A 233633-nucleotide genomic window follows, 5' to 3' on the forward strand; every position below is an offset into this window, starting at 1 on the left:
TAGTAACCACACCTTGTTCGGCTGTATGCAACAATTCCACCTCTCGGCTCCACTGTATAGAATACACATGTGAGATTCCTGGTGCTGAAGTTTCTCCAGCAGAGAGCCTGGTCCCTCTGGCTCCAGATTTCCTGTATTTGTCTTTTCCATCATTCCCTCACCAGTCAGGTCTGTCCTTGGAGCCATGCAAAGGATGTGGCATCCAGGAACAGTCACAAGGAGGAGAGGATAGAAGTGACCTTATGGTTGAGAAACGCTTAGAAATTTAGAAGCGTACGAAGAAAGTCACTAGAGTTATTATATAAGTACACTGTAGCTGTCTTCAGATACACCAGAAGAGTCACTAGAGTTAAATATAAGAACATACCATACTTCTTGAAGACACAGGAAAAATCGTGATCGATTTGTAGTAGTCAGTCGAAGAGGGGAAAACGTGAATGTTAGTAGGTACCGTTTCACATCCTTTAGGGTGGCTATCCAAAAAGAAAAGTAGTTGTGGAGACACATACCTGCCTCAGTTCTGTTCTCAGGGTTCTGAGGCAGAAGGATTCCTCCACCAAGAAATTTGGGACAAACCTTGGTAACCTCACCAAACTACATCATGAAAAGGAAGAAAGAAAAAATAAAAATTTGGCAGTGGCGTAGAAAAATTGGGGTCTGTGGAGCCACTGCTGAAACTACTGTGGAGAACAGTGCTTTTGAAAAAGAGTTTAACGGGGCTGGAGAGATGGCTCGGCGGTTAAGAGCACTGACTGCTCTTCCATAGGTCCTGAGTTCAGTTCCCAGAACCCACATGGTGGTTCACAACCATCTGTAGTGGGATCTGATGCCCTCTTCTGGTGTGTCTGAAGACAGCTACGGTATACTCATAAACATAAAATAAAGAAATAGAAATAATTCTTTAAAAAAAAAAAGACAAGTATTTAACAGAATCACTATGCAGCCCAGCAGTTCTAGACAAATACTTGGAGCAGGACTCAGTACTTACACCCCAGTGTCCACAGCAGAAACTCCTGTCCATCAACAGCTGGATGGAGGTTGGGTACGTGTGATGTATGCCTACAAGGGACCTGAACCCACAAAAAGTGAAGTTCTGATGGATTATACAGCAAGAGAGGAACCTTGAAAACATATTGTAGTGTTTTCAGTAGTAGCCAGAAGGATCTGGTCCCCTTAGAGTAGACCTTTTACCAGGAGATGGGATAGCCCAAGAGATTATGTAGTAACTACAAATCTGCTATTTGGTATGTTGAGAAAGTTCCGGAAGTGGGTAATCCTGATTGGTGCAGCCATGAATGTGCCTGTTGGGGTAGGGTGTGGAATGCCCCACTCTCCATGCTTATGTGTTTGAACACTCAGTCCCCAGTTTTGATAGCTGTATGAAGTGAGGCCTTGCTGGAGGGACTTTGAGGATAATGGCTACCGTCCTATCTAGCCAGAGATCTCTGCTTCCTGACCCACCAAAATGTGAAGGAGTGACCAGCACATACATACTTCCGCTGCTGCAGTGGACTGACATTTAGTGGGGAGCCCATAAAGACTACTTCCCTTGAGTGGTAGCTTCTTTGAGGGTATTTTGGTCACAGAAATGTTTAAGTAATAAATACAGGAAGGCAGCACTAAGCAGTGAGGTTCTGAGATGACGATCCGGTGACTTCTAGGCCTTTGGGACTTGTTTACAGGAGGCAGTTGGAGCTGCAGGATGTAGTGTGGTAAGCAGAGCCTCATGGGCCATGATGGGAGCACATAGGGCCAGCATACAAATCAAAAGGTGGACAGGAAAGGGTAGGTAGGCTCAAGAGGCTTCCCAGGGGAGCAAGGACTTAGGCATGGAGCTAGAGGCCATTTGTGTGACAGGCTAGCAGGGCCACATTCTACTGTGCCCTGCACCAGTGAAGCTGAACTGGAGTTAATGGCTGAATTGTTGTATGGGGAAATTTCAAGGCACCGCGTTTAGGAAGTGGTGTGGCTTTTGCTCACTCCTTTTAGCCAGATCGAGGCAGGGAGGCAGGAGCAGACAAATGCAAAAAATACGGTTTTATCAGGAAAGGAACATGACCCCAGTAGCAGACAAGGCAACTGTGGGCAAAGAGACTTGGCACTGGGACAGTGGAAACCATGCCTTGGGGACAAGGCTTCACCAGTGGAACGTTTGAAGGTACAATAATATATAAACCCATTTTTTAAAAACTTCAATTTAGAGTGTCTGAGAAGACAGCCTCTAAAGAACTCTGCTCCAAAATGGCCACTGAGAGAAATCTGTTGCCTGCTTCTGTCACGCAGGTTCTTAAAAGCCACTGCAATTAAGGCCCAGGGTGGCCAGGCACTGTCTCAGACTTGAAGCAGAGCTTGGCGTCATACACATGGAGCTGGTTTTATAGGGATGCTGGTTGAAAGAGTGACGGGATAATGAAGATTGTGTCTTAGTTCCCCAGAAGAAGAGGGGTGGTATGTAGTGGGGTCGAAGATGAAGGATGAGTTTCAGTGAAGACAGCAGGAGGGTGGAGATGCCCAGGGAGGCTGTATACACCAAATGCAGCCAGCTCAAGAGTGAGGCCAATGTACTTCAGGCCATAGGACTGGGCAGAAGGTTCTTCCAAGCTCTAGAACCCACATGGTGCCACCACGAATCACAGATGCTAGACACAGGTTCAGAATTTGCTCTTTACTTTTTTTTTTTCTTTTTTCTTTTTTTTCGGAGCTGGGGACCGAACCCAGGGCCTTGCGCTTGCTAGGCAAGCGCTCTACCACTGAGCTAAATCCCCAACCCCCAGAATTTGCTCTTTAGAGTCCTGGCTCTTGCTTTGTTAAATCTTCCCTCTGTTTTGGAAAGGCAATGCTTATACCCACCCTTGTGTACTGGAAGTCTGTAATTTGTTAACAGTAGCTCACTAGAGACAGACTGTCCCAAGGGCTCAGAAGAGACTTTGGATTTTGAATCATGTTGGCATTGGTAAAGGCACTTTTTTACCAAGGAGTGGCACACACCTGTAATTTAAGTAGAGGCAAGAGGACAGCAGCAATTTCAAGGTCAGCCTGGTTTATGTGGTAAGTCTCGGGTCAGCCAAGGCTATGTAGGGAAGCCTTGACTTAGGGGGGGAAAGAAACAAACACACCCTGCAGAGATCTTTACAGTTGAATGTATTTTGCTTTAAGAGATTACCTTTGGAGGCCAGTGGCAGAACATTACAGTTGGATATGAAAATGTACCCATGGGGTCATGTGTTTGAATACTTTGTCCCCAGCCGGTGGTGGTGACTGTAGCCTCCTGCCTTCACTACCGTGGGCTTCTCACATATTGAGCCAAAATTCATCCACTCCTCCCCTTGAAGTTCACCTAACAACAACAAAAGTAACTAATGGGATACTTAACTCAAATTATTAGTTTAAAAAAACACTAGGTGTGCTTAGAATTTAAAGTCAGCTTATAAATGAAAGACATTTAGAAGGAAAAATAAAACCTGAGGTTATAAAATTTACACATTCATGAAATTTTAAAAGTTATTAGACAAGCCAGGCATAACAGCACATGAGTGATCACAGCACTCTGGACATGACGTCACACTCAGCTACATGGAGAGGTTTTTGCAGCCGCAGTGACAAGAGACCTTGCCTCAACAACAGTGACAGTTTGGCATAAAAATTTGGCACTAACCTGGTGCTTAGGTTTGTATTGGTTGAATCTGGACAAAATTTAGAAAAAAATGGCCTGTGCACATGTGTGTGCATGCATGTATGTGCAGTGTGTGTGTGTGTGTGTGTGTGTGTGCAGGTATGTCTGTATGTGTGTGCCTCTATGTGCATCTGTCCACATGTGCATTCATGTGTGTGCATGTGTGTGTACATACATGTGCACATGGAGGACATATGGTATTCTTTTCTTAGGACGCCATTTTTCAATGAATCTGGGGCTCACTATTTTCTTTAGCTGCCAGATCACAGAAGAAAAGTTGTGGCCCCTCCAGGGCCTTCCATTCTAACATGTCTCCTGCCAGATTCCATAAAGCTGGCTCCTACCTCCTTCAGGGCCCTGTGTTGGCATCACCTCCAGGAAGCCCTTTCTGGGCCTTTCCTCAGTTTTTCCATTTTTGTATTTATTGGAAGGACAGTGCCCACAACCCACAGTACCAGTGTGGAGGTCAGAGGGCAGCCTTCAGGAACTGGTCATCACCTTCTATTTTCTGGGTCCCAGGATTTGAACTCGGTCCTCAGGCTTAGCAGCAAGTGCATTATCCCACTGAACCACGTCATTGGCCCTCAGCTTTACTTTCTTTATAATGCTGTTTGACCTATGTGTTTTTACTCTGTTTATTTATTGATTCTAGAGACATTCGAATACAAATAATGTTCCAACCATTCCTAAGATTTACACATGAAGGAAGAAATACTTGAATAGTTAATCTTAGTTCCTAGGAAAATGAAATATTAGTTCTATTTAGTTATAGAGAATAATTCTTTCAGTGAAATAGAAAACCCGGAATTTTGAGTGTCACTGTAATGCATGGTGTTTTCTATAACCTTAGATTTTTCCACCTGACCACTTTGTTCCCAGAAACAACAACTCTAAGACTTTATTATTATTGAATAAATGCCCAGGCCAAAAGCCTTGGGTCATTTCCTGACTAGCTCATAACTTAGTCATCTTATTATTCTATTCTAAGGTCTGTCACATGGCCGGTTATCTGGTCCTCAGTTTCATGCGACCGTCTTCTTCTGTGTCTGGAGCAAACTCCCCCTGCCTGACTCAAACTTATCGTCTTTTCTCTGTTGGAACCCCCGCCTCCCTATTTCCTGCCTAAGCTGATAGGCCAACAGCATTTTATTGACAGGTGATGCTTCCACACAGTAAAAGAGATTCTCTTCATACCTCTGGGCTGTGTGATTACTGGATGGTGCCCAGGCCACTGCAGAGATTAAGTTCACAGGATGTCAGAGATTGCATCTGGGCTGGGTTGTAACTCAGTTGGTACAGTTCTCGCCTCGTGTGTTATGAAGTCCTGGGCCCCATCCTTCAGGGTTCCAAATGAGAATGACTTCCTTAGGCTCATCTATCTGAATGCATGCTTCCAAGTTGGAACCATTTGGTAAGGACTAGGAGGTGTGGCCTTCCTGGAGGAGATGTGTCACTGGGGGAGGGCTCTGAGGTTTCAAAAGCCCTCACCATTCACAAGTAGCTCTCTTCTTCTCTCTGCTTTGTACCTGTGGATCAGGTGTAAGCTCTAGGGTGCTGCAGCACAGTACCTGCCTGTCTGCTGCAATGCTCCCCACCATGGCGGTCAGGCACTCACCTCCTAAAACCATGAGCCCCCAAATGAAATGCCTGCTTTGACGAGTTGCCTTGGTCTTGGTGTTTTGTCATGGCAAAAGAAAAGTAACCAAGATACAATCCCACCATGTCATAAACCAAATGCAGTAGTACAGATCTGGACTCTCAGCACTTGGGAGGAGGAGGAGGAAGAGGAGGAGGAGGAGGAGGAGGAGGAGGAGGAGGAGGAGGAGGAGGAGGAGGAGGAGAAAGAGGAGGAGGAGGAGGAGGAGAATCACAAGTTCAAGGCCATCCTCTGCTACACAGCAAGTTCAAGACCAGCCTAGGCCACATGAGAGTGTCTCAAAAAGCAACAAAACACCCAGCACCTAGAGGTGGGGGGACCTCTTCTGGAATGTGTCCCAGGTGCAGCTAAGCATTGTCTTCGTTCCCTCGATGGTGAAACCACCTAGTGGAGTCTGTGTTGGAATTATATCTTAATCCATTGTATACCGAGGTAGGAGTTAGGTTTAGAAAGCCTTCCTCGTGTCCCTCAAAAAGGAAGCTGCTACTGTGCGGACAACGGCCCTCACCCCATGCTGCCAAGGATAGCTGCTGCTTCAGAGGCATCCTCATTAAGGGGAGAATGGAAAGGTGCTGGCTGACTTGAAAGATGTCTCTCTGATTTGTTTTACAGGAAGTGCGTTCTGTACACATGAGAGACTCTGGGTGGAGAGGCATTGTGGCGGTTGACATGCACCTGGGAGAGGCTAACTGCCCCGCTTCTACCACAGCTCTGCATGGCACGCTGGGGCAGGCAGCCGGCCAACCACTGTGCCTGGAGCCTCATCTCTCCGAGAAGAGGTTATCTGGGCTCTGCGTATCCTCTGCTCTCAGCTGTGGTGTTCCTTCCTGGGGCTTTCTGTAGTCAGTCTCCAGGTACACTTACAGCCTACCCTAGCCAGACTGGGAAGAAAGGATTTAATTCCCATTGACCTCTGTTTTATCTCCCTGGAAATCCAGCCCTTGTTCCAGTTAGTGGAGCATGGGGTTAGACCAACCACACTATTAAGAGTTTTGGCCTGTAGGCATAGCTGGTACAGTACTTGCCCAGAATGCACAAAACCCTGAGTTTGATCACCACCACCAATAAACTAGGCACGGTACACATCTGTAATTCCAGCACCTGGAAGGTAGAGGCAGAAGGATAAGACGTTCATCCTTGGCTACACAGTGAGCTTGAGGCCAGCCTGGACTACATGAGACCCTTTTTTCAAAAACAGCAAGTGAGCAGATGTGCTGAGGGCCCCCTAAGCTCTTCCATGCAGAGAGAGCGTGTCTCCAGACGCTCAGCTGCTTCCTGTCCGTCTCCAGAGCTCTGGCCCTGCCGGATGCTTCATGAAGAAGGGAGTGAGGCAGTGGTCAGCTTGTGTGTCTCAGCTGGCTTATGTGTATGTGTGCTCCCGCTGAAGCGTATGCACACCACAAGCATGCAGGTGTACACAGAAGCCAGAGACCACTGGCACCCTTGGACCTGGAGTTGCAAATGGCTGAGAACTGCCCAGCGTGAGCGCTGGGAATTAACCAGGTCCTCTGTGAGAGCAGCCCGAGTTCTCAACCACTGAGCTAGCTCACAAGGTCTTTGGGGCTCATCTATGTTGTAGCACACGTCCACTGCTTCTCCCCTGCCCCATTATTCCAGTGTGTGCATATTGAATCCAGTTTACCCGCTCGTAAATTCGCAGACGGTTTGTTATCGCGTCTTTGCTACCGTAGACGGTGTTAATGCAGTTACCATACACACTTTCTATCAGGGCGTAGATTTTCAGTTCAGTGTGTCCCTAGAGGTAGAATCAATGGGTCACACATAGCCCTGTGTTTAACAACGCCAAGACATCCCAAAGCTAATTCAAGGGACGGCAATGCTTCACGATCCTACAATCCCTAGGTCTCCATCAACATTGGCCACCTTGGATGTCCTGTGGGGGCTTCTGAGGGTGAATTTGTTTTGCCCTGCGGCTGATGTGCTGAACATACTTCCATGGGCTTACCAGCCCTTTGTGTATCTCTTTGGAAAATGTGTACTTAGAGTTTTGCCCACTTTGAACTATGTCGTTTTTGTTGGTTTACTTTTTGTTTATCTTGTTCTTGACTGTTTTTTAGCTCTGTTTTTAAACCTTCGCACATACCTTCATGCTGGTCTTCGTGTAGCTGACGATGACTTGGAATTCTTGATTCCCTGGCTTCCGCCTCCCAAGGGCTGGGATTACACATGTGTTTCACCCTGCCTGTCTTGGTTGTCACTTGTTGTTGAGTTGTAAGAGTAATTTATGTATTTTGTATACTAATTTCCTTGTCAGATATATGACATCCAAATGTAGCAAATATTTTTTCCTGTTAACAGTTTTTTTCCTCTTTCTTAATTTGTTCTTTGAACTGCCAAGTTTTCACTCTGATGAAATTCACGCTTGTTTATTTATTTGTTCGTTTGTTTTTAATTAGTGTTTTTAAACATAAGTGAGGACAGCTTGAAGGAGCTGTTCTCTCTTCTGATATGTGGGTCCCAGGGACCGGGCTCTAGCCCTCAGGCTTGTTGGCAAGCATCCTTACCCACTGAGCTGTCTTCATGTTGGAATTGTTTTAGATTGATAGGCACTTTGCAGCCTTGGTGCAGAGTCCTCGTGTCACCTGCACCAGCCCCCTGTTGTCTAACACAGCCACCATCTTTTAATCCCTGCAGTAACTTCTCTTTAGGTCTCATTCCACCTTACATTTCCCCTAAGATCCTTTTTTTACTTTTATTTTTTGCTATCCTAGGGTCTAACCTAGAATAACACATTATATCTAGACAGGTGCTTTTTCTTTCTTATTTTTTGTTTGCTTGGTTTTTTTCCCCCATACTCACTCTGCTGTCTCTCAGTGCAGTAGTCTACAGTCGGGCTGGAGACGCAGCAGACTTGCCTAACATGCAATGCGTTCAGTGCCCAGCACTGGATGGAGAGCTTGAGGCCAGCCTGGGATGCACAAGAAGACGTGCTTTCTCCAGATGTGCTCTGATAGCTAGAATGACTGCAGGGGAGGGTGCCTGGCTGCCAAGGACCACGTGTCTGGAAAGGTTTTTATTTTACTTGACTGATGTTTTGGAAGTGTACACCAGACTTCCTGCTCCTAACAAGCCCTACATTCTGAAACTTCAGTGCTGTTCCCACATAGACGACTCCTCCAGTTAAATCCTTTCAGTTATGATAATGATAACTATAAATGCTGTCCTAATTGCAGTTACTACTGCTGATGAAACGCCATGACCAAAGATGCTTGGGGAGGGAAGGGTTTATTCTGCTTATATATTTCCACATTGTAGTCCATCACTGAAGGAAGTTAGGACAGGAACTCACACAGGGCAGGAACCTGGAGGCAGGAGCTGATGCAGAGGCCATGGAGGGTGCTGCTTACTGCTTTGCTCCTCGTGGCTTGTTCATCTCGCTTTCTTATAGAACCCAGGACCACAGCCCAGGGGTGGCCCCACCCACAATGGGTCTTGTACCATCAATCACTAATGCCTTACAGTTTTGCCTACAGCCCAGTAATCCTATGGAGACATTCTTTTCCTAATTGCAGTTCCCTCCTCTCAGATGACCTGAGCTTGTGTCAAGCTGATCTAAGACAAGATAGCACAGATACCTTTCTCTTCCGTTTCTCTCCTCTTCCTTCCTCTAACTCCCATAATATTCTTAGTGGGATTTTAAGACTTCTGCATTACAGCTCTATTTTCCTAGGATATTTTATCCCAACAACAGAAAAGCAACTAATACATAACTAAAATAAATCCTTTCTTAGGCCAGGCATGATGCTGTATGCATTTAATTCTAGCACTGGAGAAGCAGAGGCAATCAGATCTCTGTGAGTTCAAAGCCATCATGGTCTACTCAGTGAGTTCCAGGACATCCAGGACTACACAGAGAAACCCTGTCTCAGAAACAAAACCAAACCAAAGCTCTTTCCTTCTCTGTCAGATGTTTTGGTTCAAGCAACTGATTAGTTGTTTAATGGATTATTTTTGTGATAACTAACACAGAACACTGGACAAGAGAACTGCAGGCACCACTGTGAATCTTTAGGGCTTCAAAACTCTTATGAGACAAACACGGGAGAACATGTGTGGCGGTGTGACACAGGGAAGACGTAGAGCCCAGGAAGCAGAGATCAGTGCATGAATCTGGTGCAAGCTCAGAAGACCAAAGTGCTGGTCTCCTGTGCCAGCCTTCAAACCATTTGTTATGTTCTGGACAATCCAACCACGCTCTGCTGTGGCCTTGAATTTTATGTTCCATTTACGAGACTAAAGAGATTCCGTGATAGCACTGCTCTTAGAATGTGCCGTGCCTGTTCCTTACTGCCTCTAGCCAGATTTATGGTGAAATTCAAGATCAATGAGCAGAGTAGAAGGATGTAGAAAACATACATTTTAATACAGAAACACTTTTATTTGCCAAGGGGGAACCCTGCACAAACAGATGCACAGGGCAGGAAGGGCCCACACAGGGAAGTGTTCAGTCACACAGAGGCTGCTCTAGCCATGGCCTTGTGGCATCACCCAAGCAGTGATGGTTTTACAGGCATGCATGAAATTCCAGGGTTGTGGGGACTGTACCAAGGCCCCAGGAAGAAGCCAGGAAGGCCGGGCAAGTGGGCACCAGCTTTAGTGTCTTGCTTTCTATCACTACAACAAAACACCATGACCCAGGCTATGCCTTTGCCACACAGTAACCTATGCTCTCTGAAACAGTGAGCCTAAATAATGCCTTCCTCCCAGCCTCTTGCAAAACGGGAAGGTTCAATAGGATTCTGTGAGGTCTAACATAGACTTTAGAGATGTGAGACTGTAATGATTTGCAAGCTTAAATGTGGGCTTTATGAAGAAACTTCAGTTTATACCCAAGAGAAGTCCACCACTGTTACCCTGTCTATAGATGAGGAAGCCACGACTCATGGAGGTCCATCCATAACTTCCAGCACTCACCAGTCTAGCTCAGGGCTTGTACCTTTACCATACTCGGCTGCCCCTCAGTTACTCTGAAGTTAATCATCTTTCCTGGAACAGGTGTAAGAGGTAGATGCCTTCAGGAGAATGACTCAGTGTAGGTGTTCATGGACCTTAGGAGGGGCTCAGTCTTGATTCAATAGTGAACTCACCTCTGGTGAGGAACCTTCTTTTAAAAAAGTGTTTTAAAATTTATTCTTTGAGAGTTTCTTATGTGTATACATGTATATTTTGATCATATCCACTCTTCATTCCTTCTTCCCCAACCAACTCATACACACACACACACACACACACACACACACACACACACGTGCACGCATGCACGCACACATGCATGCATGCACATACACATACACACAGATACACATACAAACACATGGACACAAACATGCACATGCACACAGACATATACACACATACACACATACAAACACACAATACACACATACAAACATGTACATACACACACATGCACACACAGAGACACATACACATGCACACACACAGACACACACACAGATATGCACTCACACATACACACATACATGCACATACACACATGCACACATAGACACACACATGGATTCATGCAGAAGACATGCACTCACAAATACATATGCACATACATACACATACATATGCACATATATACACACATACACATACATGCATGCACACATAGACACATACACACATGCACACAGACATGCACTCACACACACATACACACATATACATACACACATATACATGCACACACACACACACACACACACACACACACACACACACACGTGCTGTCCATAGTGTGTGGATGTAAGGTCATTCACTGGAACATGGGAAGCCTAGCAGGGCCAGAGCTCCTTTCTCAGCAGCCATCAACTGCCAACAGCTCCTCAGATAGAGGTAGAACCTTGACTCTGAGTCCCAGCCCCAGACATGCTGGAGTCATGACTGGCTTGATGCCTTCAGCTGGGTGTTCAAGTACAAAGGCTGCTCATAGACAGAAGACACTTTCCTGGTGGTCGGTCTTTAAGAAAAGCGTTTACAGGATTCTCTATGAACAATAGTAATGCTAGAGGTACCACAGGAGGTGATTCTGGACAGTGCTGCGGACTCCATGGTGGTTGAACTGGCACGGTACTGCCACTGACAGGATGGTTGATGAGCTAGAAGTGAGGATAGAATCTCAACAGAGATGCCAAAAGCATATGCAAGAAACATGGCCAGGGCTGGAGAGAAGGTCAGAGGTTAAAAAAACACTTGCTGTTCTTACAGAGGACCCAAGTTCAGTTCCCAGCTCACACATGATGTTCATGGCCATCTGTAGGCACTCAGGCAAAACACTCTATGTATTAAATAAGTGTACAAAAAAGGGAGGAAGGGAGGGAAGGAGGGATGGCCTCTTTTACACATTATACTGAGACTTTAGTATCCGACATACACATGACTGACATCAGACCCCTGTTTTACACTCTGGACAAAGGTCAGTTTTGAATGGGTTAAAGACCTTAACAAACTTTGAAACAATAAAATATAGGGAAAGGGTTTTAGATGCAGATATTGGCAACAAGCTGCTGAATAAGACTCTAATATATCAGGAAGTAATTGCAGGAGCTGACGGGTAGGGCCATATCAAATTAAAAGCCTCTGCACAGAAAGGAAACAGAGTGAGGAGAGTGCCTATAAACTGGGGGAAATCCTGCCAGCCTTCTATCCGACCAAAGTTAATACCCATCACATGTAAAGAACCAACCAATTAAATAGAAAAAAAGCACAATCAAATCAATAAATGACAAATGAATAAAGAGCTCGTGAAAGGAGTGTAAATTACCAATAATTGCATGGGAAAAGTTCAACCTCTTTAATGACAAGAGAAATACAAATCCAATCTACGTTGAAAATCTCTTTCACTCTGATCACAATGGCTGTCATCAAGAAAACAAAACCAGAGTACTGGCAAGCACACGAAAAGCCAGGAACACTTATGACTGTTGGTCCGAGTGTGGATTAGTTTGTCCACTATGCAATTCAGTATGGAGGTCCCTCAACAAACATAAAAATAGAACTACCATAGGATCCAACGATACAATTCCTGCAAATACATCAGAAGTAATAAAAGCCAATGTACAACAGAGACAACTGCAAACTTGTGCTTATTGATCCAATATCCACAGTAACTAAGATGTGGAATCAGGGTGAGTGTCCATCGATGAGTAAAAAAAGCGTTATAATTTTGCCATGGAATATTACCCAGTCATTAAAAAGCATAAAAAGGTGTCATGTGTAGAAAAGTGGAGGGAATTACATTAAACAAAGGGAGCTACAGTCAGAAGACATTCATGGTTTTTTTGTATGTAGAATTAGGACATAAGGGTAGAAGGAAGATTATTTGGGAAGAGGAAGGGGCCAATGGGCATTAAGAGAGAACAACAGGTTTAGGAATATGATCCAAGTATATTATATACAAGATTATATATATATATATATAATATAATATAATATATATATAATAGTGGAAAGAAGAGGCAGACAGACAGAGACTATAACCTCCTAGTAACGTAACAGTAAAATCACAGCACGTCGTCTAGATGGACAACTGTATAATACAGTCACAGCGTGGGAGATAAGCATCTAGATGTTTTTATGAAGACCACACTTCAAAATGTCCCTAGTGTTTTACTAACATGGCGAAGATGGATGCCTATGGGTATATGTTTTTAATTTCCTCTTTGAGAATGTTTTACTGGTGTTCAGGAAGTAGAGCAGTTGGTAGAGTGCCTGCCTAGCATCATAAAGTTCTGGGTTCAGTGCCCAATACCACATAAACCAAGCACAGTGGTCGAGGCAGGAGGATCGGGAGTTTCTGTCATACTCAGTCAGGTACACAGCTTATCCAAAGGCAGCCTGGCCTTCATAAGACCTTGTTGGAAAAATCTGGAAAAAAAATTGTTTTCCAAGAAAGTAACAAAGAGAATGTTTTACAGCCCAGCTGCTCGAGGACTTTTAATGCTATTCTTCTCTGCTCTCCTGTTGAGAGTAGACCAAAGAAGACTGCACTGCTGGGGTGATGGGTCTTTGAGAGAGGGGAGGAAAGACTTTATTTCTTCCTATTTTCTGTTCCCTTCACACCTCTCTCCAGCCCACGAAAAAGCTCAAAGCTCAAAGCTGTACCACTCAGGTGCAAAGAGATAAGATTTTTTGAATCAACAGAATTGTTGGACTTAAATGTCATCTCGATTTTTTAACTTATCTAGAAAAGAGCAAAGGTGCACGTGTTTCTGGGGCAGCATCTCTGGGCCAGCATGCAGACCTGAGCCTAATTAGACCACTACTTGGATAAAGATCCCTGAAACAGAAACCACTAGATTCTCCGAGTGGGGAACAGCGGGATACTCTATTCATGAGGCCTTGGGAGCAGGGAGCATGTTGCATCTGCCTGCGCTGGGACCCCAAAGTTCCTCTGATCCAGGAATTCCATCTGAAGGCAAGCCTGGGGTGGGCGAGATCACCAGGGCTGACCCAGAGCTGCACCCTAAAGTTCCCCAAACCCCTAGCTTCTACCTCCCCTCTAGATACTGGGTCAGACATTCCTTCCAGAGCTGGGTTTTGTGAGTAATTTTTTAAAGTTATGATACATAGACTCTTCCACTTAGAATAAAGTGTTTCATCAAACACCCTGGAGGAAGTGATGAAACTAAAAAGAAAAATAAACTCATTTTTTTTCTCTCTCTCTCTCGTTACTTTTTCCATTCACTAAATAAAATTGACTCTTTTTTCCGTGAGAGTTCACACTGGGTCTGTCTCTGTAAGAGTCACACTCTTCAGCCCACACATGCTGTGATATGTTATTTACTCAGTCTCTTCTCAGGAACCACTCTCACATGTGAATCCTGAACACCAGCTCCCTCCCTCTTCAGATTTGTGAAACCTGTCTTATAAAGATTAGCATTTTAGTGATACCATATTTTTATAAACTTATAGACTTAAACATGCCAGTCAGAAAAGGGTCATTAAAGGAAGATAACATTTGCTTTGTGTTTAAAAGATTCTAGCATGTATATACGATAGTGTCTCATCCTGTAATACCAGTCCTTGAGACTGAATGCTGGGGGAGCATTGCAGTGTTGAAGACAACTTGGTCTACAGATTAGCTTCCACCAAGACTAGGGCTACTTGGTAAAATCTCGTCTCAAAAAAGGGGGGGGGGTGCAGGCAGTGGTCTATTAGACAAACTAATTTTAAGGTTTATAATTGGAAAAAGCTAAGGTTTGTCAGCAAATAAAAGTTGATGCTAGGGGCTAAAGCGATGGCTCAGTGGTTAAGAGCACTGACTGCTCTTCTAGAGGTCCTGGTTTCAATTCCTAGCAACAGTATGGTGGTTATAAACATCTGTAGTGGGATCCGATTCCCTCTTTTGGTGTTCATGAAGACAGGGCACTCATGTATTTATAAAGTGAATAAATAAATCTTAAAAAAAAAAGTTGATTGGGTCACAGAGGACAAAAGGGGACGAGGGAGAGGAGTTCTGAGATGGCTTAGTGGGTGGAGATGTTTGATACTCTGCAGGTCTCTCATGAACACACACAGTGGGGGAGTATGTTTTCAGAGAGGCAGGCTTTACTCACAGTGGACATGCTATAGCACTTTTTTTTTTTTTATTGTTGAGTTTCTCCTTATCTTCTGGCTTTTACATTGCCTATTGACCATGAGTGACATCCATCAAATCAAACTCTAACCGGTGTCATTATTTGAATGTTGTTTTGATCCATTGCTACTCATAAAGGGAAGGCTTTATTTTAATTATATTAAAATATATTTTTATACTTATTTGGGGGGGGCATTCGGAAGTCAGAAGACCGTTATGGGAGTCAGTTCTCTCATTTTCTCGTGTAAGTCCTAGGGGATTAAACTCAGGTTGTGCCGTTTGGTGGCCAGCACACTTACCCATTTACCAAGGGGTAATTATGTATCTGATGGTAAGTTCAGATGTCACACAATTATCACTTTGTATTTGTTTGAATTTAAATATTTTAGAAAAAAAAAAAGCCCATGCACTCCTCTTCTTTCCTCTGTGCTCAATAAGATGGTTCCTCCAAAGACAAAAAAATCAAATAGACTTATATTTTTCAATACTAGAGACCAACTACAGCAATGTGACAGGGTGTGGCCACTGTTCTAACAAACACTTCTACTAAAATAAAGACCAGTTCTACAATGGCCCCTTGCAGTCTTCCAGCTGTTTATTGATTTGAATTTTTTGGCTTATGTATCACCCAAGATTCTACCTAAAACACTTCCAACAGGCACCAAGGACCACTCAAATATTCACTACTGGACTTAGAAACTCCACTCTTTAAAAACAGATTCCAAAGGAAGAGTCTGAAACAGGGGCATGAAATGGGTTCATCTCCTGCGCCATGCACACATGAACAAAGAAAAGGAGGAAATGGTGTTAAAAAAAACTTACATCATACTATTTAAAAAAAAAAAAAAGGAGGAGGAGGGAGGGAGAGAAAGAGAGAAAGCTCAATGCTTAGGCAAGAGTGCTTAAGAAAATTACAGTTAACAGATTATTTACAGCGTTTAGAATGGCAAAAGATTATTATAATTTTAAAATCTATTTTTGTTAACAAAACAACAGTGCACATATTAATAATAATGCTATATATAGTGTTTTAATGTGATTTTTCCCCCTGAAGTAAATTTTACTATAGAAAGTTTGTGTTCTATAAAGTAAATATGCTAGGAAAAAAAGAACACACACTTATAGCTATGATTTTTTTTTCTTTTTCTTTTTTTCGGAGCTGGGGACCGAACCCAGGGCCTTGTGCTTCTTAGGCAAGCGCTCTACCACTGAGCTAAATCCCCAACCCCATAGCTATGATTTTTTAAAAAGTTATAGCTACAGGATTGTTTTCTTTTTTCAAGAACAGACTAAAAAACATGGAAGGTTTTGTGGGGGGCATTTTTTCCTTATCAGATTGTAGGTAATACACTTTGTAATACTTTTAAACATCTCCATAACCCTCTTACCTACCGCCCTTCAGTCTCGCATCCCAGATGAACCTGTGAAAAGGAAAACTGAAGGACTTCACCGCCGCCATTCTGCAGTCATTGCTGGTTGATGGTCTGATTCCTGGTGAGAAACAGCTGGCAAAGTTGAGCTAGCTTGCCCATGGTCATGGGTTGGTTTTGGCAGAACACAGACTGAAAATCACATCTGCCTTCTAAAGTCACGAAGTCCATTTCCCTCCCGGTAACATCTGAGCAACGTAAAAGAGGCAAACACTACCAGAATGCATGCTGGGAGCAAGAGCAGCGCCCTCTCTGGGCTTTCCCAATCCCCAATCTTCCCTCCTGGAGAACATTAAAGCCTTAAACAGTGTGCGGGAGGGGGGTGGGGGGTGGGGGGTGGGGGGGAGTAGCCAGGATTAATACTATCTCATTATCTTTATTCATGTTTCAAGTCTTTTGTTCTTTGAAGCTAAGTCTAAGTGTTTACGTGTGGCCTTCCTGCCTCGGCCTCTTGAGCGCTGAGGCGATTACTGGCGAGGGACCTCTTCACTTGTCTTTTTCAATAGCTCTATGAGATGGCCCCTCAGATAAACAGGTGGCTGGCCAGATACTGTTCGGAAGATGGGATTATCTGGCATTGGGCATCTACAGGTGCATTAATAATGTTACTTATTAAAATTTTCAGGGGGCTGGGGATTTAGCTCAGTGGTAGAGCGCTTACCTAGGAAGCGCAAGGCCCTGGGTTCGGTCCCCAGCTCCGAAAAAAAAGAACCAAAAAAAAAAATTTTTTTTTTCAGTAAATTGCTTGAAAACCCAGTGAATGCAATTGTTTCTCATGAACCTTACTTCTCTCAATCAGATCCCCAAAGCAAGAGGGACCCTTCTGGCTGAGGGAGGGGCAAGGGGAGGAGGAGAGTTCTCAAGGCACCTGGTTCTCTCTTTACATTCAGTTTAGCAATAAAGTAAACAAGAGGCGATTAGAAGCCACTGAACCAGACAGGTCTTTGTAACCTCTTCTCCAAGCCAACCTTTTAAGCTTTCTGGGTGCCATTCTCACTGCCTCCCTCCTATGCTCCCCAAGTATAGGAATCACACCCCAGCATCTCCATGTACCTCAGAGTGTGCTATCCTCGCTTGCTAACTGCTTTGATGTGTATTTATTTAGTTTAAGCACGGGGATTCCACAGCCATCTACCTCTGACAGCCTCCAGAGGACCCTTGCGCCAGTTCTTACTAGCCAAATCCCAAGAGGCCACCAATAGCGAATAGAAAGTGATTAGTCAAAGGCGGGCTTAGTGTTCAGCAGCACTTAAATAAACTGTTCTCTAGTCACAGAGCCTGAGTGGGAAAATTTGACTCTGAGCTTCTATGAAAAAAAGAAAAAAGAACCAATCAGTTCTACCGTTTATTCTGTTTTGCTTAATAAGAAGTTTAATTGTATCGTTCTTGTAATTTTCTTTTGAAAATTTAATTTTCCTTGTCAAGAAGAGTAGAAGATAGCAAGGTAAAGAGTTGCTTTGAGACTATGAATTGACCCAATGAATTGACAAAGCACACAATAAATGAATTATTAATAGAATATGCCTGATTTACCTTTAGCTGATTCAGTATGTGTGATCCTTTTAAAATTGCATACCTCTGCGTTCATTTATTTTTTAAAAAGAGGGGTGTGTTGAGAATCCTGCAGCTGAGGACTGGATAGCAAGCAGACAGGATGTGTCTCCTACCACACAACAGTGATATAGGCTGTATTGATAAAATTTGTAACTTATCAAAAACCCCGAAGAAATGCTATGCTATCCAAAAACTTTGTACAAATTTACTTTTTTTTACAGTGAAAAATATCATTGACTTTTTTCCCACAGAAAGGGCTTTTTCTTATAACGGTTTTAGATTTATCTAAAATATAATTGCAGTTAGTTCACTGTCAGGTGTGTGGCAAAAGAGTGCAAATCGCGGGGTTCGTTCTTCAGAACCAGCAGGGCAATACGCTTGAGCACGTATTAGTTGTTTTTGTAATCTGCGGGGCATCACCTGACCCCCCAGGATCTCATTTCATAATGTTGGTGCACGAAATAACGTTCGAAATCCAGCCCAATTCGCTTGGAAGAGCACTGTGCTGACAACAGCTTCACCCCTGCGGGAAGGTGCACAGTTCACAGACCCAGCACAATGTTCTCAAGTGGTTATATTTTTTATTTGCAGAAGAGTGAGGTTTGAGCGCCAGCCCCCACCCTGTCATCAATAGTGTTAATTCCACGCCTCCATGGAGGGCAAGGCCACGGTGGACATTATTCTGAAGCCTTCATTTTGCAATGACGCCAAACGTGCCCCTGGCCCAGTAGTCTGCTGCGGCTTCAGGCGCCACCCCTCCCAACCCACCCCAGCCTGGACCAAGTGAGGCTCAGCTGAGCCGCAGCCCTGAAGTCGCCTTTAATTTCCCAGCTCCGACCACCGGAAGCGAGCGCGAGGCGGGGGCAGGGTGGGTAGGACGCACCCACCGATGCCGCCGGCGCCCGCTGGACGCGCCACCAGCCCGGCCCTTGTTCGCCGGGCTCGACGCTCGCCCACCTCTTCCAAATTTAACCGTTACCTAAATCCGAAGGGAAATGAGCAAACCTCTGGGATTGGGTGTCAAGGTATTTTCAGCTTCGTTGGGCGTATTTATCCTCAAGTGTTTCCACAACAAGTTATTTCGGGGGCCCGAGGCGCAGGTTTCGCTCTGCGGACGCGGTGGCCAGTGGCCGGGCTCCAGCCCGGCAGCACCGGGGTTCGGTGATTCACGGCTGCGATCGGGGAGCGATGCTTGCCCAAGCAGACGACCGGGTTGTGTTGCCCATGGCCAGAGGGTCCAGGAACTGTGCGAGCTGCCTGCTCGCAGCGCTCGCCAGCTCCCGTCAATCTGTGTCCTGAATCTGTGACTTCTCGCTGCGGAAGTCTCCAGGAGCCAAGAATACTTCGATTTTCTTTCTAGTCATTTCTAGTGCTGGGTTCTCAGACATCCCGGGGACTCCATAGATAGCCCCGCGGCCCCACAGATAAACAAATTGGGTGGGGGTAGCTGCTCAGGGGTGCCCGGGGAAGTTGGCCGCAAGGATACCCCCCTCCTGTCACCTCCTGACCCCTTGCGCAAAGGAGGCTCGTGGCCCGCTGTCCCACTGGGGGATGGGGATGGGGCTGAGAAGGCTAGTGAGCGCCTCTAACGCTCAGGAAGTGAAGTTTGCGGTTTTGGGGGCTGAGCTCGGAAGCAGATTAAGAAGAAAAAAAAAAAAAGTCAGAGAGACAGATCAGTCTCTCCCGAAAGCAAGATTCAGTTTGCTCACTCTCAGAGCTCGATGCCCGCGCCCTGACCCCGCAGGTAGGTTTGCTGAATTGCTGGGCCTCCTGCCCAGGCGGGGGTGGCCTCGAGAACTGGTAGGAGGAGGACAACGACACTGTGGGGACGTCCCGAGGGCGCAGGCGGGTCCCCACCTGCCCACCTGCTGCAGAGCTCGGGCTGCTGGGTTCCGAAGCCACCCAAGCGGTGGAGCGAAAGATCTGGAATAGAGGGGCACACGGTTTGGCTCTCAGAGAGCAGGGTGGGATCCACGCGGGAAGGAAACATCTGGTGGGCATGTGGCGGCAGCTGGGCCCTGGAGGCCGCCTCCTGAGCGCCCTGCCTCCAGCTCCCGAATTCCCAGCCTCAGAGGACAGGGAAGCCTGGCGGGCGGCTGTGTCAGGAGCGTGCCGCCCCGCCCCCGGGACGCCAGCTGCAGCACGAGGTTGGCTTCCCACGCGCTGGGCCTCCTCGCCGTCCCCCTACCCCTCCTACCCGGAACCCAGCAAAGCCCTCCGAGGCGTAGGCTTGTGGCCTGGGCGAGGACACCACCTCTGTGTCTGCCCTGTCCCGCGTGGTGCTGACACGCAGGGTCAGCGCGGGACCAGGCAGTCGTGCTTTCCCACGGGTCTCATTCCTGGCCATCGCTGGCCGGAGCCTCACCGAGGCCCCCCGTAACTCTCGCCCGGTTCCCCTGCTCTCCGTGCGTGCTTTAAGAACTGTGGTTTGGTTGGAGCGTCTGGCTGTGCGGGAAAATTGAAGCGGCGGAGCCCGCGTCCTGGGAGCCAAACCGACCGAGGCCCGTGGCTCCCTCGCCCCGAGGTCCCCAGGAGCCTAGGTCGAGCCCTTGGGGACCACAGGCTGTGTCCTGTTTGGTGCCCGCGGGCAAAGGGGCTCGGGTCCGGCAGTCTGAACCGCACGAAGCCCAAGGGTCAGGGGCGTGCGCAGCCCTACGCCGTGGTCCCGGAGCCCGCCGACGACGTTCAGCCTCCATTGCCTCGGACAGTGGAGGCAGGCGGATCCGTTTCAGCCTAGGCCTCCCTAGGGTCGCCCCCGGAGAGGGCCGGGAGCTGGGACGCAGTCGCGGCCCCGCCTCCCCGCAGGGCTCAGGTTTCGACCCGAGATTAGGTGAACTGATTGGGGGTTAGAGAAAGCGACGCCAGCTCTCGGTCGTGCTGGCTCCGGGACCCCGGCCTCCTGGCCACTGCTCAGTGGTGCGCGCTCCGGTTTCATCTTGCTGGCCCGGGAAACCGTTGGCGCTCCACAAACTTGGGCACCGCGTGCTTTGCCAGCAAGCGCGCAGTTCACACCAACTTCCCTAGGACAAGATTTTTGGTGAGCAGATCGGAAAATACTTCTTTCCGGGACTTAGGTTCCGAAGCGAGGCCCACGGGTCTGGAATGTTTCACAGTGGTCGCTGCCCTGGCCAGTGTCGCGCCACTATTCCAGTGGGCGTTTCTCCTGGGACAAGTGCCACCCCACCTCACTTTCCTGTCCCTCAGGCTTCCTGCCTTCTGCTCCAACCATTGCAGCACCCAGTCCCTCAGTTCTGTCTAGTATGCCCCTTTGTCGCTTCTGTGTGTCGCGGGGCTCTTGGAGGTTTTGGCTCCAAGCCCCTTCCGGGTCCCAACCACTGATGCCCCTGGTCGGCTAAACTAATCCACGCTTCCCGGGCGCGCCGCAGCTCCAGAAGGGAGCAGGCGAGCTTGCAGGGCTGACTTGGGATAACGGGCCGGCCGTGGACTACAGTTCTCTGGAGTGATGATCTAGCTTTGCTAGGGAAGGGGAGGGGCTGGGGCGTGGGCAGGGCAGAGCCAAGGGACGTGAGCCAGAGCCCGGGGACAGGTTTTACCACTGAGCCGTGGCAGTGGCGGCGGAGGCCCGGACTCGCGCCACCTGTCCGAGTGCCACCTGGTGAGCGTGGCGCCTGGGTCCAAGCCCCTCCTCCCGCGGCTTCCCTCTCTCCTCCCCGGCCCGCACTCTCCCTCAGCCTGGGAACGGACCACAACCGCCATCGGTGCTGACCCTCATTTCCACCCAATTTTCCCCTCCTCTCAGAACTCAGAGTAACCGAGGGTCCAAACATCCGACCAGCGGCTGGCCACCATGCCGCGCTCATTCCTGGTCAAGAGCAAGAAGGCGCACAGCTACCACCAGCCGCGTTCTCCGGGGCCGGACTACTCCCTGCGCCTGGAGACCGTGCCTGTGCCGGGCAGAGCAGGTGCGAGGCGCGCAGAGGCCGGGAGGGGCAGCTGCCAGGGACGCCGACTCTGCTTCAAGCCACCTCGCTCCCTAGGAATCAGGGGAGGCCACCCTAACGCCCCTCGGGTGCTTTTTTTGTTTCCGGGAGCTCAGATTTGTTGAGCTTGCCAGAGATGCCCCGGTGCTCGCAGTCGGGGCTCTTGAATCGGGGAGGGCTCCGGGCCGGATCTGAGTGGACAGAGGAGGACGTGGGTACCACGGTGGAACCACTTCAGTTCGGCCAGGTTTAGGTTTATTTCTCTCCTGAATCTTCTCCGCAGACGGCGGCGCTGTGAGTGCAGGAGAGTCGAAGATGGAGCCCCGAGAGCGTTTGTCCCCCGAGTCTCAGCTTACCGAGGCTCCAGACAGAGCCTCCGCGTCCCCCAACAGCTGCGAAGGCAGCGTTTGTGACCCGAGCTCCGAGTTCGAGGACTACTGGAGGCCCCCTTCTCCCTCTGTATCTCCAGGTAAGGACCCGTGGCGAGGGCTTGTGGCAGAGTGCGGGGGAGAGGGGAGGCACCGCACGGAGGGAAGCCCGCACAAGGCATGCACAGGGTCAGCCTAGGGAGCTGGCTCCTAAGGGAACAGGGTTCAGGGGGAGGCATCCAGATGTGCGGGACATCTTGCCCGGTGTTCTCTACCTCCTTCCAAGACCCTTAGCTCTAGGCTGGCCCTTATTTCGTTTCCCAGGAACTGACAGGTGAGGTCAAATGAGCTGGTCCTCTCTGGCTGACATTTCTTTTACGTCCAGAACTCATTGTTTAGAAAGTGTCAGATCCCAGAATCCAGGACCCAGACTCGAATACCTCAAGCAGGAGACCTGGGCAGTGGGACAGAGCCGGGCACCACACTGGGGAGTGAGGTTGCTGCTGAAAATCTCAGCTCGCTGGCTCTGCCTTCACAAGTTTCATTTTCTCTCCTGCTAAGAAGGCCCAGTCTGGGGAATCAGCATGCTCAGGTTCATTTCCAGGGAGCTATTGGCGAGGGTTGATGGGGGTATCTCAGGTCACAGAAGAAGTAGAAAGGAGATCAATCCAAGTCCTGCCAAGAGCAGGTTATTTCCCGGTCACACTAGCTCATTCACCCTCGCAAGCAGAGGGCTCTTCCTGGCTGCGTGTGACCAGGCTCTCATGGGACAGGTCCGCCCAGAGTCTGTGGCACATTTCCTTGCATCCATTCACTATCCAGTTGTAGCAAAATCCACGCGTGTGAAGGGAGAGGTGTTCTTCTGAAGGTGGTGGCTAGCCCTTAACTGTAACTTTTCATCAGGAATTTCTCAGGGATGGGCACACTTGGCGCCCCTGTCTGCTACCCCTTGCTGACCACACTGAAAAGCTTCATAGCTTTGAGAAATCTTGGTGCCATCCCAGTTTGTTTAGTCTGATACTCCTAGATAGCCTGGGCCCAAAATGTATTGACCTTCTCCGTTCTTCATAGTCTATTGCAAAGAGAAAGGAATTGAGTGGAGGAGTACTCAAAAGGAGTCAGGAGTCAGGACCCTAGGCCTAAGCTCTAGGTGTCTGTCCCAACAGGACTAGCAGGGGCTCGGGGCTGGGAGTGGGTGGGGTCCAGCCAGAGAACCATCATGAATTTACCCACCTCTTCAATCTGTACCATTTAAGTACCACTTTGCTGCCCTCCCACTGGCCCGGGAGCCTCGCGGGCCCACCTGAGTTTTATCCGGGGTGTCCCGGTGTACTTGGTTTTCTAACCAGCTAGGGCGCCTGACAGTAGCGATTATGCACTGCGGGCTCCGCCCAGCAGCCTCGAACCTGACCCAACGGCCTCCTGTGCCTCCTCAGCGTCGGAGAAGTCGCTGTGTCGCTCTCTGGACGAAGCCCAGCCCTACACGCTGCCTTTCAAGCCCTACGCGTGGAGCGGCCTCGCGGGGTCTGACCTGCGGCACCTGGTGCAGAGCTACCGGCAGTGCAGCGCGCTGGAGCGCAGCGCTGGCCTGAGCCTCTTCTGCGAGCGCGGCGCGGAGTCCGGCCGCCCGGCCGCGCGCTACGGCTCGGAGCAGGCTGCGGGCGGAGCGGGTGCGGGACAGCCTGGGAGCTGCGGAGCAGCCAGCGGCGCCACCAGCGCTGGGGGCCTGGGGCTCTACGGCGACTTCGCGCCTGCGGCGGCCGGGCTGTTCGAGCGGCCGAGCACAGCCGCAGGCCGGCTGTACCAAGATCGCGGCCACGAGCTGCACGCGGACAAGAGTGTGGGAGTCAAGGTGGAGTCCGAGCTGCTGTGCACCCGCCTGCTGCTGGGCGGCGGCTCCTACAAATGCATCAAGTGCAGCAAGGTGAGGCTCCCGCGCACCCGGCCTCATCAGCCCTGTGTCCCCAGCCCGTGACCCTCCTGCGTGCGCACCCCGCCACCCGCCTCAGCGACCTTCTCCCTGCCCTCCCCCCACTCGCCCTCAGGTGTTTTCCACACCGCATGGGCTGGAGGTGCACGTGCGCCGGTCCCACAGCGGCACGAGACCCTTTGCGTGCGAGATGTGCGGCAAGACTTTCGGGCACGCGGTGAGCCTGGAGCAACACAAGGCCGTACACTCGCAGGTAAGCTTGGCGCTTGCGTCCTGGCGCTGCACTGGGGATATTTCAGTTCGTCCTCCGCTTGGGCACCAGCCACTTTCCTACTGTCCCAGGACTTTCCACGGCCTTTCGGTGCCCCTTCTGCTTGCTCCTATTTAGGTGTACAGAGAATCCTGGGTGATAGAGGTCCAGAGTGTAGTGCAATCTGAGATTGCAGCGTCGCACCGCTGTGAGCCTCCAGCGGTGGAATTCTGGTGTTTTGTCGCAGTTTGCTGTAATGCACTGGCTTGACTGTTTATGTTCCCTTCATCTTTCCTGACTGGCAAGGGAGGATCTCAGTTCACGCACAGCGTCCAGTAGTGAATGCTAGCCATTTACTCATCCATTTAGAACTTGTTTAAGTCCGAGGCTTTGGGCACCTGAGAATCACAGCACACCAGGTCCTGTATGATGACTAAAGAGAGGGAGATAAGGAAAATACTACACAAGTGTCTGTGACAGCAGCCCATCTGGTCCCAACCCCACAGTGACGGGGAGGAGGGGCAATCTTAAGTGGCTGATGTCCTGCTGAAGAGGGTGTCAAAAATTCAGGGCGGAGCTACACTTTTGCCCTGGGGTGTGGAGGGTTGTGGCTGTGAAGTGTTTTGATAGGAAACATGTTAATCAGTGGGTGTTGAATGATGGGGTGGAGGGAGAAGAGGGTTTCTGACTTTGGGAGATCAGTAGGTGTTGGGGAGAGAGAGGGGGGGAGGGAAGAAGGGAGGGAGGGAGGGGGAGAGAGAGAGAGAGAGAGAGAGAGAGAGAGAGAGAGAGAGAGAGAACACCAGCCACACGAAGGCTGCTGGAAGAGGCACCCATTTCTCCCTCCCTTCCTTTCTGCAGGAACGCAGCTTTGACTGTAAGATCTGTGGCAAGAGCTTCAAGAGGTCATCCACACTGTCCACACATCTACTCATTCACTCGGATACCCGGCCCTACCCCTGTCAGTACTGTGGCAAGAGGTTCCACCAGAAGTCAGACATGAAGAAACACACTTTCATCCACACAGGTGAGCTAAGGCTGGGCTTGCAGGAGATACCTGGAGATGACTCCCCTCCAATGTTCTGTCTCCAATGAGTTCTCCCCGAGAGGGAGAGGAACATTGGTTTGTCCTTGGGTCTGAAGGAGTATCTTCCTCTATGGTAACAGCTTTGCTGCATCAAGTCCTCCCAGGGGGTCAACGTAAACGTTTTCTAGAGATGTCAGGATTCATATAGGTCACCCAGGCTTCATTTTCATAAGGCTCACTTTGAGTGGAGAAAGAAAGGCAAGTGTTCCCAAGCTTCCTGCTGTCTGTGTTGACAACTCCAGGAGACAGGAGCTGTTTCTTCAGCTACATTTTAGAGATGAGGAAGTCAAGGCTCGGAAGGATGAAATAATGCGTCCAGGATTACAGAGTTCAAGCTCAGGTTCGTTGGTCTGAGCTCTCAAATTCATGTAGTCTGGACTTGTTTCCTGTGTAGCAGACTTTCACAGCTGTGGGAGTTGGTTAAGGAGGATTCGTTCGTTGTTCTTTTTGAAACATCAACAATTTTGTTCCCCAACGGTGACAATTCCTTACCTAGTACTTTGGAACATCCAAGTTTCAAATGGTTCATTCCCCTTTGGTTTTTTTCCTGCTGCTCCACACAGTAAATTGGGATCCTCTTACTCAGACAGCGAGTGATCTGTCAGTCGGTTTCAGTTCTCCTGTTTCCAGTCTGGGACACCTTCCTTAACACTTCAGGAGCAGATGGGTGGGCTTACTCTCAGGAGCTTGTGAACTAAAGCGATCCTTTAAATCAGACCACAGTGGGATACAGTGGTACACAGGAGGCAGAGACCGGTAGAGACCTGTGAGATGGAGGCTAGCCTTGGCTACATAATGAGTCCTAGGCCAGCTGGGACTATACAGCAAGATCCTGTATTTAAAAAAAAAAATCACAGTGCCTTCAGGACCCCACAATTAATGTTAGTAAGTATTTGTGAACAGTGTAGACATTTGTATCAGAAAACTCAGGCAAAACAGCCTCGGTTTAATCATGTCCCCTTGACTGAAGTTTCCTTGTAATTCACTCTTTATAAGTTGCTTGCGAAACTTGTCAAAGTGCATATGGAACCTTGGCTGGATGGCCAGTTAAGTCTTTATGAAACGTTTATTTAATTAAATGATTATTTAAATGTTTTAATAAACCTTGGGTAGAATTCATTTCTCAGACATATTTGATTCTAGAGGGACAGGGTAAGTTTTGTGGGGTGAGTCTTTATCAAGAAATCTTGAGCACGGGCTGGGGATTTAGCTCAGTGGTAGAGCGCTTGCCTAGCAAGCTCAAGGCCCTGGGTTCGGTCCCCAGCTCCGAAAAAAAGAACCAAAAAAAAAAAAAAAAAAAAAAAAAAGAAATCTTGAGCACAAAGAGAGATGGACGTTCTTTAGAAACCAGCAAACAGGCACTTTTCGGTTTGATTCCCTCTAGGTCAAGTACCAACCATAGAACCATGAAGGGATTATTTGAGAACATGTGTCATTTCCTCAAATTTTAACCAGAGCACAAGACCAGGAAAGACAAAACCTGTTGGTTTTCTTCCTATCGCCTGCTTTTAAACAGTTTCCCTCTATTGTTATCTATTGATCTGTTGTGAAGCGTTGACATATTAAGAATACTGTGATTCAAACCTCGAAAGGAAGAAAGAAAGAAGTAAAAGGTAGAATAGACAACCTTAGGGGTTGGGGATATAGCTCAGTGGTAGAGCGCTTGCCTAGGAAGCTCAAGGCCCTGGGTTCGGTCCCCAGCTCCGGAAAAAAAAAAAGAACAACAACAACAAAAAAGAATAGACAACCTTAGGACATTATTTGTGGCTCGAATGTGGATTTTTAAAAATTTAAGACATTGGACAAACCTGTGTTCTTCAAGAGCAAGAAGGAAGACAGCTTCACTGGTCACACAAAACAACACCCACTTGGAAACTCAGATTTGAAAACTTCCTCTGATGAAAGCAGTCACAGGGTCTGTAGGACAGCCCCTCCCACCTCTTGCTGAACATCTGCTCTGGGGGCCCTGTGCTTCTAAAAGTTGGCAGACTGGTCCTGGGGTGGATTCAGCTGGGGAGGGCACGTGGCCTTTACTCAGTTTCCGTTTAGCAGGAAACCGTTTGAGACCTCTGTCTGGGAGCCTCCACTCAAAAAGTCTCCCTTCCACCTGGTACACCCGTGGCTTACTGGTACTAAGTTGCAGGCCAGGAGTTGGTTCATGTTGCAAACCATCACTCTCCAATGTCGTGAAAGTCTTAGGCAGCTGCTAGCAAGAGCACAAGGGTCGCAACGGGTCCCTCTCTAGCTTTATCATAGGCTCATACTTCCTGCCCTTGGTCTCCCATCCTTGCAGGTGAGAAGCCCCACAAATGCCAGGTGTGTGGCAAAGCCTTCAGTCAGAGCTCCAACCTCATCACTCATAGCAGAAAGCACACAGGTTTCAAGCCCTTTGGCTGTGACCTGTGTGGGAAGGGCTTCCAGAGGAAGGTGGATCTCAGGAGGCACCGAGAGACTCAGCATGGACTCAAATGAGTACCCTGGCAGTCTGCAACACCAACTGTCTAACACTACTGTGAGGGATGTCTTCCCTGCCTCCCTCCAGCCCCTTCTCAGGCCCTGAGTCCAGTGTGCAAAGCTCATCTTGGTTATTCCCCTTCGTCTTCCTTCCCGGAGCTCCTGGAGGAGATGAACTCCTGTTTCTAAGGTCAGCCCAGTGTGGGATCCACAGAAATCGTTTGTGCTTTGGGCTTCCCTACAGCTGAAGCCGGGAATCAAATGAGATCTTGCACCTCCCAGTTCTTCCCTTTTCTGCCCTTCTCACAGGCGGGGAAGAACTCTGGGCAGCTGCTAAAAGGGGAGGCATCACCGCTTGAACTTTGGACACCACCGATGCTTTTATTGAGAAAGACTGACCTTTCTGGGGAGACTGCTGACCTCTTTGTCCTCCACCAGACACCGGTTTAGGGAAGGAAAGTATCCCTTTGAAATCATCAGAAGCACCATCAGGCCTGCCAGGAGAAGGAGCAGGAAAAGGCGGACTTGGCGATGAGAGGGAGTCAGAGGTCCCGTGGAGCCAATCAGAGTGGGTGAAACGGCAGAGGAGCAGCTCCTCTCAGAGGAACGGGCTCCTCTTTTACTCAGCGCGTGGTTGTTGGCCACAGGTTATCAGAGTAAAAAACCGCATTAGGTATGGGAGAGCCAGAGGTTAAAATCGACGCTCCTAACCCCCAAAAGCTATCAGTAGGACCCCAACATAGCTAGAACCCGTGTTCTCCGCCTCCAAGGGAGTTCTGAAAAAGGCCACACAAACATTCGAACTTCTTTTTGACACTTCTGGAGTTTTTCAAGCGTAAACGAAACAGAACTGGAGAGTTATTTCAAAAATTCATGAGCAAATCCAGTTTTTATTGTTAGGTGGAATTTTATAAGATGCCCAAGCTGGCAGGTGTGGAGCAAAGGCTGTGGCCTCAACTGCCGCCCCTTATCATCTAGGAAGAACGCATTTCCTGTGCGGGTGTAAATGTTTCTAAATCTCCTGAGTGCATTGTGAACTAGCATAATCATATTTATTAGAATGTTGTTTTAACTTAATAAAGTATTAAGATTATTACAGCTTGTCTTTCATTAGGCCAGGAATTTGGGGGAAAGGGCATTGGTGTTTTTGCTTATTTTTTTTTCCTGTGGGGTACACCGGGACCAGAGGACTGCAGAGGAAAACCAAAATGTAAATCACAACTGCTCCAGTTTCCATATTCCACCTCCCCCCTTTCTTATTCCTGAGAACTTTTAAAAAGATTTATTTTTTGTTAGTTTTAATTATGTTTCCATGTATCCCTGAGAGAGAGAGAGAGAGAGAGAGAGAGAGAGAGAGAGAGAGAGAGAGTTTCTTTTTCATATCTAAGCAGTCTCGGACATACACTCTGTGTGTGTGTATGTGTGCATGAGTGCACATAACCACAGAGCCTAGAGAGAGCATTGGATCTCCTAAGGCTGGAGTAGTTTTGAGTGGTTGCAAGCCACTAGATATGTGTGCTAATAACCAACCCTGGTCCTCTGAAAGAGCAGGAGGCAACTCTAAGCTGCTGGACTAGCTCTCCAGCCCCCAAAACAATCTCTCTCTCTGTCTCTGTATCTCTCTGTCTCCCTGTCTCTGTCTCCCTGTCTCTGTATCTCTCTGTCTCTCTGTCTCTCTGTCTCTGTCTCTGTCTCTCTGTCTCTGTATCTCTCTGTCTCTCTGTCTCTGTCTCTCAGTCTCTCTCTCTGTCTCTCTCTGTCTCTCTGTCTCTGTATCTCTCTGTCTCTGTCTCTCTCTGTCTCTCTGTCTCTGTATCTCTCTGTCTCTGTCTCTCTCTGTATCTCTCTGTCTCTCAGTCTCTCTCTGTATCTCTCTGTCTCTCTGTCTCTGTCTCTCTGTCTCTCAGTCTCTCTCTGTCTCTCTGTCTCTGTCTCTCTGTCTCTCAGTCTCTCTCTCTGTATCTCTCTGTTTCTCTGTCTCTGTCTCTCTGTCTCTCTGTCTCTCAGTTTCTCTCTCTGTCTCTGTCTCTTTCTGTATCTCTCTGTCTCTCTGTCTCTCTGTCTCTGTTCCTCTCTCTCTCTCTGTATCTCTCTGTCTCTCTGTGTGTGTGTCTCTCTCTCTCTCTCTCTATATATATATATAATTTCTCCCTTTCCTTTTAAAACTGGGGTCTCACTATATCTATATAGTGAACTCATAGAGATTTGTCTACCTCCTAAGTGCTGGGATTAAAGGTGAGTGCCACTATACCTGGCTAATATGTCTTAAATGAAAACTTAGGAAGTATGAAATACTCAACTTCTATAGCCTTGTAGAGTCCTGGATGGACCCACATTCTCAATTTTTACCTTTGAGAATTTCACCTTAACAAAAACAAACAAAAATAAAACAAAACCTAAACAAAGCCTATGTCCTGGTTTTTTGAGGACATGGGCTTCTAGATGAAAAATTATAGACCTTTGATTCAGAGACCTGAATGCTTTTAAAATGTGTGTGTGTGTGTGTGTGTGTGTGTGTGTGTGTGTGACTGAGGTATTCTGTGTCTTGGCAAGTATTTTCACTTTCTAGTTTCCTTAACCATAAAGCATAGCTGTGGTCCTTCCACCCCAACCTAATTTTGACTACTCAGATTCCATGGAGACTGTAGAGAAGGGGAGAAAAAGGGAGGGGAGGAAAAGAGAGAAATTGACTGATTGGCTGGCTGATGTATGGAAGGGAAATTGCAATCCTAAAATGTGAGTGAAATGTGAAATGAGGCTCAGGGCTTACCTTGGGGTCACCCTGTGATTATCACCATTACATTCTATTATGACTTGGATACCCCAAGTTCCATATTTTGGTGCAGGAACTCAGCCCTGAGGCAGGAGCTGATACAGAGGCCATGAAGAGCACTGCTTTCTTGCTTGCTCTCCGTGGCTTGCTTAGCTTGCTTTCTTACAGCACCCAAGACTACAACCCAGGGATGGCCCCACCCACGATGGGCTGGGCCCTTCCTGTCAATCACTAGTTAAGAGAATGCACCACAGGCTTGCCTACACCCCGATCTTATGGAGACATTTTCTCAACTGATGTTCTCCCCTCTGAGATAATGCCAACTTGTGGCAAGTTGACATAAAACTAGTCGGCACAGGTTACTCTGTTCCGGTTCCATCAGTTGGTCCTTCAAAAGACTGAAACCAGGATAAGGTCCTAGCTTCTCTACTACCTGTGCTCTGAAGGCTTCTAGCCAGAGACTCAGACCACGTAGCCCAGGGAACTGACAACACTATTTCTACTGATCAATTTCTCACATGTCAACTGAGTACCCAGCATGTGTTTGGGAACACAGAAGTGAGGACAAGTCCCACGGAGGAGCTTCATTCTATGGAAAGCCATCTGCCTCTGTTTGCAGCCGGGAATCACACAAGGCTTTCTCAGTGGGGCTTGGGTGGTGGTGGGGTGAACCTCTCAGATTAAGTCCTTGGCCGTCCTTGTTGGTTTTCCACGACTAAATCTTTCCATGTCAGCTGATTCCCATTCAAAGTTTACCCCGGTAGAGGTTTGAAGGTAGCGTCTCAGAAACTGTGGGTGATAAAGAGCCCAGGCTTGGGGGAATCGTTTCACAGTATCTGGGGAGGCAAAGCCCTATCAAAAGAAGATCAGAAGGCGCCTTGTTCACAAGTCAGTGTGGGCACCCGTCTCTTAGGACCAACCTGATTCAAAAGTAAAATTATAATGAAGGAGGAGGCAAGCTGATTGAACCCGTGGGTTCTGTCTTCTCCCCATCTTGCCGGATGGCATCAGAATATTTGTTTCATAGGTTTTGTTTACGGTATTAGGTCTCTCTCTCTCTCTCTCTCTCTCTCTCTCTCTCTCTCTCTCTCTCTCTCTCTCTTTCTCCCCCATCCCCCAGGCTGGGCCTTGAACTCGCAATTCCTACGCTTTACAACTCAAGTAGTTGGGATAACAAGAAAGTATGTCTCACTAATGCTTAGGCTAGAAATTATAATTTTGGCATTCGCCCTTTTATTGGGGAAAAATATTTATCTCTGTATCCCTCAGTTTAGAATCAAAACAAATTACTGTGCCAGTCGCCCTGTGAAATTTGAAGATTGAGAATATCTCTCTTAATGTTATTACTTTGCTCCATTAAAAATGGATTGTGAATATTCCGCCTTGCATTATTCACGAGGTGGGCTCTATGCCTTTTGTCTGCCGGAGTAACAGTAGAAAGGGTAACGGGAGACACCCAGCGCACCTTTGTTTCTTCCACTAAATTTTTAATAACGCCTCCAGCTAGCCAGTTGGTGAAGCTCAGCTCTTGCACAAAAGTGGAAAAGCACAGCTAACCCTGTTAGCCGAGTCTTTCAGGAGCTAATTTGAGTTTGTGTTCATCTACACCAGACATGATTAAATTACCTATCAAGTGTGCCGAGCTATCAGGATTCAAGCCCAGTAAAAGGTGAATTCCATCTGATTGATTTGAGACACAAATGGAACAACTGAGGTCTCTAAGCACCGCCTTAATTAAAGGGGCAGCAGAGTGTCATTCCGGTGCCTGCCACCACCCCTGAAAAATGGGTGTGCATAGTGATTTGACATAAGCCATTCTGCTGGCAGCCTTTCTGTTTAACCTGGTCATCTGACAGGAGTAAGCTAAGAGCGAGGAAGCCAAAAGGTCTTCACTCTCTTCCTTTGCTTGTCTAGGGCTCTGTATGGTTCAATCTGCACTTCTGAATTATTACCCAAGTCAAAACTTTCTATGGAGCCCGTTATATATTTATTTAAACATTATTTATCATTAAGCCAGATCTAAAACCTAAAAACTTCAGAGACATTTCACTCAGTGCCTTTCTAACTTTAATCCATGGCTTAGTTTTTAATTTGTTTTAATAAACACTTATACTTACTTTTTTATATTTTATGGTCAGGGTACCTATGATTTATATCTAAGTGCTTCATTCATTTATTTACCATATAGGCATATATTTTAAACTGAAATATTTTTCATAATGAGAATTTAGACCTTGTTTTTTGTTTCTTTTGAGACAGGTTAGGCTCCAAGTTGGTCATCTTCCTGCCTCCAGAGGGTTAGATTTACAGGTGAGTTCTAACAATCCTTGCTTGGACAATTTTTGTGGTTAAGGTTGTTTTTGTTTTTGGTTTTTTTAATGTCTTAGTACTTAATTATAAATTTTATAATTTTTGAAGACTTATTAGGAAAAAGTGAAGTTTTTAAATTATAGTGCTTTTCACTCTAAGCAAAACATTTAAACCACTGGAAGTTACAGAGAAGAAATAATAACTTCAGGTATACACGCCATTTACTAAAGTATTTACTTTATATATTTTATTAATTTTAAAATTTCTGTGTTATACACACACACACACACACACACACACACACACAAACACACACACACACACACCCTTTAGACTCTGGATACCAGGCTTCGGTTGGCAAGCCCCTTGACTCACTTTATTTTGAAATAGAATCAGTTTCTATCCCCCAGATGACAGCATGGGAGAATTCCTGCCTGTGTCTTCCAAGCCTTAAACGATGTTTGGAGATTGGATGTGAATGCGGTTGTAATCTGTATTTCATGGTTATCTCTTCATAAGTTTATTGGCTTGGCTGGTCTCCCTCACCATGAAATGTTTGTTCACGAACTTTGGATTTTTTTTTTTTTAACCAGGCTGCCAGTTTCTTTATCAGCTTCTTTCTGTGTGTACGGAACACTCACTCGTTAGAACACAGGCTACAAGATGAAAGGACTCTGTCAGACAACATGGTGGGTGTGTATTCCCGTGACCTTCCTCTTTTCTTGTTCATTTTTTGTCATTTTCAAGAGAAAGAGTTTCTCTGTGTAGCCCTGGTTATCCTGAAACAACTGTAGACCAGGGTGGCCTTATTTCAGATCTCCCTGTCTCTGCCTCTGGAGTGCTGGGATTAAAGGTGTCTTTTGCCTTTTCACTTTGATGAGAAGGTCAGTTTGGTTTTTGTGTTAGCATAGTCAGATGTACTGGTATGTCCCCAGCTGGTTAGTTTTTTACCAACTTGACACATGCTTGGGTCATCTGGGAAGAGGGAACCTCAACTGACAAAAATGCTTGTACCAGATTGGCCTGCAGGAAAGTCTTTTCTTGACTGATGATAGATGGTGGTGCCACCCTGGGCAGGTAGTTCTGGACTGCAGGCTGCACAAATCATGGGTAGAAATCTTGGAAGCAGATTTTCTTCCTGGTCTTGAGTTCCTGGTTGCTTGAGGGGAGTCTTAGCTTCCTTTAGGGTGGGCTATGATCCTGACCTGTAAGCTAAACTAATCCTTTCCTTCCCAAGTTGCTTTTGGTCGAGATTTTTTTTTTTAATAGCAGTAGAAAGTGAATCAGGACAATTCCTCTACGGTTGTTTTTGTTGATTCTTTTCTTAACTTAAGAATCTCTGGGGCTAGAGAGATGGCTCAGTGCTTAAGAGTATCTGCTTCTCTTGCAGGGGGGACCTGGGTTCAGGTTCAGTTCCCTTCCCTTCTGATTGTGGTAGCTTCTATTTCCTTCCTTTCTTGTTTTTTTTTTTTTTTAACTTTTCCTTTTGTACTTCCAGGATCACATATATCTATGCGCCCAGCCCAAGTTTCTGTTCTCCGTGGGTCTTTCTCTGGGTTTGCCACTAGTCCTACTGTCTATCTCTGCTTGAGCCACAGTCCCATAAATAATTAAAGTAAAAGTTAGCTCCTAATGACTAGCAGAGGAGGCTTCCCTCTGACCTGATTCATTCTCTTCAAAATATCGTGGCTACTCCTGACCCTTGTTCTTGCACATGAAAACTTTCTTGGAATTTTGGTGTGTGTTACTGTCATGACTCTGAGCCATCTTTGGGGTTTCGGTTATGTCCCTTGGTAAAAGGATTATCCCACCTGAGCTTGCTGACTCCCCTTATAGAAATGTGGGTAGGGTCAGAACTGAGTATCCTGTTATCTGTGGTTTGCAACTCTGCCTCAATTGTTTGTGGCCCTTGGGAATAGGAGGAGCTAGAGTATATGGGTAAGGAAGACTAGGGGAGTTGAGTTCCATCTATTCAGTTAGGGAAAATCATCATTCCTACTGTGCAGGTTTGGGGGAGCAGCACCCTGCAGGAAACCCCCTCTTGCTGCTGTGCTCAGTAAATTCACTTGGTCCCTGGTGGAATCTTGCCTCAGTCTGTTGGTTTGTTGTTGGGACCACAGCAGGAAGAGTAAATGTTGCTTAGGACTCCCCTTGGGAAAGAGTTTATCAACAGATACATTGTTTACTTTGAGGAGAGTAGGAATCATTTTGATACTAAATATAACATAGTAATTATTTATTTGGTTTTTAAAAAGTTTCTTTGTCATATTCTCCCTATATGAATATATATGTACTTATAAACACATATGACGGTGTGCTGATCTTACAACTCTGTTACATTTGCTATATATATAATTTTAAACAGCCTATATAAGATAATAATAGTAAGATATGAAAATGATTATAGCTTTTTCTCCCCCTCCTTTTAAGTTATTCTTCCTGTCTTTGTGGTAGCAGTGGTCAGTACTGTGTTGAATGGGAGTAGTGAATGCTTTTAATTTTTTAAATTTAGTGTGATGGTTTTGGTAGGGTGGAGGCAAATAGCTTTTAAAGAATCAAGCTGAGGGGTGGAGAGATGGCTCAGTTGGTAAAGTGCTTGCTTTGCAAGCATAAGGATTTGAATTTGGATCCCCAGAATCCATGGGAAAAGCCAGGCAAGAACCTCTAATGAGGATACTGGGGAGTTGGAAACAGGAAAATGCCTGGGGCTTGCTGGCCTGCTGGTCTTTCCAGATCAGTGAGCTCCAGGCTCACTGTTAGAAAATCATCATCATCATCATCATCATCATAAATAATAATTAATAATAACGATGAAGATAGAGAGTAATGTAGGAAGACACATGCCATTGTCTTTGGCTTTCATACTCAGGCACACATGTGTGCACATACACATACATAACACACACACACACACACACACAAAATAAATACATTGTGGTGGCTGATCTTGATTTTCAGCTTGTTACAACTGGAAGAGGGCTCTCAGCTGAGGAACGCCTCCATTAGACTAGCCTGTGGCCACTTCTGGGGCATTTTCTTATTTGCTAGTGATGTAGAAGTTCTCAGCCCACTGTGGCACTACTGTCCTTGGGTAGGTAGGCCTGGGTTGTATGGGAAATGTAGGAGCCAGGGATCCAGCCAATGAGCAGTGCCCCTCATGGTCTCTGCTTCCGTTCCTGCCTGAGCTCCTGTCTTATTTCCCTCAGAGATGGGTTGTAATCAGTGAGATGAAATAAACTCTTCCCTTCCCAAATCGCTTGGGGTCATTGTGTTCATCCCGGCAACAAACACCAAAACAGAACAGAAACAAATGTTCGCAGAACTGTATTTGCCAGTCATGGAAGCGCCCGTATTCTCAGCACCAGGGCGGACGCCGGTGGGTCTCGGACAGTTCTAGTCTAGCCAGAGTGACCCCTCGGAAAAAGAATTCTTCTACTCGGATTAGGGTAAGATTTCTATTTCCCTCCCTTCTTTGTAAGTGATGGGACTGGAATCTGGGGCCTTTGATCTACAGCACCCCACTGCTGAGCTACACCTGGGCCCTGGTTATAGTGTTCTGAGATAAGATCTCTCCGTGTAGTTCATTTGCCTTTGTCTCCCAAGTACTGAGAGTTCAGGTGCGTAATTACCCAGATACACGAGTTCTTCTAGTAGTTAATAAGTATTTAATCTTACTGTGTGCTTTTCAAATTTCTTGAAAAGTTTTATGGCCCTTTCCTTTAATTTGTTTATGTGACAAGTATTTACAGTTTAAAAAAATGTTAAAATTATTATTCGTACTTCATTATGACCATCCAAGTGCTGGGATTTAGGGATGGGCTACCATGACCCACTAAATGTTAGTCTTTTACTCTGTTATATTGTCTATAAATGTTAGCTGTTCCCTAATTTCCAATAAGCATTTACTAATAAAATTTTACATGGGTGTGAAAGACAGAGACAGAGAGGGAGAAGGAGAAAGTGAGAAAGATTGAGACTGAATTATTCTGACTGGTCCCAAACATATTGCTTTAGTATGCCAGTTCATTTTCTGGTATTTGGGGAAGGATCCTAAACTTGCAAGGCTTATTAAAGCCTGATTTGTGACTGCAGGGAAGAGGCAAAAGCAGGAAGCCAGATTTTCTTCTTAAAGCTTTGCAAACTTCATTGAGAAATTTCTTATTTTTTTTTAAATTAAGAAGCCTAGTTTCAATTCTGTTTTTTGGTTTTTTTCCCCCCCACACGAATCAGACATTCCCTGGTTGTCCTTTCTGAGAAGTAACTGTCCAGTGTGTCTAAGGTCTGCAGAGACAAGTATTCTATAGTTAGAAAGATCAGTCATATCAGAGCAGAATGCCAGTGTGTGACTTGTGGGGCAGTTGGGAGCCATTCTTTCTTTAACATTTAGTAGACCCCTGTATATTTCACCTCTTGACTTTACCTTCCCTGAGATTTCACAGAAACCCGACTTCCTCTTTCCCGGCACTGAGACCACTATTCATGGGATGATAATAATCTCGACCTCGCTGAGGGAGAACCGCCACAGCACAGTGTTTTTGTACTGCATACTGTGACTTGCTCTCGCCTGGTGTTTGGTTATGCCAGATAATGTTCAAAACTCTTTTTATTTGAAAACCTTCCTCTTTTTTTTCTTTATCTAAACTACCATTTTAAAAAAAATCTAAACACGACAACTATCAAAGCATGCTTCAGATGTAGCTAGGAAAGCCCTTTCACTCCAGAAGAAAACAGATTTATGTTATCCCTCTACTCTGTCCGTTCATCTGCCTCTCCCCATGGTTCAAAGAGGAATGAGCGGCTGTAGTCCGTAGATGCTTATACATTTCTGTGAAATGACTTTGTTCCGTGTGTGCATTGCACATCCCTTGTTGAATTTTCAAAAGGAAGGTGTTAGCAAAGCCAGACAGCACTGAACATGTACTCAGCATCCGATGGTTCACAATGCAGCCTGCTGCTGTGTAACTTCTCCTGGGGATCCTAACAAGCATCTGTCCACTCAGACGCAGCACCAGTGACTGACCACAGAGAAGAAGTCTACTAATCCTAGCCTGGTGAACCAGAGTGCATTGCATGTACTGACCGAGCGTGGGTGACTCGGGCAGCTGCATCACTGAAAAGCCCAACCCAGCATGGGTGGACTACCCTTTAAAGCTGTATCCCTGGAATTTCCTGCACAGTTGGCAGGCGGCTCCACAAAAGAGTCCGCTCTCCTCCCCAAATCCTTTACTACGTATAGAACCTCTGTGGGGAGGCTCGTGGGTCTTGTTACTTTGTTGTAAGTTCACAGAACTTTCTCTTTAGTCTTCGGCATTTTTCTGTTGGGGGGATGTTTCAGCAGAGGAAGCGGCTGACCAGTGCTTTTCAAGTCTCAGTTCATTTTCAGGCGGGTCAAGCACTACTCAGGGCAGGTTTTGGCTGACACACAGGTCAGTACCTATTTTCATATTGGGCACATGAAACGTAAGTCAGCAGTGGACTGGGAGATGTGAAGGAGCCCCAAAACTAGGGCCAAGCACGTAACTGGTCCAGGAAACACACCAACACTTTCTGTGCACCCCTAGTGATTCCCTGTGTTTTCGTGGAGGGCTCTTTTCTGTTAGTCATTGGTGGTCCAAGATTGGGAAGTTTCGGGTCTAGGATATAAGTCTGAAATTTTCTAAGAAAAATTTCCATTAGTTTGGAGAAATAGAACAGTTGAGTTAAGAAGCATGGAGTTGTGCTGGATGTGGAAGTATATGCCTGTGATCCTGGCTACTAGTTCAAGGCCAACACAAACATATGCAAGTCCTGGTTTCAAATTACTAAGTAAAAGTGTCTGAGGAGGCAGCTTAAGGCAGAGTTCTTGTCTAGCATCAGAGGCCTCTGGCCAGGTTCAGTTCCTAGTACCAAAAAGAAAAGGAGTGGGCTGGGGAGATGGTTCAGTGGTTAAGAGCACTGACTGCTCTTCCAGAGGTCCTGAGTTCAAATCCCAACAACCACATGGTGGTTCACAACCATCTGTAATGGGATCTGATGCCCTCTTTCTGGTGTGTCTGAAGACAGCTACAGTGTACTTATATATAATAAATAAATAAATGTGTTTTTTTTAAAGGAAAGGAGTGAAACCCCCTACAGTGTACTTACATATAATAACTAACTAAATAAATAAATCTTTTTTTTAAAGAAAGGAATGCAACCCCATTGAATTGAAAGCAGGAAGGATTGCCTTGTAGTTACCTTTGTAAATAACATTATATTGAATTGACTTGTATGGTTATGGAGGGTGGACCAACACCTGCAGTGAGGGTGCTGGAGGCCTGGGGTAGCCAACAATGTCATTCCAGTGTGAGTGAGGGCTCACCACTGACATCTTAGATATAGTATATTGGTGGGACTGAGACCCCCCCCAACCCCAGATGATTCTATTTTGATCCTTAGTTGATTGAGCAAGGCATTACAGAGGACATTAGACCTTTGCTTTCACAGTAACTTGAGTGTTAACCTCATTCAGAAAGGCCCTCACAGACACACCCAGTATAATGTTTGACCAACTCTGTGGGAGCCCTGTGACGTAGTCAAGTTGGCATGAAGTTAATCATCATGGTCGTCAAACTGCTAGGGTGCTTGTCAGAGCAAACAGCTCGCTAGTTGCTGTAGTGCACGCCTTGAAATCTCAGAGCTTACACAATAAAGTTTATTTCTCAAACATCATGGTGGATTTGGGTTGTGTGCACACAGATGCCTTTGCATGTCATTGAGAAATCTTGACCTCTTCCTTCTTGTGGTGCTCCTAGGGAGTTCTGGGAGTCTTTCTCTGGATTCCCTGCATTTAGCTAACTGACAAATGGAGATAGGCAGCATGTAGAGATGACATGGAACCTCTGCCAAGACTGGGTGATCCTTGGGTGGGTTATGCTTGATTGGGGCTGCCATGTGACATTCTCACTCCACTGTAAAGGAGGAAACAATGTATCCTTCTCTTGATTGTGCTGCAACGTGACATTCTGACTCCACTGTAGAGGAGGAAACAGTGTATCCTCCACTTGTGCTAAGACAGAGAACATTGAACTGGTGAGCATGTATTCTCTATCAGAGCCCTAAGTGGCTTTTAGCAGGTTCATCCTTTCTGGGTAAGTTTCCTTTTTTTGTAAACTGAGGAAGATAGACCACTTGCTCTCAAGGGGACTTTCCAGCTCTGACCATCTAGTTCTGTGATTCTATCAAAACCCTGGCTGGGTTCTGGAAACACCCAGTACAGAGATTGGCTTTTCCCAGCCTAAGCGGAAAGAACATCGAACAGAGACTGTCTCACCTCACGAGATTCTTTTGAGGTTGGACTGTAGCTCTGACCTGGTTTTGTCCTTCCTGAAGTTCCCAAGAATTACGCTGACACCTTGACCCAGGGTCATAGAGTCTCCTAACTTTCTGGCATGTGTGAGTGGATAAAAATATGGCTGTGACATGTCTTTTATTTTCTTTCCTCCTTTTCATGTTGTGAAAAGTGATGCTCCTTTGGGGGTGCTTTCTAAGATGTGTTTTAGAGAGGGGTGAGTGTTGTATACATCCTGACCCCAAGGCAAACCCGGGGAGATCATGAAAAGCTGGCTGTGTCAGAGTGACTGCGTTTATAAGCTATCTTTATATAACTCTGGGCTTTTCCTCCTGACCACTTTGTTCCCAAAAATAATGACTCTAAGACTAACTATTTATTAATGACTACTTAGTCCAATAACCTTGGCTCTGTTCCCTAAATAGCTCATATGTCAATAATCCAGTTCTATTAAGTGTGGCACATGGCTGGTTAATTTCTTCTCAGGTTTATTTATCTGTCTCCTCAGAATTTCTAGGCAAATCTAGTGTCTGACTATTTCCCAGAATTTCTCTCTCTCTCTCTCTCTCTCTCTCTCTCTCTCTCTCTCTCTCTCTACTATAACTCCCACCTCCTACTTCCTGCCTCAGCTCATTGGCCAAAGGCTTCTTTATTGACAGGTGATGCTCCCATACATTACATAAAGATTCTCTCTACACTTTTATTTTCCTGATGATTTCTTTTATTTACTCTTTTATAATTAATATATAACTCAAGATCATGTCTATTGTATTTTTTACCACTTCTCCAGGGTTTTTATCAGTTCGGTTCAGAAAGTAAATACTTTATGAATAGATATTACTGGGGCTGGCATGTACCTCCATAGTATCATAGAACCTGGATGTATAGCATGTATAAGAACCTGGATTTAGTTCCCAGCACCTCCAAAATTTATCTTAAAAATTTAAAGTTCAGAGCAATTGGAATTCTGGGTGTGGCTATGTTAGAAATACATGCATACATTTACCTACTTATTAGTGTGTGTGTGTGTGGTGTCTACACATATGCTACATATGTGTACAGATGTGTGTGTGTGTGTGTGTGTGTGTGTGTGTGTGTGTGTGTAGGTGCCTGTGCATGTAGACCTCAGAGGTCTGTTTGGATGTCTTCTTCTGTCATTGTCACCTGAACTCTCTGAGACAAGATCCATCACCAGCTAGACTGGTTGTGATCTCCCAGGATCCCGTCTCTGCCCCTACACTGGCGGTGTTAACATGCCTGCCACATGGCATCTTTCACATGGATGCTGGTGTCCTGAGCTCATGCTGTCATGCTTGTACAACAAGTACTTTTGAGATGTCTCCCTAGCACCGCTGATGTTTTCAATCTAAACTGAGCCTACACTGCAGACAGAATAAGTGAACGAGAGGCCAAGAGCAGTCATACTTCATGGTCTAGTCTGGGCTTAGGGTTTCAGAAAGGTTAAAACTAAGAGTTTGGCTGTAGTTTCCTCATATCAGAACGCCTGTGTGTGATGTGAGTTTGGCAGGAATGGGCCAGACTGCACTGGGAGGGACAGTAGTTTTACTGCAGAGTCAAGCAGGTAAATCATGGCTGTCTTGTTTTGGTCTCATGGTGTGCAAGGATTAACTGAATTTGTTGTTGTCGTTTTTTTTTTGTTATGTGTCCCAGGCTATCCTCTCGTTCCCACCCCAAGTACTGGGATTATGCCAGTGTGTCCCCATACCTGCCCCTGACTTTAGATTATCAAGTAAAAAGGAGTTGGATGTCCCGAAGCTCGCTGTCCCTGAAACACATGCTGTGATAGATCTTTCCTTAGCCCATGTTTTCAGTTTCACTATGACGTTGTCTCTTCGAAACATCTGGTTTCCTCTGCTCACCAATCCCACTCTAAAGATTAAACACAATTCAGAAGCTTAATCTGCAGAAAAAAAAAAAAGATTACCACATCACACAGGGCAAGAGCTTTACCGGTGCAAACCAAGTGCAGCCCTCACTGTAACCCAGGGCTTGGGAGGCTGAGGAGGTGCATGAGTTTTGGGAAACCTTGGGGAAACGAAAGGCAGGAAGTCAGGAGAAGGTTTTCTGGCGTGGAGTAGCCTCGAGGTAAATGGGTCACCGTCATGTTTGTTACCGATGTCTTTTTAAATTTGGGACAGGCTTTCCTGTAGTTCAGCCTGGCCTCGAACTCATGTGTAACAGGATATGACTTTGAACTTCTGAGCCTCTGGCTTCTCTACCTTTTGAGACCTGCGATTACAGGTGTGGCACATGTCTCATATTAGCACCTGCTATCACTTATTAAAAGGATATCAACAAGGGGCCCGTCAGGGGTTTGGGTCCTCGGACTTTGGCCCTAAGTCAAATTACTGGCCTCGTTCTTTAAGGTGAGCTCACGTCATTAGTTGATATTCTCAGTTAGATTGTGGTTAATTTTAACACTATCAACTTAGGAATGAATCGCACACATTTTGATAAATCTATTCTGGTAATTTCTTCCTGTCACACAACTCCCAGAGATCTTTAAAAAATCAGCTGTTCATTGCTGATGGGATTCCAGAACCATCTCTTTACCCAAACTGTGGGATGAAGGCACAACCAACAGGATTCTCTGTGTCCTTAAAGAAATACACCTGCCTCTGACACCGGTCACTGGCTGCTGTCCAGAGACAAAACTCTACTTTTCACTGACTTGTTTTTTTCCCCTCTGTGTTTGTATGTGTGATATACATATGTGTATGTACGTGTTTGCATGTATGTGATTGACATGCATCCGTGTGTGCATACATGTGAAGGCTAGAAGTTGATTTTGTATGTCTTTCTTAATCACTCTGACCTTATATATCAAAACAGGGTTCCTCACTTGAAACCAGAGCCCACAGATTTGGCAAGTCTAGATGGCCAGCTTGTCCCTGGGATCTTCTGTTCCTCCCTCTTGAGATTTAGCACGGCAAGGGGACCACCACAGCTGCCTGGAATTTATGTGTGTTCTGGAAATCCAAACTCTGGTCCTCATAACTACTGACCCCATGTCCTCAGCCCCTAATCCCTGACTCTAAAATCAGAAATGCGAGTATGTTTCCTTACTGACTGGGGAGTAGGACTGTGCATCCCATTCCTGACGGCAGACTCTGTCAGAGAGTGACTAAATTTTCTGTGTGGCTCCCTTCCTTTAACATCTGTTAAACTTACACGGACGTTTTTTAGTTTTTGTCTTGTGGAGACAAGGCCTCACGTAGCTCAGTCTGGCCTTGAGTTTTCCAGTGTAGCTGAATGACGTTGGATTACTGCTCCTCCTGTCTTTACGTCCCCTGGTACTGAGGTCATAGGTGTGTGTCACCATGCCTAGCGGATGTGTTTTTTTATTTCAGAACCCTTGCCATGTGTAAAGGAATACGTGTCATGAAGTTGTAGGCTGTGAATGTGCTAATAACCTTGAGCGACCCTGGCAGTTAGAGCTTAAAAACTGGCATTTTATTGGGTCTGAAGAGCTGGCTCAAGAGACTCATGCTTCGTGCTATTCTGGGGCAGGCATCCAAGTCGTGTTCCCAGCACCATATCCATCCGGTAGCTCATATTGCCTGGAAGTCCAACTCTGGGGGATCCGATGCCATTGGCCTAGTAAGCACTCATGTACACAAACCTACACACAGACACACAAACCCACACACAGACACACAAACCCACACACAGACACACAAACCCACACACAGACATACAATTATAACCTAAAACAAGACAACTAGAATTCTATCAGCGCCCTTGATTTCTGTCTGTTCATGCCCATCCCGGCCTCCTGATTCCTCTCTTTGTATTATTGCTAGTTCTACTACTGCTACTTGTTTGCAAAGCCCAGAAAGACCCGAAATGTTTTACCGCAACAACAAAATAATTGGTTTTGTTTCTCACCCAAATCGTGGAGATGAAAAGCATCATCTCCACGGCAGGCACCCTCTTTCCCAAGCTCTTGCTTTTGTACAAAAATACCAGCTCATTGCTACTTCTCTATTTAGAGATTGTGTGGTTTCAGTTTTCATTGTGTCCTTGTGGGTTTCTCTGTTTTGGTCGTCCTAAAAATGCCTCTCTTATCATTCCTCCGCATAGCCACTCTCTGAAGCACCCGGTTAGCATGTCTTCAGTGGAGTGCGGTTTGATGGTGGACACCTGTTGTCGTTGGGATGTCCTGACATCTTTTCTACTCCGACCATAGAAGGCTTAACCAGGACGTATAAAGAAAGAGAACGCGGACCTCTGTGCACCTCTCATGTGCACAGGAGTTGCCAATGTCCTGCGTGCATGGTAGAAGGGACGCTGGGATGCAGAGCCTGTATGTGGCTTCACTGTCTGTGTCAGGCACTCAGCTCTAGATGTCTGGCCCTCTTCCTCCTGACCCTGAGGTCAGAGAGAAAGGGTAATTGACTTTACAGTAATGGTAATTCCCATTCACAGGGCCATCGTGGGGCTTAGGGAGACATCTTTAAACTTCAGAGGACAGCACTACATTCACCAGACTTGTTATTTATATATTTAAAGTGTGCACACATGCATAAAGTCAGTGTGTGTGTGAGGGTGCATGCGGGTGCATGTGGATTCGAGAGGACTGATGTCATGTTTAGAGATGCTGCACACATCCTTCAAGGCAGGGTCTCTCATTGACCTGGCCAGTGAGCGCCAGCGGTCTCCTGAGCACTGGGATTACAAAGGTTTGTTGCTAGGCCTTACATTTGGTCCCATGAGCTTGGGTCCCATGCCTGCAGCTATCTTATCCATAGTCACTTCTCTAGCCCCATTTGCATTATTCTCTGATCATCAGGTGCTGCGAGTGCACCCTGGATCTCTGTCACTATTGTCACTGTTGTGGGGACAGGCAAAGCTCACCAATCTTGAGTTATACACGATCCCAACCCTAGGCTAGCTCTGTTCTCACGTTCTCAATTTCCAAATCTACTCACATATTTGCCCCTTTCCTACCTCCAAATCTTCTTCTAAAAAAAATGACAAAGACATGACTCTGGAAATCAAGGCCTGGAAGATCCCCAGCACACAAACTCAGTCACGGTGTCATAACACAACACTATCTTACAGGCTATCCAACTTATCAGAAAGTTGTAACCTATGGGACAGGAAGAAACTTGTTTTTATTTATTTATTATCTATTTTGTGCCCCCATCATGTGTTTGTGCCTGAATGTGCGTTGTGTGTATGTGTGTGCATGTATGTATGTGTATGTGTGTATGTGTGGTGTGAATGTGTGTGTGTGTGCACATGTGCCACAGCTCAAAATGTGGAGGTCAGAGGACGAATTGTAGAAATCCATTCTTGTCTTCCACTACGTGTGGTCTGAGGATCAAGCACAGGTTGTCAGACCTGGCAGCAAGCATCCTACCACTGAGCCTTCTTGCTAAGGCCCAGTTGTTGTTGTTTTGTGTGTGTGTGTGTGTGTGTGTGTGTGTGTGTGTGTGTGTGTGTCTGTGTATGCTGGTGTGCACGATTTAATAAATTAACTCAGAGTTTCACTGTATAGTCCAGATTGACCTGGTGGTCACAGCAATCCTCCTGCCTTAGCCTCCTGAATGCTAGGGTTGCAGCATGAATCAATATCGTGCACAAAGAGATGACTTTTATAATTTATTATCTTTTAAGCTCACGTTGATGCTCACAGCTTGGGAGAGAATCACAGAGAAAGCCCTGCATTGTTGGTAGCCCTCCTCCATGCATTCCTGACTCTCTTTGGTCAAAGGAGGGAAATCTCTGAAGATAATGATTCTTCTGTGACTTCTCTCTTCCTGCTTCTGTTGGGTTGAGCTCCCTTGCAGCCTGCTGATTGGTCCTGGCAACGAGAAAGTGTGTATGCACCTGTTAGTGGCAGAGGGCAGTTTGCAGAGTTATTTCCACTAAGTTGATAGACTCCAATCACAATCAACACCTTCTTTCCAAATTCCCCAACCACACTGTTCAGGAAGTCCAGCATCTAGAAACCACAGGGAACTGTTGGACTCAACCTGTAGAGAACTGGATGGAGGTCAGCCGGCCCTCCCAGAAGCTCCGACCTACTCCAGGGTGAAGAAAGCGAACTCATATTGTGTAAATTGTACCCGGCACTGTCTCAGGAAGTATCATAGCTTCCTGATTGTGAATGCAGATAATAAAGTGTAAGGCCATAGCGGCTAAGGACGAAAGCCACCAACCCGCCAAAATGTAGAAAATGACATCTCTAAACCTCGGGTGCAAGAAAGTCATTGCAATGGTAAGGAGGACTTGGACAAGGAATTGGTTTCCTGTCTTAAGCAAAGAACTTTGAGGATGACAGGGAAGGACTGGGAGACTTCACTGCTGATCTCACACAACTGTTGGGTTTCCAGGGAGTCAGGACTACTGCTACCCACTTCCGTTCCCCCATTTTCTAAGGGAAATTATGAAACAGACCTTGATAAAGGAAAAATGAATTTATTTACAGTTGGGCAAAACTGGAGAGAAAGAACCTCGTTTCTTTCCTCAGTGTCTATGGTTAGGATTTATCAAAACCCCTGAGACACAGGCCAGAATATTGCAGATTTACCTTTGTCCATTCAGCTGGTCTGGATCTAGGGGCAGAGTGACTCAGCCCTGGGTTGCCATTACTCCTCACAGACTGCCTGGTGCTGCCACCGCCTCCTTCATACATACAAGCATACATGCACATGTATGTATTATACACACAAACATATATGAACATATATGCATTATATACACACATGCACACATATGTATTATATACACACACATGCATGTTTGTATTACACACACATACATAGTTATTGGACATTTGAAATATGACAAGTGAGTGAGGAACTGGTTTTAAATTTTTTAAATAAAAAATATTTACTTTGAGAAATGGTCTTGCTTTTGTATTCTTGGCTGGCCAGATTTGTGTGACAAAAATTTTCCTGTGGAACAGATATGTCTACTCCCCCCAGCTAGGGAACCCATGACAGAGCAAGGTAGGGATCCCACCATCATCCAACTTGGTGACCCAATGAGTTTTATTGGGGTTACTACAGAGATATGGGTGAGATAATTACAGGATCAGATAATTCAAAGACAGCTGCATTACCAAAGCAATCCCAGCATGGGTGTCAACTCACAAAAGCTGGGAACCTGGAGCACACTGCACAACCTGCAGTCAGGCCAACAGGTTGGAGAATGTCCTTGCCAGGTGTCTCAGTTGGTCCAAACCTCTTCTATGTAGCTTGGCTGGTTTTTGCTTCTTTTAGGCATCTGTTCTGGTCTCAGAGTCTTTGCAGGTTGGTCCTTCTGAGAGGGATTTTTAGCTTTGGTCAGTTTCGGGGACTTCCTGAAGCTATTTGAGTTGTATACCTTCCTGCTTAGGATGCTTCCCTGAAGGATAGAATGTTTCAATCTTGGAGAAAACTGTTACAGAATACCAGGTCCCCACTATGTAGTCTGTCTGTCTTCCTTAATATTCTTAAAATTACATTTATTTTCTGTGCTCATGCATTTGCACAGGTCAGAGGGCAATTTGTGAGAGTTAGTTCTCTTGTTCCATCATGTGGGAATTGGGGGTTAAACTCAGGTCATCAGGCTTGATTGCAATCACCTTCACCCACTGAACCATCTTTTTGGACTCTACCAAAAAAATCCCATTTTAAACATGTGAGTAGATTGAAAGTAAAAGGATGAGAGACTACTGGGTTGGGGAGATGGCTCATCTGGTAAATTGCTTGTTGTGCAAGTGTGAGGAAAGAAGTCTGGGTCCTGAGACCCACATAAAGCTGTTAGCCCTGCAGCAAGCTGAGAGGCAGAGACTGGAGCATCTCAGAAAGCTCATGGCTAGCCAGTCTGACATCTTCAGCAGCTAACGATAAAAGAGACCACTTTTCAGGGCTGAGGAGATGGCTCAGCTATTAAGAGCACTTATTTTGGAAGAGGATCTCAGTATAGTTCCCAGCACCTACATGGTATCTCACAAATTTCTGCCACCCTAGTTTCAGGAGATTTGGATGTTCTCTTTTGGCTTCTGTGGGCACTGGCATGCATGTGGTGCACATACATACATTCAAGCAAATATTTATATATAAAATAAAAACGCACACACACAGAGGAAGAAAGGGAGAGGGAAAGGGAGTGGACAGGGGAGAGGGAGGGGGAGGGGGAGAGCTAGCTTTTCTCAAACACTGGTGTGGACAGATGTGTGCCAGGCTTTTCTTTAACCTCCATATGTGTGCTCCAGAATGCATCTTCCCACATACACAAGAATAACTTAGTGGTAACAATACCAACAATCAAATTACCCAAGTTTTGCCAGAGATAAAGAGGGTCATTTTATGTAGATAACAGGAGACAGGGCTAGAGAGAGGACCCAGTGGTGGACAGCATGTGTTTCCCTTACAGAAGGACCTGAGTTCAATTCCCAGCATTCATGTAAGGCAGCTTCAACAGCCCATAACTTTAGCCTCAGGGAAACCACCCCTTCTGGGCTCAGTGAGTACCCTATACATGTCACACACACACGTGGACAAATAAAAATGAATCTTAACAAAAACAAAAAGATACAGGACAGTTCCTCAAGAAAATGTCATAATCCCCAAAAGTATCACTTTATTGAAGTATGGTTGACGTGAAAAAGCTATACATACTTAATGTATGTATAAATGTATGAGTTTAGAAATAAGTGTTCACCCTTGAACACATCACCACAGTCTCCCATTTGCCTTCTTATCTCTGTCAAAGTTTTTCCTTTCTTCCGTCCCATCCTCCTTTAGAGCTAATGGGCTAAGACTTGACACAAGTTGACTGCACCCTTAATACGTCTTTAATGCTCTACATCACTGCTGACAGTGCACAACAGCATAGGCTAGGTCTCTAGGACATACTCGTTTCGCATAAGTGGACCTTTGCACCCATGACCAAGGCTTCCCACTTTTCTCTATCCTCTCGGCTTTGGGAGCCCAGCATTCAGACTTCACATTGTCTGGGTCACACACTGAAGGAGTAATCCCTGGTCTGTATTGTAGGAATGAGGGAGGAGGGGCTTAGTGGGAGGAAGTGAGGTCATCGGCACTGTGCCCTTGAAGGGGATTGTGGGATCACGATCTCAGCCTGTTTCCGTTTGCATTCCAGCATCTGCAGAGAGTACAGGTTTTCTCTGACGTATACTACCATAAGCCTAAAGCAACAGGGACAGATTTTTCCTGAGAACTTTTGAAACTGTGAGCCAAAAATAAACCTGCTTCGTTGTATCTGGCTTTGAGATTGGTCTCACTTTATAGCCTTTTCTGGCCTTGCCTCATGATCCTCCTGCCGATTTAGCCTGGGAGACTCTGAGGTGCTGGGATTACAGGTGTGTGCCACCGTGTCCGACTAAGCTTTCCTCTTTTTAGATTGATTATTTTTGTCACAGAGATGGAGAGCACATATACTAGCATTTGTCCTCGTTTATATCTTAGCATCGGGTCCTCCCAATTCAAACACTTTGCTGCAAATGTTAAGCTCTACCCTCTTGTGTGTTTGCACCACGTTTTCCTCACCTGGTCATCCCTCCGTGGTTTCTGTTCTAGCTCTTGGGAACATTGTTGCAGAATATTGATACCTGAGCTTGGGTTGCAGATATCTCTTTGAGATGCTAATTTCAATTCCTTCAGATTCAGTTCCAGAAATGGAGTTGTTGGGTACATGGTAGTTTGGTTTCTCGTTTTGTGAGGAGCCTCTGTGTGCTTCCCACTTTGGCTGCTCTGCAACCAGCACCAGGCAGCAGGTCCCTTCCTCCACATCCGTGGCAACATCTATCTTTTGTTTACTGATAATCACTACATTCACTGTGGCGAGGTGCTAGTGTTGTGGTTTTGATTTGCATTTCCCTCGTGATTGATGATTCGGACACCTTTTTATAGATTACTTCAAATAGAGTAATACTTTTCTATGGTTCAGAATATCACCTATCTAAGTTTTCTTTTCATCTTCAGAAATAATGTATATTCTTTCTTTCCCTCCTTCCATCTCCCTCTCCCGTGTGTGTGTGTGTGTGTGTGTGTGTGTGTGTTGAGAATAAATTTTGGGGCTTCATATAGACTACTCAAATGCTATATATCCTCAGGTAACGACCTCGGCCTTCTGTACATAACAACAACATGTACTTTACTACGGCTGGATGGAATGTTTTTATTTACTAATTGGGTAGAGAATGCTGGCGACCTTATGCCTGTTCTATCAGGTATTGAGAAAGCAGTATTGAATTGTGGTGGGGCTTCTGTGTTACTCTGTGCAGTTTTATGACGTGTTTTGCTTCACACATAATAAAGCTTTGTGAAGGGCCATCCAAACAAGTTTTAGATGGCAGATCGAGAATGGGAAAGAGCGATATTTCTCAAGCGCAGGAAACCCATCAAATCTCAAGCAGGATATATGTGCGTATAGAGTTCTCACCCAGACACATCATACCGAAACTGCGTAATACTCACACTTATATGAAAGAGAACCTTCAAAGCAACCAGAGAAAAGACCAATTTAAAAAGCAGAAACTAACGGGGTGGCAAAACGGCTCAGTGTGTAAAAGCAATTGCTGTACATCCCCGATGACCCGAGTGTGGTCCCTAGAATCTACGTGTAAATCCTAGATTTGGTGAGTCACATTCCTACCGTGAGAAGGGAGGTAGGGCAGGAGAGTCTAGCGGAAACGCATATGTGGCACAGTAGCAGAAAAGACCATGCCTGAAAAAGAAGGTGGACAAAAGAATTGTCCTTGAAACATTGTCCTATGACCTCCATGCATACACTGTAGCATATGTGAACCTTAACCCCCACCACACACACACCCCTACCTCACACAAACACCAAATAAGTACTTTTAAAAAATCTGACCGTTCATGTTTTTAAAAATGGTTTGTTTGGGGCAGTGTGATCTCTCTTTGGAGTCCAGGCTGACCTACAACTACAGGCAGCCCTCCTGCCTTGACCTCCCAAGTGTTGGGAGCCACCATACTTGGATAGTTTACCTCTTACAAAACAACAGAAGAAGAGGTTATTTCATGGCAACCATTGCACCGAGAGAGGATGCCTGTGAACTCAGCATACAGTGAAGCTGTGCTTTAGGTAAAAGGTCACATGAAGACAATTTTCAGGTGAATAAAACAGCAGGAGCATCCGCCTTGCTCAATAGCTGATGTCACGGATTTGCTACTTCAATGGGGCTGGAAAGATAGCTCAGGGGTTACCCGCGTTTGTTGTTTTTGCAGAGGACTATGGTTCCATTCCCAGTGCCTACATGCAGGCTCACAACCATCTGTAGCTCCAATCCCAGGACACCTAACACTCCGTTCTGTGAGGACCAGGCACACACACACACATGGTGCACATATATACACACAAGCCAAAAACTCATATATGTTTAAAGACAAAGGACTAGGTGTTCTTCTCCGTGGTAGAGGCCTAGCCAAATGTGGCCCTGGTTCAATCCCTAAAAAAATAAACAAATGAAGTCTCATTTCTACATGTTGTTTAACCCAAAACTGGACAGATATCTCTGGCCTCACCTGGAGAATGAGAGAGGTTCTACAGCTCAATATCCTAGTTAGCCAAAAGGAAGAGGGAAAGGGTCTGGGGGAGCACTTGAGAAAGTTTGAGTGAGTTCTGAGTTTGACTGTGTGCCCATACGTGTGCAAAAACATACAGACACACATACATGCACACCACACCTCACATACATCTTTAAAAGTATGATTCCTTTGATTCTCCATCTAGTCTGGCTTTTAAAGACTTTCTTCTCCCTGATTGTATTTAACGGTCTCCTCGGCTGACCCTCCCTCAGCAGCTTCTGAGGGAGGAGGGCTAAGGATCGTCGAGGCTTGCCACCACCTTAGTGTCATTCCCATTTTTTAAATATGTGAGGTGTGGTGTGCATGTGTGTCTGGGTATTTTTGAGTGTGCATGGGCACACATGTGGGTATACACGGACATCTGTGTGTATGTGTGTAGAGGCCTGGGGTTGGGAGGTTTTTTTTGTTTCTTTTTTTTTTTTTAATTACTCCACTTTATTCATTGCGGCAAGCCTCTCAATCAAACTCAGAGCTCACGAACGGGACTAGTCTTGCTAGCTAGCTTGCTTTGGGGGATCCCCTATCTCTGCCTTCTGGGGCTGGAATTACAGGCAGATAAATCTGCTCACCTGGGATTTATGTGGGCATCTAAGGATTCAAATTCTGGTCTTCATTGTAGCGGGTTGATCTGGTTGTATGTCTTTTACATGGGCTGCTAGAATTATACATTCATTTTACAGCACAAGGTGAGCTCTCAACTGCTGAGCCATCTCCTCAGTCCTGAGAGCACTGTTGAGAGCAGTGAAATATAGGGAAGAGCTTACAGCAGAGTCAGCAGATGCCCGGCTGCTGCAGCGTACAACAGACACTTAGAAGCTGCTTTTGATAATTAAAAACAACCACACAAGGTAACTAAGAGTTAGAAGGAAGCCTGACACCTGTGCCTGTTTCCATGGCTAAGGCTCAGACTCCTGCTTGGATGTGCATTTCAAAATGGAGTGTCTGTCTAAAAGCCAAGAGGTCTCCTACCTACCTCTTTACTCTTTAAGACTGAAGGACCCAAGAGTCATTTCGTTGCAAGGCCTTACAGGCAGGATAGGCTATCTTCCCCCTCCCCAAGATGAGAACAGTTATTTATGGGAGAGTGTATTAGTCAGGGTTCTCTAGAGTCACAGAACTTATGGGTAGTCTCTACGTAGTCAGCAGCAGCTGTGAATGGAAGTCCAAGCATCCAGCAGTGGCTCAGTCCCACAAGGCAGGAGAAGAAGATGGAGAGAGAATACCTTCTTTCTTCCAATGTCCTTAGGTAAGTCTCCAGCAGAAGGTTGTGTCCCAGATTAAAGATCCACCATGCCTGGATCTGGGACTTGCTTTGTCCCAGGTGACCACGAACTCAGAGATCTCCTTGCCTTAAGTTCCTGGGATTCATAGCCACTTTGCCTCAACATCTCCATACCAAGACCCAGGTAACTTGTATCTCTCAGCCTCAAGATCAGGATCACAGGTGAGCCTTCCAATTCTGGATTGTAGCTCATTCCAGATATAGGAAAGTTGACAGCCACAAATAGCCACTACAGAGAGGTATACGTCAACTGGCTGATTAGCAATTTGTTCTTGACACCCTTTCAGGACTAGAGGTTGGACAATGATGGGCAGGACCACCTTGACCAGGACTGCTTGTCTCCTGTCCCCGTTCTTCTGTTTAAACCTAAAGGTCAGCCTTTGGGTCACTTTGCCCCTTTATCTGTTCCGATAAAAATCAATGGTTACCCTAATAGTGCTAGTGTACACAAGGGAAACTTAAGAGCCATGAGAGAAGGAGAGTAAATGTTTATGCTCTGAGGATAAAGCACAAAGGAACTGGGGCAGTTTTGCTGAATGTATTATGAATTTTTACAACATTTGAATTCTGTATGATTCCATATTCCTTCTGGATCAGACAGGAAGGAAGAAAGGAGGGCAGCTTCAAAACATTCCTTCTTGGGCTGGAAATTGCGTAGTAGTTAAAAGTACTTCAGAGGACCTGGGTTCAGTTCCCAGCACCCACCATGGGCAGCTCACAACCTCCTGTATAACCTTAGTTCCAGGGATCGGGTGCCCTTCTCGGCTCCTGAGGGCACCTGCACACAAGTGGTGCACAGACATATACTCAGGCACACACAAATGCACATAGAATAAATAAATCTGTAAGTAGTTATTCTGGGTCTTCATGGGTGAGATCTATCAATTTAATACTTGATCACCGACAATAAGTTTATTCACACATCACTTTAAATTGATAAATGAATCCAACTTTTAAGATATTTTAGGTTTCATCACTTTTTTTTTTTTGAGATTTCAGTGACGTTATTTATTGTAGTAGGCAGAACAAAGGATTTCAAGGTGATGAAATAAAAACCCAATGTAGACTGCCACTCAGAACTTTACTGATTCTACGACGTTGCTTTAACATTTAAACATATCTAGCTAGGCACTGTGGTGTGTGCCTGTAATCCCGGCACTGAGGACAAGGCAGGAGGATTAAAACGTTAGCCTGGGCTACACGGCAAAATGAAACAGAACTTTAAAACCTCCTACACATGCTCAGTTTTTCCTCAGAACCTCTTGATGGTATATCGTGTAAATATGGCCTAGTGCATAAAAAGGGGCCAGACTTGGGCTGTGCAGGTCCTCAGCTCAATGAATGACAGCACCAGAAAAACCAAGAAAGTGTCTCCAGGAGTTGCATTATATTTGAGACTTTAGAGGAACTCTGAAAAGAGCAGAAGGCCGAAGTGGAAATGAGCGGGGAGCCCCGGGGTGGGTGGCGAGGTGGTGGGCATTGGTATTCATGTGTTACAAGAAGGGAAGGGTACGGTTGTAGATATCAAGAATAACCAGTGGTAAAGACCACATCACACCAAAGCCTCATTCTAGACCCAGGGAAAGGACACCTTCCCAGCTTCCAGGAGTAGAGATGAGCACGGAGCTCAGGCTCCTCTGCCCCTTCTTGGGCTCCTGGAAGGCTGGCCGGATCCCAGAGCCTAGAATTCCAGGTAACTCCATGCAGAGGTAGTCTCACACGGGATGTCCTGAAAAGGCGAGGCAGGAGCTAAAAGATGACTTTTAGGGCAAGTCACTCAGAAGCTGGAAAACCATTTCGGTTTCATATTACAGGGCTTCTGTTAACACAGTAACAAGTGTTGGGAGGAGACAAATGGGTCAGCCAGATGGTTCTGCATGTAAGAGTGCTTGCTTCTCACCCTAAGGACCTGAGTTTGATTCCCAGAACCATAATGTGGAAGGAGAAAACTGTTTCCTAAAACTTGTCTTCTGATATACATACACACACAACACTAACTAACTAACTAACTAACTAACTAACTAACTGAAGTGTTTTTTAAAAGTGACAAGCATCATCATCATCATCATCATCATCATCATCATCATCATCAACAACAACAACAACAAAAACCAATAAACCAACCCAGAGCTGAGAAATTTACAGTTCGGTGTCAGAGTTGATGGTTATTTGGTAAGCACCAGAACCCGGTTTTATCCCTAATGCTAAAGAACAAAATCGTCAGCTTCCACTTTTACCATTAAACAGGAGAGGTCTAGGCTCAGACTATGATTTATGAAGAACATTAACGTGGGTTGGGGAATTCTCTGTAGTGGAGCTCAGCTGCTCAGCTCGCCTCCTGTGGGTGTTTCTGCCCTTGTCAGAGTAGCGCCATCCCTTGAGGCCACACCCCTGATATATTTTTTATTTATTTATTTTTACAGGGAGGAATCATTTGTTTTTTGCTCATGCCTTGTATTTTCTTTATGTTCGAAGATGCCACCAATCGATCCCCTTTGGATTCTTCGCTAAAGGTTTATGGAGTCGCACTTGAAGCCTTCCCTCACAAGCAGCTGTCTCCACACTGTCATGGCACTAACACAGTGAAAAGCTCACCTTTACAGACATACAAAGCAGCCCAGGAGGGTAGAATCCCAGGGCTCTCACCCTCAGGTTGCCCACTGTAAACCGAGCTAGTGGGCCCTGCTAGCCAGAGCGCTGGCAGGACCGCACAGCAGCCGGCTTGCAGAAGGGCACCGCTCACACCTGTTTTTTTCAGACTTGTCAGTTTGCAAGCATTCTTTCTTCAGCTGAGAGATAAAACCACCTCCCCGTGTAGTGCCCCAGGGTCGTTTTGAGAGCTTTTCTAAGAGTCTTCAAGGAAGGTGTATATCCACATCTCTGATTTATGTAAAACGATCCGCCCCAAACCAAAACAGACCCTTTCCCCGCCATGGGTCTGGCCTGCTTCCCAGCTGTTGGCATTCTCCGGAATCACTCGCACCAGCACCAGCACCGGCTGCTCCACCGGAGCTGGCACAAAGTCAACAGCTCCGCCAGGCAGGCGCCCCACCCGCCATTTGATTTTGTTAAATCACTCCTTTGGCTAATATTTCAGGGACAGACACGCGACGCATCTGGCTCCGGCTAAATATTTTCAGTCGCTCAGATCCCAAGGTAAATATTTGCAGGGTCGATGGCTGCAAGGTAGGCGGGTGCAAAGCGGGGCGGGTCCCCAGCTTTCACTCAAGGCCGGCACAGCTGCTGCGGCGCCACGCCCACTTCCACACGCCACGCCCACTTCCCCATGAGCCCCCGCGCGGGCACCACCTCGCTTCGTGTGTGCAGCACGTTGCCAGACTTCCGCTCTTGCGAGGCTGGTTTCGAGGTAAGGCGCGCGTGTTGCCCCGTTACCCCCTGTAATGCTCATGTTTGCACTTTTGTTTAATTTTGGTTTAGTTTTAGCAGATATTGGCTCTGTTCTCCCCCAACCTCTGCTAGGCAAGGTGGTAGGCGTGATCACGTGTGGAGTCAGGGCGCCAGGAGAAAGAGTATGGAGGCTTCGGAGAACCTGGGACAGGTTTGTCTGAATTACCCTCTGAGACTTTCTCCTGGGAAGGGATTCCCCTATGCCAGGATTTTCCTACACATGTGGGCACATTTTAGGAAGAGTTATGAAGTGCTAGGGCTTTGGACCTAGGAAAAGGTGGATTAGGTTGAGGATATATTAGATAATAAGTTTCTTTATTGTGGCAGGGTAGCTTAGGTGTAAGCAGAGAAACCTATGTGGAACTCTGCATCTGCGGGGAAACCTCCTATCCTAGGTTTGGCCTACCCGAGACCTGCAATTCTTTGGACATGTAATTCAAGTGAGCATTTAAAAGAACAGAAACCAAAAACGTTATAGTATTTTGAACGCTCAATCCCGTGATGATATGCTTGCCATATGTTGCTTTAACTTTTTTCCTCCCGCACTGGGTTGGAGGGCGGGACTAGGGTGTGCTGTACAATTGTAGTCAGATGCATCCTTATTTAAAATGTTTATATTTTGTTCATCATGGCTCCTGTAAAATGTTAACGACGGGCTTACTACGCCCAGCTAGGGAAGGGTATCCTTAAAATGTGTTAGCAAAAGTCAGTAAATAAAACCATTACTAGTTCTCCTGTATTAATTAGAAATCAGGTTGAATCCTAGGCATCCAGACTCCCGTGCAGAGTGGATGGATCTAGCTGGGCCACATAGGTCCTTTCTGTCTGTAGCTAATACCTTTACTGGCAGTCTCGGAACCTGCTCCTTGTGGGTAGCTGGGTCCTCCTGTGGAGCCCCTCTGCTGACTTCTCTTACTGCTAATTGACTTTCTGATTGCCCACAGCAGCTGCTGGAAACCTTTCCCGCTCTCCCTGCTAATTGACAGAAATAGTGTCAGGTGGTTCGTTTTGGTGACCAGTTCCCATTCCCACATCTTACCCTAGTTTCCCTGGGGCCTTCACCTCCAGATTCCCTCACGTCTTTATATTTCCATTACCTCCTCCCCTGACTCCCAGCTCGGTTCTCCCTCAGCCCTCAGAAGCTCCAACCATATTTTCCTCAAAGCTAATAATTCTCCCCAGCCCTCATCCCCAACCTCTTAAAGGTTATTTTTTTCTCCTTATAAGAGTAATGGATATTTTTAGTAAGGAACTTGGAGGCTCTTAGGGAGATGGCTCAGTTAAAAAAGAGTTTGTTGTGTAAGTATGGAACCTGGAATTTCCCAGCGCCCATATTAAAAACCAGGTGTAGTGGCCCAGGTCTGTAATCCCAGTTCTGGGGGCAAAGACAGGCAGATCCTGGGGTCTTGGTGTCTAGTCAACCCAGCTGAAACAAGAGTTTAGAGAGAGGCCTGTCTACAAAAACAGGTGGAGGAGCCGCTGGAGAAAGACAGCTCAAGGCAGCTCGTAGCTTGCCTCCACACGTGCCCTTATGAGCGAGTAAACACATCACAAATACATCATACACACGTCAGAAAAGTGTAAACACATGTTTTACAGATAGAATCACACTTCTTGAACCAGCCATTGATAACAGCAGCCTTTGTTTCACGGCTTTCTGTAAACAGTAAGGTGGCCACAGGCATTCTGCAGAGCCGCATAGACTTTATTTTCCTGTGTGTGAAGGCTAGGGGACAGGTTCAGTGTCATTTCTTAGGGGTCTTCTGTCTTAAGTTTTGAGGCCTAGCCTCTCACTAAGACCTGGGCTTGTTGATTACGGTTAGGCTGGCTGACCAGAGAGCCCCATTAGTCCACTTGTTTCTAATTCTAAGCCTTGGGATTACAGGTGTGCACCAGTACTTACCTTTTTTATGTGAATCCTGGAGATAACGGAACCATCTCTTAACTCCGTTTTGAGCCCCCTGTCCCGTGTCTCTCATTAGAATGTTGCTTCATGAAGGAGGCCTCATTCCCTTTGTTCCTGAGACCTGACAGGGAAGACTCATTCCGGGGCTGGGAAGTAGCAGGGCTTCTTCTCTGAAGTGTAAGTGTCTTGTGTTCAGAAGACAGGACTCTGCAGCTTTCTGACAGTTCAGCACACAGCAGTAGGAGAACAGGATATGTGGTGGACAGGAGAAAGGGGTCCTAAGAGTGGGAAAAGGAGCTGGTGGCACAAGGTGACGGAGGAGCCAGTGTTGATGAAGGGGGTGCACATGTTTCTCTGCCTGTCCTGCAGGTGGAGACTTGAGGATGTTCAGTACCTTGCTCCGTCACATAGTGAGTGCTAGAGTAGGGTTCAAACACAGTACCGTGTGAGTTCACACAGGAGAGCTCACACAATGTACTGTGCACATTGGTGTCTAGGCAGCTCTCATCCGGACGCTGCCTAGGGTCTGACTGTCCAGCGATTTCTAAACAGAGACACCTAGTGGCCTTCAGCCTCTTGACATGAGGACAGTAAGTGACAGACATTTATACTAGTCTCTCACACCTCTGGAGGAGGCCAACAACAGCCACCGTTGGGGGCTTTCTAACAGGCTTATTCAAATCCCTTAGTGGTTGTTACCCATCTTTGTCCCCTGCCAGTGTCAACCCTGGTTGACGTGCACTTGAGGACCTAGCAGCCAGAGCACAGTGATGTCTTTAAAGGAGTCTTTATGGTGTCTGTACTTGGACGGCTGAGCCTTGCCTGCTTCCTGATAGTTGGATACCTTGAAGCCAAATCACAGGGCAGGCTGGGCCTTAGCACTAGGTAACTTTACTGTTACCTAGGTGTTGAACACACCCATATGCAGATAATTAAAATAACTCTTGCGCCCCCTCCCCTCCCACTATGTAGTTTAGGCTATCCTGGAACTAGACTAGGCTGGCCTTGAATTCACAGGGTTATGCCTGCCTCTTGCCTCCCAAGTATTGTGATTACAGTGCGTGCCACTATGCCCAGTTAAAATAAATGTTTTCTTTGTTTGCTTGGGTTTTTTTTTTTGTTTTTTGTTTTTTGTTTTTGTTTTTTTGTTTTTTTTTGAGACGGGGGGGGGGGGGTCTCTGTGAAACAGCTATGGCTGTCCTGGAACTCTCTTTGTAGACCAGGATGGCCTTGAATTCACAGAGATCCTCCTGCCTCTGCTTCCCCAGTACTGGGTCTAAAGGTGTGCGGCACCATGTCCAGCTCTAAAATAAATCTTAAAAGAAAAAAGTCTGGGGCAGGGGTACACAGAGAGTGAACAGGCCCCCTCCCTGCTGTCTCACAGTTAACACTTAAACATTCTAGCCTTTGTCTCTTGGTTCCATAAGATGGCCATAGTCGTGGTAGAGAGAAAATGGACAGATTTGGTTTCCACTTTTTTTATTTAAATATGGGGAACCTTGGTGGCATATCTGTGGACCTAAAGGTCCAGTAACAGCTTTATCACAGGCTCAGAGCTACAGGACCAAGTCCTCGCTCCGACACTTGTGGACCTGTGAGCGGAAAGCAAACCTTTTCCCTTTATAAACTCTTTATCACAGGCATTCGTTACAGTGACAGCTGACTCCGTGGAGAGCCATTAAGACATTTTGAATGGTGACTAAAAGCTAGTAATGCATCAGCTGTCTACAAGGATCCGCACAGATCTCTGGGGTCAGATTTATCAGAAGACCTAATGCAACACACGTGGTAGGACAGCCTTCTTGTGTGCCAGCTCACGGATGGGCCCTGGTGGTCAGAGGCTGTACTAGGAATTTCCAGAGAACCACATGTGGAGTGGTTGTAGACCATAAAAATATTCTCATTTTTGCTCCTCACAAGCCTTAGTTGCCCTTCTCCTAAGCTGCCCCAAAACTCTGGCCCCTAAGCAACCAACACTCTCTGCCCACTACTGGAGGCAGCTTTAGCTGAGCTCTGCAAGCACTGGCGAGAATACTGCTCTTCTAACATCCATTTTGATTTAAAATCCTTCATGTTTGAGATGGACTTTTCTCTGTTGACAATGGGCTGGGCTTTGCCTGCTCACTAGGTGTGGTGCTCGAGGCTTGTGGTAAATCCTGATTGGAGTACAGTGTAAACCTGTTTCCTGGTGAACGTGTAAATGTATATGGATGTTGGTTTTTCTCCTCCCTGCCACTGGCCACTGAAGAAGTAGCAATCTAGAGCAATTCAGGCGTGCTTCACATCTGTCCCTTATAAAAGTGTGGGTGCGTCATGATTCTACACCAGCTTGTCTTGCTTAGGAAGAGTCGAATCCACCCATTTGATTTGCCTCCTATGTTGGCTCTGAGCTTCCCTCCTCTGTGACAATCAGTGTGATTTGTGTGCAGAGACACAGGCAAGTTAGAATTTGAGAAAGGGAAAGCAAGGAGAAGAGGAATGAGACCCAGAATCTCTGCACCAAAGCAAAACCAACAGTTCACAGACTCAGTGACAGAACAGTTCAACAGTTCTCAGGTCACAGACTCACTCACTCTTGAGGAACAATGGAGAATGGGTGCCTTCTTCTTTTATCTGTGGGGGCCAAAGACACTCATTTGGTACGGCTGCCACATCAAGGTGACAAGATGTAGAGCTCTGGCTTCAGAGTACTGCTGAGTACCTAGTCCCAGGGCACAGACCTGTCAGGACTCAGACCCATTTCAGTCAGGGTCCCAATACTCCCATTGTTTGATAATGACATTGATGTCAAAGAGTACACACATGGCTTCCCCTTGGTACACAAGAAGGCCTGGGACATCTCTGTGTCCTTGTCCTCCACGGAAGTCTCAGCAAAGCCTAGTTCTGTCACTCTCTGCTGTGGGAGCAGCAGGCTGTTAATCTGATAACCACCTTCCTGCTAATGTACATGGGTGTGTGTAGTGGGTGGTGAATGTCACTGTTGCTTTATTGTCCTGGAGAGTGGCATGTGGGACACTCTAGGATGAGCTCAGTCAGCCCTGGGTGGGACTCCATGCTCTGCTTATTAGCAGTGTGACCTTAAGTTGTCTGAATTTTATTTTCTTCACCATTAAAATGTAGCTGAGAACACTTACTGTTGCTGTAAAATTATTAAGAAAAAACAAAAAACAAAAAACCAAAAACACTGTCTTTAATCCCGCACTAGATCCTGCACCTTAGTGCCCCAAGATATCTGGTAGATATCTTCATTTCAGTCAGCAAAGCCTCTCACCCTCTCTTCTCCATCCCATATCACACTGCCGATGGCTTCTCTCTGAACCTGGCAACAATCTCTCTACCCATCTAGTTCCCAAGGCAGGTTGCTGCCATGCCAGAAATATACATCCCAATTCCGTGGCAGCCTAATGTCTCCAGCTGCCACATACTTTCTTAAACTGAAAGAACACACAACACAATAACCTCTGATCCGATTGATAAGATATAATTGCCCACCTAGACATACAAAGCCCTGTACACATCCATCCCTTAAGAACATTCATAACAACCTGTAAATGTGCAGAGAGGAATCTTAACATCACCTCCATGTTCTCTTCATTGCTTCTCCCTCTCCTCAGCTCCAGTCTCTTCCCACTCTCTAAAACTTTTCTCCCGCACATCCTTCCTTCTCCTCCAATGACAGGCCTCGTTCTGTCTTGCACCTGCCTACACCTGCATGGCGATGTCCTACCACTTACACTGAAAGTAAGATGAGACCCCGGTGGGAACTGTGTCAGGCACCGTTGCACACAGCTGAGTTAAAGGCAATGTTTCTGAGGGGGTGTGGCCACGCCTCCAGGGAAGTTATCCCGATATCAGGCGCTGTCTGTGTTTCATCTCTCGGATTCGGTCATGTTCAATCGTGCATTCATTTGTTCATATAGCGCCTGGTAGATATTCACCGTGTCTGCTGCTGGGCATAGTGTGCACGAGACAGTTTGCTCACTTTTGTGCTTTGCTGAAGTGGGACCGCATAGCAGAGGGACTCATAGAGGGGCCTCGGAATGTAAGTCTGGCCTCTTCAGTGGGATCTGTTGGAGTCTGGTGCTTAGGAGTCCATATTTCCTCTGCATGCCCAGCAGGGACTCCTGTGGTGATGGAGCACTCCTGGGCGTTGGAAAGTGGTGGGGCCTGTGTAGGGGAAGGGAGAGGTGGCAGCTGAGTGGGGGGAAGAGAAGAGAGGCAGAGGAGCGGCTGTTAGAGCTGTAGCCACAGCTTTTGGGTGGCTGGTCAGCCTGACGGCTATGCATACATATTTTATAATACTATTTGAAAATAACCGTATCTGGATATTCCTATGTTAGTGAAAGTAACTGAACTCCTGCTTAGAATGCTTCTTACAAAAATGGGCCCAGAGAGTTTCTCTCATCCTACCAAATACTAAAATACCAGTACATGCAGAACTTACAGAAGACAAAGTTGAATATTTCACTTTCTAACTCATTCTGGAGATCTCCAGGATGCAAGATTACATGACATATGCCTAAGAATGGTCTTCATCATTAAAAAGCAAGGACAAAAGATTACAGGTGCGTGAATAGCCTTTGGTAAAATTCAACAGTCGTCCATTATTTAAAGAGAAAATCCCTTCAGGAAACTATGAAATGCCAGGAACTCTTACAATTTGATAAGTCCATTCTTTTCTGTCCGTCTGTTTGATCAACTAACCAACCTACCTTCTACCTTCCTTCCTTTTTTCCTCCCTCCTTCCCTCTCTCCCTCCCTCCTTCCCTCCTTCCTTCCTCTTCTGAGACAAGATCCCACTATGTTGCTCTGTCTGGCCTGGAACCCCCAGAGAACCCCTTTGCCTCCTGCACGGTGGGAATAAAGGTGTGCAGCACCACACCTCACGTGGCAGGATAAAAGACTGTTACTGGAAACTTACTGTTTACTGCTGAAAGGCTTTCCTCTGAGAAGCTTCCATAAACTGAGTTGTTTCCCCAAACTCTGAAAGTTTTCAAACAAAAATTAAGCATCTCTGGGCATTAAGCAACCCTCTGTGTATTCTGACTGAAACTCACACCCGTCTCACAAGCTCCTTGCGTGGGGAGAAAAGGCTAGAAAGGCAGCCTCAGTTTCGCTCACTCAGGCGGGCAGACTGCCCTATCCCAGGTGGGTTTGGATGGAGAGAGTCCTGCTTGAGATGCTTATGTCTTTTTCAAGGCTCGTTGGGTTTTGATTTATAAGCTTACACACGAGAAGCTGACATCTGCACACGCTAATGGAGGATCACGTGATGCTTTAGTGCCTAATGCTTGAATCAGGTCAAAGATACCTTTTCAAATACTTTTCTTGAAAGTGAAAACAGGCCACCTTTTTTTCTAGCCTTCGGGGTATACAGAGCGACTTATCCTTGGTTATGATACTTCTTCCTGTCTCATTACTACACTTCCTGATCCACCTTTTTCCTTTTCTCCCCAACCCCAGTCTCCCTAGATTCTGGCACCTACTATCCCCCACCTCCTTCTCTTCTTTACCCCCCTCTCCACATTTACCTGTCTCTCTGACAAGAGTGTCTGGTAGTTTAGGCTTTCCTGGAACTTGATGGGTGGTCACAGTTGACCCTGAACTTTGGATCCTCCTCCTGACCCCTCCCAGGCGCTGGGACTGCAGGGTTGTGACCTCACACCTGCTCTATGTGGTCCTGAGGATCATCTGTAGTTTCTTTCGAGGCAGGCAATCCCACTAACGGAGCCACATCCATAACTAGGAGTTCCTTCGTTAAGTGGCTGAACAGTGTCATTTTCCTTCACTTTACATGACCGAATACTAAATTTTCTTTGTCCACTCCTCAGTTGATGGCACTTTGGCTTTCTCCACTTCTTGTTTTATTTGTAATAGTTATTTTTTTTTTTTGGTTCTTTTTCGGAGCTGGGGACCAAACCCCAGGGCCTTGCGCTTCCTAGGCAAGCGCTCTACCACTGAGCTAAATCCCTAACCCCAATAGTTAATTTTTTAATGTGGGAGTGCAGGGTGGGATGTCTCCTTGACAAATTTGTTTCATTTCCTTTGGCTATGGATCTTGGGGTAGGATTTATCAAAAGATTGATTGATTGATTGGTTGGTTGATTGATTTTTGAGATGGTTTTCACTGTAGCCCAAGCTGTCCTTGAATTCGTGATCCAGAGTTCTGGGAATACAGCCCCATGCCTGGTTTTCTTTTTTTAAAATCCATTGTTTCTGGAATGAGGTAGTATCTCACTGTGGTTTTTATCTACATTTTCTTAATGATTAATGATGTTGCCTTAGTTTTCTATGTGCCTGTTAGACAGAGGTGTGTCTTCTTTCTTAGAAATGTTTACTGTTAGAAACAGAATTGGGTTAGAATAGAAATCACTATTGAGCTTTAAGAGTTCCTTCTGCATGCTGGGTATTAGTTTGTTAGATTTGTCAGGCATGTCGTTAGTAGATATTTTCTCCTGTTTTGTAGTTGTCTCTTTGTGTGTGTGTGTGTGTGTGTGTGTGTGTGTGTGTGTGTGTGTGTCCGTGTCCTATCACATAGGAGGGTAGTATAAGAACTGGGTTCTAGCAATTGCTGCCATGGGACTTGTGTCAGACAAACCTCTCTGGGTCTTACCCTTCTGCCCTTTTTTCCAGTGAAAGACTTAGAGTAAGTTAGTAACTTCCACTTCGATTTCCTAGCAGCAAGACTGTGGACAATGAAGATGTTGTCTAGATGCTGAATACAGAGAGGAAGTGTAAGATTCTGGATGGCCAGGGCCACGCGGCCACAGTGAAGAAGGCTCTCTGTAACATGCTGGGTGCTCATGTCCTCCACCTGAAGATAGATAATGTTAATAGGGCAGCTTGAGGAGGAGGCTGAGAACTAAGCGTGGGGCCGGGGCAGATAGGTTGCATCGTCCCTCTCATTTCTGTGCGTTCCATTGTTATCTTTGTCCTGCAAAAGCCTCGTAGGTTGGTTGACTGGGGTCAGGTAGAAAACAGCCGGCTTCCACTTTCTTTACTGATGGAAACTGGAGGTGACTGAGAACTTACTTTTGTTCTGCAAGAGATGGGGGGGTTTCGAAAGCCCCAGGGGAGTGCAGAATTTCCTGAAGATGTTGCAAGGTGCCTGGCTGGCTTTTGAAATCATGCAGTATTCTCTGCTTGGTTATGACTGCAAAGGTGCTAGGGAACAAACTGAAGACTAGCACCTCCTTGCATCAGAATTTCCTTCTGGACCCCAGGGATGAGGCTGGCTCTCTGACAAGAAGTCTCCTGCAGGGCTTTTCTCCACAGGTCAATTGGCAATCAGTTTTCCTGGGGGAAGGACAGGCAAGTTCCCATTCTGCTAGCTTCCTTTGGAAAAAGAACTCTACTGGACATGCCATGTCTTATTAGGACATTTCTTGGGGAATCAGTCTCTGTCTGCAGGTTATGCTGCAGGATGGTGACAAGGACCCTCTACGATGGGTTCTGATGTGCACACACCAGTGCGTGCTTCCCAGTCTGGATGGCAGTTACAATGCTGACCCCAGACTTCAGCTTCTAGGCACATTTAACAATGAAGTCACCTCTTCTCTTCCAGGGGCCCTCAGCAGATGTGGGCTTCTAGATAGCTGTATTTCTGTCATGAATCCTTAGGAAAGTGATCCTGTCCCTGACAAAAGAACAACCACCATTGGACATGATTTGCCACAAGATGCTGAAACCGTGGGGACCCCACCAAGTAGGCGGGCCTGGGAGCATTTGTTCTTTCCAAGAAAGGGTCTCACGTGAGTTTAGTTTTGGGTTCTTTTCCTTTACCCAGGGCCTTTACCTGCAGGGAAGAGCTCCTATGCCAAGTCAGTCTCTAGCTCTAATGGCAGTGGTACGTATAACCTTAGCTGACAGCACAGTGACACTCCCCTGCCCCGCTTGCTGGAGCTCAGGGGCTACAGGAATAAGCCACTACACTCAGCTCCTAGCTGGGTTTTTAAATTCGAAAATACCAAAGGGATGAGAATATTCAAGATTTTTTTTTTAAACCCTTCCGGTCTGGATATAAGCTGCATGCACTGCTCCCGGCGTTTCATAGTATTTAGATGGAAAGTGAAAATCACTGTCAAAACCACCCAGAGCACAAGTCTTCGTCCCCGAAAGAGCAGTGGGGTTTTCCTGAAACTTTCTCCCTATTCTCCGCCATCTTGAATTCACAAGAAAACCCGGAGGCGATGGTTGTCGAAGACCACACGGTTTTCAACAATGAAGAACGCCACACAGGGGTCAGGGTGTGGAGGTGTGGAGAGGAGAGAACTCAGGCTCCAAGTCCACGTGGCCGAACCAGCTGCTCACACCTTGAGAGGGTCAAGAGCTCACCAGCGGCAGAGCGGTGTTTAATGTTATTTCAAAATTCCTCTGGGAAATAGGTCGGCTGAGCTGGAACTTAGTATGCACCAACGTTTAGAAAAAATTGGGAAACCTTAGGAAGAGAATATAGTGGGCAGGGTGGGTCTGGGAAAGTTAATTTCCCAAGTTCGTAATTGTAGGTTTTTTTCCCCACACTCCTTCTCATCTGCTTGGAAATGCCTTGCTGCCCAGAGAGTTCTGGTCCTTGTAGTCAACTCCCAGCACTAACTGGCCCTAACAGACCCTGCTAACTCCTCTCCTGAGGGTACTCATGCCTGGGCTGACCCCTACCTGCCTTCATTCTTTGACTCTCATATCATGTCAGAGTGGAACCTTTTAGTCTGTGCCTTCTAGGTGGCATGACTATACAAGCAAGTGTCCAAAGAAAAATGCTTTGCTGGGTTGGGGGTAGGGACAGTGCTTTTAGTTAAAATCGTTACTGAGATAATACATATAAATTAGGGCTTCACAGGGCATCCAAGTTCTCAGGGTAGGGACCATTTTTCTCTTCCAATGTCTGGTCCTTTTTGCTGTTAAAGAACTTGTTTGCTATCTGCTGAAAGATACAAAACTGGGACAAAGTCTTCAAACCCTGACCTGTTTCTTTCTTTAGCATTTCTTTAGTCATATCTGTCAAAACTATGTGCATTTACTTTTATCTTAAGGATTTATGCATAGCATGAGTGTTTTTCCCCTGTGTGTCTGTGCAAGCTTGGTGCCTACAGAGGCCAGAAGAGACATCAGATTCCCTGGAACTGGAGTCACAGGTGGCTGTGAGCTCCTATGTGGGTCTTCTGCAAGCACCCAGTGCTCTTAACTCCATTTCTCCAGCCTAGCTTAGGCTTGCTAAAGACCAACATTGTGTTTCATTGTTTCTGTCCACCAATGTCTTCTTTCTCTTCCAGTCATAAGCAATCTACCCTATTCTGTTTGATTTATATGCTAGACAGCGTTCTACTGCTGAGTTATATCCCCTCAAAAGGGTGTGTGTGTGTGTGTGTGTGTGTGTGTGTGTGTGTGTGTGTGTGTGTATGTATATGCACACGTGTGCTGGAATGGGCTCATGTAGCCTAGACTGGCCTCAAACTCACTGCATAGAGAAGGATTGCCTTGAACTTCTGATTCTCCCGCCTCCATGTTCAAAGTGCTAGGACCATAGGTGTGTACCATTATGCCTGCTTTATATGGTGCTAAGGATCAAACCCAGGGCTCTGTGTATGCTGGGCAAGCACTCTGCTAACTGAGTCACACCTCAATCGCACAATGGTGATTAAAAAAAAAAAATGGTACAGAAGTTTCTTGTTTTGTTGAGGTCTCTTGTGGCCATGCATCTGTGGTGTCCACGTGAGAGACCTTTGAACTGTTTCCCAAGAAGTTTGTGCTTTCTCTTTTTCCCTTATATGTCTGTGACCCGTTTCGAGTTTATTTTGTGTGTGGTAGTGAGGGTCTTACATCTTTCTTGCAGTTGATAACGGAATCGCCTTGTGTCGTACGTTGAAAAGGGCATTTTCCCCTCATTGAACTGTCGTGGCATCTTTGTTCAAAATCAGTTGACTGAAAAAGTGTGGATTCATTTCTGGATTCTCCCACTAAATTCTATCAATCTATACTGTTGTAATTGCCATAACATAAATACTTTAACAGTATAGTAATTTTAATAGTGCTTGAGAGTATATAATATGGCTTTAATTATGACACTTTTCTACATGATTCATACTTTGATATATTTACCTCATAACCTTCCTGTCCTCCAAGCTTCCTACCCCTTGTCCTCCAATCATCTCTCCTTAACCTTGCTTTCTTCTCTCTCTAAATCTAGACTGCATGGCAGAAAAAAAACACAGCATTTGCCTTTCTGGGTCTCATTACCCCACTTCACAGTGATGATTCCATGGTTTCACACTTTCCTGTGAAACTGTTTCATTTTTCTCCCTGGCTTAAAATACTCCCTGTCTGCTTCTCTGTCATCCATCAGCCATTTGACCTACCTCACCCTTTCAGTCTGTGTGTTGATGACTGGCACCCACTTGCTGGAGTGAGTCTCGCTGTGACAAACACGAGTGTGCAACAGTGTGCAGACGTTGCTTTTAAGCTGCCGTTGGCTCCTTTGGGCCTGTCAGGAGTTTGAAGTTAGTTTGGGCCACATAAGACCCTGTCTCAAAAACAAAGGAAAATGTTTCTTTCTAACTTTTTGTCTGTTTTAGGCCATTTACATTTTCTATAAATGTTACCATCACCATTTGCCATTTTTTAAAAGAGCATCTCTTGTGTTTTTTTTTTCTTTCATTAGTTTTTTTGATTTGTCTGTTCTTCTGGATGTACATTTTCTTGATACCTGGTTTTTTGAAATCTTTATATATTTTGGGTATTAGCCCTCTATCAGTTATGAAGTTGGTAAAAATCTTTTCCCATTCTGTAGGGTGTGGCTTTGTCCAAATGATGGTGTCTTTTGCTGTACAGAAGGTTTTCAGTCTCCTGAGTGCCTTTTGTTAATTGTAGATCTTAGTGGCTAACCATGCTCTGTTCAGAAAGTCTTGTCTTGTGTCCTTGAGTTTGTTATTCTCCACTTTGTCATCTGTCCAGTTCAGTGTATCTGGTCTTATACTTAGATCTTTCATCCTTTAGAAGTGGAGTTTTGTACAGGGTGAAAAAAAATGTAAGGCAAAAGACACTGTCATTGGACAAAATGGCAACCAGCAGATTGGGAAAAATCCTACACCAATAGCGGGCTAATATCCAATATATACAAAGAACTTAAGTTACACTTGAGAATAAAATAATCCTATTAAAAATGGGGTACAGGGTTGGGGATTTAGCTCAGTGGTAGAGTGCTTGCCTAGCAAGCACAAGGCCCTAGGTTCGGTCCCCAGTCCGAAAAAAAATGAGGTACAGAGCTAAACAAAGAATTCTCAACTGAGGAATACCAAATGGCTGAGAAGCACCTAAAGAAATGTTCATCATCCTTAATCATCAGGGAAATACAAATCAAAACAACCCTGAGATTCCACCTCACACCTGTCAGAATGACTAAGATCAAAAACTCAGGTGACAGCAGATGCTGGTGAGGATGTGGAGAAAGAGGAATGCTCCTCCATTGTTGGTGGGACTGCAAGCTGGTACAACCATTCAGGAAATCAGTCTGGAGGTTCCTCAGAAAATTGGACATTGCACTACCTGAGAACCCAGCTGTACTACTCCTGGACATATACCCAAAAGATGCTTCAACATACATCAAGGACACATGCTCCACTATGTTCATAGCAGCCTGATTTATAATAGCCAGAAGCTGGAAAGAACACAGATGCCCTTCAACAGAGGAATGGATACAGAAAATGTGGTACATCTACACAATGGAATATTACTCAGCTATCAAAAACAATGACTTCATGAAATTCTTAGGCAAATGGATGGAACTAGAAAATACCATCCTGAGTGAGGTAAACCAATCACAAAAGAACACACAGGTTATGCACTCACCAATAAGTGGATATTAGCCCAAAAGCTCGAATTACCCAAGATACAATCCACAGACCACATGAAGCTCAAGAAGAAGGATGACCAAAGTGCAGATGCTTCAGGAACAAAAATATTTATAGGAGGAGATATGGAGGCAAAGTTTGAAGCCGAGACTGAAGGAAAGGCTATCCAGAGACTGCCCCTTTGGGCATCCACCTCATATACAGACACCAAACTAGACACTACTGCTTATGCCAAGAAGTGCTTGCTGGCAGGAGCTTGATCTAGCTGTCTCCTGAGAAGATCTGCCAGGGCCTAACAAATACAGAGCTGGATGCTTGCATCCAACCATTGGACTGAGCACGGGGACTTAGAGGAGTTAGAGAAAAGACTGAAGGAGCTGAAGGGGTTTGCAACCCCATAGGAAGAAAAACAATATCAACCAACCAGACTCCTCCAGAGCTCCTAGGGACTAAACCACTAACTAAAGAGTACACATGGAGGGATCCATGGCTCCAGCTGCATATGTAGCAGAGGATGACATTGTTGGACATCAATGGCAGGAGAAGCCCCTGGTCCTGGGAAGGCTCCATGCCCCAGTGTAGGGAAATGCCAGGGTGGGGAGGCTGGAGTGGGTGCGTGGGTGAGCACCCTGATAGAAGCAGTGGGAGGGAGAATGGGATAGGGGTTTTCCAGAGGGGAAACGGAAAAGGGGATAATATTTAAAAATGTAAATAAAGAAAATATCTAAGAAAGAAAAAAAAAGTATGGTTCTATTTGGATTCTTCTACATGCAACTGTCCAGTTTGACCAGCACCATTTGTTGACGATGTTATCTTTTTTGTCTATTATTTGATTTCTGGCTTCTTTATCAAATATTAGATGTTCATAGGTGTGTGGATTTATATTTGGGTTTTTGGTTCAACCCCACTGATGAACATGTTTGTTTTTGCCTGTTCCGTGCAGTTTTTGTTACTATTAATTCCATAGTAAAACTTTAGGCTAGGGATCGTGATACCTCCAGTAGGGATCCCGTTACTGAGGATTGTTTTAGTGTGTGTGCACTCACGCACGCATGTGTGTGTGTGCGTGTGTGTGTGCGTGCTCGTGCGCACATGTGTGCATGTATGTGTGTTCGTGTGTATGTGTGTGTGCGTGCGCACGTGTGTGTGTGTTCATGTGTATGTGTGTGCATGTGTGTGTTCATGTGTGTGTGCGCGCGTGCCTGTGTGTGTCTATGTGTGTGTATGTGTGTGTGTATGCGTGCATGTGCGTGTGTTCATGTGTATGTGTGTGCATGTGTGTTCATGTGTGTGTGCATGTATGTGTGTTCATGTGTATGTGTACTGTTATGCAGTCTTGCAGAGAGCTCTGCACAAGGTCACTTTTCAGACAAGGCCAGCCACTTCCCTTCAGGGACACTCTCCAGACAAAGAGACAGGGAAGCCCCACTTAGAAAAGGAGTCCTCCCTTTTGGTTAAGCTCAGAAAGCCATCCTGTCATGGGGGACTGCTACCTTTATAGCAAGGTTCCCCAAAAAGAGATCTTTCAATTTTTGGATATCTTATTTTCTGTCTTCAATTTCTTTTTTTTTTTTTTTTTTTTTTTTGGTTCTTTTTTTTCGGAGCTGGGGACCGAACCCAGGGCCTTGCGCTTCCTAGGTAAGCGCTCTACCACTGAGCTAAATCCCCAGCCCCCTGTCTTCAATTTCTTAAAGCCTGTATTATACAAGTCTTTCACTTGCTTGGCTAGAGTTTTTTCATCTCAAGATAGTTTGTTTTATTTGAGGCTCCTGTGAATAGTGTTGTTTCTCTGATTGCTGGCTCAGTCCAGTTGTCCTTTGTGTATAGGAGAGCTACTGATTTTTAAAGTTAATTTCGTATCCAGCTACTTTGCTGAAAGTGTTTATCGGTTGTAGGAATTTCCTGGTGGATTTTTTAGCATTGCTTACATATATTATCTTATAATCTGTAAATAAAGATCCTTTGGCTTTCTCTTTCCAATTTGTATCCTCTTGATCTCCTTCAATTATCTTATTTCTACAGCTAAGACTTCAAGCATTATATTGAAAGAATGGGCAACTTTGTTTTGTTCTTGATTTTAGGAAATTGTCTTGAATTTCTCTTCATTTTGGTTGGCACTGGCATGGGCTTGCTGTAAACTGCTTTTACTATTTTGAGGTATGCCCCTTGTATCCCTAATCTCTCTAGGACTTTTTATCATGAAGAGGTGTTCAGTTTTGTTAAAGGCTTTTTCTCTATCTAATGAGATGATCATGTAGTTTTTTCTTTCGGTCTGTTTATAGGGTGGATTAAATGTATGGATTTATATACATTGAACCACTCTTGTATCTCTGAGATGAAATCGTGGTGGATTATATTTCTGATGGGTTCTTAGATCCAGTTTGCAAGTATTTTGTTGAGAATTTTTGTATCTGTTTATGAGGGAAATTGGTTTGTAATTCTTTTCTTTATGTGTTTTAGGTATTAGGGTAACTCTGACCTCATAAGACTAATTGGGCAATTATTTTTCTATTTTTATTTTATGGAATAATTTAACGAGTATCAAGGTTAACTTTTTTGAAAGTCTGATAAAATTCTGCACTAAAGCCATCTAGCACTTGTTAATGTCTGCTTCTATTTCACTAGAGGGTTATAGGTCTGTTTTCTATTTCACTAGGGAGGTGATATTGTTTATCTGATTTTTATTTAACAGTATGCATTGAGAAAAGTAACTAATTCTTTCAGATTTTTCAATTTGGTGGAGTATAGGGTTTTTTAAAGTTTGTCCTCACGAATCTCTGGATTTCCTTGGTGTATCTTATATCCCCCTTCTCATCTCTGATTTTGTCAGTTTAGATCTTCTCCCTGCCTTTGGCTAATTTGGCTAAGAGTCTATCAATCTCACTGATTTTCTTAAAGAAGCAACTCTTTGTTTCATAGAATTTAAAATTTATTTTTGGTTGTGGCCATTTGTTTCTATTTTATTAATTTCAGCCCTGAGTTTGTTTCTTACTGTTTACTCATTTTGTGTGTGATTTCTATCCTTTCTTTCTTTTTTTTCTTATGTAATAGCCCAGGCTGTCCTGCACTCACTTTGTAGATCAGGCTGTCCTCAAAGTCATAGAAGTCAGACTGCTTCTGCCTTCCAACCATTAAATTAAAGGATTAAAGGCATGTGCTACCATGCCTGGCTCTCTCCATTTTTTTGCCTCTCAGAACTGGTTTTATTGCGCTCCATGTTTGGGTATGTTGTGTATTTATTTACATTCAATTCTAAAAAGTTTTTAAATTTCTCTCCTAATTTCTGTCTTGGACCCATTTTTCTTTCAGTAGTATTGTTAGTTTAGTTTTCTTAAGTTTGTAAGCTTTTTTTTTCCCTGTTTTTGTTGATATCCAGCTTTAATTTGTGGTGGTCAGATAGGGTGCAGGGAGTTATTTCAATTTTCTTGTATCTGTTGAGACTTGATTTGTATCTGAGTATGTGGTTAGCTTTGGAGAAAGTCCTATGAGGTGCTTAGAAGAAGGTATAATCTTTAGTGTTTGAGTGAATTGTGGAATTACTGTTATGTCCTCTTGGCTTATAGTCTGTTAGCCACAGCATTTCTGTTTAGTTTTTGTTTGGATGATCTGTGTCTTTTGGGGAAAAGTGGTTATTCAGTCTCCCACTATCAGTGTGTGAGGGTCACTGTGATGTAAACTGTAGTAACATTTCTTTCACGAACTAGGGTGCCCTTGTGTTTGCTGCATAGACGTTTAGAACTGCAATGTTTTCCTGGTGGATTTTTCCTCAGATGAATATGTAATGTCCTTCCCTATCTCTTCTGATTAGTTTTGGTTGAGTTCTGTTTTGTTAGACATTAAAATGGATATACCAGCTTGATTTATAGGTCCGTTTGCTTAGCACATCTGTTTCCACACTTTTACGTTGAGGAGATGTCTATCCTTGATGGTAAGGTGTGTTTCTAGGACGTAGCAGAAGGATGGATCATGGTTTTGCACCTATTCTATTTCCTGTGATTTTTTATTGGGGAAATTGAGATCAGTGGTACTGATAGAAATGAGCAATGTTTGTTGGTTCCTGTTATTATATTGGGGTGTGTGTGTGTGTTTCCCGCCTTTTTAATTTGTTGGTCTGGGATGCATCCCTTGTGATTTCCTAGGTGTCATTAACCGCTTTAGGTTGTACTTTCCCGTCTAGCACCTGTTTGGATTTGTGAATAAATATTGAATTGGATTCTGTCATGAAATGTCCTGTTTTTTCCATCTATTATGATTGAAAGTTTTGTTGAGTATAGTCGTCTGGGCTTGTGTTTTCGGTCTCTTATTATAGTCTGTACAACGTATGTCCAGGCCCCTCTGGCTTTTAGGGTCGGTATTGAGAAGTCTTGTGCTATTCTAATAGGTTTGCCTTATATGTAATTTGGTCTTTTCCCCTTGCAGCTTTTAATATTCTTTTGTTGTTCTGTACATTTAGTGTTCTCATTATATGCTGAGAAGAATTTTTTTCTGGTCTAGTCTGTGGTATTCTATATGCTTCCTGTGATGTTTTATATATGCTTGGCCCAGGGAGTGGCACTATTAGGAGGTCTAGCCTTGTTGGAGTAGGTGTGTCACTATGAACTTTTTTTTCTTAATTATTGAATTATTTTTTATGTATATTTACTATTTAGCGGTATTATATAAATCCCCTACCATTGAGGTATATTCTAGCTTTTTAATCTATCTTCTTTTTTTTCACTTTTTTACTGGATATTTTTAATTTACATTTCAAATGTTATCCCCTTTTCCAGTTTCTAGTCCATAACCCCCCTATCCCATCCTCCCACCCCCTTCTTCTATGAAGGTGTTTTCCCTTCCCAACCACCCACCTCTTCCTACCTTCCCACCCTGACATTCCTCTGGGTGGGGGGTCCACCTGTAGCAGGACCAAAGGCTTCTCCTCTCATTGGTGCCCAACAAGGCCATCCTCAGCTACATATGCAGCTGGAGACATGGGTCTGTCCACATGTACTCTTTGGGTAGTGGTTTAGTCCCTGGAGCTCTGGTTCGTTGATATTGTTGTTCTTATGGGGTTGCAAGCCTCCTCAGCTCCTTCAATCCTTTCTCTAACTCCTCCACTGGGAGCAGCATTCTCAGTTTAGTGGTTTATGTCTAGCATTCAACTCTGTATTTGTCACGCTCTGGCAGAGCCTCCCAGGAGACAGCTGTACCAGGCTCCTGTCAACATGCACTTCTTGGCCTCAGCAATATTGTCTGGGCATGATGACTGTATGTATATGGGCTGGATCCCAGATGGGGCAGGCTCTGAATGGCTATTCCTTCAGTCTCTGCTCCAAACTTTGTATGCATGTCCCCTCCTATATGAATATTTTTGTTCCCCCTTTTAAGAAGGACTGAAGCATCCACACTTTGATTGTCCTTATTCTTGAGCTTCATGTGGTCCGTGAATTGTATCTTGGGTTATTTGAGCTTTTGAGCTAATATCCTCTTATCAGTGAGTACATACCATGTGTGGTTTTTTTATTTTTGTGATTGTGTTACCTCACTCAGGATGATATTTTCTAGTTCCATCCATTTGCCTATGAATTTCATGAAGTCATTGTTTTTTTTTTTGTTTTTGTTTTTGTTTTTTTTTTATTAACTTAAGTATTTCTTATATACATTTCGAGTGTTATTCCCTTTCCCGGTTTCCGGGCAAACATCCCCCTCCCCCCTCCCCTTCTTTATGGGTGTTCCCCTCCCCATCCTCCCCCCATTGCCGCCCTCCCCCCAACAATCTAGTTCACTGGGGGTTCAGTCTTAGCAGGACCCAGGGCTTCCCCTTCCACTGGTGCTCTTACTAGGATATTCATTGCTACCTATGAGGTCAGAGTCCAGGGTCAGTCCATGTATAGTCTTTAGGTAGTGGCTTAGTCCCTGGAAGCTCTGGTTGCTTGGCATTGTTGTACATATGGGGTCTCAAGCCCCTTCAAGCTCTTCCAGTTCTTTCTCTGATTCCTTCAACAGGGGTCCTGTTCTCAGTTCAGTGGTTTGCTGCTGGCATTCGCCTCTGTATTTGCTGTATTCTGGCTGTGTCTCTCAAGAGCGATCTACATCTGGCTCCTGTTGGCCTGCCCTTCTTTGCTTCATCCATCTTGTCTAATTGGATGACTGTATATGTATTGGCCACATGTGGGGCAGACTATGAATGGGTGTTCCTTCCGTGTCTGTTTTAATCTTTCCCTCTCTCTTCCCTGCCAAGGGTATTCTTGTTCCCCTTTTAAAGAAGGAGTGAAGCATTCACATTTTGATCATCCGTCTTGAGTTTCATTTGTTCTAGGCATCTAGGGTAATTCAAGCATTTGGGCTAATAGCCACTTATCAATGAGTGCATACCATGTGTGTTTTTCTGTGATTGGGTTACCTCACTCAGGATGATATTTTCCATTTCCAACCATTTGCCTATGAATTTCATAAAGTCATTGTTTTTGATAGCTGAGTAATATTCCATTGTGTAGATGTACCACATTTTCTGTATCCATTCCTCTGTTGAAGGGCATCTTGGTTCTTTCCAGCTTCTGGCTATTATAAATAAGGCTGCTATGAACATAGTGGAGCATGTGTCTTTTTTATATGTTGGGGCTTCTTTTGGGTATATGCCCAAGAGAGGTATAGCTGGATCCTCAGGCAGTTCAATGTCCAATTTTCTGAGGCACTTCCAGACTGATTTCCAGAGTGGTTGTACCAGCTTGCAGTCCCACCAACAATGAAGAAGTGTTCCTCTTTCTCCACATCCTCGCCAGCATCTTTTGTCCCCTGAGTTTTTGATCTTAGCCATTCTCACTGGTGTGAGGTAGAATCTCTGGGTTGTTTTGATTTGCATTTCCCTGATGACTAAGGATGATGAACATTTCTTTAGGTGCTTCTCAGGCATTTGGCATTCCTCAGCTGAGAATTCTTTGTTTAGCTCAGTACTCTACTTTCTAATATGGTTATTTGACTCTCTGGAGTCTAACATTTTGAGTTCTTTGTATATTTTGGATATTAGCCTTCTATCAGCTGTAGGATTGGTAAAGATTTTTTCCCCCAATTGTTGGTTGCCGTTTTGTCCTAATGACAGTGTCCTTTGCCTTACAGAAACTTTGCAATTTTGTGAGGTCCCATTTGTCGATTCTTGATCTTAGAGCGTAAGCCATTGGTATTCTGTTTAGGAAATTTTCCGCAATGTTCATGTGTTTGAGGCTCTTCCCCACTTTTCCTTCTATTAGTTTGAGTGTATCTGGTTTTATTTGGAGGTCCTCGATCCACTTGCAATTGAGATTTGTACAGGGCAATAAGAATTGATGGATTTGCATTCTTCTACATGCTGACTGCCAGTTGAACCAGCACCATTTGCTGAAAATGCTATCTTTTTTCCACTGGATGGTTTTGGCTCCGTTGTCAAAGATCTAGTGACCACAGGTGTATGGGTTCATTTCTGGGTCTTCAATTCTATTCCACTGGTCTATCTGCCTGTCTCTGTACCAATACTATACAGTTTTTTTTATCACTACTGCTCTGTAATACTGCTTGAGTTCAGGGATAGTGATTCCCCCAGAAGTTCTTTTATTGTTGAGTATAGTTTTCGATATCCTGGGTTTTTTGTTTATTCCAAATGAATTTTCAAATTCTTCTTTCTAACTCTATGAAGAATTGAGTTAGAATTTTGATGGGGATTGTATTGAATCAATAGAGTGCTTTTGGCAAGATGGCCATTTTTACTATATTAATCCTGCCAATCCATGAGCATGGGAGATCTTTCCATCTTCTGAGATCAATTTCTTTATTCAGAGACTTGAAGTTCTTGTCATACAGATCTTTCACTTGCTTGGTTAAAGTCACACAAAGGTATTTTATATTATTTGAGACTATTGTGAAGGGTATCATTTCCGTAATTTCTTATTCTTTGAGTAGAGGAAGGCTACTGATTTATTTGAGTTAGTTTTATACCCAGTCACTTTGCTGAAGTTGTTTATCAGGATTAGTAGTTCTCTGGTGGAACTTTTGGGGTCACTTAAGTACACTATCATATCATCTGCAAATAGTGATATTTTGTCTTCTTCCTTTCCAATTTGTATCCCTTTGACCTCCTTTTGTTGTCTGATTGCTTTGACTAGGAGTTCAAGTATTATATTGAATAAATAGGGATAGAGTGGGCAGCCTTGTCTAGTCCCTGATTTTAGTGGGATTGCTTCAAGTTTTTCTCCATTTAATTTGATCTTGGCTACTGGTTTGCTGTATATTGCTTTTACTATGTTCAGGTATGAGCCTTAATTCCTGACTTAACATGAAGGGGTGTTGAATTTTTTCAAATGCTTTCTCAGCATCTAATGAGATGATCATGTGCTTTTTTTTTTTAATCTTTGAGTTTGTTTATATAGTGGGTTATGTTGATGGATTTCTGTACATTGAACCATCCCTGCTTGGGGATGAAGCCTACTTGATCACGATGGATGATCATTTTGATGTGATTGCTTTGCGAGAATTTTATTGAGTATTTTTGCATAGATTCTCATAAGGGAAATTGGTGTGAAGTTCTCTTTGTTGGGTCTTTGTGTGGTTTAGGTATAAGTGTAATTGTAGCATCATAGAAGGAAGTGGGTAGTACTCTGTTTCTATTTTGTGGAATAGTTTGGACAGTATTGGTATGAGGTCTTCTGTGAAGGTCTGATAGAATTCTCCACTATGCCCATCTGGTTCTGGGCATATTTTGGTTGTGAGACTTTTAATGACTGCTTCTATTTCTTTAAGGGTTATGGGACTATTTAGATGCTTTATCTTATTCTGATTAAACTTTGGTTCCTGGTATCTGTCTAGAAAATAGTCCATTTCCTCCAGATTTTCCAGTTTTCTTGAATATAGGCTTTTGTAGTAGGATCTGATGATTTTGTAAAATTTCTTCCGTTTCTGTTGTTATGTATCCATTTTCATTTCTGATTTTGTTAATTGGATACTCTCTCTGTGCCCTCTGGTTAGTCTGGCTAAGAGTTTGTCTATGTTGTTGATTTTCTCAAAGAACCAGCTCCTGGTTTTGTTGATTCTCTGTATAGTTCTTTTTGTTTCTACTTGGTTGATTTCAGCCCTGACTTTGATTATCTCCTGCCATCTACTCTTGTTGGGTGTATTTGCTTCTTTTTGTTGTAGAGCTTTTAGGTGTGCTGTCAAGCTTCTAATGTATGCTCTCTCCTGTTTCTTTTTGGAGGCACTCAGAACTGTGGGTTTAGCACTGCTTTCAAGTTTGGGTATGTTTTGCCTTCCTTTTCATGTAACTCAAAAAGTCTTTAATTTCTTTATTTCTTCCTTGACCAGGTTATCAGAGAGTAGAGAGTTGTTCAGCTTCCATGTGTATGTGGGCTTTCTGCTGTTTTTGTTGGTGTGGAAGACCAGCCTTAGTCTGTGGTGATCTGATAGGATGGATGGGATTATTTAAATGTTCTTGTATCTGATGAGGTCTGTTTTGTGACTAATTATTTGGTCAATTTTGAAGAAGGTACCATGAGGTGCTAAGAAGGAGGTATATTCTTTTGTTTTAGGATGAAATGTTTTATAGATATCTATTAAATCCATCTGGTTCATAACTTCTGTTAGCTTCTCTATGTCTCTGTTTAGTTTCTGTTTCCATGATCTGTTCATTGATGAGAGTGGGATGTATTATTGTGTGATGTACCATGTGTGCTTTGAGCTTTAGTAAGGTTTCTTTTATGAATGTGGGTGCCCTTGTATTTGGAGTATAGATATTCAGTATTGAGAGTTCATCTTGGTGAATTTTTCCTTTGATGAATATGAAGTGCCCTTCCTTATTTTTTTGATAACTTTTTGTTGAAAGTTGATTTTATTTGATATTAGAATGGCTACTCCAGCTTGTTTCTTGGGACCATTTGCTTGGAAAATTGTTTTCCAGCCTTTTACTCTGAGGTAGTGTCTGTCTTTGTCACCAAGGTGCATTTCCTGTATGCAGCAAAATGCTGGGTCCTCTTAACATATCCAGTCTGTTAGTCTATGTCTTTTTATTGGGGAATTGAGTTCGTTGATGTTAAGAGATATTAAGGAGTAGTGATTGTTGTTTCCTGTTATTTTTGTTGTTAGAGGTGGAATTGTGTTTGTATGTCTCTTCTTTTGGGTTTGTTGCAAGATTACTTTTTTGCTTTTTTCTTGTGTTGGAGTTTTCCATCTATTATCCTTTGTAGGGCCGGATTTGTAGACAGATATTGTGCAAATTAGTTTTTATCATGGAATATCTTGGTTTCTCCGTCTATATTAGTTGACAATTTTGCTGGATATAGTAGCGTGCACTGGCATTTGTGTTCTCTTAGGGTCTGTATGACATCTGTCCATGATTTCTGGCTTTCATAGTCTCTGGTGATAAGTCTGGTGTAATTCTGATAAGTCTGCCTTCATATGTTACTTGACCTTTCCCCCTTACTGCTTTTAATATTCTTTGTTTTGTGCATTTGGTGTGTTGACTATTATATGACAGGAGGAATTTCTTTTCTTTTCTTGTCCAATCTGTTTGGCGTTCTGTAGGCTTCTTGTATGTTTATAGGCATCTTTTTCTTTAGGTTAGGGAAGCGTTCTTCTATAATTTTGTTGAAGATATTTGCTGGACCTTTAAGTTGGAAATCTTTCCTCTCTTCTATACCAAATATTCTTAGGTTTGATCTTCTCATTGTGTAGTGGATTTCCTGGATACTTTGGGTTAGTTTTTGTGTTTTACATTTTCTTTGAGGGTTGTGTCAATGTTTTCTATGGTATCTTCTGCTCCTGAAGATTCTCTCTTCTATTTCTTATATTCTGTTTGTAATGCTTGCATCTATGACTCCTGATCTCTTTCCTAGGTTTTCTATCTCCAGAGTTGTCTCCCTTTGTGATTTCTTTAGTGTTTTTAGATCCTGGATGGTTTTGTTCAAATCCTTCACCTGTTTGGTTGTGTTTTCCTGTAATTCTTTAAGGGATTTTTGTGTTTCTTCTTTAAGGGCTTCTACTTGTTCACCCCAGTTGTACTGTGTTTCTTTAAAGGAGTTATTTATGCCCTTCTTAAAGTCCTCCATCATCATCATGAGATGTGATTTTAAATCTAAACCTTGCTTCTCTGGTGTGTTTGAATATCCAGTATTTGCTTTGGTGGGAGAACCTGACTCTGCTGGTGCCAAGAAGTCTTGGTTTCTGTTGCTTAGGTTCCTACACTTGCCTCTTTTCATCAGGTTGTCTCAGGTGTTAGCTGGTCTTGCTGTCTCTGGCAGTGGCTTGACCCTCCTGTAAGCCCGTGTGTCAGCACTTCTGTAGACCTGTTTTCTCCCAGCAGGAATCTAGGAATAGAGAGCTGTGGGACCGCATCTGCTCTGAGAGCAGGCAGAAACCAGAAGTGTCCTGCACCTGACTGCTCCATGGTTCCTGTTTCCAGAAGGCACTAAGTGATGATACCTGATCTTTAGTGGTTTTTTGTTTCTTGGCTTCTATTGTCTTCTCTGGTTCTTAGGAGGGTGAGGTGACTTTGTGTTGCTTGGTCTATGTAAATTATGTTTTTTGTTATTGGGAGTGGACATTCAGGAATGGGGATGAGGTAGTTGGAGGGGTTTAGGGGGTCCATTAGGAGAGTGGAAACAGGTCATTCCACAAAGATCTGCTTAGTCCCTTGGGAAAGAAGCAGAGAATGAGAGGCCAGAACAGGTAGTTTGCTACAGAGCTGGGGATTAGACTAGGGAATGGATATGGAAGAGGGAAGGAGTGAAGATCTAACACTCACCTACCTGCTTCAATGGCCTACTTGCTTGCAACTCTGGCAGGCTTGGCTGGAGGGTTTCTAGGGAATACCTGCTGGAGTTGGTGGCTGGGGAGGAAGGTTGGAGATCTGTGTGATCCATGGGAGATGGGGGCAAAGCCAGAGCAGGTGCTCAGCCATAGGTTTGGGGGTGACACTGGGGAACTGCATGTGAGGAGAGGAGGAGAGGTGAAGATCCGCAGGCTGGCTGCTCTCCTGGTTCGATTTGCCACAGATTCTCATGGATCGCCTGCAGGAGCTGGGGTTCGAATAATGGGATGAGCGGGGAGAAGGATGTTTGGAGATCTGTGTGATCCCCTGGAGGTGAGGGCAGAGGAAGGGGAGGCCACAGCAAGTGTTGTGCTCCAGAGCTGGGGATGAGATGGGATTGGATTTGGAGGAGAGGAGGACGAGGTGAAGACCTGCAGAGAGTTTCCTTGCTTCCCTCAGTTCTTCACTTCTTTTGGGTTTAGCTTTGGTTTTGGTGAATCTAGAAATTCATCCATTTCTTTTAGGTTTTCAAGTTTAATGGAGTACAAGTTTTCCGTTTTCCTCTCCCTGATATTATTCTGAATTCTTTTTGTGTCTGTTGTAATATTTCCCTGTCCATTTTTTTTTTAAATTCTGTTAGTTTAGGTCCTTGCCTTTTTACAGTTAGTTGGTCCAAGGGCCTGTTAGATTGTCTTCTCAAAGAAGCAAATTTTAGGTTAATTGATTCTTTGTATGGTTTTGTTTCTATTTCAATGGTCTCTACCCTAGTTCATTATTTCTTGCCTTGAGTGGGTTTGGATTTGGTTTGTTCTTGTTTTATGCAAATTCTTGACTTGTATCACTAGGCCATTATTTGTGGTCTTTCTGATTTTTTAATGAGGCATTTAGTGCTTGCTATGAGTTTTCATCCTAGGACAATGTGTCCCACAGGTTTTATTTTCATTTGGTCCCAGATAGTTTTTCTTTCTTGGTTTTTTTCTTTGTTCTAGTCATCATGCAGAAATGAGATCTTTGGATCTCCATGAGCCTGCGTATTTACTAGACTTTTAATGGTTGGATAGAATACCAGGAGTGCTCTCAATAATGTTTGGATTTGTAGATTTGTTTTGTGTCCAAGGGTGTGGTCCATTTTAGAAATGCTTCCTTGTGCTGCTGAGTATAATGTGTGTTCTTTGTTGATTGGGCAGAATGAATATTCTGTAGATACTAAGTTCATTTGATGTATGATATATATTAAATCTGATGTTTCTCTAATTTTTGTGCAGATGATCTGTCTTTTGGGAAAAAGGCATTAAGATCATCGTTTACAAATGGATTGAAGTTAATCTGTGTCTTTACATACAGTAGTAGGTTTTTCTTTTTTTATGTAAAATTGGATGCTCCACACTTTGGTCCGTACCAAATAATGGATAATAATGTCTTCTTGGTTAACACTCCCTTCCTTGATTAAAGAGCCCCTCTTTATCTCTTTGGATTAGTTTGTTTGAAATCTTGTTTCATCAGATACTAGGACAGCAAAGCTGATTGCTTCCTGATCCCAATTAGAGTATTTTTGTCCATCCCTTTATCTCTAAGGCAGTACCTATCTTTAAAACTAGATGTTTCTTGTAGGCAGCAGATAAGATGAAGTTCTCTTGATGTATTCAGGCTATGACTTTTGATTGGAGAACTGAAGCTCTTGGTACTTAAAGTTATTAACTGTGATGGTTATGGTGTTGATTGTTGGTGTTGTGTTCTCAGTGGTAATTTGTTCTTTAGTGTTCCTTTCTATAGTCTCTGTAACGTTCACCCCCTTCAGTATGCTTCCTGTATTTGCCTTAGGTTTGGTTTGTTGTACATAGGGTTGCTTACCATCACCGAAAGGTTTTCGTTCTTCTTCAGTCATGACAGGATAGTTTTGCTGGGCATATTTTAGTCCAGTTTGGCTATCATAGTCCTTTAGGACCTGGAATGCATTGCTTCAGGCTCCTCTGGCTTTCAGAGTTTCCACTGAGAAATCAGCTGTTAGTCTGATGGATTTTCCTTCTATGTGACTTGTAGTTTTTTCTCCTGCAGCTTTCAATACACTCTTTTCCCCATATAGATAGTGGGTTTTTTTTTTTTTTTTTTTATTAACTTGAGTATTTCTTATATACATTTCGAGTGTTATTCCCTTTCCCGGTTTCCGGGCAAACATCCCCCTCCCCCCCCCTCCTTATGGGTATTCCCCTCCCAACCCTCCCCCCATTGCTGCCCTCCCCCCAACAGTCTAGTTCACTGGGGGTTCAGTCTTAGCAGGACCCAGGGCTTCCCCTTCCACTGGTGCTCTTACTAGGATATTCACTGCTACCTATGAAGTCAGAGTCCAGGGTCAGTCCATGTATAGTCTTTAGGTAGTGGCTTAGTCCCTGGAAGCTCTGGTTGCTTGGCATTGTTGTTCATATGGGGTCTCAAGCCCCTTCAAGCTCTTCCAGTTCTTTCTCTGATTCCTTCAACGGGGGTTCTATTCTCAGTTCAGTGGTTTGCTGCTGGCATTCGCCATATAGATAGTGTTTTAATTATGATATGCCATAGGGATTTTATTTCCCAGTCTTGTTTATTTGGTGTTTTGTGTGCTTTTTGTATCTGTTAGAGTGTGTCTTTCTTTCCTTAGTTTGGGGACATTTTCTTTTTCAGTATTGTTTAAGATCTGGACATGCCACTGACTTGGGATATTTCCCTCATCTAAGGTTAGAATTCAAAGGTTTTTGTTATGGTGTCCATATAACCTGTGTGTTCCTTTCCTGCCTTTAAAAAAATTCATATACCATACTTGTCTAGATTCTCTTCTTTGAGATTTGATATTCTGCTTGATTCATCCTATGTGTAAAGATTGTGAGTTTCCCAATTGAGATACTGGGTTTTTAAAATTCCATCCTCATTTAACTTTGAGTTTGCTTCAGCATTTTTTTCTCAATTCTTTTTTTTTATATATATAAACTTTTTTCTTAATTTTTTTACTGGATTTTTTAAATTTACATTTCAAATGTTATTCCCTTTCCTGGTTTTCTGTCCATAAGTCCCCTATCCCCTCCCCATCTCCCTCTTCTATAAGGGTGTTCCCCTACCCATCCACCTCTCCCTTGGCCCCCCCATTCCCCAACACTGGGGGTCCAACCTTGCAGGACCAAGGGCATCCTCTGCTACATATGCAGCTGGACCCATGGGTCATTCCATGTATAGTCTTTGGGTGGTGGTTTAGTCCCTGGGAGCTCTGGTTGGTTGGCATTGTTCTTATGGGGTTGCAAGCCCCTTCAGCTCTTTCAATCCTTTCTCTAATCCCTCCAATGGGGGTCCATGGTTCAGTGGTTTGCTGCTAGCATTCGCCTCTGTATTTGACATGCGCTGGCTGTGTCTGTCAGGAGAGATCTACATCCAGTTCCTGTCAGCCTGCACTTCTTCGCTTCATCCATCTTGTCTAGTTTGGTGCATTAGTTGTGCACCCAGGCTAGATTTGGCCAGTTGTAGAAAGGCATGGATGGGAGGGAGGTCAGGGTGGCTTACCTGGTTAGAACCTGGGAGGAGGATTTGGGAAGTGTGGGTACCAAGTTGGAAGCTGATTAAAAAGGTTCTGTTGGTGGTTGGGGTAAGTCCTGGTGTAAGTCTGGAGGTTGGCTGTGGCACAGGCAGGGCTGGTCAGATGAGGCTGGGGGCATGGGATGTGGGGCATCAGGCTACCAAGTAGGATGGCTAGAAGCAGTGTAGGAGTTACCTGTTAGATGGCTGTAGGTAGGGCAGGTCCTACCAGAAGCCTGGCTGGCATTGTTAGGTGGGAGTGATCATTTAGGCAAGATGTGGGATACCTTGGAAACCACGAGATTCACTGCTGTGTATATGGGGATGGTTGAGGGTAGTTGGGGGTAGTCAGACTAGGCTGGGTACCGGGTGTAAGACCCTGGCTAGATTTGGCAGGTTGGTGAAAAGGTGTGAATGGGGAGCTCAAGGGTAGTCCCCAGGCTAACCATGGAGGAGGAGGACAGGGATGTCGTGGTACCAAGTGGGGGTAGTAGTTGCATTACAGGAGGGCTCTGGTGAGAGCTTAGAGCTGGGCAGTCAGCTCTTGAAAAAGTGACTTCACTGAAGATCACATTTATTGATCTAACTTTGCTGTTATTTGTATGATAGAGTTTACAATATGCCACAGATATCATTTTCTTAAGTTTTGGCTATAATCAAAAAGAATAATTACATTTTCTCTAACATTCACTCAAATTTCAATTTAAGACTTCATTTTTCCCTCATATCCTGTGTTTCAAGGGTCTAGATGTAAGAGCTTCCTTCTTGCTGGGGCATGGCTTTTCTGCGTCTGAGGAAGTTACACACTTAGTCATCAGTCACCCATGGACCCTAACTGGCTAAAACTCTAGGTATGGTGAGAAGCATTCATCTTCTGTCTTCCAAAGTTATATCTGGGAAACAAAAAGAGTTTGGATAAGAAACCTAAACATTTTAACATCTACAACAGCCATTGTTGTATGTTCCGTCTCCTCTGCATCATTGTCACACTCTGTGGTTTGCTGGGCAGAGACCCGGTTCAAATTCCATCCCAGAGAAAGTCTTAAGTGATCTAGTGCTAAGAAACATCAGTTTTCTCTCTTCTATGCCCTCCTGTTAAAATTTTTACACTCAATATCCCATGGTCAATAAAAACCAACCATATAAGCAGAAAAAAAATCTATATAGTCAAAGTAATATGGTTTTTGTTCACTTATAATCCTTTATAATTTGAGAAAGTGTGGGGCAAGTGAGAAATGTACATAAAGTCTATTGAAACATCTATGCTTGACAAAGTCCATAAGCCACTTGAATACCACCTGTTTCCACATGCTTAAAATGTGCTAATTAAATGACTTTTAACTGGTATCCATTAATTAAAGGTTCAGAATGACTTCTAATTAGGCATCATGTGTTTCCAAGTATGCCTGATAAGCCTTCCCACCAATGGACATGGCTGTAATGAACTGACAACTGGATTTAAAATTCCAAACTGACCATTTAATTTTTATTCACCTTAGATCCTGATCACTGCCCCTCCTCCCAGTCAGCCCCTCGTACAATATCCTTCCCCCATCCATGGCATCAAGTCTGCAGAGCTAGGTACATCCTCCCCACTAGGGCCAGACCAGAAGAGCACAGCTCACAGGCGGGCAACAGCTTTTGGGACAGGCCCTGCTCCAGCTGTTCAGGATCCACACGAAGACCAAGCTGCACATCTGCTACATCTGTGTGGGGACGCCTAGGTCTCCTGGCAGGCAAGCAAGAACAGAATGTAGAAGTGTAGCTCGGTAGGAAGGTATTTGGTTAGTATAAGTGAAGCCCTTGGCTCTACACCATGGGGAAAAGAGGGAGTGGTTTCTATCAATCTGTTAGACAGTTACTCCCTCCCAACTTATGCTGACAGTCCGGCTCTGTGTACTTTGGTTGGTGGGTTAGTCTCTGAGCTCACCAGGGTCCAGGTTAGTTTACTTTGTTGGTTTTTCTGTAAAGTTCCTATCTCCTCCAGGGCCCATGGTGTCAGGGATTGGTGCTTGCGCATGGGATGGATCTCAAGTTAGGCCATTTATTGGTTGGCCATTCCCTCAGTCTCTGCTCCATCCCTGCTTTTCTTGTAGACAGGATACATTTTGGGTGGAAAGTTTTGCGGGTGGGTTGGTGTCCCTATCATTCCACTAGTGTTCCTGCTGCAAACTTAACTGTTATTTTTAAAGATTTTTGAAAGTGATGCTTATACAAGTCAATCTGAGCTCACCTCCCTTAGGAAAAACTTTTGCTTCACAGGGCAAAGATTATTTTATTTAAAAGCACAGGAAAGGAACTCTGGGATGCCATGACAAAACTAAACCTTCAACTTGTAGGCATAGATTAGGACGAAGCATCCTAAGACAACACACATATCTATACAGATACGAGGATTACACAGGACACCAAGTAATGCAGAACAGAGAAAGAGGCACAAGTAACATAAGCTAAGCAAAATTATCTGCTGTAATTGTAGAAGGAAAAACTTTCCATGATCCAAACAGTCTGAAAGAATTCCTATCCAACAGACCAAGCCCACGGGACACTTACTGGATGCCATACTTGAAACTGAAGAAAGGAAATGAGAAGACAGCAGCATGGCTGCAAACAACACACGCCTTTCTCTAGTCACATGACACAGGTGGGCTAAAAGAATAAGAAACAAATCCATCCTGGTCTTGTTTGTAAGGCACCACATTAGAGTAAAACGATGGAAAAGAGTGCTTCAACCTGGAGGGACCAGGAAGCAAGCAGGATCACTATCCTAACATCTGGCCAAACAGACACACAAAACTACTATAAAAAAACAGATTAACCAACAACCCATTAATAGTGATTTCAATACCACACTCTCATCAATAGACAGGTCATCGGGACAAAAACATCCAATTAATTAGTGTCATGCATCAAATGGATTTATAAGCAGGTATCTATAGAATATTCTACCCAAACACTGAAAAATAATTATTCTACTCAGCCTATAGGAGCGTATTTAAAATAGACCCCATCCTGGGATACAAAACAAATCTTAACAAATTCAGAAAGGTTGAAATCATTTCCTGTATCCTTTCTGACCATTATGTTGTAAAACTTAAAAATCAACAGCAAATAAACTCAGTAAGATTAAACAACTCATTACTAAATGATGAAAGGTCCACAGAAGAAGTCAAAGAAAATGACTGGAGATGAAAAAACAAACAGAACTTCTGGGATTCACTGAAATCAGTCCTATGAAGAAAATTTATAGTTCTGAGTTAAAAAGACCATCAGAAAGAACACTTGAACTTAATGATGCAAGAGCAAATGACTTAATGATGCAATTCAAGAATTTGGAGTAAGAACAAACCTAACCTGAGTCCCATAGACGACAGGAAAATAGAACGAATCTAAGCACTGGTTCTCTGAGTAGATAAACAAGCTGCACGGTCTTAACTAACCACATGAAAGAAATGCCTCAATGAACAGAAACTAACAGGGAAACACTGCAGCACAAACAAAATTCCATCGAGGAGGATAGTATTACCCTAATACTAAAACCATGACCATATAAAGACATAACAGAAAAGACAATTATAGGTCAGTATTCCAGACGAACATTGATCCTCAACAAAATAAAGTAAACCACCACAACCAAATTAGCTTTACCCTGGAATGCAGGGCTGGTTCAACGTGTACAAGTCAACGAATGTAGTAAATCACACTGACGGACTCAGGTCAAGGTGAGGGAAGGAAGTCAAAAGCATCCATGTGAAGAGATGACAGGATAATATACCTTAGAGGTCCCTACAAGTCTGTCATGATCAACAATTTCAGCAAAGTAGCAGAACACAGAATCAACTTGCACAAATCAATAGCTTTTAAAAATACACCAACGACAAGCAGAGGAAGATGTCACACACCAGTTCACAATAGCTTTAAAGAAAGGAAATACCCAGGAATAAATCAAAACTTCAATGAATTTAAATGAGATGAAAACTTTAAATTTCTGGATTGTTAGAATTAACAAAGTCCCCATTTCCTTCTTCACAGTGATACACAAAGTCCACACAATACTCTGGTTGGCCAAAACAATCCTGATCGTAAAGACCCGTGGCACGTAGATTACCGTACCTCTGAAATATAGCTTGAAGTCTGGAGTGTAATCAAAATGGTATGGCACACACCAGAGACTCGAACGTGAGAACACGCACCCCCGGCCACTTAATATCTGACACAGATGACAGAAGACAGCAGCATTGGTGCTGGGGAAACTGGATGTTCACATGCTTAGGCCCATGCTATCATCTCACACAAAAGCTAAGTCCAAACGGATCAAAGACCTAAACGTGAAAACTGAAACACTGACAGAAGAAAACATAGACAGTATCCTTTGATACAGGTGCAGGAAAGCACTAGGACTCCATTTACCTAGGAACTAAGGCACAGGTGAAGAGGAAGCCCACAGAATGGGAGAGAGTTCATGCCAGCTATACACAGGATAGGTAGATCTAAAAACCATCACCAAACAACAAAGGCCCCTTCCAAAGATGGGCTATGGATCTGAACAGAGTTCTCAAAAGAAGAAATACAAATGGCTAAGAAAATCTTAAAAAATGTTCGTCATCCTTCACAAATCATCTTACCCCAGTCAGAATGGCAAAGATCAACAAAACAAGTGCTGGAAGGGATGCAGGGAAAGGGGAACCTTTATCCACTGTTGGTGTGATTGCAAAGTGTGAACAGTAACTCTGGAAATCAGTGAATTCTGAAAAAAGGTAAAGATAAATGTCCCACTCCTTGCATATACTTGAAGGACTCTAAGGTACGTGCTTGTTCAGACAGCTCACTGTCACTCTATCCACAAGAGCTGCAAAACTGAAACAGCCTAAGTGTCTGATAGCTGAAACCCAGCCAGCTACCCAGGGTTAATGAGGTCATGATCTTAAAGGAGAACCTATTACTGCTACTTTACTAAACCATCGTAATTCCTAAATACATTCTACTCATACGTAAGTATAATGTTTCATCCCTCACCAAAAAAACTTCTCTTTGAGTAGATGGAGACCATCACAGAAAATCCCAACTACTCAGAATACAGCAAGCAATGCATTATGGGATGCCTAGCCCAGATAAACCACCAACACAACTCCTATACCCAAGCAAGGCTCAGGGAACATCTAGGAAGAAGGCATGGGAAGACCACTGGGGCGCGAAGACCAGGAGGGATGTGTCTACTAGAAATAACAGGGAAGCCTCACCCATGATTCTTCAATAATATGGTTGCCTAACAAAGACCAGAATAAGGGCAGCAGCAGTAGACATGCTAACAGAGCAGGGGAAAACATTTGTAGAGGGGGTGGGGGGAGAACGAATGAACTAGTCCTCTCCAAGGATGAGCCTCTTGATTGGCTATCCAACATCAAGTGTCAGCCATGAAAGAATATACATACAAGCAACCCTAAATGGACTCAGCAGTGGTGTGTGTATATGAATGATTATATAACAAATAAAAAAAAAACAGGTCATGATTTGAGAGGAGGAAATCAAGTAATTACTTTTGAGATGACTACTCAGGCAAATCACCGTTAAACATGACAGCCTGAGTTCAATCCCTGGAAATCACGTGATAGAAGGAGAAAATCTACTCCAAAAAGGATCTCTGCACAGTAATGTAATATAATCAGATATAAAAACGGTAGAACACAGGAAGAGACAGTTAATTTACCTGGACCCTTGGGGGCTCTCACAGGCTGGACCTAGGCCTCCTGGCACAGATGTGGGTCCTCAACACTGGAGCAGGAGATGTCCCTAAGTCAGTTGCCTGCCTGTGGGTCCTCCTCCCCTAACTAGGCTGCCTTGTCTGGCCTCAGTGGGAGAAGATGTAGTCTTTGCAGACTTGATGTGCCAGGATAAAGGGCAGGCCTCCGCTCTCAGAGGACAAGGGGAGAGAGGAGTGACTATTTGAGGCGGGGGACCAGGAGGTGGCACAGTGATTGGGATGTAAAGTGAATGAATAAATTACCATGGGCGACACCTTAGTTCATCCATGGTATTTTTGGTCAGTTAATACTAACAGTCACAATTTGGCAAATTGAAAAAATAAATTAATGAGGGGAAAAACTGATTAGTACAAGTATGTTTTGGGGATTGGAAGCAGAAGTAAGGAAGATCTCTTATTCTTATTACATATGTGTATTTCTGTGTTTGGTTTTTACAATAAAATTTTGAATTAATTAAAGAAATTAGGCAAATTCAAAATTAAAAGAATCTATCCTATCTGAGCACAAGAAGGGGCATGTGAAATGAGAAAACAGAAGGAATACAGTTCAGGGATGTTCTAACGGTCACCTGCAAGGGCAAAAGACTAGAGTGTTCCTGGAAGCAGGGATAAAATTCAACAAAGCTAGATACACAGATTTGCCTCTTGTCTGTACTGAGGGAACTGAGATGCTGCTAGGAAGAGGCTGATGTCACTCTTGGGGCAGCAGACCAAGAATGCTCATGAAGGCCACTGCAGTGAGCTGCTGTTTCCTGGGGAAACACTTCCCAGGTGGGACAAGGGGGGTGTCCTGGAATGCAAGAACTGGAGCTGCAGAGTGTACAAGGAGGACCTGCAACAAGGACAGGTACAAAGTCAAGTGGACAGGAAGCAGCAGAGACGGCTGAGGACGAGGGGTAGCTGAGTTGTTAGCAAGCTAAAGTCAGCTTGAGGTTTGCACTTGGTTTTTGAAAATTTAAACCTGTGGCTGTGAACACGTGAGCATGATCAGAAGCTCACACAGCTAACAAAATAGAAAGACACAATCCAACTTACCATTGTTAGCAGCTGGTTCTAAATATCATGGCTAAGTTTTCCAGATCTTCACATTTTAGATGCAATTCTGTCAGCAGGGTGGCTATAAACTGTGTAAATACCACATTTTTTGGAGAATGCTTCTGAATGCCGAGAATTGGTGTCAACCTGAAACCAATAATAGCAATGTGTATGAAGAAACAAGACGGACCACGGGACACTCACCTTCAACTTGCTGTGGTGAATCTCCTGAGAAAGATGTACCCTTGAAATAACAAAATTCCTATTCAGAAGGGCTTTACTAAGACAGAAGTCTTGGACTCAAAGACCAACAAACACTATCAATGAGGAAAGACGTCTACATGCCTGTACCTATTAACACACTTGATATGCCAGCAAAAACTCTTAGAAAAAGGTAAAATTAATAAACCCTTCATTTGTACAATGTATGTGTGGGGGGCTTTAGAAACAATCTATATAGAATGTTTGGATTCTACCACTGTGGCGGGGGGTGAAGTGGGAGGGCGGCGGACAAAAATCAAGCTTGCCATTTGGGATGTAACTCTTTTTAATAAAAATATTAAGTAAATTATATATCATAAAACGTTTAACACCAATTGCTTGCTTTCTTCAAACACTTGCAATAAATTTCTCTAAAGACTGACTAAATGCAATGGAGACTTTAATTCTCACCAAAATGTCATCAGTAAGCAAAATTCTGATTTTATTAGAAAACTTTCAATGTGCTTGTATGGACTGAACTCAAAGCTCTGCGCACTTGAGACAAGCTCCATTCCCCGTGCTAACCTTTCTTTTCTTTTGTTCTTCTCTCATATATTACATCCCAACTGCAGTTTCTCCTCCTCCCTCTATTCCCAGTCCCCTCCAGCCTCCCAGTTCACTCTACTCCACTTCTCTCATATATTACACCCTGACTAGAGTTTACCCTCTCCCTCCAATATTCCCAGTCCTCTCAAGCCCCCCAGTCTCCTCTACTCCACTCCCCTTCAGAAAAGGGAAGGCCTCCCAGGAATATCATTCAAAACTTGCAATAAGACTAGGCACCTCCCCTCACATTAAGGCCTGAAAAGGGTCCCCAAAACAGGCAATAGAGAGACAGGTGTCCCACAAGAAGACAGAACTCTGAAAGATACCAGTGAAGTTGTGTATCCATCCATGCCTACGATCCCAGCACTTAGGACACAGAAATGCAGGGAGATCTGAGGCTGATGCCAATCTGGTTTGCATAATGAGTTCGGGGGCACTAGGACTACAGCTACATGGCAAGGTCCCATTTTTTTTTTTTATGTATGAGCACACTGTTGCTGTCTTCAGACACACCAGAAGAGGGCATCGGATCCCATTACAGATGGTTGTGAGCTACCATGTAACCACATGGTGGGAACTGAACTCAGGACCTCTGGAAGAGCACTGTTCTTAGACACTGAGCCATCTCTCTAGCCTACAAGGTCCCAACTTGAAGGACCACAAACAACCAAGCAAACAACCTTTCAAAAGAAGGAAAAACTGAAGGAATCCAGGGCTACCAGACCAATTTACAAGAGATGATTGAGAGAGTCCTGTATCCATGAGGAAAAGCAGAGAACCTTCAAACACAGAAGCACACAAAAGCACACTAGGTGAGGGATGCATAGGAGAAATAAATATGAATACTGTTTATAGTATATATAACCAAACCAAGAGGACTAACTAGGAAAAAAAGGGCCTTCAAAACAAGTAAAAGATGACAAAAGCCAAATTGATTAAATTACTATTAAAAGATAATAGATATCTGTAATCCCTAGCACTCAGGAGGCTGAGACTAAAGGGTTGTGGAATGATCAAAGATAGCCTAGGATACATAGTGAAATCATAATCTCAACAAACAAAACAAGATACAGATTGTCTAAATGGACTAAAAAACCAAGAGCTATCAGGTATGGTAATATATAATTGTAAATTAGCACTCAAGAGCCTGAGAAAAATGAGGCCAGGTCGGAGCTCTAATAGTAAGATCCTGTCTTAAAAACCAAAACAAAATAGACAAACAAGGCCCAACAATATGCTGCCCAGAGGAAACTCCCTGCACCAGTAAGGACAGACTGACAAGGAAAGACCGTGGAAATGAAGCAGGCAGTAGTAGCTACTTTTGCCCACAAAACAGACCTCTAACAAAATGAGGAGCAGTAGATCAATGAATTTGAATCATTTGGAAGTGATACATTGATATTCAACTACTGTTAGTGCATACTACTGAGTGAAACACACTATCAGAAGGGACTGGTTCCAGGAAAAGTCAGGCATTTTAATACCCTATTTTTATTACTGAATTCAACCCTGCCCCCTCCAAAAATATCAAGAACCATCAGAGTTAATCTGTATTCTACATTAAACAAATGTGACAGACATTAACAGAACAACAGCTTAAACATACATATTCTATTCACTGGCACATGTATGTTCTGCAGATAGATCCCATGTTAGGTCACAAGTCAAGTCTTAAAAAAGAAAGAGAAAAGAAATATTTTGCTTTTCTGATCACAATGGGATAAAACTAGACCTCAACATCAAATGAACCTTCATAAGTCACAAACACACGGAACTGTGCGGCACACTTCTCAATAAGCAGGTAACTGAGCAAAACAAAAGGCAATGCATTGTTTTGTTTTTGCTGTTTTGAGACAAAGTCTCCATAGCCCTATCAGTCCTGGAACTCACTCTGTAGGCCACACTGGCCTCAATCCACAGAGACCCTCCTGCTTCTGCCTCTCAAGTGCTGGAAGGTTTGTGCCATCACACCCAGCTCAGGAATTCAATTTTTTTTTTCTTTAAATGGAAAGTACATGACAAAACCTGTGGAATTCAGCAAAGGTAATACCAAGAAGGATATTCATATAGCTACTAGTGCCCACATAACATGGGTATCTTCAACATTGGCAAATCCCAGTATTTGTGGAAGGAGAAAAAGATGAATGAGGGCAGATAAAAATGGGGGAGGGGAGGCACTGAAAAAAACATACAACAGATAATGGAACATGGTTCTTTGAAAAGAAATGAGCAAACTTTTAATTAGACTTGGCAAAGAAAAATAGAAGCTCCAAATAAAACGAGAGATACAAAGGGACATATTACCACTGATGGCACAGAAATACAAGGTCCCATTAGAAACAGGATGGGAAATGAGTGGTTACACTGGAAGGAATATTAGAAATGGACACACACGAGCTGTCAACGCTCAATTATGAGGACAAATAAACCAATAGCAAGTCCCATAATGAACATTCATTCCTAATACGCTTCCTGACAGAAAAGCCTAGGACTGGATGGCTTCAGCTTCACAGTTGAATTTTATGTATCTTACAGAATGAGAACCAACGACTGCCCAGAATGGAAGGCAAAAGGATCCAAGTTTATTCTGACATCATCCTCGTCTTTAAAGCAAAATGCACAGGGTTGGGGGTAGAGTATCAGAAACACCTAAGACTTCTCAATGAGTATTTAAGAAATCAAACAGGATATCAAGATCATTCACCTATGATTTAGTTTTATCTTAAGGATGAAAAGATGATCCAACAACCAAATGAATAAATAAAACATCACATTAACAGAAGGAAGGATAAAAACTATTATTTGGAGAGCTAAGGCTGTCCCATAGCCCTTCAGACCCAAAACCTGCCTGAAAAGAGCTGGTTTCCCAGGTGTGCTCTCAACTCCTAAGGCCACAGGTGAGACCTGACTTTCACTCCACTAACTGTCCATAGAGGGACCTTCCAGGAATGCACAGGGCACAGGAACTGTGGGACAGCCTGGGGTAGGATCCTTCCAGTCTCCGTCTGCGCCCAGAGCTAAGCCTGTCCCACAGCTCTCCAGACCCAAAGCCTGCCCTGAGAGAGCTGGTATCCAAGAAGCACTCTTACTCCTAAGATTACAAACTCAGGCCCACAGGAGGGACAAGCTCCAGTCAGAGACAGCAAGAACAGCTTACATCAGAGATAACCAGATGGCGAGAGGCAAGTGCAAGAACATAAGCAACAGAAACCAAGGCTACGTGGCAACACCAGAACCCAGTTCTCCCAGCACAGCAAGTCCTGGATACCCTGACACACCGGAAAAGCAAGATTCCGGTTTAAAATCACATCTCATGATAGAGGACTTTACGAAGGGCATACATAACTCCCTTAAAGAAATTCAGGAGAACAGAGGTAAACAAGTAGAAGCCCTTAAAGAGGAAACACAAAAATCCCTTAAAGAATTACAGGAAAACACAACCAAACAGGTGAAGGAATTGAACAAAACCATCCAGGATCTAAAAATGGAAATAGAAACAATAAAGAAATCACAAAGAGAGTCATCCCTGGAGATAGATAACCTAGGAAAGAGATCAGGAGTCATGGATGCAAGCATCACAAACAGAATACAAGAGATAGAAGAGAGGATCTCAGGTGCAGAAGATACCACAGAAAATATTGACACAACAGTCAAAGAAAATGCAAAAATCTCCTAACCCAAAACATCCAGGAAATCCAGGACACAATGAGAAGTCAAACTTAAGGATAATAGGTATAGAAGAGAGGAAAGATTTCCAACTTAAAAGTCCAGTAAATACCTTCAACAAAATTATAGGAAAAAAACTTACCTAACCTAAAGAAAGAGATGCTCACGAACATACAAGAAGCCTACAGAACTCCAAATAGACTGGATGAGAAAAGAAATTCCTCCCATCACATTATAATCAAAACACCAAATGCACAAAACAAAGAATATTAAAAGCAGTGAGGCAAAAAGGTCAAGTAACATATAAAGGCAGACCTATCAGAATTACACCAAACTTCTTACCAGAGACTATGAAAGCCAGAAGATCCTGGGCAGATGCCTTACAGACCCTAAGAGAACACAAATGCCAGCCCAGGGTACTATATCCAGCAAAACTCTCAATTAACATATATGGAGAAACCACGATATTCTATGACAAAACCAAATTTACACAATATCTTTGTACAAATCCAGCCCTACAAAGGATAGTAGATGGAAAACTCCAACACAAGGAGGGAAACTACACCCTAGAAAAAGCAAGAAAAGAAGAAGTATCTTCTTTCAACTAGCCCGCCAAAAGATAGCTATACAAACACAATTCTACCTCTAACAAAAAGAAAAAAACAGGAAGCAAATATCACTCTTCCTTAACATCTCTTAACATCAATGGACTTAATTGCCCAATAAAAAGACATAGACTAACAGACTGGATATGTTAAGAGGGCCCAGCATTTTGCTGCATACAGGAAACACACTTCAGTGACACAGACAGACACTACCCTCAGAAGAAAAGGCTGGAAAAAATTTTTTCAAGCAAATGGTGCTGATAAACAAGCTGGATTGGGGCTGGGGATTTAGCCCAGTGGTAGAGCCCTTACCTAGGAAGCGCAAGGCCCTGGGTTCGGTCCCCAGCTCCGAAAAAAAGAACCAAAAAAAAAACAAGCTGGATTATCCATTCTAATATCAAATAAAATCAACTTTCAAACAAAAGTTATCAAAAAAGATAAGGAGGGACACTTCATACTCTTCAAAGGAAACATGTACCAAGATGAACTCTCAATTCTGAACATCTATGCTCCAAATGTAAGGGTACCCACATTCTTAAAAGAAACTTTACTAAAGCTCAAAGTATACAATGCACCTCACACAATAATAGTGGGAGACTTCAACACTCTGCTCTCATCAATGAACAGATCATGGAAACAGAAACTAAACAGAGACACAGTGAAACTAACGGAAGTTATGAACCAAATGGATTTAACAGACATTTATAGAATATTTCATCCTATACCTTCTCAGCACCTCATGGTACCTTCTCCAGAATTGACCATATGATCGGTCACAAAACAGGCCTCAATAGATACAAGGATATTGAAATAATCCCATTTGCATCCTATCAGTTCACCACAGACTAAGGCTGTCTTCAATAACAACAAAAACACAAAAAGCCCACACATGCATGGAAGCTGAACTACTCAATAACTTGGTCATGGAAGAAATAAAGAAATTAAAGACTTTTTAGAATTTAATGAAAATGAAGACACAACATACCCAAACTTACGGGATACAATGAAAGCAGTGCTAAGAGGAAAACTCATAGCTCTGAGTGCCTCCAAATAGAGACTGGAGAGAGCATACACTAACAGCTTGACAGCACACCTGAAGGCTCTAGAACAAAAAGAAGCAAATTCACCCAAGAGGAGTAGTCAGCAGGAAATAATCAAACTCAGAGCTAAAATCAACCAAGTACAAACAGAAAGAACTATACAAAGAGTCAACAAAATCAGGAGCTGGTTCTTTGAGAAAATCAACAACATAGACAAACTCTTAGCCAGACTAACCAGAGGGCACAGAGAAAGTATCCAAATTAACAAAATCAGAAATGAAAATGGAGACATTACAACAGAAATCGAAGAAATTTTAAAAAACCATCAGATCCTACTACAAAAGCCTATACTCAACAAAAGTGGAAAATCTGGAAGAAATGGACAATTATATAGACAGATACCAGGTACCAAAGTTAAATCAGGATCATATAAACCATCTAAACAGTCCTGTAACCCCTTAGGAAATAGAAGCAGTCATTAAAAGTCTCTCAACCAAAAAAAGCCTAGAACCAGATGGGTTTAGTGCAGAATTCTATCAGACCTTCAAAGAAGACCCAATACCAATATTCTTCAAACTATTCCACAGAACAGAAACAGAAGGGATACTACAAAATTTGTTTTCTGAAGTCACAATTATGCTTATACCTAAACCACACAAAGGCCCAATAAAGAAAGAGAACTTAAGACTAATTTTTCTTATGAGTATCAATGCAAAAATACTCAATAAAATTCTTGCAAACCAAATCAGAGAACACAGCAAAATGCTAATTCACCATGGTCTAGTAGGCTTCATACCAGGGATGTAGGGATGGTTCAATATATACAGAAATCCATCAATGTAATCCACTAAAACTCAAAGAAAGCAAACACATGATCATCTCATTAGATGCTGAGAAAGCATTTGACAAAATTCAACAGCCCTTCATGATAAAAGTCTTGGAAAGATCAGGAATTCAAGGCCTATAACCTAAACATAGTAAAAGCCATATACAGCAAACAGTAGCCGACATCAAACTAAATGGAGAGAAACCTGAAGCAATCCCACTAAAATCAGGGACTAAACAAGGCTGCCCATTCTCTCCCAACCTATTCAATATAATACTCAAAGTCCTACCCAGAGCAATTAGACAACAAAAGGAGGTCAAAGGGATACAAATTGGAAAGGAAGTCAAAATATCACTATTTTCAGTTGATATGAAAGTATACTTCAGTGACCCCAAAAATTCCATTAGAGAACTCGTAAACCTGATAAACAACTTCAGTAAAGTGGCTGGATATAAAATTAACTCAAATCAGTAGCCTTCCTCTACTCAAAGGATAAACAGGCTGAGAAAGATATAAGAGAAAAGACACCCTTCACAATAGTCACAAGTAATATAAAATACCTTGGTGTGACTCTAACCAAGCAAGGGGAAGATCTGTATAACAAGAACTTCAAGTCTCTGAAGAAAGAAAGAAGATCTCAGAAAATGGAAAGATCTCCATGTTCATGGATTGGCAGGGTTAATATAGTAAAAATAGCCATCTTACCAAAAGCAAACTACAGACTCAATGCAATCCCCATCAAAATTCCTTCTCAATTCTTTATAGAGTTAGAAAGAGCAATTTTCAAATTCATATGGAATAACAAAAAAAAAACCCAGGATAATGAAAACTATTTTCAATAAAAGAACTTCTGGGGATTCACCATCCCTGTCTTACCAATCAATACATTTCTTGTAAAGCTTTCTATCTGGGAGAGAATGCTCCCCTGCTCACTTCTTTCAGCTGCACTGACCAATCCTGCCCCTGCACCAGCTTCGGTCTGTCTCACCTCTGGGGTGTCTTCTCTGCTCGGCTGTGGGCTTTTTCCTGTGACTCCTTCCCATGGCAATCAACCTTCACCTTTATCTACCTCTTTACTCTGCCTTCCTCTCCACCGACTTTCCTGTCTCTTCATTTACTTGTTTACTTGTGCCCCTCACTTCAGAACACCACTGGGCTCCTTTATCCTGACGGTCACACTGGAGCTAACCAGTAACTACATGAAGGCAGCTTAAGGAGTCACTCTGTCATAATCAATGTGATTTTTCTTTATCACAGAAATCTCCCCCTTTCATTTTTAGAGAAAAGGATGGTATTTTGATCCTTTTTTGCTTGCATACAGCTGCATATTCTGGCCAGAATATCCCAGAACACCCATGAGGGATTTGAAAGGAGCTTTAAATTCATCAGGTGCACAGCACTACCCAGGAGCCTCCACCTCAGCATGCATTTCCCTCACTGTCTATCTTGGAATTCTGTGTTGTCAGCTGTCAGGGTCAGAGCCTGGGCTCTGGCAGCCCAGCAGAAGTGGATCCACTCCCATCCCCACAGACCAACCCAACAGCCAAACAGTGAAATGCAGGGAGAGGAGACTTACTCAATGTGTTCACTTTGGGAAGAGGAACAAATAAGGAAATCTAGTTACACCTCTGGCTCCCTAAGTCCTGACAATGAGGTTTAAGTTTGAACAGAAGGCAAGAAATAAGCATAACTAGGCACCCTGGTGTAGGTGTCACCTGCCGTCACTGACCCATGTCCTAGCTCCTGGTTTCCTACAAGGTGGTGCAGGAAAGGTAGTCAAAGGCCGTGAAGTCTTTCCAGGAGACGTCTCTCTTCTACCTGGTGCTGCACTTAAGCCTTTTCCTTCTCTCTGCACGCAGTTCCTGGGGAAATCCCAGTTTCTTGGGGAGTGTTGTTTTGGCCAGTACAGCAAGCAAAGGGAGGGGACAAGTGTCTCTAGGACACCTTTTTTCCTGCCAGAACTGACTCATGGGAAGTGCTGATGCCCCCAAGAGGAAACCCAGCTAAGTGTCTCTGGCTGTCTGTAGTTTTTACCTTACTTCCTGTCCTAAAACCAGCCAATAGAGCAACCAACTGGCTCCAAAAAGAATAATAACCATGAACCAACTATGTTACTCAGGATAGACACAAATTCTGTGTAGCCCTGGCTGTCCTAGAACATACTCTGTAGACCAGGCTAGCCTTGAATGCAGAGATCTGCCTGCCTCAGCAGTGATTAAAGTTGTCTACCCCCATGGCCTGACTTCGCCTTCCGTCCATGGTCATCCTGATACCATGGAGCTTCAGCTCTGCCTGGGTTCCGCTCCCAGCGGGCCTCTCGCTGCAGTGAAACAGAGGGCCTCAGAGTACAGATGTTGTCTGACCTCACTACTACAAAAACCTAACAACCCCAAGACTGAACTAGGCAATGGAAGGCGTGGCAGGACTTCTAAGTTATCTCTGAAGTACACCTGCAGGATCTTATCAAATGCTTACCCCACTTTTGTTAAACTGACTTTCTAGGCCCATATATGCTTTTTCTCTCCTTTTGGAGACAGGCTATGTTGCCCAGGCTGACTGTGAATTCCAGGACTCACATGGTCTTTCTGTCTCAGCCTCCCGAGATTACAGGCACGTGTCCACCCTGAGTTACGTAATCCATCTTTTTCATTAGAGAGAACCCATCATGTGTTGAAAGGGACCGATATATCTACTTTAACTTTCACACTTCTAATACTGGATACCAAAGAAAACAATGAACTGAAAAACTTCTACTTGAGAGATAGACACATCAGAGTTGATATTTGATGATGTGCTTTCTGTAGGAAATATCTTTAAATCATTGGTGGAGAATGTGAACACGAGTGAATGTTTTAAAAGTTAATGTTTAAAAGTCTGCCCAAATGGGAATGAGGGCAGAGGGGACAGTAGCAGGACTGCAGGTGACACTTTGCAGGTGATGCAAACTCGTAACATAAATCACCAACAGGAGAAGAGACTTCTCATGGAAATGCAAGGGGAAACACGGGGCCATCTACAGCTGGTTCTTCACTGTGTGGCAAACAGCACGAGAACAAAGCAAAGCCAAGTGTCAGACAGCATCCCACAGACACGCCCTTTAGCCCACTGCTCCACATATGTTACACATCAAACGGTGAGATGGCGTCAGGTTAGGACAGGCGCTCCATGTGTTGTTCTAACACCTGCTTAACAGGAACTACATACGGTGCTGGGAAGAGCTTCAAAGTCGGGCATCACAACTGAGGAATCGTTAATAAAGCATTAGAGTCGGGACTTAGAGCTGTGAAAATGGCCCACTGAGACCCGGAAGACCCAGGGATCTTGGGTTTGTATCCTGTCACCAGATGGAGCCACATAAAGGGTTCAAGTTTTGGTTTATCGAGCAACTAGAATTAACTAGCAGATTCCATGCTGTGTTATCCGTCCGTAGGGCACTGAAAGTCAGCACTGGACTAGGATTTTCTGTGGCCTCCTCCTTTCAGATCCCTGCTGTGTCAGTCATGGCATACGCGTTAAAGCACAGGCCTCCACTTGGGAACTGCTAGAATATTGTATATTACAGCGGTCTGAATGAACACTTCTTAAATATCTAGGGCACTTGCATCAGAGAACTCCCAGGACTCCACCCTCAGCACTGATCATCGGGGTTTTCTGAGAGCAGGTGGGCTGTTGTAAAAGGCACTGGACAACCATCTCCTCACATACAAATGATCTGAGTGAAGAAAGCTGTGACAGTCTGTGAGAGTAAATGTCACCAGAAAGCACACTATGGTTATGGGTGGAGGAAGGGACAGGAAGCAAAAAGCCACATTTCTTTAACCTATCAGATTTGAGAAATTACTGGGTTCTTACAGAGCTCTGCTGCAGGGAGGGAATCCATTCTGTTGCTTGCCATGCATAAAGACCATAAAGATACCATGGTATTAAATGATAACACTGGCCTTACAAGAAAACAAAATGAAACAAAAATACACCCCTACCCCAAACTCCAGACCCTTGCCTCTCCTACCCTCTCTTTGATGAAGCCTGGGGTGGAGGCTCACATCTGTAATTGCAGAACTTCTGAGGCTGGAGTATGAAGACTACTACACATTTTAAGCTGGCCTGGGTTCAGGATGAGACTTTATTTTAAAGTTCTAAATAACTAATGTAATTCCTGACAGTCTACGAGAATAGACTCAAAGGAAAGCAAAGGCTGCTGGGACAGACAAGATAGCTTTATGTTTCATTTAAAATGAGATAGGGTCTCACTTCGAAGCCCAGTCTCATGCCTCAGCCCCTTGAGTACTGGGGTTACAGGTACCATGAACCATAAGAACGGTGCAGGTGAAAACCTAAAGCAACTTTAACTGGTATTTTAATGAAGTTACACCCCTAGTTTTCTCAAGTGTGATTCAGCGCCAGTCTATCCTGTTCTAGAAACTGAGCTGGGATTTACCCTTCTCCCCAGAAGAACTAAATGACAGAGGATTAAACCAGAACCCGTCCTTATTGACCTACACTCACACTGAGAGAGATGAACACTCACACCCTGTGACCCATAACACAGAAGTTCAAGATGTCATTTGTCTTCAGAAAGCTGAGTACTCAGAATCCCCAGATGTTATGTGAGGCATCTTCCTCAGAAATGAAAAAGAAATTGGGTATATACTTTCAAAAAAAAAAAAATCCTGCCTCTATATTTAGAGCTCTTCAGAATACAAATGATTGGAATTTCAAATTTCAGGTTTCATATTTAACATGAACTTCCTTTCTCTTTTCCTTCTTGAGACAGGGTCAATCTCTGTGTAGACCAGGCTGGTGTGGAACTCAGAGATGCGCCTAACTCTGCCTCCTGATGCTCCACTGGCCTGTACCTTGGACCTACGTTACTGTATGGCCTCTTGAACAGGAGACAGAAAGCCTAATGATGGCAGGGAGCCCACAAACACTTGTCTAGCCTTTGGGTCAGACTTCCTCTCCACAAGAAGACGACAAACAGCTGGGCTAAAAGTCCAGTCAGTACTGCCGAGCCTCCTCCTTTCTATAAGGTAACACAGGTTAGGCCATGGCTAGGCTGTGGCAATTACTGTTTGTTTTATTGACCCTGAGGAGGAAACAAGCACAGAGAGGCTAGAGCTGAGCTTCACATTCAGACACTTCACAATGGATGGTAGAAATGTACTGTTTCTCTTGCCAACCCCAGCCCTCTGAGGATCCCAAACGCAAGTGAGTGGTTTACAACAATACAGTGATTTCTAAAAATATTTTTTTTTAAATAGGACTAACTTGTTGGCCTTTCTGTGAAGTTGCAGCAGGTGTGAGGCCCAAGCACCTCTCTTAAGGTCATGTAAGTCAGTAACAGACGCGCAAATAACCCCAGAAGCATCCCCACAGTCTGCACTTCTAACCACGAGACCACAGTAGCTCACACATCTGATTCATTTTAAGAATGGAGCAGGTCTCATGGTTTTCAAAGGCCATTTGTGTTAGGCTCTTCAAATAAAGCACAGTGTCTGCCATTACAAAGTAAACATGCTAATGAAAGTGGGCAGTCCTCCTCCTGTTAACTGTCCTGTCTACTGTGGGCCACAGCCTAAGCGGGCCTGTCACACACGGTCCAGTCAGCCTTATTCAGAGACAAAATCTTCTGGGTTCAAACTCCATGTTAGATAACCTAAGATTGAACTCAAGTTAACCAACTGGCCAGTACCCAGCACCAGTTCCCAGGTTATTCCTCAACAAGTCTACACCCCCAGGTTACAAGCCTGCCCCTGGCACTTCACTTTCTACCCACCACCAACGAGGAAAAACCAGAGGTTAAGTTTATGGTTTGACTCCCAACACCAGCCAATTATGTTAAAGGCTAAAATGGCCCCCAATCCGGTGTTCCAGGCTAGAACCCCCTTCTTGTCTCTATAAATACTTGCCTTAAACTAAACTTAGGGATGTCCCCTCCCATTCCACTGTGTCAGAGACGGAGGCAGGGCCAAGCTTGGGCTAATACGATTGCATCGGAATTGGCTTCTTGGTGGCCTTTTGGGGTTCACAAATGCTACCTGACACATTCCTACTTAGCACCCCAATAAACCTGAGTTAAAGCAATGATTCTTGGTTCTTTGTGTATTAGCCCCTTAGAAACTAAAAAACAAAACTGTCCAGACAAAGATCAGCAAATCAAAATTTGTGTAACAGTCATTAGTAAATGTATTTTTAAAGTTCCTGATGTGATGCTAATGGGCAGCCAGTATAAAGAAACAATAATTCAAAGTCCCCATTGTCTTCACTGCTCTGTGCCTGGGCTGGCTTTGAACTCTCAGGCTCATGTAGTTCTTTGACTTAGCCTGAGTAGCCGGAACTCGAGGCAAACACGCCCCTCCTGCATTCTGAATTGGACCAGTGGTTAAACGTAACCATGGTGAAGCAGTAGGTCTCGCTGTTCACTAGTTGCGGAGACACTGACATGTAAAGGGAATCTTTTTACAGGTTGCATTCACAGGCGACTAACACGGGAGGTGAGGTTGTGACCCGGAACATGAGCTTTCAGTACAAGTCAGACACGTACAGTCAAGCGTCAGCCATAGAGCTGCCAGATGCTTGATAAAGAGAAATGGTACACGATACGATGAGGCCACATCACTGGTCATCTGGCTGGGAAGTCATGAAAGTAAAATAAAAATAAATTTATAAATAAAATAAACAAAAAATAATTTGTTCTTAGAAAATTTTGTGCATGTACAGTGTATGCTGACCACTCTTACCCCTACCTCCATCCTTCCCAAAACCCTCTCATGTTCATGTCTGTTCATTTTGTGTTGTAGTTCTCTGAGTTTGATTAACTTGGGCTGTCTGTGTGAGTGTGGAGTGGGTGTGGAGTTAACTGTTAGAGCCTCCTGGGCTCAGTACAAGGTACACAACTTAAATAGAGAGATCTCTCTGCCTCCAGGAGCCTGAATACTCGGTGGTTCACAAGTAGAAGGGCGAGCCCTGTGAGCCGCTCCTGCTCCCATGTCTGACTGTTGACAGGCTGTCCTTGTGTGGGCCCACTGTAGGTAACTGTAGTTGTTGTGTATTAACCACTGCAAAGGTTGTGTCCAGAGAACGGCATTCCGCAGGCCTTCACCCTAACTTACAGCTCTGCATCTTCCTGGACCTCCTCTGTACTGTCCCAGAGCCATAGAGGGATGGACGGCACAAGTATCTTGTGAGACCTGGGCCCACAGTCACTGCATGTTCTCTGCATGGCAGGAGTGGGGTCTCTGCCTAAGTGGCGGCTGTTTTCTGTTTGTTTTAATCCCACTATACAAGACATGGTTCAGTAGGTAAGAGCATGTCCTGCTTGTTCTTCCAGGAGCCCTGAGTTCTGGTCCCATCACCTACATTGGGCACCTTACAGCTGCCTGTAATTTCAGCTCCAGGGGCTCTAATGTTCTCTTCTGGCCTCAGTGAGCAATCAAACATGTGTCCATGCATACAGACATACATATACACACGAATAAACAAAATATAAAGAATAAAGCACACGATCAGGGTTAAGCTTCAATGAAAAGACAATAGCTGGGAGGACAGACGAAACGGACACACAGCAAGCAGTTCTATTCAGGAAGGCAGTCTATGCTGGTGCATTGCAGTCACAGTAGGAATCTCACAAAACAGACTATAATCCCAGTGCTTGGGAGGCAGAGACTAGTGGCTCTGAATTTGAGGCCAGCTTGGTCTGTCCAGGAAGTTCCATACCAACCAGGGCTACATAGTGAGATCTGACTCAAAACAAAACAAAACTAAGTCAGAATAATCAAATATAGGAGGTAAAGGGCAAGTGTGTTAGCCAGAACTCTTCAGAGGAACAGAACTTAAAGAATGAACCCATCCATCTGTTCATCTGTCTGTCCGTCCATCCATCCATCCATAAATAAAGGGAACTTATTAGAATGGCTTATAGTCTGGTTAGTACAGTAACAGCCGTCTATTCGTTGAAGGTCCAAGAATCCACTAATTATTCAGCTCACAAGGCTGGATTTCTCACCCAGTCTCTTGAAGACTCTGGAGTCTAGAGTAAGTAGGCACTAATGCCAGTGGACTGCCCAGTGAGAGCAAAGGCAGGCAGAACCTCCTCCTCCCATGTCCTTCAGATAGGCTGCCACCAGAATGTGTAGCCAAGATTAAAAGTGACTCTTTCCATCAAAAAAGATCCAGATTTAGGGTGGGTCTTCCTTCTTGAAATGATTTAATTGAGAAAAACCCTTCACAGGTGCACCCAGCCACTTGGTTTTAGTTAATTCCAGATGTAGCCAAGTTGATGACCAAGAATAGCCACCAAGAGAAAAAGAGCCCCCGCCCCTAACCACACTTTTTATATAAGGTCTCACTGTGGTCCAGGCTGGCTTTGAACTCTTAGCAATTCTCCTGTCCCAGCCTCTCTAGTTCCCACTGTGCCTAGCAGTTTTCAATGCTGGGTAATTAGGAAGAAACAAAAGAAATAGGGGTTGGTCATCTGAAAGGGAAGATAGGTTTGATCTAGACTTTGAGTCTTGAAGTGCCTGAGGGATATTCAAATAGAAATGATCAACAAACAGAATCTCATCCATCTTCCAGGGGAGATATCAGAGTAGGAGACATAATTCTGGGATGAGGTCACACTGAAATACTTGGCTGAGGAGACCCATTTTTTCTTGAGGTAACTCCACCATCTTTTACCAAATATATCTGCTGTAACTCCTTTCTGCATGCATGAATGTGCATGTGTATGAATATTCATGTGTGCATATATGCATGTACAGTGAGTGTGTGAATGCAGTGCTCATGTACAGACCCCAGGAGTTGGTCCTCACTTTGCATCTTGTTCAGAGGCGGTGCTTGTCTTCTCACCAAGGATGCTGGCCCATGAGCTTCCAGGAACCGTCTTGTCCAACACTGGCATTACAGACACTTACACTTTAAACCCAGCTTTTTACATATGTGCTGAATTCAAACTCAGATCCGAATGCTTGCATACAAGTGCTTTTACCCACAAAGCCATCTCCCTAGCTTCTTGGTCTCCTTCTGGAACCAATGTCTTGCTATTACTTTCTGAATTTTTGTCCCCAGCAAAACTGCAATCCAAGATCAATGCTGCTTTTTCCACACCACAGGGTGCCTGTAAACTCCTAGGGCAGGGTTAGGAGGGAGGGAGGGAGGGAGGGAGGGAGGGAGGGAGGGAGGGAGGGAGAGAGAGAGAGAGAGAGAGAGAGAGAGAGAGAGAGAGAGTGTGTGTGTGTGTGTGTGTGTGTTGTGTGTGTGGTGGGGTGTTCATCTGGTGACAACACCACAAAGCCATGATCTTCGGCCTCATCAGAATTGTATGTCAGTCTTCTGTGGCTCTTGGTCAGCTCCTTGTCTGTACTGAGGACCACTGTTGTTATTTTTATCCAGATCCAACCTCTGTCCCCTGGGAGAACTGTCTCTCATCCCACTCCACTGAGAATTCAAGGTGTCTGTTTAGAAATTTCTCTATGTAACCACACCACTGTCTACCTGACGAGAACAGCTACACTGTTCCCCACTCGGGCTCTTTGCTGCTCATGTCCCATGACTGCGTTTTCAGGCTACGCTGCCCTAATGCCTGCCCTCGCTTCTAACTGTTGCCTGTGTAATGGCTCCTCACCCATGCCCTTAGCTGAGTTACCAAACCTGACCTCTTTCTAAAGCTGCCACGGTGAAATCTCTCCTATGCTCCTTTTAGGATAAATGTGTTTGTTTAGTGCGGGTGCCCAGCTTCTGCTGCATTTTCAGTACTCAACAATCTGACCCTGACCTATGGCGTAGAATACACGAGCCATTCCCAAGCCAGCAGCCAATGCCCGGCCTTGCATTTAGAACAGATGCAGATGATCTAACAGGAGAGGGAAAAGCAAAGACTCTACCTTGTCTCTCCTTTGACTCTTACATGCTGGGGAACTGTGAACAAAAAGGTACAGAATGGACGTATTTGATTTCATCTCCAAGAACAGCGAGATTTTATCGTTAACTACGATGATTGGAATGAAGTAAACAAAACAAACGTATAAAGTTAACAAAGGAAAAATTCTGGCAAGTTCTCCATACATTTGGGAATAATAATTTTTCTTTTTATAGTTTCATTTAAATTTGCAAGACAACTGACTAAATGGATTTTACAGAAACTAAAGAAACCTTTTGGGCTAAAGTAAGCACTTCTATCAGGCCCTACTAACATCTGGTAGATACCTTTGTGCCGGCCATCCTTGTCTGCCTTCCAAGTGCTGTTGACCGTGGGCATGTGGCACCACCACAGAACCAGACAATCCTAGCAATGTTGCTGTTAGCATCTGCTACTGAATGTAAAGAATTTACCAAAGGCTGGCCGTGGGGGTGCACATCTGTAATTAGGAGAGCAGGGCAGACTGAGGAAGGTTAGCCTCAGAACAAATGAACAGTTCTCTAGAAGTATGCTCACTTATTTTGTAACCACAGACCTTAAAAAATAGGGCTGGAGAGATGGCTTGGTGATATAAACGTGCTTGCTGCTAAACCTGTCGACCTGAGTTCAATCCCTGGAACCCACACGGTGGAGGAGAGGCCTTGCCTGACCTTCACAAGCTGCCTCAGCAAAGATATGCCCCAGCGCTCAGTCATTTATGGCCTAGGCAATAAAAATTTAAAAACCCTAGGTGGATGAGGATGTATGTGTTTTTAGTTTTTTAAATTATAATTTATTGATGCATTTATTGTTAGGGGTGGGGCCTGGCTGTGCTGTGGGGGTCCCACAACTTGCAAACACTCCATCCATCCATTCATTGATTTATTCAAGGAATAGTTCCTGAGTTCAGCTGGGGGTGAGGGGTGGCATCAGGATAGGAGACAGTAGCAACTGCACTGAGCAGAGGTTCCATTTCTGTAAGAACCTGTTTCAAATCGCTCCACTGACTATAGACAGTGTTTCCCCATTTAGTACTATTGATGTACTGTCCAAACATAACATGGATAAGCAAAGTCTCTCATTTTTACAGAGACCTGTGTACACATACACGTCTTTCGTCTCTGGTCTAGTAGGCCATGGGAAGCAGAAGGGCATGGGAGGTAGAGATCAGAAACATGAGAGCAGAGTCACCAGGGTTGGACACAGTTGTATAGGCTACCTGTTTCATATTGCGCCTTAGTTTTCCCAGGGCAGATCACCCATCTGGGGCAGGAGGAGAATGAAGTGGAACCACTAAAGAAATAAGAGTGAAATAGTGTTTGGATGCAGAAATACAGTTTATCATATTTTTAATTCAATTTAATTTGATTGTGTGCGTGCGTGTGTGTGTGTGTGTGTGTGTGTGTGTGTGTGTATGTGTGCGCGCGCGCGCGCGCGCGCGCTTAACCCAAACCCAGCTTTGTATACCCAGGACCAACATTCAACTCCACTAGCCCTACTTCTTCATTTTTTAAGATCTTGAGTAAACCTTTACCAAGTAACACTGACTTCAAGTCAGAGAGAGAAGCGTCAGGGAGATGGGGGACAGCGCTAGGCTAAGGGATGAAGAGGAAAAGAGAAAGAGGCCTCTGGTGACCTTCCCAGTCTCTGACAAGGCAGCCATCTTTTCAGAGTATGGCTTTACTCTAGTGTGGACTCCAGCCATCGCACAGAGCTGTCACCATTTCCTTCAGCACCCCTCACTCCTGCTTCAGCTGGATATGAGGGATGTCACCTTCAGCTGCTGTCTCATTAGAAACAAACGCTGCCTCAATAAAACCTGAATTCAGTCGAAGTCCTCACACGTCCAACGAGAAAAATGACAGTCAACGAGGTTGAATAGTTTGTGCAGCTGAATTCAGGGCTTCACGACTCTTGTACACATGCTGTCTGAAGGGCAACTGAATTACATTGAATGAAATACAGCTCACTAAAAGGTAATCACACACACAGTTCTATTAACTCTATCGTAGGTAAGCTGAATTTGTGGTGCACCCTTGCAATCCTAGACCTGGAAGACTTGAGGCAGCAGGACTGCTGTGAGCTGTAGGCAGCATGGCAGCCTGGGCCACAGAGTGAGAGGATCCCAAAACACTAAACAAAAATTTACCTTAGGCACAAAGACAAAGTCACCAAAGTAAGAAAGTAATAGGTAGATAAGGCCAGTAACGTGATGGTGTTGGAGATCAGAGGGGACAGGTAAGAAAGCATGCTGGGGACATGCCATCATGGGCCTGCACTTCAGAGCTTTATCTGGAAAATGGAGATAAAAACTTTGATTACAGAAGACCACAGCAGCCAAATAAAATGAAATGTTTTTCTTCTAACAGATGGCTCATGCCCAGATGATGTTTGCGTTTAAGGGTTTAGGATTACCTATTAATAAGGAAACCAGGGTGCTTCCCACTGATATTTCTAATTCAAAAGAAACAAGTCCTTTGTAAATCACTGTGGAGCGATATATTACATGTGTGTTTGTTTAAGGGGCTGGGGTGGTGTAACTTTAGAACTTTATATCTAAATCCTGTTTGCAGCAGGTCTGTAAAGCAGCTCTGGATGGGCTCCAGCAGCCTTTCCTCTGAATCCCTGCTCCTGGGTAGTGCTCACAGGACAGCGGGAGCTCTGGCTTTCTCCTGCTCAGGGTGCCTGACCAAAGCAGGATCAAACCCCACACAGTATAATCTCTCTACTCTGCTAGTGGCGATCCCCACAATTGGGTAATACTACCTGTAAACTCGAGGAGTTTGTTCAGACAGGCAGATGCATTAGGAAAACCAGGGCCTGGCCACGAAAACTGAGGCTGTGATTGGTTAAGACCACTGCTATCTCCCATTATCCTCGAAGCTGCTGGAGCCTCCCCTCTTGAGGAATCTTGTGTGTGTCTGTGTGTGCACATGCGTGTGTTTATGTGTTTGTGTGTGCTGCCAGGAAGGGAACACAGGGGCCTCACACACTGGTAATTTTTAACAAGGATTAAAGATAGCAGGTTTGGAGACCCTCTGCAATTTATGGATAAATAAAAGACTAAATTATAAATTTGCTGGAGATGTGGGAAATTCTAAGGAAAAAAATCTTTGTAGAAAGTAGGCTTTGGTTAGAAAATGTAGTGTTATTCCTTCAGAAATTATCTGGGTTGGGGGTTAAGGAAATGAATGAGCAGGTAAAGTGCTCTCTTAGAATGTCTGATGACCGAAGTCAGATCTTGGAACCATGTGAAAAGCTGTACAGGAGCGCACATCTCTAATACCAGGACTTCTACTCAAGATGGGTAGCAGAGACAGGAGGACTGCCTGCCCCAAAGACTGTCAGTCAGCTAGCACACTCTTAATTGTCAACCCCTCTAGAATAAAAAATGTCACGTACATCCAACATCCAACAGCACAGGGCAAACTTCTCATTCCACAAGAGAAATGGTATACACAGAGGAGGAAATGGGTCAAAGCAAGACTAAAAGACAGAAGGACAAACATGAAGTCCTACAGCTCCATGTCCAATCCACCCTAATACTGTGTGACCCACAACAGCTGCCCAAAGTTTCCCTGGCTGGATGCTCGCTTATGGGATAGCAGTATCAAAAGTCACTGAGGACAGACCTTTCCCTCTCAAGGTTCAAGTCCCACCTCCTGTGTCTCGGGAATAGTAGACAAGCACAGAAGGGGATGGTATCACAGCTGCGCCTTTCTTAAAATTGCTGACACCAGCTGAAAGGACAGCTACAGGTTAGACAGAAGGCAGAATGAAGGGAGACATCAGAGAAAGGCTATTTTCTCCTGGTAAAATAAAGCTATTTTATAGATGTCATTTTTAAATTCTTCTTAACCTGATCTGATAACAGTTTCTGCTAAAAATAATGGCATCTGAGTTGCATCTTTGACCCTAGGCACCCCAAATTGCCTAAGACTTATTTAAGTAAAGAACAAAGACACAAGCTAATCTAAGCAAATTTGTCAATTACCTACACAGGAAAAGGCCCCCGGAAAGCTGCCTCTGCAGAGATGGCAGGAAAATAGTAAGAAGTCTATTCAAACATGTACAATGGGCATAGCGTAAAATTGGATACAATCGGGTACATTGGGGCCTTCTGGTTGCTGTCTACTCTGATGCCTGACTGTGTCTCATGTAATTGTCTAATAAACGTTGCCATCTGATGGCCAGCCAAGGGGACATAGGACATCCCACTGTGCCTGAGGTCTCAGCCTCCCAGTCTCAAGCAGTTCCCTCGTAGGGGCTTCTTGTAGAGAACCTGGGAAGGCTATGCTTGGTCTCCTACGCCTTCCTTTGAAAACCTAATGGGAATGTCCAAAACCTCAAAACGCTTGCATCCTGCATGCCTGTGACACCAGCAGGAAGGTCCCCCATGAGCTCAAGCAGTAGCCAATCCTCTGAATCAAGGATTCAGGGGTTGCCTGGGTCAGCTTGGGAAAGCACTTTCCTAGACTGTACAGTTTTGGCACCTGGTGGCTTTCTTCCTAAAAGAAATTTATATGCTGGGGCCCGCAATGGGTGGGGTTTGGTATCTTTTCTCTCTGTCTTGAGAGTGCCTGGCTACTTTTCATGGTGTTAATCTTATGAAAACTGTCCGCCTCACTCCTTTACTGGGTAGACAGCACTTTTTATTAATCCTTTGTTCCTAAGCCCCTTGCTCCTGATCCTTACTGTTAGGATTGGCTAGAAACAGCCACCAGTAACTATGCAACATTATCACACTGTCTCAAAACTTCCCACTACGTTAGTCCTTCATTTCTCAGTTCAGCACAGGACACAGACTCAAAGCAGATAAATCCTTTGCCAGGACATAGTAAGCACGGCCTTTAGTTGAGTTCCCTCTGGAACCTCAGGAGTCTGGCCTCTGCCGGCCCACTCTGGTTGGAACCTCAGGAGTCTGGCCTCTGCCGGCCCACTCTGGTTGGAACCTCAGGAGTATGGCCTCTGCCGGCCCACTCTGGTTGGTGTTTTGGTCTCTGGATGACCTGAGAGTTGTTTATTTGCCTTTGCTTTCATCCCTGTAGCAGCTCCTGTACCCTGCTTCTCCAGTGTTTTCCAAACTGCTGCAAACCAGGTAAACAGCGTAAGAGCCACGTCACCCGGCGTAGTACAGCAGCAACCCCACTTCTTGGTACCAGTATTTTGTGTTACTTACTACTACACAGCGGTTACACAAATACCTGACAATTAAATGGAGGAAATAGATCTTTTTTCTCGGTTTTAGAGAGCTTATTCCAATATGGTTCAGAGGACACGGTAGAGCAGCAGAGTCCACAGCCTGGTGGCTGGGAAGCAGGAGACGGAAGTGTGCTGGGAAGGACCACCCTGCAGGACCTATCTGCCTACTTTCAGTCAGCTACAACCCCCAAAGCTTCTTTGTGACTTCCCCAAACAGCGCCACTCGCTGGGGCAAGCATACGACAGACCAGGCTGTGGAGTACTGCACGTATGAGTACCTATGATGACAACTGGCTTCGAGGATGAGATAAGCCCCGTGTTTAGTCTCTGGAGCCCCTACACGCTGCCAGGGACTGTGTGAAATGGTGCAGCTGTGGCCCGAAAAAGCTTGGCAGTTTCTCAGAAGGTTAATCATAACCCAGCAATTCAACACCAGTGTACACCACTAAACCGAAAACATGTCCCACAAGAACATGCCTCAGAGCAGAGATAGCTGAAATAACTCTCACTGATAACTGAGTACTGACGGAATATTATATGGTCATGAAAAAGTATTGTTACATGCTGTGACATGGACAAAAACTCTAAAAACATGTTAAATGAAAGAAGCCAAACATAAACAGGTATGTCTTCACTGATTTAAATATTTAGAACAGGTAAACAGAGAAATGGTTATCCCACTGGGTTGTGAGTCAGAGAAGTCAAGGCTGAACTCACATGAGGTTTCTTTTTGCGGTGACAAAATTGTTCTGTTATTAGACAGTATGGACCACTGTATACTATAGCAAATATATTATAAAATCCAGAACTGTCTACACATTAAAATGGGAATTTTATCTCAAGAAAAATCAGTTATAAATATTCCATATTATAAAATACAAAAAATACTGCCAAAAGTCTAATATAGTCTCAAAAACCAAGCTTGATTTGAATGGTAGAGAGAAGTGGGATCCAGGAGCAGTTCCAGGAACCATCTACTTGTTCTGAGGTGTGTGCACGGGTCTCTATGAGGAGATGAAGTGGGAGGGAGGAGTGAACGCACAGCTGGGAGAGGGTAAAAGCTTTAGTCTCAGCTTTCACTTGTGCCCAGGAGCCCCAGGGAAGGGACTCTCCAGTGTACCTGTCTGATGACGCCTTAAAGTGACTGTCTGCATCCTGATGGCTTTTGTTGAAAGACCATGGTCAAGTTGAGCTTGTTTAAAATACCATTTCCCAGGACTTACATGCTAATCCCTGAACGATGGGAATACTCAGAGCTTTTAGAGGGAATAAACTATTGAATGGTCCCTGACTACACACAGGCCACAGTTCACTGGAAACAGCCAGTTCAGATAAGTAAAGTGAAAGCAGACAGACACTTGGAGATGGCCTTGAAAGCTTTCCATTAGAGAGCACCAAGGGCATCCACGTCGGAGCAGCATGTGTCTGTCCTGCCTGGCGGAGGCTGCCCTCTCCTTTATCATCTTCTCTGAGCAATGCAGACAGGACACTCATTTCTCCACTGCACAATAGGTTCCAAGGAACACTGAAGTTTCACTAGTGACACAGACGGGACACTCATCTCCCCCCTTGCACAGCAAAGGTTCCAAGGAATACTGAAGTTTCACTAGTGACACATACGGGACCCTCATCTCCCCCCTTGCACAGCAAAGGTTACAAGGATCACTGCACAGTTTCAGTTGAGGAAACTTGACTCCCTCTCCTGCCACATGGGCTGTACACATGGGACTCAGCCTGTTAGACTGCTGTGTGGGCCTTTTCCTTGGCTGCCAGCTTTGATCAGGACCGTTCCCTAGATTTCTCGCCAGCATGGCACATCTATAATGACAGTTATAGATAAAGTCTAGTCTATAGTTACAGACTAGAATGGCTTTAAAGACAATGGTGGCTGACCTATGACAACTTCTCAGACACTGTACTGTGAGCATACAGGTCTGTCATGCCTCTGCTCTTGGCAAGACGGGTACTACGAAGAGGAAAAGGAGTGTAAGGGAGCTACGTGCCAGAAGATGCCCTTGATAAACACAGTGTTTCCTAATTTGATGTATAAACAAACTATATATGTTAATAGGTTTATCTAATATAATATAGAGGTTCTGAAATGCAGAAAAGCTAATATATACATGTATATATATGATATATATATATATATGTTTATTAAGAGTAATATATCAAAAACTAGTAAGAACCCAGTATTTTATTTGGGCATATTTATTTGGGAAAATTCAATTCAAGCTATATTATTCCAATGTCCAGCCCTATCCAGAGAATAAAGTATGGCTAAGCTCAACTAGAAAAAATTATTACTTAGGGTAAGAGTGCCAGACAAGTGCAGGATTCTGAAACCAGCTGAAGAGGGTTCTTTTGACAAGCACACTCGTCCACAGCAGCAGAAAATGCCAGGTCTTGAGTTTTCACACCAGTATTGAAGTGTGCAAGACACTGCTATAGAAAACCATCTTTCCTGGTGACTCTTGTATTCAATGAACATTAGCAATAAAGCTTTAATATTCAAAGAACTGTAGTATATTGCTATACTATTTATTACACAAAATTATAAATATCTTACTGTATAAGATAACTGGAGTAGTATCTTCTAAAATATGTACTTATTGTGTGTGAGTACTGGTGTACACACGCCACAGCATGTGTGTGGGGCCAGAGGACAGCTCTCAGGCGTCCGTCCTGACAACGTGCGGAATCTGGAGACCTAAGTTAGGCCTGAGTGCTGAGCCCTCTGCAGTCTGTGTACCCTTTCTCAGTAACGACAGTCGCTCTACAGAATGAGGCTTGGTTTTGAGTATGCATTTTAGAGATGCCTACAGGTTCCTAGTAACCCTCCTTGAACATCTGCAAACAGAGTTCTGCGAAGGTCTCTGAGGAGTGCCCAGGGGAGACTTTCAGGCCTCCTCCCAGTTTAGTGGCAATAACCTAACAGCTGAAAGGAAAGGTCACTTACACAAACTGTGCCTGATTCCCCTTTGCTGAGCTGAGCACATCATTGGCATCTGAGCTATCTCCCCTTTCTGTGGGAGGCTCTCTGTCTAACACTGACCCTCATATCAAGGGCAATGCAGTCCTCATCTTCATCCAACTGTATGTAGGAGGAAGGTGCGAGAGTAGACCAAATGTAATTACACCCTGTAGAGGTGAGTGGGATTCACTCTAAATATTTACATCTTTATTTAAATATTTAAAATTCTTAATGAAGTATTTAAGTTCTGTTCCTAACATGCTTAGTAGTAGTTATTTTAGGAGGACCGGGTTGTGGATGAAAGGGGCCAACAGCTAAGCGACAGGTTCCTTAGGGTAATGTGAGAGGGTCCAAGGGGGCTTTCTGAAGAAATGAATGAAATAATATGTACCCAGATGGAAGGCTTGAGAGCTAATGATAAACGATGACGAGGGACACCTGAAGCCTGAGGCTGTGGTGCAAACGGACTGACGGAACGGTTAAGGAGGTCCGAGGGAAAGACACAAGATTTCAAGAATGAAAGCCTAGCAAGTACTTTGGAACATGGGATCTACAGTGACCCAAGATTTTCAAAGCCAAAGGACTTACTCCAGACATGACTGGGCTGTGTACGAATCAAAAGGCTCAGTGGCTGGGAAGGTTGGCTCTACCTATGGGGTCAGGACATAAGCGTGACAGAGGACAGAGTGGTGCTCACAGCTACGATCTTAAGACTGTACACGGGAAACTAATACAGATAAAAAGCATACAACTGAATCCTGTGGCTTACTTTTCCAAAGAGTTGTTACACCTAAACCAGAAGTCAAATGGTGCAAAACGGCACTAGCTAATAGTGTCAGTATCTTTCGTTACATGGTATCCATATTAAAACAAAACATAGGTTTTCTTATATGTTTGTTATAAAGTATTCATGTGTGTACATGTTCATGTGTATATATGGAGGTCGGAGGTTGGTTTTGGGTGCCTTTCTCAAATGCTCTCCACTTTATTTTCTGAGGTAGGGTCTCTCCCTGAGCCAGGAGCTCATCAATTCGGGTCAGCTGGCTCACCAATGAGCTTTGGGGTCTCCTTGTCCCCCACTCACATGCTGGAGTGACATGCACACAGCCACACCAGGCTTCTATGTGGGTTAGGGTCACAAGTGTAGGTCCTTATGCCCAGAGTCTCGTTTTCACAGGGAATAATTACATGGATTTTATATTATATTTTATTATTGTGTTTCTCAACACTCCCTCCCCCCAAAGACAGGATTTCTCTGTGTGGCCCTGGCTTTCTTGGAACTCATTCTGTAGACCTGCTGGCCTTGATCTCAGATATCCACCTGCCTCTGCCTCCCGAGTGCTGTGATTAAAGGTGTGAGCCACCATTGCCCGGCTCACTCTTCTAATTGTTAGACATTTTGGAGATGTGGCAGTAGTTTAATACAAAGTAAAGGCCAATGCGTCTTCAATTTCAGAAGCAAGAGTCTGAGATCACTGTTCATGCCTCTAACATGTCAACCTAAACACTGCTTCCCCCTCAGTGTAATAAATTACCAAAGTAAGTTAGATAGTTGTCTATGGGCATTTATTACCAGGCATATGATACTGTGGGTAAGCATAGTTATTGATATTTTCTGTCAATGAACAAAATATTTACACATTTCATAAAGTAGAAAACCTTTTAAAAATTAATTATATATCTTTCATGAACTGCCAATTCAACTGGAACACTGAATAGTAGAAATAACAAAAGATTTGTTCTTAGGGTTGATTAAAAATTTATATCAGAGCATTCAAGTAAAGTTATTTTCTGTGTTCTGATTTAATGAATCATGTAAGTTGTATCTGTTCGGGCGACACAGATTCCGGCTCACTGAAGCCTAAGCTAATGCTCCTCACACAGCTTTCCTTGGGACAGGGAAGGCACATGTCAGTCTAAAGTAAGATCAAAGGGAGAGCAGTGCTGGAGACGGCGTGAGCGTGACTGACCCGTGAGCATCCATAAGTTTCCAATTGCCTGTGGGCTTCAATGGCCTAACCAACACCCAGCAGCAGCAGCAGCAGCAGCAGCAGCAATGAGTGAGCCGCAAAAGACTGCCCAATTCAAGCTGAAACACACTACACCTGATACATGGCTTTAACCCTCTGAAGAACAGCCTTAGACACCGCCAGTGGCTTCTTAAGAGCTGGCTGAGTTTTAAACGTTTTATGTCTACTGGACTAGTGTTTACTTAGCTCCTTTAAACCTGTTAATTTTAAAGTGTACATTTAGAAAATAAGACTTATCCACTATTATTAAACACAAACTATGTCCAAAAATGAAATATATATACATAAACAGATGTAGGACAATGAAGTCTCAATAGAATAGATATCAACAAGAAGATGTAAGACTGCTGCACAAATCTTGCATATGGGGGTGTTCTCCGGTAAAAGAGAGATAATATTTATGAGAACTAGATTCTCCCAAGATGGTGGAATTTGGCATTACCCCTTTACATGGACGCTACCTTCTCATAAAAATAGGAAAATCAGGCACAACATAGGAAAATGGCATTCTCCAAGAGTACTTACAGTGACAGCAAGACCACGGCGATTAAAGTCCACTCCACAGGTTTGTGGATAATGTTTCTATTTGATAATCTGAAAGACATCAAGACTTACCTTTGAGTTTTAGTTTGGGGTAAGAATCATAGTTTAATGTGTCAAAGAAGCAGCGTTCTTCACCTGTTTATTCCAAATACTCAGAGCAAGGACCTGTGACCAATGGACTTTCAAATCGGTACTTTTTAATTTATTATCTCATAGTTGTCTTTACTTAACATCTGAATAAAATTTTAGAAAACTTAACATCTACTAGTTTGTCAATCTGGATTTTCTCTATAGTTTAGAAAGAATGTTTTTTTTCTAAATCACAAAAGTCGAGCTACAAAATGGCAGTACAGTATAATAGTCAGCTAACGTGGCCATCAGTGCAGCTGCTGTCACTTACTGTTGTTATAGACTCAATCTTTGGAGAGCTGGTATATACAGAAGGGTCAGTAGCCTCACAGGCTTCTGTAAAGATCCAGTGTTCAAAAGGTGCACACGGCTAGATCAGCTTCCCTTCACGACTAGCCAGCTCTGACACAGCCGAGCAGAGCGGTCCCTCCATGGACGTCTCCGCCTGGTGTCTCTCTCTCTCTCTCTCTCTCTCTCTCTCTCTCTCTCTCTCTCTTTCTCTCTCTCTCTGGTATCACTTGCCAACCTCTTAACCCTGAGCAACCTGGGCTTCTGCCCCACGTCTCTCGTCGTCTGTGCAAACAGTCCTACAGCACCACCTCTATGAGCTGACACTCTCTGTGGTCTGGACGTCTTTCCTGAATTCGCGTCTGTATCAGACTGCATGCAGCATAAGCACGCACTCCTCGTGTCTGGCAGGGGTAGCTGTTCTGTGCTCTGACCAAATCTTTCTTCCTGACTGCCATTACTTTCCTAGGTTTATCAACACCCTAAATGGTCAATGACTTTGTCAGGTTCACTCCTGTTCTCAGGTTTTGTTTTTAGCTTTGACAAAGACTGTTGCAGCAGTGGTAAGTCATTCCAATACATTCCAAACACAAAACGTTCATATCCATGTAAGATGTATAGATCAATCAATCAATCTCTCTCTCTTTCTCATACACACACACAGAACCCCCCCCAACAGACAGACAGACAGACAGACAGACAGACAGACACACACACACACACACACACACACTCTGGACTTAGGCCTCCTGGGGAAGCAGCCAATGCTCTTTACCATTGAGCTGTATCTCCAGCCCCATTTTCAGGTTTCTTAAATCTTTTTGTTTTTAGCATGTACTTCTATGTGTTGAGTCTGTGTGCTACAGCACTTGTATGGAGGTCAGAGTACAATTCTGTGTCTGTGTGTGTGTCTTCTGTCTTTATGTGAGTTTGGAGATCAGACTCCATCAACAGCAAGTGCCTTTTTAGCTGCAGAGCCATCTTGTTGTCCCTGTGCTCAGGCTGTTCTGTCAGATGACCTCAGACAGTCCCAGCTTGATCCTCATCTCCCATCAGCCCTTTCTTTAAATGCATCTCTCCCTGCTGTCTTTCTCCAGCAGATTTTCTAACACCGGAGCTTCTTATTTTGCTTCTCGTCTTCTTGGAAGACATGGAGACTATACTGGACAAGAGAAAGAGTCTCATAACAGTATGCCACACTAAAATGTGCAGACAGCCTTTGACAGATGAGGCAAGGGCTGTTCTGTTTATTTACTGTCTTGTAGCAAACAAAACGGAATCCAGCACATAACCACAAAGAGCTTGAATGGTAGGATAAGGGTGGACATAAAAACGACAAAACAACCTTGTGTGTGTGTGTGTGTGTGTGTGTGTGTGTGAGAGAGAGAGAGAGAGAGAGAGAGAGAGAGAGAGAGAGAGAGAGAGAGAGAGAGAGAAATTGAGATTTTCATTATGTAGCTTTGGGCTGGCCCACCTCTGCCTCCCAGTACTAGTATTAAAAGTGTACACCATTGGGCCTAAAATTCTGTTTTGGTTTTTGTTGTTGTTTGTAAGCCTCTCAGGTAACACATATTTAGTATTTCAGAAGTTCATTTTGTCATTCAGGAAAAACAAGGTAGCACGTGTGCACTCTCTACCACTGTTCCAGGAACTGGAGGAGCACAAGGAGGGGCTGTGTTAGTTACCCTTCTATTGCCCTGACAAAGTACCACAACCAAGGCAACTTACAGAAAAGTCTATGGGGCTTATGGCTTCAGAGGAGAGGCCATGACCACCATGCTGGGAGTGTGGCAGCAGCTTGGCATGGCCCTAGAGCAGTAGCTCAGACCTTACATCTGATCCATAGCAGGAGACAGACAGCTTACTGGTAATGGCTTGGGCTGTTGCAACCTCAAGCCCCCACTCCAGTGACACATGTCCTCTAACAAGGCCACATCTCCTAATCCTTCCTGAAGAGTTCTACCAATCGGTGACCAAGTATTCAAACACGTGCTCCTGGGGCCTTCTCATTCAACCCACCGAGACTGTAATTTTACCTCACGGTATTTCTGATACATTAGTTGGAGAGCAAAGTTCCAATTGTTTTCATATTGCTGATCCATAGAATTTCTACTATATATGCTAAATAAATATATTTACTATTGTCTAACTAATAATTAAAAAAAAAAGGGGGCCAGAGGGATGACTCGGGGTAAAAACACTGGCCACTCTTCCAGAGGGCCTGGGTTCAATTCCCAAGTCATGTGGTTCATAGCCATCTGTAACTCCAGTTCCAGGGGACCCAGTTCCCTCTTCTGGCTTCCCTGGTTATTAGGCTCGCTATTTAAAATGTATACATGTTTAGAACGTGGTCTTGAGTCATCATACATGTAATTTAAAGAGGATTTTATTTCACATCTGCTAAGACAAGAGTCTTAACCTGCTGGGGGGAGCATGCCCTGTGCTATGCCAGGTCAGTGGTGCCAGACATAGCCCAACTCGGGGTGGGTGGATAGGAGTGAGCAGTTCTACTCACGCATGAAAAGTTCTTCAGAGAGCCCTAAATAGCCTCTCAGCTCTGCGCGCTGGAGTCACCTAGGGGGCTTTTAAGCTATACTGCTGTCTGAGCATGACCCTAACTAATCAAAAGAAACCTGGTCTCCAGGGGCCAAGGCCCACATTCGCAGTTGTTAAATGGCTCGGGAATGGCTGTTCTACAAGCTCTTAGTATTGACGACCATTTCAAAAAGAAAAATATTGTTGTTTATGTCAACGCTTTCCCATTGGTCGGTATTGACTGGAAGTTCTCCTCCACAGCAGTCACCACTAGCTATAGGGCAACTTTTCAGAGAAAGCAGGTTATAGATCACAGTGTCCCGTCAGAAGCAGAGGACTCCTTATCCTCGGGAGCACCTAACATCCCTCTGAAGTTAGTCAGACGGATTAATCTTTATTAGAGCTATCGACCCCCTCACAGGTTTTAGAACAAAATTAGAGTATAATTCTATAGTAGCCTGTACTAAGGTAATGTTTACTTTTTGGCTTATTTCTCACAGATGTCTTCATTAAATTTCAAGCATATATAGCAGTAAGACCACATAAAATAAATAAAATAAGCTCTGTATACTCTTTATTATTCAGTCAACAATCATCTTCGGACCAACCATGCTGCACCTCCATGGCCCATTCTTAACTACCACCCCTACTAACCTAATAGCATCCTTTAATCATTTAATTATTGTGACCAATGAAAAAAGTAACTGGAGGGAGTCAGGCTACACAACTGGGATGACGGAAAAAGTGATAAAGTAAGTTTATACATTAAAGGGGACATTAGAGGGAGCTGGAGAGATGGCTCAGTGGTTAAGAGCACCGACTGCTCTTCAGAGGTCTTGAGTTCAAATTCCAGCACCCACATGGTGGCATCTGATGCCCTCTTCTGGTGTCTGAAGACAGTGACAGTGTACTCATATACTCCTATAAATTAAATAAATAAATCTTAGTGTGGGGGATTTGAAAATGAGCCTCTGCGTATCTGCCATCTGTCTGTCAGGACAGAAGCACCACTGACGTGCCTCTTGTCCTTGCTAGCTTCTGTGTCAGAGGAAGCTTGGTCAATAGCATAGGCTGCACCATAGACTCCGTACACAAGCTCTTACAGTAATCCCAGTAGGCCTTCGGGTTTTTCAAGTTTGGTCTGGTGAAGTTACTGCTTTTCAACTTAATACCCTTGGAAGTACTCAAGTGTACTCCAGAATGCTCCCAGAGGTCCCTTTGATATGTGACTGAAAAACCAGACAGATGCTTAGTAGACACCAGCAAAGCTGCTGGCTTAGGGAATGGGAGCTGTAATGCAGTGCCAATGATGCAGGGGGTTCTGGGGTCTGCTCTCACCTGGGCCTCACGTGTGCTAACTGCATGTCCTACCACAGAAGCACACTCCCAGAACACTGCACGCTTCCAACTCTTCATATTCCAGCTTGCTCTTGCGCTCGCGCTCGTTCTCTCCCCCCCCCCCCCCATCCCCCTCCGAGACAGGGTTTCTTTGTGTAGTCTCAGCTATCCTGGAAATCAGACAAGACTGGCCTCAAACTCACAGATATCCACCTGCCTCTGCTTCCCAAATGCTGAGATAAAAGGCGGCGTGCACCAACACCAGCTGGCTTATATGTCAGCTTTCGGTCAATTCTTTACGATAGCACTCCTGAAGTAGGTCCTCCTAACCTGCAAGGCAACTTCCTACCACACGCTTCAGAACACCTCTGTGGTCCTCTCCAGAGCCTATTAAACCTACCATGATTGATTTTCCAGGTTTACTGAGGTACAGTGGGTATAATTATGTCTGTCTGTCTGTCTGTCTCTCTCTCTCTCTCTCTCTCTCGTGTGTGTGTGTGTGTGTGTGTGTGTGTGTGTGTGTGTGTGTGTGTGTGTATTTATCAGAACAAACTGGGCTGACCAGCACTCCTCTCACCTTATGTAGTTCCTTAGTGCATGTGTAGCAGCTCCTCTCTTAGCAAATTCTCAGCCTGGTTAGTAGGAAACATGTGAAAGCAATAAATGTCCCCAGTGTGGCTGCTGATGCTTAAGGAAGAGACTGTACCTGAATGTGTGCTCAGGGCCTAAACACAGCAAGTGGATAAACGCTGTCTAGTGAAATGTCTGCGTAGAAAACCTAAGTTAAAGGAAGGGGTAAATAAGGAGGGAGACACTGGGCTGAGACCACACTTGCCCTTACTCTCAGGTCCTGTTAGGGAGCTCACAGAGGGGTTCCACCCGGTGAGTCAAATCAGATGCAGTGTCATGTCTCCGCCTTCCTCCCCAAGCACATGGCGCTGTGTGCTGAGTCGCCTTTTCCTCTGCTTTGCTAAGATCTGCTGAGTCAGAACTTCTGAGGATACAGACAACGGCGAGCCAACCTGACACGGGTGCTGCAGGAGACGCTGCACGCTCTCCTCAAAGACTGTAGGACAGGACGTGTCGGTGGCAGGATGTATGCTCATCGTGTGTCAGGCCTGTGTCCCATGTCCATTCTCCCACAAACATGTGACCAAATATGCACCTGCACACATGTGTACGTGTACACATAACCCATTACTAATTTCTTTTTTGGCATGGGGAGCAAACCCATGGCCTAGTACATACTAGATAGTGGTTTTTAATACTGAGTCGCACCCCTGGCCCCTCAAAAGAAATTTTAGTTGTCTAGTTCAGAAGCAAGGGGACCAGACAGAAAATCAAGTATGGAGGGCACTGACCTCAAGCAAGGGGTCTCGTCTAAAGCACGGACAGAAGTATAAAAACCTGATTCACACTCTTTCATAATGCACAACCTTTTATCTGCCAAGAGAAGAGGCAGCATAGGATCTACACTTAGGCTTGAAATCAAAACCCAGTGATTAGTTTTATATGATTTGAGAGAGGTTATTTAACCTCTTGCTGCCATTTTTAAAATGATAACACCACTGTTGTTTTGTTTTTCCTTTCAGAAATTAAACAACATAGGTACACTATCAGGCAAATCCTGCATGTTGATGAGAACTGACTTCATGTACTGACATCAATCAGACACTATTACCACTGCTGCTCAAAAGACCAACAGAGTAGACAGTAGTTTTCACCATTAAACACCTCTATTTCCATGGCATGTGCAATAATAATGGAGTGATTCCAGTCACTGTAATGCCACGAGTCAGATGACATCATAGGAGTCAAATGACATCATACGAGTCAGATGACATCATACGAGTCAGATGACATCATATGAGTCAGATGACATCATACGAGTCAGATGACATCATACGAGTCAGATGACATCATACGAGTCAGATGACATCAGGAGCTCCAAAGGAGTAGGAGACAGGCCTATAAGACAGCGTCACGGGCTGGAGAGATGGCTCAGCCGTTAAAGGCTAGGCTCACAACCAAAAATATAAGACAGCGTCACACTCCAGCATTCCACCTGTAAGTCATCAGCACATCTGACTAAAACATTACATATTTAACTGAAAAGCCACTTCATCAATTCTGGACTAGTTCTCATTAGCAGCCCTTTTATAAGACTAATGTTTTAAATAAAGAGACAAATAACTCACACTTGGAGACACAATCATGTGCCCCACAGTGAAAGACAAGGATGTCTTTAGACGCAGAGGAGAACGATGGAAAGAATCACTGATGGCATCTCCCCAGGGTCTTCACTTGGTAAAGTTAGACTGACTGACTGCGTGCAGAGGGAAAACCAGGGGGCTTGGATGTTCTGTGAGATGGTCGGCTGTACATACACACATACATGCTACACAACGGTCGGTTCTAAACTATCTCCTGTCACTTAAGTGCCAGGCCAGTTAAGTCAGGTGCATGAGAACTGAAGGACAGCAGGCCCAGTTGGTGGTCCTGCAGCCGGTTTTCCACCTGGAGCACATGTCGCTGATTAGATGGCTACTGCACACATTTCCACTTCCTCTGAGACCTAGTAAGACCTGAGAGCCTCAAGCTTTGTCATTGTTTAACACAATATTCAAACCTCACTTGGTATATACAAAGTGAACTCTGTTTAATCTACTTTAAATGAGGTCAGGAAACGTGTATGTTCAGGATGAGAGGACTTGCTTAGGTCAGTTTTTGGTAGTGCTGGGGTCAGAACTCAGGGCCTCATGCATGCTAGGCCAGTGTGCTACAGGTGAGTGACAAGTTCCCCTCCTAGAGGACTTATCCGGAGAGCTCTTCTGAGGTGACGTCACCAGCTTGCACAGAACAGTGAGGTGGTATCCACCCACGGTCTGAAGGGAAATGCACAGCAAGCCCTGACAAACCAGTGAAACTGCTACTGTGCCTTCATTCCCTGAGAAGGCAGAACAAAAACGCTCAGTCCTGGGTCTGCACTGTGGACCTCTAACCCAACCTCACCATCACTGTCAACTTTTCCTTTGCATGCACGGCTCTGCCAGGGACATAAGTTCATTCCATCATGAACTGGGAAACAGAAGACCATTCAGCTTTGTAATATTTGGCCCGGACTCTTTTTTACACAGCACTTAATCTTCCAAAGGCCTGTGCCAATCCGAAGAGCACTCTGGGATCCCTGACTTGGCACGATCAATGATCTTACAGTGGTATTATCTCTAGGACAAGTGACAACAACACCGATAACTAGAAAGATCATGCTGTTCAGATTTAGTTTTAACCTTCACTTTCAAATGTGGACATCTCAGTGAGACTGTTCTTAGGTGCACCTTTCATCACCAGGAGACTCAACTGTTTCACTTTCCAAGGTGCAAAATCTTTCTTCTGTCTTTGGAGTTCTCAGAAGTCAGCGTCTTCACCGTTCAGTAAAAGCCACTGTCCTGCACTGCTCACTGCACTCCTTCCTCTATGCTGTCACAGGTGAGGTCATCTCTGAGGATGAGGATCCATCAGCGCTGCTTCTCATGCATTACCCCAGCTCACCACAGAGCTGCTCCTCTGCTGCACACTTTACAATACCACTAAACTCCGCATTGCTAGCTTTGTGTCACAGACGTAATTTGCCTGTGTGTGTGTATGTGTGGGGAGGTCTGTGTGTGTATTTGTGATGTGTGTGTATGTGTATAGGGAGGTTTTTCTTCTTTTTTTCCTTTTTTCTTTTTTCTTTTTCTATTTTTCGGAGCTGGGGACCGAACCCAGGGCCTTGCGCTTGCCTAGCTAAATCCCCAACCCCAGGAGGTTTTTCTATGCATGTGTGAGGTGGTTTGTGTACATATATATGTAAAGGGAGGTCTGTGCGTGTTTATATGGAGGGGGGAGTTTGTGTGTGTGTTTATGTATGTATGTATGGAAGGTTTGTGTGTGGGGGGAGATGTGTGTGTGTGTGTGTGTGTGTGTGTTTATGTATGTATGGAAGGTTTGTGTGTGTATCTGTGTGTCTGTGTGTGTGTGTGTGTGTGTGTGTGTTTGTGTGTGTATGTATGGGAAGGTTTGTGTGTGTGGGGAGGTGTGTGTGTGTGTGTGTGTGTGTGTGTGTGTGTGTGTGTAGGTCAGAGGATAACCTTGGGTTTAGATCTTCAGGTGTTGTCAACCATTTCTAAGTCAAGGTCTTCTCCCTCTGGCCTAGAACTTGCTAAGTAGCCTAGGCTGGCCAGTCAACAGGCCTGCCTCTACCCCCTCAACGCTAAGATTATCAGCACACATCATGCCAGAATTTTCTTCTTTTAAACTTGGCATCAGGGGCCGAGTGCAGGTTATTACGCTCACAAGGCTGGCATCCTGCTGACAGAGCCAGCTCTCTCCAGCTTGTACTTTCCCTCCTAAGTGGAGCTACTTTACAAGCAAGCTATCCAAAGTAAAATGTGTCAGAACTTGAGCCAGTAGGGATGTGTTCAACAGAAACCTGAAGAGGGAACAGCTCTGAGTCTAAGATGAGTCCTCAAAGGTCAGTTACTCTCTCCTCACGCTCCCGTCCACCTGCCACTGCACAAGACAATCAACAGTCAGTAACAGAGAAGGAAAAATTACCACATTAACACTAACCTGAAAGTCTGAACAAGGTTTTTAAGTTCAGTGTAAATATCTCCCATTGTAATCTGAAGAGGACCCAAAAGGCCGGGCAATCTGGGGAGAAAAGAACAAAAGAAAATTATATATGGTGCCTACCTCTGGGGTTTCTACATCCAACAGTGGCCCTGAGGAAGTCTCAAAGGCTAAGCTACCTTGTGATGAGTGAGAAGGAAGTCAAAGTGCCCGTTCACAGGAAGGCCCTGCTGCTTTGGTCTGTGCTGCAGAGTAAGGCCTGTACTGCAAACCCGCACGGGCTGCTGTCCTCAGTCTGTCTGTCTGTCAGCACCTCTAATTCCATAGCCTCACTATGAAAGCACTGTCCTTTGACTAACCTTATCATCACTATTTTCCAACTTCTCAAACAGTGATTAACACACTTTATGTTTTCTTGCTAAAAAACTACAGGTTGGAAAGTTCAAGGTAGATCTCATAGTTCTAGAAAAAAAATCGCAAACTTTTTTGTTTTGTTTTAAACAGAAACAGCAGTTTTTAGCTGTTCCTTGTGACTGGGCTGATTTTAAGAACAATCCTTCCCATTACAAGACACCTCAAGCCAAAGCTCAAGTTGAACTGAGGGAAACTCATGTTCTTGAGTGTGAAACGACCTAGGACCATGCGGCTGTGCTGAACAAGCCAACCAGCTGTGTCAGTGTTCAGTGGTGTGGCAGTGTCCAGCTGTGGCAGTGTCCAGTGGTGTGGCAGTGTCCAGTGGTGTGGCGGTGTCCAGCTGTGGCGGTGTCCAGTGGTGTGGCAGTGTCCAGCGGTGTGGCAGTGTCCAGCGGTGTGGCGGTGTCCAGTGGTGTGGCGGTGTCCAGCGGTGTGGCAGTGTCCAGCGATGTGGCAGTGTCCAGCGGTGTGGCAGTGTCCAGCGGTGTGGCAGTGTCCAGTGGTGTGGCAGTGTCCAGTGGTGTGGCTGTGTCCAGTGGTGTGGCAGTGTCCAGCGGTGTGGCAGTGCAATGTCCAGTGGTGTGGCGGTGTCCAGTGGTGTGGCGGTGTCCAGCTGTGGCAGTGTCCAGCGGTGTGGCAGTGTCCAGCAGTGTGGCAGTGTCCAGTTGTGTGGCAGTGTCCAGCGGTGTGGCAGTGTCCAGTGGTGTGGCAGTGTCCAGTGGTGTGGCAGTGTCCAGCGGTGTGGCAGTGTCCAGTGGTGTGGCAGTGTCCAGCGATGTGGCAGTGTCCAGTGGTGTGGCAGTGTCCAGTGGTGTGGCAGTATCCAGCTGTGGCTGTTCGCAGGGGCAGAGCGCCCTTGGCTTGTTCTCTATTTCTTGGCTGGCTTAGGAAGGTGTGGGGTAGTTTGCTTTTCTATTCTACCGTCTCACTTTTCCCTTTTATGACATTCCTATGTCATCTACAAAAACAATTTATCTAAAGATATCTGAAAAAAATAAATCTTAAAATGGAAAATTTTCAAGTGAGGAAATTCATGCAAGCTTTTCAAATCATTAAAAAATGTTCAGAATTCAAGAATAATATTCATAAATTGCAAATTCATGAAAATACTAAGTTAATTTAAATCTCTTAAAAAGCTAAAATGACATGTCCATACTTACACTTTGCTCAATTTTTCAAGAACAATCCGTCTTCTAATCTGGTTCTGGGAACTCGAATCAATCAGGGGGAAGCTGGGATCACGCTGAAGCTCATTCTGAAAGCAGACAGAGAAATAAACTTGTTTTTAATGACCGGAGCCATAACACTGAGTAGAAACATTTGCTCCTCTAGTGTAGGAAGAGACTTGAGAACTGAAATGTTTAAACCTGAGCATCGGCATACGTCACCATCAGGTGATGCCCTGCTGGCCCCTTTGCCCCCTTTGGAAGGCAGTGGTCTCCTCTGTAAACTACCAAACTCGCTATAAATTACACTTAAGGATTAACATCAGTACTTGTACCTGGGGGAAAGCATTTCTAGGAAAAGGTAAGGTCATTCCAATGAACTAGGAATGAGAGCTGAAAACAAACAGCCAAACCAAACCCACTTCACTTGTTGGCAAGCAGCACAAAGCTAGCAAGGCAGTAAGGAACTGGACTAGACCAGGAGAGGGTAACTCAGGAGAGTGCTGGGCTAGACCAGGAGAGGGTAACTCAGGAGTGTGTGCTAGGCTGAGCCCCTGCAGAGGGTAACTCAGGAGAGTGCTGGGCTAGACCAGGAGAGGGTAACTCAGGAGAGTGTGCTAGGCTGAGCCCCTGCAGAGGGTAACTCAGGAAAGTGCTGGGCTAGACCAGGAGAGGGTAACTCAGGAGAGTGCTGGGCTAGACCAGGAGAGGGTAACTCAGGAGTGTGCTGGGCTAGACCAGGAGAGGATAACTCAGGAGAGTGTGCTAGGCTGAGTCCCTGCAGAGGGTAACTCAGGAGAGTGCTGGGCTAGACCAGGAGAGGGTAACTCAGGAGAGTGTGCTAGGCTGAGCCCCTGCAGAGGGTAACTCAGGAGAGTGCTGGGCTAGACCAGGAGAGGGTAACTCAGGAGAGTGCTGGGCTAGTCCTGGAAGAGACAACTCAGACACTAAGGACCTCAGCAGAGAGTTTTCTAATGGAATCATAGGTCAGGGGATGCCCATGAAGGCGGGTTATGGGTAAAGCTTCCCAGTTGGAGGACAGACTTGGAAGGAATACACTCTGTAGCAAGGCTGACTCTTGAGGACTGCTGCCACCATTAAGTCCCCTCGAGTCCTGATCAGGTCATGGTGACGTGGGTTGCTGGGAATCTTGAGAGGTGAACAGCTCCATCCCTAGAGGATGATAATACTATCCTGAATCTCAGGTTAGGGTCTCCAATGCGCACAGACTGGCTGCAAAGTCATGATCCTGCCTTGGCCTTCCAAACACTGGGGTTACAGGCACACACTGCCAAGTTCAGCTTACAGCATGTTAATAGACAATGTTTGATGTCTAATAAAATAAGACAATAGTGAAATGATATTACTGTTAAGTGCTATATTATATAATGCATATAAAGACATTTAACATCTTTGAAGAAAACGGAGTTGAAGCTTTTAGCAGACAGCTGGAGCCATGTGAGAGAGCTAGCAGACGCAGAAAGGACAACAGCAGTCAAAGCACTCATTGGGCAGTGGTGCGCAAAGCTCACATTCTCCCTGCTGACCCTGGGACCAGTGTCCGACATGGAGCACAATACCTGTGGCTGGCAGTGGTGGCAGCTGGGTCTCTGACAATGGTGAGGGAGTGGTGAGCATTTCCTCATGGAAGGCCTATACCAGGAGCTGCCACCACCTCCCTCTTGCTGCGTGTGGCTGTAGTGTTGGAGTTTGTAAGAGACGGAAGGCTGGCTGCTATGGGGAGCAGCCTTGGAGTCACCACTCAGTGCTGGGGGACTTTTCAGTGACACAGTTGTCTACGGAGCCTGTGAGTAATCCCAGCTCAGTCTTACGGAGTGAACCTAGATGGGAGCTTTCCTTGGATTTCTTTTCTACCGGGAAAGTCACGCAAAAGCTCATGGGACACAGGCTGGGGACTCAGGGCTAATGTATGTATGTAGTGTGTATGCACCATGAACTACAGGAATACCCACGAGCATGGATGTCTAGAACAAACCAAACTGAACCACGTGGTATTTATTATGACAAACTAGGCAACAAAGAATACAGGTTGAACCACGTGGTATTATAACAAACTGGGCAACAAAGAATACTGGCTGAACCACGTGGTATTATAACAAACTGGGCAACAAAGAATACAGGCTGTTCAAGAGCTGGCAAGGTAGTCTCCACTACTGTGTATGAGTAAACTGCAAACAGGCAATGGCCAGGGACAGACACTGATGCTCAGGTCTCCTTATAAGGAAGCACCTCCTGGTCTGGGGAGTGACGTCACAGGTGCTCAGTGTAAATATTCGACAGTCTGGACACTGATATTAAATGCCAATGAAAAAGCTGTAAAATGTTCTATAACAAAGTCACGGGCTTCAGACACTTAATTTTCTTTTTTAAGGCTTTGTAGTATGGAAAAACAGTGAGTGATGGTGGTTTATGCAGCTCACTGAAGAGACTAGTGTCCCTTCTAGCTTAATATAGGTTTGGATGCCATCTGATATTAGTACTGAGATTTCAAGTATGGTCCCAAGCCAGGCGAGAGTTCTGTAAAGGTGCAAGAAACTTTTTTCTAGCTCCACTTTCCCTCTCCAAATCTCTAGGTGCAACATCATGTCTTACACCTTAATAACAATTATACGGTAGAAATAGGCTGTTGCCCACTCTTTTCTGCATGCCATATGATTCCCAGGTAGTGCACATGAACCAAAACCATGAATGGCAAGGCACACAGCCCTCCTCCCTCCCTCCCTCTCAGCATGCACCCTGCCTGTATGTGTAACGCCTGTGAACCATGCTATCAGCAATGCCACACGCTCCGAACAAATGAAGGATGCAAGTCCATCTACAGATACGTGGTGTCAAAGAGCTAACTTTAAGAAGCTAGCAGATGACAGAGTGGATAATCAAATATCCATATCCATTTCTTCCCAGGAAGTTCCTTTCCTGTATTTTCATCTGTAACATTTTATCTTGCAAGTTTGTGAGGTGTTTATACATGTGTATGCGTGTATTCATGGGCATGTGAGCTTGAGAGGTGTTTATACATGTGCATATGTGCATTCATGGGCATGTGAGCTTGTGAGGTGTTTATACATGTGCATGTGTGCATTCATGAGCATGTGAGCTTGTGAGGTGTTTATACATGTGCATGTGTGCATTCATGGGCATGTGAGCTTGTGAGATGTTTATACATGTGTATGCGTGTATTCATGGGCATGTAAGCTTGTGAGGTGTTTATACATGTGAATGCTGCATTCATGGGCATGTGAGCTTGTGAGGTGTTTATATATGTGCATGTGTGCATTCATGGGCATGTGAGCTTGTGAGGTGTTTATACATGTGCACGCGTGTATTCATGGGCATGTGAGCTTGTGAGGTGTTTATACATGTGCATGCTGCATTCATGGGCATGTGAGCTTGTGAGGTGTTTATATATGTGCATGTATGCATTCATGAGCATGTGAGCTTGTGAGGTGTTTATACATGTGCATGCTGCATTCATGGGCATGTGAGCTTGTGAGATGTTTATACATGTGTGTGTATGCGTGTATTCATGGGCATGTGAGCTTGTGAGGTGTTTATACATGTGCATGCGTGTATTCATGGGCATGTGAGCTTGTGAGGTGTTTATACATGTGCACATGTGCATTCAGGGGCATGTGGAGGCTGGACATCAATGCTGTGTGTCTTCTTCTATCACTGTTCTCCACCTTAGCTTTTAGATATAGTCTCTTACTGAACTTGAAGATGTCCCCTTAGACTGGCTGATCAGGGGCTACTGGAATCCACCTTCTCTGGCCATGCTGCCTAGCAGTGTCTAACAGATATACACATAGGTAAGCTGTGCCTAGCTTTTATGAGTGCTAGGAATCTGAACCCAGCTCCTCAAGCCTAGGTAGCACATGCCTAATCTAGTAAGCCACCCCCCAACCATGTCTGTAACATTTCAAATGGACATGCTAACTACACGTCACCTAGACAAACATCTAAACAACCGATCTGCTCTGTGAGTTCTCGAAATATGAGCAGCCTAAAACACTTATCATGAAGACCTACCTCTTTTGAGTCCTGAGACTTGGTACTGTCTTCATTTAAAACACAGCGTCCTCTGTAGAACTCCCTGACCCTCAGGTTCAGCATCTCTGTTTCCTTTTTCAGGCTCTCATAACTTGGCAGTGGCTTAATGGCTGTATCTGAGCCTCTGAAGGGGAGTGTCTCATCCAAGGTGTTCTGAGCTTGACAGCTTATGTCATCTTCATCAAGTTCTTCATCAGGCCCAGAGGCTGCAGAGGGTTGCAGGCACACAGAACCATGGTCTTGGCCATATAAAAACTTCAGTGTTTCGTCTGTCTTCCATTCAGTCAGGGTGTCCTTTAGAACTCGGAGTAAATTTGCCTTTGCGACCTCAGGACGCACCTGCACCAAACCAGAGGCTGACCCAGACCCTGGGTTAGATTTGGCAAATTTGCTCCTGAAATGCTCAGCACTCTTCTTGCTTATCCCCACAAGAGTAACTTGTGATACACTGTGTTTATTTTCAGAAACTGTTGAAGTATTTAATCTGTCACACAAAGGGCCAGGTGAAGAAATCTGAGTGTTTTCTTTCTTTGCAGGAAGTTTACAAGTAGCTACTTTCTCCTGACTATCTAATCTACAATTAGACAACTGCTCCGTGACCTCTGACACGGTCTGTTCTCCGTGCTTGGAGGTCATTTTCTGAGCAGCCTTCTTCTTCACGGTGCTGCTTTGTCTGTGTGGCTGTGGTTTTGTGCCCACGGCCTTCGGTCTGTTTCCTGGGAGAAGAGAAGAAACAAAGCCTGGCCCCTCCTCATCGCTGGCACGCTCGTCGCTGGCACGCTCGCTCCAAGTGCTGGAGGAAGCAGGTTCACACTGTGCATCAAAGGCACCATAAGCATCGACATCTGCTGCTGTAACGGCGTCTCTGAAGAACTGTACGACCTCTCCAGAACAGCCACTGTACAGGGAGAAACCGTCAAAACCATGTCAATGGAAGAGGAATCTTCACACAGGTACACTCCGGATGCCGAAGGTGAGAACTGCTGGCCTTAAACAGCCTTACGTCTTATACTCTGACACTTAGATTTCAGAAGGCTTTCCTTTCCCCATGTCTAATACACGTGTGTCAGAAGGCTTCTTCTGCTTCCTTCTGTTTGATCCTAACATTTTACAGTTCTTAAAGCAGTGCAGTAAAGACTGTATCCTATCCGACAATTTTGTTGCCTAAAGAAAAGATTAATATTTTCTTAATTCTGCCTGGCCATTATACAAAAAATTTCATGTAATGAAAAAATACAAAAGCCACAACAGAAATGAAGTTGGCACATCAGCATGGTTCAATGGATGCTATTTAAATCTGAGAGCTCACAAATACAAACAAAATGGTAACAGCTGTCCCTGATTGCACCCTTTGTCTTTGAGATTCAGTTTAAATCAGATTAAGAATCCGGAGCAAAGGCAAAGCAGGAGCTGCTCTGGTTTGTGCTGGGACAAGCAAGCACACTTGTGAGAGCTCTGCTGCCTGGTCTAGGAGCACGCGGTGGGAAGGAACAGAGGTCACACTAGACAGCGAGACTGAAAGCAAGTCTAGTGGGAAACTGATCAGAAACTGATCGATCGAGATTCCAAAGTTCAGAGTCAGTCTAGGGGGAATCCATAAACTGATCGATCGAGATTCCAAAGTTCAGAGTCAGTCTCGTGGGAATAGAGAAACTGATCGATCGAGATTCCAAAGTTCAGGGTCAGTCTAGGGGGAATCCAGAAACTGATCGAGATTCCAAAGTTCAGGGTCAGTCTAGTGGGAATACAGAAACTGATTTGAGATTTCCAAAGTTCAGGGTCAGTCTAGTGGGAATACAGAAACTGATTTGAGATTTCCAAAGTTCAGGGTCACATACAGTTTTTTACTAGAATCTAACCGACATCATTAGGCAAGTGACTTTTGGATAAGAAGAAAAGAAAGTTTAGGGGTTGGGGATTTAGCTCAGTGGTAGAGCGCTTGCCTAGGAAGCGCAAGGCCCTGGGTTCGGTCCCCAGCTCCGAAAAAATAAGAAATTCCACTAGGGGGGTTGGGGATTTAGCTCAGTGGTAGAGCGCTTGCCTAGCAAGCACAAGGCCCTGGGTTCGGTCCCCAGCTCCGAAAAAAAGAAAAGAAAAAAAAAAAAAAAAAAAAAAAGAAATTCCACTAGGGAGGACATGGGTTCAATGCCCAGCACTCAGGTGGTTCACAACTACCCTTAACTCCAGATCCAGGGATCCAACAGCTGACCGCCCAGTGCCCACCAGGCAAGCATATATATATATATATATATATATATATATATATATATATATATATATATATCTCACATCAACATACACGCAGGCAACACTTACACATATAAAAAAAATGAAATACATAAAAAAAGTTGCCTTCCAGTCTCCAACTGTGCTCCAGAGCTAACCCTGTGGCGCAGCTCTCCACACCCGAATCCATCCTGGAGAGAACTGGTCTCCCAGGAGTGCTGACACACCTAAGATCACAGGCTCACAGGCCCACAGGAGGGACAAGCTCTAGTCAGAGACAGCAAGACCAACTAACATCAGAGATAATGGCGAGAGGTAAGTGCAAGAACATAAGCAACAGAAACCAAGACTACATGGCATCATCAAAACCCAGTTCTCCCAGCACAGCAAGTACTAGATACTTTAACACACCTGAAAAGCAAGATTCGGGTTTAAAATCACATCTCATGATGATGATAGAGGACTTTAAGAAGGACATAAATAACTCCCTTAAAGAAATACAGGAGAACAGAGGTAAACAGGGGGAAACCCTTAAAGAGGAAACACAAAAATTCCTTAAAGAATTACAGGAAAACACAACCAAACAGGTGAAGGAATTGAACAAAACTATCCAGGATCTAAAAGTGGAAATAGAAACAATAAAAGAAATCACCAAGAGAGTCATCCCTGGAGATAGAAAACCTAGGAAAGAGATCAGGAGTCATGGATGCAAGAAGAATCACCAACAGAATACAAGAGATAGAAGAGAGAATCTCAGGTGCAGAAGATACCACAGAAAACATTGACACAACTGTCAAAGAAAATGCAAAATGCAAAAATCTCCTAACTCAAAACATCCAGGAAATCCAGGACACAATGAGATCAAACCTAAGGATAATAGGTATAGAAGAGAGCAAAGATTCCCAACTTAAAGGGCCAGTAAATATCATCAACAAAGTTATAGAAGAAAATTTCCCTAACTTAAAGAAAGAGATGCCCATAAACATACAAGAAGCCTACAGAACTCCAAATAGATTGGGCCAGAAAAGAAATTCCCTCCAAATGCACAAAACAAAGAAAGAATATTAAAAGCAGTAAGAGAAAAAGGTCAAGTGAACATATAAAGGCAGACCTATCAGAATTACACCAGACTTCTCACCAGAGACTATGAAAGTCAAAAGATCCAAGGTAGATGTCATACAGACCCTAGACCAGAGAACACAAATGCCAGCCCAGGCTACTATATCCAGCAAAACTCAATTAACATAGATTTAGAGACCAAGATATTCCATGACAAAACCAAATTTACACAAATCCAGCCCTACAAAGGATAATAAAAGGAAAACTCCAACACAAAGAGGGAAACTACACCCTAGAAAAAGCAAGAAAGCAATCTTCTTGCAAGAAACCCAAAAGAAGAGAGACACACAAACACAATTCCACCTCTAACAACAAAAACAATAGGAAGCGACGATCACTATTCCTTAATATCTCTTAACATCAATGGATTCAACTCCCCAATAAAAAGACACAGACTACCAGACTGGATATGTTAAGAGGACCCAGCATTCTGCTGCATACAGGAAATGCACCTCAGTGACAAAGACAGACACTACCTCAGAGTAAAGGTCTGAAAAAATATTTTCCATGCAAATAGTCCCAAGAAAGAAGCTGGAGTAGCCATTCTAATATCGAATAAAATCAACTTTCAACCAAAAGTTATCAAAAAAAAAAAATAAGGAAGGACACTTCATACTCATCAAAGGAAAAATCTACCAGGATGAACTGTCAGTTCTAAACATCTATGCTCCAAATGCAAGGGCACATTCCACATTCATAAAAAAACTTTACTAAAGCTCAAAGCACACATTGCATCTCACACAATAATAGTGGGAGACTTCAACGCCCTACCTTCATCAATAGACAGATCACGGAAACAGAAACTAAACAGAGACACAGTGAAACTAACGGAAGTTATGAACCAAATGGATTTAACAGATATCTATAGAACATTTCATCCTAAAACAAAAGAATACACCTTCTTCTCAGCACCTCATGCATGGTACTTTCACCAAAACTGACCATAAAATTGGTCACAAAACAGGCCTCAACAGATACAAGAAAACTGACATGCGTCCTATAAGATCACCACAGACTAAGGCTGGTTTTCCAAAACCAACAACAACAAAACAACAGGAAGTCCACATACACGTGGAAGCTGAACAATGCTCTACTCAGTGATAACTTAGTCAAGGAAGAAATAAAGAAAGAAATTAAAGACATTTTAGAATTTAATGAAAATGAAGGCACAACAAACCCCAACTTATGGGACACAATGAAAGCTGTGCTAGGAGGAAAACTCATAGCTCTAAGTGCCTCCAAAAAGAAACTGGAGAGAGCACACACTAGCAGCTTGACAGCACACCTGAAAACTCTAGAACAAAAAGAATCAAATATACCCAAGAGAAGTAGACAGCAGGAAATAATCAAACATGGCTGAAATCAACCAAGTAGAAACAAAAAACTATACAAAGAATCAACAAAACCAGGAGCTGGTTCTTTGAGAGAAATCAACAAGATAGACAAACACTTAGCCAGACTAGCCAGAGGGCACAGACAGAGTATCCAAATTAACAAAATCAGAAATGAAAATGGAGACATTACAACAGAAATCAAAGAAATTAAAAAACAAAAAACAAAAACAAAAACATCAGATCCTACTATAAAAGCCTATACTCAACAAAACTGAAAATCTGGAGGAAATGGACAATTTTCTAGACAGATACCAGGTACCAAAGTGTAAGCAGGATCAGATAAGCCATCTAAACAGTCCCATAACCCCTAAAGAAACAGAAGCAGTCATTAAAAGTCTCCCAACCAAAAAAAAAAAAAAAAAAAAAAAAAAAAAAAAGCCCAGGGCCAGCTGGGTTTAGTGCAGAATTCTATCAGACCTTCAAAGAAAGCCTAATAGCAATACTCTTCAAACTATTCCACAAAATAGAAACAGAAGGAGCACTACCCAATTCGTTCTAAGAAGCCACAATTACCTTTATACCTAAACCACACTAAGACCCAACAAAGAAAACTTCAGACCAAGTTCCCTTATGAATATCGATACAAAATTACTCAATAAAAAACAATTCTTGCAAACTGAATTAAAGAATATATCAAAGTGATCATACATCATGATAAAGTAGGCTTTATCCCAAGGATGCAGGAATGGTTCAATATATGGAAATTCATCAACATAATCCACTATATAAACAAATTCAAAGAAAAAAAAAACCACATCATCATTTCATTAGATGCTGAGAAAACATTTAACAAAATTCAACACCCCTTCATGATAAAAGTCCTGGAAAGTTCAGGAATTCAAGGCCCATATCTAAACATAGTAAAAGCAATATACAGCAAACCAGTAACCAACATCAAACTAAATCGAGAGAAACTTGAAGCAATCCCACTAAAATCAGGGACTAGACAAAGCTGCCCACTCTCTCCCTACTTATTCAATATAGTCAGAGCAATTAGACAACAAAAGAAGGTCAAAGGGATACAAATTGGAAAGGAAGAAGTCAAAATATCACTATTTGCAGATGACAGGATAGTATACTTAAGTAACCCTAACAATCCCACCAGAGAACTCCTACAGCTGATAAACACCTTCAGCAAAGTGGCTGGATATAAAATTAACTCAAACAAATCAGTAGCCTTCCTCTATTCAAAGGATAAACAGGCTGAGAAAGAAATTAGGGAAACGACACCCTTCATAATAGTTCCAAATAATATAAAATACCTTGATGTTACTCTAACCAAGCAAGTGAAAGATCTGTATGACAAGAATTTCAAGCCTCTGAAGAAAGAAGCTGAAGAAGATCTCAGAAGATGGAAAGATCTCCCATGCTCATGGATTGGCAGGACTAATATAGTAAAAATGGCCATCTTGCCAAAAGCAATCTACAGATTCAATGCCATCCCCATCAAAATTCCAACTCAATTCTTCATAGAATTAGAAAGAAGAATTTGCAAATTCATTTGGAAGAATAAAAAAAACCGAGGATATTGAAAACTATCCTCAACAATAAAAGAACTTCTGGGAGAATCACCATCCCTGACCTCAAGCTGTATTACAGAGCAAAAGTGATAAAAATGGCATGGTACTGGATACAGAAAATGTGGTACATTTACACAATGGAGTACTACTCAGCTATTATGAACAGTGACTTCATGAAATTCTTAGGCAAATGGGTAGAACTAGAAAATATCCTGAGTGAGGTATCTGAATCACAAAAGAACACACATGGTACTCACTCATTGATAAGTGGATATTAGCCCAAAAGCTTGGAATACCCAAGATATAATCCACAGACCACATGAAGCTCAAAAAAGACCAAAGTGTGGATTTCTTCAGTCCTCTTAGAAGGGGGAAGAAAATAGTCATGGGAGGTAGAGGGTAGAAGGCATTTGAGAGGAATAGAGGAGGGTCAGGGGGAAAGGGGGAGCAGGTTCAGGTGTGAGGGAGAGGGGGATGTTATACAGAGGTCAGGAATTTGAACAGAGGTGTGTGGCAATGGGGAAATGGGGTAGCCACCAGCAAGTCCCAGATACCAGGAAAGCCGGAGGCTCCCAGGGCCCCAAGGGGATGAGATTAGCTGAAATGCCCAACCAAGGGGAGGGAGAACCTATAGAGACCACATACAGAGGTTAGGCAAGGCCCTCATTTGAGGAATGGGGCCACCCACCCATTTCCGAATTTTTAACCCAGAACTGCTCCTGTCCAAAGGAAATACGGAGACAAAGTGTAGAACAGAGACTGAAGGAAAGGCCATTTAGAGACTGCTGCAACTGGGGATCCATCCCATACATAGTCACACCAAACCCAGACAATATTGCGGATGCCAAGAAATGCATGCTGACAGAAGCCTGTTATACCTGTCTCCTCAGAGGCTCTGCCGGAGCCTAATACAGAGGCACAGCCTCGAAGTCAACCATTGAGCTGAGCACAGGGGCCCCGAAGGAGGAGTTAGAGAAAGAACTGAAGGAGCTGAAAGGGTTTGCAACCCCATAGGAAGAACAACATCAACCAACCAGACCCTCCAGAGCTCCCAGGGAATAAACCACCAACCAAAGAGGACACATGGAGGGACCCATGGCTCCAGCTGCATATTTAGCAGAGGGTGGTCTTCTCGGGGAATCAATGAGAAGAGAGGCCCTTAGTTCTGTGAAGGCTAGATGCCCCCGTGTAGGGGAATGCCAGGGCCCGGAGGAAGTACTGTGTAGCAGGGTATGGGGGGGGGGGGGGAGAGCACCATCATAGAAGCATGGGGAAACCCGGAAAGGGCTAACATTTGCAATGTAAATAAATAAAATATCCAATTAAAAAGAAGTTGAAAGAAACCTTCATAGTTTTTATATCCCATTCTGTCTCTTGAGGTTTAATTGTCTTTTAAGGCAATTACATTTTATACTAGGTTAAAGCCATAATGGTGTCCAGCAATAAACAAGGGTCTCTTATTTGTGCTCAATGCCCTGTGACTAAGGCAGTGACCAGCAACCAGGGACATTTAATCTGAGAGTGAAAGGCCCTGTCCTGAGAGATGGCTGGAGCTGGGCAAACACCACCATGAAGAGCTGTGAGGTGGGATTAGCAAAACCAAAAGCCCAAACCCAAAACCTACAACCCATGCTTCATATCAATACTTTCATATGCTTTCAAATCATTAACACAGTAATATCTTAAAATCTAATAAAACAAGACCATAAAACGCTTTCTCCAAATATAATGGGCACGACCTCACCAACAAAGGAGTGATGTCTGAGATACAGGCTGTGTTTGTGTCTATTTCAACAGGTTCAATTAGACTTCCTCAGTGGGACAGCTGTACGATAAATCAGACAGATCAAACAAATCATCTTTCCCTCACAAAGGAAAATGTTGAACGTGTCACACGTTTCTTTGTAGCACACCAGCACAGGAAGTCCAGGCGTTCACGCCACCTGGCCCACTCAGGTCAGTGAAACTGACTGGAACGAACCTTTGTCCTTTCTTCAGCAGCTGAAATTCAGGAGGCCTGGAACAAAAACACAGAGAGAAGAACCTGAAGGCCACTGACCCAGCAAACATGGGCAAGCGTTTACTGCAGCTGTACTGCGTAAATATAATTAAAGGAGCAATTCAGCTGACTTTTTCTCCCTCACAGAAATAAAGGACAAAGTATTGTAAAATACATGCACAAAAATCTGGATTTGGTGGTTTTGTTTTTTACTTAAAATTTACTAATTTTCAAGACTAAGTTCAAATTCCATGCACACAGTACAGCTTCCTTTGACAAATGTGGGCAAAAGTAAAATCACTCTGTTTTCTAAGTTCTAATCACTGTGAGCTTCAATTAATATGTTATCAGGTTTTCTTTATTCAGAACTATTACCTAAATGCTTTCCTTTACACATGTTTAAGTTGGCTTCTTAACTGATTGATCCACCAGATCTTTCAGACAGAAACTATATTGTAATTCTCATCTGGTTTTAGTTTTGGTTTTGAAGGTCTTGAACTCATAAAGGCCCAATGCTGGGAGTAAAGCTGCCACCATACCTGGCTTTTTAAAGAGCTGTTTTGGCTACATGACTATCTGTGTACTAAGTGTGTGCTGTGCCTGGAGAAGTCAGAAGGGGTGGTCAGTTACAGGCAGTTGAGAGTTACATGTAGTCATGAGGAAGTAGACCAGGGTCCTCTCTGCAAAAGCAGCAATGTGCTTTAACCACTAAGCCACCTCTTCAGCCCCTGTACAGATGGATTAAGTTAACCTTAACTCTATGAACAATTTGGGTATACTGTCAGGGAGCACATTTGACCATTATGAATACTGAGAAGGCAGATGCAGAGCTGGAGACAAAGCTCCGTTGGCACAGCCTGCCTAGATTACTTCACTGCCAGCACCACATTAACCAGGTGTGGTGGTGCACGCCACAATCCCAACACTCAGAAGACGGAGGCACCAGGATCAGAAGTAGTAATGTACCAGATTCCTCTGAGAGAGAAACATTCCATCCCTCAGGGAACTTCTCAAACCAGATGGTCAACAGCTCAAAACAGGTAGTCCCTGAAACTGACCAGATTCACTAGGCCCCTCCCTTCAGAGGTAAATAATGAGGCATGCAGAGAGTCATTCTCAGAGAAGCCAAGCTGAAATGAATGCTATGGAAGACCAGAACAGCTGCCTGGAAGAAGCAGAAACCAGCCCAGCTGCCTGGAAGAGCTTTAGAATGAGTCACCTGGAAAGGCACTCAGCCAATCTGTTGAGGCTGTGGAGTGTCCTCAGGGTTGCTGGCTTCTGTGAACTATCACCCATGCTGGGGTCAGCTTTGGTAATGCAGTTGACTTTGATCATTTCTGCTCCTGTTAGTAATCCCTCAACCATATCCCTGGGTCACAGACTTTGGTCTGTTCTGGGCTCCCTAACTGGGGTAGGTAGGATGTATGTTGTGTTTCCCCAGAATGTCTTGTCACAGAGCAACAGAAGTTCAAGGCCAGCTGCGGCTGCTTCAGAGGAAAAAAGGGGGGCAAACACAGAAATATCCAAGTACCACTGAAGTGACTAAAAAGAGGCCTTCTTTTACAAGTAATTTTTTTTTTTTTTGGTTCTTTTTTTTTTTCCGGAGCTGGGGACCGAACCCAGGGCCTTGTGCTTCCTAGGTAAGCGCTCTACCACTGAGCTAAATCCCCAGCCCATACAAGTAATTTTTGTGTTGTGGCTGGGGAAGTGGCTCAGCAGGTAAGAGCACTGACTGCTCTTCTAAGACCAGGGTTCAATTCCCAGGACTCACATGTTAGGTCGAAACTGTCTATAATGCCAAGATCTCACACAAACATACATGCAGACTGAGCACCAATGCACCAATGTGCATAGAATTAAAAGAAAAAGGCAGGAAAAAGGTAATTTTTGTGGTGCTAGAGTCTGAACCCAGGGCCTCCCGCACACTTGGCAAATGTTCTACTACGTGTTCCTTCCCTAAGTTAAGAAGAACAAGTGCCTCTGAACTCCAAATAAACAGGAAGCAAAATGAAATATAAAGGCCCAGGGGTGCAATACAGAGACGATAAGCCACCGAATATATATCCTATTTAAAGGCCAAACAAGGGTTACAAGGGGGGGTGTAAAACTGCAAAACAATTTTAAAGCCAAGAACAAAACCCCCAACCTAACCCTTTTAATTAAAAGTCAAGCTAATGTACAGATGAAACTAGAACGTATTTGAATTTTGGCCTTTCAAGGCTGCCAATTTAAAATGTCAGGTCCAAGTGCCTCCCTCTACAGTGATCACGGAGCTGGCCAGCTAACCCTCACCCAGGAAAGCCTGCACACTCGTTTCTCGGCAGGACGGCTCTCAGCTCTCCTGTCCTTGTGACAGGACTCACGGCTAACATCTTTCCCACTACATCCTTAGTTCTTCCCATCGTAAGGCTCATGGAATGAAGCCTTGTCTGCCATTCCTGCCATCCTGCAGCTCAGCAACTCTCCCATTCTCCTGTGGCCCACAGCAGCAGGCCTTTCCCCAGCTTCTCCACGGTCCTGGTTTCCCTGCTGCCTTCTGTTCTCTGAAATCAACTCACAGTCCTCACTTGAGTTTGATGGTGTTCAAGGCTGTAAATGCTACTCCTTGGATGGCAAATAACCATTACCATTCATTCCACTGGTCACTCGGAACGCTTACGGTGTGGACGGTTTCCACACTTCTTCCACTCTTCTGTCTATACCTCTACTCATTCCATATATCCTAGCTAGGTTTATGTCACCCTGCACAAGCTAGTGTCTTCTGAAAGGAGGGAGTCTCGACTGAGAAACTGTCTCCACAAGACCAGGCTGTAAGCAAGCCACCCTGTGTGCACTTTCTTAAGTAGAGGTCGACAGGGGAGCCCAGCCCCTTGTGGGCGGGGCCACCCCTGGGCTGTGGTCCTGAGTTCTACACGAACAGTCAACAAGCCATGGGCAGCCAGCCAGGACACAGCACCCTCCAGGGCTCCTGCCTCAGCTGACTCACAGGTCTGAATCCCTGCTTTGCGCCTCTTCAATGTAGTAACACTGGTGCTACGTAAGCCAAATAAACCAAGCCCTTTCTCCACGGGAGTTGCTTAGTCCTAACAGTAGTAACTCTAAGACAACAGGCTTTTGGCTAAAATATTAAAGTCATCATCACTGTATGTGAAGTGTGTGTGGGAGCAGGTGTCCAAGTGCCACAGTGCATGTGTGGAGTCCATTTTCTCCTTCCACCTTTACAGAGATCCTGGGAATCAACTTCGGTCAGCAGGCTTGTAGGGTGCCCTAGTTCCAGTCCTGTTGCTGTTGATAAACCCTGACAAAAGCTAACTTAGGGAAGAAACGACTATCTGGCTCACAAGCACCGGTGACTGTAATGTGCTTTTACTCCGTCACTGTGGAAGTCAAGGCAGACGTGTAAAAACCACCCACAGTCGGGGCAAAGGAGGAACGAGCACGTGGGCCTCTGCTTGCTCACCTAACTTAGTGCTCAGCGAGTCCTCTCTACTCTTAGAACAGCGTGATGCTGCCCCAGAGGGCCAGTATCCATGTACCACTCCATGCTGAAGTCGTCCTACTGGGGGCTGCAGACGTGACTCAGTGGGCAAAAGAGCTTACACAGCATGAAGGTCAGCGTATAAATCCCAGCACCCAGGTAAAACCTGGGTATAGCTATGTGCTTGGACATAACCCCCACTGTGGGGCAGAGGCAGGAGGGTGCTGTCCTGCAGCTTGCTGGCTGTCAGCCTGGCTCCATGTCCAAACCCTCTTCCAAGAGAATAAGGTGGAGAATAATAGAGCAGAATACTCAACGCATACATGCGGATATCACATGCATATATCACATAAACACCACGCACGTGCACATATCACATAAACACCACACACGTGCACATATCACATAAACACCACGCACGTGCACATATCACATATATACCGCATGTGCATGTCACACACACATATACTGCACACATGCACGCCACACACATATACATCACACACATGTATACACTACACACATATGGGTATCACACACATGCATGTAGCACCCACACGTGCATACATCACACACATGCATATCACATACACATTTCATAGTATATTTTGTGTTAAATAAACATATGATAAAAAAATCAGATTCATCATATAATTCAAGAGAACATGTTAAATGCATGAGAGTTATATGAAGAGGATATCAGAGACGATGCTGAACCAATCAAGAAAAACCGGGAATGATTTCAGCTGGTCAGTTTATAGCTACAGTTTGCATGCATGCATATATACATACATATATACATACACACACACACACAGTTTATATCTAAAGATGTTTGAAGAAATCCTTTGACACTCCCTCTATATGCCTTTCTTTTTAAAGAGGGAGATCATACTGAAAGCCACTCCCTCTTACCAGGCCAACACCTCCCTGTCTGTCAATGTCAGTATTCCACTGACCCCTTTGTTGTCAGCTTTCTTTAAAGAAGTCTGCCTCAGCTGGAGAGATGGCGGAGGGCAAGGGCACTGGCCCTTGCAGAGAGAGGACCTGGGTTGATTCAAAGCCCTCCCATGACGACTCACATCTCATGGTGAGCACTTTTGGACCTGATGGGTAGGACGTGCACGTGATACACAGGTGCAGACGGAACACCCATGCACCTAGAGAGTCACTTTCAGGTCCACAGCTGTCATCCAGCCATCTACCTGTCTCCTGGAACCTACTCCCACCCCTTGCTTCAAACAGTTCTTGTTGAGTTCACCAGTAACTCAGTAACTATTGTGGTGGTAACTTAATGTTTTTCTTACTGCTGTTCCCCCCTTTTAAAGTAGAGAGAAAGAATTTAATCTAAAAGTAAGAGGAATGGACTAAATCATAAAGGCAGGCCTAGGACAAAGGAAAAAAAATCAGCAACAAAGAGCAGAGCTATCTATTTGCAAGGAAGAGAAAAAAATGAGTTTATAGAAAGGAACAATGCTGACAGGCCAATGTCCTCACATTCAACCCCAACCTCTGTAACCCAGACAAGTGTCCCTGTGGTTCATCACTACACTTCAGTTCCACTGTCCCTATCCTACCTAAAATGTTAATGGTCTTGAAAACTTCCTCAATAATGCCCACCAATCCAAGTTCAGGAAAATGGATGGATGGATGGATGGATGGATGGATGGATGGATGGATGGGAGAATTGGATGGATGGATGGATGGATGGATGGATGGATGGATAGATGGATGGACGGACAGGAGGATGGATGGATGGATGATGGATGGATGGATGGGTGGATGGATGGGAGGATTGGATAGATGGACGGGAGGATGGACGGACAGATGGACAGATGGATTGGACCTTGGGAGGAATCATCTTGGAGGGCAAGGCTGTTAAGTGCGACCGGAGCCTGAGAAAGCAAGTATGACAAGGGTCTGTCAACCCAGGAGAACAGAGCTGGGGAGACAGGAGGTTAGGAGGTCGCAGAACAGACTGACAGCTATAGATAAAGCTACGGTCAGAGTAGGAGGGAAGCTCTAGTTTAAGACCCTGACAGCAGAATTCCAAGTAAGAACAAGGCCTAAACGTCACTGAGTCAAGGGACAGTCAGTGCAGGTTAAGCTAGCCCATTTTCATTGAGTGGATTTTTTTTTTTTTTTTGAAAGGGGATCACATTATGTTGGTCAGGCCGGTCTTTAACTCCAGGTCTCACCTGGTCTTCCTGCCGCGGCCTTTAGCACTGGGGACCACAGTCTCAGACTGTTGTGTCTGACTGTTTCTGATGGCAGGAGGGATGTTAGCATATGGTAAGGAGCAATCATATGCAGACAGGTGCTAGCTTCTCCCACGTCATAAACACTGTGATAAATGTGCCCCTTAGGGGAAAGCATTTATCCCGGCTGCTGGATCCAGGCATCACTGTAGATCATCTCTGCCAGGGTATCTGGTCAGGAAGCAGAGAGCAAGGGATGCATGCTGCGCACAGCTTGCCTTCTGCATCCAGTCAGGACAGATGGATCGAGCCTTTTCAGTGGGCGGGTCTCCCCACCTCAGTCAACAGCAGAGCCAGATGTGTAGAACATGGGCGTTACCACTTAGACATTTTACTGTGCAGTGCAGGCCATTTTCACTGCTGTTTGGCTCCCACCACTACTGTGGCTGGCACTCTGTCACCTTCATAGGCCATCTCTGTGGTTTACACACTACTTCATCTTCTGACTTCCAGAAGGTTTTACAGGTAAGGAAAAGGAAGCCTCTGGCTGACTGACCTGAGACTGCGCAGCTAACGTAAGTCAAGATTAGATTTAGGCTCATTTCCAATTCTGAGTTCTTTCCACCTGATGTTGCCTCTGGTGTGAGAAAAACAAATACAACAACGACGACCACCACCACAACCCCCTCAAAAACAAAAACAAAAACAAAAAAACGAGAAACCATACCCTGAGGACATGAGTTTTGGTGTGTTCTGCCTGTAGGCTCGGAACAAACTCCGTCAATCTTCTGTCCTTGTTGGCCTGGACACGAGCTGACATTCTGAGGGCCCAGAGCTTTGTGGGTCCCTAACCTATGAAGGGGGTGATGGCTCCTACAGCTGACACTGCTGTGTGCAGTCTTACAGAGAACAAGATAGGGTCATCAGCTTTCAATCTTGGATAGAGTTAAAACTATCTTTGTGTGTTAAAATGGCTATTTCTCTTCATGCCAAGTATCTTCTTCATGATTTATGTTGCTCTGGTAATAGTTCTGGAAGCCTAATCAAAAACACAAACCAGCAATTGCTGTAAAAACATTCTGTAAAAACATTACAGAATGTTTTTAAAATGGCTGTTCATAAAGACCTCTTCTTAGTTTCACTAAAGTGTAAGTCAGATGATTAATGTAAGTATTTTTATAGTTTGGAACTAGAGACATAATTTAGCCTCGAACTCACAGTGCAATGGAGAATGACTTATCGTCTGCCTTCCCGATGCTGCCATCACATGTATGCGGCCATCATACCTGGCTCTAGATGCTTCACTTACATTTTAGCAAAGTGAATCTAAAACAGAAATAATCTACACCCCAAACTTCATGTAGGTCTGTTTGTATATCTGTGAACCAACACAACAGTGCTCCCTACGGAAAGACTCAAGTGTACCTGGACACACTGAAATCCTTCCCTCCGCTCAGGAGTCGGTTATAAAGACTGTTCTGCAGACACTCTGGCTTCCACCCTGAGATTGTGCATGCTTACTGCTTAGAACTCATACGGAAAAATCCCCAACTCTAGGCCACATGATGCTTTTAGCTCTGTCAGCATTGATCTTTAAAAACAAAATTTTCTTCTCAACATTTGCCCTTCCTTTTTTAGATTTAGCACGTAATTCTACAAACTTGTGTCTTCCAAGCTCTGTCAGACTCTACATTTACGAAACCATACAGGATTTATAAATGCAACCACAGACTATCTACCGAGCACGGCATTTTGGCAGCAGAACTGCCTGTGGTCTGTCTGTGGCCACCAGTCCTGCGAGCAATTCTAAGTCACAGTGTGAGGCACATCATGCACTATGAGCTGCACGGCTCTAACTCAGGGCTCTGCCTCTGGCAGGTGACAGGGGACGTGTCTGTGAGCACTGCTCCCCACTATTTAAGGATGCATTTTAATTATAGATATTTTTCACTATACTTAATGATACTTCCTAACTCTAATACATCAGTAAGAGAAATAGTCAACTTAACTAAGGCACAGAGTTATAAATCTGATATGAGGCTAGGGGATTTTAAAATCTAGTAAATTTATCCTTGTATTTATAATAATCTTTTTGAGATCAAATTGGGTCAAATTTAATATTCTGTTTCCTATTGGCATCTAAGACCATGATGTGTCAGGGTTAAAACACATGAAAAATATCCCTGGCTTTTCTTCTCATTTAAAACGTTGACCCAGTTCTCTGTCAACCTTCATTTTTATCATTCTAGTTAGTCTACATTCTTAAATCAGAGCTTATAACTAGACAGTTCAAGTCTATCCAATCTCATGCTGATCATTAATCAGAATGTGACTAAAACAAATGCAAACTTCTACATTTACAAAGGAGGAGCCATGGTCTGGGGCTAATGCTAAAGCATTACTGAAACCCTGAGCTGGAGTAAACAAAACTGTTCCTCAAACAGCAGGTGACAACAGACATGTGGTCAGTAGGACATAAAAATGGCAGAAAATAGACATTTAATGATGGTTTTTAAAGTTATATGCATAGGTTAGACTACAAGATGTATTAATTTAAAAGTTTATAATTCATTGCAATAAGGTATTTTTTATTTGAAATGGATTTAAAATTTTTATTTTAAATTGACTGTTAAATAACTGTCATGTAATTTATGTTTATGATTTAAAACAAAAATCTCTATGTTAAACACTAAGGCCTGCTATTTACTCTAAAATGCATCAACACATTAAAAGGCAGCTCAGTGACACCAGTGACCTCTAGTGGATTTACTGGGTAACAGCACAGGCACACTCTCTTAGAGGTTAAGCCAGCACTGTCTGATCCAGGGAAGTCCTACCACCACCAGAAGCAGAAGCTCTTCCGGTTGGGCGACATCAATGGGAAGGTGTACGTGTAGGCTGCCCCTTCACTAACTTCCACTAATCACGCTGAGTACAAGGAGAAGAATCCTGACCTCATGCAGAAGCCGCCATTAGCTTATAAAATAGGCTGAATTTTTGAAAGGTTGCTTAACAAAGGGTCTAGACGGACTCTCTGGATCCTTTAAGCTTTTGTGATTCTCTTTCAATTCATCATGTAGAGCAACGCCAGATCAGGTTCTGCTCAAAACAAAACAAAACAAAAAACCCAAAACCTGTGTGTCCTGGGTGTATCTGTTGGGCTTGATTAGCTGGTAAACGGCACCAAGTTCAACCCTCAGCGCCACAAGACAAAGACCTGAGAGCTCCTCCTACACCACTCAGCCTGGCTTCTCTTGCCAGTATGATCTTGTTTCCCACGACATACAGTAGTGTCCTCTAATGCACGAGGGACACACCCAAGACCCCAAGGTGGACGCCTAAAATCATGAGTGGTAGCAAACCTCACTGCATTGTTCTTTTCCTGGGCAGCTAGTGAGTGACTGGCAGGTGAACATGTGCACAGTGGGATTACTTTGGAGAAAAAAGATTCATGCCCTGGATGAGCAAGGAGGAGCAACGTGGTGTGAGATTTCTACTGTGCTATTCGGAATGGTTCACAATTTAAAACTTACAAATCATTTCTGGAATCTTCTAATATTTTCAGATTAGAGTCAACGTTGTTAACTGAAAAACTAGAAAGTGAAACAATGGCAGGCGGGGTCACTACAGCGAGTGAGCTCAATACCCCAACCAACTCCCACTGGTTTTCGTTTTCAGTTTGTCATTAAGTGATGTCACAAGACTTACCTTACATACTCAGGTTATTAAATATTGTCTCATCATTTATTGTATTTATGTTATCTCAATTACAATTAAATTGAGATTAACGTGTGCACATGAGTATGCATATACAAGCATGTGTCTTGTCAGGTACCTATACTATGACATGAATATGCATGTACATGCATGTGACTTGCCAGGTACATATATGGTGACATGAATATGCATGTGCATGCATGTGACTTGCCAGGTACATATACGGTGACATGAATATGCATGTGCATGCATGTGTCTTGCCAGGTACATATACGGTGACATGAATATGCATGTGCATGCATGTGTCTTGTCAGGTACATATACGGTGACATGAATATGCATGTGCATGCATGTGACTTGCCAGGTGAATATTGCATACTTTTAAATTAATGGCATTTGTGTAGAGTAGAGAAATAAAAGTCTATTTTCATTCCACTGAAAATGTAAGAAAGGTTAATAACCACAAACAAAGTAACATAGATCAAGGCTTCACGTTCTTAGGAAAAGCAGATATTCTGAACACAGAGAGGTGAGACTTTAGGAAAAAGGCCAGTTTAAGTGCCAATAACTATGTCTGAGGACATGATAGCTTGTTTGGTAAAGCCTTCTCTTCTCCTTCTCTCTCTCACTAAGACAGTGTCTCCTGTCCACCAGGCTGGCCTGGAGTTTATTCTATAGATAAGGACTGCCTTGAGCCCCGCCTCCTCGAAGCCTGCTTCTTCCATGAGTTTGGGGATTACAGCCATGCACTGTCATGTGTGGTTAGGTAAATGGTTTGGAAGTAGGTAATAGAATGCTATAGAGGGTTGAACTCAATCTGGGCTCATGGGGGCTCAGAGAGACCGAAACACTAACCAAAGAGCGCAATGTGGCTGGACCTAGGCCCCTAACATCTGAAGGAGACGAGCAGCTGGGTCCTCACGTGGGTTCCCTAACAAGTGGACATCTCTGACTCTGCTGCTGCCACTGGATCCCCTTCCCTACCTGGACTGCCTGGTTGGGCCTCAGTGGGAGAGGAGGTGCCTAGTCTTGCTTCAACTTGATGTCTTAGGGCGGATGGGTACCCAAGGGGGGCTTCCCCTTCTCTTAGAAGGGGAAGAGATAATGGAAACAGGGACTTGTGAAGGTAGGCATTGGAGGAGAGTCGGAAGGGGGGAGCTGTGAGCAAGATGTAAAATGAATAAACAAATTAATGAAAAAAAGTGTGAGCCCCCATTTACCTCGAACGATGCTGTTTTTAACTCTTCTAAAAGAGAAATCTTACAGATAGTGGTGGGATGATCAAGTTACTCTTATCATATTCGGTTTAAGGTCAAAGACTGGTGGGTAGGTTTTGCACAGGAAGGATAACGAAGGAATATACCATCAAAAGCGCTGTCACCAGTCAATGAGCTGGCAGAATTTAGAGTGGTGGCCTTCTTAAAGGACGGTCTTGTACCTTTTCCCTGTTTGTTTTGAGTGCAATGACTGGGTACCCATCTGTCTGACCACAGACTATGGGGCTTGTGCTATCTCTTCCCACCCTTCAGGAAGACACTAATTTCACTGAGCCGTTGTCTGAGTTTCTATACAATTTACTTTAAAAAGCAACAACTGTTGCTTTTGTTACACTTTCATACTCACTCACAGTTTAATATATTCCTTCAAATTCTGCGTCAGTACAATACCGCAAGTGTTTAATTATTTCCTAAGGCAAAAGCCCTATGATGACCACAAACATTTTAGCAAAAAGGTACTTTTTAATTGGCTTTTTTTGAACTTCTCAGGATACTGTCGTTATTGTAACAGAGCGTGTTATCATAGCAGCAAAGTAAGTTTGGCCAGATTCCCAAAAGCTAGTATTCTGAAGGAAGAAAGTTAATATTTTTCAGGATTGTAACATTAGCAGGATTCAGATACTCTTGGCAAAGCGAGAGCCAGAATAATGTTGTGATTAAAAATACATTAGAAAAAAATATTTGCATGTAAGACTTTCCATTTAAAAACTCTTAACAACTATGCTTAAGATATAACTATTCCCCACCGCTATCACGCATAAAATGTAACAGTCTGCAGAAGACTACGTCCACTCTCAGCCTATGTCAGACGCACAAAGGCCATGTACCACCGGAATAAACAAGATAAAGATTTAATTACCTCTCTTCCTCTCGAACCCATACTGGAGTTTTGGGAATCTGTGCTTCAAAAAATTTAGATGCTTTGTAACAAAAATTGCTGCAGAAAGACTGAAAGAAAAATCTGAGATTAGTTCATTATCTATTTTGAAACATAACCTACATGCAATGAACATGAATGTGCACATCAAGGAGTAAGAGAAACCTGAAGAAGGGGCTTCTCCCACACAGGGCTGAGAGTAAAGGACTGCACCTCTGATGGCTTCCATGTGCCCCTGCCAACTACATCACCTTCCCTGTTCCCCAGAGGTCAACTCATTATCAGAGGTTCCTCTTCGCCACTCCTTTTGGCCATTACCTACCTGGTTATATACACAGCACCTAACTGCTCATCCTATAGAGCACATACCTGGTTATATATACAGCACCTACCTGCTCATCCTATATAACACCTACCTGCACATCCCTATGCAGAACACCTGTGCGCTTGTCCCTACAAAGCAGCTACCTGCCATAACATGTATAACATGCAGCGTTGCCATCTTTGAGCTCTAAGTAGGGTATGGCTATTTGTTCACATCTCATTTGTTTGTTCAAAAATCACTTCTAAGATTCACCCAGGTTCTTGTGTATTTACTTTCTCTGTGCAGCATTCTGGAGCCAGGCACAGGAGGCAGACCACTTGCACGGCGCCTGCAAGGCCCTGAGTTCAACCCCACTACCACAGAAACAAACATGTTCCACACTGTTAGTATATGGTTTTTATTTATGTACAATTAAACAGTTTGATGTTTTTGCTACCTCTTAAATGTGATAAAACTTTTTTTGCTTTTGAGACGGGATCTCACTTTGTATTCTGGGATGGCTCAAAACTCACTGTGTAACTCAGGCTGGCTTTGAACTTGTGACATTCCTATACCAATCAAGTGCTGGAATTTCAGTGTGAGCCACAACCACCACCTTAATAAAAAATTGCTTTTAAAGACTACATTTAATACTTTCACTTTTTCATTAAGTTAATTTGTACACGTGTGCATGTATGTGTATGCACACACCACAACATGGATATGGAGGTCAGCACAACTGGGAAAGTCGGTTCTTTTCCACGTGGTTGTGAGCACCTTGTTCACTGAGTCATCACCTCATTGGCCTGTTTTTGTTTTTGTTTTTTTTTTGTTTTTTTTGGTGACAGGGCTTCATACAGTGCAAGCCAAGTTCAAATTTTCTGTGTAGCTGAGGATGTTTTTCAACTTCTGAGCCCTCCTCCTACCTCCGCCTTTTGAGTCCCAGAATTTCAGGGATACACCTGGTTCACTAATTTTTCTTGTTTTGTTATGTCTGTGCATGTCCTCGTGCACATGCGCAGTACCTATGTGTCTGTGTGTGCACCATGCACATTAGTACCTATGTGTCTGTGTGTGTGCACTCATGCACATGAGCAGTACCTATGTGTCTGTGTGTGCACCATGCACATGAGCAGTACCTATGTGTCTGTGTGTGCACTCATGCACATGAGCAGTACCTATGTGTCTGTGTGTGCACCATGCACATTAGTACCTATGTGTCTGTGTGTGTGCACCATGCACATGAGCAGTACCTATGTGTCTGTGTGTGCACCATGCACATTAGTACCTATGTGTCTGTGTGTGTGCACTCATGCACATGAGCAGTACCTATGTGTCTGTGTGTGCACCATGCACATTAGTACCTATGTGTCTGTGTGTGCACCATGCACATTAGTACCTATGTGTCTGTGTGTGTGCACCATGCACATGAGCAGTACCTATGTGTCTGTGTGTGTGCACTCATGCACATGAGCAGTACCTATGTGTCTGTGTGTGCACTCATGCACATGAGCAGTACCTATGTGTCTGTGTGTGTACATTCACCTCTGCAGCTGGAGAGTGACAGGGTTTTGCTCCTTAATCACTTATCTTATTTTTTTCTTTTTTTTTTTTTCTTTTTTGAGCCTGGGTCTCTCAGTCAATTTTGAGCTTGCCACTGTTCACTCAGTTGACTGGCTGGGGAGCCATCAGGGTCTGCCTGTCCCTGACCCCCAGTGCTGAGGTTGGGAAAACATGGCAATTAAACTCCTGAGCTGTCTCCCCGGTTCACTTTAAAATACATACAAAATTCTCTCTCTTAATCCTTTGTTTTAGAGACAGAGGTTTGCTGTGCAGCCCAGAGGGCTTCAAACTCTCAGTTCTCTTGCCCTCGCCTCCTGGGTGCTGGGACCAAGGCAACGCCGCACACCGTTCCTCATCACTACGTCTTAGTGCACAATGACAGTGAGCTCACACTGCTGTACAGCTCTTCAGTATGTATCTTTGGAATTCGTCTCAGCACACAAAGGGAAACGACACCCACGAAACAGTGACTTTTCGTTCCCACCTTCTCGCACAAGCTCCGTTCTGCTGTAAATGATTACTGTAGGAACCCTGCATGAGTGTGTTATACAGTATGTCCTTCAGGGTTGGCCTTCTGCACTTAATGTCTTCAAAGTTCCTACAGCACTTGCCTTTTTTAAAGTCAGATTATCATTCCACTATATGCCTACACCATAATTTATAGTTATGAGTACTCTTACACAAGTATACACAGCCCAGCAAGGTTTTGAAGGCAGAGGCTGCGACTGCTCTGGGCTTGTGGCTGTACTTAGCGTTAGTGAGCCCTTCTAGTAAGTAAGAGGCTCTGGGTCTGAGCTCCAGCCTCCCCCACTTCACGGTGTGAAACGGACTCCAGAACAGGCTCTCTACGATGGCTGTGCCGGCCTCTGTTCTCACCTTTGGGGCTGTACAACAAACTCACTGTGCGTAGAGTGGCTTTTTCTCCAATTAACAAAAGAGACTGACTGGTTTTGTATGTGCATTGACCATTTGCGTTTAGCATATCAAGGTTTCCATCAGGTTGCCTTCCGTTTTCTTAGACTATACTTTCTAGCTATCAACTTGCGGAAAATGTAACTTTACTCATTTTCTTGTGAACAAAATCTCTAAACTTTAATATAGGAAAGTTTATCAACTTTTGGTATATGGTTTAATTTTCTGCCCAGGTATACATTCTCCTATACAGTTTTGAGAGGCCTGTTCTACCTTTCTCTTATCCATCTGCTTTGGCTGGAATAAACCAGTTCTCATGTTTTCTACCTGGACAACTGACTGTGCCGGCTCCCGCTTCTCAAACCCATTCCTCCTCCGTCCCCTATGGTACGTATGTACCATACATCTAGGGTCCATCCATGTGATCAGTCTGCACCTGGCTTATCCTTCTCACCATGGCCAACCTGCCTGTGTCTACACCAACATGTGCTTCCTGTTTTTAAATGTTCAAATTGTTTTTGGGCTAGAGAGGTAGCACAGAGAAGCTTCAAACTGGCTGCAGGGCCAAGAATAACCCTGACTCTTGACTCTCATGTCTCCACCATCTTCAAGTCTTATTAAAGCTCAAGCAAGAAACTTCCTTAGCAACTGAGCTTTTAATAGGAAGTCTATGAATGTAGCTACTTTCTAACAAATTTTAAACTAAAAAAAAAGTTCTATATAATGTCATTTAAAAATTAACTGACACATTATAGAGCTTTGAACTTACCTTTCTTTCAGTAATATCATAGACTTTATTGGTTTTAGTAGAAATCCGGTATTTCTGTTTTGGTATCTAAAGAAAAATAAAGTATAATTTACAAAGAATTTAATTAAGGAACACAAACTTTATACAATTAAGACATCTACAATGAATACTTTGGCCAATCGAAGTTATTACTAGTTCATGACCACAGGCTTCACTTACTATTTCTATGATGTTTTGTAAAAATTAATAAATGCACTTTATGAAGAAAAGTACTTACAACCCCTAGCTTCTTCTGACATAAAGGATAGCCACAGAGTTTAATGATGGCCCGCTCATCCACAACGTCGCTGTAGTGAGCCGGTGTGATGAACATCCCCTGGGGAGAAACCAAAGGGCATTTCCCAAAGACTGTGAGAGTTCTGGGAGCACAGGAAGGAAAAGCACATCAAGAAGTGTCTATACTGTAACACTGATTTTAAACACTTCTGACAAGATGGCTCTGAGGGCTAAAGTGCCTGCTGCCACTTCTGCGTTGCACGAGGGCAGGACAGAACTGAGTTCATAAAGTTGTCTTCTGACTTCCACGTGCATGCTGTGTCAGATGGGGGTCATGGCATGAATGGTGCCTTCACTAACCAGATGCAAAGAAACTTAAAAATGCACTACATGGACTATAGCCATACCTTCCTGTATTCTCATGCATCATGTTATCTGTGTCTAAGGACTAAGATTTCAATAGTGCAAAGTTTTATTTTGCATAGACTTAAAACACATTAGATTTGGGGGCTGGAGAGATGGTTCAGTGTTTAGGAATGCTTACTGCTCTGCGAGAGACCCTGAGTTTGGTTCCCAATCACCCATGTCATGTTGTTCACAACTGCTGGTAACTCCAGCTCCTGAAGAAATGGTGCTCTCTTTTGGACTCTACAGGTATGCATTCACATGTGCCATGCATTCATATGTGCTATACAAACATATTTAAAAAAATGGAGCTGGGGGCTGGGGATTTAGCTCAGTGGTTAGAGCGCTTACCTAGGAAGCACAAGGCCCTGGGTTCGGTCCCCAGCTCCGAAAAAAAGAACCAAAAAAAAAAAAAAAAAAAAAAATGGAGCTGGAGAAACAGTTCAATAATTAAGAGCATGCGCTGCCCTGCAGAGGTCCTCAGTTTGGTTCCTGGCACTCATGTTGTGCAGATCACAACCAGCTATAATGTCAGTTCCAAGGGATCTAACGCCCACTTCTGGACTATGGGCACTGAATGAACACTCCTAGTGCACATACATAGAAGACACTTGTTTTAGTTAGGGTTTCTATTGCTGTGAAATACCATGACCAAATAGAAAAAGGTTTATCCTGCTTGCATTTCCACATTGCTGCTCCAAATGAAGTCAGGCAGGAACTCAAGCAGAGCAGGAACCTGAAGGCAGGAGCTGGTGCAGAGGCCATGGAGGGGTGCTGCTTACTGGCTTGCTCAGCCTGCTTTCTTGTAGAACCAGGACCACAGCACAGGGACGGCTCCTCCCACCATGGGCTGGGCCCTCCCCTGTTGGTCACTAACTGAGAAAATGCCTTACAGCTGGACCTGATGGAATTATTTCCTCAACTGAGGCTCCTTCCTCTCTGATGACTCTAGCTTGTGTCACATTGACACACAAAACCAGCCAGGACAACTGACCCTTGTCAACTTGACACACAGACAGATCACTGTTAAGCTATAATCCTTCCTTTCTTACCCATTCCCAAGATCTCACATTAAAAACATAAATAGGGTTGGAGAGATGGCTCAGAGGTTAAGAGCCCCAACTGCTCTTCCAGAGGTCCTGAGTTCAATTCCCAGCAACCACATGGTGGCTCACAACCATCTGTAGAGAGATCCGATGCCCTCTTCTGGTGTATCTGAAGACAGGTACAGTGTACTTATATATAATAAATGAATAAATCTTTAAAAAAAAAAATAACTTTTAAAGTCCCACAGTCTTTACAAATTAAAGCACATTAAGATGTCAGTCCCTTAAAAATATCCAATCTCTCTAAAAATCCAAAGTCTTTTAAAATTCAAAGTCTCCAAGTTAAATACTGTGGGCTCCATCCAGTAAAATAACTTTCTTACTCCAAGAAGGAAAATCAGAGCACAGTCACAAATCAAAAAAAAAATCAGACTCCAACTGTCCAATGTCTGGGATCCATTCACAATCTTCTGGGCTCTTCCAAAGGGCTTGGGTCACTTCTCCAGCTCTGCTCTCTGCAGCACACACAGCTTGCCTTCTGAGTTCTGGCTGGCTCCCCGCCACTGCTGCTGCTGTCCGTGGTGGTCTTCCCATAGTCCCTGCACCTCCGAAACACTGGGGTCTTCAGCTGCAACTGAGATGCACTTTCACCAATAGCCTCTCCTAGGCTCTCTCCTGGTGCCAATCCTCAACCTCTTTGCATGGTCCCTTCAGTCTTGGGCTGCATCTTCACCAGTGGCTTTTCATGGCTTCTCCTGCCCAGCCTCAGCTGCTCTCTATGACCCCTTCATGCCTTCAAAACCAGTACCACCTGGGTGACTCTTACACGTAACCAAGTCTGGCTGCCAGGACAAGGGACAACCGCAGTCACCTATGGACACAGCTTCTCTGTGCTCTCAGGAAACACTTCCCAGAAGATTTCACCTCAATAATGTTGGCCTTTTCTTAATCACCACTGATTCCTCAGCTCCAGCTGACCAACATCAAGTATCCCAGCAGAGCAAAGGTTTCAACTTAGCAGTTCTGGTCTCTTGTTAATCACAGCTGGCGCTGTAGCCCCAGCCGACCAGAACCACAGAATCGTAATCCAAAATAGCAAATGGTCCAAGACTTAAAACTTCACAAGTCAGGCCTCTTATCTTCTGCACTGTTCTCAGCATTCTTATCTTCCAAGCTCTCACTGAACATCCCACTGAGCTCTCAACACTCAATGGCTCCCCTAGTCCAAAGTTCCAAAGTCCTCCCCAGTCCTCCCCAAAACATGTCAGGTCTGTCAGAGCAATGCAGCACTGTGGCATCGACTTGCTCTAGTCAGGGTTACCATTGCTGCGATGAAACACCATGACCAAAAAGCAAACGGGGAAGAACATGGTTTATCCTGCTTGCCTTTCCACATCGCTGCTCATCACCAAAGGAAATCAGGACAGGAACTCAAGCAGGGCAGGACCCTGGAGGCAGGAGCTGATGCAGAGGCCATGGTGGAGTGCTGCTTACTGGCTCACTGCCCCATGGCTTGCTCAACCTGCTCTCTTGTAGAACCCAGGACCACAGTCCAGGGATGGAAGCACCCAGCACAGGATGGGTCCTCCCGCATTGATCACTTATTGAGAACATGGCTTACGGCTGGATCTCACGGAGGCCTTTCCTCAGCAGAGGCTTTTTCCTCTGTGTGTCTGACTTGCCTGCACTTTGTTCCTCTGTTTGTCAAGCTGTCAAGCAAGTACAATGCTCATATACACAAAGGAGTCTTTAAATACAGATTTATACTTTAAATCTGGTAATCTGACAACTTGGTACGTACACACTCCTTCAGGAATTCTTCTGTGATGTTCTCCTCCAGGAGCTGCTCTACGAGGCGTACAGCTCTCCTCTCAGACTCCACCTTCCTTTGCAGGGCAGCTTCCAGTTCCGCTTGTCTGAAATTTTAATGAGAAGGTTAACCAGTTAAGGACTCCTACACCTCCAACACTCCATGATTTAAAAGCCACCTCTAACCTAACTTACTATTACTGCCAATAAACCAGTTTTTAACTCCGCCACTTCCGATCCAATACCTTCCAAAAGTAAGCAAACTGGTCATCCCAGTGTGTACACGGAAGCTGGCCACGAGCACTATGTCTAGGCTCAGAGCACAAGGAAGACTCCGGTAGGAGGAGGGCTGGGCAGGGGACTTGGTGGTACATGGTCACACACTTGGGGGCAGGCAGTGGGGAGATTCAGAGTTCAAGGCAAGTGTGATGTACACAGTAAGAACTTACATTTTGAGGGCTGTTTTACTCTGCCACAGAAACGAACAGACATGACTTCTACTCCCCACCACCCCCAGCCCCAATAATCTAGGCTGTTCACTGAGGTAGCCCAATTGCTCTGCAGTGCAAGAGCGAAGCTACCTCAGTGAACAGCCTAGCCTAGCTGCACAGCAGGAACAGACACCAGAACTAGCTCTGCTGGTCACCTGGTCTTACCCTTCTCCCTCACGTTCGGACACATTCTCAAGTGTTCACGTGAAGGTAGGGAACTTCACTGACTTTTGAGACTTCAGACTCTAGTTCTTTGTCTAGAGCAGTATGTCCCCTCCAACTCCCCATAACTTAGAACTCTCGTACAGTTTCACCAACAATTCTTTTAGCAGAACACACGACAATGAGAATCTTGCAACCAAACACCCATTTTTATCCCATCATTTCATCAAGATCATTTTATTGTTATTTTAAGACGCCAGGGTTAGAACTTGGGGCCTCATACATGCTAAGCAAGCACTCCACTACTGAGCTATAATCACTTAAGTCCATAAAAACCACGTTTGTATCAAAGAAACTCAAAAGATATGAGCGCAGATTACATTACAGGTCTTTATATTAAATATGAAAGGCTATTTTTTCCCGTTTTGCGCCCATCAGTAAAGGTGATGTCATACAATTTGCTGGCTCAAATCGTCCGGCACACTGACTGTTTAACCATTCTGTAGACAGAAATCTACAGCTCCTTACTATGCTCTCTGTCTCAGTGTTGTACCTTCTGTCACAAAAGAGGATAGTCAATGTTGTTCTGGCGGGCTTAGGTCAACTGACACACACACTACGGTCACTGGAGAGCAGGGAATGGCTCAGTAAGATCCAGCTGTAGGCAAGCCTGTGGGCATTTTCTTAATTAACGATTGATGGGAAGGGCCCAGCCCATTGTGGGTAATGTTATCCAAGGGCTTACGCTATATGCAAGTAAGCTGAGCAAGTCATGTTGAACACGCCAGTAGGCAGCACTCCTCCATGGCCTCTGCATCCGCTCCTGCCTCAAGGTTCCTGCCCTGTGTGAGTTCCTGCACTGACTTTCTTGAGTGGTGAACAGTGATGTGGAAGTGTACGCCGCCTATCCCTACCTCCAGAGTGCTGGGGTTAAAGGTGTGCACCCCCACACCTGACTAGCTTAAGGATCACCCACCTCCCTGCCAACCCCTATCTAAACTCATAACATCGGCCATTTTCCTTATATCACTTAGTGCAGTTTCTAATTATGTATTCACCTGTGCTAGTTTGACTGGAATGTCTTAGTTACGGTGAGCAGAAACGACTTGTTCAATGACACATCCTAAGGGCCTAACTCAAATACAGACTATCCTGTATCTGGGAAATATCTTGAAAGAACAATCAGTGAATCTCGGAGTCGTAAATTACAGATACTTTTAGTGTCTTCAGATGAGTCTTGTTCTAGATATCTTTTTCTGACATGAGAGACCATGGCTTTTTGGAAGCTCTAAACAGTAAGGATGCTTCTAACTCCCTACTTAATGTCACAAAGACGGCAAAAGGCCCCTGGAAGTGATAAAGAAAGAAGCTGTTTCAGCGAGTCTGGCACAAACAACAGTAAGGGTGAACCTGAAGAGATGGGAAAGGAATGGTTAGCTCAGGAATGATGTCCTCACAGCTGTTCACAATAGTTTCCAACAGCCTGAGCCTCCAGGTTGGTTCCCCTAAAGCTGGAGGACATAGCAGTCTTGCATGAGAACTGACAGTCTTCTCTTAAGTATTTTCTCAAGAAATATGAGAGTAAATTAGCTTATACCAAGTCCCAAGTTCAATTCCCAGATTCCCAAGGCCAGAAAACAGAACATCAAAACCGAAAAATCAGACTGAATTAAAATGAGATAAAAGGAAAGTGAAACCCAGTTTTCCGGGTGGTTATACCTTTTAGACGCATCTCTTCGTTTCAGGGCACTGGTCTGTTTAGTACCTACAATTGAAGAGAGAACAGACAAGTGCAAATGCATTTGATGTAGCAGAGTCTTCCTCAAATATCACACTGTAGGCATCGTTTCCTTTTCTCTCACACATCTCATTTCCCGATGTGTTGAAAACAAAAAATAAAAAAAGATGGGGGGAAGGGGTGTTTAAACAGGAAGCAAATTCCACTGGTTTTGTAAATTAATTAAATTTCAAATTTTCATGCCTACAGTCTCTTCAAGGACTGCCCTTTCTCACATACCGTACGTGCTTTAATCAAGTGCTTCTTAAAAACCCTCTAAGCTCGGTTCCTTTAGAATAAACATTGCTTGGTCTCCCAAATGTTCACTTGCTAAGAGTCTGAGATCTCAGAGACCGGTACCAAAGCAGTCCCAAGTTTAAGGGAACTGAACACCACCTGCCTTGGTCACTTGTTCCCTGGGGTCCCAAGCACAGACCACGTGGAGGGGGGAGATCCTAAAATCCCGGTGTTAGACTGTGGGATTCTTCCACGGAAGGAACCAGGGCAGCCTGCGGTGGGAAGCTCTGGGTCTCTCCCCTCACCCCCTTGGCGCAGCCTCAGAAAGAGCACCGCGCGTGCGTAGTACTCAGACCAAGGTCTCAGGGTCCCAACCTGGGAAGAGGCTCTTGTTCGTACCGGTAGCGACTCGGTGGGTGCTGGAAGCCCGGGCACTTGGGCCCAGAGAGTAAGGAACAGCAGAGTCCGCCATGGGAAATGCCGTCAGAAGCTAGGGGCGGGACAGCTCATCAGCCGCGAGGTTCTACCTCCTTTCACATCGCCCTGAACCAAGCTGGGGGCGGGCCCAGGAAGGGCGGGGCTAGCTGCGGAGGGGGCGGGCCCAGGAGGGCGGGGCGAGCGGGGCGGGGCGAGCTGCAGAGGGGGCGGGCCCAGGAGGGCGGGGCGAGCGGGGGCGGGGCGATCGGCGGCGGGGGCGGGTCCAGTGAGGGGAAGAGGCGAGCTGCAGAGGGGGCGGGCCCAGCGCGGGGCGGGGTGAGCGGCGGAGGGGGCGTGCCCCAGACCGGGGGCGGGGTCATGAGTGCGGCCTACGTAGCCAGAGTGGAGACGGAGGGCAAGAAGCAGGCGCGTGGACTGGCGGGGAGGTGGACGTGCAGGATCAGGGTGGATCGGGCTCGCCGAACACGACCTGCGCCGCACGCGGCTCGCCTGCTAGGCCCCTGGAGGTGCTGGAGCCTGGACGCCCTGCTCTACAGGAGCTGGGGGAGGAAGAAATGGCCTCCTTTCGGCTCAGCCCACAGGCGCGGTAGGATGTGATTTTCCTGTTCGCGCCTGCAGGGCAAGGACCATCACTGCTGGCCTCATTTTCGTGATATTTGGTGATCTCACTGATGATTGTTTCTGTGATGAGGGAGGTCCTGTGGAGAACGGGGTGGGCGGCATCGGAATCTTCAACTTCTTGGGGTGACTTAATGGTGTCGGATTCCAGTTTTTGTCAATGGGACATTTAAAAAATTACCTAATGTTTCATTCAAGGTCCATAGTGTGAATTTTTGTTTTTCATGAAGGATTACTTTCTCCTTTTAAAGAAGGGTCTTCTAGTAGTTCTTTCTAGGGCTCTTTTTCTTTTTTTACTTACCATTCTTTCAAAATTCTGCTGTTTAGGCATTACAGTAGGGGCTTTAAAAATGCTTCATTAGGCCAAGGCACTAACGTTCAGTAATAGCAGTTAACCTATAAAACTTTTCATTGTGTTGTCTAATAATTCAAAATGAAACAGTTTATGAAACATGAAAGTTACATGGTATCACACAATTAACTGTTTTGTATTAGTTCATTTCAGCATCAAAACTAGGAAAAGTAATTAGGAATGGCTGTGGAGGAACTTCAGTGCATAATAAAAAGATGTGTAAGTAATTCTCCAAAATGCCTTTAAATATACGGGAAGAACATAGTGTATCTTTACTTTGTAGTCACTCATATTATTTATCTTACTAATTTCTGCTTTTTTTTTTGACTTGTAAATATCAAATAATTAGGAAAGTAGACTGGATGGTGGTGGTGGTGGCTTTTAATCCTAGTACTTGGGAGGCAAAGGCAGGGGGACTCTGTGATTTTTTGAGGTTGGCCTTGATTACATGGTGATTTCCAGGACAGCCTATGCTATGTAGAGAGACCCTCACTCACATAAGGGGCTAGAGAGATGGCTCAGTGGTTAAGAGCACTTGTTCTTGCAGAGGACCTGGGTTCATTTCCCAACACCCAGACCCTGTTCTGGCCTCCATGGGCCCCAAGGCATGTGCATATATGTAGGCAAATGCTCACACTTATAAAGATAAACCTTAATAGTTCTGTATGTAAAGGCATTTGAAGTCATGTATGTGTCCCTTTGTGTGTGTGTGTTGGTGGGGGATGTCTAAGTGCCATGTATGGAAGCCAGAGGTTTAAGACCACCTAGAGCTGGAATTACAGGTGGTTGTGAGCCACCAGACCTGGGTGCTGGGAATTGAACTCAGGTCCTCTGCAAGGACACTATCTGCTCTTACCTACTAAGCCATAAGTTTCTCTGGTGCAGTAGGTTCAAGATCATTCATTGAGACGTACTTGTTCATGCCTATAACCAGCAGTCAGAAGCTGGGGCAGGAGGGTCTGAAATTCCACGTCAGCCTAAGCTTCATGAAAGCCTGTCTCAAAAGCCAAAGTGAATAATGCCAATCATTAAAGAATTTTTTAGGACAATTCTAATTTTCATCTGTGTATCATGTGCATTTTTTCTACAATTTAAGATATTTGTTTTCCTAGAGAGATAAAATCAGAAAGTCGTTTATATTAAATTTGTATTTGCATCTATGGATTTTTGATTGTTTACAGCAAATCCTAGAAGAGCATGATTTTAAAGAAGAAGATTTTGGCCTCTTTCAGCTAGCAGGCCAAAGATGCATTGAAGATGGGTATATAAACCAGCTGCTAGAGATTATTCAAGATGAAAAGAACAAGGTAAACCCAGGCTTCCTGTCTACTCCTCAGACGGAAATAATACATTGTTGTCATTACCCTTTTAGGAAGGGAATGATATATTGTGTTATTACTCATTTGGGAAATAACATTGTTGTTATTACCCATTTAGGAACGTAAATACATTGTTGTTCTTACCCAGTTGTGCATCCTCTTAGTTACTTTTCTACAGTGATGAGGGAACAGGACCATGTCTCAGCCTTCCTTAGAGAAGGAACAGTCACTGGGGCTTACAGGTTCTGAGGATGAGTTCATGCAGATCACACCCGAGAATGATCAACCTCGTCATTACCTGGTCCTTAAGACTGTGTGTCTCAGCAGTCAGCACAGTCCTACAATGGCTGCTCCCACTGGGGCAGGGCTGGTTGTCGCAGTGGTCCTGTGTGAGCCCAGAAACCTAAAACAGCTGTAGAGCTGCTGGTCCTAAGTCACCATGAAAACTTAGAAACTCTGGCTCTGAGAGCAGGGAAGGAGGTATAGCAGCAGCACTGCTGCTCTTAACCACATACTGCAGGAGGGGAGGCCAAGGAGCAAAGGCGTAATCCTTCTACCATGCCCTTCCTCCCATGCTGCTACCATACCAATGAAAGCAGTTAGGGCACTGCTGCATCATGTGAGGACCCCAGCTGATGTTAAGATCAACTATTCTATACTTTTATATCCTCCACTACAATCAGTTTTGTGGGGTTTTGTTTTTGAGGCAGAGTCTTTAGCCCGTGCTGTCCTGGAGTTCTGAAAGTCACTATGCGTTTTTTGTTGTTTGTTGGGGGTTGGAGGGAAGTGTTTATGGGAGGGTATGTGCAGATGCATGTCGAAACCAGGGGTCGGCATTGATTGTCTTCCTCAGTCACTTCCCATCTTTTGAAACAGGTCCCTCATTGGACCCGGAGTTCATACATTCATCTAGGCTGGGTGGCCAACAAACTCCAAGGACCTGCCTGTCTGTGTTTATAAGTTTTCTTAATTTTTCTCAGTTGCATTATCGAAGGATAACTTTTGACAATACTGTTGCTCTGATACTAAGATTAATTACTAATATTTAAGTTCATGCCAGACGCTTCCTGGTATGTTACCTTATTTAGCCTCTCCAGCGTCTCCTAAGATAGGCACTGCTATTAACTTCATTTTGTAATACCTGCAACTCTAAGCAACTTGAGAGACTGAGGTGGGGGGACAACAAGGTCAAGACCACCTGGGCAATATGATGGTGCTCTTATTTCAAGAGAAACAAATAAAGCAAATCAATCGCTTTATAGAGAAGAGGTAGTCACTGAAAGACGTATCAGCTTTTATATGACATCCAGGATTCAAACTTTTGGAGCTCTTGACTACTGTGTTGGACCTGAGACAAGGTGTCCTGTATCCCAGGCTGGCCTAGAAGTTGCTATGTAGTTGAGGACCTGGGACTTCTTAGCCTCCTATTTCTTCCTGGAATTATAGTTGTATGCCACTACATCTGGTTATATGGTGCTGGGAACTGAGCCCAGAGCTTTGTACACACCAGGCAAGCATCTACTGACTGGCCTGTGCCCCTAGACCTATAACTTTATAAGGGGATGACTGTTGGTTTGTTTGTTTTCTTTCTTTTTTTTTTTTTTTTTTTTTTTTGGTTCTTTTTTTCGGAGCTGGGGACCGAACCCAGGGCCTTGCGCTTCCTAGGTAAGCGCTCTACCACTGAGCTAAATCCCCAGCCCCTTGTTTTCTTTCTTTTTCTGTGTGCTTTTGTTGTTTGCATCTGTAACACAGGATGTGATCTCAACAAAAACAACCTAACTTGAAGAGAAACCTTGCAAAAGGAAGGCAAGGGAGTTGACTTTGAGACTTTGTCTTTTAAGAGCTAGCAAGCAATGGGGAAGTAAGATTTTGATTTATATATAGAAATAAGAGGCTACTGTTTGGCTGTGGGTCTCTGCATCCCTCTGAGTCAGCTGCTGGATGGAGCCTCTCAGAGGACAGCATTGCTAGACTCCTGTTAGCAAGCATAACAGAGTATCATGAATAGTGTCAGGGATTGGTGCCTGCCCATGGGATGGGTCTTAAGTTATTGGTTGGTCCAGTTATTGGTTGGCCATTCCCTCAATCTTTGCTCCATCCCCCTTGCCTGCATTTCTTGTAGAGTTTGGGGTTGAAAATTTTGTGGGTATCCCTATTGCCCCACTGGGGTTCCTGCCTGGCTACAGTAGGTAGCCCCTTCAGGTCCATATCCCCACTGCTATGAGTCTCAGCTAAGATCACCCCCATTGATTCTTGAGTGCTACCCCTATCCTGCATTTCTGTCACATCCCATAGATGCCCCAACTCAGTTGCAGATTTCCATTCATTTTCATGGCTATCTGGCCCTCCCCCCATTCTCCTCCCCATCCTTCTTCCACCCAGTTCCCTCTCTCTACCTGCCTCCTATGACTATTTTATTCCCCTTCTGAGTGAGATTCAAGCATCCTTGCTTGGGCCTGCCTTCTTGTTTAGCTTCTTTGAATCTGGAGTGTAGCATGGGAATCCTGTATTTTTAAAAAGTTTGTGAGTATGATGTGCATCTGTGTGTCCATGTGAGTACGGAGTGCATCTGTGTGTGTGTCCATGTGAGTACGGAGTGCATCTGTGTGTCCATGTGAGTATGGTGTGCATCTGTGTGTGTGTCCATGTGAGTATGGTGTGCATCTGTGTGTGTGTCCATGTGAGTACGGTGTGCATCTGTGTGTGTGTCCATGTGAGTATGGTGTGCATCTGTGTGTGTGTCCATGTGAGTATGGTGTGCATCTGTGTGTCCATGTGAGTACGGTGTGCATCTGTGTGTGTGTCCATGTGAGTATGGTGTGCATCTGTGTGTCCATGTGAGTACGGTGTGCATCTGTGTGTGTGTCCATGTGAGTACGGTGTGCATCTGTGTGTGTGTCCATGTGAGTATGGTGTGCATCTGTGTGTCCATGTGAGTATGGTGTGCATCTGTGTGTGTGTCCATGTGAGTATGGTGTGCATCTGTGTGTGTGTCCATGTGAGTATGGTGTGCATCTGTGTGTGTGTCCATGTGAGTATGGTGTGCATCTGTGTGTGTGTTCATGTGAGTACGGTGTGCATCTGTGTGTGTGTCCATGTGAGTATGATGTGCATCTCTGTGTGTGTCCATGTGAGTATGGTGTGCATCTGTGTGTGTGTCCATGTGAGTACGGTGTGCATCTGTGTGTGTGTCCATGTGAGTACGGTGTGCATCTGTGTGTGTGTCCATGTGAGTATGGTGTGCATCTGTGTGTCCATGTGAGTATGGTGTGCATCTGTGTGTGTGTCCATGTGAGTATGGTATGCATCTGTGTGTGTGTCCATGTGAGTACGGAGTGCATCTGTGTGTGTGTCCATGTGAGTCTGGTGTGCATCTGTGTGTGTGTCCATGTGAGTACCGAGTGCATCTGTGTGTGTGTCCATGTGAGTACGGAGTGCATCTGTGTGTCCATGTGAGTATGGTGTGCATCTGTGTGTGTGTCCATGTGAGTATGCTGTGCATCTCTGTGTGTGTCCATGTGAGTATGGTGTGCATCTGTGTGTGTCCATGTGAGTATGGTGTGCATCTGTGTGTGTGTCCATGTGAGTATGGTGTGCATCTGTGTGTGTGTCCATGTGAGTATGGTGTGCATCTGTGTGTGTGTTCATGTGAGTACGGTGTGCATCTGTGTGTGTGTGTCCATGTGAGTATGGTGTGCATCTGTGTGTCCATGTGAGTATGGTATGCATCTGTGTGTGTGTCCATGTGAGTACGGAGTGCATCTGTGTGTGTGTCCATGTGAGTACGGAGTGCATCTGTGTGTGTGTCCATGTGAGTACGGAGTGCATCTGTGTGTGTGTCCATGTGAGTACCGAGTGCATCTGTGTGTGTGTCCATGTGAGTACGGAGTGCATCTGTGTGTCCATGTGAGTACGGTGTCCATCTGTGTGTGTGTCCATGTGAGTCTGGTGTGCATCTGTGTGTGTCCTTGCGTCTATATATGAGTGTGGGCAGAGGCTTGCTGTAGCGCATGTGCAGAGGTCAGAGATAACAGGGCCTTTGTGTTGTTATTTGCTGCCATATATGCTGGGCCCTCCATCTTGCAGAAGGACACGAGGATTGCACATGGACACTGCCATGTCCAGACTTTATGTGGGTTCTGTGGATTGAAATTCAGATCCTCATTCTTGTGAGTACTGGGCCCTCGGAGCCATCTCCCAGCTCACATTGGCCCCTCCTGAGGAGCTACGGTAGCTGAGAATATAGTTGTCAAGGTGCACCTGAGAGCACTGCATCAGTGAGGCAGAGGAGGAGAGAGCATATCAAACACTTAGGTATCTCATGGCTCCGTGGTTTATTTTTGTATATTTTTAAATGGCTAACAGGATAAATTTAAAGATAGTAAGGCTTAGGACTAATATCTGGAAGTCACCTTTGTACTGTATAATCTGATAACTACAAGTTCAGATTTCAACACAATATTTAGCACTGATATTCCTTCCAGGTGATGTTGTCAGGACTGGTCCTGATTTACTATTAGTCTGTCTATGTTAGTATTTTTTAAAGATGTATTTATTATGTACAGTGTTCTGCCTGCATATATGCCTGTATGGCAGAGGGAGCGCCAAGATCCCACTACAGACGGTTGTGAGCCACCATGTGGTTGCTGGGAATTGAACTCATGACCTCTGGAAGAGCAGTCAGTGCTCTTAACCGCTGAGCCACCTCTCCGGCCCCCACGTTAATATTTTTAAAGGCCATTGTTTTAAGACCTTGTAATGTAGTCTTTCGCACTTGAGCACAGCTTTTATTGTGGCGAGGATCATTGTCCCGTGCACTGTAGAGTATACAGCAGCAGTGGTGGCCTCTCCCTGTTACACCAGCAGCCCGTTCCTACACCAACCAAAAGTCTCGACCTTGCCGTGTGTCTCCCAGAAACTTGGAAGCAAGACCGCTCCAGTGGAGAGCGATTGGAGTGTGGGATAGCATAGGCTTGGAGCTGGAGAGATGTGAGCTCTGGCTTTGCCACAGTCTTACGTGAGGTTGGGGGTGGTGACAGCATTACCTGTGTGCTGCTGGGGGATAACAATACTACCCTGTGCGCTGCTGGGGGATAACAATACTACCCTGTGCGCTGCTGGGTGGGGTGGGGGGTGGGAGATAATAGTATTATCCTGTGTGCTGCTGGGGGGATAACAGTATTACCCTGTGTGCTACTTAGTTTCAGAACACTACAGAAGGTACATCAGGTGTCTCAGGAGGCGGGGCAGACTGGTCTCTGAGTTTCACACTAGCCTGGTTTTTTAAGTCCATGTCTAATTCCTTTCTGTATACTGACATATTATTCCCTCCTCCCTAACAAAGACCATGAAATATTTGATATTAGAGTCTATTAAGTTCCAAAACACATCATTCTATAGTGCTGGGTAATCTTGTGACTGATATTTGTAAAATGTATAGCAAAAATTCTTGGGGTAAGCAGAATGGCTAATGGGTCACTTGGCTAATGGCTAATGGGGCTAAATGGCTAAGTCACTTGCCACCAAGCACAATCTGAGTTTTAAGAGAGATTGGCAATCTCCAATTTGTCCTCTGACCTCGACACACATGCTGTCACACATATGCCAGACATGTATATACATTAAGTAAACAAATGGTTAAACCATTGTTTAAATATTTAGATAAACATTTTCAGAGACTCACTTACAGAAAGAAGTGAGCTGTGCAGAGAAAAACTCCTAGTTAGAAGGTGAAGCACCAGGAGTTAAGGCTGCTTGGTTTTGGTTTTGGTTTTGTTTCTTTAAGCTTAAGGACAACTGTATTGGAGTTTTAGGAGAAAACCAGTCTGTCCTAGGTAAGCTGTGATCGCAGTAGCTGCTGAGGGAGAACAGAAAGGAAACAAAAGCCTTTGCTTAAGTTAAGCTGGCAAAGAGGTCAGCCTTGTGGTAGCAGGCAGTCATATGGCAAAAAGTGGGGCTGCAGAGAGAGAGCAAGGAAGTGCAGCACCAGGAAGAGTACATCTGCTCTGGCCAGCATCAGAAAGAAAAGAAGGAAAGGAGAAAAGATGCCGATCCGCATGGAGGGCTGTGCTGGAGCCAGGAATCCTGGGAATGGAAGGTAGAAACCTCACTGAAAAAAAAATTGTCCTGCCTATCCAAGGGCCAAATTTTAAAAAGTGAATTTATTCTTCTGTAGCAAATTATGGTGAGATAGTAATTTTGTAAATTTTCAAAAATTTAGTTACTAATTCATAACATGAATTCTTGAATATATTTTTAAAATACTTTTTAATGATTTATTTTCATTTTATGTACATTGGTGCTTTGCCTGAATGTATGTTTGTGTGAGGTTGTTGGATCCCCTAGAACTAGACTTACAGACAATTGTAAGCTGCCACATGGGTGCTGGGAATTTAACCCAGGTCCTCTGGAATAGCCAGTGCTCTTAACTGCAGAGCCATCTCTCCAGCCTCGAATTTATGAATATTAAAAGTCAGACTATACCAAAGACAGAGGAAAATGGAACGTCAGATCTTTGGAAGCAGGATAATTTGCTGTACTCCCAAGTTACTAGGTATCATTCTACTGCATAACCTCTTTGTTTGCTACCTTGGTTACTAGACCTGCTTTGTTACTTTGTAACAGATCCTGTGCTTGCTGCTGGCAATAGATACAGTAACAAACAAATAAGACTCTGCCCAGAAGAACTCCTGTAACATTCTTTCTGTTTGCTTGTTTGTTTGAGACAGGGTCTCTCCATGCAGTCTTAGCTCTTCTGGAACTCCTATATAGACCAGGCTGGTCTCAAACTCAAAGAAATCCTCCTGCCTCTGCCCCCTAAGTGTTGGGCTTAAATGTGTGTGCCACCATTCCTGGCTTACAACATGACATTCTGGTAAAAATATATGTACCCGGAGAGAGGTTTAAAAAGTGGAGGTAATGATATATAGAGAGGAAAATAGAGTCATGATGAAGGAGATGAACTATGACTAGAGGTTTGAACAAAGAGGGGATGTTGACTGTGGAACTTTGAGAGAGAAGTGCTGGGCACAAGACACCACAGCACTAAAAGAAAATTCAAGGAGAACAACACTGGGGAAATACTTGCTTAGCAATTGTGATGACCATGACCTGCATTCAGTTCCTGGAACCCATGTAAAGGTGGAAGGAAACAGATTTCACAGGATTGTGCTCTGGCCTGCACTCATATCTCTCTCTCTCTCTCTCTCTCTCTCTCTCTCTCTCTCTCTCTCTCTCTCACACACACACACACACACACACACATACACACACACACTCACACTCACATATACACACACATACACACATATATACATACGCACAGTAATAAAGAATATTTTTAGGAAGACAATTGAATTAGATAAAAGTGTAATTTTGTTCATTACAATTTGTATTTGATTTTCTCACATTCTGAGTATTGGTTTTATTGAATAAAAAGAGAAAGGTGAATTTTTAAAAACAGACATGACTAGAAATCTCTAGAATGGCCTTTAATTCATTTAGGCCTAAACAGTAAAAGTACCCTTCCCTTAAGTCAGTGTCTTTGGATATATCAATATAAATGAGAGCCTAGGCAGGCATGGGGCAGGTCCCTTTAGTCCCAGCTGAGGGGGAGGCCACTTGAGCCTGGGTAGCATCTGAAGACTTTGTCTCAAAGCAGCAGGAACAAGCAGAGCGAACAAAGAGTTGTCAGACGCAGCTGACGGATATTCTCATTTTTATGCTTGATGCTTATGGGACAGCTTGATAAACCCCAGAGTACTCAGTTGACCCGTGAGCAAAGCGGATTATATTTCTCTTCTGTGAACAGTCCTCACACCTTGTAAAGCTCCGTTAGTCTCTCCAAGGAGTGCGGAGCCTCCTGTGCCTTAGAGATCTCTTTTAACCCATCTATTCCTGTCTGATTTGTCCCTTCAAAAAGCTTTAACGTAGCTCCTGGAAATCTTCTCTTGCCTTTCCTAGATACAAATGACTTTTCTCTTATTGGCTTCATATTCTGCTATTATTGTGGGAGTCTCACCCGTGCACTCTGATTACAGTATTCCCTTCCCTGTCCTCCCATGCTTACCACGCCCAACCTCCGCTTGTAACCTCCCCTGAAAGAAGTAAAAATAAACAAAAATAAGAAAAAAAGAGAAGGGGGGAAAGTCTACTTGTCTTAGTTATATATTCACTGGAACATGGCCTCTCTCTCTCTCAGTGGCCTGCCCCTTAGCTAGAATTGCCGCCTTCCCCTCCCATATCTCTGCCAGAAGCCATCAATTGTGGTGAGCTACACTTCAGCATCTCATTATGTTTTACGAGTTTTCTTTTTCAAGAGTTCTCTTTGGTGGCTTCCTGTCTAGGCTGTTACTTTTCTTTTTTTTCTTTTTTTTTTTTTTCTTTTTTTGGTAGGGGTTTGAGGGGTGGGAGTCGAGGTTGTCAGAGAATCCTTCTATGTCCCTCTCAACTGCATCTGCAGTCATTGATACTATAGCAAAAGTTACCTCTTTGCTCTTCCCAGTCAGTGTGAGCATAGATGATGGGCCTTCACAGACCACAAACATGGCCCCCGGACATCAGTGTGGCCTCAAGGGGCAGCACCAACCATAGACCTCCACATGGCCTTTGGTGGTAACTCAGACTACAGACCCCAACACAGACAGGTCCAAGGGTGGCCCTCAGCAGCAACAAGGACCCACTATCACCATGGACCCAGGTGGCAGCTCAGGCAGTCACATCAATATGGCCCCCAGCAGTAGCACACTCTCTGGGCATGAATATGGCTTCAGCCTGCAGCATGGGTCATGGACCTGCATGTGGCCCTTGGAGGCAGGGTCTGGATTCACCATGACCTCAGGTGACTCAGATCAGTATGGCTCCTGGTGGCAGCATGGCCTAGGGACATCAATGTGGCCCGTGGTAACTCAGGTCACGGCTAACAACACACCCTGGCTGCTGTAGGACCATGGATGGACCTGGACACCACCGTGGCCTCAGGTGGCAGCTCAGGTCATGCAGATCAATATGCTGCACCCCAGTCGACCCCTACAGCCCCGGAGCTGGCTGGCTTACCCAGCTGCTGGCCCTTCCACTGAGCATCTGCCCAAGAATTTCAGAGAGTGAATTTTTCTTTTTCCTCTGATGTGTTAGTACCTAGAGTATTAGTACATGTATGGTATGTATTAATGACTTGAAAAAAAAAACAGGTCAGGAAGTTGGGACATATTGTTAATCACTTTGAAAATCTGGTTTTTGATATGAATGTAATTCATTAATTTTAGAGGTAATTTTTATGTGGAAAGCATTTGAAATGTGTTTGAAAAGGAGAAGGAAATGGGTGGATGGTGGTGGCCCACAGCTCAATCCCAGCACTTGCTGAGGAAGAGCCAGGCACATCTCTGCTTGAAGGCAGCCTGGTCTACAGAGTGAGTTGCAGGACAGTAATCCCTGCCTTGAAGAAAGAAAGAAAGGAAGGAAAGAAAGAACGAATAAAACCGTGCGTAGGAGAGAATAAAAAGAAGCCACGTTCCTCATTTCACATCTTGTCATAAATAGCAGAACTGCTTAGGTCCTAGATCTAGTTACTGAGTGGAAATTAAGGCCTTTTTGCCTCCCTCAGTGAAAACATCAAAAGCATTTGAACCTGGTGATGGCTGCTGGCTCTGAGCAAGTCAGTGGTGAAATGGGAGCCTCACGTGCCTCATCCTTCCTGTCGGAGAAAGACTGTGCTCCTCATGTCAGGGAAGGATCCATCGTGAGTTCTGTTCCTCATGTGAGGGAAGCACCCATCGTGAGTTCTGGATGACAGCGTTTGCTTTACTCTTTCCTGATTGCAGACCATCATTAAGACTATGGGGTGGAATCTTGTTGGTCCTGTTGTCCGATGCCTCCTGAGGGGCAGGGAAGAGGATAAAAGAGAAGAGTGTTTTCTGATCTTTGATTTGCTGGTGAAGGTGAGTCAGAAAGCTTGCTCTGCCTGTCACTCACACAGCAGCACCGCCGCAGTTCCCTTCCACCTTTAATTCTTGCTCTTTGGTAAGGAGATTCTAGTTGAAGAAATTATTCTTGGGTAATGCCCAACTGACCTTGGCTGGACGGCCAAGTGGGCAGCTCCATCTGAGCACCGACATTCCCAGATACGAGAATTAGCCAGTCTGAGGCCCGACTCAGGTTCCAGCAAGAATTAGCCAGTCTGAGACCCGACTCAGGTTCCAGCAAGAATTAGCCAGTCTGAGACCCGACTCTGGTTCCAGTAAGAAAGCTATAACAGAAGTTAGCACGTGCTCTCGTTACGTAGGTGAGGTCAGTTGTAGAGAACTTTTAATGCTGTGCTGACCCTCCTGAAGCATTAGAGGTAGAGTCAGATACCAGATATGAAAGTTATGAGTCGCAGTCATCAGCAGAAAGATATGCGACTGTAAGGGGCGGGGGCTAGAGGGAAGTACAGGTGGGGTCAACAATAGCAGCTTCTGTGTGAAGATGCTGTAATGAAGCCTGATGTAGAAAACTTTAGCGAGTGCTGTGGTAGACACAAGTGAGTGCCCACATGGGAAAGCCCCTCCAGGTAAGAGAGAGGCAGTGGCTGGGGGCGCAGCTCGGGTGGAAGTGCTGAGAAAGCTAAGCAGACTGAGGGTAAGGCAGTCAGGTGCACCACAGAGACCAGGGCCCTGCATGGAGAGCCCAGTGAGGAAGCCCGAGCTCTGAAGGGTCTTTAACAACCGAGTAGGGCACTTTACATCTAGCAAATATAACTGTATTTTCTTGGTATGTCTTCTTTAAAATAGTAATCATGTGGCTTTAAATACAACTTGTATTAAACAGGTTCAATTGTGAATATTTTTATAGTTGTGTAATCCAAAGGAATTGTTGTTGGGTTTGCTTGAACTCATTGAAGAGCCCTCCGGGAAACAGATATCTCAAATTATTCTTCTTTTACTGCAACCATTACAGACAGGTAATGAGCATTTTGATATCTAAGTATTTCTTAACTTATTTGCACACGCACCCTGATGTTTACCCGTATATGTGAGCAGTCGCCAGTGTGGAGCTGCAGGATGCCTGAAGAATGGCTGTGCAGTGAATGCCTTGCTGTGTGTCATACTGTTTGCATGTATGTAGTCTTTGGCTAGCTTTCTTTTTGTTCCATGTATATGTGCGTGTTTTGTCTGCATATATGCCTGTACACCACTTGCATTCCCAGTGCCTTTGAGGCCAGAAGTGAACACTAGATCCCCTGGAGTTAGAGACAGTTGTAAGCTGCCACATGGGTGCTGGGAACTGAATCTGGGTCCTCCAGAAGAGCCAGCGCTCTTAGCCACTGAGCCCTCTCTCCAGCTCCCTAGTAAGCGTCTTGTCTACAGCTGTCTAAGCATAGTTAGTGGCTCAGTGGGACCTGCACATGCAGTCCAACAGCAGTGTGGCAGGTAGTCCTGTAGTGTGGTTAAGAAGGATGTGAGACCGGGTTCTGCTCAGCCTTTGGATTGGGAGGTTGGAGGTAAAAGGTTCACCAGAGTGAAATGAGGCATGTAGAGAGAGAAGCTTCATGACGCAGTATTGGCCAATAATGGCTCCCAGCAACCAAGATAGACACTTCCCATGAAAGAAGCCATCACTGTTGGCGTGTGTAGCACATATTTATGCTTCGGAATATGATAGGGAGTCTAGACACTTAACACTTTTAAACATTCAAAGTCTTCCAAGAACACAGCAAGCTCTCTAATTCTCTTGTACATTTATACAGTGCTTTGCAGTTTTCCATTTGTATTTTGTGTTTATAATCCAATAAAAGGGAAAGATGTAACCACTTATAAAACTACTGTATTGGTTTTCTTATTGCTGGGCCCAAGCACCTGACAGCTGGCAATTTACAGAACTGTTGATCTGGTTAGGGTCCACAGTCCATCATGGTGGGGGAGGCATGGTGGGAGTAGTGTGGTAAAGAACCTGTCACATTGCAGGCTCTGCCACCTCAGATAACAGGTAACTGCTCACAGGCAAGCACAGGTAACTGCTCACAGGGCAGCACAGGTAACTGCTCACAGGGCAGCACAGGTAACTGCTCATGGGGCGAGCACAGGTAACTGCTCACGGGGCAGCACAGGTAACTGTTCATGGGGCAGCACAGGTAACTGTCACGGGCGAGCACAGGTAACTGCTCACGGGTGAGCACAGTGGTAACCACTTGGTCTCTGTTGCAGTTATTCAGAAACTTCCTAACAACAAGGCATACTCGGCTGGATTAGCATTGTCCACGCTCTGGAGTCAGCTGTCTCTTCTTCCTGTCCCACACTCAGAAGAACAAATACAGGCAGATGACTATGGCCTTTGTCAGTGTTGCAGGGCCTTGATAGAGTTCACGAAACCCTTTGTGGCAGAAGTTGCTAGTGATAAAGAAGACCCAGCAAACACAAAGCTGAAGGATGAACTACTGAAATTGTAAGTGTCTCCAGCGGAGTGAGCCATGGTAGCTGTTACCTTAGGTTTCGTGTTTGTGCATGTGAATTTTGAATTATAGACATCGGGCTGGTACAGCATGCGGGCTGGTACAGCATGCTTGTTTAATGAGACACTGAGAGTGTAAAACCAAACCCTTCACTTAATTTACTTTCCTCTGTCACAGCAAGCAAATACTGAAAGAGCAGCAGGAACTCTATTTAACTCAAGGAATTTATTGTCAGTGGGGAATTGTATTTGGAAACAGTAGACAGTTGAACCACTAGACAGTTGAGCATCCACCCTGACTACAGATTCAGCAAAGTCACCCACCACTGTTCAGTATGGCTGCCAGCCCCTTGGCAGATGGATGGTCCCAACTGAGATGCACTGTCAGTAACAAACAGCCTGGAGACAGATGAGCTGATGTGGTGCTCACCTGTCATTGCACCCTTAGGAGGTGAGGCAGGAGGATTGATTACAAGGTGAAAGCTAGAGCCTAGATTACAGAATAAGTTATCTCAAAAACTAGCACAAAAGCTCTGAGACAAAGAACACCCCATAAAGAGAGAGAAGAGTGGGTTCCTAACCTTTGTACAGTTGTGACCTGTCAGAGTAGTTTAGCTATTTTGGGATAATTGAGGTAAATTATTAATTACTCCTCACATTAGTTTCTCACAACTTTTCTCATGTGACTACTAAGGAATCTTAAATTCTAAATTATATATGGATTTGTGTTAACTTCCTCTTGGACAGTACTGATTTTTTTTTTTTTTTTAATTTGGGAGACTAATGCTATTGTTACTTTTCTATTTTGCTGGGCTAACGCATTTAAAGTTGTTTTTAAAACAAAAAAGTTGTTTTAAAAAAAACTATTTTAAAGAATTAGAAAGCACTCAGTTACAGAATAAAGTTAGAGTCTAAAAGAATACAACTTTATGAAAAACAATTACTATATTGTCGTGACTTTTCCTTGGACTCGTGATGGTGACCTCTTAGACTAGCACTGGTCCTCAGGCAGTCTAGAAATTGAGGTGAACCTGAGCTGTGCAGTCTAGCGAGGCATTCTCATGTTGCCCAGTACTGTCCAGTGAGAAAGGACTCATCGTGCGGTGCGGACTGAGCTATCCCCGCTTGCCTTAGGCCACTGTGGGGCTGCAGCAAACGACCGGGTGTTTGTCATGAAAGTCTATTGGCTGCAGTTCTCGGCCAGGAGTCCCAAGGCTGGAGTGAGCCTCAGGTACCCTGCGCTCATGTCTTCAGAGCAGCCGAATCTCTCCCACCAGCGTGAATCCCACCTTTCCAAGGTCCCACTTGTTAATACTGTCACAGCGACAAATTTCACCTGAGCTGAGGGAATGAACAACTGTGCAGCGCTTAGCTTTCGTGTAAAGCCAGATACTAAGAGCTAGATGTGCTGCGCCTGGACTGTTGACTGCATAGCTACCTGTTTCTTATGCCATAGCTGTTTCAAAAGCTTGAAATGCCCTTTGCTGACAGCACAATTCCTCGAACAGTCTGAAGAAGTTGGAAATGACCCTTTCCGGTGTTTTGCATCTGAAATAATAGTAAGTACAGCCACTCTAATCTACTGTAATACTTGGAATTTTAAATTTATCCTGCTATATTGTGATATATGAGTAGTTGAATTGATAATTTATGAGTAGGGCAGTGTGTAGGTTTTTAGAACACAGATCATCAACAGGATGGAAGTTAAATAGCAATAATGTTATCCAAAGCCTTACAGATGTTTTTATTTATATGCTAATAAATAAGAAAATGTGTACATACATGGAAGGTCTTGAAAGATGTATTTTTCTCCTAATACTTTATTACAGACCCTTGGCATTGATTTAATATTGTTTCTTAGAGAGAGACTGTGTACGAGTGTTGTGTGCATGTGTTGTGTGTATTTGGCCTGAATGTATGCGTCCCACATGCATGAGTCCCTGTGAAAAAGGAGATAGCATCAGATCTTAGTTGGTAGCCAGTATGAGGGTGCTAGGAATTGAACTTGGATCCTCTAGAAGAGCAGCTCGCCCCCATCTTAAGCACTTTAAAGTACAGCATTAAGTGTATTTCTACTCCTGTGCAGTCAGTCACCAGTGCTGCCATCTCAGGGGCATGCCTTTCCACCTGAACTCTACTTGCTAAGTACCCCCACCCTCCTGTCACTGAGGCAGCTGCCACGACGTCCGAAAGCAATTTACTGTTTTCGTGCTGAAATGGTTTCTCTCTTTCTCTTTTATTTTTAGTATTTTGGAGACAAGGTCTCTCTACAAAGTTCTGGCTGTCCTGGAACTCTCTTTGCAGTCCAGGATGGCCTTGAACTCACAGAGATACACTTACACCTGTCTCCCAAATGGGGGATTTAAGGTGTGCACCATCATGCCCAGTTTCGTTTGTGTTTTAAAATTACTAATTTTATTTTATCACAGTGGGTTTGTATGTACACCACATGTGTGCAGTGGCCAAGGAGGCCAGAAGAGGGTATTGAATCCCTTGGAGCTGAAGTTATAAATAGTTGTGAGCTGCTATATGGGTGCTGGGAATCAAATCTGGGTCTTCTGCAGGAGCAGCAAATGCTCTTAACTGCTAGGTCATCTCCAGTCCCTGAAATGGTCTGTTCTAGCTTGCCCTAAACCCTCCCTCAAGCAATCAGATAGTTAAGCTATCAACAAAAGTCATGTATATATGTATCTTTAATTATGATTTTGAGTGAGGTCATGTCTCAAAAGAAGGAAGGAAGAGAGAGAGAGAGAGAGAGAACAAATGAACAAACGAACCCTGCATGAATAGGTAAGGCCCATCCAGGGTAATCTTTTGAATAACTCAAAATCAATTGTTGAAGACCTGCATTGCACCAGCAGACCTCCTCACTGTCTTAGTCAGTGTTCTACTGCTGGGAAGACACTGTGACCATGGCAACTCTTAGGAAAGAAAGCATTTCCTTGGGGCTTCTTACAGTTTCAGAGGTTTGGTTCGTTATCTCCATGGTAGAGGGTGCAGCAGCACACTGGCAGACAGAGTGCTGGAGAAGCAGCTGAGAGTTTCCCTCAGACCCACAGGCAGCAGGGAGAGTCAGGCCTGGCCTGGGCCTTTGAAACCTCAGAGCCACCCCCACTGACATACTTTAACAAGGTCACACCTCCTACCACTCCTCAAGTAGCGCCACTCCTTGCTGACCAAGCATTGAAGTGTGTGATCCTATGGGGGCCATTCTTACTCAGACCCCTGCATCACTATTGGCACTTCAGAGGATCTAACAATGGAGTGACATTCAAGTATCACAAATTGTGTATACCATCAAAGAGAAGGGATATGGACAGGGGGTGGATGTGGAATAAGTGAATGATATACAGTTTATAATGCCAATAGCTTCCTTTTTAAAAACCCATTTCACAGGGATTTTTATCACAAATTGGATATCCTGTCCCCCAAATTATTCTTAATCATGGAAGGAAAAAAAGGACTTGGGATTACCTTGAATTTGAAGAAGAAGAAGACAGACAACTGGCAGACTCTGTGGCTGCTCTGACATACCTAGTCTTTGTTCAGGGCATCGGTACCGACCAGCTTCCCATGGTCTTAAGGTAAGCGTCAGTCTCAAACTCTAGGTTTATTTACTAGCCAGTACACGCAGATACAAGCACACCGAGAGGTGGCAGTTAGAGATGCCTAGAACTTTCTCCATCAGTAAAGGAAAGACATCAGGTGAGTGTGGCTTCAGGGAGAAGGGTGGTGTGGAAAGGCATGGGCGTATGACAACATCATAGACAGAGACCAGGTGAGACCCAAGTGTATCGAACATTCGGCTTACAAAGGAAACTGCACACTCTACCACCGAGGGTCAGGGAGAGTGCTTGGTGTGGGAGAATCTGCCCCGTGGAGCTGTAAGAGGAAGGAGAAGAGCCTTGATGAGCCCCATAGGCAGGCACAGAGTATGGCATTCTGCATGACACATGAGGCTTAGAGGTCTGTGATCTACACGGTCAACAGAGCTGGCTTCTTCACTGATGCTATAGGGGGCCTTGAGAGATCTTGCAGGCAGACTTTTCAGCTGAGGTAAGTAGAAGCCAGAATTACCAAACCTCTAAGCTTTAAAGGGTTAGCCTCTGGTGACCAAGGGAACAACCACCCTGAGAATCATTGTGGGCACAGGAGACATGGAGACAAAATGATTTTGACTTTAACCCAGATCAGGAGACATACGGTTTCCTTAATGGGAAGTGCAGACTCCCTTGCAGAGGGAAGCAGAGGAGACTTGTAGCTAGGAACTGCATCTTTACCTCAAAGGAGTAAAACTGGCTCTGAGTGAATAATAATGCCTTAGCTGCTGCTCGATCTGTCCCAGGGCCACACGCACACCTGTGGTCTGAGAGCATCTACAAGTGAGTCTTAGTATCAGCTGCAGGAGAAAGGAAGGGTGTTAAGCTTGCCACGTTGCTGGGCCAACCCCTGAGAACACCGACAAGCATTTAGGCCAGCAGCAGCGATGGCAGCGTTCATGCCCAGCAGGACTCAGTGCAGTGGACAGCACCCCGAGCAGACAGTGCAAGGAGGCAGGTGTGAGAACGAGCGTGTCAGCAGGATGGAGGGCAGCGGGCAGACGGTCGCTCTGTTAGATCGAGTGCTTCTGTCTTCATCACCACCCTGCGGGTCTTTCTCTTCCTCCTCCTCATGCTCTCTTCTTTTTACCACTTTGTTTCACTTCTAACGTTACTAGCTTTAGAATTCCAATTTATCCTGTACACATCCTAGCTTTTTCCTATCCTTATGTGAGTATAGTTGTTTTCATTTTTCTTTCGTAATTAAATGTTTGTGGATCTTTGTTGTTGCTGTAGCCTGTCCCCACTTGTCCCCGATTGTCACCGCTCTAGAGGTGGTGGGACCTAGGAGAACGGCACCAGTAAACGAGGTAGACTAAAATCTCACACAATGGCCAACTTCAGTCAGAGCCCCAGACGTTTATACTCAAGGTTGTATGCGCCAAGTCTATGTGAGGAGAAGCATGAAACACATTCCAAGAACAGCTCCATGTTTGGAGAAACTGAGGTCACAGGGCGCATGTTTTCCTCGAGTATTCTTACAAGTGCTCAGAAGTTTCTCACAGCTCCGTCCCTGGACCATGTTCCACACTCGTGTGCTAGTGGGAGCTGAGAGTGGGAGAGCCTTGTAGTGGGAGCTGAGAGTGGGAGAGCATTGTAGTGGGAGCTGAGAGTGGGAGAGCGTTGGCTCACGAAGACCCACAGAACGCATCTCTCTCCAGGAGCCAGCTCCAACAATGAAGTGAGTGAAGTGCCAGAGAATTTAAACTTGGTTTTTAGCGAGGATTTCTAAAATCTATAGAAGAAAGGTACATCCGAGGGAAGAGGCACTTAGAGTGGGCATCCAAGAAACTCTCCATATGGACATTTAGCTAAAACGTCAAATATACAGAAAAAAGCAATATAGAAAGTTGTAAGGATGGAGTGCCAAGCTACTTTCAAAGGCAGACTCATCAGAAATTCATCTAACCCCAGCAAAAGGGAACAGACAAGATCATGGGATGCTATACTTCAAGCTGAAAATAAATGGCTTCCCAAAATGGATACTACCATATCCAGCAAGATTTAGGTGGCGATAAGGCCTTCCAAGATCAGCACAGACTGTTAAGTCTGCATAAGAAGATACATCAGGCAATCTTGCACACAGAGAAGCAGCATTGAGATGAGCAAGTCTCAGGACAAACATGACCAACAAGAGTTACTAAACCTCCAAAACAAGGTGAGTAAGTTAAAAAGTAAACCAGGACAACAACAGGAGTTAGCTATGTGCCCCTCACTGTTAACCCTCAATGTGAACTCTCTTAACTGTCTGAGGGATTGTGCAGGTCAGCCGATGGGGTTAGAGCGATACCCCGCTAGCTTCTGTCCCTTTAAATTGATATGCGTGTGCATCTGTTCCTGTGAGTGCAGGTGCCAAGGAGGCTGGAGTTATTGGATCCCCTGGAGATGGAGGTACAGGTGGCTGTGTGCCGTCTGGTTTGGGTCCAGGGAACCCAACTCAGGTCCTCTACAAGAGCAGTATGTGCTCTTAACTGCTGAGTCACCTCTTCACTCACAAACTTTTTATCTTTAAGAAACAAACTCAGCACTTGGGAGGCCTTGAGTTCGAGGCCAGCCACAGTGAGTTCTTAGTGAGGACTACATAGTGATACCCTGTCTCAAAGAAACAGACAGACAGACAAATGGGGATGAGGATGGGGATGAGGAGAAGAATCCCACATACACCTAAAGTATGGAAAATGATATTCTAAACAGAGTGGAGTCTGAGAGTAAGCTGGACCAGCCTGTCTCTGACAACAGAGACCCCAAGCAAAGTAATCGAGCATGCCATGAAGAAGAGGATGTTTACACACAACTTCATAAACAGTGCAGATTCAGCATGGGGCAGGTTTCAGCACCCAGTCTCATCAGTAGACTGTCACTCAGAAGCACTAACAGATGAACGTTAGTGATGCTACGTCACAGATCAAAGCTGCTTCACAGATGTCTGCAGAGTATTTCCTCAACATCTTCAGATACACATTCTTAACAGCTGCGAAGCTTCCTCCAAAAAGCAGTCACATTCTAAGCCATTAAACATGCTAAACTAAATTTTAAAAAAGAGTATCTGTCTTATCAGTCATAATGAGATAAAATTAGAAATCAGTAGCAGAAGCTATAGAAAATAGGCAAACACCTGGAGATTGATAACATAACACTCTTTTGACCAATCAGTGTCTTGAAGAAATTGGGGTAATTTAAAATTTCTTTAGAATCAACTGAAAAAAATATCACCTACTGTGAACTCCGGGATATAACCAAGGCAGTTCTGAAAGGAAATGTGTAGTTGTGCGTGCCTCCATTAGAAATACCATGGGCTAGAGAGCTAGCATAGGCCAAGTGTGCTTTCTGCCTATTTAGAAGACCAGTGGTTCTGATCCTGGCACCTATGCAAGGCCACTCCCATCTGCTTTCAATTCCAGCTACAGGGGGTCTTATATCCTCTTCTGGTCTCAGTGGGCGCACACACACACACACACACACACACACACACACACACACACACACACGCGTGCACATTCATACACATACATCTCTTTTAATGTGTATGTGTGTGGAATCTCAGATAAATAACTTGATGTATTTGAAGGTCTTAGAACAACAGAAGTAGCCCAAAACAAATTTAATAGAAGGAAGGAAATATCAGTGTGGTGAGATGGCTCAGTGGTTAAGAGCACCATCTGCTCTTTCAAGAGGTCCTGAGTTCAATTCCCAGCAACCACATCTCACAGCCATCTGTAATGGGATCTGGTGCCCTCTTCTGGCATGCAGGTGTATGTGCAGGCAGAAAGCTTTATGCTGTATACATAATAAGTAAATAAATAAATACTTTTTTTAAAAAAAAATCAGTGTGGAAAGAAATGACATGTTATCTAACAGAGCAATACAAAAGATCAAAGAAACAGAGCAGTTCATTCATAAGGCAAATAAGTTGACAGACATTTAACCAAACTACCAACGAGAAGATGATGAAATTGTGATACAAGGTGATGATGTAGCCACTAAAATCCAGAGAGTCACTATGAATTACTTTGAGAACTTAAATTCTAGTAAATTGGAAAACCTAGACATCAGCACATTTCTAGTCATCTCTGACCTATCACAGTTGAACTGAGATATACTAAGAACCTAAATGGATCAATAACAAAGCATCTCCCAACAAAGAGAAGCCCAGGACTGTAAGACCCGCCCACCCCTGAATTAATTCTACCAGACGCTTAAACAGCTCTGACCCTTCTGATCCTTAAGCTGCCCCTTGGTGCAAAGGGCAGGAGTAGGAATAACTAGCTGGGCGTGGAGCCTTGTTCTTACAATCTCAGAATGTGGGAGCCTGAGGCATGGAGAAGGCGGTTATGGCCAGCCTCGGCTGCACAGCGAATTCTAGGAAGTCTGAGTTAAATATCAAAATCATGATTAAAAACAAACGAACAAACCCAAACAAAACCCCCAGACAAGCAAGAGACGAGCACATAAAGAAGGCTGAGTTGATAAAGCAGCTGTCTGGACAGCCTGACTAACTTGAAATGGCTCGCAGGGCCGGAAGTGGAGTTGATAAAGCAGCTGTCAGGACGGCCTGACTAACTTGAAATGGCTCGCAGGACCAGAAGTGGAGTTGATAAAGCAACTGTCAGGACGGCCTGACTAACTTGAAATGGCTCGCAGGACCGGAAGTGGAGTTGATGACAGCACCTGTGAGGACGGCCGACTAACTTCCAGGACCGGAAGTGGAAGAAAAGTGACTCCCAAAAGTAAGTCCTTTGACTTCTACATCAGTGTCATCATCTCCAGCGCCCATGTGCAGGCATGTACACAAGTAATACAGTATTAAAACCCCAAAAGACGACAACAAAATAAACATGAAAAGAAAACAACCCGCTCTCCTTGCTTAGCTTAGATGTAGAAATACTCAACAAAATGCTTCTAAGGCGAACTCTTCAGTGTCATAATAAGATCATGTATCGCACTCAATTTGGTCTCAGTTCAGATGAAGAAAGTGTTTCAGCATACATCAGGAAATCTAACTCAGGGCGTACATATATTGACTCAAAGACAAATATCTGTGGTTGTCTCATTGTCAGATGCAGGAGATCCTTTAGCAAGATTCAGTATCCCTTCCTGATTACAGCCCCAAAGAAACAGAAATAGAAGGACTGTGCATCACTGATTCAGGCCAACATCCTACTTCCAGTGACACACTGAGTACATTGCTTTTAAATCAGTAGAGCTGCCGTATCAAATAAACAATTAAAGTGCAGAAACATACTGCCCTAGTTCTAGAGGTGGGGAGTATGTGGTTATCAGAACTTGCTTGTTCCTGAGGGCTGGTGCTACAGTGTGCTTTCTGTTGCTACGATAGATACCATGGACAAAAGCAACTTGAAGAAAGGGTTCATTTGGATTCCATTTTCCATCAAAATCTGTCTTTGAAGGAAGTCAGGACAGGAGCACAAGGAAGGAGCTTGGAGCAGGAACCCTGCTTACTTGGGGCTTACTGTCTGGCTTGCTCACTGGCTCAGGCTCAGCTGTCTCTTTAACAGCCCAGACCAGTGTACCTAGGGAATGGTACTACCTACTGTGGGCTGGGCCATCCATATCAATCACAACCATAGATACAGGCCAGGCTCACCAAGGTAACTCTGCACTTGAAATTCTCTTTTCCTGGATGAGCCTAAGTTGTGTCAAGTTGACAGTAAACTAGGGAGTCCAGCTAGGAAGAAGAATCTCCATGCTTCTCTGCCATTTGGATCTTTAATGGTCTTTGCCTTCATATCCCTACATCATTCTTTGCGGTGCCATGTTTTACCTCTCTGCCTGGCGTACTTTGGCACCACAGGCATGCCAGCTCAGAGAAGGCTGGGCAGTCTGGAAAGGAGAGTCCACAACCTCTGTTTCCCTTTGGGGCATCAGATGCTGCTACATGCCTCACCAGAATGGGAAAGTGGGGTCTGGGATAAGTGCTGTAGTTCCCCGTCTCCTCTCTGGGAACCCAGGCCCTGCCAGTGTTCCGCACGGAAGTCAGGAACTTGGGTCTGAGGTCCACACTTCCCCTCAGGGCATGTGCAGGTCCACATTTCCCTTCCGCGTGTATACACCAGACTGGAAGGGGGAAGGCAGAGTCTGAGATGAGCAGGATCTGGTCTCTTTGGGAGTGAGTACTGGAGGGGTGGGAGAAGAGAAAAGCCTTCTTCGGGAGTCTTCGGTGTGACTCATTTAGGCAGAGGCCTTTCTGCATCTTTAGTGAAACAGCTCTCTGAAGCAATGCTTGCCCGACTATATTGCCTTATTGGCAGAAAATGTGAAGCATATTGCTTTATTCAGGTGAGCCAGGGATTATATACCTCTTGGGGAAAGGCGGGATGGTATCTAGGAAGGGAAGGTCATTGGCTGAAGGCTAAGACTATCTAGATACCTAATTAGTGCCCATGATCCTCTCAGTTGGGTGTCATGGTTACGTGTTCCAGGGCAGGTACAAACAGGTAGGGAAGGGCTCCACTCTTGCCATTCTCAAATCTCTGAGATTCCCCAGGGTTTGAACTCACTCAGCTTCACCCATTCAACCCACCTGCCCTACTTTTTTTTAATGATTCATTTAGTTATATTTATTTGTGTGCCTGCAGAAATCTGAAGTGGGCATTTGATCCCTGGGGCAGGATTACAGGTAGTTGTGGGCCACCTGACATTTGTGCTGGGAACTGAAGTTGTCTGCAAAAGCAGTATGGGCTCCTAACCACTGAGCCTTCTTTCCAGCCCCTGAATTTCCTATTTAGTAGGCATGAGGTACTGGGTGAGAGCTGACCTCCAAAAAGCTACTGTATTTTAACTCAATAAAATCCTTAAGTCCAATCTTGTGAGTTCAGGAGGCTCTGAGTCCAACATTGTTTTTGAAGGAGAACACAATTCAAACAGTATGTGTATGTGTGAGAGATTCGGGGGCTAAAATTGGAGATCAGTGTTAAGAGTGCTTATCTAGCATGTGTGAGGCCCTGGTTTGCTCAGTGGTTGAGCAGAAGAAATTGCTGTTTCTTAACATACTTTTAAAATTATTTCCCATTTTAGCCCTTCATACCTTTTGCAGTTGAACATGGAGCACATTGAAGTGCTTCTGCAAAGGTAAGAGCATTTGGATGAAGTCCCAGGGTTAACTGTAACAGTCAACAGTCACGGGGAGGAGAGGATGATGGGGGGAGGACGGTGGGGAAGAGGGGGTCTGGGTTCCCGATCATCCTTAACATCAAGTGCTGAGGCCAGGGGTGTACTACATGAGACACTTTGGCAAACAGCACCAACAAAAAGAGCATGTTAACTGACTCTTCAACAGAATTTCTCCTCAGCGTACATATCGCTTAAATAAGTAATTTTGAGACAGCCTTGGAATGAGCCATGGTTAGTGTCTAATACTGGATCCTCTTACTTCAGCCCCCCAAGTGCTAGTGTTACAGGTGTGCACCAATCATTCCAGATAATGAAGACCTTATATTTCAACTTTTATTTGCTCATCCTAAAGTAAGGAATCATTCTAAATAAATTATGAAACGATAGTGATAACTTTTAATGTTTTTTTTCAGAACAGAACAGTCTGTTTACTCCAAAGGCTTGGTAAGGTTTCTTTACTGTCGTTGTGTGTGAGAGAGAGTGTGTGTGTGTGTTTCTGTGTGTGTCTGTGCGTGTGTGTGTGGGGGGGGGGGTACTATCATTGTGCATGTGTGCATGTGTGTATATGGGGGTACTATCATTGTACATTTGTATGTGTATATGTGCCTGTGCACTCATGTGTGTGTGCATGTGTGTGTGTGCACGAGTGTGTGTGCGCGTATGTGTATGTGTGTGTGTGTGGTGGAGGGGTGCATGCATGCGCACACTTGTAGAGGCCAGAGGACAACCTGCAGAGCTAATTCTCTCCATTGTGTGGGTTCTGGGGATTCATGTCATCAGGCCTAGGGTAAGCCCCTTTCTTTGTTGAGCCATCTCATTGGCCTGTTTGCTAGCATTATAAATTGTAAAAATAACTGTCAGCTGCACCTTATGTGCATGTATGTTCATGTATGTTCATGTGTGTTCGTCTGCAGGAACTGCTGGAGACTAGCTTATTGAGATTAGAAGACAACAGCCTATGTTATCAGTACCTAGAAATCAAGAGTTTCCTTGCTGTGCCTCAGGTAAGCAGAATATGTATTCAGATGTTGCAACAGCTCTTGTCTCTTCTGAACTGTACTAAGGTAATGTGTGCTGTGTGCGACTCCTCTCCTCTGTTCTCCACCTCTGTAAGTGCTGCTGTGACCTCCAGCTGAGCCTGCAACTCAGTTTCTGTGCACATGGACATGGTCTGCTTTCTGTGCTGCCATGACAAAACAAGACTATTTGCTAGGTGGCTAGTAAGACAACGGAACTGAATTTTAAATTCTATTTTGATTAATTTAGACTCCTAGTATTAACGTATACTTAAATAGCTATTGGCGACCATCCTGGTTGATGGCCTAAGGGAGGCCCGGAAGCAAAGCCCCTGACCTTCTGACTTAGGCTCTCTCTCAGTCATATCCTCTCTCACACTGATAAAGGCCTGAAGCCAGTTGTTCTCTTTGTAGGCCTTAGCTGTGAAGGTTAATATTTAAGTAGAAAGGTGTGGCTTTTGCTACTGCACTAAGCTTGATTATATTTAGTTAATGCATTATATTTCTGCATATTTGATTGGATTTCCTTGCTTTTCTACAAATAATTGAAAATTACCATTCACTTTAAAATTACACATATTTACATCTCATTTCATGCTATGTATAAAACTAATTGTAGTTACTTTGCCATGTAATAGCGAAAGGCCAGAGGAGCAGGTCTCTAAGGCTCACACATACCCTTTCTATATCCTCTTTCTCTCAACACTGGATAGAATTAGCACCTCGGGATAATTGAACTTTGCAGAAAGAATCTGTTTATATCTGGATTTAAAATGTTTTTTTCTCTATTTCTAGGGCTTAGTCAAAGTCATGACACTCTGTCCCATTGAGACACTGGTATGTATGATTTGGGGTAACTGGTGAGTTACAGTAAGATGCTCTAATGGGTAATGGAGTTGCACTCTTTGTTTCATTTCAGAGGAAAACAGGGTTAGCCATGCTTCAGCTGTACATCGACAAGTTGGACTCCCAAGGCAAATACACATTATTTAGGTAGGTACCAGCTGACGAGCTAGGCCCTTTTCCTTGCCTGACGAGACAGCTGAGGAAACAACCTATGGAGAGAGCTTATTTGGGCCTGGTGTTTCCAGAGGTGCAGTCTGGCCTGCCGGCTCCTGTGCTGTGAACACGGGGAAGGTAATGGACAGAGCTGTCGCCTCTCTCAAGGACGCCATTATAATATGACTCAGTCAAGGGGTAATCCATTGACCGGCTTGAGCCTCAGGACTTAACCAATCACTTCAACAAGTCTGTCAGCTGCACCCGGTCTTTAACACATGAGCTTTTAGGTGTGTGGCTGATCAAAGTCTATTAGTGCCATGTAATCATTTAAAGGGACAGCATTTGTACAGTGTCTGTAAACCAGAAATGAGCTTTTCAATATTATGGCCTCGTGTACTATGCAAGTAGCAGTGTGTAAGTTTCCGTCTGATTGGAGAACTGTGACCTGAGGCAGTCTTGAGGGTAACTGAGGTTGATGTTGCTCCTGCTGGAGCTGCTGGAGCCTGACAGAACTCAGATGTCTCCATTAGTTACAGCTGACTGAGGCACCAGAGGCCAGCTGTCACCTTGACAGGTTTGTCACTTCAAGTTACTCTTAGATCTTTCTAGTAGAGTTTCTAGGCAACAAGTTAAAGACTAGACAACTTTAGGCTACATAATAAATGCAGGCTTCATAAAGCTGTACAGAGTTTGTGTGGGAAGTCTACTGTCCTAATATTAGGAGGTAGGCCTGTTCTAATAACACCGACATAACTAATGCTAAATTTAGCTGCAGATCTTAGCCTGGTTTACTCTGTTCTAGGGACTAAGAGTGAGTTATGGACTGATTTAAGCAACAGTGAAATGCTGAACGGTCTTTGGCTGTGCCCACTACTAGCAACCTTGAGCCCATCCTTTTCTTCAGCTGATAATACAGTTAGACCTAGCTCACAGTCTCAGCCCTGAGATCTTAGACCATAGTCAGAGCTAGCTCACAGTCTCAGCCCTGAGATCTTACACCAGAGTCAGAGCTAGCTCACAGTCTCAGCCCTGAGATCTTACACCAGAGTCAGAGCTAGCTCACAGTCTCAGCCCTGAGATCTTACACCAGAGTCAGACCTAGCTCACAGTCTCAGCCCTGAGATCTTACACCAGAGTCAGACCTAGCTCACAGTCTCAGCCCTGAGATCTTACACCATAGTCAGAGCTAGCTCACAGTCTCAGCCCTGAGATCTTACACCATAGTCAGAGCTAGCTCACAGTCTCAACCCTGAGATCTTAGACCATAGTCAGACCTAGCTCACAGTCTCAACCCTGAGATCTTACACCAGAGTCAGAGCTAGCTCACAGTCTCAGCCCTGAGATCTTAGACCATAGTCAGACCTAGCTTACAGTCTCAGCCCTGAGATCTTAGACCATAGTCAGACCTAGCTTACAGTCTCAGCCCTGAGATCTTAGACCAAGTTTCTTATTTTGTTCTACTAGTACTCTACCAAGAGATCCCTTTTTCTTAGACTTTCTTGGTAGCTTTCGCCTCATGGCTTCAGTCTGCGAGCTTGCACTGTTGCTTTGGGACAGACTATCATGGTAATGTGTAGGTAGCAGAAGGGCTGCCTCAGTTCACACAGGCCAGAAACACAGACATGGGTTGGCAGAAAGGGTTAGTGTCCCAACACTTTATTCAAGCACATGTCCCAAGTGACCTAGCTCAGGGTTAGGGCTAGGATTAGGGAGGCCATGACACCTAAAGTGCTCACACCAGCTGAGAACCAAGATTTCAGCACATGAGCCTTTAGGGGACACTGGAGAGCCGAGCCATTAGCACTCCCCAGGTCTCATTAAGCAGCCTTGGCCTCTTTTGCACAGAACAGTTTTGAAAGTTTTTAGGGTAAACTAGTGCTCATTCTTGCCATGTTATCGTGACCATATGTATAAAAGAGACTTGAATTTGGTTTAATAGAAATTTCTTGTTGGAGGGCTAAGGAGACAGCTCAGTGAGTAGGAACCCCTTCATAAGCATGGACCTGTGTTCTGATCTCCACAATCAACATGAAACCCTAGGCACGATCACATGCACCTGTAGCCCTGGCTGGAGGGACAGGAACAAGAGGATTGCTGGGGCTCAGAGTGCCAGCCTAGCTCGGGTTCAGTGAGGGACCATCTCAGAACAATAAGGAAACTGAGAGAACAGGACCCCCACTGCTCTCTGGCCTCTGTGCATACACATGCACACACTAAAAAAAAGAAAAAGATCCAGTTATGCATAAAATTTACCAGTTAGTAAAAGCAAAACCTGTTAAGATGACCTTGTAGTTGCCTGGCCACATTGGTAATTGTCTTTGCTGTGAGTTTTATACTCTTAAAAGTTATATAAAGTCCAATTGAATTGCATAATCTTATGTGTTAAAATTATGCTTTCAAGGTGCTTACTAAATACGAGTAATCACTCAGGTGTGGAAGCCTTTGTAATTCAAAATATCAAAAATCAGATTGATTTATCATATAAGGTAAGAGCACAGACCAGGTAAGGGGTCATTTACCAATTTATTTGTTCTCGTGTGGCAAATGTCAGTATGGTTTACTTACAGTATTTTTATGTCTATAATAGTAAAGAATAATTCTCTATTTAAAAAATAAACACGACCCCACACCCCTGAATTTTGAAAACTTCTTAGCTATAACTTAAACTGCATTTTTCTCTTGGCTTTTATTGTGCTGTGTGTATAATACGGCTTTTATTGTGCTGTGTGCTTCAGAAATAAAGACTTGATCACATCTGTATTTGAATATGCATAACCCCACGTAGGAAAGAGACCACCAGTGTTCTCACACTGGCAGGATTTCCACACGTGTCTAGAAAGGGAATAGGCACGTGGAAGTGAAAGTCACATGATTGTTAGAGTATAACAGGTGTGTACTGTTGGGTAATTGTAGTATGTAAGATTATCATACTATTACATAGACTTCCTTTTGCTTTTCAGAAAACCCATAACAGGTGGTTTGCAGGCGCACAGCTGACCTCTCTGTTAGACCTGGTCCTGTCCCTCCCTGAGGGCGCTGAGACAGATTTACTGCAGAACTCAGACCGGTGAGGTGACCGCCACGCAGGTTCTGGTAGTCAGCTGCCTAAACTGAGGAGTATGGTTTCCTGTGATTTTATGATCTGTAATAGCTCATAAAAGTAAAGTTTCCTATTTGTTACTCAGTGACTTACACGGAAACAAAACCTCTTCTTTGAAGAACAGTGAGGTACCCAGAGATTGGAAACCACTCGTTTGTGACTAAGAACCTCACGAAACAGTTCACATTTGGGTCCACTTTCTCCCTATACAACATTTACTTTCAGTGTATTGGGATGGATGTGGAGAAGTGCCTGTATTAATAAAGAGAATCCTGAGTCCTGGGAAGAAGTGGTTGGTGGTCTTGAGGACAAGGGGAAAGCGCTCACCTTGTATTTGTAGCTTAGATCAGAACAGTGACAAGCTGTGGCCGGTCCACAGGTGGGGTGAACCACTTCTTATGGCACTCATGTAGCCAGCGGTATTTCCATGGCCGTAGCTCGCTTCATAAAACACTGCAGTTGTTGACTACATACGTTTATACTGCAAGTAACAAATCATTTCTTAATCAACAGGATTATGGCTTCACTAAATTTGTTGAGGTATTTGGTTATCAAAGATAATGAAGATGACAACCAAGTAAGTGAGTGACTTGGAAAGGAACCTGTGAGTATATTCAGGATGGGAAGGAGTGTGTGAGCTTTTCTGGAGTATTATCCTAAGCCATTATGCACTATCTTTATGGAGCACCTGGTCCGCCATGTGCCAGTTCCCAGGCACCCTCACTTTTCACATTTCACCTGTTGTTCTGCACGCTGCTGCTCTTTTGTAGCAAGTCTCATTAAGTCCTGTTGCTAGGTAAGTCCTGTTGCTAGGTAAGTCCTGTTGGTAGGTAAGTCCTGTTGGTAGGTAAATCTTGTTGGTAGGTAAGTAGGTCTTGTTGGTAGGTAAGTCTTGTTAGTAGGTAAGTCTTGTTGGTAGGTAAGTCTTGCTAAGCCGTGTTGGTAGGTAAGTCTTGTTAGTAGGTAAGTCTTGTTGGTAGGTAGGTCCTGTTGGTAGGTAAGTCTTGTTGGTAGGTAAGTCTTGCTAAGCCCTGTTGGTAGGTAAGTCTTGTTAGTAGGTAAGTCTTGTTGGTAGGTAAGTCTTGCTAAGCCCTGTTGGTAGGTAAGTCTTGTTGGTAGGTAAGTCTTGCTAAGCCCTGTTGGTAGGTAAGTCTTGTTGGTAGGTAAGTAAGTCTTGTTGGTAGGTAAGTCTTGCTAAGCCCTGTTGGTAGGTAAGTCCTGTTGCTAGGTAAGTCTTCTTGGTAGGTAAGTCCTGTTGGTAGGTAAGTCTTGTTGGTAGGTAAATCTTGTTGGTAGGTAAGTAAGTCTTGTTGGTAGGTAAGTCTTGCTAAGCCCTGTTGGTAGGTAAGTCTTGTTGGTAGGTAAGTAAGTCTTGTTGGTAGGTAAGTCTTGCTAAGCCCTGTTGGTAGGTAAGTCCTGTTGCTAGGTAAGTCTTCTTGGTAGGTAAGTCCTGTTGGTAGGTAAGTCTTGTTGGTAGGTAAGTCTTGCTAAGCCCTGTTGGTAGGTAAGTCTTGTTGGTAGGTAAGTCTTGCTAAGCCCTGTTGGTAGGTAAGTCTTGTTGGTAGGTAAGTAAGTCTTGTTGGTAGGTAAGTCTTGCTAAGCCCTGTTGGTAGGTAAGTCTTGTTGGTAGGTAGGTCCTGTTAGTAGGTAAGCCTTGTTGGTAGGCTTTGTGCTAACTGACCTCCTGGAGCTCCACAAACACGTAAACATTTTACTTTACTTATCTTTCTCTATGCATGGTTCCAGATTTTAATCCTAGCTATATGAAATAAAATTATTTGGTATCACCTCATCAGACATGACAAAATGAAGTATATTTAGCCCTAAAACTGAGTTTGTTAATGGCAGTTTTTGAATGGTATGTAGGAAGTTGGGTATTATTAGTAGCACTTCGTTAGAAGTGTTCAATAGATAGAAAGCTATTTGACGGAGATTTGTCATACAGTAAAATCACATTTACTTTTGAGCTCCTTTCCACCTACTCCATCCCAATAATTGCTCTCCTATTACCTATAACCACATGAATCATGTTGTTAAAATGGCCTTTTTTTTAAAAAAAGAAATAGGAAGAATGAAAATAATTAGGTTTCACATAAAAGTACCAGAGAATATCTTTTATACTCAGATAAGTAACCGCCTAGGCTGAGCAGTCTGAAGAGCGGCAGTCTGTGAGGAGCAGCAGTCTGTGAGGAGTAGCAGTCTGTGAGGAGTAGCAGTCTGTGAGGAGCAGCAGTCTGTGAGGAGCAGCAGTCTGTGAGGAGTAGCAGTCTGTGAGGAGTAGCAGTCTGTGAGGAGCAGCAGTCTGTGAGGAGCAGCAGTCTGTGAGGAGCAGCAGTCTGAGGAGCAGCAGTCTGTGAGGAGTAGCAGTCTGTGAGGAGCAGCAGTCTGTGAGGAGCAGCAGTCTGTGAGGAGTAGCAGTCTGTGAGGAGTAGCAGTCTGTGAGGAGCAGCAGTCTGTGAGGAGCAGCAGTCTGTGAGGAGCAGCAGTCTGTGAGGAGTAGCAGTCTGTGAGGAGCAGCAGTCTGTGAGGAGTAGCAGTCTGTGAGGAGTAGCAGTCTGTGAGGAGCAGCAGTCTGTGAGGAGCAGCAGTCTGTGAGGAGCAGCAGTCTGTGAGGAGTAGCAGTCTGTGAGGAGTAGCAGTCTGTGAGGAGCAGCAGTCTGTGAGGAGCAGCAGTCTGTGAGGAGCAGCAGTCTGTGAGGAGCAGCAGTCTGTGAGGAGCAGCAGTCTGTGAAGAGTAGCAGTCAGTAAGGAGCAGCAGTCTGTGAGGAGTAGCAATTTGTGAGGAGCAGAAGTTTGAGGAGCAGCAGTCTGTGAGGAGCAGCAGTCTGTGAGGAGCAGCAGTCTGTGAGGAGCAGCAGTCTGTGAGGAGCAGCAGTCTGTGAGGAGTAGCAATTTGTGAGGAGCAGAAGTCTGAGGAGCAGCAGTCTGAGGAGCAGAAGTCTGTGAGGAGCAGCAGTCTCTGAGGAGCAGCAGTCTGTGAGGAGCAGCAGTCTCTGAGGAGCAGCAGTCTGTGAGGAGCAGCAGTCTCTGAGGAGCAGCAGTCTCTGAGGAGTAGCAATCTGAGGAGCAGCAGTCTGTGAGGAGCAGCAGTCAGGGAGGAGCAGCAGTCTGTGAGGAGTAACAGTCTGAGGAATAGTAGTCTCTGAGGAGCAGCAGTCAGTGAGGAGCAGCAGTCTGTGAGGAGTAGCAAGCAGTCTGTGAGGAGCAGCAGTCTGTGAGGAGTAGCAGTCTGTGAGGAGCAGCAGTCTATGAGGAGCAGCAGTCTGTGAGGAGTAGCAGTCTGAGGAGCAGAAGTCTGTGAGGAGCAGCAGTCTGTGAGGAGTAGCAGTCTGAGGAGCAGCAGTCTCTGAGGAGCAGCAGTCTGTGAGGAGTAGCAATCTGAGGAGCAGCAGTCTGTGAGGAGCAGCAGTCAGGGAGGAGCAGCAGTCTGTGAGGAGTAACAGTCTGAGGAATAGCAGTCTCTGAGGAGCAGCAGTCAGTGAGGAGCAGCAGTCTGTGAGGAGCAGCAGTCTGTGAGGAGCAGCAGTCTGAGGAGCAGCAGTCTGTGGAGCAGCAGTCTGTGAGGAGCAGCAGTCTGAGGAGCAGCAGTCTGTGAGGAGTAGCAGTCAGTGAGGAGCAGCAGTCTGTGAGGAGCAGCAGTCTGAGGAGTAGCAGTCTGTGAGGAACAGCAGTACCCACAGCAGATCTAGTAGACTCAGTAATTTGACCTCCTCATATCTCTTCACCCAGAAATACTTCATTCTGGCTTAGTCTGTACTAGATGATAGTTTGAATATTTTATGATGAAAATATTAAAATGTCCTGCAAAGGCAGAGAACGTTATAGCAGTCATCCATTTCCAGAGCCTACTCCACCTGCTCCCGTGTATCGTCTCACTCTCTGTCCATTCTTGTGTTTTTGGTGCATTTCAAAGTTAACTGTGCACATCAGCATATTTTCTCCCAAACATTTCCGCATATATTTCATTAGGCACAGTTAAATCTCTATCAGCAGTTTTTCTGTGAAGTAAAATTTACATAAATAATATACACAGGTTTTCAATGTGTAGTCATGAGTCTTGGTTTGGCTTGGCTGTCAAACACAGATGTATAGATCTTTGTATCGTGTGCCATTATCACCATGGTCCACCCAACCCCAGCAGAAGTGGTTCTGTCCTGGCGGGTCCCACAGTCATTCTTCAGTCATTCTTCACAGTGGTGAGAGAAGTACTCTTTGTCCCTGCCCACAGACCATTCTTCACAGTGCTGAGAGAAGTACTCTTTGTCCTGCTCATTAACCCTCTCTGACAGGAAGAATCAACAATTCATTCAAGGGCAGAGGTCTAGGAAGTAATAGAACTTTTAAAATTAAAGTAACTCTGATCCACAGTGCTAAAAACAGAAGAGAACAGTATCAGTTGAGCAGCACTGGGCCCTAGGCCTCTGGCAGGCATCCTTAGGGGAGGTGGGAGCAAAGCTTTGCGGTAATCAGGAAGGCGGAACATATGCAGGAGTGGATATGACTGCTTGACACAAAGCATGCTCCCTGATGCAGAAGGCCTCCTGTAGTCGCTGTAATGTACACCTAACCAGGGTCAGAGGCTCAGGAGAAGGACGGCAGTGCCTGTTCTCACTCCCTGGGCAATGCCTTACTGTACTTCAGTGAGTTACAGACGACAGCCTGTTTACTTTCCGGAGTCCTCCCGGCCGTACTGTCCCCCTCCCAGGTCCCTGTGTGTTTTCAGACTCTGTCCCGCATCTCAGCGTCCTGTCAGCTTCAGAACCTTACAGACTGATGTGTCCCATCTCTGCTCTCTGCTGTTGGGATTCGGTAGGCAGTTATTACTTGTTTTGGGTTACAAGTTTATTCTAAAGCAGAGCCCAGTTGTGCCATTTACCTTTTGCTGTTCACTCAAATCCTTTCTAATGCCTGTTTATTCAAAAATCAAACGCACCGGGACCAGTAGCCCAGTGGCAGAATAACTGTAGTGAGGACATGGATTCAAACCTCAGCACCACAACACAAAAGTGAAATGAAACGAAGCACACACACGCACACGCCCCATGCACGCACACACATGCACATGCACACGCACAGAGTCTGCAGAGCCGCACAGCTACAGTAGCAGAAGTTCTTCAGACTGAAGTGGTAAAAGTTCGGTGCTACCACTTAATAAATGAGGCACCTACCTGTTAGGAGAAAGAGCCAAGAAGGGGACATGGCCATGCCCTTTTCCATTTATTATAGTTCACTATGTCTTTGCAAGATTCCCACCTGTCCCAGAACCTATTTTTACGGTGGTGTAGAAATGTCTAGTGGGGTTGGGTAGGCTGCAGTGAATGTTCAGTGCGTACTTAAGTCAGAACTCAAAAGTTGAGTCAGTGATGGGTACGAGATGAGAGGCAGACAGTTGCAAGGATTTCAAAAGTTCAGTTCTTATTGTAAAAATCGTTTTAATTTTTTAACATCAGAGAGGAAAGAAATCGTAAACCTACTCCTTTGGTGCTTTAAACAGATCTGGTAACTTTCATGTAAGACAAAGATTATACTTTGACCTCATAGCATCCTACGTGCTTCTTTTTTTTTTTTTTTTTTTATTTAATACATAATAATAATTCTTTGGTTTCCGGGTAAACATCCCCCTCCCCGCTCCCCTTCCTTATGGGTGTTCCCCTCCCAACCATCCCCCCATTGCCGCCCTCCCCCCAACAGTCTAGTTCACTGGGGGTTCAGTCTTAGCAGGACCCAGGGCTTCCCCTTCCACTGGTGCTCTTACTAGGATATTCATTGCTACCTATGAGGTCAGAGTCCAGGATCAGTCCATGCATAGTCTTTAGGTAGTGGCTTAGTCCCTGGAAGCTCTGGATGCTTGGCATTGTTGTACATATGGGGTCTCGAGCCCCTTCAAGCTCTTCCAGTTCTTTCTCTGATTCCTTCAACGGGGGTCCTATTCTCAGTTTAGTGGTTTGCTGCTGGCATTCGCCTCTGTATTTGCTGTATTCTGGCTGTGTCTCTCAGGAGAGATCTACATCCGGCTCCTGTCGGTCTCCACTTCTTTGCTTCATCCATCTTGTCCAATTGGGTATGGGCCACATGTGGGGCAGGCTCTGAATGGGAGTTCCTTCAGTCTCTGTTTTAATCTTTGCCTCTCTCTTCCCTGCCAAGGGTATTCTTGTTCCCCTTTTAGAGAAGGAGTGAAGCATTCACATTTTGATCATCCGTCTCGAGTTTCATTTGTTCTAGGCATCTAGGGTAATTCAAGCATTTGGGCTAATAGCCACTTATCAGTGAGTGCATACCATGTATGTCTTTCTGTGTTTGGGTTAGCTCGCTCAGGATGATATTTTCCAGTTCCAACCATTTGCCTACGAATTTCATAAAGCCGTTGTTTTTGATAGCTGAGTAATATTTTCATTTCACTGTGATTATACTTTGACCTCATAGCATCCTACGTGCTTCTAAAAACAGTACGTTCATTATAGAAACACTGGAATATGCTGAACAGCATGTGAAAGAAATTCTCTTTAGTCTAATTTCGAAGGGTGTTTTTATCACTCAATGTTTTAATGTTATGGAACTACAAATTAAAATAAATTATTGCCCTTGACTAGATGCCAAGGCTCGTGCTTATAATTATAGCCCTTGGGAAGGGAGGTTAGCACAGAAAAAGAAACTGAAGGGTTTATGCAGTGTATATACCTTTGTTGCTGTTTGTAAGTCCATCCTGTGCTATTGCTTCTGCTATCTGTGTGTGTTTGTGTGTGTGTGTGTGTGTGTGTGTGTGTGTGTGTGTGTGTGTGTCTACTAGTGAAGGTCAGAGGACAGCTTTCAGGAATTGGTTCTGTCCTTCTATAATGTGTTTCCTAGGATTAAACTCAGGTTGTTAGAGTTGGCAGTGAAGGCGTAACCCACTGAGCCTTCTTGCTGGCCTCTTGTCCATACTGACCTGGAACTTGCTATGTAGCCAACAATTAACACAAATTCTGGGATTATAAAACCCTTGTACTGGTTGAACAGGCACAATGAAAAACAGGCCAGTTAGTGAATTCCATCTAGATTTATCTTGTTCTGACTATGAAGAGTCTCCATCTGTGGGAAGGTGTGTGCCCTCAGGAAGACTTTGCTCAGTTCTGGAGGGTGCTTGAGAGCCCAGGGGACACTAGCATCCAGACTCCCACCCACATCCCCATTCCTCTTCTAGGGCAGCCCAGTAAAACTCAGCAATTACAACTCAGTACTTATTCTGATTTTCGTTTTCAAGAGTGGGCTTCACCATGTGCCTCTGGCTGGCTTAGAACTTTGCCAACATCTTACGTATATGAATACATACATATTTTTATATTAAGTGGCATAGATATAAAAAAGTGTTAATCACCTGGTTATGAGTTAATGGCTACCTCTTGAGTAAAGGGAACTTCAACCATAACTAACACTTTCTTTTGAATAAATAAAGCTAAGTGTAGGTCAAATCCTTGAGAGAGGATTCAGTGGTTAAGAGCACTGGTTGGTGGTTAAGACCGAGTAGTTGGGCTGGGTAGTTGGGGCCCACCCCTTTAATCCCAGCACTTGGGAGGCAGAGACAAGCAGATCTCTGTGAGTTCAAGGCTGACTGGTGAATTCTAGGATTTCTAGGGCTGTCTTATGTACAATGAAACTATCTCAACAAAAATAACACACACACACACACACACACACACACACACACACACACACACACACACACACACACAAACAGTGCTACTCTTGTGGAAGACCTAGGTTTGATTCTCAGCACCCAGTCTAATCTCAGGAGATCGAGTGCCCTCTTCTGGTCCCTCAGTGCATACATTATAGTACACAGATTTATATTCAGGCAAATCACTCATACACATTCAAAAAAGAAGTGTTAAGAGTTCTTCATGTATGCAGTGCATTTGCCTGTCCACAACAACCTCCTCAGCCCTGGAAGCAGCAGCTCTAGTTGTGCTTATAAACTACAGGTAAAGGAAAGTGGGACGTTTATGTAAAGGGGGGTAGATGTGGAGGCAGGAGTTAGCCCAAGGATAGATGGAGAGGTGTGCGCAGACCCGAGAACAGTGCTGACACGAGCACCGTGCTGGTTCTCAGGCTTGTGCGAGTGCAAGCCAGAAATGCACATAAAGAACAACGTCCTATTACCACAGGATTGCTACACCAAGAAGAAATGAGAACTAGAGCTGGCAGGGTGGCTCTGTGGGTGCCATGCCTGAGCTGAGAGATGTGGAAGGAAGAGAATCAACATGGCAGAATTGTGCTCTGACTGCCACACGGGGCTGTGACCTGCACATGTCACACACACACTAAACATAAGCAGGAAGCATGGCTCAGCAGCTACGGTGGCCTGCGAGCTCAGTCTCTGGATCCCACCAACTCCAGATTGTCTCTTTGACTTCCACATTGATACCACAGCATGTTATCTACACACACACACACACACACACACACACACACACACACACACACACAGATTTACAAAATAAAAGCAGGAATCACACACCCATCACCCCTTGTTATTAAATGCTTCTAGGCACTTTGAGCATTTTTCTCTTTTAAATAAAAAACAAGTCATGCTATATAAAATAGTTTCTTCCACTCAACAGTATTTATCAAGGGAAAAAGTAATGGCTATGTAGTTTCCCATTGTGTGACTTACCACTACTTAACATTCCTGTTAGGAGACATATTCTTGCATTCTCTTTCATTAAACATTGTTTTTAAAGACTTCTCTACAATGCAAGCATTACAGATTGATCTTTTTTTTCCCCAGGATGGATCCATAGATGTTGTATGGACTAGATAGGTATACTTTTGAAGTTTGAATTTCTATCTGGTTTCTCGTTAGACCTCTGCATTTCCCATCAGTGGACCAGACACTGAGTTTCACGGCTATGCTTTCAGGGCTGCAGAGGATGCTTCTACCCTGGACCCCTTACTCTGGTGCCTGCTCCCTCCTCCCACTGCTTCTTTTCTCAGTCAGTCAGTACCTCTTCCCCTTGTCTTTTCCTTAAAAAAAAGTGTCGATCCTGCATCTGAGAGACAATGAGTCATCTGCCTGAGTGTCTTACTTACTCTCATTTTCCTGGAATGGCATTCTTTAATGTCAGGATAATACTCTGTTGTATATACATACCATATTTCCTTTCCGTGTCCTGTTTGCAGGCACCTAAGGTGGCTCTTGGTATTGTGGGTAGGGCACAGTCTATCTGGGTATGTGAGAATCATTACTATATGTTAACAACAATGTATGGGTGTGACAGATTTCAGAAGTATGTGCGAAGGCATTGTTGTTATATTGGTCTAGCTTTCATTCACAGAATTCCTCGTTATAGAGCAAGTACCTTCCATCTCGTTGATGTGGTTAAGGAACCTGAACCCTTTATTCCTCTTTCCAATGTAAAGAGTATCTGAGGTCTTATACCACCAATGCCTTGCACTTATCTCCTTCCTTTAAAAAAGGAAATGTGGAAGGAAGGAACTACTGCTCCCTTTTTTTGCACCAGCAGTATAAATGATCTTGACACAAAAACTCAGATATATGACAGAATAATGCTAAACTGACCATCTGTCCAGGTCATCAAGAAAACCAAAGTTAGTTTTGTTAAAGGTCTCCATCAGTATTCTAGAATGTGACCTGTGGCAAGCACATCACCTGAGAAGTCCAGTGATGAGGCTACTGAAGTATTTAGCCTTGTGGAGATGATCTGTAGAAGACAAAAAACCATAGCACACTACCAGTTAATTCTGTCACAGATCTCAAAACCAAGGGGATATTTGAGTGGAGCAGTGATGAACAGTGTGCCGTGTGTGTGTGTGAGTGTGTGTGTACATGTGTGTATGTGTGATGTGGTGTGTGTGTGTGTATGTGTGTGTATATGTGTGTTTGTGTGTGTGTGTTTGTGTATATATGTGTATGTGTGGTATGGTGTGTGTGTATATGTGTATGTGTGTGTACGTGTGTGTATGTGTTTTGTGTGTATGTGTGTACGTGTGTTTGTGTGTGTACGTGTGTCTGTGTGTGTTTGTGTGTTTGTGTGTGTACGTGTGTCTGTGTGTGTTTGTGTGTTTGTGTGTGTGTGCCACTGACTGACATCACAACTCAATGCATAGCAGCAGCATGGTGACACAGTAGTCAATGTTTCTCATAGTTGGTGAATGTTTATTAACAAGAAGCCATCCTGTATCTGCTGAACCAAGTAACTAATTTGTTCATTAAATCTTTTGAACAGACTGGATTATGGACAGAGCTTGGAAAGATTGAAAATAACTTTCTACAGCCACTTCATGTAGGACTTAATATGTCAAAGGCACATTATGAAGCAGAGATTAAAAACAGCCAACAAAATAGCCAAGGTTGGTGATTACATAATTACGTAAAATGTGTACTTTTGTTTGCCATGAGTTGTAACCACTCAGATTCTGGGATGACCATATTTTTTACATATTTATTTTGTGTGTGTGCCCGAGTGTATTTATGTGTACTGTATGTGTGCATGAGCCTGTGGGTCAGAAGAGGTGCTTGATCACTTGCAACAGGAGTTACAAGGACTTTTGAGCCTCCCTGTGGGTGCTGGGAAACACGCCAGGTTCCCTGTTAGAGCAGTGAGTGCTCTTAGCCACTGAGGCATTGTTCTAGCCCCAAACTATCACATTTTAGCACATGTTCACTCTATACAAAAACGAGGGGCTGTAAAAGCAATATTTGTGTAATTAAAATGATTCTTAGCCAATACTGAAATCAGGTTAATGAAGACTTAAACCAAATTGAAACACTTTGTGTTTTAAAGGCTTAAGTTCTGAATGTGAATGGGTATATTACAAACATTTCTCCTCAGGTCCCATTGTACTCTTTTTATATCAATGGTCCACCCCTCATTGTCCCATAGTAAATTTGCACAAATTGTAAAAAATAAATATAGATTCAGAATTACTTCTTTAAAGTTAGCAGTTCTGCTAGAGTAATCCTTGTATAGACAATAATTCAAATATAGTAAACCAAAAAAGTTTTACGTATCCTATACATGCCAAAATAAGACAATTTCTCTAAAGAATCAGTTCACATATTTCGTAAGTCTAGTGCTTAATTTTATTTATTTATAACAAGGTGTTACCTCATTGACAACCAAAGTAGCTTATCAGTGTACTGTTACCATCTGAGCGATGGCGAGATGGCTCAGTGCTGTGCTTGCCATCAGTCATGCCCAAATCTGAATTCACTCCTTGGGAAGAGAGCCAACCCCCACAAGCTGTCCTGGCCCCTGCACATGCACACGCTACACCACACACACACACACAAAGAAATAGGTCTATTGGGGCTGGGGACCAGCTCAACAATAAAGCATTGGCCTTGAGTGTTCAGGACCCCCTGGGTTTGATACCAGTACCTCACACACACGCACAGTGCTGAGACCCTCAAACTGTTATAGGGGCTAAGTGTGGAATGCCCTTTCTTCCCTGCAGCTGCCTCAATGTGTAAAAGTGTTTGTTCTGTGACTGTAGGCGGAGAAGAAATCCCCACTATGCCTCCTGAGATGCAGCTTAAGGTAACCCCAGCCTGAAGACCCTGGTGTGCTGCTTCAGAGGCAGCATGGATAACGCTGATGCCCTCGGGGGGTGGGGACATGGGCCTGGAACCCCAGCAATGGGGAGCCTGATGCAGCATTGGGAGCTGGAGGGGTGATTGAACAAGACCGTCCCTCAAAAGAGCCGTGTGCTAACAACAGTGACGCTCTGGCTTGGCTTTTCAGGTCTTACATTCCGCCCTCTTCACATTCGACTTGATTGAAAGTGTCCTGGCTCGAGTCGAAGAACTCATTGAAATCAAATCAAAGTCTACCTCTGAGGAAAACGCTGGGATGAAGTAAAAGCTCTACTTCATGAATAAAAACCAATAAAATGCCATTTTTCATTATAGTTTATACTGCCATAAAATAGTTGCAGAAATTTTACTACAAGAAAAATTGCATAATTCTTTTTAACAAGACAGCATTGTTTTGGCCGTCAGCTTCTGATGCACATCAGCAGTAAACAGCCTTTGCTTTCAGAAGCCTGAGGAGATGGCTCGGTGGTGAAGAGCAGCACTTCCTGCTCTTGCAGAGGACCTGGGTCCAGTTCTCAGCACCCACATGGAGGGCACAGCTGTTACTGAGATGCAGAGGAGGTGACACCCTCTTCTGGCCTCCATGACACCAGGTAGCCATGTGGGACAGAAAGGCAGAGAGTTCGAGGTCAACCTGATCTACAAGGTGAAATTAAGGACAGCCAGGCTTGTTACACATTACAAAACAAAACAAAACAAAACAAAAAAAACCACAAAAACAAACAGAAAAAGTCCTGTCTCAAAAAACAAAACAAAAGCTCATACACATTTTTTAAAGTACTACTTTAGAAGATTCAAATGCTTTATTCATCCACATACTTATAAATTTATAAAAAGAAAAAACAGATCGGCTGTGTGCTTGTTGGGTGCTCTTTAATGCTCTAGAGTGCCTGCTCTCAGGCTGAACAGCGCAGCACTGTGGAAATGTAACTACTTCAAAATGGTTGGTGGTTTGTAACGTTCCCCCTCTTCCTGACTTGGAAGCAGTTTTGGGGGACTCCCCAGTACCTATATTAGGAGGGAGAGGCAGAAGGGTCAGAGTTACAGATCAACCTCTACCACATGAAACCCGGTCTCAAGAAACAGTTACATATGAAAATGCCTGCAGAGATTAATCGTAGAAAACCCCAAATGTGCGTGGCTTTTTCTTTAGTCCAACCAATAAATTCGGCACTTTCATTTCCTATTATAGTTGGAATCATTAAGAAACTATGAGTTTTGTTTATGTGTCAGTTATTTTCTTTTTTCCCTGTAGTGTTTAAAAGGTCCTATATAATCTAGGGTAGCACTGGTCATGCAGCTACACTCTTAAACATTAAAGGAAACACTCAACCATACTCTCCAAATAAAATAATACTTAACTGTATACATACTCTTTTAAATATAAACACCCTTAAGTCTACATTTGGACATTACAAGTTGATAAGTTAATTAGTTTGCTATTCCTGCAGAGGAACACATGCTCACTACTGTGAATCTGGACTCACTGAGTCAGTACTCAGTTCTATCTTTTGAAGTGTTCTCCAAACAGGGCTTTGCTCTATGATGTAAGCTTTAGTTGTTATCATTCTGTAGCAGATGCTGTCTATGTGTGGTTTGGAGGTAGTCTGAAAAAGATGTAAACACATAGCATTATTTATAGAAAGAGTATTTTTGTAGGATTATATATTACAGAATTCATTCTGCTGGAGAGATGGCACGCACCTTTGATCCCAGCACTTAGGTGTCGGAGGCAGGTGGATGTCTATGAGTTTGACTGAAACCAGTATTGTCTACATGGAGAGTTTTAGGCCACCCAGAGCTACAGAATGAAATCCTGCCTCAAATGATAATTCAGCAAACATCTCTTGACATGGATGTGCCAAAACACTGTGTATGAATTAGAGTGATTGAGTACCTGAACTGTCTTCAAGCAACTTGACTGAAATTCCTAAAATGCAGTATTAGAAATGCTTTAGGATTCCCAAGTGCAAAAACTAGGAAGGGATGTTGGACATGTCCATGAACAGTTCCAAGGAGAAGCTGCCTGAGAAGAAATTGAACTGGTGGGGAAGTTACCAGAAGTAAACAGGGAAGATGTCAGGCTTGGGAAAGAAATAAGTGGAAAGCAGAAATCTTGACAATCCTCAAGAGGGTAAACAACTTGAAGACATATTTAAAAACAAAACCCTTAGGGGTTGGGGATTTAGCTCAGTGGTAGAGCGCTTGCCTAGCAAGCGCAAGGCCCTGGGTTCAGTTCCCAGCTCCGAAAAAAAGAAAAAAAAAAGTTAAAAAAAAAAAACCCTTAATATCAATAAGAACGTCTTTAAAAAATCACAAGGAGTTTACCTTAAAATATCTATGCTGTACATAAGTCAGTAGGTAAATATATAATTTGAAATATATAATTTTCCCATTGGGGCTGACAAGCATTGAAGAGCTGTAGACCATCTAACACACCCCAACACTCGGCATGAGAAGCTCTCCTTTGAGTTGTTGGTCAGAGTTGTTCAAGGGATGCCCAAAACATTAGAAGCAATTGCTATTGCTCTTGAGGGGCCGTGCACGCTTCCAAACGAGGGGAGCAACCAACAGTCCTACCCAGTATTATGTCTGAACTACAACAGTGACCAGCATGGCATGATAACCAACTGTAAGGGTGCAGTAGTGGCCTGCGTATTTTAGGGGGGGGCCAACAGCTCTGAAATTGGACTTAAGACCTGTTCAACAAGAGGGAATTCGGTTGGGAATTTAGCTCAGTGGTAGAGAGCTTGCCTAGCAAGCACAAGGCCTTGGGTTCGGTCCCCAGCTCCAAAAAAAAGAAAAAAAAAAAAAAGAAAGAGGGAAGTCATACTGGCAACCTTGACAACTACCCCAGACTAGGGAAGTCATGGACCTTGGAGGAAAACCTACAACCACTACTTTACTAAACCAGCATAATACCTAACTACACTTCAAATGTTTGTCATATCCACAGTGAGTGTAGTTCTCACCCCTCATCAAGGAAACGTCTGCAGAAGAGAAAAGATCATTACAGAAAACCACAACCAATCAATGCAGGGTTATGGGTCCTAGTTCTGATACAACTACAACACAACTGCTACACCTAAAGGCTCAGGGAGCATTGCAAAGGGGGTCAAGGATTTTAAGAGCCAGAACAATAGGGTCTTTGCTGTGAGGTTGTGTCTCTTAAAAGTGTCAGGAGCTACACACATGAAGTCTCATCAACATGGATGGCTAGGCATGACCCCAAAGGTCACCAGCAATAGGAATGATACCATGGAAGGGAAAGGCTAATGAGACTCCAGGCCTGACTAAGAACAGGCAGCCCATGAATGCTGACATCAGGGGAAAGGTCTTCCCCAGGGAAAACTCCCAAGTTGGTAATCCAATACAACATGGTCAGCCTGGAAATCATATACAAATACCATTAAAGGGACTGAACAGGTTATATTTATGTACTTAGGAACACATATGTAACAAAAATAAGGCCATAAATCTAAGCGTGTGGTATGTAGTGCATGGGGCTTTAAGAAGCAAATGGAGGGTAGAAATGCTATATTATCTCAAAATTTTATTTAAAATCAAAACTGTAAAATCTCTGGCCAAAACGTATATATTTGTGTCTGAGCCTTTCTCCCAGGTGACTTACCTTCGCTACAGTGCACATAAGATCAACAGCATTTACTGTGTTGTGTACTGGAAGTATTCGTAAATTACTGCCCAGGAATCTGGAAAGAAAGCGGGTAAGTGACTGCCTGACTGTATTTGCTGTCTGTCACAGGTAGCACAAGGAGGGGCCAGAGCTGCGTTCTACATATGTCCGTTCAGTCACATCCTGCTTTGTGCCCTAGATCTGAGGTGGTGTTGTGTAACCAGGATTTAGTGCTCATTTTGGTTTGCTTTTGTAGAATAGGCCTGTCATCAACATCGACTCTGGTCACCCTGACTTCAGGAGTAGCTGTCTGCCCTGTTTGATTACATATGACAGCTTATAAAGTTTACCTTCTAGCAAACTCAACTGCCTAAAAGCATTAAACACTGAAGTAAAGAAAACAGTGTAAGAAAAGCTGGCTGTGCTTTGCCTCCATACCTCTGATGAATCCTGAACATGAGATTCCTTTCTTCAGGTCCATGGAGTGGGGCAAATAGAACCAAAAAACTATTTTGGTGAATGTTAATAAACTTCTCGATTTTGGTTAGAAATACTTCCTCAGCTGATGTCATGCACGCCTTGGCATCCATCAACAGAAACGCAACTCCTAGGAAAGGTGAATATGAAGTTGTTATGTGGCCGCGTAAGCTCAATGTGACCAGGGACCGCAAACTCATAAGGGGTAGAATTTATTAAAATTCTTATATAACAAATTGGTTTGGATATTTCTTTGACATGCTCTCAAAAACAGAATGACTCGTTCTAAATGTTTAAAGGAAAAAGATTGGCCAGTAATTTTTTTTTCTGCCAAGGAATTGGGCACATGAAAGTGACACCTAATTTTTAACTAAAAGATTAAGTCTATTTTAAAAGTTAACCCTTCAAGCCAGGTGTGGTAGTTCACATCTATAATCTCAGCATATGAAAGGCTGAGACAGGAGAACTGTGGTGAGTCCAAGGCCATTCCAGGCTATAGAAACAACCATCCAGGACTATATAATAAAAACTTAAACTAAAAAAAAAAATATCATACTAAAACTTTGAAAATATTTCCTGGCTTATTAGAAAAGCTATTCCAAAGGATATGAGTAAAGAGCCAAAAGAAAGTGCACAGGGACAGGTATCTAGGAGGAACAGGGACAGGTATGCAGGAGGCACGGGGACAGGTGTCCAGGAGGCACTGGAGCAGATGTCCAGGAGGCACAGGAACAGGTGTTCAGGAGGCACTGGGACAGGTGTCCAGGAGGGACTGGGACAGATATCCAGGAGGCACGGGGACAGGTGTCCAGGAGGCACGGGGACAGGTGTCCAGGAGGTACGGGGACAGGTGTCCAGGAGGCACAGGGACAGATATGCAGGAGGCACAGGGACAGGTGTCCAGGAGGGACTGGGACAGGTATGCAGGAGGCACTGGGGCAGATGTCCAGGAGGGACTGGGACAGGTGTCCAGGAGGGACTGGGACAGATATGCAGGAGGCACAGGGACAGGTGTCCAGGAGGTACAGGGACAGGTGTCCAGGAGGCACAGGGACAGGTGTCCAGGAGGCACTGGGACAGGAGTCCAGGAGGTACTAGGACAGGAGTCCAGGAGGTACTAGGACAGGTGTCCAGGAGGCCCAGGTGTCCAGGAGGCACTGGGACAGGTGTCTAGGAAGGACAGATGTCAAGGAGGTACAGGTATCCAGGAGGCACAGGGACAGGTGTCCAGGAGGCACTAGGACAGGTGTCCAGGAGGCCCAGGTGTACAGGAGGCACTGGGACAGGTGTCTAGGAAGGACAGATGTCCAGGAGTTACAGGTGTCCAGGAGGCACAGGGACAGGTGTCCAGGAGTTACAGGTGTCCAGGAGGCACAGGGACAGGTGTCCAAGAGGTACCATGCCCTCCCACAACCACTACCTTATACGCATGTGTTCAGCAACTCTAGATTCTATAATGACTCAGAGGTGAGAACCAGCGAGAGAAAGGGAGTTTAAAGCAAATCTTCAATTATTTCTTACTGAAGAGACCTTCCTCCCTTGGGAGGAAACATGTAAATTAATGTATTGAAATAAGCAGGTACCTGGTGTCTGAAATGGGACCAAGTTATCCAGATGGTCTTAAGGGAGACTTGAGTTTAGTTATAGCTGTTCAGAAAATATAGGCAGGACACAACCTACAGAGAGCTGTGTGATTACATAGTGACTGAATGCATTTGTACATTTTATTGATGTCTCTGAATGCCATTGTCCTCCTCCTCAAGAACATGTAAAGAATACCTATTTGTAAGCATACAGGTGATAACCAAAACATACAAGTCACCAAAAATACCCTTTTTCTCTGGAGTGTTTCCCATTCAAGCAGGAGGAATGCTTTGGGATCTGGATAATTTTCAGCATGTCTTTTTAGATGATTCAGAAAGCACCTGCCTTCCAATATCCCTGCTAGAATGGTAAACCTCCTAACAGAACTGCTTCTTTCTTTCTGATTCTGCGACGGCCTCACTGTGGTGCAGGCTCGCCTTGGACACCTGCACTGGGGTCGAAGGCTTGTGTATGACAGGGCACACACAGGTAAGTCTGCCTCCCTCCCTCACTCCTGTCACTCTGTACTTCCCAAGCACAGGTGGAGGCTGTTCCTCCACATCACCAGCACCTTCTTAGCCTAATTTAACCCCTAACTTTGTCCATGTCTCACACACAATTTATAATTTTAGGAACATTTATTTGTCCTATAAAGTTCTTCAATGTTTATTTCAGTGAATCACAATGATAGGAATGTATCATATATCTGCTTGGGTATGTAAATTCTGGCCAGAGTTACACCGTTGGCCTCTGTTAGCAACTTACATTTATTGCTAGGCAGGTGGAGCTTTCTATTTTCACCTTGGTTCCATAGCAAGTACTTTTCTCCATCTTCTACCATTTAACCAAAGAGGCCAGTCTACCCCACAGCTGCCGTGTGCACTGCTTCTGTGGCAGCGCAGAGTGCAGCCATTCACTCTTCCAAAAGATAACACGCTAAGAGATGACGTCACTGCTGAACTGCAAAAACCAGCATGTGCATCCACAGAGTTTACAAACAAAGTAAAGGCAATTAACAAAGATACTGTACCAGAGAGAGAGAATACAATTGATCCACTTTCCAACGTGTCAGAATACCGAACCTTGTGGCTTCGACTTTCTAGGGCAGTTGCAATTTCATTACTCTTAAAAAAGAATTTTCAGAGACATGAACATTAGACATGCTGGAAATGATTTTTATTACAGCTGGTAAATAATTAAAAGTGTTTAATGGTTTATCACTCTCCCACTTAAAGGTTGGTCACCACAGAAACAAATCTACTCTCTGGGGCAAGAGACTGAAAAGGAAGGAGTGAAACTATTCCTGCTGAAGCTGAGTGTGGACCTGGAAATCAGTGCTCCTTGGGGTCGGAAAATGAGGGGCAGTGTCAAAGAACTGAAAACCGAGAGAACTAGGGACAGTTCTTTTTCGGAAATGACCCAGCAATGTTCTGACCTGCATTAGTGTATAACTGTCAAAGAAGCTGGGAGCTGTTTTGTAGATGGCTGAGAGGTCTGTATAGTAATGCAGAATACCGCATCGGTGACAACCAAATTCCCAATACATGTCTTTACATTTACTGTGGATGAGCCAGAAAGTAGATAAAGGCAGCATTACTACATTCTGATTTACATATCATTAAAAATAATTACCTTATTTACTGTTCTATCCAAACCACTAGATTGTATCAAAGGGCTAAAACCTAAGTGGTTGACATATTTCCTAACTAGATAGAACTGAAGCTTGTTAGTCTCCATCTTAAAAAAAATTAACTAGGTCAGGGAGATAGCTCAGTGGGCAAGAGCACGTCTTAGGTAAGCATGAGTTCAAATTCCTAGATGTCATACGAGGAGTCAGGCATGGTCACACATGTCTGTAACCCCGGTACTGGGCTCGCTGGCTACCCACCTAGCTCCAGATTCAGTGAGCAACTCTGTCTTAATAATGAAGAGAAAAGCAGGCAGGACCCATGACATTCCCCTCTGGTTTCCAAAAATTCGTGTACTTGCACCCACATACATGTACACAGACACACAGACACAGACACACACACACACACACACACACACACACACACACACACACACACCCCTTACCTAAACTGAATTTATACTTTCCTTCAGAACAATGTAATTTAAGCAATCTAAAATCTATGCTTCCTTTCCTACCCACGGAGAGCATTTCATGTTACTGAACCCTAGTCCTGCAGTTCAACCATGCCCCTTTCTTGCGTGTCTTTGAAATTGTACACTGCTTCCAGCAGTGACAGATTCAGTAATTTAGGCCAACTCTCTGCTAATAGAACTTGAAAAAACGAGAGTTTAAAAAAAAATCTGTACAAACACATCAAAGAATTAACAGGATAGTGAGAAACTGTAAGGGCAAGGTCTATACAAAAAACTCAAAGCTATGACCCCAACATGTAGGCCATTTCTTCCCCAAGGGCACCTGCCAATTCAAGAAGGGCAGGGAAAACCAGGCAGGGCTTTTGACAAAAGTGGAGCAGCTCTCACAGGAGTGTAGCAGCCTCGACCACCTCAGTCCTGGAAGTGACGGTGTGCGTGTGCGGCAGAGCTGCCAGAGCCTGCAGCACCTGGGAGGAGTCTTTCTCAGCCCAGCTTCTCACAGCCAGGCTTCTCACAGCAGATCTGCTGTTACAGGGGAAACCTGAGAGCCTGCTGTCCCCATTCTCCCATAGCCAGTGCCATTCTAGACGCACGCAAGTTAGTGCACACTAGTTAATGACACTCGGCTTGGTCTGCCAGACTCAGCAAATGCAAATAAACAACGCCCAGTTAAACTTGCATTATAAATGTGAAATTTGTTTCCAGTGCTGGGAACCAAATTGGGAGCTTTGCACATGCCCCTACTATTGACCAGCCTTGTGATGTGATTTGAAAGTGTATCGTATGTAATATTTAGAACTTATATTAAATGCATTATTCATCTAAAATTAGAACTTCTGTTTTGCTTGGCAATCAGAGCATCAATTTAATTCTATTACAGAATTAAGGCCATATTCTTATAGGCCTCAAATTATGTGTACAATTTTAAGATATAAATTACAACACACACACGCGCGCACTCACACACACGCACACACACACGCATGCACACTCACACACATGCACATGCACATACACTCACCCACACACTCACACCAGCCACACACGCACACTCAAACATACGCACACTCACACACACACACGCACACACACAGGCACGCACACGCACACCAGCCACACATACAGGTAAGTTTGCATGAAAGAGAACCACCATAAATAGTCACAGTAGGTCTGCTTTCTATGTTCAAGGAGATTAAAGATCTTGAAAATTTTAGTAAAGAACTAAAATATATGAACGGATGCACCAGATATACAATAGGCAGCAAGGCTGCCTAAAATGTTAATCATATCTTTAAAATTAAAAAAAAAAGAGTATATTGAGCAGGAAAAGACAAACAAAACAAAGGCAGAGGTGAGAGGAGCAGAGGCTTCAGAGGAACAGAGAGAGGCTCCATGAGCAGGCGCTGGTCTGCTGAGGGGCAGGCAGCAAGGTTGGGAATGACTGGCTCCGAACCTGAGGATCCATGGCACCATGCTGGTGACTTATGATCATCAAATAAGAAACAGACAAAGAGAAAGTGCGAAGGAAATAGGGCATTTGAAGGTTTCCTAGAAACAATCAGAACTTAAGACTTCATTTTCCAAACTGCTTTATATCCGCAAAATAGGGAAAGACGCTACTTGTTCAGGAAAGACTGGAGCTGGAGATGCAGATTAGCGGCTGAGCGCTTGCCTGGCAGAGAGCCTCGGTTCAGCCTCAGCAGCACCTAAACAAAGCAGCCCGGGCTGGAGAACACTGTTGTGCCTCCTTTGGTGTTTGATATGCACTGGAGTCTGCCACGCGCTCTGAAGGGCAGCGTAGCTTATTAAAAACTTGCTTTGTCTTGTTTATACATCACAGATCAAAAGGTAACCTTCCTGAACATATAATATCTAGTAATAGTCTTTAAAACTAGAATCCAGAAAATCTTGCATGCAAGAAAATACAGATTTAAATGGAAAATAGCACTTAAACTTAATAGCACATTAAATAGAAAACTGCACTTAACTGATCAAAGGTTTATTAAACAATAAAAAAGAATTCCAATATGAAAATCTTCCCCATGGAAATGGCAAATTTCAGAGTTCAACTTAACAAATTTAACCTCTACAATATGGGTAAATATTTGCAAACACATAACTTATAACAATATACTCCCAACACAGTATAGAGAAATCATTCCTTTTCTACATTCCTTAGGAGGTTAGGAGCACAAATGACTGAATCTGACACACCCCACCCCCAAGTTTGGGGCTTAAATCTAGGGTTCTGCAATCACTGGCAAGTGCCCTACAATTAGACTTTCCCCGCCCAGGCAATCTCTATAAGCCTTAATTTCCAAGCTATGTATGCACATAAGGACTCTAGGACAAGGGGAGACTGCAGAGGTAAACCAGTTGACTGCAAAGAAAGAAAACAGAACCACAGACCAATCTTCAGTAAATACTGACTCAAATGTAAAATGTCAGCAAACGAAATTACAAGAGAATAGCAAGGAAAGTCTTCAGTAGCAACTCATAACAGAGAACCACAAAGATTTGTTTCTCGGGATCTGTTTTGGCAAATAGCACCAAAAAATGCATGTAAACACTGACCACCTCTGGATGTGTTATAAGATCATGGGGGCTCTGATCTAATGGACATTTAGTTTACTGAAGGATTCGGAACCAGAATACACCAACAAGACAGGGAAGGCAGCACGGGTCTATATCCCCAGCTCTTGGGACGTCGGGGACGGGAGCACCAGAAGACCCGGTACTCAAGGCCATCCTCAGCTATACCCAAGTTTGAGGCTAGGTTCAACTACATGAGACCCCGTCTCAGAAAAATAAGTAAAATAGGTACAAATAAAAGCCAGCTATTTTTTTTTTAAAAGAAGCCATAAGGGAAATATAAAGACCATGGGCCAGGTGCAGTAGCACACACTTGTAATCACTGTGCTTGGGGTCGTTAGGCAGGTTAGACATCCTCTAGGTCTTCAGTTCTGTGGCAAGTTTGAAGCCTGGGCTAATGAGATCCCATCTAAGGAATGGCACTAGAACATTTCCAACTTTCAAAGATTTAGGCAATTGGGGTTTTGAAACTGAAGGCAAAACCTTTATAACCACCTTAGAAATACACTTAGCATATTCCCCTCCTGTTCACACAACGGGGGATTCTTTAAGCCAAGGAGCTTTCAAAATGCTGCCTTATATGCGGTGTTTAATGTAGAGAGCGGCGCGGCGAAACAAAGATGGCGCCGACATCCAGCCTTGTCTGGATATAAACGACTTACTGCGCATGTGCAGGCTTGTCCCCTTGCTAGGGCTCCCTCTAGTGGTGAACAGCGGTACTGCACATGTGCGGTTTATGCACCAGGTGTTAGTTGACCGTTAATATGCTAATGAGGTGATTCATTCTCCGCCAATCCCTGGAGGACAAGTAGTGGGGTGATCCAAGCCCCACCAATCCCTGAGAGATAATTAGCATACTGTTGTCTATATAAGCCGAGCGATTTTGCTGCTCGGGGTCCCTGTTCAAGAGAGCTGTAACACTAAGAGAGCTGTAACACTAAGAAGAGCTGTAACACAGTAAAGGCTTGCTCGCAGAAGAATCCTGTTGCCACGCGTCGTTCTTGCTGGCGGGACATTGGGCGCGCGACAAGTGGTGCCGAGACCCGGGAACCAACATCGCCGGTGCCAGGGGACCCTTCAGTGTGCTGAAGAGGATTCAGAACTGCGAGAAGGTAAATTAAAAGGTAAGCTTCGAGAGGCATGCCCCTTTTTGGAAGAGAGCATGTCAGAAACGGAGCAGAGTGAGAAATTAGGCTTCGAGAGGCATGCCCCTTTTTGGATTTAAGAGAGCATGTCAGAAACGGAGCAGAGGCAGAAACGGAGCAGAGTGAGAAATTAGGAGCTCAAATTAGGAGCGCGCAAAAAGAAAAAGGTTACTAAAACAAAAGTGAAAGAGATACAAAAGGCAGAAGAAACGCTGATGGAGGAAAAAATAGGCGTACCCCGGAGGATGAAGTACAAGTCATCCGGAGAGGATACTTTGTATCCATTAAAAGAATTAGAAGCCTTAGAACTGGCTGGCAGTGACTCTGAGCAAGAGTTGTCAGAGTCGGAGGAGGAGAAATTAGAGGAAGAGGCAGCCATATATGAGGAAGAAAGATATGGGCCTAGGTGGAGAGCCACTGTGAAGAAACCTAAAGTTATGGATCCTTTGTGGGCAAGGCTGGAAATTTTGTTTCTTTTTTTCTTTGTGTGGGATAGAGAAGCCACTGACGGCAAGCTTAAGCCCGGACCAAAACCTCTTTGGCAAATGGTCCCTGCCTGCTTAGAGGATAAACGATGTGAGGAAGCCCTTAAAGCTGTTAGGACAGGTCAGAGGGTCCTTGCAGAGCAACAAGAAAGTATGTCAGAGGGAGAAAAGGTCTCGAAAGAAAAAAAAGAAAAGAAAAGGAGATAAAAGGAACAGAGAGAAGGCAAAGATAAAAAATGGGGTCAGTGCAGCTTTTCTTGTGGCTCAAGTTGAGGCTATTGCTAGGTATGTGATTAGGCTCTGGAAACCTCACAGAGTCATACTGATCAGATTTGATAGAGGTAGACCGCCTGAAAATTTATTCAGGAGAATCAAACAAAAAGATAAACTTGAGTGTGCCTACTTGGATTCCTGGTCTCAAGGAGATTTAGCAAGTGACAAGGTGCTTCTCTTAAAAAAGCAGTTTCAATCGGCCCTTGGAGCCTTGCACCTGTAGCTAAGATATGTGTAGCCACTTCAATTTTGTTTTCTGATTGGTTTTAAATGTATAAATATTCTCTACATGCCTTGGTTATGGACTATTGGCTTTTAAGTTATTGGATATGGTTTAAAAAATGTAACATTGATAACAGAAAGTTGACATAAAACTGGTAAAATTTAAAATATGCTCATGTTTCTGTTGATACCTGTTCTGGTATTATACACGCTACTCTGATGACTGGTGAAAAAACTTGTAATGCCATTAGTCATTGCTTAGAGGCATGGGCAGCCTGGGGAAAGCCTGATAGTCTCAAGACAGACAACAGGCCTGTCTACACTGCAAAGTCTTTCCAGGCATTTTGCCAGACAATGCAGGTCAAACATACTACAAGATTACCATACAATCCCCAAGGTCAAGGAATTGTGGAAAGAGTACATCGTACCTTAAAAGAGCTTATACAAAAACAAAAAGGGGGAATTGCCAGCAGCCGAACACCAAAAGAACAACTTTCTTTAGCTCTTTTTACTCTAAATTTCTTAATTTTGGATGCGCATGGCCGCTCTGCTGTGGATCGCCATGCTGCTACTACACCTATAACTAATGTAGAAGTAAAGTGGAAGGATGTCTTAACTGATGAATGGCATGGCCCAGATCCCGTGATTTCGAGATCTAGGGAAGCGATTTGTGTTTTTCCGCAGAATCAAGAAAATCCAATTTGGGTACCCGAGCGTTTGACTCGAAGATTGCCTTCTGCTCTTCCTGAAGATGAGACTACGAACCCTACTATTACTACTGGGAATGGTAATACAGGTTAATTCGCTCACCCTGTGGGCTATTGCCAGATCCTGGCCAGTACCCATGCCAGTTCATAGCAATTCTACTGTTTTGAGAATAAGACTGACAAGCATAATCTCTGGTCTTGGTTTCAATGGGTGCTGTCCAATGAGCAAGGGGCATATACATCCCTGACCCCCTTTGCTAGGTTGATGGGAGAGAACTTCGTGCTGTATAATGTTTCAGCTACCAGAAAAAGGTGATACCAGGTTGATCAATATTCAATATAATAACCTCTTGGTAAATAATACTGCCACTAGTACTTCAGTATGTGCTAGATCACCTTTTTTCTGATAAGCACTAATGTAAGCAGTGGTGCTTTAAATTGTAATAGCTCTGATGTAGTCTGCTATTTAGCTGAATGCTGGGATGGCACTAATGACACCGCAGTGATAGTTAAGATTCCCTCCTTTGTGCCAATCCCAGTGGAGGCAAACCCAGATAGCTTTCCTATTCTTAATTTGCTGAGAGCCAAAAGAGATTTTGGAATTATGGCAGCCATAATTTCAGCCATTGTGCTGTCTGCTGCCGCAGCTACCACAGCTGAAATCGCTATGACCAATCAAATACAGACGGCTGAGACTGTCAATCAGATTGTAGAAAGAACTGCAGTGGTGCTAGAGATACAAGAAGAATTTAATACCCATTTGGCATCTGGCCTTCTATTAGCCAATCAAAGGATAGATTTAGTTCAAGAACAAATTGAAGCACTGTATCATATGACACAGCTGTCTTGTGTTTCCTCCCTTAGAGGTTTATGCATTATTCCTTTGTGAGCTAACTTTTCTCAGAATTTTCAACAGAGCAAAGAAATCTCGAATTATCTGAAAGGAAACTGGTCCATGAAAGCAGAGCAACTATCAAGACAATTGCTGATGCAGATTGCTGTCCTCAACAGCACTAGGCTGGACCCCATCACAGTTGAAGACTTTACCTCATGGATTACCAATGCTTTCTCCCTTTTCAAGGAGTGGGCGGGCATGTTTGTCCCGGGGAGCTATTGTCCTCCTGGGATGCGGAGTAGGTCTCTGGCTTATTGGCTGTTTAAAAAGAGAACATGCCAGACACAAAATGGTTGTTTACCAGGCTATGACCACCATTAAAAAGGGTGCTTCTCCCAACATATGGCTGGCCTCTTTGAAAGATCAAGAGTTCGCCCTAGATCATTTTTGTCACAGTCATGTGGAGTCATTGTATCCAGGGACGGGCAACTTTCCTCGAACTCGGACCAACCTAAGACACGGGGCCCGGTGGCGATAGGGTAACTCTATGACGGGTAAGGCCGAGTTTGGATGAGAACGACCTAAGACAGGAGCAATGACAAGATTGACGTGACACCCAGATCTAGACCAGTCATTTTATTAAACAAAAAAGGGGGAGATGTAGAGAGCGGCGCGGCGAAACAAAGATGGCGCCGACATCCAGCCTTGTCTGGATATAAACGACTTACTGCGCATGTGCAGGCTTGTCCCCTTGCTAGGGCTCCCTCTAGTGGTGAACAGCGGTACTGCACATGTGCGGTTTATGCACCAGGTGTTAGTTGACCGTTAATATGCTAATGAGGTGATTCATTCTCCGCCAATCCCTGGAGGACAAGTAGTGGGGTGATCCAAGCCCCACCAATCCCTGAGAGATAATTAGCATACTGTTGTCTATATAAGCCGAGCGATTTTGCTGCTCGGGGTCCCTGTTCAAGAGAGCTGTAACACTAAGAGAGCTGTAACACTAAGAAGAGCTGTAACACAGTAAAGGCTTGCTCGCAGAAGAATCCTGTTGCCACGCGTCGTTCTTGCTGGCGGGACATTGGGCGCGCGACAGTTTAAGGTTTGTAAATGAAGACTGGTGGGCTAAATGCTCCTTACCTTAAGAGATGAGCTGATAATAATGGTGGTTGTCCATTTTGCTCTTTCTTTCCCACCACGCCCATCCATTGACATGCCGATGGATAAGCCCAGCTTCTAAGGATGCTGCAATCTGAGGGAATGAGGACAAGAGGAAACAGAGATCTGATGAGTAAGTAAAGAAAAACAGGTGGTGAAAAGTCTTCAGCAGCCTTTGTTGGCCTCAAACTCGGTCCTCTTCCTTCCCACTCCCAAGAGCTAAGGCCACAGGTGTGAGCCACCAGGCCTGGCTGGTGAGCTTTCTCTCAGCATTTAGAAGGAATTGTTCGGGCGTGCCAACAACTGTCAGAGCCCTAAAGTTTTGTCTGTTTGTAAGCCACAGAGTTACCTTACCAGTGTCAGCATACAAATAGAGGACGCAAACTCAGACAAAAGGATGGTTCTGACCCATGGTAATAGCACCAGAACAGCCTCAGCGATAGCATTTTCTGGCAGCAGTTCCTAAGCCCATACCCATAGAGCCAGGGAGCAAAGACCAGGAGATGTATAAGCTCATATGTCGGTTGTAACGTAGGAAGGGAATTGGTGTAAAGGAATCTTTAGCCTTTTACAACAATTCTGAATGCTACTCTGTAGGCAATTCCCATCACCTACAAAACATGCACATTTGGCAACCAAACATCTAGCAAACCAAATTTTTACAGAATTCTCCAATACAAGGAACTAGGTTCCTTGGAAACATGGCTGATTGCATGAGTTAGGCGGGAAATATGTAGGAAGAGGCAGAATTCTGTAAGGACATGTTCAAAACAAATGCAGAAAACAAACCACATTGACGGGCATAAGGCCAACAAAACAGCCAATGGTGAGTAGAACAGTTCCAACAAACAAATGAAAACCAGAATTGTATTATAGATGAAAGTATAAAATAACCACACAGGAGTTCACGTTAGTGCAAATTTTAAGCTAACTAATGTGTGGGAACTGTGGCTGCAGAGATGGCTTTGTGTGCAAGAGCTCTTGCTCGGCAAACATAAAAGCCTACCTGGATTTGAATCCCCGGAACCCATGTACAAAGCCAGGCAAGGCCACGGCTGCAGCCTAGGGTTGGAAGGCAGAGGCAGAGCGATCCTGAGAGCTCATTAGCCACCTAGCCTAGCTGGAAAGGTAAGCTTCCCAGTCACTTATCTCAAGGCAATAAACGGAGAACAGAGCAATGAGGAAGACACCTCATGTCCCACTCTGGTCTCTATGTAACACCCCTACCCCCACCCCAACAGGCACACAGACTCCATATAATTGATGCAGACCCAACGTTAAGAACCTTCAGGTGATGCTGCACATGGTGACTTTCTTCTGAAAAGTACAGCACGGAATGGGATGGGTAGCAGCTTTGTACCGGAGAATCCTGACACTGCCACCTCATTCACTGGTGTGGTCTACACTGACAATCACAAATTGTGTTACTAGCATTTATCTTTGATATGACATACTTTCCTCTCAGTAAATCATCTGGTCATGAGAAAAACCACAAGTTTCAATAGAAAGTCATCTTACAAATGATCTGAGTAATAAGTACTCCATAAAGAAACCAAGGCCATTAAAGGAAATCTGAAAAAAGATTACAGTCTAATTACCTATGGAAATATTTTGATTAAACTCAATGTGTTATCTAGGTTGTGATCCTGGAACAGATAAAAAAAAAGATGTTAGGTAAAAAGTAAAAACATTTGAACAAACTTGGGCTTTAGTTAATAATAATATAACAAAACCAGTTTATTAACTATAATAGAACCATGTTAATAATAGGGAAGTTGGGCAAAGATGTTATCATTAATAACAACAGGAGCTAGGGGAAGGGTACTGGCTATACTGGCTATAGAGGTGTTTTAGTTACTTTTCTATTGCCAAGACAAAGCATGCCCGAGGCAACTTCAAGCATTTAATTTGGGGGCTCATGGTTCCAAAGGGTTAGAGACCATCACCATCATGGTGGAGAACACAGCAGTAGGCAGACAGGCATGGTGCTGAAGCAGTAGCTGAGAGCATACATCTCATCCACAGGCATGAGGCAGAGAGAGAGAGAGAGAGAGAGAGAGAGAGAGAGACAGACAGACAGACAGACAGACAGACACGAACTAACCTCAAAGCTCACTCCCAGTGATCCCTCCTCCAACAAGGTCACACTTTCTAATCCTTCTCAAGCAGTTCTACCAACTGGGGACAAATTTTCAAATATATGACCTCATAGAGGCCACTCTCAGTCAAACCACCACATTGGACATACTGTGCATTATTGTCTCGAATTTTGTATAAATCTGAGTGCTCCAAAGATGGCTTACTCAGGACCATAGAGATAGTTCAACAGTTGAAAGTATGCATTAGTCTTGTAGAGGACCCAAATCTGAGTCCCTGAATCTAGAACAGAGACTAGAAACCACACGCAACCCCAGCTCCAAGAGGATTTGATGCCTCTGCTCTTCTTGGACACCAGTGGTCACCGAGGCTGGAAGAGCACGTGACACCTCCTGGGACTGGAGTTACAGACAGTTGTAAGCTGCCATGGTAAGTGCTAGGGATTGAACCCAAGTCCTCTGGAAACACAGCCAGTGCTCTTCATTTCTGAGCTGTATCTCCAGCCCCCCAAATAATAAATCTTTAAGGTAATACATTTAAAAGTTCCATTACAAAAATACTTTCCCTTAAAAGATTATTAAAAACCAGGTCTACTCCAAGACACTAACCCTTTAACGAAAGGAAACTTATTCAGAGTTTGCCCCACTCTGTTGAACACTTAGCATATTTTCTCAACAAGACTAAAGGTGTATTTCACTGCACCAACTAAATCACAAAACTTTTTATGTCAACTAGATTTACATTCTGCACGTTACCTAATAGAGAAATAGTTCAAAGCTAAATTTAGAAAGCAACCAAAGCAAATGAGACTCTCTCTGGCTGATGGGCAGTCAGTGTCTCCCAAGGCAGTTTCACTCTACTTACGAACAGCTCTAATAATTAGCAAGTTCTTCCTGCTGAGATGAGACCTGCTGCTCCATAACTTCCTCGTTTATCGCACGAATGAGCAAACGGCAAACCAACTCTGAGAGCAAAGACATTTTCTGGTGTACCTACTGCAGCCCCTGACACATGGTTAATACAGTAAACCCTAATGGCAGTTACCTGATGATGCGCCCGCAAACGAATACCCGAGCACAGACTGGTGTACGTATATCGGTAAGACATACGTTTGTTTAATCTTCACGCCCTTATACTTAGGCTTGAAAACCAACTGTATAAGAAGTGATTATGAGCAGTGACATGTGGGAAAAGAATTGGGGTCGCTTTTTCCCAAAGGTGTACCGTCAAGGACTAGAAATCAGGAAACTAGGGCTAGGAAAGCCACGTAACCTCAGCATCTCCATGGGAAAAAATAGGCTAGCAGTCAAGAACTCATTCACTCTGGAGAAACTTAACTAACTCTGGCCAAATCACCCGGCCTCGAGTTGGTGGCCTTCCTCTTCTGAAGATGAATGACCGTAGACCTAAAGGGCGAGAGGGTGGATGGCTCGGCCGTTAAGAGTAGGACGGGGCTTCAATTCCTAGCACCAGTCTCCTTGGACACTGAACATGCACATGTACATAGATATACATGAAGGCAGAAGACCCACAAACAAAATTAAAAAGCCAAGAAAACTCAGATTATTGAGATGCCCTCAAGTCCTGGGCTTTTGCTGTTCCTGTTTCTTTCCAACACTGAGAATGTCCCTACGTTTAACTATATTTAGTGTTGCACAGTGATTTCCGAAAAATCACCTTCCCTGCTCGTGTGACCCACGTGGTCTTCATGGTGTGTCCCATCCCTTATTCTTTAAATAAAGGGCGGTGGATAAGGTAGTTAACACATAAATTCACAGGGCTCACCACAGGCCTGAGAAGCAAGAGGCTCTACAAGCCAACACTGAGGAACTTCTCCGCCAGGGCCGCTCAGGGACAGGAAGGCTCCTTCCTCAGGCCGCTAGGCCCTGGGGTAAAGATGGAGTCTCAAGTCAGAGGAAACACCACCTCGGCAAGAAACAAACTGGGGAGACAGGTCTGTGGCGCCACCCGCAGGCTGCAAACACACCTACCGGCCAGGTCCCCGCTGCACTACGCAGCTCCCTGTGGACTGAGCTTCCTGAGCGACGCCTTCGCCGCGGTGCATGCTGGGTCTTGGCTTTTGCGCAGCCGCAGACCCAGCAGCTGTCAGCTGTGAAGGTTGATGCGGGAGGTTCTTTGGCTAAGGAAAGGAAAGCAGGGCGTGACTTCAGTCTTGCCTTCAGTCGCAGCAGAGGCAGGCAGATCTCAGTGAATTTGTAGCCTTTGATTAGTAACAATAACAACAACAAAATCCAAGTGACCTGCTGTTTATCCAAATTGTGAATGACTTAGATTCTCTATAAATGCTCTCTATGTAAAATATATAGACTATAATAGTTCCTTTTGGATTCTAGTTTTCAGACCCAAAAGAAGCTTAACACATTGTTCAATCGCTGGTGTTCAGAGTAATAAGAATTTTAAAAGGGAGCGGGGAGTAAAGTTTAGATTAGATTAATATTCTAGGGGCTGGATAGCTCGGTGGTTAAGAGCTTATATTGCTCTCCTAGGGGACCTGACTTCAATTCCCAGTGCCTGTGTCTGGCAGCTGAGCCACCTGTAACTACATCTCCAGGGATCCAAGACCTCTAACCCAAATGGGTACTCGCAAACACAGCACAAACTCACAAACTCTCTCTCTCTCTCACGCACACACACACACTTAGAAAATAATATTCTAACTGCAGAATAGTCTATGCATGTCTTACTTCATCAAATCTATTCCTGAGCAAAAGGGCTCTAGGAAAAATCTGCTGATGTACACTTAAAGATTATTATTATTTTTTTAAAAAGGTAACCATTTTAGAAGTTTAGCATTTTATGTAACTAATGTTAAAATTAACTACAGTCTTTTGTGCTCCTGTTGAACAATGTGTTAAAAGAGGACAGAATGGATGTGAAAAGTGAGAGGCTGTTCCAGTCACACCTTGATTCCTCACCATGTGGGCAGAGGAAGCTTGGCATTACTAAAAGAACGTAGAAGGCGTCCTATGCAACATAAGGCTTATGTCGGGGGAGGGGCACCCTATATTAAGCAACAGAGCCTTAAGAGTTTGATAGGTTCCCTCTCCTGTATTATAATTCTTAATCTAGAGATTTAACTGGATTGAGAATAGAGTCTCCAATTCTGAGAGTGCAAAGCAGAGTATTCGGTAAGAAGGGTGCTTACCAGAATGAGGGAGAGAAAAAGATAATTTTATCGTGAACTTTGTACTAAACACTATGCCAGAGACTCCATACACACTATTTCATAACTTTTCTCCATAAATTCTGTGAGGTGTATGTTTCTCTGATTTTAAAATAAGAAAAGTGAGGTTTAGATTCAGTTATCTGGGTGAAGCAGAAGAGCTGGAGAACAAAGAGTTGAAATTCAAACCTAAGTGTGTCAGAGGTCTAGAATATGTCCTAATTCTACAAGCTCCTTCTCCTCCTGACAAAAAGGAGCCAACGTACTCTGCTGGTAAGGATGTAAACTATTCTAGCCATACTGGAAGCCAATGTGGACATTCCTCAGGACACTAAAATGGATCTACCACATGACCTGGCTATGCCACTCCTGGATAATTACTGAAAGCATTGCAAGTCAACATATCACGGAGATGTTTGTGCATGACTGCTTCCCTTTAAGTTACAGAATTAACCTAAGTATGTGACCACAGAAGAGCAGATACAAGAAATATGGTAGATATGCATGTCTTAGGGTTTTACTGCTGTGAAGAGACACCATGACCAAGGCAACTCTCATAAAGGAAATCATTTCATTGCAGCTGGCTTACAGTTTCAAAGATTTAGTCCATTATCATCACAGAGAGAAGCATGACATGGAGAGGCAGACATGGTGCTGGAGTTCTACGTCTTTATCCACAGCCAGCAGAAGGGTACTGTGCCATTGGACATAGCATAGGAGACCGCACTGCCCGCAGTGACACAGTTCCTCCAATAAGGCCACACCTGCTCCAAGGTCATACCTCCTCCCTATGGGCCAAGCATTCAAACACAGGACTGTATGGGAGCCACTCCTATTCAAACCACCACATGTGCATAATGAAAATTATTTTCAGCCATAAGAAGTAAGTTATGTCATTTTCAAGAAGAAGGATGCAGCTGAAGATGGTCATAGATGGTCCTGTCTGAAAGACACATGCTGAGTGCTCTCTCTCACTTATGGTTCCTAGACTTTACACAGATACATAAATCCACGTATGCAGACATGGTAGAAGCAAAACAGCTCATCAGATCAAGAGAACTAACAGAATGGGAAGGGGAGGAAAAGAGAAAAGGAGTATTTATAGAGCATATAGTATATATACGCTCAAACCACATTATATGCTTCTGAAGGAGAGCCTTACATAACAGTACTATGTACAATGAATGTAACACTGATTGTTTTTTTGTTTTTTTTTTTGTTTTTTTTTTTTTTTTTGGTTCTTTTTTTCGGAGCTGGGGACCGAACCCAGGGCCTTGCGCTTCCTAGGTAAGCGCTCTACCACTGAGCTAAATCCCCAGCCCCGATTGTTTTTTTTTTTTTTTTAAGGTATGCTAGAGGGTGGCATAACAAGTATGTAGACTCTCTTGTGTACCCTATGAAAGCATCTCCTGTCAATAAAAATACCTACGGCCAATGAGCCAAGGCAGGAAACAGGAGGCGGGAGTTCCAGTGGGGCCCGGGGCGGGGCACTGTTCCTGGTAAAGATTCCCCCAGGACCCAGAGAGGAAGAAGGTCGCATGAAACAGAGGACCAGGAAACCAGCCGCGTGGCAGGGCTTAGATTAATATAAACAGGGTAATTAACTTGTGAGCTAGTCGGGGAATAGGCCCAAGCTTATGGCCTAGGCATTTATTCATGAATAAGATGTCTCAGAATTGTTCTCTCAGGGCATAGAATCTAAATTTAGAAAGAACCAGGCTTAGAGGGGGAAGGCAGGAATAAGCATTCTCCAGAAACAGAGCAGGTTCCTAGACAGATGCAGAGACTCAAAGTCGAGTGCATTTCATTGGCATGGCTTCTTTAGAGAGTTGTGGGGCATGAGTGCAAGCTGTACTGGTGCCTCACACTGAGGGCACAGTAGCTGCAGCTTCTTCCAAGCATAGCAGTTTCACAGCGAGGTTGAAAAGACCGCTAGAGAGTGCTAGTCAGCCCATGCTTAAACCACAGTCCATTCGGGGAAGGGTGAAAGTGGGGGGTCCACAGAAAAGCCTGCTAGAACTGTCCCTCGGGAGACGGAGTCAGGCACCAACTGTCTGTGCACAGCAGAGAGACGCTGGTGCAATCAAGTGGAAATGACTTTAGGCAACGGAAGCCTGGCCCGTTTCCATTTCAGACTGAAAAGCCCGAATGTTTTGAACTGGCGAAGGATTAAATTTTAAAACAGTTAAAGAGAAAAGAAACTGGGTATAAAGAAAATCACAAGAAGAAATATTTACAGAGAGAGTTAGAGGTTCAAAAGAAAATATTCTTGTGTTAAAAATGGAGAGACACACAATGACACACGCTTCTTGCGTCCCATACAGTTTCGTTTTGCTTCTCAGCATACAATTCCTTTTCCAGTAACAATTACAATTTTATATGGCCTCTTTAAAAGAGACCAGAATAAAGCAGACTTAAGAGAAGGAAAGGGCTGAAAAATGGATTACTAGATTGAAAGCCGTAGAACAGATGCTATAAGATGCTTTAAATCAGAATAAAAAAACCTTCAGAAGAATTTGGAACCTACCTAGGAGCAAAGAGGTAGTTCCAGATGAGGAAGATCTGCAAAGGCCTAAGAGGCTCCCAGAATGACAGCCATAGAGTCGCTAGATAAACAAGCCTCAGCTATAAGCAACACTGGATATTATTGTTCATACTGTCCAGGATCAATTACTCAATGGAGGTCTACATGTTGAGTTAAAAATACAAATTCTGTTTAATGAAGTCAGCTTAGAGTGATGTCATACAATAGATTGCTTGCTTTGGTTTATAGAGTTTGGAGAGTTAAGGTGTGCACCCATGTTGGCGCATGACTGATGAATCCCCTTTCCTGTTTTCCCGTCCATAACCCCCCATCCCACCCACCCTCCCTCTCCTTATATGAGGATGTTCCCCCACCCTCATAGACACATCTAGACACATCTTACAGTCCAACAGGTCAAGCAGTTATAGAGTGATCTAATTGTACTTCAAAGGAAATGGTCATAGAGCAGAAGGGGATGTGGAATCTCCCAGATTTAATTTAAATGATGCTTTATTGACCCTAAAGTTCTTAAATGTCAGTGAGACCAGTAACACAGCTGCTAAAATACACTGGATTTTAGATAGGGCTGATGATTTAAAATCAGCCTTACATATATGATGACCTCAGAATGGAAGACTGGAAATATGTTGTGGATTACTTCCAAACCGAAAAACGATCTGATAGGAGGAGACCTCCTGAAGATCTTGGCTACAGACAGAAGGGAAGAGTTGTCGAAGATCAACAAAACAGGTGACTCATATTGTTGGGCCCTCTGCTTGGGAATGGCTCTGACACCGGCTGAGAAACGAAAATGTCTCCAGCTATGTGTAGCCAATAAACCTTGTTGCCTACAGAGTCCTCAGAACTTGCCACGCCATCCTTTCAAATGGCATAGATAGAAATTTATATTACATTTTGGTTATACAATCCAAACCAACTTATAAAGACAGATGACTTACCTGCTCGCACAGAGAGCAGAGAATCAATCATCTTTAACTGAATCGTGCTCACTGCCCACCCCATACATATGCTACTTCAGAAACGCATGCTACCTGTGAGAGTTAGGTTTACAGACGCCGATGAAGTCAGTGCAGCCCTGACACGATCCACCCTCGGGGATATTGTTCCAGCATCCTTCTTGAGCTAACCTCAGACTGCCTTAGTAGCTGTTTCATCAAAACTTGCTTCCAGGACAGCTTCAAAGAAAGCCGCTGGCCCCAGACGATCCCAGTTCATCCAGTATCACAGACTGTTCCAGTCAGGACTTGAGTTAAACCCTGAACCTTCTCAGCATGAAGAGACCGGATGGCTCCCCAAATCGTTAGGAAGCAGTTTTAAGAGTGACGCCCCATTCCCAAGAGGTGGGGTGGTTGGTTCTTAGTTGTTCAGTGGATATTGTTATCTGTCAATAAAAAAGTCTACGGCCAATGAGCCGAGGCAGGAAACAGGAGGCGGGACTTCCAGCGGGGGCCCAGTGCTGTTTCTGGTAAAGATTCCCTCAGGACACAGAAAGGAAGAACTTCGCGTGAAATTGAGGACCCGGAAACCAGCCGCGCGTGGAAGGACTTAGAACAGAATAAATGGGACAATTAAGTTATGAACTAGTCAGGGAACAGGCCAAGCTTGTGGTCTAAGCATTTACTCATGTATAAGAAGTCTCGGAGTCGTTATTTTTGGGAACAGGAGGATGGGTGTTAAAGCCCACAGTTATACAAGTAAGAGCAACTTGCCTCCAAACCTGACAACCTGAGCTGCATTCTGGGACACAGATGGTGGAAGGAAATAACTGACCCTCAGGGTTAGGTCAGGGTTATATGTGCCATGGCAACACACACGCACACGCACACACGCGCGCTCACACACACACGCACACACATGCACACACGTTCTAAGTGATATTTTTTTTAAAAAAAAGAAACCCTAAAATAGAAATATGTTACAAATAAAAATGCAACCAGAGAATTCAATCCACACCCACAATTTAAAGAGACTTGATTCTAGTAGATAAAATCAGTAATGAGGATTTGCGCGAGAGACTCCACAGCAGAGAGAGAGAAGAGGCAGTAGAGAGAAAGAAGACAGAAAAGATAACTGGTGCTCACAAATCAGAGAACCCAACAAAGGGATAAGAGCAAATGCGAAATGTAAAGAACACTCTCTAGGTGAAAAAAAGCATCCGCTGACACACAAGGAAAGGAACAACCCCTTCGGAAACGTTATCCTGGACGTGGCCTGACAATGCTTTGAAATTGCAGGGTTCCGTGAGGTGACCTACAAAACACCTACAAAAGAGACAAATGGTGTTACCCAGAAAGAGCAAAAATATCACACTAGCCCCAGGCTTCTTTTGTTGCCCCACTAAATTATAGGAAAGGATTCTTTAAAGTCATTTTCCTGCCATTGGGATGCAGGGAGAACTGGCCATCCACACGCAGGTTAAATATAGACACCACCTCCCTGTGCACTAAGGCAATGGCTCTAACGACTTTGCTACATCCTCAGCCCAACACTTTAAAAGGACTTTGTTTGCGTGGGTGTATTTTTAATTGTTCACTAGATCTCTAAGAGTGAGCTTACCACTCCTTTAGGTCTCTTATTCGTTGCCAAAGGGTAACCCAGGGTCAGCATAGCTGCTGATATTTGCACTGTCTGAATTTGATGGCAATTTTACTAAACTCCAGCCAACCTCAGATTTTGTAATTTTATCTTTATTAATATCGATTAATTAATATAATAAATATTAATTTATTAATATTCTTTGCTTTGTGTTTTTAGTAACTAGCACTTAAACTATTTTACTGCTCACTGTATTTTTTTTTTTACCATTTTTGTTTCTTGTTTTGATAACCTTTTTTTTCCTTTGGTATTTTTTTAATTCAGCTGTTAGCATTCTTCTGATTGATATAAGAGGTATTTATAATATAAATACATGTCATGGCTCTTAAAATATCACTCTCCATTTTCTCTCCTAACTTTTCATATTATAAATTTTCATGTAAATTTTTTTCACATAAAATTTTAGTATTGCTGTGTCAAAGAATGTATATATAATTTTGACATTTTTCTTGGATTATTCAATCAAAGTGAATAAAAATGTGGCAATTAAAATGTAAAAAAAGAATTACAACAATGAGATATTTTCAGACCAGTGACACATCACCCTCTTTTAAGCCAACGACATGTTAAGGACTCTAAAACCCCAGCCTCTTGGGAATGACAGAGTCTCCTCGCTCCTGCTCAACCCAGGGTAAGCTCAGAGGATGTAAGAGCCTTCCTAGGATGTAGAGGGCCGCTTTAACATTCGCCACCACAAGATGGCGCTGGCTTCCACTGCGCCCCACGTGGAAGGCCAGGATAGCTTCCGCCATTACAAGATGGCGCTGGCCTCCGCCACGCCAGCCGACTTCCTTTCAGGAAGTTAACTGTGTGCGCATGTGCAAGAGTGCCTCATGCCAGGTCTTTGCCCACTCCGGGGCGTGCCTAATGAGATCATGGGTAAGCGACCAATCAGGTGTGGATGCGCCGCGCTAGGGTGTATATAAGCCGCGCCATGCGGGCGCACGAGGCTCTCCTTAGGATTTAATAAAAGTTTTGGCTGCAGCAAGGATTCGTATGTCCCCGCGTGTTTTCTTGCTGGCGAGAGGTCGCGCGGTACACTAGGAGATCTGAGTGTAAATGTTGGCAGTGTGTATAGAGAATGTCACCATAGCTTTCTCCCTGTAGACATTTATGACCTGAAGACAGCCCTCCCTACATAGAGAGATAGCTCCTACAGAGATTAGCTAACCCTGCCTCCTTGTTTAATCTGTATATAATACCCCAGCTGTACCCTGCCTCTCTGCCAACTGTATATAATAAACACACTCAGCTTCCTGAATATGTTTTCTCCATCGCA

At 44.4% G+C, this 233633-nt stretch overlaps 4 protein-coding genes across 48 annotated transcripts; 2 read left to right on the plus strand and 2 right to left on the minus strand.

Annotated features, from left to right (window-relative positions):
* Positions 1–18508: 18508 nt before the first annotated feature.
* Gfi1 (growth factor independent 1 transcriptional repressor) lies at positions 18509–47214 on the plus strand. Of its 9 annotated transcripts, none has more exons than XR_015636497.1 (9): positions 19555–19665; positions 21682–21844; positions 22146–22331; positions 23667–24154; positions 24276–24413; positions 25272–25437; positions 32984–33034; positions 33628–33727; positions 45987–47214. XR_015636497.1 is itself a non-coding variant. In XM_087582308.1 (8 exons), exons 2-7 carry the CDS (start codon positions 21730–21732, stop codon positions 32986–32988), a joined length of 1098 nt encoding a protein of 365 aa, XP_087438434.1. In that variant the 5' UTR covers positions 19555–19665; positions 21682–21729; the 3' UTR covers positions 32989–33034; positions 33628–36284.
* A 38996-nt stretch (positions 47215–86210) lies between these two features.
* Positions 86211–164679, minus strand: Rpap2 (RNA polymerase II associated protein 2). Of its 14 annotated transcripts, none has more exons than XM_087582752.1 (13): positions 164524–164679; positions 163830–163875; positions 161450–161564; positions 158199–158297; positions 157943–158008; positions 154377–154465; positions 142830–142865; positions 134569–135487; positions 130513–130607; positions 128939–129019; positions 120020–120088; positions 92450–92596; positions 86211–87382 (listed from the first exon to the last, which is right to left on the minus strand). In XM_087582752.1, exons 1-12 carry the CDS (start codon positions 164594–164596, stop codon positions 92455–92457), a joined length of 1830 nt encoding a protein of 609 aa, XP_087438878.1. In that variant the 5' UTR covers positions 164597–164679; the 3' UTR covers positions 86211–87382; positions 92450–92454.
* On the plus strand, positions 164496–207076 carry Glmn (glomulin, FKBP associated protein). Of its 18 annotated transcripts, none has more exons than NM_001105993.1 (19): positions 164496–164572; positions 165676–165751; positions 166714–166839; positions 176670–176786; positions 177679–177787; positions 179031–179268; positions 180731–180833; positions 182671–182858; positions 189909–189962; positions 190418–190448; positions 190919–191008; positions 191816–191857; positions 191940–192013; positions 194424–194508; positions 194983–195089; positions 195636–195699; positions 205346–205469; positions 206577–206659; positions 206864–207068. In NM_001105993.1, exons 2-19 carry the CDS (start codon positions 165713–165715, stop codon positions 206978–206980), a joined length of 1791 nt encoding a protein of 596 aa, NP_001099463.1. In that variant the 5' UTR covers positions 164496–164572; positions 165676–165712; the 3' UTR covers positions 206981–207068. The 18 variants fall into 18 exon arrangements, 13 of the variants coding, with proteins under 13 accessions (NP_001099463.1, XP_087438511.1, XP_087438514.1 ...); XR_015636508.1 differs by lacking the exon at positions 164496–164572 and adding an exon at positions 164903–165148 and having other exon boundaries at positions 190423–190448; positions 206864–207017; XR_015636507.1 differs by lacking the exon at positions 164496–164572 and adding an exon at positions 164903–164987 and having other exon boundaries at positions 190423–190448; positions 206864–207017.
* A 407-nt stretch (positions 207077–207483) lies between these two features.
* C14h1orf146 (similar to human chromosome 1 open reading frame 146) lies at positions 207484–231351 on the minus strand. Of its 7 annotated transcripts, XM_087584371.1 has the most exons (9): positions 230791–231144; positions 226022–226170; positions 223532–223579; positions 221916–222027; positions 213441–213534; positions 210788–210956; positions 210347–210425; positions 208203–208322; positions 207484–207723 (listed from the first exon to the last, which is right to left on the minus strand). In XM_087584371.1, the coding sequence occupies exons 4-9, from the start codon at positions 221988–221990 to the stop codon at positions 207646–207648; spliced, it is 615 nt and encodes a 204-aa protein (XP_087440497.1). In that variant the 5' UTR covers positions 221991–222027; positions 223532–223579; positions 226022–226170; positions 230791–231144; the 3' UTR covers positions 207484–207645.
* Between the last annotated feature and the right edge of the window lie 2282 nt (positions 231352–233633).

The sequence above is a fragment of the Rattus norvegicus genome, chromosome 14, assembly GCF_021556685.1.
Source record: "Rattus norvegicus strain SHRSP/BbbUtx chromosome 14, alternate assembly SHRSP_T2T, whole genome shotgun sequence".
Taxonomy (NCBI): Eukaryota; Metazoa; Chordata; class Mammalia; order Rodentia; family Muridae; genus Rattus; species Rattus norvegicus.

What these genes read in the sequence shown, in the direction of transcription:
- Rpap2 (XM_087582750.1), bottom strand. Translation starts at nt 164,596, where the DNA reads ATGGCGGACTCTGCTGTTCCTTACTCTCTGGGCCCAAGTGCCCGGGCT. An exon ending in GAACAAGAGCCTCTTCCCAG is followed by an intron (nt 163,876 to 164,499) that starts GTTGGGACCCTG and finishes CTTCAATTGTAG; the next exon opens with GTACTAAACAGACCAGTGCC. An exon ending in CTTGAAAAATTGAGCAAAGT is followed by an intron (nt 129,020 to 130,512) that starts GTAAGTATGGAC and finishes TTTTCTCCCCAG; the next exon opens with ATTGCCCGGCCTTTTGGGTC.
- Gfi1 (XM_087582307.1), top strand. Translation starts at nt 21,730, where the DNA reads ATGCCGCGCTCATTCCTGGTCAAGAGCAAGAAGGCGCACAGCTACCAC. An exon ending in GCCTGTGCCGGGCAGAGCAG is followed by an intron (nt 21,845 to 22,145) that starts GTGCGAGGCGCG and finishes TCTTCTCCGCAG; the next exon opens with ACGGCGGCGCTGTGAGTGCA. An exon ending in AATGCATCAAGTGCAGCAAG is followed by an intron (nt 24,155 to 24,275) that starts GTGAGGCTCCCG and finishes ACTCGCCCTCAG; the next exon opens with GTGTTTTCCACACCGCATGG.
- C14h1orf146 (XM_087584373.1), bottom strand. Translation starts at nt 221,990, where the DNA reads ATGTCAATGGATGGGCGTGGTGGGAAAGAAAGAGCAAAATGGACAACC. An exon ending in ATGTTCAGGATTCATCAGAG is followed by an intron (nt 210,426 to 210,787) that starts GTATGGAGGCAA and finishes CTTTCTTTCCAG; the next exon opens with ATTCCTGGGCAGTAATTTAC. An exon ending in TTATGTGCACTGTAGCGAAG is followed by an intron (nt 208,323 to 210,346) that starts GTAAGTCACCTG and finishes CATCTTTTTCAG; the next exon opens with ACTACCTCCAAACCACACAT.
- Glmn (NM_001105993.1), top strand. Translation starts at nt 165,713, where the DNA reads ATGGCTGTGGAGGAACTTCAGTGCATAATAAAAAGATGT. An exon ending in CAGCTTCCCATGGTCTTAAG is followed by an intron (nt 182,859 to 189,908) that starts GTAAGCGTCAGT and finishes TTCCCATTTTAG; the next exon opens with CCCTTCATACCTTTTGCAGT. An exon ending in TCTGTCCCATTGAGACACTG is followed by an intron (nt 191,858 to 191,939) that starts GTATGTATGATT and finishes GTTTCATTTCAG; the next exon opens with AGGAAAACAGGGTTAGCCAT.